A 270,013-nucleotide genomic window follows, 5' to 3' on the forward strand; every position below is an offset into this window, starting at 1 on the left:
TGGTGTCAAAAGTTTAGGGATGTCACTCAGAAAATAAGATACATAATTTTCCCTCCTGTCTTGGGATTTAATGGAATGGGTGTTGTCATGTGGAAGAAGGGACAAAACAGGAAGGAGACAGGGAATATATTATAATAGCAGAGTTCATAATATCTTTGTGAAACTTTTCCTTTTTTACTCAGACCTGGGTCATTCAGCTCATACGAGTCAGTGTGAACCAAATGTCATCTTCCCTGAGGCCGTGGGCCTTGGAGTAACTTAGACACACCTGGGCATTTGTCAAAAATACAGATTCCCATGTCCCTCCCCAGGTATCCTGACTCAGGAAGTGGGTCTGAGAAAGGACCTGGAATCTGTTTAACTGTTGAGTGAGTTGAGAAACTCTGTTGCAATAAGAAACTTACAGAAAGATAGGAAACAAATTGCCTCTGCCTTAGCATCAAGATTCATCTATGATGTCTTTAGCTCCATTCTTACTCTCTCTCTCTCTCTCTCTCTGACTTCCCATACCCATAGTACCTGTGATTCTGCAAGCACTTTCCTCTCCTTCTAGAATTTTAATTTGTCTCTACTAGACTTAAATCATCTGCTGCATCACTATTGTTTATTTGAATTCAGAGTTCTGTCCCATTCAACATAGATCTGCCTGTGCTACCCACACATAAGAAAGACAAAGTCCTATTAATGGATTAGCCAAATGCTTGTTTCCCAGAGTCAGACCTAGGTCTTTTGACCACAAATCAAAACTAACAACAACTTCACAATCATTCTGAACTGCTGATCTATTCAGACATTCCTGGGCATTATCCAAATAAATTATCTAACTAGATTTTTGCTTTCCTTAAGTTTTGACTCAATCCTTAATGATTCTGTGTTTTTCCCAAATCCCTCTCTACTTAATGAGCATTAGGTTCCTCTCCTTCCTCATCTTCCAGTTTTAAATATTATTTTGTTATTTTTGTTTTTATTATTTCAATACTGCCAATACCTTTAAGCCCTCCTGTGGCTGCTTTGAGCCTCACATCCTTTCCTTTCAGGAGCCCTATTTCCTCTGTTCCACATAATTCCAGTGGGGGCTGCCAACCATCAGACCTACACACTTTCCCTGTAGGAACAGGCCAAGATTCAGGCTTGCCAGTCAGAGCCTCCCATTTTCCAGGTCTCAATGAATGGTTGATTGGTCCAGTGCAAGCACATACCTCATGCAAGACTGATCAGATTTGTTTTTGGTTTGGTTTTTGAGAGATTCATATGAATACAGAAACTGTAGAAAATATTTTAGAGTTATAAGGAAAATCTAGGCCTGAATATACTTAAGATCATCTTTCCTATCATTTGAAAAGATAACAGAGACATGAAGCCAAAAAAAAACCCATTTTTTTTTAAAGAAAAGAGAGCTAAGAGATAGAAAAAGAAAAACAGATGCTTGACAGCATTTTTTAAGCATCTGGAGAAAGCCATGCATGAAGCAGTAAATCCCAGACTTTTCACTTTCGTGAATCAATAAATTCTCTTCTTTTGCCTTAACTGGTTCAAGTTAGGTCTCTGTCACTTGCAAGGAAAAGAGTCCTGACCAGTTCCTTCCTTTCCTTTCCTTTCCTTTCCTTTCCTTTCCTTTCCTTTCCTTTCCTTTCCTTTCCTTTCCTTTCCTTTCCTTTCCTTTCCTTTCCCTCAACTACCTAAATAAAAATAACTGTGACAAGATTCTCAATTAGTCAACATTTAATGGGCCTATTTTTTGAGTTATTTCAAACACTATGCTGCTTTCAAGTAATTTGTGAATAAGTGTGGCCACACAAGAGTACAAAATGACTGGCCTGGTCCCAATACAGCGTCAAGGCCACCTTGTGTTTGTCAACATTACCCATCTTGTTCTTTCATGGTCAGCCGCCATATACACACAAAGCCAGTGTATTATTGTCAGTGGCCTAAAACTTATAGGAAGACAAATAATGTTGCTTCTTTCTTCAATGGCCCTTTTGGGTCTCATGCTCTCTTTCTATTTTCACAGTCAGCTCTCAGTTGCTCTTCACTGTGTGGTTCCTGATAATGTGTTAAACTGTGTTCACAAAGAGATAGCTCACTGTATTTAATCTAGGCTCCTCCACCTTCTCACTCATGCTATGGTCTGAATCTTGGTGTTCCTGAAAGCTAACATGTTGGAACTTAATATCTAACCTGATAGTGTGAAGTGGTGGAATCTTTACGGGGCGATTAGAACATTAGGGCTTTGCCCTCATGAATGGGATTAGTGCCCTTATAGAAAAGGCTTGCAGGAGCTTGTTTGCCCCTTCCACCATGTGAGGACATATGGAAGGGGCCATCTGTGAGGAAAGGGACACCAAATCTGCTGGCACCTTGACCTTGGAATTTCCAGCTGCCAGAACCATGATCGAAAAATTTCTGTTGTTTAAATTTACCCAGTCTAGCCAGGAGTGGTGGCTCATGCCTGTAATCCTAGCGAATCAGGAGGCTTTGCTTGAGGCAAAGAGTTTGAGACCCATCTGGGCAACAAGTAGAGACCCTATCTCTAAAAATAAATAAATAAATAAAAGGAAAAATGAAATTACCTAGTCTTAGGTATTTTGTTACAGCAGCAGGAATGGACTAAGACACCTTACCACGCAATACTCCCTCCTCCTTCTCCTCCTCACCTACCACCTGCAATCCCTCTCCTCAGTTCTCTCAGTCGAGCTTATTTTAAGCTGTTTTTTCCAAGTCCATCTAATTCACTATCTTCTGTGGGGCCCACTTGTTAAATTTTATTTTTAATATTTAAAAAGAAAATTATCATGTGAAAAAACAGATTTTTATGGTACATTTCCTGGGAAAAGTTTTATAATTAAAATGAAAAAGAAAAACCAGTGTGGTTTCATATTTTAACTTGGTAAAAATGCTTTCTAGGTTTTATTTATTTTTCAATTTTTCCAATTTCTTAGTTAAATAATGCAATAAATTCTTCCATATGACAGTGACTTCATTTTTGAGAACAAATAAACTTATCTCAATATAAGCCAAAAGAGATTGCTCAACTAAATCTGTAAATGTTGGATGAAAAAATATAATTAAACTCTAGCCAAGAAAAGTAGAGGCTGACAATAAACAAAACCTCTGTGTACAGTTCTAGTCAAACAGAAACGCAGTTAATTTCTAAATCCTCTTTCACACACTTAAAAAATAGAAAAGCAGCAGTTTGCTTCTGATAGAGCCAAACAACCAAAAGGCTTTTACACATTTAGAAGCTTATTGTATTTTAAGTGCACTCTGTCTGAACAGGTAGTTTATGTTGAACAGGCAGCCTTAAAAACTCTCAACAGAATTCTCACCGAAAAATAGCTAAGATATATAAACTACCCAATGTGCATGAGTCAGCCAAATGCTATGAAGTAAGGCATTTAGCAGGATACTGAGATCCTTATTTATAGTCTTCTTGTCACGTTTGTCTTAACACAGCATATCCCCACAGAAACTAATTGAACCACAAAGGCTAAATATCAGACTGTGGCCAATTTACAAGGTCAACAATATGACATGTAGATTGATCATCAGACAAATAATTTGACGTCATAGTCTATGCAATTCAAATTATCAAAGTTTACTTTATAAATTAAAGACTGATTTGAATTGATATGAGAGTATTTCTAGTCTTCATCATCTTTATTTATCCACTTAGTGTGTAATCTTAACTGGAAGTGCTACCCCAGACATTATAATAAATAGGAAAAATTCTTAATTCCAAAACAATCTTGCCCCAACAGTTCTGGATAAGAGATGGGATTGTACTATTATTTCACAAAATTGGAAATGAGAATTCCTGTTTCTCCAAAGTATGCAGATCTTACAAACTGTAATTCACATTAGTGCCTTGGAAAGAAAGTTTTATAATTGGTCAGATTAGCCATTTCTCACTTCCTTTATCACCAGCCATTATTTATTATTGATTAGCTACTCTGAATAGAGCACTGTGCTTGGTGGGCATCAGGCAGCAAAGAGGAATAAGGCAGGTGCCTGTCTCTGAGATGTTTGCAAACTAGTTGAGTAGTCATGCGGCATGCCTGTTTTTGAAAATATATCAACTCTTTAAATAAATGCTGTAGAGTTTCCAAGGAAAGAAGAATCTCCTGGAGCTCCATGAAGGAGATGAAACTTGTTCTGGACCTGGAAACATACATGAGATTTATACAAACAGAGAAGAGGAATGTGGTTTCCAAAATAAGAGAAATGGCATAAACACAAGCTTTGGGAATGTTCATGGCCAAGTTTCTAGAACAATGAGATGACTAATTTAGCTAGAATGGAAGAGGTAGGGAATTTATTTAATACTGATTGTCTACTTTTGCAAGCACTGAACTGGAAATTTGAAATGCAATGGGCAAGTAAAAAAGTGCTCTTTCCCTCAGAGAACTATAATCTGGTAACTGGAGACAGGTACATAAACAAATGATCCTAAAATGTTATATATGTTATGATAGTATGGCATGGAGGGAATAGTGACAACAAAGGAGGAAATGGTCAAATCTTCACGATGAGTAAGGAAAGGCTTCTTAGAGAAAGTAATGATTGAGGTGTGTCATAGAAAGTAAATTAGCATGACCAAGTGTGCAAAACCTGAGGTTGTTCTGAAATGCAATGGATGGATCTCATATGACATATTCAATGGATCTATATTGTAAGTTTAAAGCTCTTACAACAAGAAAAGTCCTACAACTCCTCTTGATGATCCATTCCAGGAGCATTCAACAGACTTCACTCTTACAAAGTTCTTTTTACTCACCATGTTAACTCCTCTCTTCTCACAAAACTCATCATAGAGTATTTTATAACTTCCAGTTCAGGTTTCCCACGTTAATATTAACCCCAGTATGGACAACTTTAACTCTTGTGACTCTGATGCAAAAGAAGACCCGATTTAGGCTCAGAGTTGGCAGTCCATCTTTGTTTGGCTTCATCGGTCTCTATGCTAATATGGAGAACATCACTGCTTTGAGAAACAGGATTAACTAAATTCCGAGTGCTTAAAATATTCCCCAATCCAAATGCAAACACATCAGAGTGTTTATCCATCAGTTATTCCGAGGACTCTTCACAGGCTATTTTATTTCCCACTTCAGTTTACTCTTTGTAATCCCTTCTCTTTAACATAATCAGAAACCCATTAAATGATAACAAATATTTTCTTTCCTTGTATATGGAATCTCTTTCTACTGGCAGAATACAAATATGCTCAACTCTCCTTCAATTTTAAGGTAATCTTGTTACCTAACAGTTAATCTCTTCTAACCTTCCTCTTAGCAGACTTGGTGTATTTGTTTTTAATGCATGACCCATGAATGACCCATGAGTCTTCATCTTTCATAAGGCACTCACATTCCTGATTTTCATGTGCTCAGAGAAAGGATCTTCTCATACTTCCCAAAGCAAATGTCTTCTTCTTTGTTCACCATACCGTTTATGCATAGATCAATTCTACCAAATATGGAATTATATCATAGTTGAGCCATCAAGACACAAGCCCCACTTTTCATCCTTAAGGCTATAATACAATTGCTGGCACAAAGTAGTGCTGTCTAAATAGTTGCTGGTTCATTAAATTATAGAAATAAAATTAATAGACTTACCTTATGATATTTAATACTATTAAACTAATTATGCAAATATTTTAAAACTTGGTTATTTTGTAAATTTCATATAGTCACTAACAATATAAACTATCTCTAAAAATAAAAATATTTTTTTTTTTACAAAATTACTTGAAAGAGAAAATATCCATTGAATTTTGCTTTCAGAGAACTAGGAACTCAGCAGAATGGATGGCGGAAGAACCTTAACAAATTTGTACACATGGAGGTGTCATTGATACAGTATCTCCTAATCTTAAATCTTCCAGGAGCTGTCTTTATTTTAAAACAACAAATTTGTTCAACAAATTTCTTACTATCGGACCTTCTGCCTATAATCAAAATTTGTCAAGGAAGACACTCTTGGGCAGAGCTGTTTTCTTAAGTTCCAACACCCAGTAACCTATATCTCCCCAGTTCCAGAGACTGTAATTTATAAAGGGTCTGCAGGGCAGCCTGATGCCCTGCCTGATCCTTCATATCTCTAGAAAACAATTCCAGAAATGTTATTTTCTTCCCAGCCTTTACGACTCCTGTACCATACTGTCTCCATGTCTCTTGCCTCAGGCTCATTTCATTATTTTCCTAGGAGTTAGTTATACTGGGTGACTTTGGTCCTGGGCTTCTGTCTCCTGGATTACTACCTACCATTAGTTACACCTGCTTCCCAGGTTCTGACCCAGGAACACCACCTCCGATCTTGCCCTGGTTGAAACTCACCTATGGGAGTAGAATGTGAATTTATAAATTAGAGAAGAGGAGCTCTGAACATAAGTGATTCCTTCCAGAGCCAACCACCACCAACGACAACATATTTCCTGCAAATTTGCCATTTGCAAAGCACTGTGCCATACATTATCTTTTTTGCTATTTCTAATCACCCTGTGAGAAAACTGATAATGATGATGATGACAGTTATTTCCTTTTCACAAGCAACAGAATACAGACTCAAAATGATGATGAGCAAGGTTGCTCAGCTGGCGTGTGCTGACCATGAAGTTCAAATCCGGGTCTTATGACTGGAAGTTCTGTGTTTTTCCCTACATTTCCGTTGTCAATTCCCTGCATTTCCCTACATTCCCTACATTTCGTGTATTGTTGCTCTAGGGACCTAGGCATCTACTAATGTAGTATGGTATTTAATCTTTAGTCAATTTAAAAGAAATATTATTTACTATAGAGCAAAAGTGAATATACTTTATCTCAAAACATCAGTTTATTGCCTTTTCAATTCTTACTATCAGGGGTCAGTGTGGCTAGTCTCTTTTAGTTTCTACTCCAAATTTCTTTTTTAACTTACTGTATCCTAACTCAATTCATAATTTTAAAAGCCGAGAAAATTTTCTTCTAAAGCACTCTTCTCGTGAACCATGTATTTGTATACCTTAAGAAGGCTCCAAATCTCTCTGATCAGAGTTCCTAACATTCTCCTTTGTGAGCACGTGACCAGAGCGAGTCACTGAGCTGGACTGATAATATATAAAGTTGAATAAAAGACATTAGTGACTTTAAACAACTCACCACCTACTAAGGATATTCAAAATTTAATTTAAAAAATTAATTTGAAATTAAGAGAATTTCTATCATTACTTTCTTGGAAGAAATTAGATGGAGCTGGAGAAGAGGGACCTAGTTTACCTGCCAGAGTCACTCAAATGGCCCATTTCATTAAGACAATGTAACTCAGTATGGCTTCCAAAGTCCTTGGATAAAAGTACAACCAAATATTTGTTTGTTAGGTTTTGTTACTATTTGTCTAAGTATTTAGCAAAACTGTCTTATCCCTCAGGCATGTCTCATAAGCTTTTTAGAGTATAACCATCCCTCGGTATCCCAGGGAATTCATTCCAGGACCCCCAAGGATACCAAAAATCCATGGATGCTTAAGTCTCTGATATAAAATAGCCTGGTATTTTCATATAACCTATGTACATCCTCCCGTATAATTTAAATCATCTCTACAGTACTTATAATGCCTAATATAATGCGTTATGCAAATAGTTGTTATATTATACATATTATTATTTTAATTGTAATGTTGTTATTGGATTTTTAAGAATATTTTCAATCCACAATTGGTTGAATCTGCAGACATGGAACCCATAGATACAGAGGGCCAACTATACTGTCATTTCAAGCCTCCTGGCTCTCATTTATTTATTTATTTATTTATTTATTTATTTATTTATTTATTTATTTAGTAGAGACAAAGTCTCACCATGTTGCCAGGCTGGTCTCAAACTCCTGGCCTCAAACTATCCTCTCGCCTTGGCCTCCCAAAGTGCTAGGATTACAGATGTGAGCCACTGAGCCTGGTCCCTTTCTCACATATTTAATTCCTTCTCCTTAAAATGGCCTTAAACCATTTTTCCTTGGTTTACACCATGTGGCCTTGAGCACCTTGAGTCAAGCATCACCTCTCTGAGTTCCACCTCATCTTCCCACCATTGTCTGATTTAGATTCCCTCCACTTCACTGACATCGCTTCCATGCTTACTATAATCACACTGAACTAGGACCATGGATTTATTTTCTACTTCCTCACTAGACTAGAAGGTTCTTGAAAACATGGGCCATGTTTTATTAATATTTTGATTCATTCAACATTGATGGATAGATGAGAGATAGATAGATAGATAGATAGATAGATAGATAGATAGATAGATAGATAGATAGATAGATAGATAGATCTTGGTTAAGTGTGCTGGCTCATGCCTGTAATCCCAGTTATTTGGGCGTCTACCATGGGAGGATCTTTTGTGGCCAGAGTTCAAGACAAGACTGGGCAACATAATAAGACCCTGTCTCTACAAAAAATAAGAAAAATTAACCAGGCATGGTGGCACTCACAGGCTGAGGCAGGAGGATTGATTGAATCTAGGAGTTTGAAGCTGCATTAAGCTATGATCATGCCACTGCCCTCATGCTTGGGCAACAAAGTGAGACCATCTCCTAAATAAATAAATAAATTTAATAATAAAAAAGAATGCAAATAAAAATACAGCATAACAATGATTTACATTGTGTTAGGTATTATAAGCAATCTAGAGATGATTTATAGCATGCAGGAGGATATGTGTAGTTCATATGTAAATACTATGCCATTTTATATAAAGGACTTCAGTATTCTCTAATATTTGTATCTGTGGAGATCCTGGAACAAATCCCTTACATATGCCGAGGGACAACTGTGCTTCATTACGTTTTCTATTATCTTTGCTTTTGAGGTCATTTATTTCTATTATATCTATACGGTGTAAGTATTGTATACTGATGTGTTACTGTACATCTCCTCCCAGCTCTGTATTCAGTGATGTCACATTGTTGGTTGAAATCAATCATGGCGAGAGTATTTATACCTTCAAAATTACAAACACTACAAATTAGGAAGTGATTTGTTCTAAAGTTGAAAATATTTCAGTTTAATAAATAATTTGTACAGGGTGAGAAATCATTTAATAGTAGATCACATATTGGATTTAATGGCTATAAGTTTAGTAGGAAAGGGTTAATGGATTGGGAGGTAACTCAGTTTGTTAAGTTGTGATTGAATTGCAACTATAGGTTGGCTATGGATACAACAGTTTGACAAAAATCTATGAAAGCATTTGTGATAATCAATTGGCAAGTAAAGTTTGTGATACAGAGTATTATGTATTTTATTATTTGTAAATTTCACGCTATATCTCCTTTTAAGCAGTAAAATTTATAACTTACGTACACATAGATTCACATAGATTCACTTTTCCAGAAAGTCAGTTGTTAAATTTATCTGCACACCAAAGGTTGTGGAAGAAGTGTGATAGTTCACCTAAATCTGAAGATCTTATTAATAGTTTCCAAGACAACAACTAGCAACAATACCTATATAACTCTTAAAAGAAAAAATAGGTATGCATCTTCATGACCTTAAATTAGGAAACAGTTTCTTAAATATAACACCAGAAGTATAAGCAACAAAATAAAAATTGGATGAATTCAACATCAAAATTAAACACTTTTGTGTTTCAAATGACTCTATTTAAGAGAGTGAAAAGGCAACCCTCAAAATAAGTAGAAATATTTACAAATCACATATCTGATAAGGGACTGGTAACCAGAATAAAGAACTCTTACAACTCAGTAACAGAAAGACAAGTAACCCACTTTTTAAATGGGCAATAAATGTGAATAAACATTTCTCCAAAGAAGATGTGTAAATGGCCAATAAACACACGACAAGATGCTTAACATCATTAGCCATTAGAGAAATGCAAATCAAAACTACAATGAGATATCACTTCACATCCAGTTGTTAAACATAGCCATTGTTAAAAATTAAATTATACGATCAAAAAAACATGTAATAACAAGTGTTAGCAAGGATTTGAAGAAATTAGAATCTGCATACACTGCTAGCGGGAATATAAGAGTGGCTCAGCCACTTTGGAAAATGGTCTGGCGCTTCCTCAAAAGGTTAAATATAGAATTACCATACAATCTAGCAATCCCACTTCTAGGTATACATCCAAGAGAAATGAAAATATGGACACACAAAAACTCATACATGAATGAACTGTTATGAAATAACAGCATTAATTAAAATAGCTAAAAAGTGGAAACAACCAAATGTCCACCAACTGATGAGTAGGTAAATAAAATGTGATATATCTGTACAATGGAATATTATTCAGCAATTTAAAAAGTGAGGTTGGCCGGGCGCGGTGGCTCACTCACGCCTGTAATCCTAGCACTCTGGGAGGCCGAGGCGGGCGGATTGCTCGAGGTCAGGAGTTTGAAACCAGCCTGAGCAAGAGTGAGACCCCGTCTCTACTATAAATAGAAAGAATTAATTGGCCAACTAATATATATAAAAAAAATTAGCCAGGCATGGTGGTGCATGCCTGTAGTCCCAGCTACTTGGGAGGCTGAGGCAGAAGGATTACTTGGGCCCAGGAGTTTAAGGTTGCTGTGAGCTAGGCTGATGCCACAGCACTCACTCTAGCCTGGGCAACAAAGCGAGACTCTGTCTCAAAACAAACAAACAAACAAAAAAGTGAGGTTGGAACTATACATAGGATCCAGCTAAGGGAGACTAAATAGAAGCAACCAATGAAATAAGAAAACCCAATCCTTGCAAGTCCCAGAAGCTCTAGGTTTTATTGATCCCACTTTGCATACAAGTAAACAGCAGCTCAGAGTGGTCATGCTACAAAATGCCACAATAAGGTAATATCAGGATCCTGGATTATCTGGGTTTAATCCATGTTTTTTCACTATTGTAGGATTATAACTGAAGAAAAGATGAGCTGCTAAAAATATATATATTAGTGCTATTATCATAATTACTTATTGTTTTGGCATAAGATTTTTGGCCAGTAATTTCCCACAGTAGTTACATTACTGAGTTAAATTTCTCCCACTCTGAAAAGTGGCAAACAACACACATTTACCTCTATCAGCATCCCTACTCAAATTCTTAATATGGTTAAATTGAAGAATATCTTCTTCAGACTCACAGGGCTGCCAGGCCAAGAGCAAGGTGTGTTTTACAGAGTCACGGAGACAGCTGTGGAAGATAGGACTGAGGATAGTCCCAGGAGGAAAGCACTGCTTGGTCTTGCCACAGCCACACTCATGTGAATTTCCCTGACTTCCTCCTCCTTTACTGTCCAGTCAGTCCTTTTTTCCACGTTTGGTTTCACCAGTATTTTTCCCACTGTCCTACCTTTCCCATTTTACCATTTTCAGCAGAGTAGTGTAGACAGATACAGCATACGAACAGACTTAAATGTCTGGGATACAGAAGTATTTACATTTAGGAAACATAATTTTATCACAGCGATAATGGTTAACAATGGAAAAATATTACTGGAAAAACTATATTTGACCTTTAAAACAACCAGTATGTATATATTTAAGAACCAAAAAAAAATTTATCCAGAAATCCCTACTAATAACATCTCATTCATAAAGATTTTTCCACTCCTTCACAAGTCGAAAATTGAGTGAAGTCCAGTATACAGTATTTATTTTTAAATAAAGTGCTGACCTCTAGTGGCTAAATTGAATCAATTCACTGCCTGAATCTACTGAACAATCTTCATGGCACAAAGAGAGGTAGCCCACCATTATAAACCTCCCTAATGTCATGCAAAGGGCAAAATACAGTTCCACCTACAGAACATTTGTGTAGGAAAAGCCAATCCTGTATGTCATCTTATCTTCAGGTCTAACAAGCAGTTCAGGGGAAATAAAAAAGGTAAATAAGTGCACTAGTTTAGAATGTGGGAAATTCTACTGCACCAAAGATCCAATTGGTTTTGTTTCCTTTTTTTAAACAAATAAAGGACATGAAAAAGTGGTGGGAAAGAGAACTGGTATAGATGAAAAGTGTCATATTAAGCTAATGCAATGTGTGTACCTTGTTTGGATACTGATCTGAACAAACAAAAAAGTTTTAGGCCAGGTGTGGTGGCTCACACCTGTAATCCTAGCACTCTGGGAGGCCAAGGTGGGAGGAACGCTCAAGGTCAGGAGTTCGAGACCAGCCTGAGCAAAAGTAAGACCCCCGTCTCTACTAAATATAGAAAGACATTAGCTGCACAACTAAAAATACATAGAAAAAATTAGCCGGGCATGGTGGCGCATGCCTGTAGTCCCAGCTACTTGGGAGACTGAGGCAGAAGGACTGCTTAAGCCCAGAAGTCTGAGGTTGCTGTGAGCTAGGCTGACACCACTGCACTCTAGCCCAGGCAAGAGAGCAAGACTCAGTCTCAAAAAAAAAAATTTTTTTTTTTTTAATTTGTGAAAACTAGGGAAATGTAAACTCTGACTGGATATTATATAATATTACAGAATTATAATTAAGTTTAAGGTATGATATTGATAGCATTACTTTTTATATGTTATCTTTTAGAGATATATAGTAAAGTATTTATAATTGAAAATTTTAAAATATTAGAGAAGATAATCACAAGTAGAGATAACTGCAGATGCCAAGGCCCTAAAGCAGAACTATGCTTGGTATTTTCAAGAACAAGAAGGAGGTAAGTGTGGAGTGAATAATTTCTGCAGAGTAGAAATGAACTCAGAAGGGCAGTCAGGGTATGGGATAATCAGGAGTTTATAGGACTTTTAATGAGATAGGACCACATCAGAGTATTTTGAGCAGAGGAATGTTTAAAAGATTATTCCAGCTTCTGCAGAGAAAACTGGCTGTTGACAGACAATGTTGAAAACAGGACAACCAGTCAAAAATCTGTTACAGTAATCTAGGATAGGGAAGATGGTACCTTGAACCAGCAAGGTAAAAAGTGGTCGCATTCTGGTTATATTTCAAAAGTAGAGCTGACAGCATTCTCAGACAGCTAAATGTGAGGCGTGGAAAAAAAAGAAGAGTCAAAGATGGCCATGGTTTTCCACCTGAGCTATTAAAACGATGGAGTTGCCATTTGTTGAGACAGGAAAGTGGCAGGAGGAAGTTTAATGAAGGCAATTTCTACCAAGTTAAATCTGAAACACTTATTAGCTGTTCAAGAGATGTTGGATAAGTCTGGAATCTGGGGAAGGAGTCTAGGCTGGACACGTAAATATAGACTCTGCCACTAACTTTTCTTTGTGTGCCTTGACCTCTCAAATTTCCTCACATTTTAGGTTGGATTACATGTAATCGCCATTTTTGTAAGTCTAAAATGGTCAAATGTCAGCAGCTCCATATGGTTCAACCGAATATAAAACTGGAACAATTCCTACCCCATTTCACAAGACAGTCGAAATGCTCACATGAGAGTGACATATGTGAGAGTTTACATAGTAAATGTTTAGAGCACTGTTACAGAAGAACTCATGTAGTGAGAGATCGGAAGAGGCATTTTTGTAACTCAGAATTCATTCTCATGCAAACCATATAACTGAAGATGATTTCACGTTATCTATATGGAATCTGTTTTAGGGAGGTCCCGTGACCAGGTATACACATTCAGCAAATGTTTTGAGTGGTCACTATGTGCCAGCACAGAGCTCATCGCCTGTTTGGGCAACTGCTTTTAGGCAACGCAGGGAGGATAAAGTCTTTTAAAATGTGCTTGTAAAAATAACCCAAACTATACTACTCCAATCCCGGATCAGTACTGCTGCTTCTTTACCAAGTTAGAGCTTTATCCTCTACCTAGTCTGCCCTCTGTAGGTAACAGTTATTGAGATTATTGAAATACACAGTCAGAATCATCCCTACTTCCCAACAACTTTTGATCCAGAGCAAAGCTCCACTTCATTAGACCCTCCCCCAAGTTACCCAACCAAAGCCCAAATCCTGCAACAGGTGCTTTCTAACATCCTCTTACTGAGCTGTCCCATGGGTCCCCATGGTGAAAATTGTCCCTCGCTGCAACAAGTAATATACCCCATTTGTTCAAGGACAGAAGATGTTCTTGGTGGTCTTTGCCTGAAGGACACAGACACATCTAATATACTATGTGCATTTGTTTATTTACCTCTCCCAGTAGGACGTATCTCTATGAGAGCATGAACATTTACCTGTTTGGTACTAATGTTCCAGCAGTTAGAAGTGTATATTATAGGCTCTCAGTAAATAGTTATTGAATGAATGAACTTTGAGCACCCAGATTGCAGTAAGCATTAGAGATGTGTTGATATATTAACACATCCTGTGTTAAAAAGGATGGCTAAATGGGTGGCCATTAGACTGAGGTGGCTCTAACACTCTGTGTTTCTATGTAAGCAAACTGAAACCTAACACAAAATTTAAAAGAAAATGAAAAACACTCAGCCAATCACAGGTGGTCTTGAACTTCCCACCAGAATAGTCAACATAAGGCAATTGTTCAAACTTTAGCCAGTCAAGTGATTTCTTGACTCTGCTCCCACATTCACCCTGTAAAAGTTTTCCTCCCTTTAGTCACATCCAGGGAGCCCCTAACCATTTTTAGGGTGGAGCTGTCAATCCAGAATCACTGTCAAATAAACTCTGAAATTTTAATGTGCCAAAATGTGTCTTTTAATAAATGAATCATGAATCAGAGCAAGTCCTGGGGGTGCTAAGAGAGCAGTGGCCCAGCTTTATCAATGATGGTTCAATAAGCTTGGCTGAGAAAAGGAAGGAAAGGGCAAGGACTGAATCGAATTCTGCATCGGGGATCGATGTGTTACTCTGCATTCAGTTCCTGCTTCATCATTCTTTTCTTTTGCTTTTTTCTTTGTCAGGGTCATCCTTGGAAAAAGTCAGACACACTCTCCTGAAGCCAGTGCTGGCTGAAGGAAATGGGTTTAGCCTGTGCCAATGAGAACCGCACATGATACCAAGCTTCCCTTTGACAGCCTCACTGAGACAGTAATTCAAGAATTAGCTATTCCTTAATTGAAATTTAGACCCACTTCTTATTTAAAAGAAAAAGCTGAAAAAAATTATCACATATTACAGAACATTGGTTTTTAATCTCCAGGGCACTTAAGACTCCCTTGAGGTGTTAGAAAAAGAGACTTCTTTTAATTGAAACAAAATTTACTAAATTTATAATAAAATCAGTACATAGAGCTGAAAGACTTAAGAGATCTAAATTTATAAATTCATAATCTTAATAAATTGAATATGCACTAAGATATCAGCAGTTCCAAATATTTTTTTCAAGTCCCAAATTTTCCCTCATCAAAACAATTAGCAATGCAGTTGACACTTTTCAGGATTCTTTGCAAGTTCTCTTGCCTTTACAAAGGTTCTCTTGCCTTTACCAAGAACCCACCTTCTCCTTTTCCTTGGTTGTAACTATTATCTTTCTGCCAATTATTAATAAATTAATAATTTTGGTTTAGGGAATTTCATTTAAGTTTGCTGAGTTTCTAGATCTGATAGGGGCTGTGGTGATTCATTCACAAATTGTTCCTGGTAGGCTGGACCCAAGTGGGCAAAAGCATCATTAAGCAATATTGTTAACTCATTACTCTCTGACTACAGCAATGCTTGTTTTAGGCTAATTTAAAGATGATATACAGGTTCTGAATTTCTAAAAGAACATTACCTGTTTAAAGAAAAATTTTAATACAGTACTGACTATATTCCATTTGGTGCCACAAGATGTGACTTATACATAAGCAAACTCTCAATACATAATGGAAAAAGATTTCATTTGTTTCAGCATTTTTTGAGCCCTTAATTAGTGAGGACACCTGGTTATACATTCTGGAAGATAAAAATAAGAACATAACATGGTTCCTGACCTCAAAAGTCTTAAAATCTCACAGAGAAGCAGATGGGTGTACAAGCAGCTAAATACAATGCACAGTGCATTCAATGCAATGCCAGAAATACACACTGTCAAAGCAAAAATTGCTCTGGAAAAAGTTAAACAAGCAAGAAAGACTTCATTTAAGGCTATTGCAACGGGTAAGAGAAACAAGAATATAGTGCAAACTCAACTCCACTGAAACAAATTGGGGGTGGAGTTGGGTTTTTTAGGTTCTTTAATATTTTTTTGATATTAGAGTAAAATATACATAAAATAAAATTTACCATTATAACCTTTTTATTTTTTCAAGATAGAGTTTTGTTTGGTGGCCCCGGGTAAGTGCAGTGGTAACGTTATAGCATACTGCAACCTCAAACTCCTGGGCTCCAGTGATCCTCCTGCCTTAGCCTCCTAAGTAGATGACACTACAGATGTGTGCACTCATGCCCAGCTAATTTTTCTATTTTTTGGAGAGAAATGGACTCACTCTTGTAAGGTCTTGAACTCCTGACCTCAAGAAATCCTCCCACCTCAGCCTCTCTACGTTGAATTTCCTGAAGAACCACCATATTGTTTTCCACAGCAGCTACACCAGCTTATATTTCCACTAGCAATGTACAAATACCTAGATTTCTCCACATCCTGGATAATGCTTGTTATTTTCTGTTTTTCTGAGAATAGTCATCCCAATGAGTGTGAAATGGTATTTCATGGTAGCTTTGATTTGTACTTCCCTATCGATTAGTGATGTTGAACACATTTTCATGTTTATTGGCCATTTGTACATCTTGTTTGGAGAAATGTTTATTCAAGCTCCTTGCTCATTTTTAAATTGGGTTGTTTGGATTTTTTGTTGTTGAGTTAAATTTCTTTATACATCTTTATATACATATATATCAGATATATGATTTGCAAACATTTTCTCCCATTACGTTGGTTGCCTTTTCACTCCAGACATACAGATGATAAGTCACCAGGACATAAAAGAGTTATCGTAGAAGAAGACTCGGGTCTGGAAACATGGATAGAATCAGACCCTGGAAGGCCTTAATGTTATGTTAGGGATGCAAACTTTATTTTGTGAACAATGGTGGCTCAATAAAAAAAAAAAAATTTAACAGAGGGGATACAACTTGACATGGTTACTGGGGTTGTAGAAAGCAGCCAGCAAGGGGGGTGGTATCAGACAGGAGAGAAGGCTTTGCCTTCCCATTGCCACTGCTGTGGCTGGCACACCTGGCAAAACAGCAGTCTTGTAAACCAGCAGGTAGGGTCTCTTCAAATAGTGGTGCAACCACCCTCTCCGTGCACTCATGCCTGCCTCATCATGGAAGGAGCAGCTTGAGCCAGAAAAAAAGCTATAACAGCGGTAGCTATAGCACCAAAGAGGCAAACATTAGAGAACAGGGAGAAAGTGACAGTCACAAGAAAATAATTTTCACTTGGAGCAGAACTGGACAACAAAACCTTCACCTCTAAAATTGAAGACACACTGATGTGGGAGGAGCCAAAGGCAACAACCCAGACAGCAACTACGGAACTATAGGGAGTAATTTACATCACAAGTGTCCGAGACAGCTAGATTTGGGTGTATCTCCAGACCATCGCTATTGGTCAAAAAGGATGAAAAGATGCTCAACGTCACTAGCCATTAGGGAAGGTAAATCAAATCATAGGGAAATCTCCCTTTATACCCTTTGGGAGGCTATTATCAAAAGAATAGAAAATAAGCGTTGGTGAGGATGTGGAGAAATTAGAATTATTCTACAATGCTGTTGGTATGTAAAATGGTTAAGCTACTGTAGAAAAGAGTTTACGGGTTCCTCAAATATTTAAATATAGAATTACCATAAGGCCCAGAAATTCCACTCCTAAGTATATACCCAGAATAACTGAAAACAGGGAGTCAAACAAATACTTGTACACAAATGTTTATAGGAGCACTATTTACAACAGCCTGAAAGTGAAAACAACGCAAATGTCCAAAAATGGATGGATGGGTAAAATTTTGGCATCTATATACAGGGTAGTAATAGCCATAAACAGGAATGAAGCACTGATACATGTTACAAGGTATACAAGGTGAACCTGCAAACCATCATGCTAAGTGAAAGCAGACACAAAAGGTCACATATTCCATTTATATGAAATATCCAGAAGAATCCGAAAGCTGATTGATATTTGCCAAAGGCTGAGAGAGGGAGGAATGGGAATAAATGCTTAATGGGTTCAGGTTTTATTTTGTAGTGATGAAAATGTCTTGTTTTGGAACTAGCTAGAGGTGATGGCTGCACAACATAGTGAATTTATTAAATGCCATCGAACTGTACACGTTAAAACGGTTCATTTGATGTTCTGTGAATTTCACCTCAATTAAAAAAAATTATTCCTCAACAATCAAATTTGTTCGAAGGTGCCAAATTACAAAGAGACCTTACAAAGTGTGCTGGTATTGTGGTTTCTGAATTTTTAGAACCTTTCTCTGGGGTCATTTTTTAAAAAAACATTCAACTCATTGGCACTTGATATTCCAAGAAGGTTGTACAGACTGGAACGGTAAATGTAGATTTGGATGAGCTTGGGCAGCATTTGCATGAGCTGGGCAAAAAAGGAAAGCCAGTTCCAAGTTTTCACTCTAGAAATTCAATAGGGTCGTCTTCCATGCAAATAACACTTACACCCACCCGTCCACTTCGCAGACGCGGGCGCCGAGCTTCAGCATAAGCTCGTGGGATGCGCCTCGCGCCCAGACCTGAGTGGGTATCGCGAGAATCGTCCGGGGCCGGTACTACCCCCAGCTCTCTAGCATCCCGGCTGCAGCCCCGCCCTCCAAGCCCCGCCCCTTCCGCCCGCCGGCCCCGCCTCGCGGCCCAGCCTTAGTCGGAAGTGCGGCCGCCGGAACAGGCGGTTGGCCAGGCTCAGGCACCCAGCCGCCGAAGGGGTGGGTTGGCATAGTGGCCGAGCTGGCGGTGCAGTCTTGAGGCCTAGCGCGGCTGCGGCCGGCACAGGCGGGCGGTGGCTGGTGGGTGGGACGAGCCCACGGCGGGCAGGCGGACCGGTTAGGCGCGCGAGATCTGGCCGGGGTCAGAGGTGAGCAGGCCGCTTCCCAGAGCCCGCAGGAGGAACGATGTCCCCAGAGACGTTGGGCCCGGCGGGGATTGAGCCAGCCACGGTCCTCGCGGTTGCTGCCGTTGCCTGTCGCAGTGCTGCTAAGCCGCGCTTTTAATTTTAGTTTGATTTTTGGGTTCCAGATACAGGTGTTGTCGGAAACTCGCAAGAATTTTGCGTAGCGCTTCTGCGGAGGCGGCGTTTTGGTGTCCATATTGAATAAAGGCTGGTCGCTCCCCTGTGGAGTTGGCGGCGTTGTACAGGTAAAGCCCAAGTTGTTCCAAATCTCGTGTAGTTGAAAGACTCAGGTCGATCAAAAAAATCAATGGATTGATAGTGACATTTAGAATTGTATTAATTGCTGATCCTCAGTGTGGTTACCGGGCGTTCAGAAGTGAGGTTGGAGAATCGCTGCCCCTGGAAGCCATGTCCCGTCACCACCGCGTAGTGGGGGGCTGCGTCTTCCGGACTACAGCCCATCGGAATCCCACCAGGACTCGAAATGTAAAGCGATTAGCAAGGTTTTCAGAGTTAGATTGAGTACAGTGTACTACATAGTTAGATCAAAATTAAGAAAAATTTATATTAGTGTCTGAGCAGAATCAAGTCCTTATTTTAAATGTTTTTTTAAAAAATCAAAGACGGGTTCTGGCTTGGTCTGAAGGGTGTATTATTATTAGAATGTAAAATTAGATATTGAGGGAGCTCTGAATTCAGGTGTAGGTCCGTGATCTTGGGAAAGTCACTCATTCTGAGCTCCTTATTCTGTAAAATGGAATCGATCATAGTGATTATAGTGATTTCCTCACAGGTTCTAGTAAATTCTGTGTAGAGAGTGTTTGTTTTGTAAGAAGTATACAAAGTTAAGTTTTTGTGTGCGGGACTTAAATAATTTAAAGTTAGTAAACCCCTTTCCCGATTTAGTGACAAAAAATCTTAAAGTCATCACATTTTGTCTGTAAGTATATAGTGGATCCTTAGATTCAGTGGTCAAATTTTTCATCTTAAATTCACCTTAAACCTCCTATGAACTCTCAAGGGCAGGATTAATGTCTTACTCATTTTTAAAAATGATTATTACTATTAATAGAACTTGTACCTATGATGTATTAGGAGCTTAGCCCATTTGTTTTAGTTTTCTTTCTTCTTTTTTTCTTTTTTTAACCTGAACTGGCAAAAACCTAAGCTTTGGGTTTCACTAAAAACAAAACAAAATAGTTTTACATGGAAAATCTTATTTTCTGTCATCAGAAGTTATGCTTTAGCTCAGATGTATAGACATAGCGATGGTTACACGGAGTTAGGTAAAAGAAATAGATAAAAAACTTTATTTACCATCACTCTCAGAGTGAATGTTAATGTACTCTCACTGTGCTAGGCAGAGAGAATACAGCAGTGGACTTCAACACTGGCAGTACATTTGACCCATCTGGGGAACCCCCAAAATTATGATCACTGTGCCCCACTGCAAACTAGTTAATCAGAATCTCTCTGGGGACTGCATGGGCAGTCCACTAGTTAAAGCTTCTCAGGTTACTCTGTCACACAGCCAGGATGAGAACCCCTGTGTTAGGGGAATGAGAGTCTTCATGAATGTCTAGTTTTCTTGAGGAGGGAAAGGGCTAGAAGATTGTAGCTGCATCTGAAAAATGGAGCTTGGGGAATTTGGGGGACTATCAGTAGAGTTTTTTTTATCAGGCATGAATGAAACCTAAGCAAAATGAACTGTATAGTGATCAAGGCCAGTGGGCAGGCTAATTTGAATGATACAGAGGAAAACAAGAAGAACAGCAATAGTGGTGATAGAGAAAAGATTAAAAAGCATTTATTGTTTTTCTTCAGGGACTTTAAATATTTTTGAAGACAGTGAGTAATGATTTTAACTTGCAAATTGTATTTTGCCCTACCTAGTTAAAACCTTTTTTCAGCAATGAGTGGATAGGTAGTGTTACATGAATTTTATTGTTGCACATTATTAAAAACTGTTAAAAATATATGTGCCTGAAGTAATTTTCCTTGGTAATTCCTAAATCATTTCATTTCTTTCTCTTAATAGCCTTATATTAATATTGGGTTTTTGTTGTTTTTGCTTTTACAGTATTATAAGATCGATACTAAGGACATGGTTTTCACCTCGCTTCATCAGCACACATAATTTTTTTCTTCTTTTTGGACTCCCTATTTTATGCCATAATGGTAAGCTACACTTCAGTAGTTCAAATTTGTGTTTTAGAATGTTTCTCTTCCTTCATCATCATAAAAATATTTGTATTATATATACAGAAATTTTCTTGGAAGCTGTGCAAATTATCCTGATTGGAAATTCACTTAGCAATCATGTACAAAATCTTCTCCATAAAATATGTGGCTCCTGTCTCAATTCAATCTTATAATTATTACATCCAAGTTACACAGATAATCCATGTGCTTATATTTATGAAGCATTAAAAATATTTGTCTACCATATTCCAAGTCAATGGCAAAGAGAATGAGTATAAATACAAATAGTTTTTTTGGAGGGCGTAGTAATAGGTTTTTCATATTTTAAAGCTCCTTTTTAGATTTAAAAAAAATTTTTTTGAAAATGTAACCTTCTTACTATGTGTAACGTGTTTTAAGCAGCATCAGTGCTAGCCTTCTAATGACACATTTCTGTTCACTGACTTATGGTCACTAAACATACATAGGAGTAGGCATTTGACTTTTGTAGTTAAAAAATTAAAGGCCATGGGGGGGTGCAGAAACACTTTCAGATGTTTTAAAGAAGGTGCATTTATTTGACAGAGGGTAAATGAACACTGACCACCATGTTATTCATTCAGATAAACCCCAGTTCTGTGACACAAAACTCAGAAAACATTTAAATATCTTCCTTCTCCTCTTGGGATCTTGCCTATCTACCTGTGCCCTGTTAGAGAAAAGTAGAACTGGCACAGCGGGGTTCTGATCTCACCTTATATTTTATATCTATATTACTTAATCATTTCTATCTTAAGTATTTGAAAGAGGCAGTGAATGAATGATGCTTGTGTTTACATATGCAGGTATATCTCAGTAGACCTTTTAAAGTTTCGATTTCAGAAGATTTAATTAATTTACTTGAGATGACTATTTAAAATTGTGCAAGAGTATATATTTTACTGTGTTTATTATAATGTTTTCATATAAACATACTTTAAAGTTTCATGGCCAAAATTTAAAAGAACCTTATGTGTTTGTCAAGAGTGTATATCCAGAGTTATATTTTCATGCTGAATAGGGTTATATTCAGGAATCTTATCTTGCATTCTGGAACCAGTTTCATTAGGAATCTGTTCCTTTAAGATTTTTTAATAAAGTAAACTGATATAGATTTATTTTAACTGAACCTTTTGAAATGATGGCAAATTTCAGACTTCACTTACTACATTTAGATGTTTGATAATGTGGGTTGCTTTTGATTGCAGTCTAACAAGGTCAGCTTTCCTTGAATGCAGACAAAATGGAAGAAAATTAAATTAAAAAATAAATAAAGGCCAATTATTTTTGTAATCATACAAATTTTTAATCCTTAGGGCTGGAGAGGCAGGATCATATAAAACTTCCCATGAGTTACGAAAGATGACAATATTTGTTCTCCCCCCTACCCTCCTGGGTTTTTGTGGGTGCTAGGAGTGTTTACCACATGCAACTTGGTAGGATGAATTATTAGAATATGAAAAATAAAACAGAAAAATTTAGGTCCTTGTAAAAAAAATTAAATTTCTGTGCCCCTGAATGAAATTTTAAAATGACTATCATTGTGAATAAAAAATACTGTAACTCTGCATGGTACACAAAACAAAAAACTAGAAAGAGAAATCACCTGTATATTTGTTTAACTTTGTTTAGAACCTAATGTTTTTTATGTGTGTGTCTTTAGAAAAGAAAGCTTTATAAATGAGGAAGACATAGCTTACCTTCTTCATATTTCTCTCTTTTGCCTTAAAATAAGGATCTCTAAGAAATAGCTGAAGGATAGGGATCTTCTAGTAGATCTCAAACCTTACATGTAGTAATACTATATTTAAACAATTCTAAGATGGATTTTCTTTTAATTTAATATTACCAAATTGGTGATGCATGTATAATCAATATCTTACAATTAAATTGACATCATATTTTTTTCTTTAAATTACCTAAAATAATGATGCATGCTTATAATTGATGGCATCTTAAATTCATTGAAACATGGTAATGGTGTAGTTAGTCATCATTTACTGCATCCCTACGGAGAGACTTTATATTAAAGGTTCTTTGCATTAATGTATTATGAATTTCCCTGTTGATGTTAGAGACCAGCACAACCACTCCCGATTTTCAGGATTTCTAGCAGATTAGGAGAGTTAGTCTTTGCTTCACTTTGATTGCATATTTATGGCAGTATATTTTCTTAAATGGTGCTCTTAGAATATTGAAGAAATTAAAGTTTATAAAGTGGTGATAGCTACCATGTCTAGCTCTCTCCTATATCATTCTCACAAGCATTGACCAGAGATACCATGTAAGCATTTCTTATCTAGTTTGTTGTTCAGGTGCCCAAGACTGCAGTATTTTTTTCTGTGTTACATATGTTGATCATATAATGGGGGTGGAGGAGAGAAAAGAAAATACATTAGACCTGTTTTAGAAAATGAAACACATTTAAACACTTAATTACAAATGTTAAATGTATATTAAATTATTTTTATGAAAATAACTAATATTACCAAATACACTATTTACTTTTTACAGCAACAAGCTTTAGAACTAGCTTTGGATCGTGCAGAGGTGAGGCGTGACTAAGTTACATATTGAAATAGTATTGTCTTTAATTGGCAAAAACTCAGTTTTAAGAGATTTTTGTATGTGTTTTTCAAAGGAGTTTATTAATATTCTTTTAGGACAAGTTTGCAAATAATTTTGCTGTAAATATGTAAAAATACCAGGTGATGTTTGGATCGTGTGTTACTTGGAATCCATGGATAATGATGCTACGGAAGCAAAATTACTTGAACAAGGACATAGAATTTCTAAAATTATGTTTTCCTGTTTTGACAAGTTTTCTAATTACTCAATTAAAGGGGAAAATACCTAAAAAAAATTAGAGTCCTTGCAGTTAGATATACAATTTTTCATACATTAAGCATATTCTGGACAATCATAAAGCATATTGAGAATAGTTCTGTCCTGTGAAGTCACAGTTGTAAAACTTAACGATTTTGCTTATAGCAGTGAAATACTGTGCTACGTTTTAGTGCAGTTTAAATTTCACTTGTTTGTAACATATACTTAGAAGTTGTTAAATTATACCTATAAGGTATAATTTAACATGAGTCAGGGACTTTAGTGAATAGCCTTTTTAGCCTTACATATGTTTTAGATATACTCAATACAGTTGCTTATGCAGAAAAGCAAAAGGCAAGCTGTTTTCATAAACTTTTCTTTTTTAGTATGTCATTGAAAGTGCTCGACAGAGACCTCCTAAAAGGAAATACCTGTCAAGTGGAAGGTAGGAATATTTAATTAATTGATGACATCTTAGATTCATTGAAATATGATAATCACTATTTATTGCATTCCTACTAGGCACTGAGCTAGAAATGTTATAGATTCTTTGCATATATTAGGAATTTCTAAGTTGATGTTAGCTATCATACACAACTTTTGGGAAATTAGGGAAAATATGTAAAAACTTAGAAAAAAACTAAAATAACACTTATATGATTACTATATTAACATTATTTTGTATAATCTTTGTTTTATTAATTTTTTTTAGGAAATCTGTATTTCAAAAACTTTATGACTTATATATTGAAGAATGTGAAAAAGAGCCTGAGGTTAAGGTAAATATAAATTTTTTATGGTATTGTGGCTTTTGAGATGGAGAAGAGGGAAATTTGAGGAGTTATATATTAAGCATTTAATGATTTATATTTTTGTGAGTCAGCCAACATCTTTTGTAACCAGACTCTAGTCAGTTCCACAGTTAACCCAGAGCCCTGGCTAAACTGGCACCAAACTGATCATCTGCTGAGGTAGGAGTGAAGGAACAGTGTTTACTGAATGACAGTATCTCTCTGGGAAGTCATAAGCAAAGTCACAGATACATCTTATCTTTTGCTTCTACTTCTCCTTGAGAAGTGATTTGTAAACTTAAGACAGGAGAAAAGTAAGCTATTTCCTGATGGTGATTTGCACTGGAAAGTCAAAGCGATTACAGGACATGTAGGAAATTCAAATGTGGTAATAAAATGAATTCATAGCTAGTTTAACTTAATTCATTTTTATTTAGTATAAAGGTATGGGCAGTAGAAATGTAGTAGAAATTGATTTCTTGGTATCTTTTGAACCCTCATATTAGAAGGACCTTAGAGGTCTCCATAAGCTTCTGTTGTCTGTCTTTAACGTAGAAATGAGCACCATCTTAGCATTTAAGCAAAAACTGGTGGAATTCAGTAGTGTCTAACCTTTAAAATCTTTAAATTAGGAAAAAAAATTGTTAGATTTATAAATAAATCTTACAATATGTTTTCTGTAAGTTTTATTGAAGTATATTTGACATACAAAAATTACGCATTTAATATATTTTTTAAGTTTTGACATGAAAAATAGTATATACTCTGTAAAACTGTCTCCACAATCAATATAATGTACTATCTATCACCTCAGAAACAGAATTAAGACAGGATAGATACATGCATACATTAAGAGTCTCTATTGGGGTTGGTAAGCCACTGTCCAACAGCCAAATCTGGTCCACTGCATGTTTTCATAAATAAATTTTTATTGCAATGCACAACACATGTTGGTTTACATATTATCTATGGCTGCTTATGAAGTACAAAGGCAGAGTTGAATAGTTGTAGCACAAACTATTTGGCCCATAAACCTAAAATACTATCTGGCCCTTTAAAAAAGTAATTTTCCTACCTCTAGTCTAAACGGATCAACTCAGTGGTGGCCAACTTGTTTGCCTGAAGAGGTACATATGCTGTCAGAATTTATCTAATTCTGTCTTAAGTCAAATTATGAGAGTTTTCTCTTTTAGTCTCTCTTTACTATTTTTTTAAAAATTTAACATCAATATGGTTAAGAGTTGTTTGCCCTTTTTTTTCATTCTCAAACTGCTTATTATAATTCTATGGTGATGATAGATCAAGAATTTATAATTCCCCTCTGCATATGGCTGTATATATGATATGTTTAATATATATTAATATGTATTTAGAAGTATTCAAAACAGATTTTGTTTGAGATCTTGCAAGAATAAATACTCTGTTGATTCAGATGTCTTTCCAAAATCAGATGTGATGAAAGAATTTGTTATATTTATAAGTGGATTTTATTTTAAATCAGACATTTTTAAAATCATCGATTTTGATGTATGTCCATTTGCTGATTGATTTTTTTTTAAGCACAGTGGTTTCTAATGAGCTGTTAAAATTGAATTTGCAGAAAATTGTCTTAATTGCTTACTTCCTTCTACCAATTAGATACATTAAGTTCAACATTTCAGCTTAGAGCTGTTGAACTTATTTGTGTCTTATTTATGCTATAAAATATTTAAGAAATAAATGTGTAATTATTGCCATACAAGCAAAGGAAGCTCTAAATTTTTCATTTATATTAGGATTATACTTAATATATTTAATTATATACATCTATGTTTTATATATTTACATTAAGTGGTTTTATATTTTGCTTATTTATATATTTTAATTTTTTACTTAATTTAGTCAAAAGTACATACTTTAAGTATTATTTTATAGATCACCAATTTTTATATGAATTAATTTGTATAAAATATAGTAGATTAAAATTAAGTTCATATAGCTGTCTCCATAGTGGCTATAGTTTTGTGAACCTTCCCATATGTTACGGAATATAATGTAGAAGGAGCACCAAAACATTAATTCAGGTCTGATTTTGTTAAATCATAACTTTATTTGTTAAGATTATACGGGATTATTTTCATGAGCTCTGCCTCTTTTTAAAGCAGAAATTAAGAAGAAATGTGAATTTGTTAGAGAAGCTTGTTATGCAAGAGAATTTGTCATGTTTAGTGGTCAATCTGTACCCAGGAAATGAGGGATATTCTCTGATGCTCAGGGGAAAAAATGGATCAGGTAAGACCCTCCAAAGTACAACTGTCACAAAATACCTCTGCCAGGCAGGATGTTCTGTTTTTTAACAGTAGTTTTTAAACCTGTTAAACTGTCCTTTGGATCAGAGATGACTTGGCAGTAAAAGCAGATTTTGATCCCATTTTCCTCTGTATGATATATTTTGTTAGAATATTAGAAATTATCTCTAATATGTTGGAAATTATCTCTAATATGGTTATCCTTCCTGAACATGCATTTGAAAATTATTCTAATTGATACGTCTTTGAAGTTAAATTATGAAAGGTATAACTTTTAAATGATTGTTAAAATTTCCTTTCATTCTATTGCTGTTTATATTTTAAGATAGTATAAGATGTTTTAAGGTATGTGTTTCCTTCTGCATTTTATTTTATTTTTTTGAGACAGAGTCTCACTTTTGTTGCCTGGGCTAGAGTGCCATGGCGTCAGCTTAGCTCACAGCAACCTTAAACTCCTGGGCTCAAGTGATCCTCCTGCCTCAGCCTCCCAAGTAGCTGGGACTACAGGCATACACCACCATGCCTGGCCAATTTTTTATATATATATATATATATACATATATACATATATATATATGTTTAATTAGCCAATTAATTTCTTTCTATTTAGAGTAGAGACGGGGTCTTGCTCTTGCTCAGGCTGGTTTTGAACTCCTGACCTTGAGCAATCCACCCTCCTCAGCCTCCCAGAGTGCTAGGATTACAGGCATGAGCCACTGCACCCAGCCTCCTTCTGCATTTTAAATATACTCTGAGTCTGAAACATTCAAAATTAAGCATACTCACTGCCTTTTGAGTAACTTCTGTATATTAAAAGTATTTCTATTAATGTGAATATGAAAATAGAGTCTTAAAATATACTCAGATTTCACTAAAGAGGCATCTAAAATTTTGATATAATAGGAATTCTGTAAGGAACTCACCTAGTTAAGAACTTTTTCTTGTGTTGATAATTAATTGTGAAGTGTTAATACCAAGAGAATTTTGTTCTAAAAGTGACTATTTTCAGATGAGGTACTAAATTATCACTCTGATTTCCAGATTAGATTAATGAGTCTTTAACAAACTTTCAGTTACTTTGATATTAGAATTTTATTATATCATATTCTGATTATTTTGCTTCTGGCTGTGACTTGGATTGTGATGTTATGCCACATGTTTTTCTATAATATGTTAGGCTTTTTTTCACTCTCTTATTTATAATTTTATACATTTAAGTCATTTAGCAATATATAATGTGATTCATCTCTAAGACCTAGATAAAGAGAAGGACATTAGGAGAGCCTTTTGGTTTTAATATATTTTTTATGAAGAGTCACATAAATTATACAACTAAGCTTTTCAGTTAGTCTTATCTTTTTTTAAACTTTATGTTTTAAAATTAAGATTCTGAGACCATTCGACTGCCTTATGAAGAAGGGGAATTGCTTGAATACTTGGATGCAGAAGAATTACCTCCTATTTTGGTTGATCTCCTAGAAAAATCTCAGGTACAAAGTTTTTCTCTTTAAAATGTCCTTACATTTGTTATATGTATATGACATATATGTCATGTTTATATGTGTGTACATATTTATCTTCTATAAATGGCTATATGGTGTTTTGTGCTAGATGATATTTAGTCTTTATCAGTGTTTCCAACAGTGTTTAGAATCATGAAATGAGACATTATACATAGCTTTATGGAAATTGGTTTATTGTGGGATATTTAACATTTAGGCTATACTGGGACATATAGACATAGTTCTTCTAAAATTGCAGTAGCAAGTGGCTTAATTGGAAATCTCCCTATTGTTACAATCAAGAAATTATGAAAAAAACTACTTTGAATATTTGTGAAGTTTCTCACTTGGGGACCAGAAACTGAAGAGATCTGTACATCTCTTCATACATAGCCAGGCTAGGTAATCACTCTCTTGTCCTGGCCTCTTTGCTTCCTACTGCCTTGGCTTAACCCCAGTCTTGTTGTATACTTCACTGAGGAAAAAGAAGCCATCACATGAGAACTCTGTTTCTTTCTAACACCAGTCAACAATTATCCCTACATCTTTCCACACTTTCTGCCTGTCTTCCTTTTAAAATGGGTGAAGTATGGTGTTCCAAAGGTATCTATTCCTGCCATTTGTTTTCTGGATTCTCCCCTTCCTTTTGAAGGACTTGCAACTATAACTTCCCTCTCTTTCATTTTTTCTTTGCTAGTAGATACATAATGCAAGCATACTGTACTACATGTTGAGCATCCCAAATCTGAAAATTCGAAACCCACATGCTCTAAAATCAAAACTTTTTGAGCAGCCACATGACACTTAAATGCTTTTGGGAATGTTTTAGATTTCGGATTTTTGGATTAGAGATGCTTAACCTAAGTAATATAATGCAAATATTCCAAAATCTGAAACACTTTTGGTTCCAAGCATTTCAGATAAGATATACTTAAGCTGTATCTCTCAACTTTTAAAAAAAAATCCTCCCTTGACCCCATATCCTTCTTCAGCTACTGCTGTATAATTCTATCCCTCTTGACAGCAAAACTACTCAGAGTTGTCTATGATTATCATCTCCTTTTTTTCACATCCCATTCTTTCCTCTACCCACTTTATTTGGCATTATGACATCATTTTACAGAGGCTGCTTTTGTCAAAGTTACCAGTGATCTCCATGGCACCAAATCCATTGGTCACTTTTGTGTTCTCATTTTATTTTGTCTCTTAGCAAAGTTCAGTGCAAAAAACTAACCCCTTGAAATGCCCTTCTTCGACCAGGCGCAGTGGCTCACGCCTGTAATCCTAGCACTCTGGGAGGCCGAGGCGGGCGGATTGCTCAAGGTCAGGAGTTCGAAACCAGCCTGAGCAAGAGTGAGACCCTGTGTCTACTCTAAATAGAAAGAAATTAATTGGTCCACTAATATATATAGAAAAATGAGCCCAGGAGTTTGAGGTTGCTGTGAGCCAGGCTGACGCCACGGCACTCACTCTAGCCTGGGCAACAAAGCGAGACTCTGTCTCAAAAATAAAAACAAAACAAAAAAAGAAATGCCCTCTTCTGGTTTGTAAGACATCACATTCCAGGTTTTCTTCTTCCTTCTCTAATCCTTTCGTTTTCTTTGCTATCAGTTTTGTTCCATCCATAAATATGTACGAGTCTTGGGACTCAGTCTTAGGTTCTGTCTTCATCTTTTAGTAATATTCTCTTCCTGAATGATCTCTACCGGTTTCATGGGTTTTTACAATGTTACTTAATCCCTTACTTATATGTCTCTCCATGACCATTCTACCACATTCCTAACTTAAGTATTTACTTGGATATATAATAGGCTCTTCAAATTTAACATGATAGAAACAGAACTTTTTTTTTTACCTCCAAACCAGTTCCATCACCAGTCTCTTCAGTCTAACAGATGACCATACTTTACCTTATACATTCAGTCCATCTACAAATGTCAGCTCTATGGTCATGACCTGCCATGGTTACCTTGCTGAACTCCCTGCTTTTATTCCAGAACCCCAGAAGTCAGCTCTGCACAGACAGCCAGATTAAGTTTACAGAACAAAAACAGAAAACAAAAAAGCAAATATCCCTGCTTAAAGTTCTCCAGTGTTCTCTTACTAGACAAAACCCCTGCTTTCCTGTTTGTCTTTATCTCCTAATTCTTAACCTTACTCACTACACTCCAGCCACCCCTGCCTTCTTTCCATACTAACACACGCCAAGCTTATTCCTACAGTAAGGCCTTTTCATCTGCTCTTCTATCTGGAACCATCTGTTCCAGATGTCTGGCCTTTTCTTATGATTCATATCTCAGCTGAAACATCACTTCCTCAAAGAGGTTTTTAGCTGAGCATACGTTCTAAATTAGTCCCTCCCTATGTATTTCCTATGTGGCATTCATCACTATCTAAATTATCTTGTTTTGTTTACATGTTTATTGCCTGTCTTCCTACTCTGAGTGTTACCCCACCACTGAATCTGTGAAGCTTCTTGGATAGTGACTAACACATAGTATGCATTGTAGTTGCTTAGAAAATATTTATTTAAAAGAATGAGGCTAGAAATGACTGATAACATGGAGGTCACAGTACCCACTAAAAGTTCTGAATAGGTAAAATATGTGATATTGTGAGTGTCCATTTGGCAAGTTATAATTAGCAAGACCTCAATGATAAAGAGCGTCTTACTTTTGAGTGTAGAGAAGACTGGAAAACAATATTTTTCATTTGAATTTTATAGTTAGCTTTTCTCTTGTTAAAATAGGCTAGGATTTTATTTCTGGAAATTTAGCAGAGCAAATATAAAAGTTACATCTAGAAGCTGAAACTCTGGCACGGTCTATTGGCAGTTTATGACAACAAAAACTTTATAATAATGACGAAGTTAGCAAAGTATAACAGTGAGCCAGTGAGCTTCAGAAGAACAGCAGTTCCAAGGATCTGTAGCATTAATAGTATATAAATGCCAAATGTCAATCTGTTGACTTTGTAGATGCCAAAGCCAGTCTATAATTAGAAACCATTTTAACAGTTTTAAACTGCTTCTTGAGTCACAGTGATGAACATTAACTTAAAAAGTTATATGCTGTTAAATTCACTGTATAAAGGGAAATCTATTGAAGAGTGTATGAGTGGCCAGAAATAGTACATGAGTGTGAATAATGTGAAAAATTTCATATAAGCCCACTTATTTGGGCTTTTGAAAAATAATAGTTACATAAATATTTTTACCCAAAATAGGTGAATATTTTTCATTGTGGATGTGTCATAGCAGAAATACGTGATTACAGGCAGTCCAGTAATATGAAATCTCCTGGTTACCAAAGCAGGCACATTCTCTTACGTCCAACGATGCAGGTAAGGAGTGTTTGGATATTATTTTTGTTTTTAGTTGAAGTTTTATTTATTAAATGTCTTTATATGTTTGCATATAGATTAATGGGTTTTAAAATTTTTATTTCTTCTAGACTTTAATCTGTGATGTGCATTCAATAACAAGTGATAACCATAAATGGACCCAGGTTAGTTATTTTTTTTTATCCCAAATAGGCAAAATATAGGATGAAAATAAAACTTATTAAGTTAAGCAAAAGTAATTTTTGCTCATCTTTTTATTCTTGAATAAAATTTGACACCTTTTGTGAAAAACTGGGATTCCTTTATGACCTTTAGAAGTTAAGGGTCCCTTTTTACATTCAGTAATCTCTCAAGTTGCTGAGGACCATGTCAGGGTCAGGCCGACTTAATGTGTTCAGTGTGAAACTTAGTTCTTTATATCTGCAAACAGAAGAAAAATATTTTGCTTTTAACATAGCCACAGATAGATACTGACTTTTTATTATCTAAGATTCTAAAACGGACCTAGCATGTCTATCTTTGCCATTTATACTGATTGCCTTAGAACTAGGGGAATTATCTTACCCCTGAGAATAGCTGGTTGACCCTTTAGTTCTTGCTCAACAGCAAATAAGAGACTTCAGAAAGTTCATGGGAAAATGGAATTAAAATATAAAGATTAAAAAATATAAACTTTATTTTTCAACATAAACTACATCTAGTTCAAGATACTTCTTCTATAAGCAATGATACCAGCCATTTATTTAGTCCATTCATAAAGAACTAGGGTCCTGGGAATTTAACCATATCAATGAAGTCTCTTTTACGTTATTAACTATAGAAAAATGGGTGCCTTTTACAAATATTTTTAAGAAACAGAAAGAAATCAGAAGGAACAAAATCAGGACCATAAGGTGGATACCTAATGATTTCCCATTGAAACTCACAAAATTGCCCTTGTTAGGTGAGAGGCATAAGCAGAAGCATTGACATGGTGGAGAAGGACTCTCTGGTAAAGCTTTCCCAGGAGTTTTTCTGCTAAAGCTTTGGCTAACTTTCTAAATGACCCTCGTAATAAACAGATGTTATCGTTATCATTCTTTGGCCCTCCAAAATGTCAACAAGAAAAATGCCTTGAGCATCACCCAAAATTGTTGCCGTGACCTTTACTCTTGACCAGTCTGCTTTGCTTTGACTGGACCATTTCCACCTCTTGAGAACCATTGCTTTGATGTGTTTATCTTTAGGGTCATAGTAGTAAAGCTGTTTCATACCTGTGAAAGTTCTTCAAAGAAATGCTTCAGTAACTTCATCTCACTTGTTTAAAATTGCTCTGCTCTTGTATACAGCTGATCTGGACGCAAGTCGAAAATCCACATAGAGCTTATAACTCCCCCCAAATTTAACTACTAATGGCCTGTTGTTGACTGGAAACCTTACCAATAACAAATTGTTGATTAATACATATTTTATATCTGTATTCTATACTATTTTCTTATAATAAAGTAAGCTAGAAAAATGTTACTAAGAAAATCATAAGGAAGAGAAAATATATTTGGTATTCATTAAGTGGATCATCATAAAGGTCTTTGTCCTTGTGTTCATGTTGAGAAGGCTGAGGAAGGATTGTTGTTGCTGTCTTGGGTGGCAGAGATGGAAGAGGTGAAGGTGGAAGGGAAGCAGGAGTGGCAGGCGCACTCAGTGTTAACTTTTATTGAAAACAATTCATGTGTAAGTTCAAAACTGTGTTGTTTAAGAGTCAACTACACTATAGTCTATTAACAATGCAATAGGATTGTCTAAAAAAATGATGTACATAGCTTAACTTAGAAATATTTTTATTTTATTGCCAGAAAATACTATCGGTCATCTGAGCCTTCAGTGAGTCATAATCTTTTTGTTGGTAGAGTGTCTTCTATTGATGTGGATGGCTGCTGACTGATCAGGGTTGTGGTTGCTGAAGGTTGGGGTAGTTGTGGCAATTTCCTAAAATAAGACAACTGAAGTTGGCTGCATCTGATGACTCTTTCTTTTATGAAAGATTTCTCAGTAGCATGTGATGATGCTGTTTGATAGGCGTTTACCCACAGTAGAATAGCTTTCAGAATTGAAGTTGATCCTGTTAAACCCTGCTGCTGCCTTATCAACTAAGTTTATGGAATATTCTAAATCTTTTTTTGTCATTTCAACAATGTTCACAGCATCTTCACCAGGTGTAGATTCCATCTCAAGAAACCGCTTTCTTGACTCATCCAAAAGAAGTAACTCCTCATCTGTTAAAGTTTATCATGAGATTGTAGCAAGTCAGTCACATCTCCTGGCTCTACTTTTAATTCTAGTTCTTCTTGCTGTTTCCACCACATCTGCAGTGACTTACTCTACTGAAGTCTTGATGAACACCTCAAAGTCTCTATGAGAGTTGGAATGAGCTTCTTCCAAACTCCTATTAATATTGATATTTTGACCACCTCCCATGAATCACAAATGTTCTTAATGGCATCTAGAATGGTAAATCCTTTCCAGAAGGTGTTTAGTTTATTTTGCCCAGCTCCATCAGAAGAACCACTGTAGCAGCTATATAAAATGTATTTTTTAAATAATAAGACTTGAGAGTCAAAATTACTCCTTGATCCATGAACTGCAGAATAGATGTTAGCAGGCATGAAAACAACATTAATCTTTGTACATTTCTGTCAGAGCTCTTGGGTGACTAGGTTATTATTAATGAGCAACAATATTTTGAAAGAAATCTTTTTCTGAGCAGTAGTTCTCAACAGTGGGCCTAAAATATTCCATAAACTATGCTGTAAACAAATGTGCTGTCATCCAGGCTTTGTTCCATTTCTAGAGCATGGGCAGAGTAGATTTAGCATAATTCTTAAGGGCCCTAGGATTTTTGGAATGGTAAATGAGCATTGGGTTCAACTTAAAATCACCAGCTGCATTAGCCCCTAACAAGAGTCAGCTTTCCTGTGAAGCTTTTGTTTATTTATTTGAGACAGAGTCTCACTTTGTTGCCCAAGCTAGAGTGAGTGCCGTGGCGTCAGCCTAACTCACAACAACCTCAAACTCCTGGGCTCAAGCAATCCTGCCTCAGCTTCCCAAGTAGCTGGGACTACAGGCATGTGCTACCATGCCCAGCTAATTTTTTCTATATATATTAGTGGACCAATTAATTTCTTTCTATTTATAGTAGAGATGGAGTCTCACTCTTGCTCAGGCTAGTTTCGAACTCCTGACCTCAAGCAATCTGCCCACCTCGGCCTCCCACAGTGCTATCTCTGGGATTACAGGCATGAGCCACTGCGCCCGGCCTCCTGTGAAGCTTTTAAACCAGACATTGACGAGCTCTGAAGGTCTCATATTCTTCAAATACAAGGCTATTTTATCTACATTGAAAATCTATTGTTTAATGTAGCCATCTTCATCAATTATATTAGCTAGATCTTCCATGAACTTGTTGCAGTTTCTACATCAGTACTTGCTGCTTCACTTTGCACTTTTATATTATGGAGGCAGGTTCTCTTAAACTTCATGAACTAATCTCTGCTAGCTTCAAGCTTTTCTTCTGCAGCTTTCTTAGCTCTCTCAGCCTTCATAGAATTGAAGAGAGCTGGGATTTTGCTCTGGATTAGGCTTTGGCTTAAGGGAATGTTGTGGCTAGTTTGATCTTGTATCCAGATCACTAAAACTTTCTCTATCAGCAGTGAGACTGTTTCACTTTCTTATCATTCTTGTGTTCACTGGAGTAGCTCTTTTAACTTCTTTCAAGAATTTTTCCTTTGCATTCACAACTTGTCTGGCTGTTTGGCCCGAGATTCCTAGCTTTTGGCGTATCTTGGCTTTTGACATGCCTTCCTCACTTAGCTTAAACATTTTAAAGTGAAAGAACTGTGACTTTTTCACTTGAACACTTAAAGGCCATTGGGTGTAAGGTTATTAATTGGTCTATTTTCAATATTGTTGTGTCTCAGAGACTAGGGAGGCCCAAGGAGAGGGAGAAAGACAAGGGAATGGCCAGTGAGTGGAGCTATCAGAACACACACATTTGCTGATTAAGTTTACCTCCTTTATATGGGCATAATTTATGGTGCTCCAAAATAATTATAGTAGTAACGTCAAGGTCACTGATCACTGTAACAGATAAAATAATAATGAAAATGTTTGAGATATTGTAAGAATTACCAAAATGTGACATGGTGACATGTAGTGCGCACATGCTGTTGGAAAAATGGCTCCAGTAGACTTTGCTCAACACAGGGTTGCCACAAACCTTTAATTTGTAAAAAAGCGAAATATCTGCGAAGTATAATAAGACGAGGTATGTCTATATTGAATTTCCATTAGAAGTTTCTTTATGTTGTCAAGTTTCTGAAATTTATGTGCTAGCATTGGAACTTGAAATATTATATTTTACTGTAGTTCTTAGAATTCCAGGGAATATTTCTAGATTAAGTGATACGTTTGATTACATATTTTAAATCTTAAATCTTGTGTTGACATACGCTCTTACACCTTTCAGGAAGACAAACTTTTGCTTGAGAGCCAGCTGATCCTAGCTACAGCTGAACCACTGTGTCTTGATCCTTCTATAGCAGTAACTTGCACTGCAAACAGACTACTCTATAACAAGCAGAAGATGAACACTCGTCCAATGAAACGGTAATTGCCTTTGTGGAAGGGTGAACCAAAAGACATTCCTGTGACAAGTAGTTGTAAATTTTGCTATTTGTGATATCTTTCTTCCTCCAGAATTTAAGTGCTCTGATTTTCTTTTAATTTGAAAATAGGATTTTTAATGACCTTGTATTATATTTTTTATGTATTACGATTTTTTAATGTTCTCTGCTTTGTACTGAAGTGATGTATTTTCTGCAGTCTTTTAGAGAACTGACTTCCTCTAAGTTTTATAGTCTGTTCACCAATAAGGTAGAGAAGCTGAGAAGAGATCAAATATGAACAGAAAGAATAATTTTTTCAATACTTTCAGTAATGAGTTTAATTTAAAATTTTTTTTTAATTTTAGTAGTGAATATTAACTTCTAAGGAAACAATGTGTATTAATAATTTATTTTGGGGATTTAGGAAAATATCAGTTTTAGAAGTCAGTTTATAACTAAATGTCTTTTATAACATGATAATTTGTCTTTAAATGTTTTAGCTATCTCTTCTCTAATAAAATAAAAAAAAATAGTTTGGATTGCAGCTTAGTTGGCTCATCATTAAGTATTCTTTAAATAATTATTTGGGTTGCCCACTTAGGAACTTCTTTAAATTTGAAGAGGCTTGAAAAATTTACCCCTTTTCTAAATTTCGTAATGTACTATATAAATAGAATATTCACAGGAAAAGGTATACCTTTGGAAATAATGACAGAGTTCTAGGATCCGTCAGGGTCCCGTAAAGTCTTCATTTATCTCCCTGTCCACATTCTTCTATTCTTGCTATCAATACCTTATACCAAGCCACCATCATCTTCATCTTGACTTCTGTAATAAATTCATAATTGGTCTTCCTGCTTCCACCTTTGCTCCCTTTCTATCCACTATGTGAGTAAACAAGAGTAATATTTTAAAAACTCCAAATCACTTCCTGCCACCCCTTGTTTAAATTCCTCTAAAAGCATAGCATTTTTCATTAAATCTAAACACGTTAGCATTTGGTCTGCAAGGCCATCACCTTGCTCTCTGACCTCATCTAGTATGTGAACCCTGGTGCTCTAGTCATACCTACTACCTTTTTTCTGTTTTTGAAACAAACCAAAGTTGTTCCTGCCTCAGTACCATTTGAAAATCTCTCTGTTTCAAATACTCATTCCCTGATCTTTCAAAGTAGTTCCTCTCCCCATGCCACCCTCCTACCCCATGGGGATTTTTTTCATTGTGAGAACCTCTTCAAGTTCCTGGGGGTAAAACTCACAAAAATATGTGGGCTCCCAGTGTCTGGGTCCCTCTGGAGTTTTTAATCTCTCAGACTTGTCCATGCTGAGCCTTTAGCAATTCATGCTATATCTAAGGTTCCCCTACTTGTTCCTGCGCATATTTGTACTTACAAGTTTCAGCTCCAGCAAGCCACAATGCTCTACCTGGTGATCTCTACAGATTTAGGGGCAGTGGTTTGCTCTATGACTCCATATCTTTGATGGATCTAAGAATTGTTAATTTTTCACATTATTCAGCATTTTGCTTCTTAGAATGGAGTGGCAGTTTTAGAGTCTACATGCCTATATTGGATGGATACCAGACGTTGTCTCCCCTAAGCCCCAACCCCAGTCTTTCCATAGCTAGTTTCTTTTTATCATTCCTGTCTGGGCTCACATGTGATTTCATCAGAGTTCTTTCCTTCCCTCTCTTCCCTTCCCTAATGTCGCCCTCCCTATCCCTTATCGAGATACTGTGTTCTCTTACCACTTATTGCTATCTGAAATCTTAAATTATCATATCTGTTTACCTATGAATGTTTCTTCCCCCTCTGGACTGTTAGCTCCATGGTGGTGGGAATTTTGTTTCACTGGTTCATTTTTATTTCACCAGTGTGTTTAGGACATTGTTTGGCATGTGGTGTTCTATAAACATTTGTGATTTAATTACATATTTATTGTGTACTAGTTTAAATCCACATATCTGAGTGTCTTTTATTAACTTTGTTTAGTTTAAATTTCTTAATATTTCAGGTGTTTTAAGAGATATTCCAGGTCCTCTCTGAATCGGCAGCAGGATCTGTCTCACTGTCCACCTCCTCCTCAGCTGAGATTACTTGATTTCTTACAAAAAAGGAAGGAAAGAAAAGCAGGTCAGCATTATGACCTCAAAATTTCTAAAGCAGGAAACGTAAGTATATATTTTTTAAATGAAGCTTATTATTATACCAAAAAGCTTGCCTTATTTTTAATTTTTGGTGTATTTATACTGTTTTTAATTTTTCAGTGTGTAGATATGTGGAAACGGAGTCCCTGTAATTTGGCCATACCTTCCGAAGTGGATGTGAGTCAGTTCATGAATTTTCAGATAAAGTTCCTAAGTTTTACTATGAGGTAGTTTATACCTTGAGAAAACAAAGAAACTTAAGTCTTTTTAAAACAAAATGACTTTTTTCAAAAAATCAGTCGGTCATTTTTGGAAGCTTATATTCTTCTTTCACATTAAGTTATGTAAGAACATAATTCTTTAATATCTTACTGTGTTTAGAGCAGGAATAGTAAACAAATAATATGGTATATATTACATAATACGTATGAAATGCCCCTTTTTTCTTTGTGTAATATTTCCTCATAATTTCCTAATAATGCTTCTTTCCTCAAACTGGTTAATTTCAAAGATTAATAATACTAGAACAGTGACCAAGATTAGGAACCTTGGGTGATATTCTATACTGATCCATAATATACATGAAGTGTAAATGTTTGAAGACAGGAGAGGGATATTCTGATGAGAGGTTGTATAATTTATTTTCCTGTTTCTTTCTCCTGTGTTCTTATTTATTATTCATGCAACTTTTTATAATTATTTAGTTATTTTCACAGAGTGGTTGTTTCTTGTACCTTTTCCAGGCTAGCACATGCACTATTCTTACTAGCTATAACTTTAAAAAAGTTATACAAAGCTCAAAGTCAAAAACATCAGTAGACTGTATATACCACTCATGATCTTTTGGTAGCTTATGTGCTGCTCCTCAGGGAATATAGCCTGAGAATAGAAGTTTAGTATAAATACTAAAAGGTAGAATTTAGCTTTGGAGGGCAGGCTGGATATCTAAAGTAGTACTTCCGTAACTTTAACATACATACAAATCACCTGGAGAGCTTGTTCAGTTGTAGATTCCCATTCTGCAAGCCTGGTCTGCAAGCCTGAAATGGTACAGTTCTCACATCTCCCAGGTTACTTGGTGCTGAATGGAGTCCACAGACCACACTTTGAGTGACAAGGCCCTAATACAAGTTTCTCAGTCTGCCTCAATAAAGAACCACCTAGCATATTAGTTAAACATAGATTTCAAGCCTAACTTAAGACCTGCTTACTTACTTAGTCATGGTCTCTAGGGCGTGGGACATAAAATCTGTATTTTTTACAGGTGCCCAAATGAGTCTAAAATACTCTTAAGGTCATGGTTACCAGTAAAGATGAGAACCTTTGATTCATATAGATGCTTAGGACATATGGAATATATGGCTGAAGTCTGACTAGAAAGTGGAAAACATTCAAAAAATGTTATCAACTTTAATGTTATATCTTCCCTAGTCTCCTTCAGTTTTGTTCCCACTGTTACATGACAATTTCTGGTCCATTAAAAACTTTGCCAAAAGGAAAAGATCTTGATTCTTGTATCTCTGACATTCTACTTTTCCTAACAGAAAAGCTCTAAAGGACAAATGTGATGTCAGCTTATGGGGAGGAAAAAGAAGCACCATCCAGAAAAGCCAGCCGTGTTTATTACATTTATTTAGTTAGTTTTGTTTATTATTAAAGTTGTTTTATTTTTTTGAACTTCTAGGACTTAATATTTTAGGGAAATAATTAAAGATGCACACAACTATATTTGTATAAGGATGGTTTTAATATAGTGTTACTTATAGCTAAACATACAAATAACCTAAATTTCAAATAATATGTGGGGTGTTTTTTTTGGATTATTATTTTTTTTATTTGTGCAAATTTATGGGGTACATGTGAAGTTTTCTTACATGTACATAGTGTGTAGTAGTGATTATTAAATCAGGGTGTTCAGGGTGTCCGGCACTCAAATGCATTTCATTTCTTAAAGTGTAGTCATCCTTCTCTGTTATCAAACCTTGAATTTATTCCTTTTATCTTACTCTGTACCATTTTAACATGCTTCTCTTCATCCTTGCCCCTCCTCCTTAGCCGTCCCAGTCTCTGCTATCTATTTTAAAGTTGTTTTAACTGAACGTATCAGAAGAGTTTTAAACTTAAGCATACGTAGTTGGTGATATAAGTGATTCAAGAATTCTTGTGCTAATAAGTATATTGTTGAGTTACTTATGTTGTTCTCTTTGGTTAGCATACTGATTCCATTTTATCTGGTGTCTCTTGATTTGATTGTTTAGGTGGAGAAATATGCTAAAGTAGAAAAGTCTATCAAATCTGATGACTCACAGCCAACAGTCTGGCCAGCCCATGTAAGATGTTTCTAATGATGCTGTTTCTAATCTGGGATTTGAATTTATTGTTAAACATAAAGTGCAATTGCCTTAGTTTAGGACCTTTTTTAAAAAGGATTTTCTGAGGGCTCTGTGAATTATAAGAAGAAATAACTTTTTTTTTTTAAATAAAAGTATGGTTTCTGTTTTAAAAGAGCAATTTTAATGCAGAACAGCATATTGGTTTGCATATTGGTTCCCATTTGTTTCTGATTTGTTTTCTGTTTCAAATTAGTAAATTCTTCTAAGGATGTCTCTTAACAGAGATGTTTGGTATAAGTTTCCCTAATTATAATAGTAACTTCTTTTAAAGGGAGAAATAGTCATAATATGTTAAATTAGGTGACCCCTAGGACTGAAATGATGAGAGATGTTTTTTATGTATGATAGCAGAAGCAGACAAATACAAACAGATCTGATTTTGAAAATTTTATCCTCTTATTTAATATTTTCAATTCATATTTCCAGTATGAAATTCTATATTTCTCTCAAGCTTGATTAGCTAAAATAAAAAAGGGGGGGGAGCACTACTGAAACTCTTCAAAAGTACCATGTGAAAAAGAATCCTCTATAGCTCTGCTGAGCATGAAGGGATGGTGTAGCATGAAGGGATGGGGTAGCATGAAGGTCAGGGGCACCAGCTGGGGGATGGACTGCTGGCTCCTTATTTGACCCCAGTAAAGTCACTTAACCTCTCTGCTCAGTTCCCTCACCTCTAATGTGGAAATAATAACAGTACAGATCATCACAATGTGGTGAAGATTATGAGGCAGTACTTGTAGAGTGCTGAGAACAATGTTCGATAAATGTTTACTATTAGGATTTCCAATACATATATTAATATGTATAATAATGTATTTAATGAGATATTAATATTGTTCCATATGTTTATACTTCATAGTATATGTTAATGCTTTATTAGATGCATGTTTAGTGTGTATACATTTAAAAAAACTATCCCGTATTTTATTCTCTCAGGCAGTTGTAAACATCTTTATAGCCTGAGGGCCGTGTCTTTGTACTGTCAGATACTTTTACTAATGCTGATTGCTTGCTTACTTGAGAAGGTATTTATTTAGGATGCTCTGTCTTTTTCAGGATGTAAAAGATGATTATGTATTTGAATGTGAAGCTGGCAGCCAATATCAGAAAACAAAGCTGACCATCTTGCAGTCACTTGGTGATCCACTTTACTATGGTAAAATACAGCCATGTAAAGCAGATGAAGAAAGTGACAGCCAGATGTCTCCATCACAGTGAGTTCTGTTAAATACTTCTAACTGACAAAATCAGACAGCCAGAATTTATCTTAGCAACTATTGAGGAACCATTAACGAATACAAATTTTCCTTTGGGCATTCATTTGGTAAACATACCAATTAGATTTGGCAGTGTACCTATATAAGCTTAAATAATATACCATGTTGTCCAAGAGTTATTTAAAATATAATTTCTTTTTTAAAAAAACCCTATGATATAATTATTCTTATTCTTGGCTTTGAAGGATATTCCTGTGATATCCTTGTTGGTATATTTATGGCATTTATGACTTTAACCTCTCTAGAAGCATGAAGTATTTGGGCAATTATATTTAAATGGGAAGCAAGTTTGCTATAAATGTTAAGAGATCATTGGTGTTTCACCACTGTGTATAAGGAGACAGACTTAGTGTGTAATGTAGTTATTGGCTCTAGAAATATATATAGTTGATCTTCCAAAAATATGAGTTATATGTATTTAGTACAGAATATCAGTATTTTGTTTTTATTATTAGCTTTATTATTAGTTTTGTTTTCTAATCAATTTGATGCTGTTTTGAAAAGAAGGGGAAAAAAAGGAGCTCAGCCGAAAAGGGCAGGAATAGGGTTTACATTAAATTATTTGTAAAGCCTTTACTTATACAGAATACTAATTGAAACTGTAGTAGAAATTCAGATTTAAAGAGTAACCTCACTCATACCTAGAATAAAGTCGATGAGAGGAAATAGTAGCAGTCAGGGAATCCTTAGCTAATTTTTGCACATTACCAGTTTTTATTTTTGTATACAAAGATTAGGTATTTTGATTACTTATATTTTAAAAAATCTTTCACTTAAAGACATACATTGGTCATTTTAAATTTATTAACTTTTCTAGAATACAGGGTAATATAGGTTCTCTCATGAAAAAAAAAATCAGTCCAAAAAGCAAACTGATTAACTTGCTTGACAGAAAGCAAATTGAAATGTTTGCCTTTATATCAGAGTTGCTGCAAAAATGCTGCATTTGTTATCTTCCAGTCATTCTTCCCTATTTATAAAATACTTTATTTAAAAACTCTGAAGTTAAAGTTTGAGCTACATTAACCAAATTTTTTTTTTTTACATTTTATATTTCAGCTCCTCCACAGATGATCATTCAAATTGGTAATTAAAAAATAAACAAACTCACTATTTTAATCTGTTAGGAGTCATATAAATGTCAAACTCTTTAAAAAGATTTGGTAGGGATATTTTATTTGAATTGGTGGTAAACTATCAACCTTGTCTGAAATACATTCTAAGTTCCTGTTATGTAGACATATATAATAACTTCTAAAATCAAAGATTAAAGTGAGAAGAAGGCCAAGGCCTTGTACCAGGGTATTTCAGTGATTTACTGGAGGGCTAACACTTGTAAGGGAATATAGCACTTTGTAAGTTTCAGCTCAGATTTATATTTCGATAAATAAATTTTGGCCAAACTATAATCTCCCTTAAGTTAAATCTGCTAAATTATTCACATGCTTATTTCATAATGCATGCAAAACTTGATCATTGCTTCATAAGTTTAAATGTATTTTTAAATTTTTTTATATAATATCTTGGTAGATTTTTATATCAATATATAAAATTACTGTGACTGAAATATGGAGGACTTTAAAAGTAATTCTAGGGCTTCTTAAGACAACTCTTACCTAATATTTCTCTCCTCCTTTTTTTAAAAAACATTTTAGGTTTATTATTGGATCAAAGACTGATGCTGAGAGGTAAAAATATTTGCATCTTTATTTTTGGTCAGAAAGGATTTAAAAATTTTTTCACTCCTACAACATAGAGGGTACCCATGAGGAGTCAAAAAACTTTGATTTTAGTTTTGCCATTAACTGGTCAAACATACACCATTTAATATTTATGGGCCTTAGCTGTAAAATTAGAATCTTTAGGGTTCCTTCCAACTTGAAAAACCTATTGATTCTGAGGAAATATTTGAAAGGGTGTATAACCAAACTATTAAGATGGTGGTTTTTAGAGAATGAGATTTGGGGGACTAAATGCATTTTTCCTATGTTCTTAATAACCTACGATATTTTTTCATAGAATTAAAAAAACAAAATAATAATAATAATAATACTTAAAATATAGTTTTAAATGTAAAAACTTAGACATATCTACTGTAGTGAAGGAAGATGATTTCTAGGTAATACATTAATCAGAATGTAAGAGAAAAGCAGTATTTTCTTTGACTGCTTATTGGTTAAATAATATGAAATTTCTGTATTAGAAATAAGATATTGAAAGTATATCTTCAGGCTGTTATCTAGCAAAATGTTTTAAACATTAGCTTGTCATTGAAAAAGTTAGAAATGTGTGTTAAACATAAATTGCCTAATTTAAATTTTTGTGTTAATATTGATGGGACATTTTTTCTCGTTGAGTCATTATTTCTTACATAATAAATTTGTGTTTAAAACAGGGTTAGCTAATCTTACCTGTTTTCCCTTAATATTTCAGGGTAGTTAATCAGTACCAGGAATTGGTCCAGAACGAAGCCAAATGTCCAGTCAAGATGTCACATAGCTCCAGTGGCTCAGCCAGTCTGAGTCAGCTTTCTCCAGGGAAAGAAACAGAAGTGTGTTATTACTGTTACTTTTTTGTGTCTAATTGTTTCTGAAGGAATATGAGAAATGTTAAGGATCATTTTTTGAGAGATGGGGGTATTGTTTATTCTTATTTTTACTTTTAACTTTTTTTATTATTAACTTATTATAATGGAAATTTTTTAACGTCCACCAAGGTAGAAGAGTATAATGAACACCCATGTTCTAGTCCTAGAAAAGATAGGCATAGAATGGTGGAAACTTTGTATTCATCTTACTCTCTGCCCTTCTCTCTCAAATTCTTTCTCCCTACCCTATTACTCAGAAATCTTCTCATCCTTTGTATTTACTGTAACATATTTTGAGGGTCTCGTGAAATTATGTTCCTCTGTAATAATATTCAGTCTATTACCACTAAGAGTGTTTTGCAGTTATAAATTATGTGTTTTCATCTGGGAATTATAGTGGTATTTAACAAGTATGCTTAATATCACTGTCTTTTAGCAGCCTGAGACTGTGTCAGTTCAGTCTTCAGTGTTGGGGAAGGGAGTAAAACATCGACCCCCACCCATCAAACTTCCCTCAAGCTCAGGAACTAGTTCCTCAGGTATTACATTTCTTAGATTTTTAATAACCTAGAGTAAGAGATATTTTACAATAGTAATCTCTTTTTAAAACTTTGCCCCCATTTTCATTTCTGCAATTCATAGAATTTTGAATAATAACCTAGAAAATAACTTACATTTTTCTTCTAGGTAACTATTTTACGCCACAACAGGCAAGCAGCTTTCTTAAATCTCCAACTCCTCCTCCTTCTTCCAAGCCACCAAGTCTTTCTCGGAAGTCATCTGTGGATCTCAGTCAAGTTAGCATGCTTTCTCCAGCTGCCCTGTCACCTGCCAGCTCATCACAAAGTGAGTCATAACTTAAATTCTTCATTCAGTCCTCATAAGCTTTTGCATTAGTGTTTCTTAAGACAGCTTTTTCGACCTGTGAATTAGTGAAATCTGAATGTACTGTGTACCCAAAATGTATAAGTTGCGAGAAGCTTCAGGCAGAGCTCTTGTTGATTGTATGTATTATGTCTTTATTGTAATTGTACTTGTTTTTCTGTATCTATGTATGCACTCTGTGTATACCTTTCTTATAGACTTGCAACCTACACATCTCCTTAAAACAATAATCTGGTAGTTACATGTAGCAATAAGATTTCAAAATATTTTTTATCCCAGTGTACCCTAGGATCATTTTACATTTTATGTAAACTATGTGGCTGATACGAAAAAAATGTCATAAGAGTTGTTGCTGCAGGTCCTGTCTTTGTATATGTAAGAAGCCAACTAGTTCCAAGGTGGTGATACAATAAACTGAAAACCAGTATTTCAAAAACACTCCTACACTCTTTTATAAATTGTTGTCAGTTACTAAATGTGATGATGATCATAAAGCATTATTCTGAAGATACTAAAATGTAATTTTTACTACTGAATACTTTTTTAAAAAAAACATCAAGCAGAGTTATACAAGAATGCTAGCATTAGTTGGGGAGAAGTTCTTCAAATTAGTGAATATCTGAATATTTTAGGTACCAATGCGGGGGAAAAACCATTCCAGTTTTTTAGATTTTTTGTAGTTAACTAATGTGTGCTGAAAGTTTTAGTACACTGCACAGTGATAGGGTGGTCTTCGCATTAGATATAAACATCTTCATCTTGATAGCTCAAAAGGTGTAATTTTTCTGCCTTCTTGTTTTGCACAAAGAAAAATATATAAATTTTCTGAAAGTCTTATTCACACTTCTTATGTTGTGGGTATGGATTATGGTAATCTACTGCACACAGTTGTTACTTTAAGTAAGGGTTGAGTGACAGCTTCTGGACATTCACATTTCTTTCCTTTCTTTCTGCAGGACATGAAAGCTAAAAAAGAAAACACCTCAAGAGCTTTTGGTTTTACTTTTTTGGTTTTTGTTTTTTGTTTTTGTTTTTTTAAAAAAATTGATAAACTGTGCATACTTCATTCACAACAGATTTTCTATACATTCTACATTTAAACAGAAGTACACAGTTACTGTTAAAGATGCAGTATTATCTATCAAATATTTGCTTTATTACTGTTTTTTGTAAATTGTTTGTCAGGATAAACTTTGATGTGTTAGGAATTAAAGATGTATATTTAGGTGCCAAATATGATTGTTAAGCACTTGTAATTTATTAAATATGTTCATAGTTTATCTCAGACTGTTACACTAAATAAGCAGTATTTTTAAATGGAGTCTTGAATTAGTAAAATCGTAAATAACAAATTACTTTGAATTACTTATGAACTTATTAGGCTAAAGGTAGCATGTAGGAAACCAACTTTTAAATGGGTATTGTGGTAGAATACAAATGTATAATTTTCCTGTTACGGTAATAGCATCTCTGATGGGATTTTTAGGTGATATACTGCATCCTTAATTGTAATTGAGTGTAGCAACACTCATGTATCATGTGTAGAAATTAACACTTGCAGTTAACTGCTTATAAAAAAACTGGAACAAATTGTCAGTGCTAAGTAAGATTCCATTAACCTTATTTGAAAAAGGACTGGCCATTTATAACAAACTAGCAATTTTTATTTTTCTCAATGAGCAGGATCTGGAACTCCTAAGCCATCTACTCCTACACCAACCCCTTCATCGACCCCACACCCTCCTGATGCTCAGAGCTCAACTCCTAGTACCCCTTCAGCCACCCCTACTCCCCAAGATTCAGGCTTCACCCCTCAGCCCACTTTGTTAACTCAGTTTGCTCAGCAGCAAAGGTCTCTGAGCCAGGCAATGCCTGTAACGACCATTCCTCTTTCCACCATGGTAACATCTATAACTACAGGAACTACGGCCACCCAGGTCATGGCAAACTCTACTGGACTTAACTTCATCAATGTAGTGGGCTCTGTTTGGTAAGTTTGCATTGATGTCCTATTTTTTTTGTTTGTTTTTAAGATATTCCCACCAATATAAATAAATTCTTATTTAAAATTAAGAACAAATTGCATGTTACGCAAACTGAAAGAGAATAGTTTAGATATGGACAGAAGCTGCTTGACATATATGTTGTGATTTTATATAACACATCTATTAAGTGCACTGAGATGATACTTCACATTGACGGCAGCTTGGATTTTTCTGTTTACTCTCTGTTACCATCTTCTTTGGTTAACACTTTACTTTCCCAAATTACATTTTAAACTTTGATAAATAAATACTCAGTACTTCATTTTAGCCAACCTTGCTGTCACTTTTTGGCATTAAAATGAAACTGAGAGGCCGGGCGCGGTGGCTCACGCCTGTAATCCTAGCTCTCTGGGAGGCCGAGGCGGGCGGATTGCTCAAGGTCAGGAGTTCAAAACCAGCCTGAGCAAGAGCGAGACCCTGTCTCTACTATAAATAGAAAGAAATTAATTGGCCAACTGATATGTATATAAAAAAATTAGCCGGGCATGGTGGCGCATGCCTGTAGTCCCAGCTACTCGGGAGGCTGAGACAGAAGGATCGCTTGAGCCCAGGAGTTTGAGGTTGCTGTGAGTTAGGCTGATGCCACAGCACTCACTCTAGCCTGGACAACAAAGCGAGACTCTGTCTCAAAAAAAAAAAAAAAAAATGAAACTGAGCCTTGAAATTGATAGTTAAGGCAGAAATAACTAATTGTGTTTGCTCAGTAGTTTGTTTTTAATCCAAGGAATTGTGTTACTGATTTTTCCTTTTACGGTGGAAGTTTAATGCTTTGTTTTATTCTCCTACAGTGGGGCCCAGGCTTTGATGAGTGGTTCAAACCCCATGCTGGGCTGTAACACTGGTGCCATAACTCCTGCAGGAATAAACCTGAGTGGACTTCTGCCCTCAGGAGGTCTGCTACCAAATGCATTGCCCAGTGCGATGCAGGCAGCTTCTCAAGCAGGTCAGAATGTTGGAAATAATAGCCTCTAAAAAAGTAAAGTACATTCTAAAGTAAAAATGTTATTTTAAGGATATTACTAACAGCATTTAATGTCATTATTTCATGAAGTATTATATCCCAGGTATTTAATTTCAAAAGCCTTTAAAATTCTGATATTTGAATCAAAAACCATCTAGCAGTCAGCTTCTGTGAAGAAACTTGGTAAGCCTGTGAGTCTATGCAAATTATCTTTTCCTTTCCAAACACTGTAATAAAATTAATTTTGGTAGCCTTATTGTTGTCAGTGTAGTCATGTTCCAGGGAAAATAAATGTATTTTAAAAATGTACATCATGCCGGAGAGGCAACGCAGCGTGGCAGTTAAAAGCCTAGATTCTAGACCCAGATTACGTTAGTTTGAATACCAGTTGTGCAACTCACTATTTGTGTAATCTTGGTAAAGTTCCCTTTGTGCTTCATTTTCTTGAAATAAAATGGAGATAGTGATAATAACTCAGAGTAATGAGAATTTAATGAATAAATGCAGATGATTTGCTTACTGTGCCTGAGACATGATAAGCATTATTATAAAATAGTAACCACTTTGCTATTTTTTTTTTATGCTCTTTAAAAGAATACATTGTAATATCTTGGAACAATTCAATTTCTTACTACTGAGGAAAAATTAAACAGGAAAAACAACATAATAAGAAAAAATTATCAAAAACTTTCTATGGGCTCTGGACAATGGTTCATGCCTATAATCTCAAGACTTTGGAAGGCTGAAGTGGGAGGATTGCTAGACACCAGGCATTTGAGACCAGCCTAGGCAACATAATGAGGCCCTGTCTACAAAATATAAGACCATAAAAATTAGCCAGGCATAGTGGTATGCACTTGTAGTCCTGGGTCCCAAGATTTCGAGGCTGCAGTGAACTGTGATCTCATTGCACTTCAGCCTAGGTGACTGTGAGGCCTCCCTTCAAAGAAACAAATAAAAACAAACAAAAAAGTATCTATAAATTATAAGAAAGAACCCAAAGAATATCATGAAACATGTTAACATATTATGATTTCCTACTTCTAGCTAATGTTATTTTAACAAGCATAAATGTTAAATGTACTCTGTTGGCAAAAGCCCTGGAAATAGAATAAAATCTTGAATTTAGGTTATTTTCATTTATATATAACTCTACCACTTGTACCAGTTATACATGGCTTTAGTTATAAACTGTGGGGCCTTGGAGAAGTTAGTTAATTTTTCTCCCTTCAGTTTCATTTGCTCTCAAATGAGAGTAAAAATATCTTCAGTTGGTGCTTAAGAGAAATAAATGAAGTATAGAAGTGCCTTTGGTAAGCCAGAAAGCATCATTCAGTTGTCATCTATTAATACTTTAAAAGGGAGTTGAGCCATTTTTTTAGAAGAATTTTTCCTAAGAGGAATAACAATTTCATCATATTTCAATCTGATCATATTTTTCAGTTTTTTAAACAAGGCTTCAGTAGTTTCACATGTGAATTTCTTGCCTCACATCTTTTTCTTTCAATAAAATTATCTGATGGCGAGGACTGGATATGCATTTTGTTAATGAGGAAAATGTACTTTAAGACCAGGGTCACCCAGCAGGATGGGGAACCTGCAGCCTCAAGGCCACGTGTGACCCTCGAGATCCCTAAGTGTGGCCCCTCAACCAAATCCAAGCTTCACAAAACAAATCCCTTTATTAAAAGGATGTGTTCTATAAAATTTGATTCAATCAAAAGGCTGCACTCAAGGATCCACAAGGCTACATGTAGCCCCAAGGCCTCAGGTTCCCATCCCCTGTGGCACACACAGCCTACATTCTGGGGCTTTACTGAAAAAGTTTTTCACCCCCAGCTTTACGATATGCTCTGTTACATCACAGATTTTTAGGAATAAGGTCAAAATTAACAGAGCACCGTTTCCTGACTTTGGATTTTGATCTTTACACATAAAATTCAATATTCTATAGCATTCTGAATATTGGCATTTGTAGTTAAGCAAAAAAGCATAGAACACACCACTTTTTAGAGGTATTATTATAGTATACTATGTAGTGCTGAGAAATGTAAATAGATGCCAGTACTTGAAATGTATTTACACAACAATGAGTTTTATTATATTCATGGTGTCCTAATAATTCTAGCTTATTCTTTATTCAGCCAGCAGTCAAAATAGTAAAAAGAAGTCTCAGTTTCTGAGATACAGAATACAATGTACATCTGGTGCTCCACATCTTTGAGTAAAATCTCAATATTGATAAATATTGAAGAAAATGGTTTATTGTTTTTAAGATATTTTAAAAGTATGGAAAATAAGCATCTCTGTGCAGAGAGTACATAAAATGTACATAAATATACTAAGTGTAAGCTATTTTCATATGTATAAAGTTTCAATTCTGTTATAACCATGAGTTTTATTTAACAGGTGTTCCATTTGGTTTAAAAAATACTTCAAGTCTCAGACCCTTAAATCTACTCCAGGTAAACCTGAAACACTGCTTTTGATTAAAGTTGTTATACTTTGATTTTTTTTTCTAAAAAATGTATATCTGTATATATCAGCATTTGAAATTTTAAGTTATGTTCAGAGTCTTCTAAGAGTATGGTTACTGTTTCTACCCTTATGTGGTCAGGTGGATATGGAGGAATAATCAGCATTCTATATACCACACTTTCATTGGCTCTAGCATTCCTACCTAATCAATTAGCTGTTCCACTGGGGAGAATTGACACCCTCTAAGGAGGATACTTGCCTGCCATAGTAATAGTGGATATACTTATAAAATAATTGCTCTCCCAACAGATAATTTTATGTAAACACTGTTAACTTGCAGATTTTATGCTTGAATGGAGATTTTAAAAATAAATATGTATTCTTTTCCTGAGGAAAGTATGATTTCTTAACATAGTGGCAGGCACCTAATAATCATTCAGTAAATGCTTGTTGGATTATAGTGTGTATCTAACAATGAGGCTTTGCTTTTCTTATATATATTATCAATGTCAACATATTCATAGAGGTAGAAGATGGAGATTTTATAACATAAATTTTCCATATTCTGGGTTGTGTGCTAAGTCCTTTAATTAAAAGAAAGAATAACATATTAAGGTAGTTGTTTGGAAAATGGATGGAATTATATAGAGTATTTAAAGATAGGCATGAATGTAAAGATCGGAAGACATGAAATGATAGAACTATGTATTGTTGAGAACCAAATAGATCAACTAACCTGGTATTTAGGAATAGCAATTGAGATTCACTTAACTCACTTAAATCAGCTAACACTTAAAACTTATTTCTTATGCAAGATGCAAACAGTGTCAGTATCCATGGACTGTAATTGCAGAACAATATACTTGTAATATGGGTAAGACTGCAAATCACATTGGTTTATTTAGCCTATTTTCTTACATATTACTGTTGGAATTTCTCTCAAGGATCAGTCTTAGCACTGATAATAAGGGATACGGACAAGGCCACCTTGTGAATTTATTATATTTTTCTACATTTACTATCCACTGATTGAAGAAGGGACAATTGATCTGTGCTCTGTCTAAATTTACTTAACAGTGATTTGTGCAAAATGTAGATATTTTGACCCAAAGATGCCTATATGGATCTAAGCTGTGTAGCTGGTATTTTCTTGGACATTCTCCTAAGAAGGTTGAAGTATAACTTAACTCTCTATAACTTAAAATGAAAAAGCTGTTAGTTTTCTGGTTCATTTGGAAAGCATTGTTTTAATTATTAACCTGAAATTCTTGGATGCTTCTTAAACATTTTTTTCTTTAATTTGATTCAATTTAGATTCAGAATGACAGAACAGATTATAGTCTCTAAACTAAATATAGACATCTAATGCACTTTCTTTTCAGCTTCAGAATTCCTCACTATGTTATATAGAAATTCATGCATTTCTAGATTTTTAGCAAAGTTATAACAAATTTTGGAGGATAGGTTTTCTTAATACACATTTCTCATTCCCAAGCTTTTTGTTTTTACTTTCTAATGCATTTAATGCTCTTTTGTATTAATATGTAAGAAGAGTGAAATAAAAAATAGTATGTAAATCTGGATAGCTATTAAACTATTGAAGCAGAAAGATCGATGTTTGAGAGTACTAACATTTGGGAGGCCAAAGTAATCGTACTTAAAAATTGTTTCTAAATAGATATTTTTTAAAGGGCAGGCAGTATGTTTTAGATTTTGTTTATCTATTTCCTTAGTGACTAGAATAATACCCAACACATGGTAAATGCTCTAAAAGTATTTGTGGAATAAAGAAATTTAAATATTTCATATAAAAATAATGGTTAATTGGTTAATTCTTGTTGAAATTCTTAATAGCTTCCAGGTGGTTCACTCATTTTTAACACCCTGCAGCAACAGCAACAGCAGCTGTCTCAGTTCACACCACAGCAACCTCAGCAGCCCACAACTTCTAGTCCTCAACAGCCTGGGGAGCAGGTATGAGTTTTCTAGCCTTCCACATGCTTTTGCCATAGGATTTACATTTTTTTGTATAGTCCAAGCATATTTTGACTGGTTTTGTTTAATTTATTGGAACAAACATTTCCTGTAATGTTTTTCTTTGTTAGCAGTAGTAACTCTCACTTATTGGGTGCCTATTTATAGTAAAACAGTCATAGTGAAAAGAGGATGTTGCCTGCATCTTGCATAGTAGGAATTGATTCAGATAAATGAGTCTTGCTAATAGCCACACAGTGAACAGCCAAGCCAGGGATTCAAACCCAGGTCTTTCTGCCCCAATGGCCCATGTATTTTCTATACAGTCATTATCTTTCTGTTTATAGGATTTTGTTGGTATTGGAATAGCGATGTCTCTGTTATGACATCATAGGGCAGTGGGAACACAGATGAAAACAAATACTTGTACACTGCCAAACAGAATGAAATTGAATAAGCTGTAGTAAATTAAAGTAGAAGAAGGAACTACAAGTGTTTCTAAACCTTGGCTACACTTTGGAAGCATCTGGGAAACTAAAAAGTACTGATTTCTGGGTCCCACCCCCAGAGTTTCTCTAGCTCACACTTAAATTATATGAAATGTTCATCATTAATCCCTTTGCCCAAGATTTCCTGGTCAAGTCTTAGTTGGAAAAAGCTCATCCTTTGGTAGATTGTTCCGGAAAGGCACATTCAGAACTATTTTTTTTTATTCGTAACACATTAAGGATTGTTTGGCTTGATATAAAATTCTTGATTTGCTTTCTTTCAAATTGAAAAAAAATTTTAACTGCAAAAATATACATAAACATATAATTTTAGCCTTTTTTTTTTTTGAGACAGAGTCTCATTCTCTTGCCCGGGCTAGAGTGCCGTAGTGTAGGCCTAGCTCACAGAAACCTCAAACTCCCAGGCTCAAGTGATCCTATACTGCCTTAGTCTCCTGAGTAGCTGGGACTACAGGCATGTGCCACCATACCCAGCTAATTTTTTTCTATATATATTTTTAGTTATCCAGCTAATTTCTTTCTATTTTTAGTAGGGGGGGCGGAGGTTCTCACTCTTGCTCAGGCTGGTCTCAAACTCCTGACCTTGAGTGATGCTCCCGCCTCGGCCTCCCGTAGTGCTAGGATTACAGGCATGAGCCATCGTGTCCGGCCCATTTAAACCATTTTTAAGTGTGTAGTTCAGTAGCGTTAAGTATATTCACATTGTTGCACAACAGATTTCTAGAACTATTTCATCTTGCAAACCTGACACTCTATATCCAATACCTAACAATTTCCCATTTCCCCTTCTTCTCACCTACTGGCAACCACCATTCTACTTTATGTTTCTATGAGTTTGACTATTCAAGATACCTCATATAAGTGAAATCATATATTTTTTTTATCCTTTTGTGTCTGGCTTATTTGTCCTTTTTGTTGCTTAGCGTAAAACAAAACAAGGTTCATCCATGTTATAGTATGTGTCAGAATCTTATTCCTTTTTAATGCTAATATTCATATATACCATATTTTATTTATCCATTCATGTATTGATGAATACTTATGTGGCTTCCATCTTTTGGCTATTATGAATAATGTTATCTCTTTGAGACCCTATTTTTAGTTCTTTTGGATATATACCCAGAAATTGGATGGCTGAGTCACGTGGTAATTCTATTTTTAATTTTTTAAGAAGCACCATACTGTTTTCCCTAGTGGCTATGCCATTTTACATCATTCCCACCCCAACAGCGCACAAAGGGATTTGTCCATATCCTTGCCAGCATTTTATTTTGTAGTGGTGGTGGTTGTTCAGGGCATTTTTATTTATTTATTTTTTTATAGCAGTTATCCTAATGGTTGTAAGGTAATAATATGCATTTCCTTAATGATTAGTGATGCAATCTTTTCATATGCTTCTTTGCCATTTGTATATCTTCTTTAGAGAAAAGTCTGTTCAGGTCCTTTGCCCATTTTAATCAGGTTATTTTATCATTGTTGAATTGTAGTTCTTCATATATTATATATATATATATATATATCAGATACATGATTTGTATATATTTTCTCTCATTCATGGGTTGCCTTTTCACTCTTTTGATCGTGTCCTTTGCACAAAAGGTTGTTATGGGTTTTTTTCTTTGAGACAGAGTCTCGCTTTGTTGCCCAGGCTAGAGTGAGTGCTGTGGCGTCAGCCTACCTTACAGCAACCTCAAACTCCTGGGCTCAAGCAATCCTGCTGCCTCAGCCTCCCGAGTAGCTGGGACTATAAGGCATGCACCACCATGCCCGGCTAATTTTTTCTATATATATTAGTTGGCCAATTAATTTCTTTCTATTTATAGTAGAGACAGAATCTCGCTCTTGCTCAGGCTGGTTTTGAACTCCTGACCTTGAGCAATCCACCTGCCTCGCCCTCCCAGAGTGCTAGGATTACAGGCGTGAGCCACTGCGCCCAGCCTGCACAAAAGTTTTTAATTTTGATATAGTCCATTTTATCTGTTGTTACTTTTATTGCCTGTGCTTTTGGTATAATATTGAAGATCATTGCCAAATCCAGTGTCATGAAGCTTTTTCATTGTTGTCTTCTATAGTTTTTGGTCTCTTTAAATTTATTGAAAATGCTTCCTAGTATTGACTTGCTTTGTATGTTTTTGATAAATCTGATGCCAGTCTAATTATCTTGCTCTTGTAAGTTTATTTAATCATTTTGCTTAGAGGCCCTGAAAGTTTATCTTTGAAGTCTAATATTTTCACTGAGATATGTGTCAGAATTGATCTTTCCTGTGAGTCCTTTTAATGTGTAGATTTTGGTTGTCTTGATTTCTGGAGCATTTTCTTGGATTACAGTAAAGTGGAAGCTTAGATTATTGGATTGAGGTTGTTTTTTCCTAAAATAAACATTTATTGTTACACATTTTCCTTCTCAGTATTGCTTATATTAGATCAAGTTATTAACTGGAAGTGTTTAGGTCTTCTGTAGTCTACACTGACTTTCTTTTTACATGTTCCAAAGTGTTCAGTTCTTTAACCCAAACTGGAAATTTCTACCTATCCTTTTGGTTCTATCAGTTTTGCTGAAGGTTACTTTTTGAGGCTGTATTTTTAGGTGCACACACGTTTAGGATTGTCATGTCCTTGTTTAATTGACTCTTTAATCATTAATAAATGACCGTTATTTATATCTAATATTATAAGTAGTTCTTGCTTCTTTTGATTAATGTTAGCTTCATACACCTTTTTCCATCCTTTTGGTTTTAGTCTTTTTATTTCTTAGTGTTTGTATTTCTTATTCAGGGTGTTTAGTCATTATTACAGCTTGTTTGTGATTAGTTAATTCCATTGGTGGTGATGTCTTACAATCTTCTTTAGGTTTATAGGATGTTTTTAGGGAGGAAAATAGTATTAGCCGGGATTTTTTTTTTGCATTTTGGGATTGTTATATGATAGCTTTTATTATGGAGGTGATGTGTTCTGCTGTTTTCTATTCATTTCATAAACTGGGTTTCAAGTTTAAGATGTCTTCTTTTTTTTTTTTTTTTTTTTTTGAGACAGAGTCTCGCTTTGTTGTCCAGGCTAGAGTGAGTGCCGTGGCGTCAGCCTAGCTCCTCACAGCAACCTCAAACTCCTGGGCTCGAGCGATCCTTCTGCCTCAGCCTCCCGAGTAGCTGGGACTACAGGCATGCGCCACCATGCCCAGCTAATTTTTTATATACATATCAGTTGGCCAATTAATTTCTTTCTATTTATAGTAGAGACGGGGTCTCGCTTTTGCTCAGGCTGGTTTTGAACTCCTGACCTTGAGCAATCCGCGCGCCTCGGCCTCCCAGAGAGCTAGGATTACAGGCGTGAGCCACCGCGCCCGGCCTTAAGATGTCTTCTTACTGTCAGCTCTGTGCTCTTTGGTGCAATTTCCTTCTACACCCAGTGGGGTCCCCTTAAGATAAATATAAATTTTGAAATGTTTGGCTTGCATTATATACTTAAATGTTATTTCAGACATTATTTTAGAATGTCTTTTGCAGAGCAAAGTTTTTAATTTTAATAATATCCAAGTTAATAGTTTGTTTCTAAATGGAATGTGCTTTAAGTGTCACATCCAGGAACTCTTTACCTAGCCCTAGGTCACAAAGATTTTCTCATGTTTTCTTCTCAAAGTTTGATAGTTTCCTATTTTAAATCTTGATCCATTGTCAGTTAATTTTTGTATAAGAGAATTACAGGTCCAAGTTTGGTTTTTGTTGTTGTTGTTGTTTGTTTGTTTGTTGCCTATGAATATCCAATTGCTCCAACACCAATTGTTGAAAAAGTTATTCTTCCTCAATTGAATTACTTTTGCACCTTTCAAAAGTCAGTTGGCTCTATTTTTGTGGGGCTGTTTTTGAGTTCTCTGTTCTGTCACTGTTGTGATCACTGTAGTTTATGTAGTAAACTATGTCTGTGTCTTCTCCACTTCATTCTTTTTCAAAATTGTTGTAGCTAGTCTAGATCCTTTACTTTTCCATATAAATTTTAGAATCATCTACAAAACACCTTGCTAGAATGTTTAAAGGAGTTAAACTTATTGGTCAGTTTGCGGGAGAATTGCCATCTTTATTACATGAGTCTTCCGGTCCATGAAAACAGTATGTCTCTAAGCCAAAATAAATGTTTTATAGTTTTTGGCATACAAGTCCTATATATGTTTTGTTAGATTTATACTTGAGGCAGGGCATGGTGGCTCACACCTGTAATCCTAGGACTTTGGGAGGCTGAGGTGGGCAGATCATTTGAGCTCAGGAGTTCGAGACCAGCCTGAGCAAGAGAAAGACCCCATCTCTACCAGAAATAGAAAAAAAAAATTAGCCGGGCATGGTGGCACATGCCTGTAGTCCCAGCTATTCGGGAGGCTGAGACAGAAAGATTGCTTGAGCCCAGGAGTTTGAGGTTTCTGTGAGCTAGGCTGATGTCACAGCACTCTAACTGGGGCAACAGAATGAGAGTCTGTCTCAAAAAATGAATAAATAAAGATTTATACCTGAGGTGGGGATTTTTTTAGCCATTGTGAATGGTATTATTTTTGTTTCCACATGTTTGTTATTAGTATATAGTATTGATTTTTGTGTTCATCCTGTATTTTGCAATCCTACAAAACTTACTAGTTTTAGGACCTTTTTTGTAGATTCCTCAGGATTTCCTGCGTAGACAGTTGTGCCATTTGCAGATAAGGACAATTTTGTTTTTTCTTTTACAATCTCTATGCCTTTTCTTTACTTTGCTGGCTAGAAGTTCCAGTACAGTGTTTCTGTTACAAAGGATATTTTAAGCTTTAAACAACTGTTTTAATGAGGTTTTTTAAAAACTTCAGAGATTAATACAGCAAATAGTAAATTTATTTTTGCTTATTTTAAATACCTTTGAAGTTTTCCCCTTATTCTTTTTATAAGACCTAGTCTAATATTGATTTTTCTTATACGGAAAAAAATTCTAATTTCTTTTCACCAGCTCAAAATTGTTTTTCCTTTTTGTATAAGTCATTATTAATCTTTTTATTCAGGGTTCTGAACAAGGTTCAACCAGTCAAGAACAGACCTTATCTGCTCAGCAAGCTGCTGTTATTAACCTTACTGGAGTAGGGAGTTTTATGCAGTCACAGGCAGCTGGTAGGTATTTTCATAACTTCATCTGCTGATTTTACTGAAAATATGTAATCAATTTGGGATTTCAGCACTTAAAAGTTTTCTTTTCCTTCCCTTGCAGGCAGTAATCAGGAAAAAGTTATATTTAATGTGTGAACTGTTAACATGACTATCTTGAGATTTTTTTCATTGACAGTTGATTAATTAAAAGAGCTCTGATTACATATATTTACAGCATGTTTTTTCCTCATGTTAAAGTTTACTGGCAAAATTTTACATAATTATCCAACTTCCTAGGAAGGTACCAAGGCTGTTTTCGATATTTGCTAATAGTTGTCTTAGTTATCTTAATAACTTTACAGTTTTCCTGGGTTATTGAGGCTACATTTTTCTAGATTGCAGAATCTTTTGTCTCAGTCTGGTAGCTTGTAGTCATATAAATGACAAATCTTAATGGTCAGTAGTATAACGGTAAGCCACTTTTGTCATTTGAAAAAAATGAGATTAAACTAATTACTATTCACCACTTCAGCAGATTTGTGAGTCAGAGTTACCTTTAGTGATTATCCTGTTAATTGAAGACAATAATTCTAACTTCATAATTAAAACCAGTAAGACATATGTATAAGAAAGCTATGATAGAGTTTGAAGATCGAATGAGTGATTGTGTTCTAATATTTTGACATTATCATCACTGCAGGCTTACTATAATGGCTTTAGAATTCCTATACAACTTCCAGTATCTGAATTTAGGAGTCCTTTAGAACAGAATAATCAAGGTCTTTATTTTGGAAATAAGTAATTCTTACAAAAAGTAATAATTTAGGCCTGTGAATTTCCAAATGTAAATTTACAATTATATACCTTTACCACACAAGTTATAAATTTCCTAAAATACCTGTAGTGTTAGTGGAAAAAACTTTAGGCTGAAAAGTGATGAGAATGTTAGGAACAAATTTGCCACTGATTACTTTGAGTCAGTGTCACTTAAACCATGTAGGCCTTAAATGTGTTTATCTGTAAATTGAGTGTTGGACTGATTACTATCTTCTTACTCAGCTCTAAAAATAATAATGCAGTTTCAGTTCACCACCTTTCTTGTTAATAGCATAGTCTCATATTCATTGGAACATCTTTAAGACAGTTGTCTACCAGTTTTCTCGTTATGATAGATTTCTCATCCCCCTTTTCCTACTTTGTTGGTTATAATTTAATAATGTACTCTTATGTTTAAAAGAAACTAAACAAAATAGCACCAGTATCAAATATCATTGAAATGTAAGAGAAGGCAGGAAGGGATAGTGCTTTGGCACACCTGCACTCCCTTCCCTTTCCTTGTCCAGAAAGTTCCATCAACTAACAGGAGACTACTAAATTTATTCTGAAATGTCTATGATTTGATACTTAAGATTAATCATACTGCTAACTTTTCTATTATTTCATTTTCTGTGTTGTCCTTTTCTAACCCTGGTAGCCTTCAAACTTTTTGACTGGCCTGCTTTCCCCTTCTCCTCTCTGTAGTGTTGTCTCAGCTTGGCTCTGCCGAGAACAGACCTGAGCAAAGCCTTCCTCAGCAGAGATTCCAGCTCTCCTCTGCCTTTCAACAGCAGCAGCAACAGATACAAGTAATCCAGCAACTTCACTCTGATTACATTTTTAAAGATACTCAGCTCCAAAAGTACCTCAGAATACCTTGCTTTAGTTTTATATTACTGTCTTTTAAAACTATACAGTAATTGGTAAATAATTTAGCAAATTTTATTTAACAGTCTTGACATTTTAGCCAGTCAACTTGGAGCACTGAATATATTTTGTACATTTAAGCCATACTCTTTTCCTAATTTAAAATCTTTCATGAAGTGCTGGTGGCACATTAACATACTTTTCTAGCTTGCAGTATATTTTGAAATAGACAGTTGTAAGTGCCAATTGTTATCTAATATTGTACTGAAGAAAAGAGTTCCTATTAGTAACTGTCATACCTGTTTATTTAGGAAAATGTTATACCAGTATTTTAGGAAGGAAAGTCAGCATAACATAGTTGACTATCTTGATATTCAGGTTGGTTTTATATTGCTAGAAACTATCATTATACAACAAAATGGTAACTGAAGTTGCTGAGTTACTGCAGTATAGACTGGCAGGGCAAAGTAACAGACATTTTGAAGTTTGCCAAGAATCATTTTTAGAGCCCTCAGCAGGCTTCTGTGCCACTGGTGCTGTTTGACTGTGCATTGTCTCAATGTGGTATAGTCCCTTTTTGTTATCTTGGTGCTTTCTCCCTTTCAGTTTTGTTGTTTTCATCACTCTCAGGAAAAGCACCTTTCCACGCCTACCTGCATTTAACATAACTTGATATTTTTTTCCTTCCTTTTTGCAGCAGTTGCGATTCTTGCAGCATCAAATGGCTATGGCAGCAGCAGCAGCACAAACAGCTCAACTACATCGTCATCGGCATACAGGCAGCCAGTCAAAAAGTAAAATGAAGAGAGGCACGCCAACCACTCCAAAATTCTGAGTCTTGCATTATTTTTTTTTAAACACAAGAGCTTTGAATCAAAAGGATTGAGTTTCTACTTCATTTTTGTTTTTTAATGTGTCAGTATTTTACATTGCTAGATGTACAAACTTTATACAGAAGCACAACCCTATGATTTTTAAATAAAAACAGGGAAATGGTTTAACAAACTAGGGTTGATTTGCCTAAGTCATTGCTTTTTAAAAATGGTTTCATGGTACTTAAATATATATGTAAGTGACCTAAGAAATACTAGAAAATCCTTCAGAAGAATGTAGTTTGGTATTTATTTAGTATAAAAGGTTTGTGCACAGTGCAACAAATACAATTTTTACAAATCTGTTTTGAAAATGTGATGGTTATTTATTTGGGTTTCATACTCTTAATTACTTCATCCATCAGTTTTTTTACTTCTTTGTGTCTTGTAACAGCTCGACTCATACAGTCCTGAAGTTTAGCTCCAGTCAGTCCACTTCCACCTGAAAAATTGTGCCAGTACTTTAATCAGTTATCTTTGTAAAACATCAACATTACGTCAAATTATAAAACAAAAAAAATGGAAAATGTAGGCCGGCCCCGGTGGCTCACACCTGTAATCCTAGCACTCTGGGAGGCTGAGGTGGGTGGATCGCTCAAGGTCAGGAGTTCAAACTCAGCCTGCGCAAGAGCAAGACCCCATCTCTACTAAAAATAGAAAGAAATGAACTGGCCAACTAAAATATATAGAAAAAAAGTTAGCCAGGCATGGTGGCACATGCCTGTAGTCCCAGCTGCTTGGGAGGCTGAAGGCAGTAGGATTGCTTGAGCCCAGGAGAGTTTGAGATTGCTGTGAGCTAGGCTGATGCCATGGCACTCAACTCCAGCCTGGGCAACAAAGTGAGACTCTGTCTCAAAAAAAAAAAAAAATGAAAAATGTAAATCAGGGGTATGCCTCAAGAACTGCAAGTTAATGTCTTAACAAGACCTCCAGGTGATTCTGATGTATGCCATAAGTTTAAGAACCACTGATAAACAAGATAAAAATGTAAGGAATTTCAGGTGGCAAAGAAACTATAGTAAACTTACATTAGGTAAATAATAAAACATCCCACATTCCATTTGGCCCTCCATCATATAAAGCTCACACTGAATTTTCACCTATATATGTTTAGAACTGAAGTGGCAGGAACGTGCCTGGTTTGTGAAGACAACAGAGCTTGCCTTCTTCATCCATTACTATTGTTAAGGTTCCAGTTGCCAGATGTTCCTCCTCTCCAGTAGGGTCAACTATGAGCAAAGTGCTATAAGAAGAAAAAGTAGTAATCAGTCAGTGCAACAAATTTTATTTTTAAAGAATACTAACTATACTACATGCATTTTAGCCTAGGTATTGCTGTCAGATACAAGAGCTAGAATAAAACTGGTAGGAAAACAGAAAAGGTAATAGTAACCTATAATCTAATACTAGTAAGAAATTTTGCTCTTCAATTTGTAAATATATTACAGTACCTTGCAAATTTTTTAGATAGATTCAGGTAAGTCTTTAGTGAAAGAATTGAAAATTAACATTACACAGGGATAAGTAAACCAAGGTAAAGTGAGCATACAGAATTGATCATTCAAATCAGAATGTTTGTGAAAGTGGACAGGTTGGCCAGAAATAATTGTGCAGGGACAAGTATAAATACAGTGTCAGGGCAAATGAAGATATAGGATCATCTTAGGCATTTCCTGAAGAGTTAAAAGGCATAATAACAATCCATTACCTTAACCTTAAATATAGAAATTGTTTTTTACATTTGATTAACTTACTCATCAAACACAGCAAAGGAAGTTGCAACTGGATGAGTTCTAATATTCAAATAATTTTTCTTCTTTAAATTAACTTCTGCTAAAGCAGTTTCTTCATTTATAGTAACTTCAGGCAACTGTACTAGGGAAAGGGCAAATATGAAAAGTCAGTATCTAGTATTAACTAGTTTCTATGCTTTGTTAGTTCACTTTTCTCTCCATTTTACTTGTCCAGAACATTCTTTTAAAAAAAGTATCTTAGAACAACTAACTAAGGTAAACATAGTGGATATAAACATTGTTTTCTGAACATAACGCCATTCCTGCCTAGCACTTACTTCATTTTTTTAAAACAATGTTTTAAAAAAACAAATTTTATTTTTTAATTTTTAGAGACAGGTGTCTTGCTATCTTTCCCAGGCTGGATTCAAACTCTTGGGCTCAAGCACGCTTCCTGCCTTACCCTCCAAGTAGCTTGGACTACAGGTGTGTGCTACCGCACCTAGCTTAATCAAAATGATTATTGGTAACATGTCCCTCGCTTTCTATATGCCAGGTACTATTTTTATGCATTTTCACACTTTAATTGTATTCAATTAATCATCAACAGTCTTACTTAGTACTATTTATCTCCATTAGTTACAGATAAGGTAACCAGCACAGAATGGTAGAGCCAGAATGCAAACTTCAGTCTTTGCTTTAACAATTATACTGTAATAATGCTATGCTTACTACATTTTCTGCCTCCAGTTATTTGTATTATCAATTCAGTAATGCAGTGATAGAGAACATGCACAAGTAAGTCACCAAAATCCATAACAAATCAGTTTACCTAGACTTCTTACTGAGGGAATTTACTATTACTATTATGGCCTTACAGTAAAACAATACAATCCATTCTACTCCTTTTGGCAACATAACATAAAAAACTTAGAGAATACTTGCAGATCTTCACCAATCACCTAGCCTGTATTTACAACTCTTATTACCCCATATTAATGCTAATTTGGGGAAGGATTGCAGTCCTAACCCAAAGATTAATAGACACAGTCAAAGCAACACTCATTCGGTTAGCTAATATAAAACTTCTAAGTATATTTGGAAAGCTATGTCAGTATTATGTTCATTAATTTAGAAACACATGAATGATAGAAAAATCTTAAAAATCATTTAAAAAGTTTATTGAGCAAATGCACATTAAAAGTTTCACTAAGCAGAACATTCTGACCCATTAGTAGGAACAGTGCCTTAAAAGTTGCTTACCATTTTTTAAAGCAGCTAACAAAGCAAATGTGCAGGCATCCAAAATGTTTCCATCATAGTCAAGGCAAATGAGATCACAGTATAGAACCCAAGCAAGCTAAAATAGAGTACACACAACAGGAAAGTAAAGCCTTTTGATGGGAAGAACATGCTATTTGCTTGGATTTAAGAACCACAGAACCCTCAAACAAGCAAGATAACCATCAGGGCTCAGAAACTTTAAAAATCACTTTACCCTATATGAAACAATCAAAAGAGAGTGGAGAGGTTTTGTGAAAGCTGGCTTTTGACTACCAAGCTGACAAGTAACATTTACCTGAAGAGGAAATTTATAATAGATGTAGAAGAAATTTTAATTGTTGCTGGGTTAGCAGATGAGGGGAATATTTTTTGAAAGCCTAGCTGAAACTTATTTTCCCACAGAAATGTTAATACATGAAGTGTTTAGGTTTTACAGTGCTCATAAATCGGTATATGATCTAATAGGAAAAGCTCTCCAGGTTCTAATCAACCTAGTTAGTTCTATGTTTCCAAACAAACTTTTGGGGAATCTACTGGGTGGATTCACCTTAAACACATGTTAGCATGATCAGAAATTAATCTGCTATGAAGAATAAAAAATGAGTGCATTTTTCTGTAAAATTTAAGGGGAAAAACTTATCTCAGCTTAAAAGGTAGCTTCCAGACAGGCAGTAAATCAGTCAAATTTGTTTTTTATAAACTATATAACTTAAGACTTTTTTTTACTGAATTTCATCTAAAATCTACAATATATCCACATTTAAGGCTACTGTAGTTTGTGTTGAGATTTCCCTGTTCCCCCCCGCCCCCCCCCCAAAAAAAAACCACTTCAGAATTAATAAAAGCTTGTAGCTTCTCTCTTCAGCTCTTACCTTTCCTGGAGAAATGCATAAGTCCTCCTTCTGAATTATCTGTGAACTTGATTTAAGGACAAAGAGCACAGTAAATGAAAGGTCAAAAATGATCTGAAAATGAATCATAGTAAAATTTTACCATGTGGCCTTACTTTTCAATGACGTCTGCAATGAATTGGCTAGCTACTTGGGCCTCTTCTCCAGGAGGTCCAGACCGAAATTTTGATGAACACAGGGGTGGTAGATCCACATTAGGAACTGAAAGAAACACTCTACAGCTGTGAACTAAACTTAACCCTCTGGTTTACTGAAGTGTTAAAGGTATTAGCAATACAGAGTAAAGGCAATTATGGCCATGAATATAGGCTTTTCCAAGTAGAATGCATTGTAACTATATTCTTTCTGGTCTCTGTAAGATTCCCAGGCTTAGATAAAATGAAATTTACCTTTTTCTGACTTCTTTTCCATGCAAATTTTAAAAAATCTATATTAGGCCTCATTCCTCCTAAATCCTTCACAAAAGTTGTCCTGATTTCTTTCAAAATAACTCAATCTGTAACAGAAGATAGCCCCTCTGCTCACACCCAACTTTTTTACATTTTAAAAATGTTGGTTCTTACCATAAAGAATAAATGGTCCAAAACAAGAAAAAAAATCACATAGTGTTCTGAAATGAAGAATCTCTATGGAAACAAAAGTTTCCAGGGACAGCCCTTTGGCTAAAAAAAATTCTATTTTCTTGGTCGATAACATCTGAATGTATAAACAAAATTTGCCCAAGTTTGATAAGGGTTAAATTTATGAAGTCCTATTATCTTCCTATTATGCTATATTCTGCTAAAAATATATAGAAAACTTTGGGGAATGTGATTCAAGTCTATGTATTTCTGAATGTTAGGAATAATTTTCTGTACCTCAATTCAACTAGTAGGACTTAAAAGTACAATTACTATTAAACATATTAAAGGATTTGTATTAGAATCATGAAATCATTTAACTTACCAACATATCCTTTATCAGGGGCATCTGTTGGTGGTGCTGCAAACTCCTACAAGAGTAAAAGAAATGTTTCCTATTGAACAAAGCTGCTAAAAAATTGTGAAGATAATTTAGCAATCAGTTATGCATGGCTCTACCAGAAACCACCTTAGCTAGTTAACTACCACATCATGAGCTATGCTTGGGGAATTGTGTTAGGGGCTATAAGGACATTAGCACTGAACCTCACAGTATCTCTGCAAGGTAAGGCAGCAGTGTAGTATAGTGGACTACTATAGTGCTGCTCATCAGGATTACCTGGGGACTTTTTAAAATATACTAATTGGGTTTCTGCCCCACCCTCCCTTCTAGTCATTCAGTGAACAAGAATCTGAATTTAATCCCCAGGTGATCTGACGGCCAGGTTTAGGAACTGGGTGGTACAGTGGTCAAGAGCAAAAGCTATGCAATCACTACTATCCCAGTTCACATGTCACACTCTTATTGGCTGAGAGATTTGGGGCAAGTTATTTAACCTTTAACTTTCTCATCTGTAGTGTCTACTCCTAAGGGTCAAATGAGATATGCCATTAAGTCCCTAGCATAATACCTGGCAAGGAGTAAGTACTCATATCTTACTGTTAGATATTACCCCAGCTTTATTGAGGAAGAATCCCAACTGAGGTTAAGCAACACAGGGTGTAGTGTAGTCAAAAAAGCACAGGCTTTGGAGTCAGACTTATGTTGTAATTTCTACTTATGAGCCTTGTGTACATGGACAAGTTACTGAACCTCGTCTATAAAACAGGAGATGGAGAGAAAGAACAAATGATTGTTCTGAAGATTAAACGATAATTCTCTAAAGCACCTAATAAGGTGCCTGGAACACACCAGGTACTCAGTAGATGGTAGCTTGTATTCTTCAAACTTTTCTTTTGAACAATCTTAATTTTCCACACATTTACACAGATTAAATGCCATCCCTGGTTTAAGAGATGTCACAAAAAATCTCAATTTCTCAAACAATACAACCAAATTCTTTAAAAATTAAAGATAAAGATTTTAAAAGTTTCATTGCAGTACACTTGACAAATGTTCATAAATTATCTAAAGAGTCATCAGACAGGTTGTATTATCTAATATTGATAGGTGAAAGCTCTTGGGAAACTAAAATACTAAAACACTGATACCCTGACTGCTTTATCAGCAGAACTGTAGATGTACAATACAATTTAATAAATATATGAAGCTAATTTGGTAACTCAAATCTCAACAGTATATTAAACATACCGCTTTAACTCCACAGATTACTGTAGTATTTCCCAGCTTCACTAAAGCAGAACCATCTGCAGTACTAATTGAACCTGAAAAGATAAGTATTTAAGCAAAATGAAAAGTAAATAGAAGGAAAACAGCTACAGAATTATCTATAATTAAAATTAAATTTTAGCTTGCTAAAGCATATGATTATCTTGCTACACATCTCAGTTGCTTATGAAAATTTATTCTATGTTCAGGTCATTCATTTTATAATTATTTACACCATTTAAAATTAATGTTTTAAGAATTATTCACTTGTTCTTGAATTTGACTTAATCATTTTTCATTCACAGAGCTGTTGTACAGATAAAAATCTCTTGACACAAAATCATCAAATCTCTTAGATACGTTAGAATTTAGCAGAAAACCAGTGTAACTGGTACACAGACTAAGACTTGGAAATGTCATAAAGTTGAAATTGGAAATATATCCTCACCTATGTTGACAGTTGTGGTTCTAAATTCACCAAGTTCCCTTCCATCAGGACGGCAGTTCTCTTTCTAAATAAATATAATATTTATATAAATATAGATTACATCTGTTACATATTTTACTCAATATCACGTATTTTACAAAAACCAGGGGAAACACATCGAACCTCATTAATTCAAATGAATTACTTGAAATTTATCTTTGAAAGCAGCATATGATGTTATCAAAAGGTATAACATGCACATAAGCATCTTTACTCACCAGAAATCTCCTGTAATACTCCAGAGGTTCCACGGTTCTGAAACACGTGTTAAAATATATGAGGTAAGTTAATGAATCTTAACATAAATTCAAAACTGAGAAAGATCTTAAGTGTGGTGATGCAGCATAAATCACAATTTGTAACTAAAAGTAATTACAGAAAGTAGAAATTCTTGTAGTAGCAATCACATTCACTGCTGTAACTGTAAATAAACAGACTGGAGTTCGCAGCTCTTTGAAATTTTTAAAAGAGGATTTGTCCAGGTGTTAAAATAATCCTTCCATTCTTGCTGTAAAGCATGGATTCTAAAATTAGTGATCATGAAAGTTACATCTTACTAGGTAATTCAAGGAAGGGGGGGAGTTACATATTTATTTCCACTGTAACTGAAATTTAGCATATTCTTCAACTATGAAGGCCCTCCAACAGTCTCCTGCTTCGGCGGAGAAAGAAAAGGAACCTTGGCGGCGTCAGCCTCTAGGTGAAAAAAATCTCAGTTTAGGACTAAAGGAAACACCATCCACCAGCCACTGACACTCACTTGAACCCAGCCGCCATCTTCCCGCCCGCGCGCCTGCGCTTGCGCCGCTCCGCCTCCGCGCGCCTGCGCCGTCAGTACGGCCCGAGCGCCCGCTCCGCCGCGGTACTTTCGACACCAACGCCCGAGACCTCCTCCCTCAGCAGAAGACGCCTAAGGCAGGGATACAACGAGAGTGGTCCTGGGCCCGCCTTCACCTCGACTTTCCCTAGCCAGACTCCCCTCTAGTTTCCTTGCCCTGGATGTATTTTGACGAATCTGCTCTTAGGGAAGTGACTAGTTGTCCCTCTTTGGAAAAACCTTTGGAAAACCTTCGGGAATTGCATGTGGCGTATTATTCCAATATTTCTGCATCTTTTTCCCGCCTTTGTCTTAGGCTGGGCACTGGGCTTGCCTCTTCCCAGGTAAAGGGCTCCCTGCTCCAGACCTGAGAAACGTGAACTCTGTGTGCGCTCATTATCCCCACCAGGTTGCACTTTGCTTGTCCCGAGCTGGCTCCAGAGGATCAGCTTGTGTTGTAGGCTATGTCGTGGCTGGACGCTTCCATCTCGCTCCTAGGTAGAGTTGCCAGATAAAATACAGGACACCCAATTCAACTTAAATGTAGATAAACAGTAATTTTTTAAAGTATGATTATGCCCCAAATAGTGAATTTTAATTAATCGTTACCATAAGTGGGGGGAGCGAAAAAAGTTTTAGAGCTAGATAGTGGTGATAGGTGCACACCAAAATGGTTAAAGTGGCAAATTTTGGTTTAGTTTACCACAATTTTTAAAAAATTAATGTAATAGACCAAAAGGCTTTAAACGGATGAATTGTGTGGTATGCGAACATCTCAATAAGGCTGTTAAAAATTATTAGTTGCTTATATGAAATTCAAATTAAGGGGACGCCTTGTTACTTTACTTGCTAAATAGGGCAACCCCACTAGGGAACCTTGTGCCCGCTTGTCCACGGACTGGGCGCTTAGCACACGAGACTGCGTGTTCTCCGCCTCGCCGCGCGGGGGCAGTGTGGGCGGCGGGCGCCCGGCCGGCGCGGCCTCTGTGGCAGCGGGGGGCGGGACCGTGAGAGCGCGCTTCCGCGTGTGTGTAGGCCCGGGATAGGGCGGCGGGCGGCGGGCGGTGGCGGCGTCGGCATGGAGGATGGCTCCGCTCCTGTTGCAGCTGGCGGTGCTCGGCGTGGCGCTGGTGGCGGCAGCCCTCATACTGGTGAGGACAGGGGTTGGGGAACGGCGCGGGCCGGCGCTCGCCGCTGTCCTGGAAACTGGGCTCCCCAGGCGTCCCCTCCGCCGCGCTGCCCGCCCTTTGGCACGTCCCTTTTCACCCAGCGTCCCTCTAATTCTTGCCCCCAGAACTTCGTCTCCTGGAATTTTGCTCCCCTTTTCTCCAGTTCTTTATTTTTCTCTTAGAACCTTATCTCCCTGTGTGCTCAGAGCCTTGTGTGTTTTTTTTCACGTCGGGACGCGCCCTCCCAGCCTTCCATCCCCCCTTCACTCGCCCGGGTCCCCGGATCCCCTGCCCGTCCGCCGGGTCACCCTTGACCTCTCGCATACTTCCTCCTGGGCCCGCCTCCCCTGCAGTTCTGGCGCCACCCGCCCAGGGCCTGAGCCCCCAGAAGGGGTGTGCTCTCTAGACTCTCCCTTTCCCTGGCGTGGTTAAGCAGATATCATAGGAAGTGGTGAATGGAGCATTGTCACAGATTGGGGATAAATCAGTCGCAGGGTGAGCAAGAGAGACAGGCCCCAGGCCTCCATATGTCTGGGGGTCGTTGTGTCCTACAATTAAACACCCTAAATAGACTGCGTCTAAACGAGGCAGGACGATAGGATGCAAACTCAGTTTTCTTTGCCATTGCTCTGGAAACAGAAGAACATTAGTGAAGACTTGCCACTTCCTGATCCATAAGTGATAGAAAATTTGCCAAGTGAACTCTCTCCAACATGATTTGGAATGATCCTGCCAGCTAGTTAGTAAGTGGATGGGATTTCAGGTTCTTTCGCGTTCAGATTAGCTGCTGAGACAGCACTACCACGAAGGCCGCTGTGCCAGCGGTCTCCAAGGGACCAGTTTCATGGAAGACAGTTTTTCTATGGATTGGAGCAGGGGAGGAACGGGATGGTTTTGGTATGATTCAAGTGCATTACATTTATTGTGCACTTTATTTCTATTATTACATTGTCATATATAATGAATTATTTTTTAAAAAATCCAGGACACAACATTTACCTGTAAATCTTCGGCATTTATTTCTAACAGATAAGGATCCCCTTTTAAGAATACCACACTAAGGTGATCACAGATGTTTTTGAAAGTGTAACTGTTCTGTGATTTCAAATGCCCCTTCAGTTTGCATGCTTTCAATTATCTCATATAGTCTCAGTATATTTTTATATTATTATTTTTTAGACACAGGGTCTTGCTCTGTTGCCCGGGCTGGGTTGCAGTGGGGTGATCATAGCTCACTGCAGCCTTGAACTCCTGGGCCCAGGCAATCCTCTTTTCTCAGCCTCCCGAATACATCGCACCACCATGCCCAGCTAATTTTTATATTTTTTGTGGAGACAGGGTTCTGGCTATGTTGCCCAGGTTGGTCTTGAGCTCCTGGCCTCAAGCAATCCTCCCAGAGTGCTGGGATTACAGGCATGAGTTTGGCCTATGTCTTCATATATATGTTTCAGTTTGGTACAGTCAAGATCTAGAGATTTGATCAAATGCATGTTTGAGTTTTTTAATCAAGAAAAATATGTGAGTGATGCTTACTTACTACTTGCTCACATATCACATCAGGAGGCCTGTAATGGCTGGTTGTCTCTGGTGTTAAGATGGTTCAGTGGGTTCAGGTGTTGTCGGCCAGACCTACCTGTTACAAAGTTTGTCATCAGCCTAATGGTTTTAGCAGAACTTGAGGATCATTACCTAGATGCTTTATTTCACTGTGGCTGCAAAGTAGAATATTCTAATTGTATCATTCTTTCTTCATTTATTAACTAGAATTTTATAATGAAAAGAATCTCACCCTCAACTAATCAGTCACCCTGAAATACTACTCACACATAACATGAAAGATAAAGGCAAGTTTTTAAAATAATGAGATGGTTCCCTGGCATTTTATAAAGGTGACCAATTTTTATTTTTTGTATCATTGTCAATTCATGATTTAAAATATTTTTCATGTGTTTCGATCCATCACAATAATTATTCTTTTTGCTGCACAAATCCTCCCATCATAGGCTAGTCCCTTCAAGTTGACTACTTTGTCCTTTTGACACAGCCCTTATAGTCATTAATAGCGTTTTCACTTTCTGGTATGACATGCTATTTCACCATTTTACATTCTCTTCCCCAGATCTGATTCAATCATCCTCTTCGAACACTGGTTGCTTTTAGTGAGAAATTGAATTTGTAAATCACAGTCAGAACACCAGGGTACAGAGCATGAACTACTGTTCTGGGTACTGCCTCTATGTTCATACTAATCAGAAGCATATTTAGTTGCTGTTTGTACCAATAGAATATTATTAAATATAAATAGTCATCTAATTCCAAATGAGTAACATACAAAAAATAGGTAGGTTGTTTTGAAAGCAGAAAATGTACCAACAGAAATAGTGCTACAAAGAATGGTTATTTCCAAAGCTACCTCCCAAGTGCATATGAAAGAGAGCCCTACAAGTTTTGATACTTTACTCCAGAAAGTACTATTTTACAAATTCTTATTTGGGATAAATATCAAAAACATTAAGCATTACTGGTTCCTACTTGGTGGGGGCAGGGGGTCAGATGAATCTTCCCTTCATATTCTGTGTCTGTCTGGTCCTGGATGGGAAGTCTGTCCAGTCCTGGATGGGAAGTCCGTCCTCACCGCACACATTCCAACTACAATATGAACTTGTCCTCTGACATATGTAGGTTCCAAGTAGGGGCGGCACCCCACTGTGTGTGTACATGAGTGCATGTGTGCTAGGGATTGGGGTTTCGGGGCATCTAAGAGTATACTGGACTTCCTATAGTGACTGTTCCCTATTACATCTGGGATGACGCCTGTGTAATGACAGACGGGCAAAAACTAAGAGCCTCCTAAGGCATTAGCTGCATACTAATGGAAAAAAAGGACAGTCATCAGATCATGATTAGGGGAATAATTAGGGGACTGTCTAATTTTGTAGTCACCTCCAGACCATTTTTAGTGAATGAAAAACAGTATTCCACAAAAAAAAGATCATGCAGATGATATAGTTTAACAAATGTAAAAAAAAGTGAGTATAACATAATTTCTTTTTTATGTCTGCCTGCTTTTAGATTTTCATTGTTGCATTTGTAACTGCTACAAAAATGCCATCACTTCATCGACATGAAGAAGAGAAGTTCTTCTTAAATGCCAAAGGCCAGAAGGAAACTTTACCCAGCATATGGGACTCACCTACCAAACAACTTTCTGTTGTTGTGCCTTCATACAATGAAGAAAAACGGTGTAAGCCCTATTTAATTTTTTCGGTAAGGGATAATTTGAGAAGAAAAAAAAATTTAAAGTATTTGCCTTCACTGTCTTTTCCAGAACATTAACAGATGTGGGCTGCGGTGAGTGTATGGTTGGTAGTTGTTGTGGTTCAGAAGAGGGAATGTGAATATTTTCTGCCCTGAACACAACAGCATCCTGAGTCAGTGGGCCCTAAGTGTTCCAGAGAAATGATGAGCAAAACGTGAGCAGGCAGACATTCCAGATGGGAATGGTCATGGGGGAAAGTCCCAGAGGGGTTTATTAGATTATTGGGGCCTTTTCCACATTTAAACTGAGTGTACTGGGCTTTGAAAATAATTTTCAAAAGCGATTCTTAATGTGTTTTTTTTTTTTTTTTTCTTTAAGTGCCTGTTATGATGGATGAAGCTCTGGGCTACCTAGAGAAGAGACAGGTATCATGTTTTTTTCTTTTAAAATGATGCTCCAATTAAAACTAGATCAGGTCACCAACTTGTGGACCCCAAGCTAGATGTACCATGAAAGGCAGTCCTGACACTGCCCTGATGGCTGGGCCGCCCACTGCTCAGCTCGTTGCTAGCAGGCAAGCCTAGCACACAGCACACTGCTGCTGGGCAGCTGGGTGACCCCAGGACAAACCAGAAGGCTGACATTTCTGTTTCTGTTCCCTCGTACCTACTTTTTATCCTCTCTTTCCTGATGCTGTATTTAAAATTGAGTGACAGTGTACATCTGCAGACTTTATATTAATATAATGGCACAATGCTGTTTTTATTTTTGTGATTTTTAAGAAAGCTATATTTTTTAAAGACTTAAGTTGAAATTATTTTTTTGTCTGTCTTTATTATTCTCAAGATCCCCCCCTCACATATTTTCCTCTTCCATATGTAAAGAGAAGAAAAATAATATATAAACCTCTTTTATAACATCAGCTGCCATTGGAATCTCCTTGGAGAGGTTAAAAATTAAGTGAGTTTTTATAGCTAGTTCTTTATTTAAAAAAAAATTCTTTGTTTTGATGTACTTTGCTTGTAGGTTTTTTATATAAAGGGAAGATAGAAGATTCACTGAAAGAGTAGGGGCCATATTACCTATTCTAAAAATTAAATTTATAGAAAAGAGGAAGAGAACTGAGCCTTTATTATGTGTGAGGCTGCTGCTTCAATTATAGGTAATCTTCCACCAGCCACATGGACCAGGTTGTTTTGTTCTTTTTTTAAAATAAGAAAACGGGCCAAAAAAGTTAAGGTGCCCAAGGTCATCAGGCTAAGAAGTGCTGCAGCCGAGTTGAAAGTCCCTCTGATTTCAAGCCTCATGTGCTTTTTCCTCATACGCTTATAGCCTCTCACAGATGTGCGGTGGCACCACAAGTACCCGGCTTCTTCCACCCACATAGTGCAGGGTGGATAGGGGAAGAGCAGCAGGGGATCTGGTCAGTATTCACCCTTGCTCCTGCTCAGTATCTTTCCTGTCTTAGTTCTTAGCCTTTTTATTGTATGTGGTTTGTGCAGTAATATTTATATTCAAATTTATACATATCAACACTAAATTGTTTTTTCCATTACATACAGTTTTATTAGAATTCTTGATGGCAGTTATGCCAAATTGTGTCATGTTATTTTTGCTTCTTGCAGAAACAAGATCCTACGTTCACTTACGAAGTGATAGTAGTTGATGATGGCAGTAAAGACCAGACTTCAAAGGTAAATGCACTTGCTTTTAGAATTGCCAGTAGATAGAAAATATAGAGTAATTTAGCACATGTGAAATCTCATCTCCATTCACCAGAGGACCCTAAAACTGTGCCTCATATTCTCCATTGTTATAGTGTGGGCAGTAGAAAAAAACAGAGATTTCATTTATGGAAAGATGGAGAATATATCAGCTGTTCCTCTGCTCCATAAGCCAGGGAAGCTTTGAAGATCACCAGATCTTCAAAGGGAGGGAACATACCCAGCAACATTTCTCCCTGGCCTCTAGGGAATCCTCTTTGCCTACCAATTTACACTTCCTTTTTCTTAAGCATAGTAGTTCCTTTCCTTATGCACCACCTTGCATTACAATTTTTAAAGCAGTCATACCAATAAGAAGCTGCCTTCATATCCGCCACTGGGAATCAGGTGTGTCCTTTGGCATACCCTGTCTAGGTTTACCCCAGGAGGTGCCAGTGTCTGAATCATAATGCCTTCATCCCTTTTCATTCCTACATTCCTAGACCTGTATCTACCTGGCATGGCTGCACTCATCTTTGTAGTAGTACATTTATTAAATAAATCTCACCAGTGTCCCTCATAAGTTACTCTCCAGATATCTAAATGTTTTTGTTATTAAGAATGCCTCACGTTTTCTTTTTTGACATTTGTGTTTCCTATAATAAAAGATTCATTTATGATACTCTTAATAGTCTTGTTAAATAGCACTATAATAGACCTTAAAGTAAATGTACAGAGAAATAAATCATTCACTTGATTATTCATCAGTTACTGATTTTTGTTAAATACTAGCTGTGCATGACATGCCAGACACTGGATGGGCCATCAAACACAGGAGCCCGTCCCTTTGTGGAAGGATTCTCAGGGCAATCATGTGACACACCCACAAATTAATGTAATGCAGGTAAAATGTGGAGCCAAAGGTAGAATTCTATAAAGAATTTGAGAGAAAGGAATTGACCTTCGAACTAAACCTTCAAGGTTGGTTATGACTAGGAGTGTGGAGGATGGTATAGTCAGATTGAAAAATTGTATAAACAAAGGCATAGAGGCCAGAAAGCACTGGTGGGATGTGGTTGAGTAAGAATAATTGCTGCACTTTGAATAGTGAGTGTGACATGAAAGTTATGAACACAAACTGTCTCAGCAGTTTATTAATAATACATGAAGAGAATAACATCGAAAATAAAGACTAGATGCTTACAGCTGAGATTACAGAAGCAGCCTCAACCCAGCTAAGGAAAAGTAACTTCTCCTAAGGAGCACTTTTGTGGTGGCCTTTGGCCTGTGAGTGGCAGGCTTCTCTTATGGAAAGATCAGAGATACCCTCTCCTCAGTAGGACAGGTGTGGAAGAGGTTAGCAGTTGGCCTTACTGCTCCCAAGGTTGGAAGAAATTGGAAGTGTGAAGTGATATTTAGTAGAAGTTTTTATTTTTTTAAAAAGAGAAACCAGTTTTCCCTAAGTTGAATATTTATTAATTGCCTATTAAATGTCTCAAAGTCTGAGTGGTACTAGGAAAATTTTAGATACAGTTCTTGTTCTTGAGGGGTTTCAGGCTAAGGAGTACAATATAAGAGAATATTGTAGTTGTACAGTGACATTTATTACATCCTTAAATAACATATAAGAAAGATGAATAAGCACTCAGTATGAACTCAGTTCACAAACATTGGGCAAGTGACAGCTGCTGGAGTGTTCCAGATGTCATACTATAAAGTTTCAACATGCATCTATTCCAAACAGGCGTGGCTTCAACAATGTTTGCTTTCTTCAAATCTTGATACCATAATTTTTTTTTTTTTTAGAGACACGGTCTCACTCTATTGCCCAGGCTGGAGTGCAGTGGTATGATCATAGCTCATTACAGTCTTGAACTAACTCTTGGGCTCAGGCAGTCCTCCTGCCTCAGCCTCCCAAGATACCATGCTCTTTAGGAGGAGCCTTTCATCCTGACCTAGTAAAGTTCTTTTGAGTTCACTCAGCTTGCACAATGACTTTGTCTTCCTGGTTTTGGGTCTTGTGATGACTATCAAGCTTTGTGCCTTTCAGGATAAACATTAATAGCACAAATAAATTGTTCTTTGAATAGACATTTCTTGAGCTGTTAGGCAGGAGTCAAGGGTTCTGACTGGGACTGGAATACAAAGATGCAAGAGTTTGCATCTCATAGGAGAGAGATGATCCAAGTAATTAGAGCACAACGTGTTTGGCATTTTTATCAGTTGGGAGAGTAGCTTAGATAATAAAGGTATTTAACACATTGACTGCTGCACTAGGAAAAAAAATGTTTTCCTTGGGGCCACGGTGTTTTATTATGAAATTTCTAATTAAAGGATGAAAACAATAACAAATGAAAAATTTGTTATTGACTTCTATTCATTCAATCTACATTTTTAGAATTGTCAACATTAATTGTAACAACATGAACATCAACAAGTAAGATTTTCATGAACCAACAGGAGGATTTTGTCCAGGTTTTGCTTCACGAGGCCCCTGGCTCAAAACTGGCATGAGTTAAATACAACTCACATGGCAGTTAATGTGTTAATTATCTTATACGCCAGGAAGTCTGGACAAGTAGATTCTAGTGTTGGCTCAGCATTTAAACTGTGAAGTCGCCGGGTTCATATCTTCTTGGTTTTTATGCATTCCCTCATCACAAAATGACCACAGCTCTGAATATTATATGACCTGAAGCACTAAGAGACAGCCAGGTCTTTAAGAATCTGTGTGCCTCTCTCCTTTTTAACTAGGAATAAAAAGCTTTTCTAGAAGGCTCTACTCCTCTCTCCTTCCCTCCAGTCAACACTCTCTACCATACCCAGTGTTCAGAGCCAGAACTTGGTGACATGACCACTCAGCATGCCAGGGAGGCAGCAGAAGTATTTGGCAAAGAGTACTTAGAGCAATCTTGGTTCATCCCCTAGGGTTGCACAGTTGTCATCGTGCAGGATCAGGGCCATAACAGCAAAGAAGAAGGAGGCATTGTTTGTTGGATAGGCAGCTGGCTATCGGCATCTGCCACAGTGCTACAGTAGGAGTGTGTGCAAAGGACCATGGCTGCACATGCTCATTCAAACTGATCAATTCCACACTGTGTCAAGCACTAGAAGTATTAATCTTTGCTTTTAAGTAGCTAACACCCTAGTTGGGAAAGTCTGCAGTTGCATTATGTGATGAGTAAAGTAACAGTTGGATGAGAAAATGCTTTAGGAGTATATATTATTATTAGATTTATACTTTCGTTTTTCCTGGGTGAAGGTGAGGATGGGCACGGAAGCTAGGAAAAAGAAATGGTGTTTCAAGTGAGTCTTAAGCTGGCCTGATAATTGAAGAAGCTAGAAGGCAACGTTCCAAGAAAAGGCATAGAAGTGTGAGAGCATGGTATGTTCTGGAAATCTCAAATACTGTTGATGTATTAGATACTAATGGGGAAGCCTCCGAAACTGGCTAAAAAGGTTAGGTGAGGGCCAAAGGGTCTCCTGTGCCATGATAAGGAACTCATACTAAGCAATAGGTCATCATTGAGGCTGTTGGAACAGGGCAAACATGAACCAATTTCATATTAGAAAGGTTACTCATAAACTTTGAGGAATGAATTGGGGAGTCAGGTTAGAGATGTAGAGACTTCAGGGGATAAGGCTCTAAATGAGGTCAGTAAGATGTGGGGATGGCATGGAGCTGAGAGGCATTTTAGAAATCAATTTGATGAGTTGTAGTAGCCAGGGAATTGTGACAGGTGATAAAATGGAAAGTGATTCTCAGGCTTTTAGCTTGAGCAATTTGGGAGGTGGTGATGCCATTTGCTGCAGTGAGGAATATGGACTGAGCAGGAATAGGAGGAGGAGGTGAATGAAATTCTGTGGTTTTTGTAGGTGACACAGGAGAGAAGCCTGGACTATAAACAGATATTTGAGATTCATAATATAAAGTGGTAATTAAACCTATGCAGTGGCTCCCACTGAGCTTATCTATCGAGAAGAAAAGATCGCCCAGGGTTTGCCCATAAGGTGTGTGGTTATACAGGGTGGGGTTGGTCCTTGTAGGGATTATCAGCATATAAGGGGAAGCTGAGCAAAAGGAGTTTATGGTGAAAACTGAAGGGGAACAGTTGGAGGAGGAGGGAAAATACCAGATAAAGATGACTTTATAGCTGTATGGAAATGACTGTCAGAAGGGAGGGTGCCTTTGATGGAGTAAAGTTAAATAGAAAGGGCATGTGGAAAAAAAGCAAAGGTGTGAGCCATACTACAATGGATATATCCATGTAACAAAAATGCCCTCTTAATATTTTGAAATTAAAGAGAAAAAGACCTAAAAATTTTAAAAAATTTAAATGTAAAAAAAAAAAGAATAAATTAGTGATGGAGAAATGTAGATGGCAAATGTATATCACTGTTTCATGATTTTGATTATAAATCAGAGCGTGGTGGTAGTTGTGAAAGATAATTGTGAAGTCAAAGGGAAGATTATAGGATGGTTGTGGCATTAGCAAGTTTGAGGCTGTGGAGAGAGGAAGAGATTGAAGATTCAGAAGAGAACAAGTGACAGTATAGATATCTGCTGAGAGAGAGGTCCTTAAGTGAAAAAAAAATTGAGGGGAAATGGTCCAGGATAAATAGTTGCTCACCTGAACAAGTAAACATGTTGCTAACCAGTATTGAGGGCCCATCACAAGTTTGTACCAGTCAGTTAGCACACAACTTTTATTTTTTCTAGCAGCTCAGTGGCTTAGGTAAAGGAATCAAGAGAAGAGAAGATCACTGCCTATTCTGGTCATTCCCTGTAGGAAATTGAATTGTGACTTCAGTCTAGCAGGTCAGTGTCATATCCTGGCACCAGGGATTCTACAACTCTTTAGGGACACCAAAATGTATAGTGGGTATAATCTTGTCACAAAAAGGGGTGAACTGCAATAGCAGTGTTTGAGCCAAAATGAGAAACCCAGTTTATATAACTCTTTTAGAGTCCACTTAATCTTATTCTAACTTTTATATAATTTGACAGGTAGCTTTTAAATATTGCCAGAGATATGGAAGTGACAAAATACGAGTGATAACGCTGGTGAAGAATCGTGGGAAAGGCGGAGCCATTAGGATGGTAATATGTATTTTCAACATCTTTATCTAAAAGAGGTATTTTGAATTACCTCTTTTGCAAACTTATACATGTATGTTCTACAGCTGGCTGGTTGAATTCCAGCAATTCAAGTTAGTGACAATATATTCTTAATAAATAATTTCATATGTTTTTAATCAAATCTAAAAATACCATGTCATAATTATAAAATACTGGGTGATTAATAAAAATACATTTTATCTTAATCAAAGTTTAAAATGTTATGTCTGATAAAATACATTTTATCTTAATCAAAGTTTAAAATGTTATGTCTGTGTATCTTTAATATAATTACCAGGTAAGATTGTGTGATTTGTATTATTTATTTATGTAATTTACAAAATGCTTTTGTGTTTTACCTATATGAAGGCACTATGTTATGCTTGATAATGTGAACAAAGATGAATCTAACTTGGTTCTACCATGATGAGATATATAGTTTAAGCCTTTGCATAAGTAAAAACGAAGGTGATTGTACTTATGGGAGACACACAGATGGAGTACTAAGAAAGAAGACATTACTTTCAGCTGACGTGTATCAGCAATCAATATACACTGAAAGAAAGTTCAGAAATCAAGATATGTGAAAGAAAAGCCATATAACAGTTCCTTAAATTACTTAGAGGTTTGTTTATTTTTCACCCATAAAAAGAAGTGTAGAGGTGGACAGTCCAGGAGTTGTTCAGCAATTCCACAGTGTCATCAGAAACCTGGGCTTCTACCGTTTCACTTCTTCTTCCTCAGGGACAGAAGGTGACTCCTGGAGCACTAGCTATTGCATCCACATTCCAAACAGCAAGGATAAGAGCAGAGTTTAAAGGGTGCATGCCGGCTGGATTGACCATTTTTAAGGCCAATAACTTAACTTTTAGTGATAAATTTTACTTATATCTTATAGGCCAGAATAGTGTCACAGGGCCACCCCTACTTCCAAGGAAGGCCGAGAATTTTTTTTTTTTTAATATTTTTATTCCCAACCAAATCAGGAAGGAGGAAGGAAAGAGTAGATCTTGGGTAGGTAACTAACAGTCACAGCCATATCAGGGAAATGGCAGATTTCACAAAAGAGATGTCATTGAAGCCAGGGTTCCAGGGGTGGTGTACTGATTGTTTATTTTGAACTAGAGAGTAAATTAACCACTTCACCATAATTATGACACGTAATCCTCCTCACAGTGTCACATGATCTTGGTGCTGTTATTTTGATTATATGTATAGATGAGGAAAGTAAGGCATAGATAGGTAAAGTAAGTTAACCAAAGTCACATAGATGCTCAGGTAGGGTCAAGATTTGGCTTAGGTTAATGTAACTCTGAAATCCATGCTGTTCACCACTCTGATAACTCTATAAAGAAAGATTTGAGAAAATGGCATGCCATTCAGCAAAGCCAGAAGTAACAGAAGTAAGAATTCTTGGGATATGTACTAGAAACAGTGATTCACCGTGACTGGTTCGCAGGATATGTGAAAGAGAGAAGGTAGGATTGATGCAATATCATCAATTTAAATAGGCTTTAAATCTATCCATTTGTTTATTCAGCCAATATTGCACTTTATTAGAGATAACCGAGATGAAAGATGACACCCATTCTATCTTTGAGGATATCACAGCTTAGTAGGGAAACAGACCATTGCCATATAGTGTTTTTAAATGCTATTATACAATAGAAATATATGCAAGATATTGGCACCACCCTTCATCTGGGAGAAGCAGAAAAGACTTCCCAGGGGAGGTAAATTCTGAATGGAGTTTTCAGGGAGGGTTAGGACTTATCCACACAAAAAAGTTGGAGGGACAGGGAGCTTAACAGAGGAGGAACATGACCCAAGGCACAGAGGTGTGAAAGAACAAGCCACAGTAAAGGACCCGCTCATGCTTCATGTGGCTGGGCTGGAGTGATCAAGCTGGAGGGGTGGGTGAGTTTAGATCATGAACTTTAGACTAGGGGCTTTTAAACTTTTTACCATTGACTAAATGACACTTAAAAATTAATCAGCCAGCAGTGAGTGTGGCATTGTAGGGCAAAGTATAATGAATATTCATTTGGATTAAGAGAATGACACGAGAGAAGAAAAGGTGGAGACAAATGTGGTTGCTATTAAAAGAGGTAGAATTAGATCTGGTGATGGGGAGGATGAGTACCAGTGGCCTTGGGTATGGGGGAGGATGATGATGATGCCATTAATAGAAAGAATGACACACTGGAGGGGGAGCTGGTGGGAGAGGCAATATGTTGAGTTGGAGCCATATGACAGTTGAGGTTACAAGTAGTGGTATCCAGAAGAGCGAGAGGATGTGAGTGTGCCATCCACATATGTCAGGTGATTGTCGAAAGCCAGTACCTTGGCAAGGAGGAAGTCAGAGGGAAAAAGAACCAGGAAGTTCCTTGAGAAAATGAGGCATATGAGAAATAGTCAGAGGGCATAAAGGATGATTGAGGAAACATGGATGGGAGCCAGCCGCTATGGTCAAGTACTTTTTCAAGGAGTTCGGCAGTGATGTGAAGGCCACACATGCTTTAGATCCTATAATAAAGAATACTAAACATCTATTATGTATTTCACAGCAAGTCTATGTGTTAGATCGTTCAACCTGTTTATAAACATGTTCTTTATATGTGCTTCTAAACAGCCCTGGATCCCTTTTAAGCATTATGACACATATACATATATATTAAGTATTTTACTTTTTTATCCTTAGCTGTGTAGAATATCTTTAGTTTGTCCAAACCTATTTTATTATGTTGATATTTTTCAAGGTATTAGTATGACCTCACAAAATTTTTAAAATAATAAAGAGAAGCAATAAATTGATGTAGGGGGAATCTTATCAATTTACAGTATTTATTTTCAGTGAACTTTGGTCTCCTTCTGCCATCTCATACCTAATATTTCACTGTTAGGTATTTTAAATAAAACAGAACAAACTGAAATGTCATTGAATTTAACTTTAATTTTAAGCAATTTTCCTTTACTTGACATTTTTTAATACAGGGTGTTTTCAGTTCTCGAGGAAAAAAGATCCTAATGGCAGATGCCGATGGAGCCACAAAGTTTCCAGATGTTGAGAAATTAGAAAAGGGACTAAATGATCTACAGCCCTGGCCTGTGAGTATAAGAATATAGTTTAAATGATATTCAATCAGGAATACAGGAGGTCTAAAGTAAAATTAAAAGGGAATTTACCTGTAAGTTTAAGAATTGGGGGTTTTTAGTGTGCAATTCTTGTATAAATATTACAGTCCTAAAGAAGAGCTGCTCATTTTGTTACCAACATTGACTGATTTTATGAGATTGACTTGACAATTACTTATTTAATATTGTGGCCATTTTTCTGTCTTGATTTCTAATTGCTTCTACCAAAGTTTTAATATTTATTGTGCAGGCCGGGTGTGGTGGCTCACGCCTATAATCCTAGCACTCTGGGAGGCTGAGGCGGGAGGATCGCTCAAGGTCAGGAGTTCAAAACTAGCCTGAGCAAGAACGAGACCCTGTCTCTACTATTAATACAAAGAAATTAATTGGCCAACTAAAAATATATAGAAAAAATGAGCTGGGCATGGTGGTGCATGCCTGTAGTCCCAGCTACTCGGGAGGCTAAGGCAGAAGGATCGCTTGAGCCCAGGAGTTTGAGGTTGCTGTGAGCTAGGCTGACGCCATGGCACTCTACCCTGGGCAAAGAATGAGACTCTGTCTCAAAAACAAAAGAAATATTTATTGTGCATATTCACTTATGGCTTTTATTTAAAAGCATAGCCCAGCTTTTATTTAAAAAGAGACTTCCAGGTAAAGATGTGAAATGAGAATAGATCACAGACTGCCTTTTTGATGAAACAACAACAAAAATCACAGGTAGCAACCACTCAGAGAAGACTATGTAAAACTTCATGCTATAACTTCAAAAAGTAGACATCGAGGAAAGAAAGAAAATCCTAGTGTTATTCTCCCACCTTTCAAAAGCCATTTAGAGAAAGAAGGTGAATTTACCAAATTATGAGCTTTTTACCAAATACTTTTGAGCTTTTTTCCAGTCTGGAAAGAATCAAACAGAATGAAATAGCACCCTTGGACAACATCAAACAATACACCTACCTACCATCACATTGTGTGTCAGGATTTCACAGAAGCAAGAAAACTTGCTAGGGCTTGCTACTTTTAGGACTTAAAGCTAAGTTGGAGGCACAGACCCATGTGATCAAATCCATTACTCAGTGGAATGTGCCCTTGTATGGAGCACTTGACAAAATCTCACCAGAGCAAGGGAACCCAAATAACCAAAGCCACATAGAGCTCCAAGGGAGGGTCCTTCCTCCTTCAACTCCCATGCCAGGTATAATACTCAGGCCTTGAAACTCTAGAGGGGGGAAAAGGTAGAAGTATGTCAAGGAGAATACACTTGTTCTGTAGGAGAGCTGCCCATGTTAGTCATGATAAAATCAAGAATAAATGGCAGCTACACCAACACATTACAACAAGAAAAGAATTAAAGAAAGTTTCATACAAAAGAAAGATAAACCCCACCTGAAAGGCAATATAATCCAAGGAAAAGGACAAAATCACGTGAGCATTTTGGCTAAAGAAATAATACTTAATGAAAATGAGAATTCAACAATACAGGTGTTCAAAGGTGAGATGACAAGGCAAGAATGATATTAAAAAAGAAATTACAGAACTTAAGGAAACAGATTGAGGGCCAAAATAAGATCAATAAATAAAACTATCTATGAATAAAATAGACCTAGTTTAGAACTGAATGTTATTTATATATTTATTAAAATCTCTATTCAGTATAGCAAAAACTAAACAACAGAAACAAGTAAACAATACTCAAAAGCCCCAAAATTTATTAGTTACAAAAAACTCACTGTATATCTTCCTAGAAATATTTACTTATTTAATTTTACTGTTTGTGAAGTTTTGCTTCTCCCCACACCATCACCCACTCCCACTTCCCTTTATTGCTAACATATTATTTTTAACATACTAAGTGAATTAATGCCTAAAAGAATTAGCTGTAAAAAATATCCCTTACACTTGTGCTGTTCAAAAACAGTGGCCACTAGCCACATGTGGCTACTTAAATTTAAATTAAATTAAAGTTTAGTTCCTGAGGCTCATGGGCCACATTTCAAACACTTGTGGCTAGCAGCTACCTTATTGGATAGCATCTCTATCATCACAGAAAGTTCTCTTGGACAGTTCTGCCTTATACTGCTTGTATGATGTGAATTTATTATTGGATATGTTATAGTTCACTCTAAAAAAGTATTTCTTTTCCCACCTTTTAGTAAATTATGATAGACTAAAAGGTAAATCCAGTTGGTTAAGTTACTCAGTTTGATCTCCACTTCTGTGCGACAGCCCTTCAGAGAGTCAAAGCTGTTTTCCAGGTGTCTTCTCTGTCAGTAGTTCTACCAGTGTTTAAACATAGCGAGTTTCTGTTTCTTATATTTTCCATTGAAGATGCTTCAGTGTATGTGAATTTGGTTACCACCTTCATTGTTACCTCATATGAGTACTGCCAACTCTGTCATATATGTTGCTTTGGGGCCTTGTTCTCCCATCCCTATACTGGTACTTCTTTTTTCCTGTGTTCTTTTACATTATTTTGTTCAGGAATGGAAGTGTGGCTGTTTATCTCTATTAAACTTCAACTTGTTAGATTTCAGTCTGTAAAGGTTCTTATTCTATCTTTAATGCAATAGCTGTTCCTTTCTCAATTTACTTAAGCCATAAATTTGATAAGTATGTCTTGCATGTAATTCCCTAAGCCCTAATAAAAACAGTGAGTGGAGTAGTTCTGAAAATAATGAAATAGGAACATGGGTTTCAAAGTGGTCAAGTCCTGTAATTATAGGACTGATTCACTAGATGGCAGTAGTTAATTTAAATGCCTTCTATAATATTGTTTTGACCATTTAAGTAAGTTATCTAATAAATTTCTCAGTGGTTTCTAATGTTTTCTTTTCAACTGATTTTTTTTGTTCAATTACAACAAAAAGAAATTTACTATGACTTCTTACTTACCTTTTCTCTTAGAGTAACTAGGTCACATGTTCTGGTTTGATGATTGTTACAAGGCCATTTTAGTAAAGTTGCCTACAATTTCTTTCCTGAAGATAATTGTTCTTTTAAGGCTTAAGCCAAATGTACATAATTTAAGTAGAGCTTTGTATGAAAGACACAAATAGGGCATTTACATTTTAGTTCTAAACGTTTACTTTTTATTTTCTTTTCCCACATCTTTTTGTTTAATGTGCACAGCTTTCCTCGCAAATTTTCAGTTTCCTAATCAGTGGTTATTCTACCTCGTTTTTGGTTTTTTTTGAGACAGAGTCTCACTCTGTTGCCCGGGCTAGAGTGCCATGGTGTCAGCCTAGCTCACAGCAATTTCAAACTCCTGGGCTCACTCACATGATCCTCCTGCCTCAGCTTCCCAAATAGCTGGGACTACAGGCATGTGGCGCCACCATGCCTGGCTAATTTTTTCTATATATTTTTAGTTGGCCAATTAACTTCTTTCTATTTTTAGTAGAGACAGGGTCTCGCTGTTGCTCAGGCTGGTCTTGAACTCCTGACTTTGACCAATCTGCCTGCCTTGGCCTCCCAGAGTGCTAGGATTACAGGCATGAGCCACCGCGCCCAGCCTCTACCTCTTTTAATAAAAATATACTTTACCTTTTCTAAATGGAATCCATAATTCCTGAACAGGCAAAATATATGACAAAAAGTCTCTATTTCAGGATCATAGAGTAATTTCTGGTACTTCTTTTTTCTGTGTTCTTTTGCATTATTTTGTTCAGGATTGGAAGTGTGGCTGTTTATTAAACTTCAACTTGTTAGATTTCAGTCTGTAAAGTTTCTTATTCTATCTTTAATGCAATAGCTTAAATCCTCATACTTCTAACAAGTTTAGTTTTTAGGTTTTTAAGCCCACAGATTTCTAGAGGTAATGGATATAAAAGAGTTATGAGGTAAAATTACATTAAAAACTGTAGGAAGCAGATATTAACCACACACACAACTCAGTCTGGAGTGGTTGCTTACTGATGGCCTTCAGTGTTGTCTTCAGTATAATCCTTGGCCAGTGCTGTTTTGGTATACCAACGTGTGTGTGTGTATGCATACTTTGGTTGTTCCTTAAAAGAACATGATAATTAGTGCTGCCCCCCTTTTTTGTGGACCACGTGGGCAAGTCTAACAGGCTAATGTATTTGTTTTCACCCTTTCAATATGTGGGCAGAAGAGCAGGCTTCCAAAAGAGAACCTTTAACTTCCAAAATCATTTGTTTTAGAGACTAGGCAATTCCACAAGCATTTTGCTGAGGTCTTTATGAAATCAAACAAAGAAGAATGCAAAATTATAAAAGCAGTCTTGAAAATGTAAAAAGAGGTGGAGTGTACAGAAAACTTTGAGCAGAGTCCTCAAACTGTGTTTCCCAAATCACTGGAGAAGGTGGCTCAGCCCTAGAGCTGCCTGTCAGAGCAGGGATTTAATGCCAAAAACCTAGTTCAGAAGTGGGCATCTTCTGGAACAGGGAATAGCAAACTTTTTCCGTAAAGGGCCAGAGAATAAATATTTTAGGCTTTGTGAATCACATACAGTTTTTGAAGTGGTGTTCTCTTCCTCTTTTTTTAAAACAACCTTTACAAGTATAAAAACCTTTTCTTAGCTCAGAGGCCATTCAAAAACAGGCTGAATTTGACCCTACAGGCCATAGTTTACTGACCCCTGTTTTAGAAGATTAAAACCTTGATCTTAACATCCATAATTTGTGCTAACCACAGAAATTTTCAGAAATTTAATATCCCCATGATTGTCAGGAGAAAATGCTCTTTTAAAGTCAGGAAAGTATATAAGATTTTAGAATGATTTATAGCTGAAAAGATTCAAAATTTTGGTTCTTAAAGAAATATGGGCCTGTTGGATAGAAATTGATTTCATGTGGAAACATGTTATCCCTGTGATAAGATAGAATTTAGGTAAGTATTTTGTAAATTAATCAGTGTTCTCTGTCCCATTGGAAAGTAAGCTTTCTTAGAAGAGGGGCCTTTTTACTGCATCTCTGGTGCCTAGAATGGTGCAAATAGTAAGTGCTATTTAATTTACCTTTTAAGTAAAAAGGCTAATTAAATCACATGTGGTTAAATCTTTGCCTTATTAAATTAGCAAATTTAAAATTAGAATAATTAGAACTGACAAGGATTTGATGAAATAGTATCACATCCAGTTAGTGGGAATGTAAAGAGCCTTTTAAAGAGTAGTTTGGCCCATATGCATTTTTAAAAATTCAGACTTTTAACATAATATTCTATTTCTGTGGCTGTCTCCAAAGAAAGAAATCTGAAATACAGATAGTTTTCTATTCAAAAGTGTTCTTTCAGGCACCTGTTTATAATAACATGAAATTAGAAATGGTCAGTGAATAGGTAGATGGTCAAAGTTTGATAAATCTATATAGTGAAATATTGTATTATCCTTACAGTTGATAACACAAAAAAGAAAAACTACCATGCAACACTACTAATGACTAATTCTTGAAAAATAATCAAACTTGAGTCTTAGTAAGCCTCTAAATCTAACTGCCAGTTTACAAGGAGTACAGAGGACAGAAGAATATGTTGAATATCACCATGGGGGTGCAATCAACAAAATCCAAACCCTGGAAAACTGTAGGACAAATGAGTTTCCTCAAGAAATAAATTACTAGAAAATAATTTAAAAGAAGTAGGGGGAACCCATGGATAGAAGAAATAAAAGCCCGTTTGTATGGGTTTTATTAGGTTCTTGATTGAAACAAATTGAAAACTTTTATGAGATAATTGGGCAAATTTGAAAACTGTATATCTGATGGTATGAAGGAATTATTGTTCATGTTTTATATATAATAGTGATATTATGATTGAAATATATATCAGTTTGTAACATATGATGTCTAGCATTAGTTTCAAAATAATCCCAGGTTGGGTGGGATGGTCCTGAGGGACTTTACACAGAGCAAGATTTGGCCATGTGTTGATAATTAATGAAGCCAGATGGTACATACATGGGGCTTCATTTTCCTGTTCTCCCCACTTTTGTGTATATTTGAAGATACTCCTAATAAAAAGTTCAAAAGCAATGAACTTGAACATGAGAAATTTTTAGGTGGAAAGGAACATATTATACATGAATACATTTCAGCTATATTTTTTTTCATGCAGAGGAAAAAGTCTAAAAGGCTCTAAAAGAGCACATGGAAATAAACAAAAATGTTACAACACAGTGGCTGCTTTTAGGTAGTGAGATAATAACTTTTCTCTTTAAAGTTTTATCAGATACGTAAATTTATATCCTTGCCGTTTTCTTATAATGAACACTTTAATTTTGTGAATAGTTCAAAATTCAAATGTTATTGTGTAAGAAGATAGTATAACTGCCTCCATCTTTCACTTCTCATAATGTTATCCATATCTTTTATGGGGAAGCTGTGTACTGTGTATGTATCCTTTTTAAAATTGCAAATTGTAGCACCACCTTGATTTCCACTTAACGTATCTTGGAGATTGAGCCGTGTTTATACATAAAAGTACTTCCTCATTCTTTCACAGCTTCACAGCCAGTTCCTTTGGGTGGATATGCAGGTTTGCTGCTTCCAACAATATTGAAATGGTTAACCTACATGAAAGTCATTTTACACATATGCAAATGATTTATAGGAAGAATTATTGGAATCCTGGATCAAGTTATATGTATATTTGTAATTTTGATAACTTATCAAATTGCTGTGGATAGAGGGTGGCAGGCATGGTATCATAAAAACTGATAGGTTTTATTTGCATTGCTTTGGGTATAAATGTGACTGAGGATATTTTCAGTTAAAGAGCTAATTTTACTTCCTCTTTGTGGACTCTGTAGCCTTTGCCTTTTATCTAATTGGATTATTGGGTATTTTTCTTACCAATTCATAGAAGCACTTTATGCACTTTGGAAATTAACTTTTTGTCTGTAATATAAATTGCCAGTATTTTCTTCCAGTTTGTCTTTTAACTTTGAAGATTGTTGGATTTTTGTTGTTTTGTCACACAGTTCTTAAAAATCTTATTGTCAAATTGCCTTATCATTTCTTCTGGGTTTTGTGTGCTTGTGCCTTCTGCCTTCCTTAAGTTCATTTACAAAATGATTTCTGATATTTTACACTTAAAACAGCTGTATCTGGGCTGTATCCTAGTATTCCGTTAAGAGGCTTCGGTCCAACTTAATTTTGTTTCCAAGTGGCTACCAAGATGTCCCACACCATTATCAGTTTATCTTTTCCCACCGATTTAAAATGTCACCTTTATCATATTCCTAAGTACTTATATGGCTTTTTAATATGTGTTTCTGGCCTTTCCATTCTCATCCATGGATTTGTCTATTCACATCCTAGGACCTTAGTTTTAATTATTATAGCTTTGTAACATATTTTTAAATTTTGGGGGACTAGTCCTTCCTTATTTTAGAATTTTCCTGATTCTTGTTTTGTTTTTTGTTTGTTTTAATAGTAACTCTGAAATCAGCTTGTCTAGTTCAGTAATAAATCATTTTGCTATTTTTATTAGTATGACCTTAAATTCATAGATTAATTTAGGGAACACTGACTTTTAATGCTATTATCACATCCTCTGTATATTAGATTCTTTTGTTTCCTTTGTTAGCATTTCATATTTTCTTTAGATCTTGCCAGCTTTCCTATAAAGTTTATTTCTCAATTTTTATTTTATATTGATCTTATGAATACTGTCTTTTCTTCTGTTGTATCTTCTGATTATTGTTTGTACATATGAAGGCTAACATACTTATACATATATTCATTTTATGCCCATTAATCTTTTAAAATTCTTTGTAATAGTTTTTTTAATTGCTGTTCTTGGATTTTCAAGGTATGTAAATCATACCATCTGTAGATAACTCTTTTCTTTCTAATACCACTAATTTTTTTCTCTCAAATAATATTGATATAGTATTTTTATTCAGAAAAACAGCATTTAAAGATATGAATTTTAAAGTAACACATGCCCTTTTTATGTAGCTCTATTCAGGCAAAATTCAGTGTCCTCTTCATAAGTATGATTAGGCTTCTCAAGCTGTATGTATTCTGAACTCCTCAATAAACCTTTAAAAGATTTTCAGTGTTAATTTTTAAAAGTAAATTTCTAAAAATGAGACATTCACATTGGAAATAAATATTTTTATTACTGGTATTTAAATGCTAAAAAACTATTTCATTGCTTTTTTCCTCAGGATCAAATGGCTATTGCGTGTGGATCTCGAGCTCATTTGGAAAAAGAATCAATTGCTCAGGTGAGACTTCGTTAACTGGCATGGGGCAGCAGCTTGTATTTCCTTTTTTATATATACATTGAACGAGAAGTAGGCTTTTATATTTCATCTCTTAAAAATGAGTTTCCTTCCAAAAGTAAGAAAATGACTTTTTTAATTTTGAAAAGTTTATAAAGGATTGGCACATTTCAGAATTGATTTTTTTTTTTTTAGAGTACATATAAGGAGGATGTGGACGTCTCTTTGCTTTAGGATGCAAGCAGTTCTTTTTAATATTTTTTTAGGACACAGAGTCCCCATTCAGTTATAATATAAGGCAAACTTCTAAATGATGCATTTTTTAACCAGTCAACTTGCCTTTTTTTTTTTTTCCATACTGGTAAATTTAAGTGTTGTATTTTGAGTTTTATTCAAAGTTTAAATTTGTTTTAACTTTCTTTCTCTTAGAAAAGCACTATGCCTTAAAATCTGACAAGCTTGTAACTGTCCATTTAGGGCATTAAGAAAACATCACTGAAGATGTTCTTCATTTTGTAGAATATGCTCAAAAACTGGAGTTAATATATTTTCCTTTTGGAGGAAAATATATTAAGGAATTATTCTATGTAATTTGTTTTTGTTTTTATCATTTTTTCACTTTAAAATGTAGGTATAACATATCAAGTCCAGTGATTATCCATTATATTCTCAATAGCTCATCTATTAAAGTGGTCAGACAAAAGGAAGAATAAAGCAGTATTTTTCAATGCATGATCAAAATTATCTGGAGAGGATTTTGGGGAGTTTCTTTTCTTGTTTTTTGTTTTTGTTTTTGAATGCATATTCCTAGACCAATTCCAGACACACTGAATCAAGACTCTAGAAGAGTCCATGGGTAGGACCCAGAATCTACACTTCTAACAATTTCCCAGGTTACCCTTATGCACACCAGCCTTTGAGAACCAGTGGAATAAAAGGTTGATCCTTCCTGAAATGATTCTAAAATAAGATATGAAGAAATTCTAATTTTTTTCAACATACACTGATAACAGAGTTGCAAAACCTCTTAAAGATTAAGTGTAGAAGCCTAGATTCTCCTTTTCATAGAAATAAATTATTTTAATATCCTCAGCATCTTGTCCAGTATTTTGTGTATGCTAAGGACTCTCATTGTTGTTTGAAAAAGGTTATTCTATTAACCATAGAGAATATCACATTCCTGGGGATTTAAAATGCGAAGAGAACTAGAGATTAAGCTGGTCCAGCTTTATCAGTTTACTGATACATAGAGGATATGAAAAGGAAAAAATTATATTTCGAAGATGTTCAGCACATTATTTGTAATTAGAAACTCTAAAATGCTTTCCAACAACAGGAAACATAGCTATATCCTCTGGATGAAATATATAGCCAATAGAGCTGATGATAATGGAGACTATATAATAACATGGACTAATACCTAAAATATTAGGTAGTATGAAAAAAACTATGATATTGCAAGTATGGTGTAATTATTTGTATAGAAAACACAAATAAAAATTTGTTTTTGCAAACAAAAACAATGAAAATAGACCAATACTAATTTAATAGTTTTGTGAGTAAACTTTTTCCTTTTTTAAAAAAATACATTAATAGGAGGAAAAAGGATAATCTGCTTGGTGAAGGAAGAAAAACAAAATGGAGAAACAAGAAGCAAGAGATGAATTACAGAACTGTTGAAATAATCTAGGCAGAGATAGTTGACACCTGTATTTATTGTTGGTGGCAGTAGAAAGTAGCCATATGCATTGTTTTTGTTTTTAGTGGTATAAATTCTTTTCACGTAGAACTTGTGTTGGTTGAAAACTCTATAAATTTTTCCTAGAAATACAATGGTGCTTAAAATGAGACAATGCTGTGGTCTGAATCTTCTTCTACCTAATACTGCTCTTAGCCAGACATCAAGGGATCTATCCCAAGAACTATGTATTTATATTTTGTCTTCATTCGTCCGTTCTTCCATCTCTAAAACATAGTATTTGATTTAATGCCTTTTGTCCCCAGAGAATTGGCCGCCATTCTATAGAAAGAAAGGATAACCTGATCCACTGACTAGAGATCAGCAGTTGTCCACTGCAGATGCTATATATAACTGCTACTCAGTAGGATTGTTGTACAAATCCAGATTATTTTCATAGAGCTATACCTGTCTCATAGAAGGTCTCCAAGAGACAAGACATGCATCTGTTACAGGTCCAGGAAAACTGCAGCATGGCCTTCCATTTTCCTACATGTGCTGTATGTATATAAGCTCCCGTGACCAGTCTGTGAACAATGAGAAAATTATGAAAGAATTAATCAAGATAGCAAATGGCACCTTCAATAGCTTATTGCATAGTGTTCAGACATCTCTTCCTAAATATTTTTATACATTCTCAATTGATCCTACCATCTGTTTTATTGCTCTCTTGGAAGATAAACATGATACAGTCCCAGTGGAGCCCTTTAACATACTTAAATGTGTTCATATTCCCATGTGTTCTGTATAATAGTAATATTTATATACCGTATGGGTATTCTTGAATTTATCATTTTTAAAAGATTCAAAAATAGAATCCATTAGTGGTTATTTAAAGTGTTCGTTTTTCTTCGAAGAGTCTTTGCTTAAGTCGTGTGACTTCTTTGAACTTATTTTAAGATAATGAAATTAGCAGTCAGCTTTAAATTTCACCTGAATTCCTTAATTTACATTTCATAAATATTTTGGAGATATTGTTAATATTAAGACAATATCTTTTTTCTTGGTGTTTTTAAATATCCATTTCAGAAGTTCATATAAGGGTACTCTGAGACTTGGTTAGCTTTATTTAACTAAATAAGTCTATCCTATAATATACTTTAGGTGTCTCCTAAATTTTAAGATATTTTGCCAAGTTTTAAAAATTAAAACAAGATCCTGTTATTTGTGGCTTACCTTGTTATGCTTTTAAATATGTTAGAAATTATATAAGTTAAGATCTTCATGTAAACTCGACATATTTCTGGTTTTCCAAAAACAACCATTATCCTAAAACAAAACATCTTCTCTTAACATCCAAGCAAAAGCAGTTATAAGTATTTTTATTTGCTAATGAATAAGCTCACCCAAATCACATTAAAAATCATTCAAGGGGCCAGGCATGGTGGCTCACATCTATAATCCTAGCACTTCAGGAGGCCAAGGCAGGAGGATCACTGGAGGCCAGGAGTTTGAGACCAGCCTGTGCAACATAGCATGGCCCGTCTCTACAAAAAATTTAAAAATTAGCCAAATATGGTGACACACACCTGTAGTCCCAGCTACTCAGGAGGCAGAGGCAGGAGGATCAATTTGGCCCAGGAGTTGGAGGCTGCAATGATGATGCAACTGCACTCTAGCCTGGGCAACAGATTGAGACCCTGTCTTAAAAAAAAATCATTCAAGGAGAGTAGTTTATAGGTATTGTTTCTCTACCTTTAATTTTTATTTTTCTATCTTTCGATTTCTATTTGTTCCTTTCCTAAGAATAAATGCTCTTTTGGAGGTTTAATCAGTCAACCAGTATTTATTGGAAGTATTTTATGTGGAATGCACTGAGCAAGCTGTTGTGAGATTCCCAAAGTATTTTAAGATGAGGTTTCTGCCCTACCTACTTAGAGAGGTAAGACATATTTACATCAAAACATAACTAATGATTCTAGGTGATAAATGAGAAGTGCTAGATCATTTTTAAAAGTTTGTTTTACTTGCCTCATAGATAAGTATTTTATTCTTCCTTTCCTTCCTGCCCTATTTAATACACAAGTAAAATTGTGGTCAAGAGAGTAAGCTTTCAAGCTTTTTTCCTTTGTAAAAGAAAGACATTATTGAGTTCCAGTTACCTTCTGTGCCAAATACGTGGCTATAGGCTTTAATATAATCTCATTTAATCCTAACAGTAACTTTGTGAGATAGGCATTAGATGAGGAAAGTGGGATTTAGAGGGTTGAAGTGACTTGATCAAGGTCACCTTGCTAATCAGTAATGGAGCCAGGATTCAAGTACAAGTCTGCTTGTTCTCCTATGTCAAGTTATCACTCTGTTAAGTTGGGATTCTATTCGATGATGGTAGAAAAAGCCACGTGAATGAAGAATGAAGCTGAAGATTATAATTTTAAAAAGGAAAAGCAAAAAGGAGGAAGAGACCTTTATTTTATAGTATGAGACATTAAATGTTCTACATAGACTCTCAATAGGTTGCATATGTAAGGCAGCATTCCATGGGTCTACTACCCTAACTTTAGAACATTTTAAGAGATCCTATCTTTTATTAAATCTTAAATATGAAAGTCTTAAATACAATGATAATTATCTTCTTATGTTTTAAAGTTTGCAATGTTTAATGAATAATGGACTGGTATTTTCTGTTACTACTAGTGATAAAATTAATCACTAATAACAATAGTGAATCCTCAGATGGGATTAAAAAGTACTTAAGTTTAATATCCAAAGTATTAAAGAACTCAGTCTCTGAAATATATTTAATGAGATATCTGCTACACCTATTTAGAGAAACTGGGTTTCTGTTTCAAACTCCTTTCTAGTGTGTAACCTTTGTGATACTCTGCTGTGTGTCTTCCGTCAATATTCTCATTAGGTATTGAACTTCAGGTTCAAAGCTTAGTGTTTTGTTTTGCTAATATGTTCTGGAAGCTAATCTTTTTTGAAACTGAAATATATGTGAGGCAAAGAGGCATAAAATATGTAGGTAAATGAGATATTCTTATTCATAGCAATCCCAAACTTGTTTCTCCTGGTGGGCTGAAGCTGTGGCCTTTCCTAGGTCTTTTGATTTTTCTTGTCTGACTCAGCCTCCAGGGAATCAGTAACTGCTTCTTCAATGCTTCTGCTCTGCTCTAAGCAGTAGATATTACTTTGTTGGTGATGTTCTTGGAACAATGGTGTTCATATGTAAGTTCTATCTAGTGAATTAAATATTAAAATGCAGTTATCTATAGCCAGGTGTTTTCAATGTCTTCTTTACAAATAAATGGAAAAGTCATTTGTATTTTGTCTTTGTTTTCAGCGTTCTTACTTCCGTACTCTTCTCATGTATGGGTTCCACTTTCTGGTGTGGTTCCTTTGTGTCAAAGGAATCAGGGACACACAGTGTGGGTTCAAATTATTAACTCGAGAAGCAGCTTCCCGGACGTTTTCATCTCTGCACATTGAACGATGGTAGGTTTCTAACTGGAATGTATCTGGTCTGTCTTATTACCCAACAGTTATGGTAATGAGAAGCAGCCTTGTATTCTCCTAATGAACATGCAGATTTAAACAACATTGACACCTACGTATATAAACTTAATCTGTGCCTTTATACTTTTCCAGATTGGATCTTATTTTGAAAATACACAAATCCAACATATGGTAAAAAGTTATGTATTCACCTTTATTATAGGCAGTATAAATTGAGAGGCCTGAAGACATTGTTTCCTCAGGCTTCTTTTTTCCTTTGAAGAAAAAGAAAAAGCTCGGAAATACCAAAGCAGAATAGGATACCCATTTCTTTCCTTCCTTTTATAGGAGATAAAATCTTTTCTCCTAAGACCTGTCTTTTGACCTCCACATCCCCTACCACCTTCTCAAAACCTAATCCTATTCATTTATTTTCTCTCTTGTGTATTCTCCACTGATCCCCACCCCACTTCTTCCAGCTCTAGCCCTGTCTTTCTCCTTTCACCAACCTTTTCTTGAAAGAGTAAGAGTTATCTGTATTGACTAGCTTCATTTTCCCACTTAACCACTTTCTCTTCACCCCACCTTAATATGAGTGTTCTCCCATTCCTTCAATCTAAATATCTAGTTACCACCATGTCATTGAAGCCAGTGGTCATGTTAACTACTTGTCATACTTAACCCATTAGCAGCATTCAATACTTCTGAGTTCTCTTTTGGAATATACTGGGAATATTTCACTGTCATACAGAAGCACTATCATATAGAAGCTATTTAAATAGAAACCTGGCAGCAGCCCTGACATTCCCCACCTGCCCTGTGTATATCCAATCCATAACCAAGGCCTATAGATTTAAACTTTTATGTCCCTCTGTTTCTCTCCATCCCCACCTCCCCACCATCCAGGACACCATCCTTCCACAGACTGCCATGCTGCAGCCCACAGGGGTCTTTGCAAAACTTAGAAGTGATCTATCATGTGTGCATCTCTTCTGCTTAGAATCAATCCTTCAGTGGCTTCCAGTGGCCTATAAACATGCTGCATAGTCTGGCCCCGCGCATGTCTTCATGTATGGACTTTTCCCTTCTCCAACCCTCTACCCCTTGTCAACTTCTCCCTCTCAGATCCTCCCTAAGGCAGCTTGTCCTCGCTCTCCAAACTCGCTCACATGCCCCTAATTACATGCTTTTGCAGTACCACGTGCTTTATTCATAGCACCTGTCATGTCTGTAGTTTTTTTCTTATTTGTGTAATTATTATGTTTCTCTGCTAAAGCATAAGCTCCATAACAGCAAGAGTCCCTTTTGATTTTGCTTACTAGTATATCCACTATCTAATGGAGTACCTGGCACATAGTAAGTACCCAGTAAATACTGTTAAAAGAGCTAATACTTAGTGTTAGTCATGGGTTCGTGTGAATCCTGTTCATGATGGGCATAATTATTCTAGTATATGACCATCTTTGAAGTCTCTGCTACTTTTTTTTTATTTGATTGCAAAGATCTGTTATCTCCCTAGAAATATATGTCATGTAACACCAAAAATTACTTTAAAGGAACTATACTTTCAGAATTAAAATTATCATTGGAGTGTTTTTTAATCTTTTTTTTGCTAGATTAAAAAACTTTATATAGTGTAAATTTGGCCTTCAGATTCAGGTACATGCTTTTATTATGTTGAAGATTAATGTCAACTGATAGCGAATGGACTCCAAAATCTAATTTAAGGAGCAACTTTAGAAGTAAAGCCCTATCTGCATTAAATATTTTTCAGTCGGCTGTTAGGTCCAGAACTAGGTTATTTGTAATTTGAAAAGAAGGATTCAGAAATGGAAGACACTATTATTCATTGTCAAGGGCCTTTTTAGTTTCTTGAAATATAACAGCTTAGAGTTGATGAGCTAAAAACCATAAAGTTTCTCCATCAGGGCTGTTCTACAGCAGCATTGTTCAATAGAAATGTAATGTAAGACAGATGCAAGATATATATGTAATTGCAGGTTTTCCATTAGCCACATTAAAAAAGTAAAAAGATGCAGATGAAATTTATTTTAATAATATCCTTTAACACAGTGTATACCCAAGATGTCCTATCAGAATGCAATCAGTATGAAAAAACATTGAGATATTTTACCTTCTTTTCATTGCACTATGTCTTCAAACTTACAACACAGTTCAGACTAGCCACATTTCAAGTGTTCAGTAACCACATGTGCCTAGTGGCTACTATATTAGGGCAGTTTTTGTGGGGTTATTTTAAGTTAAATAACATTATTGGATTTTTTTTCTTTTTTAAATTTTATGTACAGGACTTTTACTTGTTTGTTTTGGACTTGATTGATATAGTATTGATCTAACTTAAAATTTTAACCTCTTACATTTTTATTTAGGGTCCAGTTATGTTTATTTGGTGCCTATAAAGGAGAGCCACCAAATGTACATGTATCAATTTGCTTAGCAGCATACTCATCACTACAGTAATACTTCATTGATAGTTTTTATTTAAACATCTCTGTTCCTACACTTTAAATCAAGAAGAACTAAAGAACAATGTGTTTTTTCTTATACAACATAAGTTATAGACATCAACTTGTACATCTACTTCTTATTTCCATATAAAATCACTTTTGACTGTTTTTTTTTAAGAATTCATTGAAATTTCCAGATCAAGTTTCTAGGTATTAGAAATCTATCAAAGAATATACCTCAAGTTCAGACTATTGGTATCTCTTTGGATTCAGAGCTACAGAGTTGTGAATGGGTATGTTAAATATGTATATTTAAATATTTAAAATTTTTAAGTAACATAACTTTGGTGTTCAAATTCAGGTATATACCCGATTGTTCCTCGGTATTCACAGGGTATTGATTCCAGGAGATACGATATACTACCTGCAGATACCAGAATCTGCTCAGATACTCAAATTCTTTATATATGATAAAATAGCATAGTCTTTGCATATAACCTATGCATCTCCTCCCATATATTTTAAATAATCTCTAGAATACTTATAATACCTAACACAAAGTAAATGTTGCATAAATAGTTGTTATACTAAGTTTTATTTATACTATTTTATTGTTTAATTTTTAATATTTTTATTCAAGTTTGGTTGAATTTGCAGATATCGAACCTATGGATTCAGGGGGCTGATGTGTATATATCTTCATCCTCAGAGCTGTACCTCACCTAAATTCTTTCCATTTGTAGATGTTAAAATAGTCTTTGAAATGTTCTTTCTTCCACTGAATACTTTTTATTTCTAATCAGTGTTACACATGATTATAATGTATAGATAGTTCCATAGCCTTATAGCAAAAGAACAGTAGTCCCTTCTTCCATCTCCCCCTATCCCCAGTTCCTGCCCCCTAGCTGTAGCCACTTTCAACTTTTCTTTGCTATTTCTTTGTGGTATTTCCTTTTATATTCAAAATAATGAGTCTGAATAGCTATTTCTTAATTTTTCAGTTTTAGTATATTACTTTCCAAACTAGGAAATCATGGATAAGCATTTAGTTCTCCTAAAATCTAGTACATCCTCTGCACTTAAACTCCAAGTATGGTTTTAAAATAACTTTTGGTTAGGTCGGTATTGATTGTTACAGCTATGTGAAGATAATCCACACTTAAGTGCAGTGTGATTACATTACCTTTCTTGCTTTTTGTTTTCCTAAAGATAATAGTCCGAAATTTTTTGTTTGCATTACTATACTATGGATCTGTCACTTAACTTGTGTTCAAACTCTGTGAAGAGTACAGTTCTCTCTCTCTGTGTGTGTTCAAATACAGATTCTGCATCAGTTTCATCTCTTGGGAACCTCTGTCTGCTCTTATCTCTGTTTTGTCTCTGGCCTGCTACGCAGCATTGTCCTCTATCTCCTTTTCCTGGTTTGCACCCCTATTTTAGTAAAGCACATCCTCTATTAACTTCCTAAAACATGAGAAAGAAACTTTTGAGTCCTTACATGTGAAAAAAAATCTTTATTCTATCTTCACACTTGTTTTAATAGTTAGGTGGAGAAAGAATTATAAGTTGGAAACCGTTTTTCCTCAGGATTCTGAAAACATTTCTCTATTGTCTTTGGCACGCAGTGTTTCTGGGGAAGAGTCCAATTCTGTAGAGAATCTGGATCTTGATTCTGTGCATGTTGTTTCCACCCCCTTTGGAAGCTTTTCCTCCACAATGTTTTGAAAGATCATGATCCTGGGCCTTAATGTAGTTCCTTTTCATGTATTTTGTTGAGTACTCAGTAGGTTCTTAAATCTGAAACTCCTGTTCTTTAATTTTTTTTTTTTACAAAATTTTTTTTTACAAAATTCATTAATTCATTTAATAAACATTTGAAGCATATGTTATACAACTTTTTAAAATTTTTCTTATAAATTGACAAATTGTAGCTGCATATATTTATGGAGTCCAAAGCAATGTTGTGATTTATGAATATAATGTAGAATGATCAAGCTAATTTAACATAACCATCACCTCAAATATTCTGTGGTGAGAACATTTGAAGTTTACTGTTAGCAATTTTGAAATATAAAATATACATTAACCATATTTACCATATTGTATACTAGATCTCAAAAAAAAACTCCTGTTTTACTTGAGCTTTTGTACCCTTTGACCATCATCTTCCCATCTCCCCCACTCCCTCTCACCAGCCTCTGGTAACCACCATTCTACTCTCTGCTTGTATGAGGTCAATTGTTTTAGATTCCACATATAAGTGAGATTATGCAGTACTTGTCTTTCTGGATCTGGCTTATTTCACTTAGCATAATATTCTCCAATTCCATATGTGTTGTTGCACAAATAACAGATTTTCGTTCTTTTTAAGGCTGAATGGTCTCTCTACCAGAAATTCTTTACTCATCTGTTGAGGGACACTTAGTTGATTCCATAACTTGGCTGTTGTGAATAGTGCTGCAGTGGATATGGGAGTGTAGATACCTTTTCAACATACTGATTTCAAATCTTTTGAGTAAATACCCAGAAGTGAGATTGCTGGATCATATGGTAATTCTGTTCAGTTTTTTGAGGACCATCCATATAGTTTTCCATAATAGCTGTACTAATTATATTCCCACCAACAGTGTACAAGGGTTCCTTTTGCTCTACATCCTTGCCAACACTTATCTTTTGTCTTTTTATTACCATTCTGTTGGTAACCTATCAGTTACCATTCTGACAGGTGTGAGGTGGTATCTCATTGTGATTTTAATTCGCATTTCCCTAATGATTAGTGGTGTTGAGCATTTTTTCATATATCTATTGGCCATTTGTATGTCTCCTTTTGAGAAATGTCTGTTTGGGTCCCTTGCCCATTGTTTAATAGGATTATTTGTTTTCTTTCTGTAGGGTTGTTTGAACTCCTTGTATGTTTTGGATATTAGCCCCTTATCAGAAGTATGCCTTGCAAATATTTTCTCCCAATCCATAGGTTGTCTCTTTACTTCATTAGTTGTTTCCTTTGTTGTGCAGAAGCTTTTTAGTTTGACTTAATCCTCCTTGTCTGTTTTTACTTTTGTTTCCTGTGCTTTTGGGGTCCACTGGGGCCCAGACCAATGTCATATAGTTTTTCCCCTCTGTTTTCTTCTAGTACCTATACAATGTCAGGTCTTCTGTTTAAGTCTTTAATTTATTTTGAGCTAGTTTTTTTTTTTTTTTTTTGAGACAGAGTCTCACTTTGTTGCACAGGCTAGAGTGAGTGCCGTGGCGTCAGCCTAGCTCACAGCAACCTCAAACTCGTGGGCTCAAGCAATCCTCCTGCCTCAGCCTCCCAAGTAGCTGGGACTACAGGCATGTGCCACCATGCCCGGCTAATTTTTTCTATATATGTATTAGTTGGCCAATTAATTTCTTTCTATTTATAGTAGAGACGGGGTCTCGCTCTTGCTCAGGCTGGTTTTGAACTCTTGACCTCGAGCAATCCGCTCTCCTCGGCCTCCCAGAGTGCTAGGATTACAGGCGTGAGCCACTGCGCCCGGCCTTTGAGTCAGTTTTTGTACATGGTGTGAGATAAGAGTACAGTTTCATTCTTCCCTGTGTGTGGATATTCAGTTTTCCCAACACCATTTATTGAAGAGTCATCTCCTTTAGTTCTGAGAAATAGTCTTTAATCAATTTTTTATTTATTTATTTTAATTGACAAATAATAATTGAACATATTTATTTGGTACATAGTGATGTTTCAATACATGTAATTGTAGTGATCAGATCAGAGTAATAGCATATCAATCATCTCAACATTTATCATTTCTTTGTGTTGGGAATATTCAATATCTTCCTCCTAGCTATTTGAAACTATAGTATATAATACATTATTATTAACTATAGTCATCCTACAGTGGTATGGAACACCAGGAAGGAGGGAAAATCTTATATAGATATTCAGTGAGTCTTCCACCTGTAAATAATAGCACCTGTAAATAATAGCAGAAATCTTCCCAAGTCTTTAATCATTTCTTTGACAATCACCTCACTACTGGTCCTATAATTTTTTCGTTTTTGTGTTTGTTCTTTTAAGATTTTCTCAATTTTTATCATCCAGCCCTCCTTTTGAATTTTTATTTCTGCTATCAAAATTATAATTTCCTAGAACTCTTGTTTTTTAGTAATAATGTTTTAAAAATCTAGTCTTGTATCTTCCACTGTCTCTGTCTCATTTAAAGCTTTGTCATTTTCTTCATTCCCTACATTGATTCTCTTGCTTCTAGTATTTTGCATGTTCTCTTTTATCACCACCTTCTTTCCTCAGATGTCTTTAGTATGGCACTAAAACACTCATCAGACACTGTGTGCATGGGCAGAGCCTCTGACTGACTGGAAGATTTCATTATAGGTTAACCTAATGGAGCCGTGTGAGAAAGAGTCCCAACTACCACTTTCTTTTGGGCTGGTCGTTTTTACTAAAGTGGGATCCTTCAATCTCCTGCCTAGGAGCCCTGATCCTGGTTGTCAGCATTCAGAGAACTAAAAGGGGGAAGGTACAAGGGGAAGGAAAATCTGATACAGATATTCAGTAAGTCCTCCTGTTTGCAGCCCCACCTGTGTTCCACCTGCAGACTCTATTTGAAGCCTCTGATTCTTGAGCCGCTAGGGGGCTCTGGCACCCTTCTCACACTGCTGTTGCCCACCTTCCCTAGTTAGCATATGTCCAACTACTTTACAATGTCCAATTTTCTTTTTACTATCAACTCTTCCTCCCCTCTCTGTTCTTGTCTGTTTATTCCATTATCGTTGCTTTAATTTTAGTAGGATTTCAGGAGGGAGCAGTGAGGTCCATGTCTATCTGCTGTGTCTAATAGTCTCAACATACTTTTTGTTCTTTAGGAATAAATCTGTTAGCCAGATAACACCTGTACCAGGAACTGAGTCAGAAAAGAAAACATGGTGGCTCTGCCTAACTCACATTTGCGAAAACAAGTGAAGGCATCTTAGCCAGAGACTAGTTCTTCTACTTTTTCCCTCTAATAGCATAAGCCTCTGTCCAAAAGCACTTGGCATTTCACTTAAAATGTTTGCTTGGGTAACAGATTGGGCACTTACTTACAGTATGGTGATGTGAGGTTTGTTTTTTTTTTTTGTAATAAGTATCTTCATGTCTTTTGAAATGTTTAAGAGGCGAAAGATATAATTTTAAAAAACCCTTTTGATCTAGAGATTTTTTGCTAAATATAAAGTGATTTCAGTTAATAATTGCTTAATTAATCCACTCCATTATTATTTTGTATTTTTGTCTTTGATAAGTCACTAGCTATGTACTGATATCCTTAGAAAACTATTTAATAATCTTCTTCAAGTTATTGAGTATCATTAGAACTAACTTAGCCCACTAGATAATATTTTGTTTTTGTGTTAAAAGAAAGAGAGTTAAGGTTTGATTACCAGGCTTAATATTGAAATTAACTCTTTCTTTCCCGAGTATCACAAGTCTAGATAACAGAAGTAAACAGAAGTTTTATGTAGTGCTGTTAAAAACACAAAAGAACCCACTTTTGTAGATGTTTTTTATCATCTTAACTCTAAACGTTTTATTAGGATAAGAAAAAGCATTGTTTTAGAAATAGTTGTCATATTGAATTATCCAAATACTTGAAATTTAAACTAAGTTACATAATGGATGGTGATAGTACTTTGGCAAAAAAAAAAAAACTCCCCAATTCAAGTTGTCTGAGATTAAGCATAATTGGGTTTGAGGCATTTTCTTGTCTGTGCTCTTAATAATTAATGTTTTACACCCTAGCCCTGGAAATTTGAACTGTGCTTCATGCACAGTTCATGCACAGAAAGTGGGGGCTTCATGACTCAAGGACAAAAGCAAAACAGCACAGGATTTAAACAGTTAAAGGAGCATGAAGAAGATTTAATAGGTAGTGATGCTTTTCTTCCTGAACATAAGGCCAGTGAAAGCAGCAATTGGTTCAGAGAAGTTATGTAAGCAGAATCCAGAGAAGCTTCTGAGTCAGTATTCAAAGCCTTTAGGGAAAACAGGTTTGACCCAAACAAGGGGCTGACTGCAGAGGAGCTTTAGGAAAGACCCTTTCATGAGTAGAAGGAAGGAGGAACTGAGGATTTAGACTAGAAATGGTTTTAGCAGTGTGTGTTAGGACAAGTAATAAGCGATATATCTAATTTGTGTGTGTGTGTGTGTGTGTGTGTGTGTGTGTGTGTGTGTGTGTGTGTGTGTGTGTGTGTGGTTACACCCAAAGAGCATTTCAGACTAGTCTAAAGTACCTTTTCACTTTCAATAGTTGACAATACTGTGTTTCCCGGGACAGCACAGGGAAGAAAAAAGGGGAAGACAAGGCCCTAGGGACACTGTATTAGAAAGGAAACCTTGATCTTTTGGTGGTAGAAGAAAATAACCAAGGATATCTAAAGTGATTGAGAACATTCTCTCCTAGAGCTTCTCAGAGTTTTTTTTCATCAGCTCTCACAATCAGCTGAAATGCTGTCAGTTCTATACCTTGAGCTAGTTAAGGCTGGGATGGAAAACATCAATCTTGAAAATTTCCAGGATTAAATTTTCTCTTGGAGCCTATGAAGCCATTTTTTACCTCTGAGAGTTTCAGAGTTGTGGTAGAGATACAATATTTCTCATTTAAATGTTATACAGTGACATACTAAATTACCTTAGTTGCCTTAGAGCTTCTGAACCACTGAGCTTTTAATTATTTGACCTCTGTGAATCTGATCTTCAGTTTTACAGTACAAGCTTTACATCTGCTGTGTAAGCTTCTTTAAAATATGCCAAGGTAGAGATCTAATTATGCTCTATTTGTCTTTTTAAAAATAAGTATCAATGTATTTTCTGTTTCAGGGCATTTGATGTAGAACTGCTTTATATAGCACAGTTCTTGAAAATTCCAATAGCAGAGATTGCTGTCAACTGGACTGAAATTGAAGGTGCGTATGTTTTATTTTTTGGCTGATCTTTAGTCAGACAAAGGGGGAGACATCAGTCAATTCAGTTGTCCACTAAAGTCAGCTGGCTTTAGTGTTCTCCCACTCCCTTCATCAAGGCCTTCTCTGCTGTCTTGACTCAAAGAGCCTGTTCCATGGAGAGAATTGCCTACTAAGCCCCTCCAGCAGGGTTGCTGCCTTCTGTGTTGTTTCTGTCGTCTTGGGGCCTTCAGAAGGCCCCAAGGAACTTCAGTAAAACCTCCTGCAATAGACAAGGTCATGGTGATCTGAGGTTAGAAGCAAGGCTGATAGTCTTTTGAGATAAACTTTATTGTTTGCATCACTCTGTCAGTATACTTCTTGATCACTAAGTAGATACTGAGTACCTACAAACCACTATGCAAAGCTAAATAAGAAACAACAGTTGTTTTTCTCCCAAATGTTAAGTCAATTTGGAGCCATTTTTTGAAACTGTTACCTGTATCTGTACATACAGCAAAAAGCAAAGATCTCCAAACTATAATAATTTGAAATCTATCATATAAACCTTAATAATTCCTATTTGGAAAAGCTTGGGCAGCTCTGGTTGTATAGAATTTAAAATATGTTTTAAAATAGTTTTAAATATAGTTTAAAACTATATTTAGTTTTCTAGTCTAGTTTTAAAATGTATTCTAGTTTGTTTACATTAGAATGCACCTAAATTAATTCATGGTGTAGGAACAGTTAACATAACCAACTAGAGACTTTTTCAAAGTCCACCTCCCCCCAGGTGAGCACAGCCCTCTCTTTGAAAGCCATTGTTGCAGTAAGCCTTTATTACTCCATAACTTCAGATTATATAAACTATATAATCTAGAATGCATTCAAACTTCTTGGTGTCTTGCTGAATCACACTGAGTTTACAGAAACTTAACTGTTCTCCACAGTAGCAGCCTAGAATCAGAGGATCAGGAAGCAGTTTAAAGGATTGTTCAGAGGTGTCATGATCACCTTTGTTGATCTGGCTGTGTTGATCTATGCCCAACATAGACTCTATAGGATGATGAAATGGTGAAAAGCAAAAATTAGTTTCATGTTTATGTCACAGTTTCATGTTTATGTCATGTGCACAGTTGTGTTATAATATGAATTGTAGGTATCTCAGTTTCTTCATTTGTAGAATAAAGAAAATAATGTCCCCTGAAAAAAATAAAAAGAAAAAAAAAAGCATGTGCTTTATCAAATGTGGGTTGTTAAAAAAGTAATGAAAATTGTCCCCTGATTAATTATACAGAATAAGGGTAATATTTACATTAGTGCTTTGGTGGTAATATTTTCAGAATAAAGCTGAAATTTAGATGAATGTAGAGCAGTGGAAAAGATCTTCTTTGAGGATAAAGTATAATTAAAATGGCAGTGAAATTTTTTTATTGATATATATTACATATTTGTGGAGTACATGTAAGTATTTGTTACATGCATAGAAGATATAATGATCAAGTCAGGGCATTTGGGGTATCCATCACCTTGAACATGTATCATTTCTGTGTTTGGAACATTTCAAGTCCTCTCCTAGCTACTTTGAAATAGACAACACATTGTTGCTAACTGTAGTCATGCTACTCTGCTATTGAACATTGGAACTTACAACTTCTGTCTAACTGTATGTACCCATTAGCCAACCTCTCTTCATTTTCCCCCTGACCACCCCACCCCCCGACACATACCTTTCTCGGCTTCTGGTATCCATCATTCCACTTTCTACCTCTATGCGATCATCTTTTATTTTGTTAAATAATAAAATAATTATTTTTAAATCACAGGTTCTAAATTAGTTCCATTTTGGAGCTGGCTACAAATGGGCAAGGACCTACTTTTTATACGACTTCGATATTTGACTGGTGCCTGGAGGCTTGAACAAACTCGGAAAATGAATTAGGTTGTTTGCAGTCTTTGATTGTATTCTTTATGCATCAGTGTCACATTAAATAAAGCTAGAATAAACCTATTGTCATTGCCTACCTTTCGATAATTATAAAGAATTAACTGCTGTAAGTAAAAATTTATATACCTCTTTTGGACAAAATGGGTTTTTTTAAAGGTGTTTGTAACAAAAGTCAGATTTTCTTTTGCTTTAGCAATTTTGCTTATTCAGCTTAATTATTATGATTCTGAGAAATACAACATTTAGACAGAAGACAGAGCAATTATTCTTACTGTAGAGTGCCTGCATAATCCTCGTGAACTTAAATATAAACCAAAATCACATAATACTTTTCAGAGATTTAAAAATAGAATATATAAGTTTAAATATATACGAATTCATCCATGTTGAAGAACTCCATATTTCAACCTATGAAACTCTAGAAGTTATATCTTAATAGCAACACTACAGGGTCAGTAACAAAGGTGTTCGTTTCCTTACACAGTCTTATTTATCTCCTTCCTAATCTTATGTATACTGTACTTTTATACCTTCTGACAACCCTTCCCTCTTGAGTTCATGTTATTTGAAAGTTCTTTATTAAAAAGAGAATTAAAAGTGGCCAGATGCAGTAGCTCACACCTGTAATCCTAGCACTCTGGGAGGCAACAGCAGGACTACTGCTTGAGCCCAGGAGTTTGACACCAGCCTGAGTAAGAGCAAGACCCTGTCTATACTAAAAATAGAAAAATTAGCCAGGCATGGTAGTTTCCACCAGTAGTTCCAGCTACTGGAGAGGCTGAGGTAGGAGGATTGCTCGAGTCCAGTAGTTTGAGGTTACAATGAGCTATGATGATGTCACTAATCTGGGGGGAGGGGTGATGCCACAAAGAAGATTTATTAGTAAGGAAGAGAAGTGAGTACCAGGATTCAGAGCAGGAAGGGATAAGCCAACTACTGTTTTGTGTAAATTGCAGTTGGGTTTATGATCAGAACTGAACTGCCCTTATCTGTAAGACTGCTAAATTCTGAGCTTTGAAAGGAAAAGATAAACAGCAACTGCCAGTCTTTTGGTTATACAACAAGACGGCCTGGACAGTGAGAACCATTTTTCTGGACTGGTTGCATGGATGCTTTGTCCCTTAAGTCAGGAAGTACCTTGCCAATAAGGGACTTTTAAAGTTTTTTTCATACTGGACAATGCACCTGGCCACTCAGAACTTCATGGGTTCAACATCAAAGGCATAAAAGTGGTCTATCTGCCCTCGAACAAAACATCTCTAGATCACTGGGTCTTAAGGACCTTTAAGGTTCATTACACAAGGTACTCTATGAAAAGGACTGTCAACACTATTGGAAGAGAACCCCAAAAGTCTGAGAGGATTACACCATTGAAGATACCATCATTGTTAGAGAAAAAACTGTACAAGCCATTAAGCTGGAAACTAAATTCCTTCTGGAGAAAACTATACAGATATTGCACATGACTTCATAGGATTTACAACAGAGCCAATCAAGAAAATCCTGAGATTATGGACATGGCAAAAAAGGTGGCAGTTGAAGGTGGTTTCAAGATATGCACCTTGGAGAAATTCAACAGTTAATAGACACCACACCAGAGGACTAACAGAAGATGACTTGACAGAAATGAGTGCTTCCAAACCAGTGCCAACTGATGAGGAAGAAGACAGAAGAAGCAGTCCAGAAAACAAATTGACATTAAACAATCTGGATTATTGACTGTACAGAGGTCAGCACCCCTAACTCCTACATTGTTTGAGAGTCAACTATGCTTCAAGTATGTATAGTTGATACTCCAGTTCTATTTTCTAGGTTATTCAGTTTCCTTAAGAGCAGAAAACTTGCCTGCTACTTTGTCTCCATAGGATCCTAAATTGTGATTGATCAAAAAGGTTTCTCAATTGGTTACATAATGTTACCATTTCAGTTCATTTATAAAAAAAAAAAAAGTCATATGAATGTGGTTATCCATTTTATTGACAACTAAATTCCCTAAAGAAGCAGTCTAGTGGATTGCTTTGTTTTTGTGCAATCTCAAAAGCACCCGATCTACAAATTAATGACTTTATTTTGTTAAACCAATAAGGGACTGTAAGAAGTGATACATTTGTAATTCACTGATTTTGAAGTAAAACTCCAGTTAGTATTTTAATGGTCACAAAAAACAATACTTCCCTAGATTTGATCCTGTGTAGGTTCTGATAGTACTGAGAAAGGACGAAGTGGGACAGCAATAGTCCTTGCCTGAATAGTTTTGCACCTCAGAAATACTCCTGGGAAAATGAGGTATAGATACTGTATATCCTACTGTGTTCCTACTGAATATCTACAGTAACAAGATATACCTGTGTGTAGGATAGATAAGTGTCAGTCACTGCACCTGATTCTACTATCATAGCAGGGACAGTAAAACCTACGTCCCAAGAGGCATAGTTAGCAACTATAAAACATGCCCCAACTATCCAGTGGTGTGAATTTAAATCAGATCCTCCAAAATAAAATTGTAGGGAAAGTAAAAGTCCTTAATGCAGCAATATATACACTGTCAAGTGTAAATCATTCCATCATTCACTTGATGATTACATGCTGAGTACACAGCAGTACTATGTTAAAAAAAAAAAAAGGTCTACAAGTAATCTACTTAGAAAAGAAAATGTTAGACATTTAAATAACAATGCAAATAATATAAGATCAAGGAGCCAGATATGTTCTGAGGAAGGATGAATCTTTGTGGTCCAAAATTAGGAAAATTTCCCCTAAATTGTATTACTATAAGACTCTCCATGCACAATGCACAACTTCAGTGAAAGTGGAATCACCTCCATCTGGGAAGATAGTGTATATCCTGTCGGTTTCTTTTGGTCTTTGTCATTCTTCTGAAATAGAACAGAAATCCTACTCGCAGCAGAGCAGGGGAGGGGGGGAAAAGAGCGAAAGCCACTCCTAACAGCCAGATTGTGAATCTCAGATGGCCCATCCCCCACAAGCAGTCTTTCTGGCTGAGTGGAACCACTTCAGACCCTCTCTGGCAGCTTTCCCCAGTAGCCTGGAGCAGACCTTTTACTCCTGCTGAGACAGATACCTTCCCAGCTTTTGTGGAGCCTGAGAGCAAGCTCACCCAACCCAGCCCTTCCTAGCCTCACTTTCTCACCTGCCTCTGCTGTGGAGGAGAATAAGGACTCACCTGGAAGTTCCAGGGCTGGGGCATTCAAGTGCTTCTCCTGAGGGGCTAGAGCCAGTCATAGGCCCCATAAAGAACACTGAAGTTTGTTCCTTCCAGCAAGTGCCACCTACTACTGACTGGGAGATCAATTTGCACAGCCCTTTACCACATCTACTGACTCAATCATACGGTGTGGTTGATTCTTGCCAGCACCCCCTGCCATCTCAGAGATTAAACTGGACATGCAAATACAATTCACACTGTTAAGAAGACCACAGGGCTGGAGAAAGAAGTATGAAAAATCAGAGGGAAAAGGACAGTCCCAAAGGAGAACATCAACTCTGTAGCAATGGACACAAACCAAAGTGAAAATATTGAAATGACAGACAAATAATTCTAAATATGGATTGTAAGGAAATGCAATGAAATCCAAAAGAAAATGGAAAACCAACTCAAAGAAACCAGAAAAACAATTCAGGAAATGAATGAAAAATTCACTACTGAGATTGACATTAAAAACCAAATAGAACATCCGGAAATGAGAAATTCATTTAAGGAAATATAAAACAGTGGAAAGTTTTAAGAATAAACTAGACCAGGCAGAAGAAAGAATCTCAGAGCTTGAAGACAACTCTTTAAAATTAACTCAGTCAAAAATAAACAACAGGCCGGGCTCGGTGGCTCACGCCTGTAATCCTAGCTCTCTGGGAGGCCGAGGCGGGTGGATTGCTCGAGGTCGGGAGTTCGAAACCAGCCTGAGCAAGAGCGAGACCCCGTCTCTACTATAAATAGAAACTAATTGGCCAACTAATATATATAGAAAAAATTAGCCGGGCATGGTGGCTCATGCCTGTAGTCCCAGCTACTTGGGAGGCTGAGACAGAAGGATCGCTTGAGCCCAGGAGTTTGAGGTTGCTGTGAGCTAGGCTGACGCCACGGCACTCACTCTAGCCTGGGCAACAAAGTGAGACTCTGTCTCAAAAAAAAAAAAATAAATAAAAAAAAATAAACAACAGGGAATTAAGAGGAATGAACAAAACCTACAAGAATTATGACATGTAAAACAGCCAAATATCAGAATCATACGCATCCCTGAGGGTGAAGAAAAATGCACAAGGGCTAGAAAACCAATTTGAGGTAATAATTGAGGAAAACCTTCCCTGGTCTTGCTAGAGAGTTAGAGATTCATTGCAATCACCAAGACACAAAGTCATCAAACTGGCCAAAGTCAACACAAAGGAAAAATTCCTGCAAGCCATGAAGTGAAAATATCATGTAACTTACAAAGGAAAACCCATGCAGCTAACTGCAGACTTCTCAACTGAGAATTTATAAGCCAGAAGAGACTGGATCACCATCTTCAGTCTTCTTAAACAGAACAACTGTCAGCTTAGAATTTTGTAATCTGCAATACTAAGTTTCATATATGAAGGAGAAATAAAGACTCTTCCAGGCAAGCAATCACTGAGGGAATCTGTCAAGACCAGATTTGCCCTGCAGGAAATACTCAGAACTGCATTATATGTGGATCAGCACAACGGATACTGACCAGTATAAAACCACCCAAAAGCTAACGCTCACAGCTCATATAAAACAATAGCACAAGAGGTAAAATAAAGCAATAAGGTATTACCCAACAGGATGAACAGAACAGCACCACACATATCAATTCTATCAACATGAATAGTCTGAAGACCCACTCAAGAGACACAGCCTGGCTGAATGGATGAAAAAATACAACCCAAGTACCTGCTGACTCCAGGAAACATCTAAACTGCAAGGACTTACACAGGCTCAAGGGGGAGGGATGGAAAAAAATATTCCATGCAAACAGAAACCAAAAGAAAGCAGATATAGCCATTCTCAGATAATATTGACAGTCAAGCTGAGAGTCAAATCAAAGACTCAATACCATTGACAACTGCTAGAAAGAAAAATGCCTAGGAATATACTTAACCAAGGCAGTGAAAGATCTCTACAAATGGACCTACAAAACACTGAGGAAAGAAAACACAGATAACACAAACAAATGGGAAAATATATCATGTTCATGGATTGGTAAAATCAACATTATTAATAAGTCCATAGTACCCAAAGTGATTTACAGATTCAATGCAATCCCCATCAAAATACCAATGTCATGTTTCACAGATCTAGAAAAAACAATTCTATGCTTTGTTTGGAACCAGAAAAAAGGCTATTTATTAGCCAGAGAAATCTTAAGCAAAAAGGAAAATATATGCAGCCATCACATTATCAGACACCAAACTATACTACAAGGCTATAGTAACAAAAACAGTATTATATTGACACAAAAATAGAGACATAGACCAGTAGAATAGAACAGAGAATCCAACCATAAAACCATCCACATACAGCCAACTGATCTTTGACAAGGCAAGCAAGAATAGATACTGGGGGGGAAAAGCCCTATTCAATAAATGGTGGTGGGAAAATTGGATAGCCACATGCGGAACAATGAAATAGGATCCATATCTCTCATCACTCACAAAAATTAATTCAAGCTGGATTAAAGACTTAAATGTAAGGCATGAAACCATAAAAATTCTAGAAGAAAATATAGGAAAAATTTTCCTAGATATCAGCCAAGGCAATGATTTTATGACTAAGACCCCAAAGGCAATTACATCAAGAACAAAAATAAATGGGGCTTGATTAAATTAGAAGCTGCACAGCAAAGGAAATAACAGAGCAAGTAGACAACCCAAAGAATGGGAAAAAATATTTGCAACATATACATCAGATAAAGAGCTAATAACCAGAATCTTCAAAGAAATCAAACAAATCAGCAAGAAAAAATACCATTAAAAAGTGGGCAAAAGACAAGAACAGAAGCTTTTCAAAAAAGGATAGACAAATGGCCAATGAACATGAAAAAATGCTCAATCACTAAGCATCAGGGAAGTGAAGATTAAAACCACAATGAGATATACCCTTACCCTAGTTAGAATGGCTTTTATTAAAAAGTCTAAAAACAATAGATGCTAGCGTGGATGCAGAGAGAAAGAAATGCTTATACACTTTTGGTGGGACTGCAAATTCATACAACCTCTATGGAAAAGAATATGGAAGTTCATCAAAAAAGTAAAAGTATACCTACCATTTGATCCAGCAAATACCCCTTTGGGTATTTACCTAAAGGAAACAGAGTCATTTTTTCCAAAAGACACTTGTACTCAATTGTTTATTACAGCACAATTCACAATCACAAAGATGTGGAATCAACCCAAGTGCCCATCAATTCATGAATGGATTAAACAAATGTGGTATATGTATATCATGGAAAAGCACTCAACCATAAAAAAGGATGAATTAAGGCCTTTTACAACAATTTAGATGGAACTGATAACAATTATCCTAAGTGAAGTATCTAAAGAATGGAAAAACAAACATCATGTGTACTCACTATTAAATTGGAACTCACCGATGAGCACACATGTGCACAGAGGGAATAAAAACTCAGTGGAAATCAAGCAAGGGGGAGGGAAGGAGGAAAGGATGGGTAAGAACCTACCTAATAGGTACAATGAACACTATCTGGATCATGGGCATACTTATAGACCTGACTCAGGCATTACAAAAGCAATCCATGTAACCAAAAACAGTTGTACCCCGTATTTTGAAATAAAAAAATAATATTATGAGGTAGACAATAAAGAAATAACCCAACCCATATGCTTTTTACAAGAAACTCACTACAAATGTATCTCTATAGGCAAGTTGAAAGTAAAAGATAGAAAAAGCATACAAATTTTAATCAAAGGAAAGCAGGAATGGCTATTATAATATGAGATAAAACAGAATTTATGTCAAAGAAAATTGCCAGACACATACAGGAATATTAAATAATAAAAAAGATTCAATCCACCAGAAAGGCATAGAAATCTTAAAAATGTATGCCCCTCAAAGCAGATTTACAAAACATATGAGGCAAAAACTGATACTGGCAGGGTGCAATGGCTCACACCTGTAATTCTAGCTCTCTGGGAGGATGAGGAGGGAGGATTACTTGAGCTCAAGAGTTTAAGACCAGCCTGAGCAAGGGTGAGACCCTCTCTCTATTAAAATAGAAAAAATTATCCAGGCTTGGTGTTACATGCCCATAGTCCCAGGTGTCAGGAGGCTGATGCAGAAGGATTGTTTGAGCCCAGGAGTTTGAGGTTTCTGTTTGCTAGGCTGATTCCATGGCACTCTAGCCCAGGCAACAGAGTGAGACTGTCTCAAAAAAAATTAAATTAAAAAATAAATAAATTTTGGGAACAATTGTAGGAAGAAGAGGGTGATTTTGTCTTATCTTTTTTCCCCAAAGTAGTTTCCTGCCTCATACTACCTATTTTTTCCAAAGATAGCACGTTTCTCCCATCCTTAATCCATGATTCATCTAGTTTTTTGGCAAGTTCTATTGATTTTCCCTTCAAAGTGTCTATAAATGCATGTCCTCACTTTTCTAGAATCCCACAGATACTCATCACCTCATACCTGGATGATTGCAATGGCTTCCTAATTGGTCTCCTTTCCTCTTATCTTCTATAAACTTTTCTCCCTCATCTACTTCTACTTTATAGCCTGGGTATCCTATACTTCCTAGAATATCACTGCCATGTCAAATTCTGCTCAAATACTTTTCAATTTCACTTTGAGTTCCAGGAAAACAGTGAGGTGGAGTGTCTGGGCTTTGGAGTCAGGCAGACTTGAGTTGGAATTCTGAATCAGCCACTTGGGGGATTTTGTTTGTGTCTCAGGTTTTTCAACTGTAAAATGGGGACAATAATTCTTATCCCAGGAGCTGTCATGAGGGAAGGTCAAGAGGATATGTCTAGAGCAGTAGTCCAATTCCTGGGAGGGGAAATCTCACAATAGGAGATACCGTGTTGGTGCTTCACTGCTAAATCAAGATGACCTATGGCTCTCTTGTCTCAATCCTTGAGCATTTATTTGGTGATGAATTACCATGTAACATCATCTTTTTGATTTACCAAAACACTTTGACAGTTCTCTTAGGAAAACTGAGGCTTTCCTACTTAAAACCTCAGGGAATTCTGCACATTGTAGTCATTCTGGGCTGCCTTTGTGATTGCACGAGTTGTGCGTGCACCTGAGTGCCTGGCCAAGGTGGCAAGGGGATCTGAAATCTGTCCTTCACAATGCCCACGGCCAGCTTCTGCAGTCGCATCCACTAAGGTGGGATGGAGACGGGGTGCAGGATGGTAGGCATTCATACTCTCTTCTCCAGGTGTAGCTGAAATTTCACCTCTGTGAAGACCTCCCTGACACCTCCCCTGTGCCCACTCCCCTAAAGTGACATACAAAGTTGTGTGATAACTGTAGGCATGTGTGTCTCTCTCCTAGTCATACTGAGTTTACTAAGGGCCACTGCTCTGTCTCCATGTAGTTAGTCCAGGTACCTGGTGCTCAGAAAAGTGTTTGATAATGGTTATGGAATGAATGATGACTTTCAAGGAAAGTTCCAGGGGGAGGCAGAAAAGTGTAGCATTAGTACAGAGTTACACATAAAATGTGGGAAGGAGACTAGAAGTGTTGGGGGAGGGGCATAGAGGCTACAATTCCTAGTTATAACTTTTCAGTGGAACCACTATAATGCTAGATCAAACATAAGGTACAATACATGTACAAAGCAGAATCTTTGCATCCAGGGATGACTGTTGACTTTGTAGCATTCTAGTTTTATGCTGGGTATATAGCAAGTGCAAAGAACTGGCCCTCCCTTGGGTAAGGAAGCTGCCCTTCCTACCACTGTCTCATAGGCTGAGGGAGCTCACATTCAACCAAAACTCTATAATCTTCAGAAAAGGACGATCTTAGTTTCGCCATGGTTTGAGGTCCTGAGCCAAGATTTTACTGGAGGTTCCACCAAATCATAACCCCTGACTCACTCCTCTCATATCCCAATAATATAACTTTTAGTGGAAGTTCTATTAAGCAGCAAAACTGCAGCCAATCAAGAAATCACGGAGAAAGATGAAGCAGAATCTAGATTTCCAATAACCAGGACACTGGGCTTTTGTAAAATGGAAGTGTCATTGAGCCTTCTTTCCCAGGCTGAGCATTTTCTCCTTGGAACCCACCAAATCTTACTGTTCTTGAGTGTAATGGATTGACTTTCTTACTAGCTTTGAGGAATACAGGATAAGAATTATATCAGTGACAAACTAACTTTAGGCAGGAAAAAGTCATCATAGTGCAGAAATGCCCTGCTACATAAATGAGAATGTACAGAAAGAGCAGACTAGACACACTCAAGAAGTCTGTAAATCAAAGTCCTGCCAAGAGCCGAGAATGCCAAGAACTGAAAAAGACTCCATGTCAGAAGCATGAGCCAGCACTGCAGAGGTTACTTCTTTCTCTGCATTGTGTCCTCAGCGTTGTGCTCATATAAGAGAAGGAAACTGAGATGGTGATTGGGCCATTTCTTAATGTCATTTTTTTAAAACCTGAGCCACAAAGTATCAATGCTCAAGACCTAATTAGTTTATTTGCAATAAAGTGCACATCAAGGATAATCCTTAAAATACAATCTGTAACCTTTAGCTGTCCCAGTAGTTCCTGGCGTTTCTCACCCAGGGCAATCTCAAACTTAACACCTAGCCTGGAGCATAACCTTCTACTACAAATGTTGTTTCAAACAAAGTCATGGTTCAACTCCAACAGTATGATAATGCAAGAACAGTGGAAAGAAAGTGCAGTGCTTTGAGAACTAGAAAAAGCAGTTAAATTCAAGGCCTTGTGTTTACATTTCAGAGGTATCTGAGCCTTTTGGAGGACTGACTTTTCTACACACCAGAGCAAGTTGAATACTGCCCTACATGCCTTTATGCTATTCCCCCCCCCCCCTGCAGCAAATGCCTTTTCTCCGAGGAACTTCAGGCTGATGGGGATTCAAAGGCCATCAGCACACCGGTGGCCTTTCCTAAGTGGCATTTCTGAGTGGGTTCTTGGAGTCCACGGTGACCTCAAGAGGCAGGTTACCCAGGGGGCAGCCAGGCCGTGAGGCGAGAAGGTTGTACATTAACATTGCTGTGTGCCCATAAGGCTGTAACTTTATTAGATTAGATAATATTGTATATCATATGCTAGGTTGTTAAGTAAATAAATACGCGTAAGGAAATTACAATCCACATAATTATATGACTAGTTTTAACTGCCACTCGCCATCAGAGTGATTAGATTTTCTTCTGCCTATGTCCCTGCAAACCAGTTGCCACAGCACGGTGGATGGGAGGTGGATGGGCGTGAGGATCCACTTTACTCTGAAAAGCAAGTCGTTAGGCACAAATGGGGCAAGTGACAGTAACCATCAGGGTCCAGACACATGTCAGAAACGGCGGCGGCGGCGGCTCGGGGAGGTTCCCAGCCTGATTTGATTTGTTGGTGGTCCTGTATTCTTGTTCTGGTGACAACCCTCCTAGGGCCCAAAGCTCCGGGTGGATGGGGGAAGTCTCAGGGGTGGCGGGGAAGAGAGAGAGGTGCGAGGCGACCCACGCCGGCCGAGCCTCCCCACCGCGGCCCCACGAGCCGGCGTGACGGCGGGCGGGAGGAGAGCCTGGTCGCGCAGGAGGACAGCGAGGTAGCGGGGCTGGGGCGGGGGGCACAGCGCTGCCGGCCGCTGCCACGCGCACCCGCCCCCTCCCCGGGCCGCAAGTTTCCGCGCACGTGGCCGCGGGCGGCTCGCGCTCCCGCCCCTCCTGGCGGGCGCACCGCGCGGCCGGCGCGGGCGGGGGCGGGCGCGCGAGCAGGGCTCCCTGGCGGCTTTCCAGGTCGGCGCACTAATACGGGCGATGAGGCTTCGCGGCTCCAGTCTGACTGACGCCGGCTGGGGCCGCCGCCGCCGCCGCTGCAGCCGCTGTCTCGGTCCCCGCCGCCGCCGCCCGGCCCTGCAGCCGCGGGGCGCGCGCAGCCAGGCAGTGAGTCGCCGCTCGGAGCGCCGCAGCGGGCGACCGGGGACCCGCTGCGGGGCGGGGGACTGCGGACGGGGTGGGGGAGGGATGAGTGGCTTCGCGGGGACAGGTAAGAGGTGCCCTCCCCGGCCGCGCGCCGGGCGTGTGCGTGTGGCGTGCGGCGCTAAGTTTTGCTTCCACAGCGGACGGCTCCTCGGTTCTTTGGCGCGCGGCTTGGCCCTTTGTACTCTGCATCCCCGCGTGTCTCGGTGGAGCCGGAGTGGCGTGCGGGGCGCGGGGCGGGCGCGGGGCCGGAGGGGCGGCTCCGGGCAGTTGGCCGCGCCGACCGCGGGCGCCGCGCACCTTCCTCGCGCCTGCAGCCTCTGGGGCCGCGGGCGCCCGGGACCTGTCCGGGGACGCGTGTGTCGCGGCGGGGCGGCGGCCGGCGGGGCTGTGGCCGGGGCGTGGGCGGGGACGCGGGGCCGAGCGCCGGTCGGGCGCCGCCGGGGAGACCCAGCCTCGGAGCTGAGTCAACCGCGCAGCAGACACCTCGGGCTGGGGGGCGGGTAGTGACTGCGACTCTTGGGGGCGATTCTGAAAGGCGCCAGGGCAGAGTGGCCTCGCTGGCCTTGCTGGTCGTGGGTTTTTACTTTGCTTACCTCTGGGGCACGCGAAGTGAAGAAACAGAAAGTTAGGCATGTCGTTGGGCGTCTGCGCGAGCGTTGGGAGCCGGGGTGTTTGTCTTTCCCTCCGCCCGCGCTCGGTGCCAGCTCGCCGCGCGGGGAGGGGGCGGGAGGGGCGCGGTGGGGACAGATGCGGGAGACTCTCTGACGCCGGCTTTGTGAGCGGAAGGAGGAGCGCGGGGGGAAACGTTTTTATGGATGGCTAATTGCTGACGGGTCTTCCCGTTACCGTTCCTGCCCTCCCAGCCCTTGACCGTGGAAATTCGAAATGATCGTTTGGAAATACTCCGTCGACTTATTTCTGGGCTGGAATTGGTACTCCTGGGAAATAGCTTACAAATGATGCAAATCTAGTTTGGGAATAAAAAATTGTGTGTAAATTCTTTACGCAGTAATTCACAGTCGGATGGATACGCACCCCCCAGGACACTGTGGATTGCTTTTTAGTGGATGCGAGTCACAAGTAGCATTGCAGCGGCCTGTCAGATTTCTAGGATGATCTTTTGGAAACGTAGGTGAGCAGGAATAATGGAGGCTAACTGTAAAGTCGTAGTACCGCTTTCTCCTCTGCAGTAGCTTAGGGGAGCCTTTGTAGCATCCGACTGGGTGAGTGAAATGTGAATACTACAGGCGTGTCTCTTGCCTTAGGGTTCCTGTCAGGGTGAGGGAATGCCATTGGATGTTTACATTTTAAAAATAGTGATCTATATTTAAGAAGGCAGTAACGCTAAAACCCAAACATTCTCAACTCCAAATAGACAAGGATTTCAATAAATGGGTTTCCATATGCTTGTAGGAAACCACGAACGCAATTTTGGACCGCTTTCAAGTTTGTGGTTATCCAAGAAGGACGCTGCAGAGAAGAAAATGATGTGACAGTTTATAAATAAGGAGCATTTTAAGCATAATATGACAAATGTCAAATGACATATAAGAAAAATAACTTTTAGTGGTAATAGTCACCTTCATTGATGGCAAAACAACTGTCTTTACCAGACAGCCTTCAGCCTCTTAATGTATTCTGATACAACCAACTCCCATTTTTATGCTTGACTGCCTGTCTTTGTCAGAGTTGTTTTATGCTTGAGTTCTGTGGTTTCAAGCTAGCTTAAGAGAATGCCAACATGTTCTTGATCTGAGCAAACTCATTTCTATCAGTACAGTGTTTACTAAAACTCAGAGATATAAACAGATTTTAGCTTAAACCTCTCAGAACTTTACAATGACCACATCTTTGTCATCAGTCTTTTAAAATTAGATGAACTGTTTGACTTCTCTTCTTGAAAAATGTTGTTTTTACTTATATATCCCTAGTTAATGAGAAATCAGAAAATATTCACAGATGTCAATTACTGCATCTCTGATTGCCCAAGACATGGGATGAGAGAGTTTTGTTTTTTAATCAAACATTACTAAGGATATGTATAAGTAATAAACAACTGGTAAATTTGTTTATCTTTTCTAGTCATGTGGTCAGTTGGAGGAGAAAAAATCTGTTAAGAAATTATCTCATAAAAATGAAAATATTCAATTTCATTTTTGCAAATATCAGTTTAATTCTGATTAATGAGAGTGCAGTATGCTTTGCCAAATTGAAAGGATGGATGGTGTTTAGTTAATGGTCACTATAGCATTTAAGGTAACTAGTTTATATCTGGCATTCCCTTTGTAATAAATAAAACAACATTGAAACTGTTTTGCCTTAATATGTTAGAAATAATACTTATCTATAGAATCTACTCTTGATGTAATGGAAGGTAAAGATTATGACAAATAAGTGGTTTTTTTAAATTTGCAAAACATACTACACTAAATTTTAAAGCTTTAATGAAGCTTAGTGCAGACTTTTTGTTTATTGTTTTGAACATTTAGAGAGGGATTCAGAAATGGGGAAGTGTCCAGAATAAAACAGTAAATATAGCAGTACATCGAAAGCATGAGTCTCCTCAAATAGTTGTAATTCTAGGCTGTTGGATTTATATTTCCTTGGTTACTGTTGCTAGTGAGTTGAAAAGTTATTCTAAAGCAAAAAAGAAAAAAAAGCTAACAGTAAATTCATAAGAACATACAATAGTATGAGCGTTTCCATGATGTTTTTGTGTTATCCTGGTAAATGCCCATGTCATGAGTTAGGGCCATAACACAAAATAAACATCTCTTGGCAATAAACTAACCTTTTAAAATAAACACTCCTGTAAATGTCTCTTAAGAAACTCGTGACAACTAAAGCTGTTAAGATTTCGAGATACCTGTTAGAAGTCATGGGAAATCACTCTGTTCATGGAAACTGGATGTTGCTCTTGCCTGCTGGTCGGTGTCCTGTCATTTCCCACCCCCAGACCGTGCTGAACACCACCGTCTCGCTTCTTTGCCTCATGCTCTGCTCTCCTTTGGTATCAGCCTCAGGCTGACCCCAAACCACTTCTCCAGGTTTATCTTCCCTGTCCTTCCATAGTTTATGCTGCAATCGAAATAGTGCATGGCAGTTTCCACACATACACTGGCTTTCCTCCGCTGTGCACTTTTTAATCACACTAAGGCCTAGCATGGCTTCCCTGCGTCCCCAGCTCCCTCTAGCTCCTCAGACTTATCAGTGACTTCCTCATCTGTATGCCCTGCTCAGGTGCTGCCTTCATGGTACTTTCTGTGATGACCCTGGTCCCAGGGGTGTCCTCCTTTGAGCTCCTGTGGCTCTTTGCCTTTTCCACTCTTGTCACGTCTTGTCTTGTGTTCAGTTACTCACATACTAATTTCTTTCTTTTCTTTTCTTTTTTTTTTTTTTTGAGACAGAGTCTCACTTTGTTGCCCAGGCTAGAGTGAGTGCCGTGGCGTCAGCCTAGCTCACAGCAACCTCAAACTCCTGGGCTCGAGTGATCCTTCTGCCTCAGCCTCCCAGGTAGCTGGGACTACAGGCATGCGCCACCATGCCCGGCTAATTTTTTTATATATATATATCAGTTGGCCAATTAATTTCTTTCTATTTATAGTAGAGACGGGGTCTCGCTCAGGCTGGTTTTGAACTCCTGACCTCGAGCAATCCGCCCGCCTCGGCCTCCCAAGAGCTAGGATTACAGGCGTGAGCCACAGCGCCCGGCCCTCTTTCTTTTCTTTACGATCCTTACAAGAGCCGTGCGGGAAGGGACTGTGTGTCATCTCTCTTTTTCCTTCCCTAAATGCTGACTGCAGTCACCTTCGTGGTCCTCAGTCAATAAATATTATTTAAAGAACAAACCTTTTCAATGAACCCATGGTTTCTTCTGAAATAAAACCCATGAAAGCGTTTCACCCATAGAATGAGTCTTAAAGGCCCATCTTTCAAGAAGCCAGTGTTGAACTTGAGCTGAGGACTCGTTAAGAGGCCTGAAATCCCCTCAGCCCAGTGGAGCCTCCTCCTGAATGTCATGGCTGAGCATTACAGTCAGGAAAGGTTCTATGATACTCTTATTGCATTAGCAATTTTCCATATCAGATTCACTAAATACACAATGGAAGCCATTTAGTAAAAAAACAGATTTTAATGTGATATGGCTACCACAATGAAACCCTAATGTGATTCCAGAGAAAATTGCTAATGCGATATGCTGGTTCCACCCCCTTACCAATAGCAACATAAAAATTGATACTGTTTTTAGTGTATATGTTTCAAACTATGCTCACAAAAGAAAAGCAGCCGGCTACTGAGATGAGCTTCCGCTTTGTTCGGGGTGGATATATAAAGGGTCTTGTTATCAGCCTTGTCAGACAGCTGAGTCTTCTTTCTGTGCCTTGCTGGTTATATTACCTAACGGTACCGATACTAAATCCCATCTTAAAATACATCATGTTCTTTTTAATGATGCAGTATTAATGGAGTTAATGATGTGAAAAATAGAATTTGTATGTAAATATATATATATTCAGTCATGCAGTTTTGATTGAGAAGCTCTAATCAACTCAAAACCAATTTTCCAAGAATCAAAGTGACTTTGATATAAAATTTAAATTCCAACTTTGAGTGCATAAATATTAAGAGATTATAAATACGTGTGCACAGGGCTGTAGAACTTCAGAAGTCATAAGCACTGAAAAGATTATGGTTTCTCCTCATTCCCCAGACCATATTTAATTTTAAAAAATGTAACCCATAAAATAAATGTAAAGGAGACCTACATAGTTCTGTTTTGTTTTTTTTCCTATAATGACAATTTCCATTTCCTCTTTTTAACGTATGAAATGTCAAAATCTTTTCTCTCTCTTTTGGTATTCTTATTGGCTGATGTCACTGGTGGGGATTATTTTTATATGGACTTCCCCTTGGGGAAATGTAATCTTTAAGGCTTGATCACTTCCTTTTCTTCTTTTTCAAATTTAATTCTGAGGGACTATAAATAGGAAACACATATTGCTCAATCAGGAAGAAGGTTTAGTGCTACAGTAGCGAAAAGTAATCTTCAGTTTACAAACACAGAGAGTGCCAGGGATAACTATGCATTTCCGGACTCCGGTCCCCACTTTTCTACCCTAAGACAAAGGAATCTTGATAGTACACACCTGTGGTCTTGGGGCCACCCAGATGTATCGGTGATATTGGGGGATTCTAAGTTGAGGTGACAACTTAGAGTTTGAAAGTAGTGGAAGCGTGAACACTGAGGTAAGAACAATTTAAATTCACCAACCCTGGAAGCACCTCCCAAGATAGAGTGGGCCATTGCCTTCACGCTTTGCTTTAATTTGTGGAATATCCTCTTCCACCCGGCCTAAAGTGTTTTACTTTCAATCTGTTAAACTGCTTAGAAGCCTATCAAATACAGATTTACTTTGGTTACTCTATGTGTATGTGTGTGTGTGTGTATGTGTGTGTGTGTGCATTTTGATTTATTTTTACAAAATGCAGTAATTGTGAAATGGTCAATGTAGTCCTTAAAGGATTTTTGTCCTGGGTACTTGTGGGCTATTGGAGGTTTTAAGCAGTTTTGCAGATCTTTTTTAAGGAGAGTTGATGGAGGGTGGCATTCAATCGAAGTGCCAGGAGTTGCTTTCTGAATTCTTGTATCTAAATTTAACTGACTGGGTAGTACCACATTTCACAAAATAATGATAACCCAGAAAAGGATTCAGAGATGCCATCAGTTCCCCACCTGATGGTAGAATATTTGACTTTTCCTACCTCTCACACGTCATTATAAATCCATAAATTCTTCTTGCTCTTTTCTTTGCTGAGGATCACATATGAGAGAATTGGAGTTTGGCTGGGAGGAGAGGAAGGGAAGATGGAAGAGTAATTTTAAAGCGTGGGCATTTGTGGAGTCGTGAAGGTTCAAGGCACCTGAGCGTGGAGCAGGGAAAGCAGATTGGCAGATGCCAAAGGTAGACGTCATGTATTTGGCCGAGTATTAGGAGTATGAAAGCACTTGCATTGCGAGCTAAGAGGGTCTCAGTGGGCTGGCCAGGGAAGCATGTCAGCACCCATAACTTTTGTTTCTATGGAAAAATGAATTCCAGTTTCCATGTTACTACACAGGGTTAAGCACAACTTGTTCATTAAGTAGGACCACCAGTAATTAATGATATGAGAGATTATTACTAATGATATGAGTGGTTATTAGGAGCCAAGCATGGTGTTAATGAATATGGAAGATAAGAAAATATGTTCAGATAAAAAGATTTTAGGTCTCATGTGTTTTTCTTTCTCTTGTTGATACATTTATGTCATTCTTCATTTTCTAGTGAAAATAGAATTTTATTTTTAGGAAGAGGAATTCAATCAGATATTTGTCAAAGACAAAACTTTGTGGACATAAATGCTTCCCTACAGCTTATTGACTAATTATGTGTTATTGACTAATTATATAGTCATTAGGTGTTGCTGTATTTGCAAACAGTGAAAGGTTGGTGCCTAGGTATTATTTCAAAGGAGTGGGCACCTTCTTTACTTTCCATTATCATTGTATCTAAATTTATTTGCAAGATATCCTATATATTTTTTTTCATTTTTTCAAAGTATCATATGATTTATATTTTGGGATTTTAAAAGGTTGGGATTTGTGGATGTAGCAATCACTCTAGAAAGTGGGACTTGTATATTTATGGGGCTTATATAGGTTATTCATTCAACCATTATTTACTCTACACTGCCTGTGAGGCCCCCAACCAGACCCTGGAGACCACACAACAAAATGAAGTAACAAAACAAAAATAAAGTCCTGGTCTCCGGGATTTTGTAGCCTAGTTAAAAAGAAAGTAAAAGAAGTCAGAGCAAATATCAAAATGTTCACCCAAAAGCAAAATATCTTACGTCCCCAGAATATAACCTGTTGGGGTCTATTTCTTTATATAGCTGGCCTTCTGCATCTCTGGGCTCTGACTCCACAGATTGAAATAACCACAAATTGAAAATATTCAAAAAAAAAAAACCAATAAAAATAATACAAATAAAAAACAATACATATAACATTTACATTGTATTAGGTATAATAAGTCATATGGAGATGATTTAAAATAGAAGGAGGGCATGGCGGTTTATATGCAAATGAACCATTTTGTAGCCATTTTATATAAGAGACTTGAGCATCAAGGGGGAGTTGCATCCTCAGGGGCCCTGGTCCCAGTCCCACACAGATGCCCAAGGATGACTGTATTTTTCCTGATTAGACTTCCATTTTCACTGTGTGTGAATTTTGAGTTACTCTTGTCAAGGATAATAAGAATGATCCCATGTGGGGCTTCAGAGTACAAGTGGAGGTAAAACAGAAGGCAGAACAGGAATAGAAGAGATTCTTGCAGTAAGCCCTTGTGAGAACTTAAGGATGCTGAGGACATTCCCTAGGCCATGGAATTGCACTACTTACTGCATCTGTCAGGAGGAAGAGCCAGCCTTTGTACAGGTCACTCCCGTTTTCCCCTCTTATCCTTTACTGGTTCCAGGATGAGTTTGCATGGCCTGTTTTACAGGAAACCTCCCCCAACCCTTTCAGCTGGCTGCAGGGCTCCCAGACCACTTGGAGCAGACTCTTCTAGTAACAGGTATTATAGTGCACCTATCACCTGCCTGGTAATAATGTGTTTAGAGTTCTGTGGACCATAATATTGTAGAGCGAAAGGATGACCATATCTTATCTTGAAATACTCATTGGCTAGGGTAGTGTCTGCTTTATTGTTGATATTTGATACATTTAGTTTCTTCCTTCAACCAAAGTTCTCTTCCCTAAGTATGTTGGGGGTTTGGGGAGGGGTAAGGTGGAAGGAAGAATAAGGACTTAGATTTTGATCTGTAGGCAAAGGAGAACTATTCAGTTTTAACCTGTGTTCAAAAGAGAACTATTAAAAGGTTTAAACAGGAGAATCGTATAATCATTTGGGTATTTGGAGGAGAGTGAAGACAAATCAAAGTGGCGTGCATGCTTCCCAATGGCCACATTAACTCCTAGCTAAGGAGGTGAGAAGGCAGTTGACACCCTTTCTCCACAGATCATGGATGAGTTTGGCAATTAAAATTCTGAGCTTCCCCAAACAGCAATCCGTAACATAGCTCCTTAGTCATTCTTCTCCATCATTTTATGAACACCACCCCTCGGGCAGCCTTTGGCCAGGCACCCCCATCTCTAAGATGTTTAAAATTGCCCACACACCATTTAAAAAGAAAACACTTAGAATGTTATTTATAGCCATTTAACACTTTGCAGGTATTCACATACAAGTTGTGCTCTATATAACCTCACCTTAAGTAGACAGATTATTAAATTCACAGGAAGCAGGAAATACATGACTTTAATATAGTTCTGCCTTTCAGAGGAATTTATTGTATCACATTAGCAAAGCAGTGGGCTTTACGGTCAGAAGTTAGACTGAAAACATCGAGATTAATAATACACTGGTTGGTATTATTGATAAAACTGGATTTGACCTTCATCCTTTCAGCATGTATGGATGGCCTCCTGCGTGCTAGACCTGGCGCTAGGCAGGGCACACTGTGATGTGGCATGACCTGGGGCCTTTGAAGAAGCTCAGTGTCCCTGGAGAGAACACATAACAAACATAAGGAGTCCAGTGTGGTTATAAGTGCTGCTGTGCAGGTGTAAGCTAGATGTACCGGAAGCGCAGAGGAGCAGAGGAGAGCCTGGGGCCACCAGGGGAGAGTTCCAGGAAGTTGACTTCCTGCAGGAGAGCAGGACACAGCCCCACAGAGCCCTCCTGGGCAGAGGGGGAGGCGGGACGGGTGAAGGGAGCAAACAGCAATGAGGCTGGGAGTGTAGTTTGGGCAGGCCAGGCTGTGAGGAGCCTTGTTTGAAACTGATGTTACAAGCATCAACACACATCTTACCACCCCCTATGATATTTACTGGGTTTCTTTTTTTTAATGTAAAATATAGCAATGCAAACTCATAGTAGAAATTTGGAGAAAACATTTTAAAGCACAAATGCACCACTTGTAGTCTCAGCTCACAGAAATAATGACTGCCCCATTTGGCTGGAGTGTCACAGCAAGGTTTCACGCAGGAGTGTGATGGGATAAGCTCTTGGAGGGGCACAGTGGGAGGCACATGCCTGAGGCTGAGCAGATTCCTTTGGGATGTCTGGGATGAGACCTACCCAAGGAATATGTGTGGGGCCCATCACCAGGACTTGGTGACCTGTTGAATGTGGGATTGAGAAACAGGAAAGAAGACAATTTCTTCGAAGTTGTTCTGAGGCAAGGGGGGGCTCCGGGGTTTCCAGCATGGGCAAGTGATTAGAAATCGGTACTATCAGCAAACAGGATGCAGAGGGAAAATATGGTGTTTTAAGAAAACTAGTAAGTTTCATTTTTTAAAAAAATTACTAAACTGTTTTATGAGGGCAGTTTTAGGTTCACAGGGAAATTGAGCACAAGATACAGAGAGTTCCCATAGAACCCCTGTCCCCACAGCCACACAGCCTCCCTCATCAACACCCCCAACCAGAGTGGCACGTGTGTTGTGACCAAGGAACCCACACAGGCATGTCATCACCCACCGCCCTGAGTTGACACTAGGGCTCACTCTTGGTGTTGTATAGCTAACGTATAGTGACACACTCACCGCTGTAGTCACTCACTGCGTCACAAAGAGCAGTTTCACTGCCCTACAAACCCCCTGTGCTCCGCCTTTGCATCCCTCCCTCTCCCAGACCCTGGCATATTTTCCATGTCTGCATTCGAACCCATTGCATTTGAGGATCCTGGAGCATGGAAAACAATGGTGGTGAAATTTTAATTCAAAGAAAAAAAAAATGGTTTTGTTAACCAGCATAGCCCCTTCCTCGTTAAGTAAAGCTGAGTGGAGCAGGGCTATTCTGGTCGAAGGTGGCATCTGCAGAGGGGCAGTCTCTCCGCTTTGCCTTTCCTAGGGTCCAGCCCCTGTGCACCACGCCTCAGTGGCTGTCTCTCGGGCTCTGGGCATCTCCAGAATTCTGAGGAACACCATTTGAGAACTGCACGATGCGCAGTTTGCCCTGCAGGTCTGGAGCTCAGAGGAAGAGCTGTTAGTTCCTATTTGCAGTCACTTCAGACTCTGGCACCTTTTGAGACCTGGTGTTTCTTTTATGATAGGTGCTTTTGGGGGGGTCCTCTTTCCTGGGGTCATGCTGTCAGCTTTGACTTCCCTTTGCTATCATTGCATCTGCCAGGAGCATCTCTTGAATCTCCCAGTCTGTGGCTCTAAGTTGCAGTTAGCTTGGAAATCATATAGACACGCTTGGTTAAACTGAGTCAGAAACAATTGCAATAGGTACAGGGTGATCTTCTCCGTACAGACCTGGCAGCATCTGTTCTGGCAGGTAGAGCTCTTGTTTGCTTGTTGTTCATTCTCAGTTATGTCTTATACGGGTGAAACTGCTGGATAGCCATTGTTACTCCATTTCTGTCTGGGGCCATTTATCTTCTTGCCTTCTCCACCGCTCCTGACCCTGGAACTATATAGAAAGCATATATAATGGGATTGGGAAATTTCTTTCCTCATAGTAGCAGTTAATACTGATTAGGAAGAAAAAGATGTCCTAATTTTAATTCCTCATGTGATGCTAATATTAATATGTTGAGATAATTGACATACTGTTTTTTTTTCTTCTTCTTCACCTCTGATCTGTTTCTGAGATTAAAAAAAAAAAATGGCACCATTTTACTCCTACAATGAGGCATACCGGAGGAATAAACAGAAGTATAACTCCTTGTTAATAATAAAAAATAATATTACCTAAGTTTACCATTTTTAAGCTGCTTTTACACACATCCTCTCAGCGCCTCTGTACAAAAGGTGGTGATTACTGTTTCCATTTTACAGAGGAGGAAGCAGCATCAAAGTGTTTAATTACTTGAAGATGACAGTTAGGATAGAGCTAGCATGCAGACTCAAGCCTTCTTCCGTCAAACCCTGTGTTTTACCCATTACATCATGTTGCCTCTTGCTCGCGGAAGCACTAGTTAAATTGTGGGCTGCTTGGAACTTGAATTATGAACTGCCACATTTGTATGGTGATGTACAGTGTTTCCAGGTATATGCTAACAAAATATGTATATATATATATATATAAATTATAAACAGTGTTTTATATATTTGCAAAGAATGTAGGTAAGAATGCTAGAAACTTGTGCCATGATCTCCATAAGGTAGTGTTGGCATTCTCTTATAACTCTGTCATGAATTGCTTACCCTTGGCATGTTCAATTATAATCTAAATATTCAGAATACTACATGAAAAAATATATAGCCTTCTAAATCTGCCTTAAAAGTGACCCAAACTATGAGGCATGCCCTTTAGATTCCCTCTTTGCTCCTTTGATGCCTGTCCTACTTTCCTTTCACTACATATTGGCAGGAATAAAATAGCAAACAGGCAATGGAATAATAATTCTGTCTCCAAAAGGAGTAGTAATGAGCAACAATAAAAACTGTCGAGTCTCTTTAATTTTTAAAAATAATTTTAAATTTCCACTGAAACTTAAGAAATGATGTCTAATCAGCAGTAACATTCTAGCTGAAAAATAAAACTATATAAGTGGCCAAGAAAACTGTATTTCAGGATATAAGTGAACATAGATCAAGACTTCCAATGGGGACAGTGGCTCACCCCTGTGATCCTAGAACTTTGGGAGGCTGAGGTAGGTGGATCACTTGAGGCCAAGAATTTGAGACCCAGCCTGGGCAACACAGCAAGACCTCATCTTTACAAAAAATTTAAAAATTAGCAGAGCATGATGGCGCACTTCTGTGGTCCCAGCTACTCGGGAGGCTGAGGCAAGAGGATCACTTGAGCCCAGGAATTAGAGGTTGCTGTGAGCTATGACGACGCCACTGCACTCCATCCTGGGTGACAGAGCGAGACTTTAGCTCAAAACGAAAGCAAAAACAAACAAACAAAGACTTCCCAAGTGGCTTATTAAGTATAAATTCTGATGACACGAGGTTACCTTAATATTTCATATCCTGAGCACAAAGGAATATATCACTTTATCAGGGCTTTTGGTTTTGTGTGAAATTCAGTGAAATCAAGGTATTGTTGAAGAGTTTCTGATTTTAAAGTGAGATTGTGTGTGTGCTTTCTTCTCCCCCTCATGAAATAAATCAATGTATTTATGTATTTATGTTCACTTCTTTTTTTTTCTTCTAATTTATTTTACGGGCTTTTATCAAATGAAATGCAAATGATCAATTATGACATTTCCTCTGGGCCAGGGTGTAATCTCAATCCAGGAGTGATGATAAAAAATATGTTTTTAAATGAACTTGAAATACTCTCGCACTTAGGTGTGTATTATAAGGTACATTTGCCTAACCCAATCATATTTACATGCAGTAGATTCTGTTATATTCCTGTTACAGAAGGGATCATAAAGTCAATTTTATTAAAGAATGAGTTTCAAATTGTGTGGACTTTCCAAATTGATTTGAAGTCATGGAGATTCTGGGGCATTAATAAGTTTAAGTACAACTTTAAACATCAAATGTGTTAGGGCATGAAAAGAAATTTATATTTCTGCCCTCTTTCGGAATGCTTACAGTTGTTGAATCTAGGAATGTTTGTTGAATGTGTTTTGACTGAAGAAATTTTATAGTTTGCATTATAAGAATAGCTGGTTCTAAGAAAATAAAGCTATTAATAGCATATCAAATTGCTGTTGGTTATGAGACAGAAAATAGATCTCATTTTAAAAAATGATCTCTCTAGAGATTGTTCCACATTTTCCCCTATTTTTTAGTGTAGAAGTAAATGTTATTTTAAAACGGTACTTCTCTACTCCCTCCAAACCACCACCATCAGAGAAAATTGATATATTTACATGAATCGGCCTTAAATGGAAGAAAGGATCTGAAAGGCAGTCAGAATGCCAGGGGTCTCACAAAACTGTGGCCGTCGTGCAGAGAGTGTGGGCTGTTGAAAGGACATTAATCTGTGTCCTTGGGCCTGGGAGAGGGTGAAGATTTACGGTAGGAGGGATTCTGATCTCTTTCAAAGCTTCCATGCACAGGTGGCACATTATTTTCCATCTGAAAACTAGAGTTTATTATAATACGTCTAATTCTGGCAGAGGGAGACTCCATTTATAAAATCCCTTGAGGGTAGGTAGATGGGAGTGAAACAAATTGTTATAATATTTGGAATAGAATTTTTTCTTTATTGTGGTAAAATATACATAAAATTTACCACTTTAAACATTTTTAAGCACACATTTCAGTGGCATTAAGTAGATTTATGTTGTCGTACAGCCACCACCACCATCCTTTCCCAGAACTTTTTCATCTTCCCAAACTGAAGCTCTGTGCCCATTAAACATATTCCCCATTCCCCTTCCCTTCAGCTCCTGGTAACCTTCATTCTACTTATTTGTCTCTATGAATCTCCCTATTCTAGATATTTTATGTAAGTGGGATCATACATTCTTTGTCCTTTTGTGACTGGCTTATTTCACTCAGCAGAATGTTTTCAAGGTTCATCCATGTTGTAGCATGTGTCAAAATTTCATCTCTTTTTATGGCTGAATAATACTCCATTGTATGTATACCACAATTTGTTCACCCATTTATTTGTTGATGGACATTTAGATTGTGAATAATGCTGCTATGAACATTGTTTGAGTACCTGTTTTTAGTTGTTTGGGGTGTATACCTAGGAGTGCAGTTGCTGGGTCATATAAAAATTCTATATTTAATTTTTTGAGGAGCTGCCAAACTGTTTCCATAGTGTCTAAACTATTTTACATTCTTATCAACAGTGTACAAAGGTTCTCATTTTTCCACATTAGTGCCAACATTTTTTATTTTCAGTTTTGTTGATAATAGCCATCTTAATGGGTATTAAGTGGTACCTCGAGGTTTTGATTTGCATTTTCCTAGTGACTAATGATGTTGATTATCTTTTCATGTGCTTATTTACCATTTGCATATATTTTTTGGAGAAATGTCTATTCAAGTGCTTTGCCTACTTTTGAGTTGGATTGTTTTGTGGGGTTTTTTGTTATTGTTGAGTTATAGGAGTTCTCTGTATATTCTGGATATAAATTCATTATCAGATGTATGATTTGCACAGAATGTTGTTTTTAATGGAACTTTTCTAAAGAAACTTACATCTTTTCCCACCTATTTATATGTGTATGTCTTTTTACATTTAAGAGAATTGATTCTGTGGAATTAGTAACTATGGTCATTTAATAAAAAGAATCATTTACAAAATGTCCTATTTCTAATACCAATCTTTGGTCACATAATTTTAAATAAATCATTGTTAGATTTAAAGCTAACAGCGTAAGACATAACAGTTCAGTGTATGATATAACATTCAATGACACAGCATTTGTTCTTCAAATGAAATTTGAAAGGCCATTTGGCCTTTATAACTGTAGAAATTTGATCACTGAAGAAAAATTAGCTGCCATTCCCTAGTCTTTGTTTTTTTTTCCCCCCTTGGTGTTCTTCTCATTTAAAACTTTCATTTCGTTAAAAGAGTTGTAAAGCAGGTATATTAGAAATAAGAATTTTAAAAACTTGATTCCAGTTCTGCTTTTGACACATGAGTATACTGATTGGTGTTCCCAAAAAATTTGGCAGTAATTCTAACTAAAAAATGAAGATATTCAAAAGAAGTGTAAGATGTTTTGTACCGGCTAAGGATGACAAAGATTTTCAGAAAGAATAGATTAGAACAGGGGAAGAAAAGGAATAGAGTAGAACAAACAGGAGTCGATTTCAAGGAATGCAAGTCTAGATTAGGGTTTCTCAGCCTCTCCTCCGTTGGCATTTGGGGTCAGCTAATTCTCACTGAGGGGGCTGTCTTTTGCCCTGTAGATGGTTAGCAGCATCCCTGGCCTCTACTCACTGGATGCCATTGGCACCGCTCTTCCTCAGTTGTGACAACTGAAAATATCTCCAGACCTTGCCAGATGTCCCCTGGGGGTAAAACACCCTTTACTTCCCTCTGTGCCCAAGTGTGTTAAGAGCTGAGTTCTCACAGAAGAATGGTGATAAAAGGATGAGAACAAGTTAAATCTTAAGTAAAGGAAAGGAGGGAAATTGCCAGTAATTAATATTTATTAACCATCTCTTAAATCTTGGGCACCACTAGGTGCCCTAGTCATTTCACATACATGATAATAAGTATTTATTGAGTGCCTATTTTATATGAGTATTTATTGAGTGCCTATTTTATGTGAGTATTTATGGAGTGCCTATGTAATGTGCCTATTTTATGTTGGAGCCATAGAGATGAATAAGAAAGTCACTGTCCTTAAAGGCTGTGTTGTTCAATACAGAGACATATGGAAAAATACAGTCCACAGTGAACATAGAAATGTGTACAAGACACTGACTGAGAAGATAATTCCATGTGGGGAAGTCACAGAGACCTGTGATATTTGAGCTGGGTTTGAAGGATGAGTAGCAGTGTTCCCCCTTTGAGTAGGTTTCGCAGATGAGGCAATAAATTGCCCATGGTCTTGTAGTCCCTAAACTGTAGACCAAGCTCGAGGCCAAGCTCTCTCTAGGCTGTGACCTCTGTCCAGGGAATAAAAGGCCGGGACCATAATTAAAGGTGAAATGATTGCATAGAGCAATTACACATTTTCCCTGAGGCTTCAGTAGAGCTGATTAGCACCCGGCAAATCCCAAAGCTGTGCAATTTCAGTGACAGTTTATATACCTCACATATTGTTTTAAATCATTACCAGTACAGGAGGATGGTGAAAATGCATATCTAACTCCCACCGTAAATCAGACCCCCTGCCAAATTATATTAACAACACTTTGTGGATTTTGAAAATGTTGAGTAAGTACGAGGCACATTTGCTTTGTCTGCTTAACAATTTCTTTAGTAGCCAGCAGTAGGTGTACTGTAATGCTGTGGTCCCCAACCACAATACTGGCCCGTGGCCTGTTAGGAACCGGGCCGCAGAGCTCCGCCTCCCTCCTCCCCTACCCCCTGAACCCCGTGGAAAAATTATCTTCCATGAAAATGGTCCCTGGTGCCGAAAAGGTTGGGGACCACTGCTGTAATGGAACCTAGAAACAGATGGGACCATATGGCTTCATTTGTGGAGTGGCAGTATATTGTTTAATCTCATAGCAGCAGTATTTGCTGTTATGTAAGGCAAATACAATTATTCAGTGGCAGTTTACATAATATATAATAACAGTAGTGGTGCTCTTCATGCTTCCATAATTATTTATATTTGAAATATTTTACATTGAAAAAGAAAGTAGCATGCATCAAAGAAAACTTTTGATGAATTTCGTAAACTGAATTATATATGCCCTGTAGTTCTGCTTCTTCTGCACTGGCTTCTGTCCCATTAGCAACAATAGTGTTCAGACTCGCTGATGTCACTGCTCAGTTATTTAATTTGACTAAAAGTGATAAATGTGTTTATTTAAGATTTTGTTCAGAATTTTTTGAAAAGGCCAGTGTAGTACTTTTGCATTATTGAGTATGTTTTCTGATATGATTATAAAATTCTATTAACTTATCAAGAAGAATTATTTATGCACACTAAAAGCTATGGGGAGTCTTGAGATAAGATGCAAAAGCTATTTTCTCTCTCAGTTCAGAGGAAACAATTCATTGCTATTCATTCTATTTCATCTTATCTGATGTTTTGGTTTTTTAAAAAAATAAAATGTTTGGCTGGGTGTGGTGGCTCATGCATGTAATCCTAGTCCTCTTGGAGGCAGGGGATGGAGGGAGAGGATCACTTGAGGTCAGGAGTTTGAGACCAGCCTGAGCAAGAGTGAGACTTCATCTCTACAAAAAATAGAAAACTTAGCCAGGCATGGTGGCACATGCCTGTAGTCCCAGCTACTCGGGAGGCTGAGGCAGGAGGATTGCTTGAGCCCAGGAGTTTGAGGTTGCTATGAGCTAGGCTGACGCCACGGCATTCTACCTGGGGTTACAGAGTGAGACTTTGCCTCAAAAATAAGTAAATAAATAAATATAAAATAAAATGTTTAATGTGATAGCCACTAAGTGATTTTTAGTTTTAGGACATTTGAAATACTACAGACTGAGTTGCACACGAGAAGAGCCGCTACTGCTCACTTCTGCTGGCAGCACAGGTTAGAAAGGGTGTCTTGGCACTAGAGCCCAAGAACTAGACCAACCCCCTTCCTGCCCTATGAACTCTTCTTAAACAGAAATTGCTCAATATTGTTATTCTCTTTCATGCCTTTTATGCTCCCATCCTCACCCTTATCTCAGCAGTGGATAACATTATCTTCTCAGGAGCCCACTCATTCATGCAACAAATATTAAACACCTAATATGTGTGAGGCCCTTTTGTGATGCTAGGGCACGGTGGTAAACAACATGGACAAGAATCCACATCCTAACTGAACCTAGGTTTTAATAGGAAATGATGGGCAATAAACAATATAAAAGGTAAAATATTACACAGTCCTGAAAAAGAAGAACAAAGTTGGAAGACCAAAACTTAGTAAAAATCTACAATAATCAAAATAGTGTAGTGCTGGCATATGGATAGACATAGAGATCAGTGGAATAGAATTTAAAGTCCAGAAATACACCCAAACATTTATGGCAAATTGATTTTTGACAAGGGTATCAAGAACATTCAGTGGGGAGAGAATAGTCTCTTCATCATATGGTATTGGGACAATTAGACAGCCACGTGCAAGAGAATGAAATTGGATCACAACCTCATACCATACATAAAAATTAATGGAAAATAATCAATGATCTAAATATAAGAGCTAAAAGCATAAAACTTTTATAAGAAAATATAGGAATAACTCTTCATGACCTTGGATTTGGCAGTGAATCCTTAGATATGACACCAAAAGTATGAGTAACAAAAGAAGAAATAAATGGGACATCATCAAAATTTAAAACTTTTGTGCATTGGAGGACATTATTATGAAAGTAAGAAAATATTTACAAATCGTGTATCTCATGACCTATATATGCTTAATATTTAAGGAACTCTTACAGTGCAACAACTAAAATACAAACAACTCAATTTTAAAATGAGCAAAAGACTTGAATAAAAATGCCTCCAAAGAAGATATAAAAATGGCCAGAAAACACATGGAAAGATGTTCAACATCATTGATCATTAGGGAAATGCAAATCAAAATCACAGTGAGATACCACTTAACATCTACTAGTATGGCTATAATAATAATATTTTTAAAAACCCAGAAACAGTGGAAAATAACAAGTGTTAGTTAGGATGTGAAGAAATCAGAACCCTCATACATTTTTATGGGAATGTAAAAATGGTTCAGCCAGCTGCTGAAAAATAGATTAGCAGTTTCTCCAAAAGTTAAACAGAATTATCTATCATATGACCCAGCACCAAGATATATGCCCCACAGAACTGAAAACAGCTACTCAAGCATAAACCTGTACACAAATGTTCATAGCAGCATTATTCACAATAGCCTGAAGGTGGAACCAATCCAAATGTCTGTCAGTAGTTGAATGGATGAGTAAATTTATGTGTGTGTGTTTGTAGATTAGCCATAAAAAGAAATGCTGATCATGATACAATGTGTATGAAACTTGAAAACATTATGCCAAGTGAAAGAAGTCAGATACAGAAGTCACATATTGTATGATTTCATTTATATGAAATATCTAAAATAGGCCGGCGCGGTGGCTCACGCCTGTAATCCTAGCACTCTGGGATGCTGAGGCAGGAGGATTGCTCGAGGTCGGAGTTCGAAACCAGCCTGAGCAAGAGCGAGACCCCCGTCTCTACTATAAATAGAAAGAAATTAATTGGCCAACTATTATATATATAGAAAAAATTAGCTGGGCATGGTGGCGCATGCCTGTAGTCCCAGCCACTCTGGAGGGTGTGGCAGTAGGATCACTTGAGCCCAGGAGTTTGGGGTTGCTGTGAGCTAGGTTGATGCCACGGCACTCACTCTAGCCTGGGCAACAAAGTGAGACTGTCTCAAAAAAAAAAAAAAAGAAGAAATATCTAGAACAGGTAAACCCACTGAGACAGAATGCATATTCATGGTTACCAGGAATTGGTGGGAAGGGAGGAATAGGAAAAAAAAACAACTGCTGAATGAGTTTGGGATTTTATGTTGGAGTTTTAGAAATGTTTTAGAACTAAATAAAGGTGGTTGTTGCCCAACATTGTGAATATACTAAATTCCACTGAGTTGTTCACTTTAAAATGGGTATTTTTATGTCATGGGAATTTCACTTTCATAAATTTTTAAAAGTAAGTAAAATATATAGTATATTAGTGATTAGTCACCTGTGGAAAAACAAATCTGGAAAGTGATGGTAAGGTAGGGATAGTAGAGGTTTGCAATTTAAAATAAGATGGTTAGGGAAGGCTTCACTGAGATATTTGATTAAAGTTCTGAAGGAGATGAGGGCAGCAGCCACGTGTACACTGACGAGCAGAGCACTGGAGAAACAATAAACACTGCGAGGCAGTTGCATGCCTGGCATGTTTGAGGGAAAGTAAGGAGGCATTTGTAATGGGAATAGAGAGAACAGGGGGGGAGAGTAGAAGGAAAAGAAGCCAGGTGGATAACAGGTATATGCCCAAGTAGGATTGTTCCAGTGTGCCACCAGGGTTGAGAAGTGGTGGTGTAGGACCTTGCAGGCCATTAACAGGATTCTGGCTTTTGCTTAGAGTGAATCACACCATTGAAGGGTTTTGAGCACAGAAGGATCACGACCTGACTTATGCTTTAATAGGGTGAACATGCCTGCCTATTCTTAAATAGGCAGAGAAGAGCAAATGTGAAGCAGGGAAACCAATTAGAGGGCAACGTTAATAATATTAAAACATTAAATTATTAAATGTGCCGCTTCTGCTTTTTACATACTGTACAATCTCATCCAAACTATAGTTTCCTTTTCACCTTACATGCTGATAATTTGGGACACCATCCTTCAGTTCAGTTCTGTTTTTTGAGCTCCAGATCCTGAACCCAACTGCCTACTGAATTCCATTTTTATATTGCACTTCCCCTAACCCTTATCTACCTCACTACCTCAAACTCAGTAAATCCAAAATAGACTTCATTGTGTGTATGTCACCTCCAGCTTCATTCAGTTCCTCTTGAATTTGCCATTTTGATGAATGAGCTACCATCACCCAGGTGCCCAAGAAATCTGGACTCTTTCTAGTCTCTTGATCCTTAGTCAAGATTTTGTGATATTCTAAATTCTTGTACTTTTTCCTTTGCTTTTTCATATAAATTTTAAAGTCGCTCTATCAATTTATGCAAAAAGTACTTCTAGGAATTTGGTCAAAATGGCATGGAATCTACAGATTCCATTACAGATTGATTTGAGGAGAACTGAAATCTTAACAATATTGAGTCTCTATATCCATGAACATGGTATATCTTTCCATTTAATTTCTTTCTGCAGTGTTTTGTAGTTGTTATTGTTGAGTCCTTTCCCATTTTTTGTTAAATTTATTCCTATTTTGTGTATTTTGATGCTACTATAAATGTTTTCATTTATGTATTTTTCCACTTGTTTGCTGCTGGTAAATAGGAATTTAGTTGTTTTTGTACATTTCCCTTGTATTCTGCAACTTGCTAAATTCATTAATTAGTTTCAATAGGGGTTTTTTGTAGATTCTTTAGAATTTCCTTCTTCTTTTGTTTTTTTCTGTTTCCTGTGAATACAGACAGTTTTACATTTTCATTTTTAATCATTATGCCTATTTCTTTTCTTGCTTTGTTGCACTGGCTAGGACATTCATCCAGTTGTGAATAGCAGCAGTGAGAGTGGATTTCCTTGCATTGTTTCCAATCTTATGGGAAAACATTCACCACTAATTCTTATGTTAGTTGGATTGTAGTTGCCTTGTACAGATTGTGGAAATTTCATTCTATTTCTAGTTTTCTTAGAGTTAATAATCTTTTAAAACTCATGAATAGGTGTTGAATTTTGTCAAATGTTTTTTCTGTATCCATTAAGATGACAATATGATATTTTTCTTTTATTCTGTAAATATGGAGAAACATGCTGATTGACTTTCAAAGGTAATACCAGTTTTGCATTTCTGTGATAAATCTCACTTGGTCATAACATGTTAACCTTTTTTATACTGGTAAGTGTGATTTGCTAATATTATGTTAAGGATATTTGCATCTATGTTTCTGAATGGTATTTGTCTGTGTTTTCTTTTTTGTTATGATATCCTTATCAGATTTTTGTATCAGGGTTATGCTAGCCTCATAAAATGAGCTGGGAACTGTTCCCTCCTTTATATTCTGAATAGTTTGTGTATTATTTCTTCTTTAAATGTTTGATAGAATTTGCCAGTGTAACTGTCTGGGCCTGGTGATTTCTTCCAAGGAAAGTTTTTAATTGTGAATTCAGTTTCTTTAATATATATAAGGCAGTTAAAATTTTCAACTTCTTTCTGTGTAGACCAAGACTCAACTTCTATGTTGCATACCCCTAATAAGGGTAATCCATGCCCTTATTAAGACATGGGACATTTCCAACACCCTGGAATGTTCCCACTAACGAACTTTGGATAAATAACTCCTTGTAAGTCAGGAACTGCATGAATTGAGCAATTATAACTGAAAAGGCAAATGCAGTATACCTTTTTTACCCAATCATGTAGCAGTTGTATTTCATTAGTGTTTTTCAAAAATAGAAATGTTTCCTTTGTTCTATTTTTTCAAAAAGTGGGTTATCAAATTCTATGTTAATCTTTTTTACTTAGGAAAAGGTTTACTTTAGAATTTCCTTTCAAGATATCTCACATTCATCCAGTTGGTGCCAGTTTTCAAACAGACAGATGTGAATATATTTTAGGTTGTCTACACTGGGGCAGAATCCCTTGATTAGAAAGTTGGGCTTAAGCAGAAAAGGTTTTGTCACAGTATGGAATACTATGAAGCAGTTATGAGGAACAGAGTCGACTTACATAAAACCAACAGAAGATATCCTTATGCAAGTTCAGAATGATTAAATATTTTTAAAAATTCAAACTAATACTATGTTTTTTGTAAGGACCCCTCTATATGTAAGGACACGCAGAGTTAAATATTTAGAAGTAAGCCCAAACTAATAATAGTCGTCACATGGAGAGAGTGCATGAGGATTTAGGAATTGTGATTGATGGTTAGATGAGATTTAGCCTGATCTATAATGCTTTAATTTTTGTAAGAAAAATAGCTTTACCATAGAACTTACATAATTAGAACTATAAAGGGCTTTGGCAGATTTATTGATGACTAGAGGGAAAATGCCTGTAGGTTTAGTTTTTGTTTTAGCAATTACTCTGAAATTGTTAAAAACCAACTTGTAAAATCTATACATAGAGTGCTCTAAATCTGTTTTTTTTTTCAAATTATGACCCAAGAAAGTATTACAGATGAAGTTCAAATGCAACTTAGAATTAAAAATAAAAGTAAAAGTTGGGTACTACTCTGGCTGCCACAAAACTTTTAAAACATAAAGTATTTAATAGCATGAAAATGCTGGCAGTATGTCATTCACTGAAAAGGGCAGAATATGACATACTTATAAATGAATTTTTATTTTAAAATGGATATTTATTTAGGAAAAAAGGTAAGAAAGAAATACACAAAAATGTTAATAGTGATTATTTTCTCTAGGTGAATGAATAATGATTATTTGATTTGAGCTTTCTTTTTAGGAACTTTTTAATGTTTTTCTAGGTTTGTTTTTTTTTTTTTTTTTGTCTTTCATGAACACTAATTGCAGGAAAGGGAAGAGAGAAAAGGAAACTCTTAGCATTTACAAACATGGTACGGGGAGTTCTGGTATGTGTTAAAATGAGAATGGTAGGATCAGATATGTGTTTTAGAAGTTGGGCAATCTGTAGAAGAGATTTAGGAGGAGTGGGGAGAAATCAAGGGGTGGAAGGAAGAAGTGGTTTGTGAAGATGTTTAGAAAGTAGAAACTCAACAGAATTGGCAGCTAGGTGAGTAGAATGAGAGAGTAAAGGGGAGAGGTTAATGTTTTCCCTTTTGTATTTGTCAATTTAAAACTAAGTCTTTTCAAATCTATCACATTACTCTTTGATTTAGGTAACATAAATAGAAAACTGAGATTCTTCTCTTTCTGTGACAATAACTCAAGTCCGAACCCTTTGGCCTTTGCTAAGGTGATTCAAAATAACCCTAAATCACAGTGCCTTAAGCTGCCCAGAAAAATGCTGTTTCTTTCAAGTGGATTAATATCCGAATGTAAAAAGCATGATCTATCATAGTATCTTAAGTCTAAATTATTGTACTGGGTACCAGTGCCTAGGCCAACTTTAAAAAAAAAAAAAGGCACTGAATTTACTGTGCCTGTGATTCAAAACTTAATCCATCATACAGTCATTGCCAGACCAACTTCTCTGCAAATATTTAAATCCACAACGAACGCGTCTTTCTCTGGAATTCTACTTCATTTTTACTTAACAATTATCCACATCTAAAAGGTCTTGTGATTATCAAGCAGAATCAGGATTTATGTTAAACCAGTGATTCTCAACAGAGGGCGACAGGAGACATTTGACAATTTGTAGAGGCATTTTTGGTTGTCACAATATGGTGGTGGTGGGGGGGGGGGGTGTGCTACTGGCATCTAGTGGATAGAGGCCAGGGATGCTACTAAACATCCTGTGATGCATGGGCCATTCTGCTCACACAAGGATCCAGCTCCCGATGTCGGGAGTTGCTGAGATTGAGAAATCTGTGTTAGACTCTTTGATGGATACAGAGATGTGTGGGAGCTCCTGTTTTAGTAAGGGTTTAGATCACAGTATTGTTTATAATGAGATTCATTGGTGCATATGGTGGTAGAAAGTTGGGACTCCTTAGAAGAGGGATGCCCTGGGAACATTGAGGAAGATGTAGACTAGGGGATTGAGCATTGATGGAGTGGTGGAAGAGTCAGGCTGGTTGACCTGACCTGAAGCTGACAAGTGCTGGGAGGAGCTGACTGTAGGAGGTCAAGGTGAGTGGTAGGTAGGAGGCAGTTTGAAGCCCCCCACTACAAGGCCATTCAGGGAAACTGAGACCGTCTCTGCCATGGAAGAAAGAGAATGTGACATAAAAGAATCTATCATAAATCACAGCCAAGTAGTGTTCTTGGGGTGATGAGATGTATCAACAAGGGCTTTGTCCACTGTCATCTTTCTGGTGGGTTGGCCCAGGATTCTTTGAGACTTCACTTGGGGATTAAAGGGGCCACAGCCTCAGAGGAGGTGGATTCCCCACTGGGGCCCCCAACCAGCACAAAGCCACTTGGGCTAAGTGACATGTGAGATGTGCTGAGCTTCAAGCAGGGCCCAGAAGGACCCTGTGTAGGTGACCAGACTTTGAAGAGGGGAGATGCAGAGGTCAGGAAGCAGAAAGGCACGGATGAAGACACAGTGCTAGGAAAGACATTATAATCCACAGCAAAGAACTTAACTCTGGGGCTGCTGACTAAGTGTTCCATGTGTTACCGTGTTGCCCCGAAAATAAGACAGGGTCTCTTATTTATTTTTCCTCAAGAAGACACCCTAGGGCTTATTTTCAGGGGATGTGTTATTTTCCCCTCAAAGTCTCAGCTTGCAGCACAGTGGACCTGACAGGGGGAGCCGACCTTGTTGGTGGGGCTGCTCGCACCTTTCCGGTCACCTATGGGATAGTAGCTGTCACAATGGGGCAGATGAGAAGGGCTGCTCGTCTTCTTTACTGCCCCGAGACGAAATGCATGGCTGTGCAGATACGCTGTGTAGCCATGCCCATCACTAGGTCTTATTTTCAGGGTAGGGCTTATATTGTGCAAATGCTTAGAAATCCTGCTAGGGCTTATTTTATTTTATGGGTAGGTCTTATTTTCGGGGAAACACAGTAGTTTTGTGACTTTATAACTTGTGGATAGCAGATGCTCAATAAATACTTGTTCTTAACCTTCTTATTCACTGTACAAAAGCTATTCTAATTATAGATTAGGATTCTTATCTTTTCTTAATCTTTGATTGGACTTTGGTTGTCAAACTTCTGTCTGCTGACAAATATTGCCAATTACCCTGATCTGATCACTGTACATTGTATATATTCTATGTACCCCATAAATATATACAATTACTATGTGTCAAATAAAAAAAAGTAGGAACCATGTTATACATGTCCTCTAAGATTTTATTTTAAATTAGTTAAAATATTTTATTATGTAATATTTAATACGTTCAAAAGACTATGTGGAGCATTTCTAAAAATTATGGTGGAACATTATAATAAGACCACATATCATATAATAATACAAAATGCAACACTACTAATGTCATATCTTCCTCTTGTGCTATTCCTCTGCCTCCTGCCCAGAAGTATTACTAGCTTGGATTTTGTGTTTTATTACCTTGATTTTTAAAATATAATTTAATCGACATCTCTGTCTCCGTGATATTTAGTTTTTGTTTGATTTTAAACTTTATTAAAATTATTTCGTATTCTAGTATTCTAGACTCCACTTTTTTTCACTTAACATTATGTTTCTTAGATTAACCCTTGTTTGTGGATATAGTTAATATATTTTTATTACTATATAATATTGCATTATAAGATTATTTCATCATTTATTTATTCATCCTTTAGTGGATAGATGTTTGGATTATTTCCAGATGCTTGCTATTTTGAGTAATTCTGCTGTGAATATTATAGTATGTGAAATAGTTTCTTTAGGGAAGTGCCTTTCAAAACATTTTGAACCCAACAAGTCATATACACGAATACCTCTATCTCTTAAAAAACTTTAAGAAATATATTTTTCTCTACTATGAACAATGACTAATAAATTCCAATCTATTTTTTAAAAATGCTGGTTGAGACCCAATAAGTTGATTTCATTAATCATTTCTACCTGAGGTTTGAAAACTAGTTTAAGTTATATACTAGGTCGTAGAATTGCTAATTCTCATGTTATGCAAATTTAACTTTACAAGAGGATGGCAAGTCATTTCCAAAGTGTTCAATCCAATTATTTCTACAAATTTTTATTAACCACATTTTTATCAATACTTGCCTTTGGGGGCAAAATTTAGGTTTTCAACAGCCAGTCTATTAATTTAGTAAACCATCTGAGGACATATTAATGATTTCTAATTATGTTCTAATTTTACACTAATAATTTCTAGCCCGATAAAGTGCCAGCATTTCAAAGGCTGGAGAACACTGAGTTGTCCTGTATTCTGTTTGAGATCTCGCGTAGGAATGCCTCACCTTTTCTTTGCTTAAAAGTATTTCTTGCTTATTATTCTCTTTGCTTTGCTGCTCAAGGGTACAACTATTCATCTACCTCAGATATGGCTTCATGCCGGATTATTTTAAAGTTAAGCATCACTGAGAAATTATCTACTAAGTAAAACTTAAACCTACTAAGAAAACAGCTCTGTTGTTCCTGATGTAGTCTGACACATTTCATTCTCAAAAGACTGGAATTTTTATGGACAGTTGGTGATGTCAATTTTAAAGCTCAAAGGATTGGTTAAATTTATACAAGCAGGCTGTTTGATGGAAAGTTTGGGTTGGTTGTGTCAAAATGTGGCCTTTTTTTATCTAAGGCTTCATGGGAAGAACCTAGTTTGTGGACTTTCTCATCATTTTTAACATTGAGAATGTCTTTTGGGTATTTTCTTGACACTGGCCAGGCTAGTGCTCCTGTATGCCAGTGTATTCTGTCTTGGTTCTTGCTGTGTTTCTGACTCCTTAGCACATAGAAATCTACTTGTCCATTTAGACTCAGTAACTAAATCTGCATAGAAGCATTTCTGCTCTGTACGATGAACAACTTCATTATTCATGGATCTCCTCCTGGTTAATGGATGATCAACCATGACTTTGTAAGGCACGTTCTTTACAACTGTCTGACCTCCGTGGCTCCAGTTTAATCTCTTGAGTCAGTTGGTACATCAGGCCTGGTCACCCAGTCATGCCATTTTACATATACTTCAACAATACCATCATCATCATTCATTGTTGACAAAAACACTTCCAACATGGTCTCACCCTCTTGTCATTTTCTGTGTGTCTTTCTGGCTTGAGAAGGTACAGAGCTCATTACAATGGATGAGCTCAATCTTACTCCAGTACAGATTCAGTTTTTTATTTTTTGTTTTTAATTTCTGGAATTCTTTCCCAACAGCAAGAATTCAAACTGTGGGTCTAAAGAAGCGTTTGTTTGTGCAGTGGGAATGTAGCAATTAACAGATGGCAAATGGAAAAAGACTAGATGAATGTGCAGGGCAGGAATACTAGGACTTGAATGGATGTCCACCCTTCAGCCACACCGAACCTGCATTTTCAGAGAGCTCCACCTAGAGAAAATGTAGCAAGTTGGAGGAGTTCAGCTTATGCCCTGGAGTCCACCCAGCTATGTCCTAGGGAACCAGGGAAGCTGTTCTGTAGTGCCAGTTATAGACCAGGCCTGGTAAATGAAGAAATTACATTGCTTTCTGGGCTACCCCAGAGGTTTAGACTCTCTACAACAAAATCATTCTGTTGCCACCTATGTTTAAAATAAAAACATGGTATTGGAAGTGTCCATGAAAAAAATTTAAAAATGAATAAAAATAAAACCAAGCAACATATCAGTCCCTCCCCCAGTAAACCATTTAGTAAGGCCAGAAATAGCCAATATCTTTCATTACATTTTTAAAAGTCTAAATGTTTGAAGGCGTTTAATGGCATTGTGTCCTGATGTAGAATTCTTTTTATTCCTTAAGTAATGACGAGTTCGAGTCTGGGAAACTGTTGCTGGTGGCACAGCACCCAACGCAGGGTAGAACCTCAATAAATACTTGCTGGCTGAATCACAGAATGAATGGGAGTGTTGAGAAGTACTTCAGGACGGCTTCCCAGAAGAGATTTTAAAGGGGTTTTTAGAAATAACTTCTATTCCTAAGCACAAGCAAAGATAGTAAAATGTTTTTGATAGTGCCAGGCAAAATGGCCATTCATCCTTCTCAAGCTTTGTATTTCTCAGAGGACCAAAGTGTGTGTGTGTGTGTGTGTGTGTGTGTGTGTGTGTGTGTGTGTTTTGAAGGGAAGCTTATATCTCTTGTTCCTAAACACCACTCATCATGGTTAAAAATTGGGATCCAAGCTGTCCCAAGGTGGCTTTACAGCAGTGAGAAGAAAGTCAAGTATGCCTAGTTACCTATAAAACCAATTTTAAGCACCTGGTTTTTTGTTTTGTTTTTTTTTTTTTTAAATAAATAGCCCTTTTCAAATTTGAGCTAAGCTATGCTATTCTACCTGGATATCATCAGATATTTAGAATAATAAAGCTTATCTGTTTTCTGAAGGACATGCTGGGAACATTTTTAAAAAGTGGTTCATTGACTACAGCTGTAAAATAATACTGTATTGTTTACAAAAAAAGCTGGACCGGTTGTAAAATTCTTAAAGTTTTAAGGATGTTTGGTGTTTTGATGGGCAAAGAGTTTATTAGATAAAGTGTTCCCAAAACTAATTCGATTTGTTCTGCAGTTTGCTAACACTGGTATTCTTCAGCGCCCAAGAAAAACATTAAGATGATAAGATGGACACAATACATTTTTTAAGTTAGAATTATATTTTGGAAATAGATTAGTAAATGAGATCTCTTAATTCTACTAAATGGTTTCGATGGTTTTAAACCGAAGAATTATATATACACCTTTAGAAGTAAAATTTGTAAAGTTTAGCAGTTAATTCTGAGAATTGCAGCACAGCAAGAGCTTGGTAAATGTTTACTGAATGAAAGGATATTTATTCCTGAAAAAGCTGTATGTGAATCCGATTTTTGTAAATTGAATCATACTTTTACATGTATTATGACTCATTTTATAAGAAAATAATCTTTGCTAAGTTTATATTTGTGGTAAACCCAGATTTTCATAGGTCAGAATTGCTGGAGTGGGGATACCTTGTGTTGCATAAAATCTAGTTTATTCTTTTTGCAGTTGCTAAGGTACAAAAAGTTTGATTTTTTTATTTTAAGGCCAACAGTTATTCACCAGTTTATAAACTAATCAGTAAAAATAGATATCTAGGGATCTTCAGTTTGTAATTGATAAATCACTCATGCTGAAATAGTTGGCTTTGATTCTTATTCTCCTTGAGAATGTGGGATGTTTTATAAACACATTAAGAGTTACAAACATACGAGGAAAGAAAGGAAGAACTGCATTGTCAGTAATGTGATAATATAAATTTATGTATACATGAAATTGCCGTCAAAGCACTGTAATACAAATAAAACAGCATGTTAGGATGAGGTCTATATTAAGAATGTTCTCTAAGTAACACAGGGTACTCTACTGTAACCCTATTTGGGTTAAACGACTATTTTGATTCTGTTATCTTGTTTCTCCACTGAGTTCTGGCTGTTTAATTAAAGTTTTAGGACAAGTAAGAGCTTTTGGTGAATGGGTTGTCCCTGTTCCTAAGATAATCACTAGCTACTGTCTACCTGTAAATGCAAGAATTATCTGTATGTGAAAGAAACGTGGAGACATATTTTAAGGTAAACAGGACACTCCTTTCTGCATGGATACAGGAAATCTAGTCTTCGTGTAGTCTTAACAAGAGATGGACCAGGATATGTGGGCACCCCAGAAAGATAAGTCATATGGTATTGCTTAAAAATGTGTTGAGGAAGGGTGAGGGGGACATCAATCTTTGGTTAATAAAAAGTTTATTCAAGAAGAAATTCAATTATGATTTTCCTTCTGAACCAGAATCACTGCTTGGAAAAAAGAGTGGGCAAACTATTTCCCACTTTTCTGCAGTCCAGTCCTCTTCCCAGTTTTCCATTGTGATTTTTCTGACTCAGGAGGCATTTTTCAGTTGATACAAATTACAAAGTGAAATGTGTTCCACCTTTCTCATTCTCCGGCCATCATTCCCTTTCCAAAGGCAGCTAATGTGGTCAGTTTCATATGCATCCTTCCAAGGATGTGAAAGTATTTATCTCCAATCCCTTCCTCTAAGCCAGGGGTCCCCAACCTTTTTGGCACCAGGGACCAGTTTCATGGAAGACAATTTTTCCACGAACCCGGAGGGGGGGGGGAGGGGAGAGGCACTGGTTTTAGGATGATTCGAGTGCATTCCATTTATTGTGCAGATAATATCATTATCTGCTAATGATAATCTGTATTTGCAGCCACTCCCCAGCACTGGCATCACCGCCTCAGCTCCACCTCAGATCATCAGACATTAGATTCTCATAAGGAGCCAGCATCCTAGATCTCTCCCATACAGTTTACAGCAGGGTTCCTGCTCCTATCAGAATCTAATGCCGCAGCTGATCTGACCGGAGGCAGAGCTCAGGCGGTACCAGGGCTGTAAATACAGATGAAGCTTTGCTTGATCACTAGCTGCCGCTCACCTTCTGCTGTGCAACCCTGTTCCTAACAGCTCTAAGCTATGATATTAAAAGGGTTCAAAAGACAATCGAGTTAATCTCTTCTTTCTGTAAAGAGCATGAATACACTGTGTTACCATTTCAGAATTTCTTCTGGCCTCCTCACATCTAAGTGCTGAGGGGCATGCTCATCACAAAAAGTATTTAGGAGTGTTATTTTTTTCCCACTCAAGGGTACTGCCTGCTTTAGTGGGAATTTGATCAATTTATAATTTGAGAGTTGATTGCAGTGATATTTTTTGCAACTCTTATAGGTAAATGCCCAAGTATCTGCCCAGCCATTCTGCTTTTTCTTTTTTTTTTTTTTTTTTTTTTTGAGACAGAGTCTCACTCTGTCACCCGAGGTAGAGTGCTATGGCATCATCATAGCTCACTGCAACCTCAAACTCCTGGGCTCCAGTGATCCTCCTACCTCAACCTCCCTAGTAGCTGGGACTACAAATGCGTGCCTCTATGCCTGGCTAACTTTTCTATTTTTAGTAGAGATGGGGTCTCACTTTTGCTCGGGCTGGTCTGGAACTCCTGGCCTCAAGCCATCCTCCTGCCTTGGCCTCCCAGAGTGCTAGCATTACAGGGCCATTCTGCTGCTTTATCCAGCTCTGGTCACCTCCTATATCATAAAAGGGGAAAAGGGCCCAGCGGTACCAACTCTGGTTTCAGACTGAGCAATGTAAGATGGCAGTGCTCCTTGATTCTGAGAGCAGAGCCACCTTTTCTGAAGCTCCTCAGAGTGGGCGGGGCCCTGGCACTGGCTTTTTTATGGGCCCTGCTGGCTGCCTGGCCCCTGTTGGAGTTTGCCTTTTTTTTCCTACACAGTCCTCCTTCCCCACGGTCCCCTACCTCCCAGCTTTTCCTTGCTCCTCAAACCTCTCCGCCCTGCTGCCCCCAAACCCACTAACTTCAGTGCCACCTCAGAGGGTGCGTGGAAGCATCCTCCCCTTCCTGTGACCAGAGGGACAGGCCTGCCCCTGTCTGCTCCTGTTCCTTCCTCTCCCCTCTGTTGACCTACTTCCTCTCCGTCTTTGCAACTCAAACCTCTCCTTTTTAATGGTTATTTCCTCTCAAAATATAAGATGCTGTCTGGAAGCCCCATTTTAAAACAAAACAAGGCACACCACACCGAGCCCAGCTCCCCAACAGCTGCCGCCCTGCTCGGCCACCGGGTCTCTCACCTGTCCCTCTGCACTGGCATCTACTTGCTGTCTCGTCCCATCTATTCTCCACGTGAGCAGCTAGTGTGATCGTTTAACAGTACGAGTCTGATCATTTAACTATTTTTTACTTTTGAAGCCCATTCAAAGCTTCCCCTTTGCTCACCTCCAGCCACTCCCTCCCTTGCCCACTCTTCCTTGGCCACAGGCTTTCCTTCAGGTACCCAGACGCAGATTCTCCCTGCCCCGAGACCCCCTCTTAGCACTTTTGTCTGGGCTTCTTGGTCTCATGGTTCTGTCCTCAGTGAATCTGCACCAGTAGGTCCTGGCAGGTCCCTGCCCCTCTTGATAGGGGAAAACCCCTACCCCAGGGCCTCATGGCTGAACTCACTGCTGATTGGATACTTTTTGAATTCCACTGCTGATTGGATATGGAAAACTTGTTGCTGATTGAATATGTAAAGCTTGTTGCTGATTGGATACTTTTTGGATCCTACTGCTGATTGGATAACTCCTCGTGCTCATAGTTATTGGTTGTGTGTAATCCCAAGTGTATAAAACCGGAGGAGAACAAGGAAGCGGTGCTCAGAATTTGATGGCATGCCCCTCTGAGCCCACCGGCGGAATAAAGGCTGATTCTCTGACTCTCTGTGTTCCGCTCGGTTCTTTCCCTGGTCAGTTGCTGTTAACACTTGCTAGAACACTTGCTGGAACATTCTGTCATGCTGGTTTCCTGCACAGGATTTCATGGCTTGTTCGTATTTACTTGTTTCATATCCAGACAAGTTTCTAAGCTCCGTTAGGGCAACTCCCACCGGGCAGGGCTGGCACATGGTGGCATTCACAGTAGGCACAGTGGTGCGTGTGAATGAGCCAGTGGTGGCTGATGGACATGGCTCGGCTCTGGTCTGTCCTTTCCTTTGGGACATGCAGCCAATACTTGTGTTGTGCTTCGTGCCCTTTAGAACTACAACATTCTGGGGATTGAGGAGACCTTGAAGGACTTTTCTACCACCTTCTTGCCATCCAGGCTCCTTCCCCCATCCTCTTCCCTTACAGTCTAGCTCAGGTCCAGCCTTGGGTGCAGAGGGTCTTTAGCTCTCCGTCTAGGCTTGTCGGGGTGTCGCCCATGCCTGCTTCACTCCCGTCTCCTTTGTGAGTGGGATTATGGTGAAGTGGCTAAGTGGAGGGTCTGGAGCCAGACTGCCAGGGTCTGAATCCTGAGGCCCCACTTACTGGCTGTGTGACCTTGGGCAAGCTACTTAATCTCTGCGTGCCTCAGTTTCCCCACATGTAAAGCGGGGTGACCACACACAGCTGTGGCAGTGATTCTGTGCGCAAATGCACATAAAGCACTTACCATGACATACTCAGGACGTGTTAGCCATGGCCTCTCACCTCTGCCTTTTCATCGTCTGCATTCACTTGAGTCTTTTGTAGGCTTCAGTTAGAATAGGCGGCTGTTCTCACCAATCCCTTTAGCTCGTTCCCCTTCTTGCTCTTACTTTCTCCTTTTCCTCTTTCTTCTAATTCAGTGGGGTTTTTTTTTAACCTTTTGGGGATCACAGGTTCTTTTGAGAATTTGAAGAAAAATGGACTGTTGGCCTAGAAAAATCTGTAATGTCACAGTCACCCAAAATGAGTAGACAATTCAGAAGTGCACAGACGCCCCGAAACCCCTCCATGGCCCTCTTGAATAGAGCTCGCATTATAAACAGCTGCATCTTTGTGGTCTTCTTTGGCACTGTGGGAAGAAGGCATTGCACCCTGCCATAAGATGCTCATTAGGAGACCGGGGAACTAGGACTGTCCCCTCACAGATTTGCAGGAAACCTTGTAATGCAGCTAGAAAAGCCTCTTCCCCAGAATGTGAAATCTTGGTACCATTTCCATGTTTATCCAACTGCATGACTCTGAACTGGTGCAGGCAAGAAGTGGTTATTTATATCTTACAATACTAGTTTATGATTGCTACTTTTAGAACATCTGGGGATGTCAGGCTAGTTTAAGTGAGGACCAATTTGAATTAATCAAGTATACGTGTGTGTGTGTGTGTGTGTGTGTGTGTGTGTGTGTGTGTGTGTGTGTGTGTGTTTTAAGCCCAGTTTCTTCCCAAGTGTGTACAGTAATGAGACATGATACATACATGCTAATGGTGATGGTAACAGCCAACTGTTTTCTAGATAGATGTTGTTTCGGACCTGTTTTTACTTTAAAAACATTTATTATTATTTCTGCATTAATTACTGGTGTATAAAAAGTGCTGTAAAAATAGTCAAGAAAAGAGTCTGTTCTTTGAAGAGGGTTATAATGTTCCTTCAGCAAATGTGTTCAGATTCTAAATTTGGTTAGTGAACTGTTTTATATAGGGGATACCAAGGTATACTTAATGCTGCTGGTCATGGATTAGAAGGTCAAAATTGATAAGGTTGGAAAATTGAAAAAACACAAACAAATAAGGAAACCATGATGTTCTGTTGCGGTGATTGTTTCTGGATTGGGCCCCTGCACATGTAGACAAGCGCTCTCTAACCCCCTGACTACTTGTGTAGACCAGCAGGTGGCAGAGACCTTTCTTGGCCACATTAACCTCAAAGCAGTGCATGGGAAGGATTGTTCAAAGGTTCCATGTGCCCAGTGTTTCAGCATATTCCGTATTAAACAGTGTTTTTTTATTATTTTTAATTTATTTTCATCAGGCATAGTGGCTCATATAATCCCACTGACTTGGGAGGCTGAGGCAGGAGGATCACTGGAGCCCAGGAGTTCAGGGCTGCAGCGAGCTATGATTGTGCCACTACACTCCAGCCTGGGAGACAGAGTGAGACCCTGTCCCTAAAAAAAAAAAAATTATTTTCTTCAAGATTAGAATTACCCATTGAATCTTCCAAGGAGGCCAAATGACTGGAAATAATCTTCAGTAACTGCTAATCGGAGTTGGATTTAAACCGACAACTTAAAAATAAAAAAGCTCATGTTTCCCAAACTTTTATCTGGCTGGGTAAATTGTTTTTTAGTGTGGAATTACGTACACTTAAATCACGGTGTGTGCATGTGGTCAGCGCTACTTTTCTTTTAAGTGGGCTTGTTTATTTAAAAGACTCAAAATGAGAAGTTGTTTTGCTCACTCGGTTGGGGTTTATTGTAAGACTCGATGCCAGAAAAAGAAAGAAGTACTGTTTTTGTGCTGTGACTGTGTGAAGTGGGCTACACGTGAGCCAGAGAGAGGGTAGTCATGGCGCTTTTTTCTCTCTGCCCAAAGAAGGAAAGCTCTAGCAACCAGCATAAGGCGTTTGTAGGGATCTGGGCTTATGAACGCCTGGTGATGCACCAACAAAGGGTTTCAAACACAGTAATGCCCACTGTACATTTTTACTCTTATTCCTTTGCAATAGTTAGAAGAACACTAGAATTAAACAGTAATGTTCAATATTATCCATTTTTTACTTCTGTGCCTTTGCAATAATTAGAATAACACTAGAATGAAACAGCTGGAAAGCAAAGTGGAAATTGTTTTGTGTTGGTAGATAACATTTGTTATTGAAAGGGTCAGTTTGATAGCCATGGAAAAGAAGGTGTTATTTTGCCCTGCTCTGTGCAGCGAGCATCGTGAGTGAGGGTCTCACCCTCTAACTACCCATGGGGCAGCCACGTTAGCAGCAAAGCAGCTGAGCGAGTCGTGCGATCCCATGTCAGGAATCACAGAGTCATAGACCCGTGGCCCACACAGACCCTAGGGGGAGGCTGAGCCCCATCTTGATCTACAAATGAGGAAAGAAGGGGGGTCCAGAAAGACCACGTGGCTCACCTGAGATCACACACTTGATCTGTGACAGGGATACACACTTCTCTTACAAGAGTGAGAATATAACTGCGCACGCACAAAAAAACTTAGAAAATTATCCTAATCTGTCAGGTTACTTTATTTTTTAACTGTGACTTAAATCCTCCTAAGTGCAGCTGAGTTGTCCTCTAACCCAGAAATCCTTCTAGAATTCCACCCCCATCCCCACCCTCAGGTTGAGCTAAGATCACTCTTCTTCATATACCACCTCTTGGATCTCTCTTCCTTAGCTCTTGTTATGTTTTGTAGAAGTTATTTGGTTATGCTTCTGTTGATAAATCCTTCACATACATTCCTCTTTAAAAGGTGCCTCATTTATTTTTTTGTTCTTCTTTGTACTTTTAAGAAATGGAGCAACTACAAAAAATATGAATTGCCCCGCCTCCTCCTGTTGCAACAGTTGTTTTTTCAGTGACCCTCTTAGATGCTTCATTTTAATTGTTCCCATGAACCTGGGCGGTAGAACTTTCAGGAGGTGATGGTAGGTTAGAGCGTAGGGTCTGTGGGCACCTAAACTCTCTGACAGGGGAAAGCTGTTCTGAGCCAGGTTGACACAAGTGAACGGCCCTACACTGTTGGTGTCAGTGTGATGACCAGCTGCAGATAAACAAGGGGACCCTTTGTTCTACTAGTGGCTAAAACATCATAGGAATGAGAATGGAATAACCTTTATGAACCCTGAACTGCACTGCCTGGACAAATAGAAACTGTTAACAAAGACAGAACCTTAGTGAGATTCCAGGTTTCATTCATTTTTTTTACACTTTTTTCTATTAAAAAAATATATCAAACATACAAACAAGTATAGGAAATAATACTCTGAACACTCTTGAACCCACCAGTCAGGCTTATTAAATCTTAACTTTTAATATTTTTCTTCTCTTCCTTCCCTACCCAGAGGCCATTGTTATGAATTTGATGTTTATCACTCTGAGATTCTAAATTTAACTCTTCGGGGCCTCCCTTAATGCAATGGGACAGGAGCTGTGTCTTGCAGCAATAAAATCATAATTTTGGAGCCACCACAAGATGACAACTCTAATGGTTTGAAATGCGTCAGTGAGATTAGACTGCAGAGACCCCAGATTTTCCAGACCCTAGATTCATGGCTAGTTGGGATCGCCCTGAGGGATGAGGAAGGAGGGTGGCCCCTGTAAACCTCAGGCAGGCACAGTTTGAAGAACTGTATGATTTAGGAATAGTGTTTTTCAAATGTTTAAAATTTTAATCCATAATAACAAATTTTGCATCGTGAACCTAAATATACCACACCACACCACACACACACATACACACACAAATACACAGAGAACATGTACCTCTGAACAAAAAGCTTAATGAAATTATTGTTGTTATATTTATTCTTTCTTTGTTAGCTGCCCTGAATATAGTCTATCTTGTTTGGCTGTTTTTCCAGAAGCTATTTTGTTCCAATAAATTGATTTCACATGCCATTAGTAGCTAGAAGCCCACAGTTTTAACAAAATACCCGAAACAAAACCTGGCTTCGGGAACTGTTATTTGTTTCATGGAGCAAAAGTTTTTAAACAGATATATTTAGTTTAACTTCTGCTGAACATTTTCATAAAAGCTTTTCTCTACCACTGACCTATGGTTAAAGATTTATGGCATGATGTATAAATAACAAATCCCACGTGAAACTAAGCAGAATTCAGTGCTCTTTTGGGGTTCAGGTTATTCTGTGTCATGCTACTTTTCTGTAAAGCTCGTAACCTTCTTCAAGCCTTGCTTTAAGGCAGCCTGTCTAGATTAAGTAAACAGAACTTGAACACAGTGACTTAACTATAACTGTATAAATTCATGATTGTTAAGCCACAAAAAATCAACCTTTCCAAATAAAACTGAGCATAAGTCAAACTGCCAAGTGAAAAAGAACAGCTATGGAGCCCCCGGCTCTCCCTTTCATCGTCATTTACCTCTGCACAATGCTGAATAAAGGCCAGGCGGAAGTGATGTAAGTCTTGCTTTATCCCCTCTAAATGTCATCGTTTTTGTGTGACCAGGCTTCTGTCCTCTTCACACGAGGTGCAGGATAATGATCACCATAGCAGGGGTTTATTTAGCACCTTTGTTCAAAAGAAGTTTATAGAATTGGACTCAGAAAGGTGCAGCTTGCCCTCCAGCGAAGCCAAGGAGAAAATTACACTTAATGCATATTAAACAAGCAATTGTTGGAGATTATGAGCTCGATTGATTCCAAGATCCTAAAATGAGTCAGCTTGCTCCAAAATGTTACCAGCAGCCACTTTAAACATTAATGAGGTAGCTGGTTTCTTACATCTGGAATGAGGAGGAGGTTTTGTTTCAGCCAAGTATTTAACAGAAGAGGAAATACAGTTCTACCTCAGGAAATTTAAATGGGACTGTTGAATAACTGGGAAAGAATGTCTCTTTTGGATGAGAGGGCATAGAAGAAGTTAGCTGATTTTCAGGCAAAATAACAAATGTGATGGCTGTTCTATTTTGTGTATGCATTTGTGTATGTAACTACGTGTAAACTTCTAGAAAAGCAGTTCTTAAGTTTTGTGATCTTATGACCCCTTTCCACTTCTAAAAATTGTTGAGAACTCCAAAGACGCTTTGCTGAACTGGGTTATATCTATCAATTTTTATCATTTTAAGAATTAAAACTGAGAAATATAAAAATATTTGATTCCTTCAAAATAAACCCATTACTTATTAACATAAACATCTTTAATAAACTATGTTTTAAAAAATTATTGAGAAGAGTGTCATTGCTTTATGTCTTTGCAAATCTAATGTCTGGTTTCATAAATGACATCTTGATTTTCATATCTGCTTCTGCATACAGTCTGCTGTTATATGTTGTTTTGGTTGAAGTACACGAAGAGATTTTTGCTCATTCAGACATGTAATTAGGAGAGAGGGGGCCTCTAAGTGTCTTGAAAGGGTCTCAGGGAGCCTTGGGACACACTTTGAGAACCACTGCCCTATAATTTGGAAGAATACACGTTAAAAGTGGCTATCCCTGAGTGGTGAGATTATTAGTGATCCTAATTTTTTTTTCTTTTCATTTGTATAAATTTTCTACAGTGAAGATGGATTACTTGTGCAAATTAAAGTTGAGAAAGAAAGAACATACTCATGTTTAGAGAAGGTTATGAGGCCTTGGAAACCCAGGCAGAGAAGTTTACACTTGGGAAACCAAGGAGCCACCATAATGTTTTAAATGGGAAAATGACCCCATTTGAGCAGTGTTTGGCAGTAAACGGATTAGAATTGGAAGAGAGGAGAAGGAGACACGATACTTCCGAGGTTTTTTTTTGCAGTCATCTGGGTGCGTGGCGCGGGGAGCCAGATCTCGTGTGGGCGGAAACAGAAAGGGACAAACTCTGAAAGCCACTTTGAAACCAGAACAACCAAGACCTGGCTATAGGGCATAAAGGAGAGGGCAGAGTCAAAGATGACTGAGAGTTCTCAAGTTAAAAACACCTGAAGCATGTTTTCTCCCCTCTATGCAACTTTGAACCTTTCCTGAACGTGACCCTGCTGACGCTAACTGGAGTCTTGTCTTCCAGAGTTGGCCATCGCGTTCGAGGGCTGAGGAGGAAGCCGGTGCACTGCCCGACCTGAGTGGATCCCGACCGCCTCCAGAGGGAAGGGCGGGCTGGCCCCTATGACACCCCAGGAGAGTGGCTCGCCGCCCTCCGGGCCGTGAAGGGCGCGCGCCGGGGGTGCGCGCCCGCCGCCCCGCTTATGCACTCCACCACCCCCATCAGCTCGCTCTTCTCCTTCACCAGCCCCGCGGTGAAGCGGCTGCTCGGCTGGAAACAGGGAGATGAGGAGGAGAAGTGGGCGGAGAAGGCGGTGGACTCCCTGGTGAAGAAGCTGAAGAAGAAGAAGGGCGCCATGGACGAGCTGGAGAGGGCGCTGAGCTGCCCGGGCCAGCCCAGCAAGTGCGTCACGATCCCCCGCTCCCTGGACGGGCGGCTGCAGGTGTCGCACCGCAAGGGGCTGCCGCACGTCATCTACTGCCGCGTGTGGCGGTGGCCGGATCTGCAGTCCCACCACGAGTTGAAGCCGCTGGAGTGCTGCGAGTTCCCCTTCGGCTCCAAGCAGAAGGAGGTGTGCATCAACCCTTACCACTACCGCCGCGTGGAGACGCCAGGTGGGCTTGCTTCGCCCGGGCCAGGGTTTATTTGCCAGGGTAAAGCCATGCGCCCCCATTGTTGTTGATGGAGAGTGACGGACCCCCAGCCAACAAGGACCCCTACCCTTGGGTAGAGGACAGGGAGAGAGAAGAGAGGGAGGTCCGGTTTGCAGGAACCGATCCAAAATTTTGTAGTCCGAGAAAATCTGGAAAGAAGATATTTTCTTTCAATATACCTGTAAGCTTTGTGTGATTTTGGAAAATGCAGTTTTATTTGGATGTGTTGAGGATGAGTCAACATAATGTTTTCCCAGTTCTTGGGGCCCTGAAAGGTTTTAAAATGGCCTTGATAATGATTAGCTTGGAGATAGGAACATCCTCCACCCCCCCCCCCCAAGTAAAACAAACTGAGCTGTACTAAACTAAGCTAAAGAAGGTTTTTTTGGCTGCCACTTTGGCCCAGATCAGGTAAGTGGAAGGTGTCTCATATCTAGGTCTGAAAGCATCCAATGAAATTGTTGCTTGAAGTTATTCCAGACAGGTTTTAAATATAGTCATGCTTCGCTTAATGACAGGGAAACTTTCTGAGAAACAAATCCTTGGGTGATTTCGTCCTTGTGTGAACATTGTGGAGTGTGCTTACACAAACCGCCTGCTACACACCTAGGCTGCGTGCTGTGCCCTGTAGCTCCTGGTCTGCACACCTGTACAGCTGTAGGCACTTGTAACACGATGGGGAGTATTTGCATATCTAAACAGAACAGGTGCAGTAAATACGTTATTGTGTTCTCGAAGGACCACCGTCCTATCTGTGGTCCTTTCTTGATCAAAATGCCAATAGGGGGCGCATGACTGTATAGGAAAGTACTGTCCTCAAACTCTTCCCACAACAGCATGTGTGTGGACACATATATATTCCACCCCCTCCGCTTTCCAGAGATGTGTGGTGTTTATCTTCGTTCGTTCACACTGGCTGTGTGACAGGGTTTTACTGTGATTTTCTTTGGATTGAGTGTTTCTGTGGCATTCCAGGCAGGAATACGCACTTCATGGAAGCTTTTTCTTGTGCATTGACCATCTGCTTCATTCCAGGAAACCAAAGGGTTGACACATTAGCTCAGGGAAATTCCCCACGTCTCATCCAGAGATGGTCCTGTGTAAGAAGGAAGGCTCAAGAGTTCAGCTAAAACCTTGAATCAATATTGAATAAGTGGTTCGTGCCTGGCTTAAATTAGTTTTAGCTAGGCGAACTTTCAGCCTCCCCAAACTTGCCCTCATGTTGTAAAATGGTCATCACGGAAGTCATCTGCCTGTGTGTGGATGCTTCTCACGGCCACTTCACACAGGGATTGGGGCCCTGTGTAAGAAGGTGATTAAAAGGTCCCACACTCTTGGCAAATCTGAACTCGTTTTTCCCTGAATCATGGAGGTCTTGCTTTCTTCCCTTCTGTCCTGCTCTCTTTGGATTCGGTTTACATACTTAAAAAAAAAGTCAATAATGTTTGTTTATGACAAAAATGACTTGATTTCTTTTTATGTTTCCTGAGATTTGAATTATATCAAGCATCCAAAATACACTCAAATGGAAAAATGTTCATTAAGAAATCACTTCTCTTTTCCTGAATAATATAGTTTTAAAATGTAACAACTTGTAAGAAGTATCTTGTAAAATGTATCTGGTTTTTCTTTTGAATATTCAAAAACCTAATTTTAAAGAATTATTCAATACTTTAGTTTCTCACATTATGTAAGGTCCTTTTAGGAATGATAATGTGACTGTTTTACATATGGTAGATGGATTTCATGTTACTGTACTTTAGGTTTGAATTTCCAGAATGAAAGAAGGTTAGAGATTATATTAATTTAAGGTAATGTTTAAGCTACATAGGTTTTTTTTTTTACTCCTAACTTTAATTTTTTTAATAGAAAAAGTGAATTTTATGTCTAGCTATCTAGCCATGTTCAAAGTAAATATCTTGAGACTAACAAAAATGTTAAGGTTAAAAGTTGGCTCGGTTCCTAATGTTAAAGCTTAAATTTTGACTGAAATCTCTTATTTTTTTGACCATCCATTTTAGGTACTTTGAGGGCTGCATTTAGATTTTCTTTTCATTCATAGGTTCACTTAAATAATCAATTTCAGCACTTCTCAAGCTATCTGTGGTGAGGGACTAGTTTTTGTGTTTTAAATTTCCAGTCCTTCAAATCCATACTTTTACAATACAAATGAATCACTAGGTACATGAAATTTTAAAAAGGCTTATAAAATACAAGGCCAATTTTAAAAATTATTTATTTCAACAGATATAAAACAGGAGCTGTCAAATTGCTATTAAAACTGCCTCAGCACTCATGTCTCCATGGATTGGTACCGAGCAGTTGGTGTGGAAGTGTGTCCGGTCATCGGACCACTCTTTGCCTAGCATGGACCTACTGGAAAACAAAAATGTTTTTCATGGTGCATGATGATTTTACTCCATTTGGCTGTGGTTGTTTTAGGAGTGTAATTTCTCCCTACATAAAATATTCATACTATATCAAAATCACATGACTTTTGAAAAAGAGATAAACATTTTTTTTCAGCTCTGCTTTGCACCTCTGTGTTCCCTCTATCTCCCTGTGTAGCACTGAGATGTAAAGATAGCATGGTATTTAAAAGGTGACATTAAATAGAAACGGATGTCTGTAAGCTCACTCTGTCCTATTTGCAGGCAACGATTGAGATGTGGAAATGGAATTACGTAATTAGGAATAGCTGTGTTTTGAGTGGACGTATTTAAAAATATGATCAGTGCAAATCTAAGTAACCAAGCTGGTCAGGCTAAATAACGGATCAAGGTGATACCATCAGTTTTCTTTGCAAACATTCACTGTTTTTGGTTTCACCCAGATGGTAAAAACATATTTTCAAGATATTTGTTATGATAAAGGAAAATATATCCTTTCTTTTCTCTTGGTGCCTCAGATCTGCAGGCCATGAAGAAATAGAAGCCTCTGGATTCAGAAGGGGGTGAGGCATTATGTTTATCAATGTTAGGAATGCACTGTGAATATCTTACATTCAAGCTACGGTTACAGAGATTCAAATTCTTCTTCATCAAAGAAAATGAGTGTTTATTTGAACATTCTTAACTTTGTGATGAAGAAGTGTCATTGGAAAAAGAAGCCATATGTCATTTCCTCTGTCAACCCCTCCCTTCAGACTGTTTATGAGGCAAGTCATCTTTGTATTCCTGTATAGTCACGAAATACATTAAAGGAAATTCAGTGGCTTATCACCTGTGTCACTTTTGCATGGTGATGTCAAATGTTTGCTCTCTAATGTCATAAGGAAGTGTATGTATGCAAAGACTAGCTTGTAAAGGGGGAAGCAATTGTTTGTTTCTCTGCTCCTCTCACCTGTAGTGGTTTTAGTTTAAAACCTTTCATTTACCCTTTTGAGTTTATTTTCTGTCTATAAAACAAAAAATTATTGCTTGTTAAGAAAGAGATAAATATATGATAGGAGAAGGCCAATGGCAGACTTTGTGGTGAATCTTATTGATACTGTTATTACTATTGTTACTATCTATTCCAAAACATTGACTTTTTTTAAAGACAACTTTTTTAGAGAAGTTTTAGAACATTTACTTTTCATAAAAAGTTCTGTATTAATATGATATTTGCATATGGTGACAAATCAGAAGTGTGATTGAAATAAGAGCCATCCCATCCATTCCCAGAAGCAACCTCTTTTAACCATTTCTTGCTTAGTTCTTTGGTATTTCTCTCCATCATTACTAAAAACTATGGAGTTAAATCTAGATAATATGTTTATACATCTGTTTGCAAATTTATCACATTTAGATGATTTCATTGACTCTCTAACATAAAAGATGAGGATTTAGCTCATTTATATTACCTTCTTCCTGCCTTCCGCTTCTCAATCCTTGATATCTATATTTTAGTTCATAGTTTATATTAATTTGTGGTTATTCTACTGGTTTCTCTTGTGGATTTTGGGGTAGGAATTATTTGCCCTCAGAAGGGCATTGGTCCATTGTCCTCTAGCGGCCAGTATTGTGGCAGAAAGTTGAAGTAGGTTGATTCTCATTTCTTTGTAGTTGACTTTGAGTTGATCCTCTTGGAGCTTTTAGAGTATTCCATTTACCCCTTGATGTTTAAATTTAAGACAGAGTGAGTAGGTCTGCATCTTTTTTCATTAATTGGGCTCTGCATACTCTACGGCTCTTTTTTGTGTGAAGACATAGATACTTTTTAGCTCTCTACAGTTTTCTTCTGTTACTTTGATTACTTCCTCCTTTGTTTTCTCTGCTTCTCTCTCTGGAACTTAGGTTGGTCACAGGTAGCACTCCAACAACATTTATGGAGTACCTCCTTTATGCCAGGCATTGCAACCTTTTAGGAATGCCAGGCATTGCAATTCCTTTTAGGATTCCATAGGAGCTACAAGTGCCTGGGCAAAGCTTGCCTTTGAGAATCTCAGTCCATTCCTAAACTTTGTATGGAATCAAAATCGGGAACACTCACATTCTTTTTAAAGAGAGGAACTCAGAAGGAACATGCTAAAATGAACAAACTTAATTTATAAGTTTTCTTATTGTTGCTTTTACTTACTCACTTTAATTATTCACCATCTATATTTAACATGATAACTTTTCGTCACTCACCTTTAAGTCTTTCCAGTAAGGACAAATAGAATGTTTCTTATTTCGGCAGCACTACTGAGCCTGAAGTTGAGGCAGGTCATCTAAATAATTCAACGTGGTCTTAAAAGGAAAAATATTCTGGGCATCAGGTTTCATTGCAAGCAGTAGAAACCAATTTTGCAATAACAACAACACCAACAACAACAACCCAAAATAGACCTTTATTGGGAGAATTAAAGGAAGAAATAAACAATCAGGTTTCTAGAAGGCTAGGTATTCAGACAGCTCTGGTCATTTCCCAGGTAGGAATGAATAGGCAGTCTCTTTAGAGTGCTGATGTTAGAAGGATCCTCCTCTACCCATTTTCACGAATTGTGACGTTCTGCTTACGATTCAGGCGCAAGGACAAAGACTGTTGGTTTACCTTGACCCTCACGCTCACTTCATGGGTGGAGATGGGACCTTAAGGGACAGTTTCACGATGAGCACAAAAAGTAGCGGAGGGATAGTTCTCGGTGGAAAAACACTTTTTGTCATCAAAAAATAGGCAGCCAAAAAAAGCAAATGTCTGCTATATTCTGTGCTGGTGAGCAGTGTCCAGCTCTAACTCTCCCGTGCCCTTCTGATCCTAGTGCTGCCTCCGGTGCTCGTGCCAAGACACAGCGAATACAACCCCCAGCTCAGCCTCCTGGCCAAGTTCCGCAGCGCCTCCCTGCACAGTGAGCCGCTCATGCCACACAATGCCACCTATCCCGACTCCTTCCAGCAGCCCCCATGCTCCGCGCTCCCTCCCTCGCCCAGCCATGCCTTCTCGCAGTCCCCGTGCACCGCCAGCTACGTCCACTCCCCGGGAAGTCCTCTGGAGCCAGGGAGTCCATATCAACACTCAGGTCAGTAAGAGCTACGGCCCGTGGGAAAATATGGGAAACTAGAACCCAGCGTGATGCGTTATGGTGGGCAATCATAATTACGGTCATAATAACTGACATCTGTATAGTGCTTTACAGTTTACAAAGCATTCTCCTTTAGGTCACTGGACCCTGACACCCTTGGAGATGATCAGGACCATACCCGCCTTGGAGCGGTTACCCTGGAGTGACAGCGTGTTTTTGCTCTGGTTTCTGGTTCTAATCCTCTGGAAGCCCTGAGAAGCTAAATGGATTTGAACAGCATCCCTGGGAATTTCTGAGAATTTTTTTTTTTAAAGGCAATAGAAATAAGATTAAAATACTTCCCTAACTCAAGCAGCTCCAGAATCGATGCTAAGACTTTTCTCTGGCTGCCTCTTTCCACAATCAGAGGGAGCCCCTGCCTGCAGAAGGTGTGTCTGCCACTGAGTGGGCCAGAGAGCAAAACCCCAGCGCCAGCCAGGGCAGTCTCCCTGTTTGCTCTGTGAAGCTAGGACGGTGTGTTGAGTGCGGAGCTCTTTAATTGCTGAATTGAAAAAGCATATGGAAGGGAAAGGGAGAATCTAGCATATTGTCATAATTGCACTTGCTACCGTACCTGTCAAGTGAATCTCAATTGAGATAATGAGGAAATGACTCACATGCACCTCATGAGTTTGAGATAAATACTGTTCACAGCTCACAAGTGCCTATAGGCATGCATAAATGCATTTGCTGCCAGATGTTATAATCAGCCTCCTTCATTTATCCGTATGTTCATTTATTTAGCAGATATTTATTAAACTCTTACAATATGCAAGCATTGCTTTAGGGTTGCTGCAAGGGGAATTAAAAGATTGCAAAAAATTATTCCTGTCCTCAAAGAACTTATCGAATGTGGGAAGATAAAGGGAGCTGCCTCTTCTCTTTTTCAGTTATTTAGTTGTTTTTTTGCCCCCTGAACAAGTTACATTTATCACACTACATCATATATTAATAATTCCATGTGTGTCTATTTCCCCAATTAAATTGTGAGTCTTCTCTTTTCTGTGTCCAGCACAAAACCTGAAACACAGTGGTTGCTCCTCAGTTGCTTATCAGATAGATAAACTACCACACAGGCGCTCGGAACTAGTGCTCAGGACCATAGGTGTAGGTTTCATTGACTCGGTGAGTGATTTGGAGCGTTTGCTAAGTGTCCAGCACTGTGCTAGTGCTAGACGTGCAATGATGATTAAGACCCCTCTCAGTTTCAGTTACCCGAGGTCAACTGCAGTCTGAAAATATTAAGTGGAAAATTCCAGAAATAAACAATTCGTAAGTTTTAAATTGCTTGCTATCCTGAGTATTGTGATAAAATCTTGCACCATCCTGCACTGTCCCACGTAGGACCTGAATTATCCCTTTGTTCAGCCTATCCACACTGTATACACTACCAACCCCCAAGTCACTTAGTAGACGTGTCTGTGATCAGAGCAACTGCCGTGGTATTGCAGTGCTTGTGTTCAGGTAACCCTTATTTGATTTAGTAATGGTTCCAAAGCACAGGATAGTGACACTGGCATGTTGTTGTAATCATTCTATTTTGTTATTAGTTATTGTTACTCATCTCTTACAAACTGCACCTAATTTATACATTTTACTCTATCACAGGTATGCATATATAGGAAAAAAATGTATATGCAGGGTTCAATACTATCGGTCTCAGGCATCCACTGGGGGGCTTGGAACATGTTCCCCAAGGTTATGGGGGGACTCTGTTGGTCTCTGACTTGGTAGAGGCAGTGACTATGGAGAACAATCATGGAAATCAGTAACCTTTTTACCAGGGAACAAGGAAAGTGATTTTTTTAAGGATTACTAAAGCAGGGATGTAGGCTTGGAAAGAAGGCAGTAAATTAGAGGAGGGGGACTCAGGGGACTTGATGTGGGGCGAAAGCAGAGACTGAAGCTCAGGAGTCCTTCATCCAGTGTGGAAGCAGATGACTGGAGTCTTGCAAGTGGCTGAGTTCACTGAGAAAGAGGCACAACAGAAAGGGAAGTCATTTGAGGACAGAGCCATGGTTAAGGGATGGGAGCGTAATTATGTTGCAAGATATATATTTACATACCACACATCTATGCTGTAAAGACTTCCTGTACTGACTCTGAATTCCTGCCCTGGTCACACTGACAGGTTGATATTCTTTCTCCTCTTCCCACCCAAGAAAGGCAAGCCCCAGCAGCCACACCGAAGCTACCTCATTTCTCACGGAAGGCATAGCCCCTTTCATTTCAAAGAAAATAATTATTTTCTGAATGACTAACAGCAAAATGCCAACCTGAGTAACAGACCCATAGATATGAATAAGAGTAAAAGGAATTTTTGAGATTAGCTACTTCAGCCCTTAAAGTTTCTAAACAGCTTTATATATCATTCACATGCCATACAGTTCATCCATTTCAGGTGTATAATTCGACGGTTTCTTCGCATATTGCAGTAATTTTTTTAAGTTGTGGTAAAGTGTATCTAACACAAAATTTGTTGTTTTAACTATTTTTTTCTTTTATTTTAGACAGAGTCTCGCTTTTGTTGCCCAGGCTAGAGTGAATGCTGTGGCATCAGCCTAGCTCACAGCAACCTCAAACTCCTGGGCTCAAGCAATCCTGCTGCCTCAGCCTCCCGAGTAGCTGGGACTACAGGCATGCGCCACCATGCCCGGCTAATTTTTTCTATATATATATATTAGTTGGCCAATTAATTTCTTTCTATTTATAGTAGAGATGGGGTTTCACTCTAGCTCAGGCTGGTTTCGAACTCCTGACCTCGAGCAATCTGCCCACCTCGGCCTCCCAGAATGCTAGGATCACAGGCGTGAACCACCACGCCCGGCCCATTTTAACTATTTTTAAGAGTAGAATTCAGTGACATTAAGCACATTCATAATGTTGAGCAGCCGTCACCACTGTCTATTTTCAAGTCATCACTCCAAACGGAAACTCTATACTCATTAAAGCCATAGCTCCCCATTTCCCACTTCCCAGCCCCTGGTGACCTCTAATCTGCCTTTCTGCATCCATAAATTTGCCTATTCTAGGCACCTCCTAGAATAGGTACAAACATTCTTACTGTATTTGTCCTTTTGTGTCTGGCTTATTTCACTGAGCAGAGTGTTTTCGCAGTTTATCTGCGCGTTGTAGCATGTATCAGTACCTTATTTTTGTGATCGAACAACATTCTGTTGTATGGAGATAGCACATTTCACAAAACCCATTCATCGGTTGTTGAATATTTGGATTGTTTCCGCCTTTTGGCTGTTGTGAATAATGCTGATGTGTTTCTGTTTGTGTCCTTGCTTTCAGTTCCTTTGGTTACGTACCCACGAGTGGAACTGCTGCATCATATAGTAATCTAGTGTTCAGCCGCTTAATTTTCCAGATAGATTTACTGACAGACCCACAAAAAGGCCATCTTGCTTTATAACTTTTTCACTAGGGTCACAATACATTCTCTCACAAGAAAATACCTTATCTGTGGTTTTCTAGTGTGGTCCATGAACCCCTGCATGAGTATTGCCATGAAGGCCTGTTAAAATGTACATGGTGGCAGTGTATGGTGGCTCAAGCCTGTAATCCCAGTACTTTGGGAGGCCGAGGCAGGAGGATCACTTGAGGCCAAGAGTTCGAGACCAGCCAGCCTCGGCAACATAGCAAGACCCTGTCTCTACAAAAAAGTGAAAAAAAGAATTAGCTGAGTGTGGTGGTGCGCACCTGTGGTCGCAGCCACTCAGGAGGCTGAGGCAGAAGGATCATTTGAACCCAGGAGTTGAAGGTTGCAGTGAGCTATGATGACACTACTACACTTAATCCTGGAGACAGAGTGAGACGCTATCACACACACACAAAAAAGTACATGGCTACATCCAGCCACCGATCTATTGAATCATACTTTCTGGGTGTGGGGCCAGGAATCAGCATTTTTAGCAAGCTACCCTGGAAATTTTTGGGCACTTAAGTGTGAGAACTACTTGTATGGACATTTAAATTCAACAAAGGCAGGTTGACCCAAACTTTTATGCCACTGAATTCCACCACTAATGTAACAAGACCACTCTGGAATGTATACTGAAGGAATCAGTTGTTCTAAGGTCTTCCCATAAGAGTTTTCCCTCAGCCTCATGAGTTTTTATTGTGTTATGAATTACTTCCCAGTAAGATGTTATCTACTGAATGTAGCCCATTTGCCTAACCATAATCACTATTCAGTCACAGAACTGATTTTCGGGGAGAAGGGCCCTTCTCAGCATGCTTTGGCACAAGGTTATAATTAGGTTTCAGCTATTCTGTGCTTTGGGAACATATCTTGAAGTATCTCAGGGACAGAGCATCCCTATGACTATTTTACTATCCATGGCAACAGAGGAGCTGAAAATTAAGCTCACTACAAGGAAGGTTTAGCTTTCTCTGTGTTTTGCAAGAATAACAAACTATTCTGCTGTTAAGAAAAGTAAGAAGAACAGCTCCTAGATTTGAAAATTTTATCATGAAGTCATTTGAAATAATGATAACTCATAAGTCAGAGAAAACTAATTGACCCTTTTTAGTGAGAATCTAAATAGCCAGTTTCTTTTGTAGGACAGGGTCACTACAGAAGAGCCTTGTCACATTTATATGGCCTCTCTGTAGCAGTAACACTGTCCATCAAGCCCAGAAGTTTAATGGCAAAAAATGTTGGATCCACTGTCTTTGTGTAGTTTATCAGCTTGACCATTCCTTTGTTCTACTGCTTTCTTTTAGCTGACACACCACCCCTGCCTTATCATGCCCCAGAAGCCCCAGGGACCCAGAATGGCCGGCCTGTAGATGCCAGAACTGATAGACATTTAGTGCTATCAGTACCAAATGGAGGTAAATCGCAGATGGACAACTAAATGTAGCTGCTTTCCAAGAGTGTTTCCCATTACCCCCAAACAAAACAAAATAACAAAATGCATTGGCCTGCTCTTCTGCATGTGTTTTAAGAAGCAGATAGCATGGCTTTGCATTTTAACTTTGGCATTCCTCAGTGCTGTAGAATGGATGTTTTATCATCCTCGTTACTAGAATAAGTTAATTTTTAATTTTAACCTGGCATGTAGAAGTTTGTAGTTCCTGATGTTTAGTGTGGAACTGGGAACTTAAGAAGTTAGAGGTTTTGTTCTATTTGTGTTTTTACTACAGATTTATAGTGGTGTCTTTCATTTGGCTAGGGAGTGCTCTTATAAATATACATAAATAAGGTGTATATACAATTTGATTTGCATCTTATCATAGGCTAGATAAGTGTTGCTCAACTTTGATATTCATATAAACCATGTGGTGCTTTTGTAAAAATGCAGATTTTGATTCTTTAGATCTGGGGTGGGGTCCAAGAATTTGTGTTCCTAAGAAGCTCCCAGGCTACTGTTCCATGAACCACATTTTGAGTGGACGGGCTCTAAAGCAGTTTACTATTTAAATATCCCAGAGTGAATTCTTTTATAAGTGAAGATCCTTTTGTAAGTCAAATAATAACCTCTTTAATTTATTTATTTTATATATTTATATTTTAGTGCATATAGGAACACACTCTAGAATTGCTAGGATACTCAAAAAAAAGAAAGGTGTAACATACAAATCAATAGAAAGGCAGAGAAATCATGTGGGTGGCAAAGAAAAAAAGAACTCTGAACTATGGTTGGTTATAGGAAACTTCTTAACTTTAAAATTTGGAGTGAAAACATGATATTGATAGGGTTCCTAATGAAATATGCAGCTTTAAAATATTTGTATGCCATACATAACTAGATGTCCTGTATATACACGAAGGAGAACATGAGCCCCTTTATGTGGACGTTTTTCTTTTTCTTAAATAATTTAAAGTTCTATTCAGTGGTTTGGGTTTGGTTTTTATCACATCGAAACTATTATTTCTTATCTTTAGTTTGTTATAAAATGACACTGTTTGCCACAGGGAATCAGTTTGGAACAGTAATATGCTACCTTTAGTATGTAAAGAGGAGGGGACCTGCCAACTTCCTTTTAGCTGTGTTTGCTTTAGGGTTGATCATTTTTTACATCGATCTGTTCACACTGTCTTTCCCCCTGGCCCCCTCCTTGCCCATACACATGTTTACAAATGCTCCAGCCATGGACGACTAGCAACCATCCTGACCTCCGCCCCTCAGGTCTGCAAAGCAAATGAGCTAACCCCACACAGCTTCCATGAAAGTGACAGGCTTTAAAAGATTGCAGAGCCACCTAGTTGGTCTTGAGGTTCCCTTCCTGGCTAAAAGCATTAATGTGGGTCTCCAGGTCTGGAGTCATGAGCCCTCGAAGCCCGGGTATGACAGTAGTGACGTGCCATCTGGTTTGTTTTCTTGCAGACTTCCGGCCGGTTTGCTACGAGGAGCCCCAACACTGGTGCTCGGTCGCCTACTATGAACTGAACAACCGCGTTGGGGAGACGTTCCAGGCCTCCTCGCGAAGCGTGCTCATCGATGGGTTCACTGACCCTTCCAATAACAGGAACAGATTCTGTCTCGGCCTTCTTTCCAACGTAAACAGGAACTCAACGATAGAAAACACCAGGAGACACATAGGAAAGGGTAAGAGCAAACATGTCATTGCTTTGTAAGGTCTTCTGAGCTGAGATGTGGAAATAGGAACCAGTCATCACCTATTGGTCGTGTAGCCCTGGGGAAAGACACCAGGGCAGGCGAACTGTGGGGACAGTCCTGGTGTGACCATCAGAGAGAGCACACAAGCTTTCGGGATCTTAGTCTCTCTGCCTCTGAAGTCACCCGTTGGGGGGTGGCATGAAGTGAGTATTGTGAAAACAAGGTGACAAATATGGAAGCAACATGAAATTATTGAATGGAAGTATTATGCATTCTTCTTGAATTGCCTAAAGTTGCTAAGATCACTTCCAAAGAAGAGGAATTCTGACTGGATGCTTATTTATATGAGGTAAAGTTCCCTTTGGAGACTTAGAAGCTAGGTAGTTAGAAATAATGACTGATCTGTACTTGCGATTGGAAATCTCTTGCATCCAGGCGATTGTTATGACAGTCGATTGGGCAAAGGCCACACTGGCCTCTGATCAGTGATGCTTTTAAATCCCACCTCTGCACTGTGAGCAATGATGGCAAATCCCAGCTGAATATGAGGCCTCGTTGAGTATCTTTAAATTATTTTCTTATATATTAGAACAGGTAACATCTTTGAGTGATGCTACTCTGGAGTCACCAGTATAAAGGACCTTCAGAGTCGTTTGATCTTTTCTCTCTCCTTCCCACACTTAAACCACCTTGAGAAGGTAGTCTTGAGCCTATTTTTTTTTCAAATTTCCAGGGAAGATTTGTTATTCCACTTGGTGATACAAATTTTCTTCCTAACACACCTCCTAAATGTCTCCTGTTGTAGGAAACCTACATGCCATTGTTAGAAACAGGCTGAATTTTTTCATTGATGTTGACTCTTAATGGAGACTGTTACTTTATGCTTATTTATATTCTGTTTCTTTCCATAGTGGCTTTTAGCAGCTTATAAGAAACCTTGGCAGTGAGATGATAAGTGAAAACTAGAAAATCAGGCCAGACATGGTGGCTCATGCCTGTAACCCCAGAACTTTAGGAGGCGGAGGCAGTATTGCTTGAAGTCAGGAGTTCAAGTCCAACCTGAGAAACCTAGCAAGACCCCATCTCTCCACACCCTGCTAAAAAAAAATTAGCTGGGAGCTGGGAGTGATGGTGTGGACCTGCATTCCCAGCTACTCAGGAGGCCGAGGCAGGAGAATCGCTTGAGTCTGGGAGTTTGAGGTTACAGTGAGCTATGATTGTGCCACTGCACTCCAGCCTGGGTGACTGGAGTGAGACCTTTTCTTTCTCACTCTGTTGAGAAAGAAATAAAAAGAAAAAATAGAAAATCAGAAATTGGGTTGGGGGTAGAAGAGAAGAATCCAAGTAGGTCATTGTGACTGTGGTTGTCATTTTGCTCTGGGTTTCCCGACAGGGAGGTCAGAAAGGGGAAACTCACTCTGTCGTGTAATTTTTATCTCAAAGGGGGACATAGCTGTTCTTCAAAGGAAATAGTCCTCTTACTTTGATTGAATTCTTAAACAAGTTTCTCAGGCCTGGCTTTACTTTCAAATGATTTTTATAAGAATCTTCAGTGACTGTGATAGCACAACCCAAGTGACTATCCTCACCAATAAGTTAAGGATACTTTAAGATAAGAGTGGAACAGGAGTGTTCCTAACACAAAGAAATCTAAAATGCCTGAGGTAAGGGAGACCCCAATTACCCTGATTTGATTACTTCACATTGCATGCTTGTATCAAAACATCACATGTGCCCTATAAAATATATACAACTCTTGTGTACCCATAATAACTAAAAATAAAAGTTACTTTGAAATTAAAAAATAAACTTAGATACAACAGACGTTTCTGGTATAAAAAAAAAAATAAATAAACTTAGAAAAAAAGAATCTTCAGTGAAATCTAAAGGCATAACATTCACAGGTAGCTTTGTGGAGCTATTTGCTAAGGGCTTTGCAGGTTGGTTTCTGCCTTAAACTTCTGCTGGTGCCAGCGGATCCAAAGACAGGATTAAAATATTAAAGGAACACTGAAAAGTTTCTGGGAACCTTTCTGCAGTTAGCTTCTTCGAGCTGTTCCTGATGAGGACGTGCAGAGTAGACGTTCTGTGTTGGGGACTGACTGAGAGCTAATCCGCAGGGTTAAGTAACCGTACGAGCGGGACTGATGACTTATTCTCAAAACCGGAATGCCCATCCGTGCTCAGCTGGAGGGAAGGGCACTCAGTCTCAGGTAATCCCTAAGGCAGAGTAGTCACAGTTTTCTCAGAAAGCTGCTTAGGAATTACTCTAATGTAGAATTCTTTTTCTTTTTCTTTTTCTTTTTTTTTTTTTTTTAGAGGAGCTACAAGCCATGCCGTAAAGCATAGTAGAAAAACGGGTTGGCTTAGGAGATTTTAAAGCAAGGGCTTGTCACTCTTCTGTGCGATCACGGGACGCTGTCTCGGGTGCTGCCTTGGTTATCTGGTTCTGAGCTGCCTGGCTTTCTGGAGCACCAGCCCCAGTAAGTTAGCTGCACAGCACTCCTAGGTTAGCGAGTAAGTTAAGTTGCTCTGCAGAGTTAAGTAATAGAGACACTTAGATTTTAGAGATAGGCGTTCATCTTATCAGTGTTTACCGAGCATATACTCTCAGCCGGACTGGACACTAGCGGTGCAGTAGGGAGACAAGGACGAACCCCCTTGCTTTCATGGTTAGGTGCTGCTGGGGAGAAGACACACAGGGAACACCGTATAGAGTAGGTCCAGCACAGAAAAACAAAGCAGGGGAAGAGAATGGGGCCTTTAGGCCGGCGTAACCAGGGAAGGCCATACTGAGAAGGTGACATTTGAGCAGAAGGCTAGCCAGGGAATCAACAGTGGGGACATCTGCGGGGAAGCTTTCCCAGCAAAGAGAACAGCAAGTGCAAAGGCCCTGCACCCGCCTGGCTTGTCGTGAGGAAGAGCTGGGAGGCCCTGCGTGGAGCAGAGGGAGGGGACAGGTCGCAGGAGCCTGGAGTCTGTTTGGAGGGCTTTGGCTTTCACTCTCTGGGAAATGAGAAGACAGATCTAGGTTGAGGAGTTTATACCGTCTGAGTTTATGCTTCAAAAGGCTCCCTGGCTGCTCTATTGAGATTAGACTGTAGGTGGGCAAGGGTAGAAGACATGTACAAAACTACATACATATATATATATATATATATATATACACACACACACATATTTTAATACTTAGTAATAAGCCATTTTCCCTTTCAGTAGTCATCAATTAGCTTTGAGGCAACTTCTAGCTTTTGTTCCTTGTGATTTAAAATGAGCTAAGATGGCTGGTCCTCCTTAAGGAGGTGACATCACTACCCTGTTGGCAGCGCGTGTGCCGAGAGTTGTGTTTGCTCTAGCAGTGACGGTGTATCCGGTTCACCTGCACGCTTTCCCCGCACTGTCAGGTGGTGGGGCTGACAGGAGGCATTTATGAACATTTGTGGCCTTGCAACAGTTAACTGGTGCAAAGGGATTGAACCTACTGCCTTGACCGCACTAGCCAAGTGCTCTGACTAGCTACTAACCGGTTAGCGCTGGCATACCGAAGGCCACCGCTTGAACTGTCTTCAGTGATATGCTGAATAATAGGAAGGATGATAACGATGGCGACGATGATGATGATAGCTACCCACGTTGGTCACGTAATATGCGTGAGGCACCCTGGCATGCACTTAGACACAGGTTATTTCTAATCCTTATAATAACCCTACAAGTTAGGTTTTATCAGTCCCATTTTACGGCTGAGACAGTTGAAGCTCAGAGGGCTTGGTAACTTGCCCGTGGTCACGTGAGGGATGCCAGGGACTCACACCCACGTCTTGGTCTCAGGCTGCTGCTGGAGGGGACAGACCCTCCTGCCCTTCTATCTTGTCACCTCTCCCAGGGCATTGCTTGTAGAATCGAATCCGTGTGCTGCACAGTGATGTGTCAGCGTCAACTCCGTCATGTTGAAAGAAAGCCCAGATAATAATAATAATAAAGTGGGGACATTTTTACTAGGATTTACTTTTAAAATGTAAATCAGAGAAAGTGTTATGTCTTCCTTACAGAAATATTGTGCTAGAAGGGGAGAACTGCCCTGAGATTTACCCCGGCCCCCCGAGTACCTCTGTCGGGGATTATAAGGGTCTTTCCAAGAAGAAAAAGACAAAGAACTGCTGCCACATGGTGCCATATGTGACTGCGCAAATAAAGCAGAGGGCGCCTGATGGTTCGGGAATGATGTCACAGCCTAGGTGACTGGAGGGTCATCTTTTTAAAGAGTGGCTTTTAAGATGGCCCCGATTCCCAAATAATTAGGCAAACCACACGCCTGCATGAACATAGACCTTGAGGTAGGATTACATTTCTTAGGGACCCGTGACTTAATGTAATCACAATCAACAGTACGTTTCTTAGCACTTGTGATTTCTGACGTGACTTAAGTTAGCTCTGTTAACCCTCAGCGTGAGCCTGCGCCAGGTGCTTGGTATGCAGCGACACCGAGCAAGACAGGCTCGTGGCTCTTGTGCAGGCGTAGACGTGTTGTATTCGTCCTGCCTGATGTCTCTCCTTCCCTTCCTGGGAGAGAAAGTGGATAATCATGGTAATTCCTGAGGCATTAACCTCAGTTATGGCAATTTCTGAGGTAAATCAAGAGCATCTTGAAAATAATTATCACATATTCCAAATCATCCAATTGTTTTTGAAATTGGGATTTTTTAAAAAACTTTTCTGGGAATCTTTATTTTCTTGGAAGTCTCTGTGGAATTCCAGTATTTCTTCCTGTTTTATGAAAGGGATTATCCTGATATGATGAGTGCGTTGGCCAGTTTCTTGGAAAGACGGTCTGCACTTCCAGGTGTTGTTTGGATTGCTTTCTTTCTCAATGCATTTAGTTTCCATCTCAGAATATCCTTCTAGTCTATCTTTGAACATGTGTAAGGCTACTCATATTTATTTAAAAACAATTTTTTTCCCTCTCCCCCCAAGGCTACTCATCTTTAAAAAAGCAAATCCTAAAAAATATTTTAGCAAAGGATGTCATACTCTTGCAATCGTTAAACTTTATGTTGCAGAGTACTTAATAGCTTGAGAAAATATTCACAATACATTATTAAATGAAAAAAAAAAGTTTTAAAACATCCTGTAGAGTAAGTATGATCGTAATTTTATTTTTAAAAATTGCACATAAAAGACTGGCCCAAAGGCGACTTCGTGTGAGTTAGGAAAGGGTGCCCCTTTCTCAAGAGAAATGACTGCCATCTGCTGGAAAAGTACTGTAATAATTATACAAAGCTCAGAAGACTATGAGGCAGACCCTGGAGTTGCGCAGTGTGCAACAATGGGCACAGTCCTGTAGAGTACCCACCTCGACCCTCCGACCGAAGCCCTGGTGTGGATCTGGAACTCTTTACTTTCATATATTTTTTTGATCATACATTAAAACATTTTCTTATTGTAGGAAATTTCAAGTGCACACGAAAGTAGAGGAGTATAATGAGTCTTCATATTACCGTCTCCAATATGCTTCAATAATGATTCCCACGCTCTGCCCTTCTTTTTCATCTATCCTGTCATAATATTTTTGCTAGAATATTTCAGAGCAAATCTCAGACTTTATATGTTCTCCCATCTATTTGAGTATATAACTAAGGAATTTTTTTAAATACCATAATGACACCCAGGAATATGTATTTTCTTAAAGCTTCAGCTGATGCTGAGAATCAGCCCGGTTTTAGAATAGCTGCGTGGAAGGGAAGGCAGCAAAGGCAAGGGGAACACCAGTTACAAACTCAAGAGAAGGTGCTGGGTTTGTGCTGGTTAATTTAGGCTTGTCCTAAGGAGGGTCTCGCATCAGAGTCCGGTGGGCAGGGCGGTGGCAGGATGCACTCCGCCCACCATGGTGATCCGTTCACCTGCCTCCCACCTGCTCACTCCTTCCACTTTGGGACACCAACTTCCTCCTCGATTAGTAGATTGCAGAGCACTGGACTGCTCTCACAACCCACCTAATCTGTGCTTTTCCCAGTCCTTTTCCAGCCATTTCAAGACGACAGAAGAGGATTAAAGGGGACACACTTGCAGTCCCACCCAGCAGACCCGATCGAACTCAGGGTGCTCCTGGTCCTAATTCACCACAACACCAGGACTCCAAACTCCCCAATCCCATAAAAAGTGGGGGGCAGTCACACCTATTTCTTGGCAAGTTCAGATAAAGACCAAATGGAAATGCGGTCCAAGGTGTGAACAGAACCTGAAGAGCTCAGTGCCTGGGTTTCCTTCACCATCTCGGGTAGTACTTGCTTTGGGGCCGTTATCCTTATTGTGGGGGTAGAACGGGCTGTGGGATTGTGGCAGTGGCTTTGTTTTCCACTTCTAAAGCTTCCCTGTTACAATAATTAACAGGTTATTGGCATACTTTATTGCACCAATAATAGGTATGGTGTCACTCTTAAGCATTTCATACAGAACTGTCATCCTGGAGTCTGCAGTAAACTCTGCACGTGTTCATTTTTTTCCTGTATCGATTGAAAGGAATGTCACATAAAACAGTTCACAAATAGCAACTTTCAGTGAGGTGAAATTCTGAAATAGGTATAAAAACTCCTGCTAGTATTCACAAACAGAATGGGATAATGAATTCTGTGGACCTCTTGTCTGAAAATAGTTGCCAAGTATCACGTGCTTTAAAATCCAGCCCTTCCAATTCCAGCACTGGCTTGTACCCTGGCCCAAGCTTCTCATCGGTGCTTCTCAAAGTGTGGCAAAGCGAGACAGCATCAGCCTCACCTGGGAACTTGTAGGAAATGCAAAGTGTTGGGCTTTGCCCCAGACTGAAGCAGTGATCTGTTTTTGTAATAAGCCCTTCACGTGATTCTGGTGCAAGCTACAGTTTGAGAACCACTGTTCTATTCCAGGGTGATCTTGAATATGATACATGTGAATTAATGCCACTACTTTGGCCTGCCAGGTGGGTGCAAGTCAAATCCTTTGCTGGCCGGGCAGGTGGCTCACACCTGTAATCCTAGCACTCTGGGAGGCCAAGGTGGGAGGATTGCTTGAACTCGGGAGTTTGAGACCATCCTGAGCAAGAGGAAAGACCCCGTCTCTACAAAAAATAGAAAAATTAGCTGGGTGTCATGGTGTGCACCTGTGTACACAGCTACTCGGGAGGCTGAGGCAGGAGGATTGCTTGAGCCCAGGAGTTGGAGGTTGCAGTGAGCTGTGATGATGCTACTGCACTCTGCCGGGTGTGACAGAGTGAGACTCTGCCTCAACAACATCAACAAAAAATTGTTTGCTTGCTGGACTCTTTCAATGCTGCTGTCTCTGTCCCAAACCCAGCCTCCTTCACACAAAGGTCAGTTCTGCCCTCTCCTGGCTTTCAGAGCAGCCTCCTTCCTTCTTCTCCCTCAGGACACTGAACTGCTGCCTACCTGCCCAGCCTCTCCTCTGCCGAAGTGTGCTGTGGTTGGGGATTGAAAACCACCCCCTAAATAAAGACCGGAGTCATATAACAAAAATCTTATCTGTTCTACATGATAGGGTTGGGGAGGATTATGTATTGGAAGGTCATTCAATTCAAATTCCTACTCTACTCTGGTGATGCAGCCAAGTAACTATGTTCCCCTGGTAGGACCAGCCTTCTACCTGCTGGGCACAACCACCTGGCCTCGGGTTTCAGGCCCAAGGCCATGCAGGAAAGTAAATGACGGAGCTGAGGAAGAGAGGGTTGAGAGGAAGGCTGAGGGAGAGGAGGAGGGGAAGTTAATGTTCGAAGTGACAGGGGACCTTGGCCTGAATATTCAGAGCTGGGCTGCTTCTGTGTGACCCTAGGCCAGTTTCTTCAGAGTGATGTGACTGGAATATAAAATACTCAGAATCATTCTTTTCTAAAATTTTATTAAGGGAAAATAGACGGGAAAAGGAAATAATAAATATGGCAGGAGGTGGTCACATAAATGTAAAATTGTCATAAGTGCCACTTAGAACCTGACAAAGACACTCTGAGCAGCTACATCAGGAATGTTTCTTAAATCCAAAGTTCTGCACAAAGTTCTTCCATTCTGAAACGCCCTGGAGGTCTGTAAGTTCTATTCTTGATAAGAGCTGAAGACTTTTTTTTCTACTTAAAAGTTGGAGATTTTCCTTGAAGTGGGAGGTATGAAAAAGAAAGGTTGGGGAAAAATTGTTCTGGTATTTAATATTTACTAGACTAGAAGTTATTTTATCTAACTCCAGTCCCTTGCTATAAATTTCTGTTGAGTCTCAAACCCAGACAATTGGAGGGAAAGAATCAACTAAAATTTAATTTGGAATGGAAATTAGCATGAACAGCAACTTTCTCAGTGTACTCTTTAGAACTTTAATTCTAAGAATGTGAGATAAAGTGATATAAGCTACATTTTGCTTGTGAATTTTGATATTATTATATCTGAAAATGTGGTGGAAATTTCACTGCTCACAAGTAAAAAATAGACAATTTATGATTTATATGAGTGGGTAATGGACTTTTAAATGAAATGAGTCTCTTTGAGGTATTCGTTAAGAGAAATAGATTCATATCTGTTGGTAAATTAAAATTCAAATGTCATTTATTGTCTCCTCTGCAGTGGGTTTAGTGTATGCACTTAAGTAACATTTTCATACTAACTGTGTCCAGTTTAAAATTTTCAAATTAGTATATGTATATGAAGGTTTATTTAATTTTTTTTCTGGCATGATATATTTATTTCGTTTCTGATATTATGAAGCCTTCATTTTGAAACAAACAGGAGATTGAGAGAGCGATGGGAGAAATAGTACTGGGAATGATTAACATGGGTTGCAATCCACTTTTGAAGGGATTCATGGAGAAAGTACAGATTGTGATTAAAAGCAGTGGCATTTGGGTCACACATTTTACTCACCTTTGCTCGGTGATTCTGACAGTGAACCTGACGGCAGAGACTTAACATCTCTAGGTTAGAAGAGTCAGTGGGAAGGGCACAGTGTGAAAGAGCACGTGAAGGCAGGCTGTGTTTTTGTGTCTGCAGGTGTGCACTTGTACTACGTCGGGGGAGAGGTGTACGCCGAGTGCGTGAGTGACAGCAGCATCTTTGTGCAGAGCCGGAATTGCAACTATCAGCACGGCTTCCACCCGGCCACTGTCTGCAAGATCCCCAGCGGGTGCAGCCTCAAGGTCTTCAACAACCAGCTCTTTGCTCAGCTGCTGGCGCAGTCAGTGCACCACGGCTTCGAAGTCGTTTACGAGTTGACTAAGATGTGCACCATCCGAATGAGTTTTGTTAAGGTAAGGGAGTGCTGACTGTCAGATCACAAAATGGAAAATGATCAAACAAAACAAAGAAGCATTCTTTGGTTGATGTGGCAGTTCTACAGCCAATTCTGACAGCAGCTTTTGTAAATTCTATTAATACTAGGAAGAGTTCCTCTGTGAGTATGAACTGTTTTCTTCAGCATGTGTATGGAAATTCTTACACATGTTACTTTTGGAGGAAAAACAACTCAGGTGTCTATCTCATTGTTTTTAATGCAGAAGATAAAGTGACAATAATAATTTTATAGGACTAAATGCTACAGAGATTTTTTCCACCCTTCAAATTGCTAAGCACACTTATCACTCAGGGAATGTTGGTGAATTTAAACTCAATAAGATCACTCTGCTTACTCTTAGAAAGCATACAGTCGAACCGAGGAGATAATACCCATAGGTAAACTACAAAATAGGCAGAACTGGCTCTAATATAAGACAGTATAAAATAAGTGCTATTATAAAGGTATAAACAAATTGGGATGGAAACATTTGGTGAGTGTGATTAATTCTGATATGGTAGTACATGTTATGCTTATGAATATGTGTTGGATTTCTCAGAGAACCAAGAAAGTTTCTTAGCAGGAAGGAAAAACAACTGGATTTGCACATTGAAGCTGAAGGCTTCAGTTTCATCATCTGCTATTTTATCTGTTGCAAAATGCTCAGAAATCTTTCTAATATTTCAAAATCTGAGCTTGTTTATCAAACTGTCTGGGTACATGTGACGCAGTTTCCACAATGTCATATAGCAAGCCCAGGAGTCAGTATGGCTTGCTTTTTCAAAGTAAATTTTTTTTAGCTCTTTAAAATTACCTTGACAGGCCAGGCGCAGTGGCTCACGCCTGTAATCCTAGCACTCTGGAAGGCCGAGGGGGGTGGATCGCTCAAGGTCAGGAGTTCAAAACCAGCCTGAGCAAGAGTGAGACCCCATCTCTACTAAAAATAGAAAGGAATTAATTGGCCAACTAAAAATATATAGAAAAAATAAGCTGGGCATGGTGGCACATGCCTGTAGTCCCAACTACTTGGCAGGCTGAGGCAGGAGGATGGCTTAAGCCCAGGAGTTTGAGGTTGCTGTGAGCAAGGCTGACGCCACAACACTCTAGCCCAGGCAACAGAGTGAGACTCTGTCTAAAAAAAAAATATTACCTTGACAAATAATTGTCCTATTTTTAAAATACTTAAATTGTGTTTTTATTGTATTTATAATTTTAATAATTACTTTCAAAGTAAGAATCAAGAATATAGTTTGAAATTTCAAAAATGACTTCTTGAAATCATTTCTCTTTTATGATGACAAAGAAGTTTTATTAGAATTTACAGTTTGTAAAGCTTACGTTATAAAGCAATTAATAAATACCTGGAAATCTTTTCAAATGTTCTGTTGCTTTAGAGCCAGCAGAGGGCATTAAATTGCCATTAATGAACCATCATTTGACTTGTTTTTTTTCCAGGTCTGTGTTTTTAAAATTAGGATGAAATGCCAATATCTCCTAGGTAATTACTTCACTGTAGTTAAATATAAGCTTACATAGAAAGCTGATTTTCTTAGTATCAACTAGATGTATTTCTCAAGTATGCAACATTTAAATTTATCAAGCTACACAATTTGCAGAAAACAAACTTATATTGCATGGACTTTAAAAAATATTTAATACATATAACTATAGATGATCAGTCTTAAAAATTATACATGAGTGAACACTCATGGCTACTACTGGGGGTGATGGATCAGATCACCTTTAAGATCTCTTTCAGCTCTGATTTCTGCTGATTCTAAACTGATTCATTCAGCCAGTCAACAAATACCTACTGAGCCCCTGCTTGCTGTGTGCCAGGCCAGGTGCTGTGGTACGTGTTGGGACACATCAGTGATTACTCACAAAGTAATGCTGAGTCTAGTTCAGCTGAAAGATGATGGGGGAAAAAGAAAAGAAGTGAAAAAAAGGAAGGAAGGAAGGAAAATAAGGAGATTATCCATTGGATTTCAGTTCTGTTGAAATAGTTGAGTCACTAAATCAATTTAAGTTTCATTAATGAGCTGTAAACTTTCAAAGTGTTGGTTTTAGCGATTCTATAACATTGCTGATTCCAAGTGAACACATTTGTAACCATGAGAACTACTGTCTTGGAGGCAAAGGGAGGTGAAGAACAGCTGTGGCCACACTGTTGTCTAGTTGTGCTTAATGCAGAGCCATAGTGAATAGGGAATGGTAAGAGTTCTGTGGCAGCCTACATCAGTGTTATGCTTTGCTTAAAAAGTTACTAAAATATTGAGGAAACACTCCCTTTTTGTATCAGAGTTTTGGAAAATAATTATGATCTACTGAAGTTAGTAAAAAGATATAAACTCTAAACAATTACGTAGAAATGTTTTAAACTTTTGTTCATGCTTTGAGATTACTTTTTCAGTGTATAATGCTTGAATCTAAAAAAAAAAAGAAAAATAGATTACTCACAGATCTCTGCCCTCATGAAACCAATATTCTAGCATCACAAAGAAGGTGGATGGAAAGAGAAAACCTAGAGCAGGGTGAAGGGCGTGGGAGTGGGGGTCACTACAGGGCAGGCCTCATGGAAAGGAGAGCTTGCGAGAAGACTCTTCAGGGCTGTCTGGGGAAGAGCCGCAGAGGCAGAGGGAAGAGCAAGGAAGAAAGCCCATCGGCAAGAGGAAGCCTGGAAATTGGGAAGAACAAGCTGGGGCGGTGAGATCAGAGCAGCGACAGGGAACCCAGAACAAGGCTTGGGCTTCCTAAGCCACAGCGGTGAGATCAAAGCAGCGACAGGGAACCCAGAACAAGGCTTGGGCTTCCTAAGCCACAGCAAGGAGTTTGGCTTTTACTCGAAAGAACTAGGGAGCCTTTGCAGCGAAGGGACCAGAAGATTTTCATGATCAGACTTCTGTTTTTAAAGGATCACTCTGTCTGCTGTGTGGAGAGCAGATATTATGCAGGTGAACGCTGTAAGGAGGGAAACCAGGTGGGAGGCTGTTGCAATATTCAGGTGGGAGATGACGCCGCTCCCACCAGGAGAGTCCAGTAGCACTTGTCAGAAGGGGACAGATTCTGAATTGTGGAGGCAGATTAGGTGTGGGGTGTGAGAAAAAGAAAGGAGTTGGAAGGATGAAGTTAGTTGCCTTCAACCAAGATGGAGAAGATGTAGGTGTCTCAGGCTTGCAGGTAAGGTTAAGAGTTCCGTTTCAGTGATAACTTTGCCATGTCTGTCTCACATTCAGGTGGCGATGCTGAGTAGGCAGGTCAATGAGAGTCTGATTTTGGGAGAGAGCTCCGGGCTTGAGATTTAATTTGGGAATTACTAGCATCGGGATGGTTCTTAACTCCGTGAGTTCGAATGAGAACATCGAAGGTTTGCGTTGAAACAGAGAAGACAAGGGGGTTCTGGAACTGAGGCCTGGGACACATCAACATTAAAAGATGGGGGAGGGCCGGGCGCTGTGGCTCACGCCTGTAATCCTAGCTCTTGGGAGGCCGAGGCGGGCGGATTGCTCAAGGTCAGGAGTTCGAAACCAGCCTGAGCAAGAGCGAGACCCCGTCTCTACTATAAATAGAAATTAATTGGCCAACTGATATATATATAAAAAAAAATTAGCCGGGCATGGTGGCACATGCCTGTAGTCCCAGCTACTCGGGAGGCTGAGGCAGAAGGATCACTGGAGCCCAGGAGTTTGAGGTTGCTGTGAGCTAGGCTGACGCCACGGCACTCACTCTAGCCTGGACAACAAAGCGAGACTCTGCCTCAAAAAAAAAAAAAAAAAAGATGGGGGAGAAGAGAAAGAACCAGCAAAGAAACTAAGACCATCCAGTGAGGTAGTAGTAGGACCAAGAAAGTCTGGTGCTTTGGAAGCCAAGAAAAGACAGCTGCATTGAGGAGGAGAGGGAGTGATGAACTAAATCAAATACTGCCCACACGGCATGAAGGCAGAGAGCTGATCCTTACTTTTAGCAATGTAAAGGTCTTTTTTGATCTTGACCAGAAAAGTTTTCTTGGAGGCTGGGGTAAAATGCTGATTGGAATGGATTTAAGAGAGAATGGAAGGGGAGGAATTGAGAAAGCCAGCATGGACAAGCCTTTTGAGGGTTTTTGCTAGAAAGGGGATCAGAGACACAGGATAATAACTGGTGGGGGCAGGAGAACCAAGAGAAGTATTCTGGAGACAGGATATATTTCAGTGTATTCATATGCTGATGGGAATGAGCTAGTAGGAGCCAAAGATGGTAGGAGAGAATGGGGAGATTTGGTGGAATGATGTCCCTGGGAAGAACAGTGAGTCTAAATAACACATAAATGGTTGGACCAGCTTATTTGGAAACACAGATTATTAATCTATAGTAAGAGGTAGAAAGGCCAGGTATGTGGGTGCAGGTGCTGTGGAAATTCTCATTTCTTATTGCTTCATCTTTCTCATTAAAATAAGAAATAAGATCATCAGTTGCAGATGTAGATGGGGAGTAGCAGTTATAGGCTTTGGGGGGTGGAGCAGTTGGCTAGGAGGAAGGATGTGACAACAAAGGGACTTGGGGGTGCAGGGTGCCTGCCAGGTGGAGTCAGAGGTCCACCTGAAGTTCATGGGCATGAATATAAAGTTTGACCAGGCTGCATGGTTGTGGTGAAATACAGTTTTGAACCACCTCTACAGAGAATCACTGCTACCAGTAACAAAACTGATTTGCTTGGCTGTGATCTCCCTTCATTTTTAAAATAATTTTTCATTGATGTATGACATACAGAGAAAAATATACAAACATATTATTTCTTTTTTATTTTTGTCTCTTCTATGAGTGGTGATAAATGGGAAATTGCCACGTGAGTCAGAGAGAGGAGAGCAAGCTTTGATAATCAACCCTGAAAAATCGAAAGCGCCTTCCAGTTCTCTCTTTATGACCTTCAGATCCAATCACTGGTCTGTAGTAACCATTTTGTGCAAAACGCTGTCTTCCTCTCATCAAAGGGGTGAACATAAGGTCAGGTCTCTTCCCTGTGCAAGGGAAAATGATTTGCCACTGTTTCCCATGGAACTAGAGCCCCAGAGCATCTCTAGGTCCAAGTATTGCATTGTGAACCCGGATGGAATGCACTGATTTGGGCCCACTGAGCGTGTCCAGTTGGTACAAGGGTTGTCCTGTCCTTACCGGAAAGTGGAGGTCACGTTCTTTCTCTCTCCAGTCTCAGGAGCTGCCCTGTCTCTGCACCCACCCCCTCCCTGCCAGCTCTGCTCAGGGGCCTGGAGGGTGACTGTTGAGTCTGGCACAATCACTCCCAGCTCTCTTCTTGCCTTCCAGGGTTGGGGAGCTGAGTATCATCGCCAGGATGTCACAAGCACCCCCTGCTGGATTGAAATTCATCTTCACGGACCGCTGCAGTGGTTGGACAAAGTTCTCACTCAGATGGGCTCTCCTCATAACCCGATTTCTTCAGTATCTTAACAGTCATGTCTTAAGCCACATTTCTATAGAGTAGATGCTATCGCAAGCAGTGGCTTATATAATTTCAAATCTGCAACTAACTGAAATTCTAAATACATGTGTAAATACATATAATGTATACTATTCATATTTTTTTATCACCATTTGTTTTGTGCTTTCTAGTTAACCTGTTGCCACTACAGTGCGATTAGAAAGGCAGGCTTTTCCGTGCCTGTTCTATAACAAGAAGCAGATCATTCTAAAGCATGCTGTGTGGCCTCACAGAAATAGTGAAACTGTTTATATAGCAAAAATCAGGTATTAGCAGCACTAGAGCAAATAACACTCTCAGATAAAACAAAGCAGTCAAACTCATATACTTTAAATGATGTCATGTTTAGTGCTATTGGCAAGAAAGAAAAAAAAAAGCTTGTACAATGAATTATGTGAGATAAGCCACATAAACTTTATTTCTGAAACTGACATACCTATAGCTGTGCTGATATTAATGGTACATTTTAAATAAATTTAAACTGTGATTGGAAAAGAAAGAAGCTGTGAAGCTAAGCGTCCATGTTGCCTCAATCTACCACTGTAAAAAGTGAGTCTACTATGGGCAAATAAATACGAAAATACCATGAGTTATTAATATATTCCCAAAGTATAAGACTGAAACTTAGTCCAAGAACCACCCAGGGAGATTCCTGCTTTCCACATAGGAAATCAGGTTCCTGTCGTCCTGGTTGTTCCTGGCAGGCAGTCCTGCAGACTGTAAGTCTGTGCAGTGTACTGTGATAGCATGTGTTTCAGTCCAGTGTCGAGAAGCAGCAGGTGAAACAGAAGGGTAGGACAAACGAAAGTGTCACACATTGGCATACACCGTCTCACCTTCCCATGTCAAGTCTTTAGGTGAGGGTGCTCCTTTTGTCACATTTTCCTGCCTCTTGGCAAATATTATTTGCAGGTTACTAAAGCAACGGTTAAGACTTTGAGAAAATCTACACACATTTTTGGATCAAATTTATGAGTTATTGAACTTAATTAATGTCTCTGGTAATTAAATGATCTACTGGTCAAATCTGGTAGCCTCTGATAAAACCTAAAGTCTTATACCTACAATAAACTCCCAAATACAGTTGATAATAATTTCATAATCCCCCATGACTTCTGGGGAATAGTGATACTGAAAATAGGATTTTTCAAAATATACACAATATTAAGAGCCTTTATTTATTTTCCTTTGGGTGATAGAGGAAAATCCCCCAAATTTTTAGGTACTTTCATATATTTATAAAATTGCCACCCACTAAACACAGCATTGCTTGGAAAAATATTTCACATCCTCTTAAAAATATATTCATTTAAGGTGGCAGTTAGGCTTATAACAGATGGCACTTCAGTAATCTCAACTCTTTCTAGCATTAGTGCACATGGTAGTTGTTTCTCATTAAATTGTATTCAAGGTAGTAATGATCATGTGAAAAAGATATATGAGTGAGCTACTACTGTCACCTCTTGTAATGACTAGTGTTACCTAATAGAAACTTTCATATATACAATAGGAAATAATTACTACGTTTTGCATTAAAACTAGGCGGCCCATTTAGTGTTTAGAAAAGCCTGTAGTTTATTGGTTCATCAACTATGTATTGTGCACCTGTAGGTGCCAGGTACAATGTCTGGTACTGTGGATCAAATGTAAACAAGAGACAGTCCCAGCTCTCATGGAGCTGAGAGTCTAACAGTATCTGTTTGTAGAGACATTTTCATGTTTCAGAAGTTTTAAAATAAAACAAAGCATGTGATCTTTTGCTTGAAAAAATGTAATTGATTTCTTAATTATAATATCTCTATTTTGAAATTTTTATTTCCCTTTTCTTCTGAGCAGTCAAGTTATGGATTCCTTGGATAAATGCTACCATTCTTCCAGGTCTCAAAGTTGTTTTTTTTTGTTTTCTCCCCTTGCTTCCCCATTTTCTGATAATTTCCTATCTCCTCTTTTCTTGGAAAAGGCATCAATATGGTGAGTCTTATATGGGTACCATTCCATGGGAGAGCTTTGAGCACACACAGCTTTGGCTCCAGAGATCAAACATAGCTTTCTTGATCTCTCCACAAGCTGTCAAACTCATCCTCTGGTAGTCTTCTACCTTTACAGAATTAATCAGAACAGGTGATTTATAAATGATATCAAAAACAAGAAACAAAAAACTTGTATTTCCATGCAGCTCTGGGAAACCAGGACACAATACTGCAGCGAATCTGATTTTCTGTGAAAAATAAACTATTCAGTTGGTACATATGATAATCACCAGTCATGTCTCACCAAAAGCTTTTATTAGGATACCTGTGAAATACAGAGAATTTAGAATTGATAAGAAGTTAACCCTTTAGTCATTATAACATAGTAATATTTTAATCAGCTTTTTCTTTTGCCACCAAGACTTCTTAAAAATTGTAATGCAGTATTTGATTTCAAGCTTCTAAATGTGTCACATGCACTCATTTGTTGAGGTAGACAACCCAAAATACTGAATAGCATAATTTTCAGGATAACTAACAAAGCAGACATGCAAAGCCGTTAAATACATCAGCACTACAGAATACTTTTCAGCTTGCCCTGGACATGGACTGTGCAATAGAGAATCCTGTAGTAACATTTCGGCCTGCTCAAGAGACCCCGAACATTTATCAAGATGTTCAAGCCAGTTTTTTTTTCTTGTTAAAAAATTGAGATGTGAAAAGCTTGTTTTAACTAGATGATATTTTAACAGTGGCCAGTACTTTGGAACTATAAAGATGTCACTATTTAACACATACTTTATGTTTTGTTAATTTTTTTTTTTACACTCAGTATAAATCTGGATAAGTTGGCTCACCACCTAGCATTTAGAATCCTCTGTGTCATTGTCTTCTAAGGATATGGATACCCCATAAGAGCAGCAAAACAACAATAAAAGCACTTTATAATATCACTTGATAGACTTTAAGCTCCTGCTTAACTTTGAATGTGTCCCAAATATTTGGTATACATATTTAACAAATAAAGCAAAATATAACATGCATTTCAAATTTTATCTTTCCCTGTTATATTCAACAGCTGAACTATATGACAAGATTAAGTGATCCTGGCATATGTTAAACATAAGTTCAAATTAATGTAAAACAAATCAATAGCAAAAAAGAAACTTTCTATTTGAGTGAAGTAATGCTTTTGATTATAGTAACTTGGCTTCAGTTATCCATCAAATCTGTACTTAGGCTGTTATCTGATTGTTTATAATAAAGAATACTGTACCTGTATGTCTTTTGGCTCATTTTTCCTATAAACCTTGTAGAAGGATTTACGGGCACATGGGTCTGCAGCTCCTTAAGACAATTAATCTTAAACCATCCTATTTTGAAAATGGGATATTTTTGAACTCTCACATGGTATAGGGAAATTAGGTAGTGGTTTTGAATTAAATATCTTGGAATAACCGTCATTAAGTATGGACTTTGGAAGATACTTTGCAGTAATTTTAGTGAGGATATATGTAGATTTTTTTTCTGGATAGTTAACAAATAGCAAGTGATACTGCAGTTATAGGACAGAATGAACACTTGTTAACATCTGTACATTGCTATCCATTGCCTGTTAGAAAGGTACTAAAAGAAGGCTAGTGAGGAAAAACGAAGATGAAATCCAGGAGAAATAGGAACATATCTAAAATTATAAATTCTCAATTCCCTACATTTAAATTTCCTTCTAGTCTTAAAATGGAAGAGGGAATATCTGTAAATACTTTTAGAAAACTTAGTCTTAATTAACTTGATCAGGATTTTTAATTTTTTTTAAACAATGGAGCCCTTTATTCAAAAGAATTATTTTGTAGAATTCTATAAGATAAACAAATGAAAGATAAGCTATTCTGGTTCAGATACAGGTGGGGATCATGAAACCTCCAGTTTAAACTGCAAGTTTTGGAGAGCACTGATCCTCTCTTGTCTTTGCATCTCCCCTGACCCTGTTCTTGCATCTGATATAGGGTATTGGCATTTAAAATTCTAGTACACATTTTTTAGTAGATCATGGTATAGACATAAAATATTATCTTTAACTATTAGCCCATCTCTTAGAGAAGAATTATTTTCATCACCTAGAAACCTCCACATATTCATCAGATGGTTTTTGGGCATCAGCAAGCACAGTGGACACAATGACAAATAACAAAGTTGCTGCCCTTAAGGAGCTTACCAGTTTGGGGAGGAAGATGAACAAGTAAATCAATAAAATTAAGTGTGCTATCAGCTGTGACAAGCCCACAGAGTGACATCTTCATCGGGCCTTGGGTGGGTACCAGGGAAGGCTTCTGGGCTGATACAATTTACCTTCTTTCCTGACACTTCCCTCAACAAGTCATCCTGGACATTCCTAAGTGCCTGTGCTATACTCCCATAATACTTTATGACCATCAATGGCCACATCAGTTACCAATTCCTGCACCACACTGTTTACTTATCCATCTCTCCACCAAGCTGGAAGGGCTTTAAGGAAGGAGTTCTATCTATACATTTTCAGCATTTTCCAGATACTGTTTGTTTAGAAAGGCATTTTGGGTCTACAATATAAAGGCATAAATGTTGTTTCCAATTCTTTTTTAAAAATCAGCATTTCCTCTTCAAAATGAAAATATGGAATTACAAGCCTCCAATTGCATGTCAAATGACCATGTGCAGCTGGTAAGGACCAGAAAAGCATGCTTATGATTCAGTTTGGAAATTGTTATTCATCTGCATAGCAGTACCAAGGGAAGGTAGCTTTGAGAGTTAAACAGTTAAAATTGTTTTTATTCTAAACTATTTATTGTCAACCTCTGTGAAAAAGAATATGGAGATACCTCAAACAGCTAGATATAGAAATACCATTCGACCCAGCAATAGCATTGTTGGGCATCTACCCAAAAGAGCATAAGACATTCTACTATAAAGACATCTGGACCCAAATGTTTATGGCAGCACAATTCACTATTGCAAGATCATGGAAACAACCCAAGTGTCCGTCAATTCATGAGTGGATAACTAAATTGAATACTATTCAATTCTAAGAAATGACAGTGAATTAGTACCATTTATGCTATCCTGCATTAAGCTTAAACCCGTTATCCAAAGTGAGGTGACACAAGATCAAGAAAACAGGCTCCACATCTACTCGCCATCAAATTGGTACTGACTGATTAAAACTATGATGCTCAAATGGGGATAATCCCACTAGAGTTTGGGGGAGGGGGAAATAGACATCTTAGGGTTGTGGTGAGCATGGGGGGGGGGGGGGAATACATCTAAACCTTCCAAGGGAAAGGCTAAGATATACAATGTAACCCAAAGGTCAAAAAAAGGGATAAAACAAACAAACTTTTATCGGGTGGTGGGCAAATGGGAGGGGGGAGGTGGGGAAGAATTTACACTTACAAAATAGGTGTGATGCGTACCACCTGAGAGTAGGGCATGCTTGATGTGTTGGTAAACGGGGGTGGGGGGGGTGGGGGGGTGGGGAGGAATGGCAGGGGCAATATATGTAACCCTAACAATATTTGTACCCCCATAATATGAAAAAATTAAAAAAAAGTGGAGTTCAGTAAGACAAGCATAAAGAATTTCAATGTTGTATTTACCAAATTCACAAAAAGACGCCAAATCTGAAAGTTTATCTTTGCATGATCATAGATGGTTCCATTATATGCTTGCATCTGACAAAAATGTTAGGTATAGCCTCAGAATGACTTTAATAATCTACTGACTACTGATGTTAAATTGAGCAAATGTAATGAAAATTATATTCAGTTTGGCTTTTAAGCCAAAAACTATTCACATCTGCAGTATATTATTCAGAAATAATGTTTGCAAGTGGCAAGCTAATTTCTCTCTAATCTCATCATTTAGAAAGGAAAAAAACCTAAAAACTACACAAATAACCAACCCACTGATGTTTAAGCACAATTTCAAGCATCATGTTGTAAAAGTGATTTGTCTCTTTTAATACGATGAAAGTTTAATCTGTACTGTCTTATACATTCAGTCTTCAAGCTAAACATATCCTATTTTACAACTCAGTTGTTAACAAATTTGGTTTTCCTGACACAATTATTTTAAAACAAATTAAATATAAGCCAGGTGTGCTGGCAATTGCTTGTAGTCCCAGCTACTCCAGAGGCTGAGGTGGGAGGATCGATCAAACTCAAGAGTTCAAGACCAGCCTGGGCAACCCATCTCTCTAAAAAAATCACTCCCTAAATTAAAGTGAAAGTGAAATTTGTCCTAATATAAATATTTATGATAATACAATGTTTAAAACATCGATGTATAATAAAATAACTTAAAATCATTTATTTTTCACACACCATGAAAAAATGTTAAATAGATGATATTTTTTCTAAGGGAGTTTGTGAAATTACAGATAACTATGAAAGAGGTTTGAAAACAAAAGTTGGCAAAGCTGCTATTTGTTTCTCATGGTCTGGTATTATAAAGAAAGTAAAAAGCTTAGTGCTTTAAGAGTAGAAAAGAACTAAGAGGAGTGGAAAGAACTTTGGTGAAACAGAATGATCCATTAATATTATATCATATGAATTATTCACAATGGCTTGAAGTAAAGGAAAGTAGCAGGGTAGAAATAGGCCTGAGCTTGGAGGTAAAAGGTTTTGCATGCTGAACTAAGACATTTGGACAACAGGTTCTTCAATCTACAACAACAAAGCATTGCTACCAGTTAGTAGTTAAAAAGCAATAATGTTACCAACCATGACAGAACCCCTTGGGGCCTCCTGAGTCATTCCCTGTCCTAGCTCCAGGCATGCTTTGGAAAATCCTGTTGGAAAACATCTTTCTGAATTTGGGTGTTTTAAGGCTCCAAATTATTCCACTGCGAAGAGTTTGGTTGGGGTTTAGAAACTTTGGGTAAGAAGCAGAGAGCACTCAATGTACAATAAATATTACCTCTTCCAACTTGGGGGGAATGATTTTTTGATTCAGAGTATGTAATCCTTTCTCTTACATTTAAATACAATTAATATACTACATATAATGTAGTTGGCCACTATGGTTTTTAAATAAGAAAAGCAAGATAACAGTGCTTGCTTAGAAACCTGATGAGATCCATCCCCCCACCTCTTGAGGATTGATACTAATTTCCTGTTGCTGCTGTAAAAAAGAGCCACGAATATAGTGGCTTAAAAAAAAAAACCAAACATTTATTCTCTCAACAGTTCAGGAGGCCAGAAATCTGAAATCTGTCTCACTGGGCTAATGTCAAGGTGTTGGCAAAGTTGGTTCCTTCTGGAAACTCTAAGAGAGAATTAGTTGTCTTGCTTTTGCTAGCTTCTGGAGGCTGCCTGCATTTCCTTCTGGTTACCCTTCTCTTGAGTGCCTCTTGAGTGCTTCATCACATCCCCTGCATCCTCTTTGTTGTCAAGTCTTCCTCTACCTCACTTACAGGACGCCTGTGATTACATTTAGAGCCCATCCAGATAATTCAGGATAACCTTCCCATCTCAAGATCCTCAGCTTAATTACATCTGCAAAGTCCCTTTTGCCATCTAAGACAACATCCACAATTTCTTGGAATTGGCACATGGATATCTTTGGAGGCCCCTTTACATCCTACTGTGAAAAAAGGGGAAGAATGCTATCAGGCACTATTAGCAGGCTATTAGGACTAGTCATCTCTCTCACTATCTTTAATGTTATCTTCCTAATTTTTTCTTTTCTAAAGGCCCTTACTATCTCCTGCACACTATATTAAGATGACTTCTCTTAACTTTGCTGGGAAACAGACACTGAATTCCTTTATGTTCTTATTACTACACATGTACCACATCTACATTTACTGTATCTGCTTTCCTCTAGCTTCCAATGAACTGGCACAGCTCATCACATATGACATCTGCCATATTTTGTAGAGAAATCATAAGGCCTGCCCAGATTCAAAGGGGTGGAAAAATAAAATCTAGATCTTACTGGATCACACTGAGTAGGTGGGTTGGGAGACTGCTTAGACATCTCTGAAAAGCATGGTCTGCCTCATTTACTTTGAAAGCATTGCACAGCTAATATTTAAAATCAGAATATTCATATACATGCCTGTAAAAAATAATAAAATCTAAATTGTTTTAAGCCACCAAATTTTCAGGTGATGTTATGCGGCAATAAATAAACTATTAACAGCTAGGTGTATCAGTTATTTACAAGAAAACTGCAAAACAAACCACCCCAAAACTCTGAGATTTACAGTCATTAACATTTATTATTGCCCACAAGTCTATAGGTCAGTTGGGTGGTTCTGCCAATCTGGGCCAGGCTTGACTGATCTCAGTTGGTATCAAATGTATCAGTAGTCAGTTTGCAGGCTGGAAGGGGGGACAGCTCATCTAGCATAGCTTCACTCACATATCTGGATGTTTGCTATTAGCTGTACAACAGAGGTGACTAGACCATGTGTCTCTCATTATCCAACAGGCTAGGCTGGGATCGTCACCATGGCAGCTGTGTAGGATTCTAAAAAAACAAGTGGAAATAGTCTACTCAGAGCTGCCATCTTGTTATTTACTCTGCATTCTATTGGCCAAAACAAGTGACAAGGCCAGTCCTCCAGATTTAAGGGGTTAGTAAATAAACTTGAGCTCAAGGGGTAAAAGGAGCTGCAAAGTCACATGGCAATGTCATGAGAACACGTAGGGGTGAAAAATTGGGGACACACTGCAATAAATCCACCCAACATAAACCTCATAACTTCATTGATAGTTTTATATAAAGTAAAAAATAGGCCGGGTGCAGTGGCTCACACCTGTAATCCTAGCACTCTGGGAGGCCAAGGCAGGCGGACTGCTTGAGGTCAGGAGTTCGAAACCAGCCTGAGCAAGAGCGAGACCCCGTCTCTACTATAAATAGAAAGAAATTAATTGGCCAACTAATATATATAGAAAAAATTAGCCAGGCATGGTGGCGCATGCCTGTAGTCCCAGCTGCTCGGGAGGTTGCTGTGAGCTAGGCTGACGCCATGGCACACACTATAGCCTGGACAACAAAGGGAGACTCTGTCTCAAAAATAAATAAATAAATAAATTTCCATTGTGGCAGATAATAATTACATTGCGTTGAATACTGTCCTATTCCTATCCAAACTCATGAATGGGTAGCTACTTTATTCTAAAAAATATACTGAGTGAAAGATTCTGAATCTCTCAATTATGTACTCTAGGGTTTGACAACTAATATTCATCACAAAGTTCTTATAAATATATAAATTCAGACCCTTTTCATTCAGTTCTCACTGGCCTGTTTCTTTTCTTTCCTATTTCTTTTATTCCGTCTCAAGAAACATAAGCTGATTTTTTTCCACCATAAAAGTTAACTTAAGCTCTAGGGATTCAATAAAGCTCTTAACACCATAAATATGAGAATAAACAGTTAATATCAAATAGATGCATTCCTCTGCATTCAGTAAAAAGAAACTAAAGAATAGAATAAGGAAATTAGACAACTCAAAGGTCAACTGGACTTTAATGAGTAATTTTGGTAAAAGCATTTTTGAACAGATACTTGGGTATAAAATACATAAAATGAACAAAAACATTCTTTCTCTTCATAAGTACTTCTCAGAACAGCCATTACTAAATTTAACTTGATATATATTTCAGAGCTTAAAAACCAACTAACAAATTTTTGCAGTTAAAACTTGAGACACATAAATTTATTATCCTAACATTGGATAGACTCTCTTGACATTTTACTTGTTATTGGTAGGTTTGCCTTTTAAAAGTTTTTCTAGGAGAAAATATAAGAAAAAGTATTTATCCAGATTATGTATCATTTTTTAACATTACTTAAGGAATAACAGTCTTAAAATAGCTCAATTTTAAAAACAATGACAAAATGCTGAAATGTCATTCTTACGCTCAAGATCTTCTTTTTGAATAGGATTTCTTTTTCATTTCTTTAACGAAAATGAATATAAGAAAAGTAATTTTGTCCTGGCATTGGTGGGCTGAGATCTACACTGCTCACAAATTCAACACACGACAGCATCTGCTTTAAAAGAGATCAACACTAATAGGTAATATGAATAGAGAGGCCAACTGTAAGAGATGCATTCACTCTAGTGCACTGAGTTAATTCCTCTCTTAGGTTTTACCAGCATATCTCTGAAAAGAGATGCACATCCTAATTTCACAAATACTGAACAGTATTTGTGAACAGTGATCACTTTCCTAACAGATATAAAATATGCTTACCTCTTTGACAGCTCCAGACTCAACTGCAAAGAAAGGTTATTACAAGAACCCAATTCTAGGTGCCTCAACTACATGTTATTACTAGAAATAGCTATCAGTATTTCTTAAGAGGAGTGTTATTGGCATTGTGAGTGAGATAATTCTTGGTGTGTGGAACTACCCCAGACACTGTAGAACATTAGCATTCCTGGCCTACTCATCAAAAACCAGTAGTTTTCAAGGTCACCGTGACAACTAAAAAACAGATTTATACATTCCCAAACTGTGCTTTGATGAGAACCACTGAGCTAGATGATTCAAGATTAATATCTATTAACTTCATGACTTCCACAGAAAGTAACTGCTTCATTACCTTCAGTAACAATGACTGAAGAGGAACATATTTTAAACAACATTGTAATTAAATGTTATTTTGGAAAGATAAATTGATTTCTACAAACTCATGATGATCTGAAAGGATTAGATGCACAAAGTGCAATACTTATTTATCCCCAAATGCAACACACATTTACAGGAAAATGTTTATGTTCCATTAACATATATTATCCCATTTATCTTTACTATAAAAATATGTTCATCTATTACACTAAAGTAAGAAACATGTAGATGTTCTTGATAAGGTCCCTCATACCGATGCTCCTGGAAACTGCTGCTGTCTTTGCTCCAAAACTTGCTGATTTAATAGTTGTTGCTGCTTCTGTAAAAACTGCACTACTTCTGGACTTCTCAGTAATGACTTAAAAAGAAAAAAGAAAAATATTAATAGCATTATTCTTATGTGATTAGATTCATGCTATGGAGTTATTCGTCCCTAAACAAGATAGAATATGCTTACAAACCAAAACATGCCTGAATTGAATTCACTTTTGTATTTGATGCACTACAATGAAGCTGCAAACTAATAATAAAATTTGATGTCACATATCAAAGTACCTAAAATCTAAAAATAATGGGTAAAGCATGATATTACTATGAACTAAAGAAATGCTTTAGGCATGATATGCTGGCAAATATATTCTCTTAAAACATATGAGAGCAAAGAGCTAATAATAGCACTGACCCAGTATTACAGCAAGAAGAAAACAGAAATGAAAGGGGGCCACATGTGAAAGTGGCAGTTGAATGCCAGTCTGTACATACATATAAACTAGTACTGGAATCAAGTTTCTCCAACTAGCTAAGTCTTCAGGAAGAAATTAAAAATTATATGTATGTGTACAGGTATACATGTGTACATATAGGGGTGTATGTGTGTGTGTGTGTATGTATATATATATATATATATACATACACACACACACACAGAAACACACACATAAAGTAATATTAGCACACTACCAAAATTTCAGGAAAGAATACAAAAGTTCTAAAACAATCAAAACATTTTTGTACACTTACCATTTTAAATATGACATAACAAATATAATAGACTATGATTAATGTTTTATTATAATAAAATACTTATATAAACTGATAAAAAGCAAAAAACTTTTGACCCCAGTAAGTTGAAAAAAGATAAACCAAATACAGTGGAAATATTATCATTAAATACTGATTTTAAGATTATATATTATAGTACATTTTCTATTTGTTAAATAGTTTTAAAAATCACTTGGAAAGACTGTTCAACATTCTATTAAGTAAATGTATAATAATCTACTTAGCTGCCACGAGACTCTTGGACATTTAGGTGTTTCAACTATTAATATTTTACTATTTATGATAAATACATTTCTGGTCATATCCTTAGGCTTAACTCTATTCATATTTAGGATTTACCTTCTATGAATGTCCTCATATTAAATGTGTGAGTCAAAAGGGATGGCCATTTTAAAAACGCCTGATACATACTGCTCAACAGCTTTGTCAAAGTGCTATACCAACACATAATGCCATTTACAAAACGACAGTGCCCATTTTATGGAACCCTTGACATTATGGTGCATAATCACTTAAATTTTCACTTATTATTATTATTTGTTATGTCATTTTTACTGATATTGAATACCTATCCATATCATTTAATGCTATGGTCCCCAAATCCCAAGCTGTGGACAGCCGTAGACCATTACAGGTCCGTAGCTTGCTAGAAACCAAGCCACACAGCAGGCGGTGAGTGGTGAGAAAGTGAGCAAAGCATCATCTGTATTTACAGCCGCTCCCCATCACAGATCTGACTGCCTTATATCAAATTTATAACAGAGATTCTTATTAGACATTGGTCTAATTATACCTCACCATCATTAAAACATTATTCCACGTCGGGTACGGTGGCTCACGCCTGTAATCCTAGCACTCTGGGAAGCCAAGGCGGGCAGATTGCTCGAGGTCAGGAGTTCAAAACCAGCCTGAGCAAAAGCGAGACCCCCTCTCTACTATAAATAGAAAGAAATTAATTGGCCAACTAATATATATATTAGTTGATCCTGTTATTAGATCCTGTTCTTTGTTTAACAATGGAGAGTATATTATCTGCACTTTCCTGGGATAAATGATAAAAACAAAAACGTGATTAACAGTTAATATAATGTAATAATCCATGATGACAGACATTTCAATGATGTAATGAACTGGTCGTTGAAGAAAATTCCTCCTAGTTGCCCAGTCCCTGTGAAACTTTGGGCAAGCCCCTTGTTATCACAGGCAAGAATCTGGCAGTTAACTTATGCAACACTCCTTTCTCACTCCCTTTCCCTCCACAATATATATATACATACATATATACATACATACTAAATACATATATATATACACATTATATATATATACATATATATATATATATATATGTATATATGTATGTATATATGTATTTAGCCGGGCATGGTGGCGCATGCCTGTAGTCCCAGTTACTGGGGAGGCTGAGGCAGGAGGATCGCCTGAGCCCAGGAGTTTGAGGTTGCTGTGAGCTAGGCTGACACCATGGCACTCACTCTAGCCTGGGCAACAAAGTGAGACTCTGTCTCAAAAAAAATAAATAAATAAAACATTATTCCATAAACCGCTGAGTTCAGTATAAAACTTAGTTTTAAAATCTCATCTTTGATAATTCCATGATGTATATATACATTTATCAAAATACCACATTATACCCCATAAATACAATTATTGTTTGTCAACTGAAAAGTATTTAAAAAATGAGAAAGTAAATGAATAAAAAAGAAACATAAACAAACTCCCATCTTGCTCAGATAGTCAATGAGGTTTAGTCAATGAAAAGAATAGGATTAAAAGAGTCCTGGGAGAGCATTTTTAAGTTTCCAGTGTTACTGGCAATGAGCCACAACTCTATTCTGATGACCAGTTTAACAAGTCTTAAAATCTCAAAAATATAAATAGTTCCATTTATAACAAATGACTTTTGTTAATAGATTTGTAAGTACTTTAAAACAGATATTTACCAGTCTTTTTTGATTTAACACTTGTTCTAAAAGAGTAGGTCTTGCAGGACGATCCCCAAAAGATCCTGTTCTTTGTTTAACAATGGAGAGTATATTATCTGCACTTTCCTGAGATAAATGATAAAAAAAAAAACGTGATTAACAGTTAATATAATGTAATAATCCATGATGACAGGCATTTCAATGATGTAATGAACTGGTCGTTGAAGAAAATTCCTCCTAGTTGCCCAGTCCCTGTGAAACTTTGGGCAAGCCCCTTGTTATCACAGGCAAGAATCTGGCAGTTAACTTATGCAACACTCCTTTCTCACTCCCTTTCCCTCCACAATTTCCAACCTAGGTTCTTCACTCTCTTGAAGGGTCTCAAAATAAATAATGGGAGAGATGTGGGAGGAGGGAGGCAAAGAGTTACTTGTGAGCTCTTTTCAATATTACAAAAACTGCCAAGTAGAATTGAACATTCTCTTCATATAAAGCTATACAGGCCAAAACATCAAGTCTGCCTGCCTTTGAATGGAATATATGAACTCAGAGGCAATTTATAAGTTGTTGAATGAGACACTCTAATTGACAGCTTTTTGCCCAATTAAAAACCAAAACAAATGGGGAGGAAGCAGTAAAATACTGCTTAAAGAAGTAATTGATAACCAAAGCTTACAAAATTTGTAAGTCACTAGGAGAAAAACGATAAACTGGCTTGAAAAAGCTAGAAAGCACTGGTATAGTTTCCAGCTACTGGTATGGACAAAACAGGTAAGTCCTAAAATGAGTTTAATAACCTATTCAAGGCCACAAAGCCTGCAAATAATGGAGCAGAGTTGTGCAGCCATAAGTCCAACTGCAGAGCTTTAACCTTCAATGCAGTTCAACTCAAACAATCAAAAAATTTTCTGAGACTTATGACCCATTATCATTCATTTTTTTTTCCTCAGGGGTACTCAGAAAAGGGATAGTGAAAAAGCCCAGACTTCACCACTATACAATATATACATATATTGGAATTCAACTTGTAACCCCTGAATCTTAAAATTTTTAAAAAGGGAAAAATAAATTTTAAAAAATGTATTTAGTTTAAAAAAACTCACAGAACTACATTGCCTATGATATTGTAGCTTAAAATTACCTTTCAACAAATGAATTGATAGAGTCTTTGTGTATACCAGAAATAAAATTGATTTTTAATAAAGAAAAAAAGGGGGGTCATGAGAACAAGGTACTAAGAACAAGGATACTGAGAACACAGTATTACATATAGGGGTACTGAGAACTGGGGACTAAGTACTGGGAGTATTAGGAACAGGGTAATAAGTACAGGAGTATTGAAAACAGGGAGAGATTACCTTGTCCAAAGTACCAATTTCATCTAGGTTCCTAAATCTCTGCCAGCTCCTTTAGCAATGAACCAGATTAATTATTTACTATCCGCACTTCCAGCCCATAACCATAATCTCTGAAATGATGGCTCTGCTGATGTCACATCATTTTTACTTAAATGTATTCACCTAACCGTGAGTGCAACAAAATTGTTAAGGCTTTTGCACATGTTCCCATCAACACTTTTTTAGGGCAAGCACTCATTAACTCTCAGCCACTTAGCCCAGAGGGCGGGCAGGGTTTGGAATCAGAGTTTGCAGCAAGATGGGGTTTCTTCTTCCATTTCCTACCTCCCACGACCCTAGGTAAAGTCTCATACCTCCAGTTTGACGTTTCCCGCGCTGGCAGCAGAGGAGGTCGCACCACAGTTCAGGGCCTGGTCGCTCTTCTTCTTTTTGTACTTGTCCTTGTACATCTTGTTACGGTGCTTTTTGCACATCCAGGGCTTGCGCTGCTTGGCCACCTGGCTCGTGGTCTCGCTGCAGCCCTCGTAGGTGCAGGTCTTGCTCACGCCGCTCCCGCCGCTGCCCCGCCTCCGGGCTCCCCCGCCGCTGCCCTCGCCCCCCGAGTGGGCCTCCTCGTCCTCCAGATCCTCCAAACTAGCCGCGCTCTCGCCTCCCCCCGGGGGGTCCGAAGTGTCCAGCAGGTCGGCTTCGTCCTCCCCCGCCTCCTCCTCGCCATCGCCCGGCACTTCACACAGGTACCTGACGGGCTTGCCCGCCCCGGCGCTGCCCCCGGGGGCCGGCGCGTGCCTCAGGACGCCCTCGGCCGCAGCCTCGTCCTGCCCCCCACAGGGGTGCATCACCAGCAGGGTGAACTGCGACGCCGGCGCCGCGACAGGGGCCGGAGTCAGGGCCGGAGCCAGAGCCCCGGGGCCGGGCACAGCGCCGGCGGCGCCCGGCCCCGCACTCTCGGCGACACCCTGCACCTCCGTGCTGCCGAGACTTGGCCGGGGCCCAAGGGCCCAGACTTTCACCACCTGCCGGAACCAACGGCACTTCACAAATCAAACACCCCACACACGCGACAGAAAAAAGGCGCCCGATCCGCGAAGGCGCTCCGATTGCGCCTGCGCAGCCGCAGCCCGCGCGTAAACGTGCGTGCGCCCGCCGGCTGGTTCTCGCCCGCGTATCTGAGGGGCGGGGCTGAAGGCAGACCTGGAGGGACTGACTGCGCATGTGCGGCCGTCTCGGCGCTCAAAGAGAAACGCCGCCACTGTTATTAGGACGCTGGAGTATCAGTGGAGCTTTGTGGTGCTTGCAAAACACTTTTCTACTGGAATTTCATTGTGTAAATTAATATTGTTCCTGAGCAGTCTCATGACTTGTGGCGTTAGGACGCTGATTTCAATGATATTTCTCCCCAAACTGCCTGAAATGGGAGCTTTAAAGCTGGGACTGCTAGAAGTGTCACGTCCTGGCTCCCCTAGTTTGCAGTCGTTGAGGGCAGGGGTGGCTTCTTTGAAAACAGCCCAGTGGAGAAAAGGTGAGCCAGAACTTTGGCCAAGTTGTATTTATGTTGAGGGATAAATGATTTACTCTTTATAAATTTGATTTTCTCAGAAACTTATTTTCTGTCTCTGTAGATTTTCCTTTTCTGGACATTTTATATCAATACTTTCATATAATATATGGTCTCCTGCACCTAGTGTCTAGCAAAATGTTTTTGAGATTCATTTATTTGGTTGCTTGTGCCCGTCGTTTTTCCTTTTTATGTCTGAATGTTATTCATATTGTTTACCCATTCACCAGACAATGGACATTTGGATTGTTTTATGATTTTGGCTATTACAAATAATGACAGTAGATTTTATTATCAAGTGATTAGCATATACAATTAGCCCTCAAAATTATTTCCTGAATGAATCTATTAAAAAATGAATAGGTCAGGTTAAGGGAAGGAGGCTGACTGAATGCAGGATTTTTGGGTTCTCTGCTTGGCTCTGTTGCCAGGTGTTAGTGCAGCTGACCAGGTGGGTAGGAGGATTCTCTGGGTTTTAGTGTTTTGACTGTAAAATTATGTAGAGGAGGGAAGACTTTCCTTCTACCCTCTGAGAGTTTGATAACTAGTCTATGAAATAAGCTGACATGAGGCAGATGAACAGGAGAAAAGCTATGTGCACAGGGGCATTACAGAAAAGAAAACCGAATGCCTCAAAACTCAGTGAGATCTAAAAATTCATATACTCTTTTCATAGGGTTGAGGGAAAGGGGCATGTAGACAACTTAGGGGAGAGTAAATAATTGGGGAAAGATGAATGGGCCCTTAGAAGAATAGATGATAGTTTGTGATAAATTTCATCTGGGTGTGGTGCTGACTTCTAGTCTTCCTTTCCTGTGATAAAAGGTAATCTTCCCTGGTTGATGAAACCCTTGGGCATGGAATTGTTGACAATTGAATTCCTTTAGGAGGATCTGTCTTTAGGCAGATAAGGAGAGCTCAGAGAAAGCCTCTGCCTCTACCCAATATCCCTCAAGTGCCCTCAGTTCAAAGTAATAAGCACAAAGTGGCACATTTTGGAGTGCTGTTTCCTGAACCTTTTCAATGATGAAGTTGGTCTAAATGATCTATAAGTTCTTTCCTAAGTTTAGAATGTAATGTACCATAATGGTCTTTCACTATGCTTAGACCTGTCACTTGGGATTTTGATTTAATTGATCTGGCATGAGACCAGGCACACATATTTTTAAAAAGCTCTCCAGGTAATTCTAATATAAAAACAGAGTTGAGAATCATTGGAGTATCTGTGATACGCTAATATGTAATCCTATAGACTTATATGGACAAACAGATATCATGGCTCCATGATTAATAAACATAGAGTATTTGTTACCAATCAGTAAGATTTTGCATATATGATATTTTTAAGTGATAGAAACTCAGATTATAGTTAAAGCAAAACTTTAGCATTATTACTATTGCCATTATTTCATTTAGATTCGATCCGTTTAAATGCTCTTTGAAGACTTACTACTAAAGAAAAGGCATTGCACAAATTCTGCGTAGGCTTCCTCATCTCCTTCAATTATCTCCTTACTACCCCTCTCTTTCCATATAATTATGCAATCCTTCTTTTGTATTTTTCAAAACGATGCTTATTTAATGCCAAAGGAGTTCCTACAAGTGGGAAACTTTGAGATGAAAAAGGTGTTCATTTTCTTTGGATAGTCTTGGACTTACTTGTTTTATGTTTTCATTGCAGGGAAGCAAAGCCTATTAAAGGGGCCTCAAGCTCTTAGGGGGTGGGGTGGGATAGGTGGACGAAATGGAATGAGAAAGGCGTCAGAGTCAAGGCAGTGCTAGGGACTGGCTACTCTCCTCACCTTTTCTTTCTCTCAAGTCACTTCTCTCTGGACAGTTTTCCTCTTTCTACTAGCTTTCTTCAGATCCTTCCTAATTTTGGCTTATATGTGGCTTTCTGGCTGGTCTCTGTTTGATCTCTTTCCTCTGCTGTTTTCTGGGCTGTGTTGGCTGAATCACATCAAAATTCCCATGGTCACTGACTTCCACTGGGTTTGACTAATGAATGGACCACCAGAGGGCAAGAAGAGAGTGAGAGGTTAGGATATTTCTTCCCCTTACCTTCCCTGTTCCACTTTGTCATGGTCTCGCTTTGTTGTCCAGGCTAGAGTGAGTGCCGTGGCGTCAGCCTAGCTCACAGCAACCTCAAACTCCTGGGCTCAAGCGATCCTACTTACTGCCTCAGCCTCCAGAGTAGCTGGGACTACAGGCATGTGCCACCATGCCCGGCTAATTTTTTTTATATATATATCAGTTGGCCAATTAATTTCTTTGTATTTATAGTAGAGACGGGGTCTCACTCTTGCTCAGGCTGGTTTTGAACTCCTGACCTCGAGCAATCCGCCCGCCTCGGCCTCCCAGAGAGCTAGGATTACAGGCGTGAGCCACCGCGCCTGGCCACTTTGTCATCTTTGATAGTATCTATATCCTTCCTAAACTACAGCTCCTGCCAAAGGGTCCTCTTCTCCATTTCCAGATCTCATTGAGCTCCAGTAACACTATTTCTGCCCATTGTTCCTTCACATCAGGGGTAGTACTGGCTTCCTGCTATTGCTACTTCTTCCTGGTGCGTTTACCATCCTTTATTCTCTTAACCCTGCCTACACATCTGCAAATAGTGCTTTACTAAGTGTCTCCATTTGAACCATTTGTGTCTTCTGTTTCCTGCTGGGTCTTTGAAGGACCTGGTGGCCATCAACAGGACTCCTGTTCTGCAGTTCCTCAGGACCTGGTGATCTCAATTCCCACTGCTCACTGGTGCCATTTCTCTAGGGCTTCCATTTCAGATCCCTGATATTGAGACGTTGTTTCACCTGGATTCTTGTTCTTCTTGCTGGGCTGGTCAGTGCTCACTGGGAAAGCCAAGGACCTTCTACACTTGGGTAAGGTGCCCATTCCTGATCCAGTCAATGGTTGGAGGGGGGATCCCTTATGACAGAACGTGGCTGTGATGGGGGCTGTGGCCAATGCAGTTTCCCTTAAAGGGGGATGTAGGCTGGCAGGGACCAATCAGCACCTGTAATATGGCTTTAATTCTGCTTTCTCAACATTAATACAATTTAACTCTGACTTAGGCTTCTGCCTTTGCTAAAGAAAATGATGTATGGTTAATTTTTATTTAACTTTAATAAAACTTAAGAATTATTTCCTAGAACCAGAGGTCCAAACCTTTTCTCCTCTATTTCCAACTCTATAGCCCATTTCCCTTTCTCTATCTTCTTCTTCTTTTGTTATCTTCAGAAAACAGTATTATGTTTCCCTGAGAAGTAGTATATGCTATCAGTTAAGGGTGAGGAAAGGAGCCATTCTAATTTCCTTTTTTCAATCGCCCCTTTTCAATCCTTTTATAATCACCTATGAAACTTGGTATGCACAGAGTACTGATTCTCACCAAAACAGACCTTCATTGTTGTGATTACAGCCTAGTAATCACAGTAAAGAGTTCTGATGTGAGAAATTTATTTATGACAATCTATATTACATGTTATATCTTATAATAGTATTTTATCAAAAAGTTTTTTAAAAATAATTCATCTTTTGCTTCCAGAAAAGTGAAAGGCATATTAAGAAGATATAAATGAACATAGAATTCATTTTTTTGAGCCTCTTTGTATTTCTTGCATTCATCAATCCACAGATAATGCATGACCACAGCAAAAAACAGACTATGCTAAGATTTTCAGATACAGTGTTTTTATTTTATTTAGAACAGCCAGGAGGTGACCTCCTTTGAAAGAAGATTCCAAAGAACTGTTGAATATATACCATTTTTATATTGATGTCATCAGTTTGAGAGTAAGTACTTCACAGGGCTGAAATATTCCTAGATAGTCAAGCCTAATGTTTCGACTTCAGTCAGAGTTTGAGTACCTATGTTTTTGATCTTTCGTACCCTAAACCATCCTTGAATCTGGCATAACACAATGTCACAAAAGGTATTACCCATTAATAGAATACAAAATAGTAGAGAAATGGCCACAAGAGTGACCCCTGTTGGTTTCTTTATGAAAAAGACAGTTCTATCAGTACAGGTCTTAGTCTGTTAGTAACAGAATACCTGAGGCTGAGTAATTTATAAAGAAAAGAGGTCTATTTAGCTCACAGATCTGCAGACTGAGAGGTAAGAGAAGCCTAGGTCTAAACATGGCAAAGAAGGTCAAAAAGGAAGCAGACATGTGAGGAGAGGACAAAACAGAAGGAACCTTGCATTATAACAACCCACTTTCCTGAGAACAAATCCATTCCTACTAGAACTAATCCAGTCTCAGCAAAGCAAGAACTGACTCACTACCTTGAGAATGGCACTGCGATATTTTGAAACATATATTTGGTCTTCTGCCCTGACCTAATTTCCTGGCATACAACTCCTAAAATCCTTAAAAACTCCAGTGATACTAATGAGTTGACTGGTAGCTGGCAGCCCCTAGGGGCTGGTCACTGGAAGGACCCAGGCAGGATTAGAGAGTTGAGACTTTCAGCTCTAACCCCCAACCTCCAAGGAATGGAGAGAGGCTGAATGTTAAGTTGCTCACCAATGGCCAGTGGCTTGATCAATCATGCCCGTGTAATGAAGCCTCCATTAAAACCCACAGGGGCAGGATTAGGGGAGCTTCCAGAGAGCTGAACATGTAGAGTTTCCTGGAGGGTGGTGTACCTGTGGAGGGCATGGAAGCTCCAGTCCCCTTCCTTCATACCTTGCCCTATGTATCTCCTTGCCTGTATCCTTTGTAATATCCTTTATAATAAGCCAGTATATATGAGTCTTATAGGACCCCAGGTTCATTTGCCTGCTGTGCAGTAATCAGACCAATATACTGAAGCAGCAGAGGTTGTAACAGAAAGTGTTTAATAATCATTGGGAAGCTGAATAAGGGGAGGAGCCCCTCAAATCTGTCTTCCTGAAGAATTCTGGGCCAAAATATAAATACACAGTTTCAAAATGTAATTCTTTTTTTTGAGACAGAGTCTCGCTTTGTTGCCCAGGCTAGAGGGAGTGCCATGGCATCAGCCTAGCTCACAGCAACCTCAAACTCCTGGGCTCAAGCAATCCTCCTGCTTCAGCCTCCCGAGTAGCTGGGACTACAGGCATGTGCCACCATGCTCGGCTAATTTTTTCTATATATATTAGTTGGCCAATTAATTTCTTTCTATTTATAGTAGAGACAGGGTCTCGCTCTTGCTCAGGTTGGTTTCGAACTCCTGACCTTGAGCAATCCGCCCGCCTCGGCCTCCCAGAGTGCTAAGATTATAGGCATGAGCCAACGCGCCTGGCCCAAAATGTAATTCTTATAACAATTCTTATGTATCTTACCATAGTACTTTAAATTTAAACGAATTATGCTAATAATATGAAACATTTGCCAATAATAGCTTTCACTGAAATTCAGTGAGATGCTATTTCCTGTGTCTATGCGCTAATATTTTGTACTAAGTCTATTAGTTTAAAATCTCCTGTCACATGTTTGCAACTGGTTTTCGTGACTTTTGCAGTAGCCCTGTGATGCAAACCTCAACTCTGTATGTAGTAGGACAGAATTTGCCACAATTTAGCTTCTTTTCAAACAAGTAGATGAGAAAATCTTAGCTGCAGCCCAAATCTTTTAAATTAGATTGATTAAATCATGCTTTGTCCTTAAAATCCAATTAACTTTTCTTTTTCTTTCTTTTTTTAATGGGAGACACCACACTGAAATCAATTAACTTTTCTTGAAAATGCCGGCAAACATATTTGACATCTGTTTAAAATCACTCAATCTGGTATTGTAAAATGTTAACAGATCTTTAAATCTAATCATTGTGGCATCCAAATGAGAGCTATATATTTCTGAGTCCGTATCTTTTAATCTATCTTTATGTAAAATAGATTATGCTGCAAAGCTAAAAATTACAAGAATCTTCACTGAGTAAGTGCAATGGATTGAATGTTTGTGTGTCCCCCAAAATTTATAAGTTAAAACCCTAACACTCCTGGTAGTGACATTAGAAGGTGGGTCCTTTGGGAGTGATTAGGTCATTAGGGCAAAGCCTTCATGAATGTGATTAGTGCCCTTATAAAAGAGACTGCAGAGAGATTCTTTGCCTCCTTTAGCCACATGAGGACACGGTCAAAAGGTGACTGTGAATCAGGAACTGGGCCCTCACCAGATGTAAAATCTGCTAGCACCTTGATCTTGGACTTCCCAGCCTCTAGAACTGTGAGAAATAAATATTTGTTGTTTATAAGCGACCCGGTATGCGGTATTCTGTTATAGTGACTCAAACAGACTAACATGGTAAGGTTATTTTGTAAATATTATATCTATTGATTAAGCCACAAAAATTCCCTTTACTGTAATGAGATTGATCCCCTTTCCTAAAAATGTAAGAAAGACCTCGTTTATGCTGTAGATATGCCTTCACAGTGGAGACAGAGTCCTCCCCTCCTCTGTCACTCAGGGATGATAAGGCAGCTCCATCTCGGCTGCTGATCAGCAATGTTGACTTCTGATTTCCCCTAGTTCTGGAAATGCCTGTAAGATTTCTACTTCCATGCACCTACCATAAATCCTGCCCTTACACAAATTCTTGCCTTTCCCTGAGGGCTCAACTTCGATTGTCCTCCACATTCCTTCCATAGGATATATAAGCCCTGCATCTGGGGATAAGGTGGGAGGACTCCCCATTTCATCGGGCAGCGCCTGGCACATGGCTCCTATTCATAAGTCCCTCTTACATGTTTCTTCCTGAGAAACTGGATTTGTCAGCTTCTCTCTGTAGCCTCCCAGCTTCCTCCACTTTGGGATTAGGTTTGCACAAACCTGCCCACCTTGGAGTACCACACCATGGCATTAGCAACAGGAGGGAGCCCGATGTCTCCTACCTCCCGCTGTGAGGTGATGTGAAGTAAGAGCATCACGTATGACATATTCTCCCCAAAACATTTTAATGTGAATCTACCTAAGTCTATAGAACTCATTTCATGCTTATAGGGAATAGAGGAAGAAATATGTTAAACAGCACCACGAAGAGGCAATCAGAAAAATTCAGAATATGGAAATTCTAAAAGACATCTGGCCCAGTAGAAAAAAGTTATTGTTATGAAAATGACAAAAAATAAGGTCAAGATATTTTATAAATTAAGAAGGAGTAGAAAGTCATAACACAAAAATGTAATGCATATGGCCGGGCGCGGTGGCTCACACCTGTAATCCTAGCACTCTGGGAGGCCGAGGCGGGTAGATTGCTCAAGGTCAGGAGTTCAAAACCAGCCTGAGCGAGACCCCGTCTCTACCATAAAAATAGAAAGAAATTAATTGGCCAACTAATATATATATATAAAAATCAGCCGGGCATGGTGGCTTGTGCCTGTAGTCCGAGCTACTCGGGAGGCTGAGGCAGGAGGATCGCTTGAGCCCAGGAGTTTGAGGTTGCTGTGAGCTAGGCTGACGCCACGGCACTCACTCTAGCCTAGGCAAGAAAGCGAGACTCTGTCTCAAAAAAAAAAAAAAAAAATGTAATGCATAAAACTTAATTGGATCCTAGTGAAAAACAATACCAAAATCCACAATTATAGAAATTTTAGTATTTTGGGAATGGAGACAAACCGAGTATTAGATAACATTAGATAATAATGATTCTGAATTTTTAAGTATAATAACAACATTGTGGTTATTTAAGAAAATATCCTTATATTTAGGAGACGCATGATTACGAACTTAGGGGTAAAGCAACATGATAACTACATTTTATTTTGAAATGTTTTATCCAAAATATATATGTGAATAGGAAGCAGTTATGGCAAAATACTTACAATAGCTGAATCTAGGTGTTTTGACTTTTCTGTTTATTTGAAAATAAACATACTAATATATGAAATATAAATTTAAATAATTATAACTTGAGGCCCAGCATGGTGGCTCTCATACGTGTAATGCTAGCACTTTGGGAGGCCAAGGTGGGAAGATCGCTTGAGGCTGGGAGTTCAAGACCAGCCTGGGCAACATAGTAAGACACCATCTCTACAAAAGTAGAAAAATTACTGATAGCTGGGCATGGTGGTGTGTGCCTGTGGTCCCAGCTACTTGGGAGGCTGAGGCAGGAGGGTCGCTTGAGCCCAGGAGTTTAAGGTTGTAGCTATGATGACACCACTGCACTCTAGCCTGGTAGACAGACTGGAAGTTGCTGAAAAATGACTTGTTAAAACATCTGGTACCTCTTTTTAAAGTTGATTCTGAACTTGCTGGTGCTCCCTCTGTTAAATAAGCAGTGATGTTGGAAAAGGGTTGTTTTTCTGTTTAATTAATTTTAAGAGTTTCACATATTGACAATTCTTTTGTATTCTTTATTAGTAATTTTGAAAATAGTGTTTTCTACACAACTTTTTCTGTCCTTGCAAACTTTATATATGCAAACATTAAAGCTTTATGATTATACAGGATACTTTTGCCCACTTGTAATCAAGATCTTTTGTCACCAGTATGCAGGAGAGTTGTAAAAGATGAAAAGATCATTTGTTGATTTCAATATCTTTTACCATTTTAAAGCAACATTGCAGTGGAATAGAGGAAATTATTTAATCTGGATTTCTTTTCATCATCTTTGTAGTAATCTCTTATACAAGTGATGAAACTAATTTTTTAGTATTATTTTGTTTGCCATAGTGCATGATTATTTATTTATGCTGTTCTGTAAAAACCCACCTAGTTCCTTCTTGAACATTCCAGTGACAAGATTACAGTTTTCAGTTTTCCTTAAATATCAGAAATATATATATATATATGTACATATATCTTTTGCCAATTTGATCAACATGTTTCTTTGTAAAATGTTCGTTTAATCTTGATGGGTTTCTTGGTTTAATTATAAAAAATGCGTTGGCAGAGTAGACACATTGCTGACTGTTCATTTGTGCAAAAAAGCTGTAAAACCCAATTTAAAATATTTAACTGAATATTTGCCCATATTTTAAATTTATATTTGACATTTAAAAATAAGAGCTAAATGAGGTAATTTGTACATTGACAAATCACCATGAGTACTTCAGTGACAAATGCAGACTAATACAGGTGTGTTATATTGGTGATTCAAATACCAAGTACAGTGTTGCCCTGGGTGATGTGATTTCCGAAATGGGAAACAACTCTTGGTAAAGTTATGAACAAAAATCAAGTACATTTGTTTCCTCTCAATTTATATGGTAGTTGTATTCCTGTAAAATTCAATATATATTATCACCATGCAAAGAAATACTTTTGATTTTATATAACACAGAGTTTGAATCTTAATTCTGGTAATTATAAACAAGTTTTTCACCTACAGAAATTCTCTTGAAACATTCAAAAGTTGGACATGATGCACATAGTTCTTTTTTGTACAGAACTGTCTGCATATTGCAAGGTATCTAGCATCCCTGGCCCTGTCCGCTGAGTATCTGTTGTGCTCTCCTAAGCCCCAATCTTGTGACAAGTAAAAATGACTCTTACATTTTCAAAATGACTCCTGGGAGCAATATCACCCTTTTTGAGAACCACTGGCTTAGAGTTTAATAACAGCCAACAAATATATAAGAAAAATAAAATGTTGGGGTGCTATGAATGCACTGGCAATTCTACCTGGATGATTTCTGAAAGGTACTATTTAAGAAGATGGTATATTTTTCAGTGAGGGTACCCATTTGTTCTTATTGTTTTATTAATAAAATTTACCACCCTTTTGTGGTTGAATGCATAATTTCAGTGTGAAATCTACAGCATTGCTTTGAATTCATGGGATTAATGAATTCAGAGCCAACTTGAGTTTTCATCATTGGGAGTAACTCAAGACTGTTGACCAGCCACATAAACTGAAGATTAATCCTCTAGAGCAGGGGTCCTCAAACTACGGCCCGAGTGCCACATGCGGCCCACCACGGACATTTATCCGGCCCGCCAGGTGTTTTTGTTTTTGCCACCACTGCCTGTCCTGCTTAGCAGCCAACTTGTCCCGGTCCCAGGGTGCACATGTGTGGAATGTGTGCTGCACTCTCCAACGACCCACCAATGGTCTGAGGGACAGTGAACAACTGGTCTCCTGTTTAAAAAGTTTGAGGATCCCTGCTCTAGAGTTTCCTTTTTGGCTCCTAATGCTAAACAAAGTTTGGGTCAGTGAGATCTGATACTACTAGCCTGACATTAACAATTTAAAAGTAGAATCTCATATGTTACTGCTCTGTGATCCATGTGGAATTTCACTTCTTTGCAGATCTGGGCGAAAACCCCAGTAAAAGCCAAACAATACACTGAAACTTTACCTCTTTCAAGACAAGACTTCAGTGACACTGTAAAGACTCTCTCCTAATGACTTATTCCCTCTATCACCCCTGGCTGCAATCACAGGCCTACCTGTGCATGCATTGTTCAAGGTCATCTGCAGCTGCTTACAACTAATTTATTTTTTATCTCAACTCAAGTGCACTTGCTAAGGCATGTGTCGCTAAAATTTGGCTCAAGCCACTGAGGTTACCTGAAGTGGCCAATGTCTTTAGGTAATTGACTTTGACCAAGCCACCAGGTCAAATCTTTAGGAAGCCTGAGATGTAAGCCCACTCATTCAGGCTGAAGCAGCTAAAAGCCAACTTCCTAAAGATCAGGCATTAGGTGCAATATGGGCTACAGAAAACTGTCAAGGTTTAAAATCCCTGCATGGCCTGAGCTTAGTATAGTTCCCCCAAAGATTAAATTATACCAGTCAATTTCTCTAGCCTACAGAAGCCTTGATCTTCATAGGCTGTAGTTTTGACCTCCATATGTATGTTGCAATAATGGAATTCCTCATACTGAATCCCAGAACTAGGCAGTCTTATTCATCCTAAATAATCCCAGCACTTTCCTTGCCCCTCCCCTCCCAGGGGTAGAGCTTCTGCACTAAGCTTATGCCCAAGCCTAGGAGAGGCCCACAGTATCTGGTCTAAGCAGGAAGGCAGACCCCACAAAGAAGAGGACAGGAGGATGATGAGCTAGAGCTCCTAAATCTGCCACTTGGATTATTCACTTCTCCTTCGTAGGTGAGAGTCCAGGTGCTATGGTTTGAAAGCATCCCCCAATGTTCCTGTGTTTGGAAACTTAACCCCCAATGCAACAGTGTTGAGAGGGTGAGACCTTTAAGAATTGATTAGGTCTTGGGGGCTCTGCCCTCATGAATGGATTAATGCCATTATTACAGGAGTGAGTTAGTTACAAAAGCATTCTCACTCTCTCGCTCACTCTCTCTCTCTCTCATGGTCTCTTGCCCTTCCAACTATCCATCGTGCTATGATGCAGCAAGAAGGCCCTCACCAGATATGGTTCCTGGATCCTGGGCTTTTCAACCTGCAGAATCATGAGCCAAATGAATTTCTATTGTTAATAAATTACTCAGTCTATGGTATTCTGTTACAGCAGCATGAAATTGACTAAAACACCAGGGGTGTATCTGGGACTTGGAAAAAAATACAAAGCAAAAAAAAAAGTAGATTTGTCACCCCACTGCATGGACTCAATTTAGGGGATTCTAAAAGTGTTCCTAACTTTTTCATATTATAATATACTGAGAGGGAACCTTTAATGCCAGAATGAAGGGTGTGTACCTAATTTCTTGGCACTGGTGAATCATTTAAGTTTTAAAGTATAAAACTAAAATAGTCAGAATTTAAGATGGCAGTGGTATACAGTCCGAAGGTGAGGGGAAACTGTTACGAGGCTGATGAGATGTTTAAGCAAGAAAAGAGACTTGAAAAAAAGTGAGAATGAAAAGTAGGGCACTGATTCAAAACCTTCTTCACATACAGAAGATCTGCATATGTGCAACGAAGGCCGGGCAGTGGGGAAAGGCACTGCTAACTCGTGTGGCTTCAAAGCTGAGATTACAGGGAAAGGATGGAGCCATCAGTAAGTTGGGAAGACAGGAAGATGGTTCTGAATGAAGATATGGGGATAATGAATTTTTCTTTGTTTATTTTGTAATTTTAATTTTTAGGCCACTTTACTAAAGAAGGATACACAGATAATATTAATGGTAAAACAAATAGAGATGGTAATAGTCAGAATCAAGGGAAAGAAGAGTCCACAAATGACAAGAGTCCACTTCATTGATGTGAATGAGATGAAAACTCGGCTCTAAGCCAAACAACTAGGTCTGTAGTCCTCATGAATGAATAGCATACAGCATATCAATTACTTGGAGGGATGGGGAACAAATTTTTTCCAGTATTGTTTTTTATTATTATGATGCCTCTGCTCTTTTGCTCCATCCCCCAAAGTCAGTTACTAAAATCTGTTGGTTCTATGTCACTTTACTCACCTGAGACTTCATTCGTTTCTCCACAACCCATAGCCAACTCTTGGGTTTTTGACCACATTTTGTTCTACCTAGATTACTGCAACAGTCTCTGGTTAGTCCCCTCCATTTTCCTCTCCACATTGCAACTAGAGCCACCTTTCTAACATTGAAATCAAATCTGTTACTCTCTTGCATCCAAACCTTTCATTTATTCCCCATTTTCATCTGGAAAAACACTCATATGTTTTTTCGTTTTATAATTCAAGGTTTTATTTTAACAGCCATTCCTCCTCAAATTCCAGCATGTATACTGGGTTACAATAACACCATTCTGTTTGCACATAAGTTCGTAGCTATAAGTTGACCTTTTAGCCAAAATTTTTCTCCAGGGACTTTTAGATGAAACTTTCCTATGTTGCAACAAAACTTTACAAACAAACAGACAATGCAGGGAACCCCCAACACAAAATGCCACAGCTAACCAAATGGGAACCACAAATGAGAACTGAATTCTCAACTGAGAATCAGCATCTCTTAATCCAAAGGCGACAACCAAGAACCAAATTCTCTCCAACAAGAGAACCAACATCAACCAATCCCCCGTAGTTCTCTGGAAACTGCAAATGAGCTCAGTCCAGACCAGGGCCCCTAGTTCCACTCATTCTCTTAACTTCCAACCCCAAATCAGTGCCTCAGAACAAATCCAACAGGAAGGTCTGAGCCCCTTCCTACATACGGGTGGAAACTGGGTCTTGGTGTCCTAGGGAACTTTACTTACAAATGGCCATGGCTGTTGCGACACTTCCCAAATCTATTTCCTTCTCTTCAGCTCAGTTCAGGTTGGTCAGAGCTGTGTTCATTTTGGGAGAAAGAGAAGGGACTCCCCAGAGGTAAATAGTCCCTGGCAGCTGCTGGGAGAATCCCTTTCTATCTTACCTGAAAAGACAAGGTTCCTGCACATGGCTTGATCTGGAGCTGCTCCCTGCCTCTTCCAGCATTTACCAATAGATGCAAAATCTTTTACCAAAAGCTGAGCACTAGTCCCTTAGGCCACATCAGAAGAACGAGAACGAGTGGTTTGAGGAGAAGGAAAGAGAAGTTTATGAATTTGCCAGTGAAGGAGGAGGATGGAGACTACTGTCTGAAAAATGCCATCATCCTTCCACATTTCTTGACATGACTTACAAGGCTCTTTGTGATAGGTTTCTGCTGCCCTCACCAGCCTCAGTTTCCTCTGGAGTGGATATTTACAGTTTTGGAATCACCTGGCATCCACCCTCCTATTGGTAGCAGCATCTCAGTTTCTGTACCTCCTCCAGGCTGTGTGCTGTTTCTGGAGAGCTAATGAGGACAATCTTTCCTTCCTCTGGCCAGCAATAGGCCTGAGTTGGTTCATTCTGGATCTCTTTTCATGGACTTCAAATTGTGGAAGGAATGAGGCAAAGTCAGATACATGGTTAGGGCTCATTATCTCAATGGTGGTGCTCTGACAATGTCACAAGGCTGAGCTTGGTGACATCTCCAGTGTTGCTGTGTCTGTCTCATTCTGAACCCAACACTCCTGCCCTTTAACTGCATCTGTGAACTCCTGACATCCTTCCCATAAACAGATTTCTGTTGACCTCAGCCAGCGTTGCTTCTTTTATTGACACCAGAATATCCACTATTCTCTTGGCCAATGCCTACAGTCCTTTCAGGCCTCAGCTTAGAAGTCATCATTTTTATGATGCCTTGTGCAGGAGACATTGCATCTGCCTTGACTTCCATTCCTTTCTTCTCTGACTTCCCAGGTTTTGTGTGGTTAATCAGAGGAGTGGACCCATTCTACTTACCTGTAATTATTACTTCTCTTTACCCTGTGTTCCCTTATTTTCAACAGTTTTGTTTTTATATTGAATTTTGTGATTGTATTTATAGCAATTATTTCTATATAAGTTCCTATACTGAATTGATGTTGGCTTTCCTCTTCTTTAGTTCTTAATTTCATTTATTTATTTTTCAGACAAGGTCTTACTCTATCACCTGGGCTAGAGTGCAGTGGCATCATCATAGCTCACTGCAACCTCTAAGAAGTATAGCACAAGAAAACATGAGAAACGTTGGACATTTGGTTTTGTCTGACAATGAGCATCAGTAAAAAGATGGAACTCATTGAGGACAACATGGGATCTCTCATCACGTAAGGTACTGATTCCCTTATGGGTTGTAGGGCTTTGGGCTATGCCACTCTCATTTCTAGCAGATTTTTTTCATTTAGAATATGATCAGGCAGGGCACAGTGGCTCACGCCTATAATTCTAGCACTCTGGGAGGCTGAGGTGAGCGGATTGCTTGAGGTCAGGAGTTTGAAACCAGCCTGAGCAAGAGCGAGACCCCATCTCTACTATAAATAGAAAGAAATTAATTGGCTAACTAATATATATAGAAAAAATTAGCTGGTCATGGTGGCGCAGTCCCAGCTGTAGTCCCAGCTACTCGGGAGGCTAAGGCAGGAGGATTGCTTGAGCCCAGGAGTTTGAGGTTGCTGTGAGCTAGGCTGATGGCATGTACTCACTCTAGCCTGGGCAACAAAGTGAGACTCTGTCTCAAAAAAAAAAAAAAAAAAAAAATAGAACATGATCAACATGTAGCAGAGTAGAACAGACCGAAACTAAATTAAAATGTGTTGAAGAACACTGTCTGATTGCAAATGTATGATTTATAACTAAGGTAGCATGAATATTCATACTTTTATTGTATTTTCTGGTTTCCTTCTCCAGGGGCAGAAGCTTCCATCTTAATGGTTAGATCATCAGGCTTTTGAATTTTCTAATAGTAGAATAAGGACATATTTCTCTCAACCACTGTAGTTTTGAAATAGATTTGAAATAGAGGTTTTATCTTTATACTTCAAAATGTTAAAAACCCACCACTTTAATGTATATGTGTGTATTCTAGAATACAGCAAGATTGTTCCCCTTTCTTCTGTAGACCACACAGATATGTTTGCGGGTTATATCAGAATTAGGAGATTTATGTTCCATACTCTCAGTGTGCTGTAGGGCATCAACTTACCTGGAAAAGTTTTTGTGTTTTGAAGCTGGGTATTTTGCTGACTATTTAAAAAATGAAACATATTAGAAGTGATAAAACTAGAAAATTACCATGCTGTAACCCCCACTGTAATAATTGACTCAGGCAAGAATCATCATTGGATGCTAAAACTACTAGGAGAAAAGTTGTTAGAAAACAGGATATTCACAGTCTCAAAATATCACCCTACAAATTGCTTTTAAAATATAATAGGAAAAAGATACTTTTACAAGTACAGGCACAGTGGTTTATCACATCTTGTGTAGAATCCAGTTTTAAGGCACTTATTGCACAGGTTTGGCTATCCTGTGGGCAAAGTCGTGTCCCCATGTGGGTGACAGAAATGGACTAGCACCAGGATGGTTACTCTCCTCCTGCTGAAAAATCGCAAATCACGGAGTCTGTCACTAGAGTGTATCCTTTCTTTCTAGAAGCTTTCTCAGACTTAAAGAATCTCCTATGAAAATTCAAACACACCCAAAGCTTTTGTTAGCCAAAACAAGACCGATATTATTCATACATCGTTTTCAGTTGATTTTCCGACTCTGTCTGGTAGAGAACCACAGCTTGGCAGGAACGAGGCGCAGGATGGACAACGAAAAGGAGGAGGCTGTCTGGACAGAAGCTCTGTAACTGATGGGGAAGTGAGAGAATGGATATGATGAAGCTGAAGACAAGGTGTGCTTAGGTAGAGCCATGCTGTGTGGTCGTCAACATGGACAGTCCACTGGGTAGTGGAGCAGACTCATCTTGGACAAGAAGATTCCTCACACCAAAGCAGCTCAGCCAGGAGCTACTTGCCTAAAATCCAGCTGTGGGTAATTTATTCCTTTCAGGTGGTGCACTTTTGTCACTGGTCCTTTTTGCTTTTTTTTTTTTTAACAGCTTTATTGAGGTATAATTGACATATAACAAACATATATTTAAAGTATATAATTTGATAACTTTTGACATATGTGTAAGTCTGTAAAACTATAGCCACAATTAAGATAATGAACATATTCAGAATTTTCCTCCTGCCCTTTCTCTTCCCTCCCTGCTCTGCCTTCTCCTCTACGTCCAAGAAACCACTGATCTACTGTGAATCACTATAATTTAGTTATCATTTTCTAGAATTTTATATAAATGTAATTATACAGTCTGGGCTCTTTTTCTTCTGGCTTCTTTCACTCAGCATAATTATTTTGAGATTAATTCATATTTTTCAGTATATCAATAGTTTATTCAGATAAAACAAATTTGTTTATTCATTCAACTATTGATACATTGTTTTCAGGTTTTTTTTTTTTTTTTTTGGCTATTCCAAATAAAGCTGTCATGGACATTTGTATACAAGTCTCTTTATAGATACATGCTTTTAGTGCTCTTGGATAAATACCTAGGAATGAAATAGCTTGATCATATGGAAGCTGTATATCTGTCTTTTTAAGAAACTGCCAAAAACTTCTAAAGTGGACAGCGCATTTTATGTTTCTACAAGTAGCACGTGAGAGTTCCAGTTGCTCCACATCCTCGCCAGCACTTGGAAGGGTCAATCTTTTTGTTTCAACCATTCTAGTAGGTGTGTTGCAATACTTCACTGTGGTTCTCATTGGAATTTACCTAATTCCAATGACTAATGATACTGAGAACTTTTCACATGCTTATTTGCTACCTGTGTCTCTTCTTTGGTGAAGTATCTATTTAAAACTTTCCCATTTTTATTGGGCTGTTTATTATATTTTTATAAGTTTTCATCTATTCTGGATGTAAGTGTCCTGGGCTCTGCCTTGGTTCCCTCTTCCTACCCTATAGTTTAGAAACTTTGTCAAGAAAGGAAGCTAGGGCAATCAGAGAACTCATCTTGTTTGTTTCTCATTTCTCAATAATCACTGCCTTCTGTTACCTGATGTCCAGGGTCTGAAAAAAAAAAAATCTCTATGTCTTATTTTTGTTAACTTGTCTGTTTTTTATTTGTTTCCGTTGGGAGAGTAAATCCAATCTCTGTTATTACATCTTGGCCATTAGGCAGAAGTCTACTGATTTTCTTTTGAAACTCAAATGCTTCTCGGAGAAGTGTTTCTTTCAGTGAGGAATGTTGTAAAAAGTGCCCACTGGCCATCCAGCTGGGGCCCTCCAGTGTTAAATGAAACTGTAAAGTAAGGTTCTCAAACTTTAGGGTGCATCAAAACCCTTAGAGGACTTGTTAAAGATTGTCCGGCCCCATTTTCAGAGTTTCTGATTCAGGAGGTCTGGAGTCGGACCCAAGAATTTGGATTTCTGACAAGTTCCCAGGTTTGGGGACCACACTTTGAGAACTACTGAAAATTATGGTCTGAATTAGAAGCATAAAGCACCTTGGGAAGATGTTTTTTCATTCCTCTAATTGTCTGATTGGTTTTATAAGGAAAACCTGCTACCAACTTTGTGCTTTCCTCCCTCCCTCCTTCCCTTCCCTTCTTTTGTCAATTTGCTTCTCTAAAGCAGGCCCGTCTTTATTTTAACAATGTGTTCTTGGCCTTAGTTAACCATTTACTTCTTTTAGCCACACCAGAATTAGCACAGGGTTCTGCATCACACATTACTTAGTTACTTGTGTTCTGCCTGGAAGACCACTTTAGGTTTTTGAAAATATAACCAAATTACTTATTATAAAAACAATTACATTCTTTTCTTCTCTCTTTATCTCTTTTTGATTTTGTACAATGAAAGTTCTTCTTGATATCTGTGTTGAATTTCTTTATAGACTTTAACTCCCCGTGGAGTAAAGGTTATCAGTCATTTTCTTTTCTTTCTTGGAGATTTTAAATAATTAAATGCAGGAATTCTCCTTGGCCAGATATAAGCTTAGGTGAAACAGAGAAGGGATCATTTAACAAATGACTTAGATTGAGACACACTGTCTTTAGAGACCCTATTCAGTGATGCTATCCATTCCTTTATTGGAGTTCCTTGGGTGCTGCAGCTTTCATAAACCCTGTGCTTCCAGTTAAGAGGGGGTCTCAAGGTAGCTTGGTTACTGGTTAAGAACATGGGCTCTCAAACCAGAATTCCCAGCTGTAAATCCTGGCTTCACTTTCTAATTAGCAAACTTGGGCAAGATAATCTTTCCATGTCTCTGTAAAATAGAGATCATTGCTGTGAGAATTAAATGAATTAATAAGAGTATAATGGCTATACCTAGACCTGCTACAAAGCAAAGAGTCAATACATATTAGCAATTATTTCTCTCATTCGAATAAATGCACATCCTAGGTAAATTGCTTCAAGAGTAATGTCTGCTTATGCTGTTATCTATGCAATTCATTTTTACTTCATGCCTCACTGTTTTATGTTAATGATTTCTCACATAGAAGGTGTTTTTAAAGATACTCACATTTGTGACAATTTTTGTGTCTGTGTTTCTGTACCCATGACTCACAAGTATGGGTAAGGAGTGCTATAAGAATTCAGATAAAACGGCTTTCTTGGACTGGAATCAGCAGTCTTTGCAATTTTGTTCAGATTATAAAATAGTAATGGAGTTGACTGTTACTTACAAGTGTGAAAAACTTACTGTAATTTGAAAATTATTCATGTATTCATATTTTTTGGAGTTGGAAGGAACTTTATATAATGATATAAGGGGTTTTTGGAACCCTACCCATACATGAAAAAAGTACACCTCTCACATTTATGTGGGCACCACCTTCTTTGTTCTTTGAGAATAAAGATATGCAAGATTTTCCTATCTCTATATGAAGTTTTCTACCTATCCCATAGTTAAATAAATAAAATTATTTATTTGAATCCTGCTTGATTTAAGCCCTTTACTAAGAATAAAGAATAAGCATTTGTGACTTGCAATTTTAGCTTGCAAAATACTACTGTGCTCTGCTGACTGTTGACCTACTTTACCTGAGCAGAGATTCTGGGGCAGTTTGCATGGAGTTGTGATTTTATGTCTTACTATATCTGTATAAATAGTAAAGTTATAGGGAAACTGTCAGCTGTAACATGTGGCAGAGAGTATGTTCTGTTCTATGAATACTGAAACCACTCTATTTAGACCTTTCTTTTTTCTATCTTTAAAAATTTTTAAATTTTGTTTAGAAACAGGGCCTCACTCTGTCACCTAGGCTGGAGTTCAGTGGTGTCATCACAGCTCACTGCAGCCTGCAACTCCTGGCTCAAACAATCCTCCTGCCTCAGCTCCTAAGTAGGAAGGCACACTACCACACCTGGCTAATTAAAAATCATTATTATTATTAGTTTTATAAAGACAAGGGCTTGCTGTATTGTCCAGGCTGGTCTTGAACTCCTGGCCTCAAGTGATCCTCCCACCTTGTCCTCCCAAAGTGCTGGGATTACAGGCAAGAGCCACTGCACCCAGCCTATTTAAATAATTTCTTACTCTACGTACCATACTCCATAACATTTTCAATATAATATGGGGTTTTATAATTTCAAAAGCACTTTGACACATCTTGTTTAATTCTGACAAAATCCTTCTGATTAGATATTATTCTCTCCTCTGGACAGATGAAGAAACTGAGGTAAAGAGGTTAGGTAACTTGCCCCAAACCATGGAAGTGGTGAATGGAATAGCTAGAGCTCACACACAGCCTTCTTGCTCCATCTCCGGGGTGATGTTTTCCACGGCCTTTCAGCTGTCACTGCCTGTCTACACCCAGGACATTTCAAGGCACTCCCTGCAGCATCAAGCTAATACCTAGTGGATATAAAGATGTTTGTTAAGGAAGAGAAAAAGTGTGGGGACTACAGAGGGTTCTGGGAGAAAGGGGTTTGATAAGAAAGAGCATGTGGAATCCCAAGAGGGGTAAGAACTCTTTCTCGATCTGGGTTGTGCTGAAATAAGAAAATTTAGTGATGAAGGAACAAAGCATGTGCAACCTCTATTGATGACATCTCCCCATCTAGGCTGTCTTGTCAGCCATCCCCTTTCCCTCCATGCCCTTGCCAATTACTGTCCCTTGGCTTCTGGGCATCCACGTGGAACACCTGCTATACCAAAGAAGCCAACTTAGCAGGTGAAAACCAGTTTTATAAAAGGTGCCATGAGAATAATACAAGGGGGATAAAAGTAACCCTAAGGGCATAGGAAGAATGTGCAAATGCATAGGAAGAATATGCAAATGTTGAGTCCGACTCTTAGTCTCTATTTGTACCATCTTGGGTTGACCATTCTAAGAACAAAACCTCCATCACCAAATCTCACTTCTACTTCCTCAGCACATCCCTCCACTTGAGGCCAGGAGTTCAAGACCAGCCTGGACAATACAGCAAGCCCTTGTCTTTACAAAAAAAAAAAAAAATTATGTTTTTTGATTAGCCAGGTGTGGTGGTGTGTATGTGTAGTCCCAGCTACTTAGAAAGTTGCAGCAGGAGGATTGTTTGAGCCAGGAGTTGCAGGCTGCAGTGAGCTGTGATGACACCACTGAACTCCAGCCTAGGTGAGACCGTGTTTCTAAATAGAAATAGAATGGTACAAATAGAATGGTTTCAGTATTCATAGAAAAGAACATACTCTCTGTCACATGTTACAGCTGACAGTTTCCCTATAACTTTACTATTTATACAGATATAGTAAGACATAAAATCACAATTCTATGCAAACTGTCCCAGAATCTGGGTCCAGAATATTTGAAAACTTACTTCAAGTGTTTTAAATGAAGCTTATCAGGTTATATGAGGAGGTCTTCATGTAAAATGCCTATTATGAAAAAACTATGTATAGATTTGAAATTTTTTGCATCAAAATAAAATCATATTAACTTGTTATAACATTTCTGAACAGGATCTAGTTTGAGGCACTAAGAAGTATAAGACATCAGCTTGGAAAGAGCCCCTGTCAGAGCAACATGAATTCTGCTAAAATTGAAGCAAGAACAAGCATCAAATTTATGGTGACACTTGGGTGGAAGAATGGTGAAATCATTGAAGCTTTATGAAAAGCTTATGGGGACAATGCCCCAAAGAAACCAGCAGTTTACAAATGGATAGCTCATTTTAAGAAAGGACCAGCTGAGCCAGAGGTGGTGGCAGGTTCCTGTAGTCCCAGCTATGCACAGGCAGGAGGATTGCTTGAGCCCAGGAGGTCATGTCTGGCCTGGACAATATAGTGAGACCCCATTTATTAAAAAAAGAAAAGAAAAAAAAAAGCATGAGATAATGTTGAAGATGAAATCTATAGCAGCAGACCACCACTATTGATTTATGAGGAAAAAATTAATCTTGTTCATACTCTTATTGAAGAGAACTGATTATTAATAATGCAAACAATAGCCAACACCATATATACCTCAACTAGTTCAGCTTACACAATTCTGACTGAAAAATTAAAGTTGAGCAAACTCTCCACTCCATGGGTGCCAAAATCATTACACCCAGATCAGCTGCAGACAAGAGCAGAGCTTTCAATGGCAATTATAAACAAGTGGGATGAAAATCCTGAAGCATTCCTTTGAAGAATTGTAACAGGAGATAAAAAATGGCTTTACTAGTATGATCCTGAAGACAAAACACAACCAAAGCAATGGCTACGAAGGGGTGGAAGTGGTCCAGTTACAGAAAAAGTGGACTAGTCAAGAGCAAAGGTCATGGCAACAGATTTCAGGCATGCTCAAGGCATTTTGCTTGTTGACTTTCTGGAGGGCCAAAGAATGACAAAACCTGCTTATTATGAGAGTGTTTTGAGAAAGTTAGCTAGAGATTTAGCTGGAAAACACCTGGGAATGCTTCACTAGAGAGTCCCTCTCCACCCCAGCAATGCTCCTGCTCATTCCTCTCGTCAAACAAGGGCAATGTTGCAAGAGTTTCTATGGGAAATCATTAGACATCCACCTCATAGTCCCAATTTGGCTCTTGACTTCTTTTTGTTTCCAAATCTTAAAATAATCTGTTAAGGGCACCTGTTTTTCTTCAGTTAATAGTGTAATAAACACTGTATTGACATGGTTAAATTCCCAGGCCCCTCAGTTCTTTAGGCATGGATTAAATGGCTGGTATCATTGCTTATAAAAGTGTCTTGAACTTGATGGAGTTTATGTTGAGAAATAAAGTTTATATTTTTTGTTTTTATCTTTTAATTCCATTTTCCATCAACTTTTTGAAGTTCTGTCATATAGAGGTAACAGCAGTGACCCTGTGGGAGAAAAAAATTCCAGAACATACTGTCTTGCTCCCCTACCCTTAGACTGAAATTGGCCTCATTTCAGATCCCAAAATGGGATGGAGTTGCACACTGACTTAATAAGTACATTTGACACAATTATGAGTCCTTTGATCACTTAGGGAGACATTAAAATATCATATTTTTATTTGATTTGATAACTTTTTGTCAAATCAGCCAATGACTCCTTGTTGAACAGTGTGCAATTTCTTATATAGAGGATAAAAGTAAAATAATCACTGTTTCGACTTTGGTAATTCTGAAAAATAAGGCTCCGGAGTAGTAATTGAAATTACCCAAAAAGGCCATTCTGAGACACCCAAATGTAAGGACAGGCTTGCAGGAAGCTGGGCTGGTCCCTGCCTCCATTCACCTGGAGAGGCTGTTCTTTCACAGACCCAGGTAGAACTGCAGCAGTGAAGGCTCCTTGGGACGTGTGTTACCAGATTGGAAGGAAAGGTTTTGCACTGAGGCTGTTCAGCTTCTCCTTCTCTCTCACAGCAAGTCATAGTGTGGTTTGCAAAGTGCTCTCATGCCCACTTCCTTTTCTTCTTCTCAGCAGCCTAACATCATATGTAGATTGGGTGGGATTTATTCATCTTTCACAGAGGAATATATTCAGCTTCCGATGAAGTGACTGCTGAATGTCACCCAGCAGTAAGTGGTAGGAGAAGGACTTGTAGCCAGGTCTTCTGAACCCTAAGTTTCAAAGTTGATTGGCTGCCCAACTGCCCCTCATACAACACAATCCTGTGTGAGAAATGAAAAAAGGAAGTGACTATGTCCCCCCTCAGGGATAGCTCCAAGATGTTAGAGAAGTAGAGGCTTTTAGGAGGAGAGAGGAGGTAAGTGGCCACAGACGAATTTACCACAGTGGGCAGTAAGTTATCGATGGTGGGTGGTTTGGTCTGGATAGGGGTGGATTGGAGTAGTATTGACACACTTCTGAAATTAGCAATCCACATTCCTCTTTTGTTGCTTTGGTAGCACCTTTAATGTCATCAGAACTTATCATTCCTTTTGGGAAAAGGAACTCAGCCTAGATATCAGTATATGCAAAGGTTGTGACAAGATGCCAAAGACTTGGAACTGAGCAAATTAACCATGTGAGCATTTTGATGAAGATTAAAGCAATAGAAATGTCCTCCTCCTCATACTGCATCGTTTAGAGTATAGGAGGATGCTTGTCAATGTTTCTAAGCTTTGTGGTGGGAGGTGTAAAATCAATGTACAGACAGCTAGAAATTCTGAATAGGATAGAATAAAAAGAATTCATTATAATGAACATGTTGACAGGGAGATGTATCAGACAACATAGTACATCTTTTTAATATCAAATTTCTACAGTATTCATTATGTGTGCTTATATTTTCTGTTCCTTTAGCTCAAGAGTTGGCTGAATCTATTTTGTCTTAAAATATATAATGTGTAATCACAACTTTCCATCTAGTATGCTAGTGCTAAATATCCCAAGGGACTGACTTACAATATATTCAAATTAATACCAAATTTGGCCACTGAGTAAAACTCCTAAATGTGTGGATTATTCTTTTCTCACATTTTTCATATTAGGAAATAACATCTATCGGGTGGTCAAAGGTCTTGTCATTTTCAGGCTAAGTCTGACAGTGAGGAATTAAAATAAAATTATGCCAGAAATTAATCACATTTTTTCTCTTGAAATATAAATCCCAATGTTTTCCCCCAGCAGCAGACCTTGATTGAGGAAAAATACTCCAGAATGACTTTTTACTAGGAATTATTTGCTTTTGGAGACTATTACATCTTTGGGAGCCCCATCCCTGCCTCTTATGGGATCTTTGTATTTCACACCATGACCAGCCCTGTGCCTTGAACCCAGTAGATAAAAAAATGTAAGTGTTGGATATGACCTTCTTCATCATTTCATCGAAATGCTTCACTCTGGGGAGAACAAATGCCCCAAATGGTGCCTTCACTAAGAAGATGTAAAGCTAATTTGATAAAGAGTTAAATTTAAACTCCAAGTCTCCTGTCTCGGGAGCTCCTGTCTAGTGCTCCATTACAGGATGATAAATACCTGAATAAAGCACTCAAGCTGCCCTTGCGAAGGTCACAAATGACCTTCCAATTGCAAACTCAATGGCCTTTTCTCATTTCTTATACACCTCAGTTTATATTCCTGGAAAACAAATAAAAGAGATATCCCAGGCAGATCCATTTCAACTTCCTGGTTTCTGATTGGTAAAACTATTTGTCACATCCTTCGCTGATTTCTCTTTCTCCAGTGGATGTTGGTCCAAGGCCAATCTTTTGCCGGGTACAAACTCACCCCTTCCAGCTTCTTTAAAAACTTTATTTAGTCTACACTTTCATCCGCCCTTATCAATACCTGCATCTGGGCTGGCTATTTGCCTTTAAGGTAGAAACACACTCAGACACCTCACAAAAGGCCTCCTTTGACCTTCCACTATTTTTCCTCATGATTGTCAACAGTAACCTTCTCAAAGAGTAGTCATTCTATCTGCATACACCTCCTATACCTCCTCTCCTCCCAATCACGCCTCTACTCCCTGCTCTGTGGCCTTTCTCTGTCAGTCCGCTGGGACTGATCTTGCTGGCATTTCTAGTGTTTACTAATTACCACACCTGGGGGATATTTTTCAGACTTTACTTCATTTTTCCAGTGGCATTTGACATTTTTGACCTGTTGTGGACAACTGTCATCTGTTTTAGAGCCGAAACTCTAAACCTACTCTCCTTGGGGAATTTGTCATCTTGTGAGGAGAAGTCTGTCTCCCAAGTGCCAGCTACCTGCTCTCTCTGTGTCTTCTTCACTGCCCCATTTCCTGCGCTGTAGATGTTCTACAGGGATCTGTTTTTAGCCCACTCATCTCTCCATATCAGTGTTGCTCAATTTTTTTTTATGTCATGGCACACGTAGAAAACACGATAATATGGCACCAAAGGTAAACTGCAACATATGGGAGGTTTGGTGGAAAACAACTTGTTATATTTTCTTAATATTATATCAGACATTCTTCTACAAAATAGGTTGAATTAATTGGGGTTAAATGTGTCAACAGTTTTGATTCATTGTGTCTTAGAAACATGGCCCCAGAGCTATGAGGGATTCCAAATCCTGGGATAATGCATACAAATTGCACTGAAAGAAGCAAACTGGGTTTGATTCTGTTCTGAACATACAGACAGTGGCTGGGACTGGTTTGTCAGACGTTGTATCTCTGTACTAGGTACAAACAGAATATTGAATGAGGTGTAACCTTTGCCTTGCATACATCGATGAAACTCTAGTTCTCTCTGTGTTGGCAATCCTGAGGCAAACCAAAATAGTCTTCCTTGAAAACATCACTCCTGGTTCTTAATGACACACTCAAAGATTCTGTGGTGGGCTAAAAAATGGTCCCCCAAAGATATCCATGTCCTCATTCCCAGAACCTGTAAATGTTACCTTATTTTGAAAAGGGTCATTGTAGATGTGATTAAGTTAAGGGTCTTGAGATGAGGAGGTAATCCTGGGTTATCCAGGTGGGCCCTAAATGAAATCACATGTATCTGCATAAAAGCTAGGGGACTGCAGACAGACACAGGCAGAGATTGGGGTGATGCAGCCCTGAGCCAAGGAGTGCTGGCTGCCAGGACAAGCAGGAAGAGGCGAGGGAGGATTCCTCCCCAGAACCTCCAGAGAGAGCGCGGCACTGCTGACAGTTTGATTTCAGACTTGCGGCCTCCAGAACTGTGAGAGAATAGATTTCTGTTGTCTTAAGCCCCTAAGTTTGTGGTAATTTGTTCTAGCAGCTACAGGAAATGACTATAGATGCTCTTAGACTTTTTTAGTATTGGTTGGCTGTAACTTCATTAAGTGAAGGCAATTTCAAGGCTAAGCTTTGCAGCTGTATTATTCAAAACAATTCTATCATTAAACAAAACCATGAGGCAGATGGTACAGTCTTGAGGGGCATTGCCTTCTTTTTACAAAATAATTTGACCCTTTATGCACCTGGTGCCTTCATACTTGTGTGACTTGTATAGGTATAGGGGAGTGGCATGAAATGTAATTTTAATATAAAGCATTGTGTTGCATAAGGCCAAACTCAGTAGAATTCTCCAAGAAAAGTCTTGTCTTAGACTCTAGCTCTCAACTTTCTGGGCTAGAGGAGAGTGGAGTTCTTTGTGAGAAGCATGTAGGTGACCACACGGAATAGATGGTTACTTTCTTCATGCAGAAGTCCAGCCTTAATTCTGTTGACTATCATCCATAGAAATAGTAAGTTAGGATGTGTCTTAAGTTCAACTTTGGGATAATATTAAACTGAGGGGGAACACAAAAGCAACTGGATGAGCAAGTGAAAAGTAGACCTCTTAGTTCATGATTTCAGAAAATTATTGCAGATCTTTTTTCTTGCCTCTTTCTAATTGGAAGTTTCAGCACCCAGTCTTTCAGATGTACTTGAGCAGAGGAGCAGGAAAAACCCATTAGCAGTTTGGTATTGGTGTTGGCAGCTCTGCTGGACCACATCGGAAGCGTTTACTGTCAGCAGTATGTGCTGGATGGAGTGACATGACAGAGCCTGGGGGGAATTGGAGGCTTCCTGCAGGCGTGGAGTCACAGATTGGTGGCAATATCAGTTCATTTGCATAAATCAATTTCCAGAGTCCTAAATCCTGAACCTTGAATACCTATGCAGACTTGTATGTCTTGCTTCATAGGCATACAGCTACCGCTCTGCCATGGGCTGATATTTCTTTGGAATCATTTTTTTTCCTTCCCCTTAAGAAACATTTCTATAATACTGAAAAAAAAGAAAAAAACCCAACAAACCCAGCTTCTCATTAACTAGAGTGCTCACATGTCAAGAAAGGGAATCTCGTAGTAATAGAAAAGTAGATTCATAGAAGAATGAGTCACTAGTGGGAGGAAGAATATATATGTATAGATTTTATGCTCTGGGATATTTACATGTCTAATATAGTTAAAAATAAAAGTGAAATTCTCTCTTTACCATAAATGGATAGGGTTTTGGCCTGCTCCTTAGTGATTTAATCAGGCTGCATAATCTGTCACATGAAACACTGAGAGTTGAGTAGCAGAGTGTTTGTTCTTTAACATTCCGTTGACATTAAACTCCTCCCTTCCTCACCCCCAGCCTTCTGTTAGGTGAAAGACTTCATTCATCCATCCATTCCTTCCACAAACACTTCGCTAGTGCCTGCCGTGGGCGTGCGAGGGACAGAGGTGAACAGCCAGGAGAACCGTGCCTGGTGGAGGCACAGGTGGCGTGTGTAGGAACCAAGCCGGGTCCAGGTGGGACAGCAGCCAGGCCAGGGTGCCGGCAGGGACCCTCCAAAGGAGCTGAGACAGCCGGAGAGCTCTAGGGGTTTAAAGGGAAGGAATTATGGGACAGGCTGCAGATTCAGGCAAGAGCCAGATTATAAACCAAAATCAGGATTTTTGTGTTATAACCTTGAAATACTCTGAAGTATTTTAAACTGCTCACAGATTTAATTAGACAAGTTATATGAGAATTGATTTCCTCTAAGGAGTTAGAGCTGTCCTAAAAAGGGCTTTCGGTCCTTTTTCTAACACAGGTGAAGAGGGAAGTATGTTTTCTCCCTGAAGTTACTTTGAGAACAAAAAGGTTTCAAAGAAGTTTAGAGAACATTTGGTGTTAGATCCCCTTCTTGGAGAGTTTCTACACACTTTAGCTTATTAAAGGAGCCTGAGAAGTGGGCAGCAAACCAATCATGCTAATTTGCTTTAAGCTTTACTTTAAGTCTTTCAAAAATTTTTTTATGTCAGGTTTTCTTTTTCTAGTTGTATCTATTAACATTCTTTGCAGTTCTCAAGGCTTAAAATATGGAAATGATTGGCTAGCATAACAGTTTTGCTGTAAAAAGAGAATAAGAACTGTCTAGCCCAGGTAGAGAGAGCATTGACAAGCGTTGTTGAGATGTTGGGAGAGGGCACTTCCTTTTGTACTGAGCACGTCACAAGACATTCCCCTGAAAGTAACTCTCATTTTCCCCTATGGCCCTTCCCCTTACCCCGTAAAGATTACTATGAAGGCTAAATAACTGCAACATAAAAGAAGAGGAAAATGCCATTGCATTCTTTCCTGATGCCTGAACCCTATGCTTATTTTCATGACTGAACTAGGAAATCCTATAAATAGTGGGTTTGGGTAAACTGACGACAAAGCCCACCATTAGCTCTACTAAAATTAAAGAGGCTATTGCTTTTCTACCATATATACTAACTAGTGCTTTCTAATTAGATCATCACTTTTTACGATTTATTTAGAAACAAGTAAAATGTTCCTAATTTCTTTAGGATCTAAATATTCTCTGTGTTTTATGATTGGTTTTCCTTCCCCTCTTACACACTTTTGAATACAAATGGAAACTTCCATTTAATTTTTTTCTAGTAAAAGTGGTTTAGTCTTTTTAGTAAGCCTTGGACTGTAACTACATGTGTTACCCAAGAAGTATGCAGTTGGAAAAAATAATCCTAATTATATGGCATATTACTTTCAGCTTGGAATTTAGCAATACATGTCCTTTAAACTCAATACTATGATATATGTTTGATATAGAAAAAAGTTTAGGCTTTCGTGGACGTTTAGGATTCTATTCACTTCTTTGGTATTGAAAGTTAGTACTGAAAAGCCCCCATAGAACATGAACTCAAAGGAAATGAAGCAAATTGTGAAACTTGCAAATCTTCAGGTCACATAAGAGTGATTCTTCTTGGACCCCTCTCTTCTTCCTTCCTCTTTCAAAATCTGCTCCCACTTCTATTACAGCTTTGTTCTCTTCCTTTCTTCCTAGTGGGCTAAAGAAAGCTGGGGTCTCCAGCCTTCACTTTTCTATTTCCTCTCTCAGCTCCCGGGGAAGTAGCTAGAGAAGAACTTGGCATGGCAATATAATGGACACCCTCCACTCTGCTCTTAAAACCTAGAGTAAGTTTAGTACAAATTTCAGGAGACAGACATAAAGAGATTATAATCTCAGTTTAATCTCTGCTTCTAAGTAGTCCTGTGCCACGTAAGTCATTCTAGGGAGATGGAGTTTGAGTTCTGACACTGAACAATTATGTGGCCTGTTTTTGGTAATTTCTCTTCGAAATAGGTTTAATGACTATCCAACTTTTTTCTTTTACTTGCCCATTGAACAAACATTTATGAAACACCTAGTGTGTCCCAGGCACTGTTGGAAAGTTCTGGGAATATTAAAATAAGCAAAACCAATACAGTCCCTGCCCTCATGAAGTTACTTTCTAAAGAGGAATCTTTAAAATACTGGCAAAACAAGGCTTTCCCCCACTTGTTCCTGTTACATTTTATTTCCTCACTGTGGCCTTAAATTTTGTATCCTAGCAAGTAGAGCTGTGCTGACATCAATTTTTTAAGAAAATGGAATTAATATCAAATATATACTGTTAGAACAAGAATTCCTATAACTTCTATATCCAGTGATTAACATTCTTGCTTTAAATATGAAATGGCATTTTACTGTGATTAAACGCTGGGGTATCATAGATATCCCAGGAATGGGATACCCCTGGAATGTCACAGATTCTAACAGCAATCTTTTGATGTTTCCTTTGGTTTGTAGACTTTTCATGACATGTATTAAATATTATCTATCTTCCAGGTGATCTTTAATAAAATGAGACTGTTTCTCTGATGTTTGCCCCAGGCATAGAATAATATTTTAAGCTAAAAGCATGACAAGGTTTTACATTTTGTTATCTTTTAAAAGAATTTTACCCCATATTGTATGTATCACTGTTCACAACATTTAATTGCAAAGATTTCAATTTAAATAAGGTCCCTTGGGGAGACCTTGGGGAAGAAAATATAGCAGGCAAAAAAAAAAATGCCTGCTTAATGTCATTCATCATAATTAAGCTTTGGATTGTGGCTCAGCAAACTCGAAGATACTTATTATATTTCCTTGAGCCTGACTGTCACTCTGAACAGTGCTACACATGTGGGCAGACCTTCCTTCTCTTCTACCCACAAATATCAAGAGAGACCGATATGAAAGTAGCTCCTTTTCTCTGCTTAGGAAAGGCGCCACAGTTTCTCCCACTGCCTTCTCTGAAGTGGGCTCGTCCGTTACCCAGAGCCCCACCTAGCAGCGTTTGCAAGTTCAGCAGCAGCAGCTGTGAAGTTGAGAACACTGTGGGCCACACGACTGTTTAATGGCACAACTCAAACCCCATCTGACTAGAATGACTTTATTGGCACATGGCTAATTAGTAGCAGAGTTTAAACTTAGATTAATCTCTTTATTTCTGTCCTCCAGAATTTGTACTGAAATGACTTAAGCTTATGAGCAGAGTGGAGACTGTCCATTATATTGCTATGCCAAGCTCTTCTCTGCAAAGAAGACAGAATGAGGACAGAATTAGGAACACTAAAGAAGGGCAGGATAGATGTTAAGAAAAATCTACATGTTCTAGGAGAATATTTGCCTGGTGTCAGTAGGAACCAAGGGCCTTGGTCCCCCCTAAGGCAGATTGATTAATAGGAAAAAAGGCATTCAAATTTATTTAATGTGTATACACAGGGCCCTTTAAAATGAAGACCCAAAGATATAGGGGAAATTGTTCATTTTTATGCTTAGGTTCAACAAAGAATGGACAGCCATGTAGAAATATGATTGGGCAAAAAGTGTACGGTCTAATGCTAGTAGACTGGGTGGGCAAACCCAGCAAGGTCTGTCTGTCCAGATTCTTCTGGGCTTCTCTGAGCAGCATCCTTCTTTCTGGGTATGGGGCAGGACCCTCTCTAGAATAGGGGTCTTATGACCTATAGTCAAACAAGGTAGGTCAGGGAATTTCCTTATGGCCAGTTTTTACGCATAATAATTTTAGGTCTTATGGCTGGCTTTCAAGAAAAGGGGTTCTGGCTTTTATGACCTGCCTTGGGGAAAAGGGATTCTGGTTTCGATGGCCTCAGGGGAGAATAGACTCAAAGGCAAGAGGGTAGGAGAAGGTCAGAGAACTTCTGCTTTCGAGGCCTTCATTTTGAAGTACCCTATTCTGAGTCTCACCACTTCATCTTTCCTGATACCACTCGGTTATTTGTATAAAGTTGTAAAAAAAAGTCCTGTATTTTATATATTTTTACAGATGTGTCCAGACTCACTGAAATTCCATATGTGGAAGATTTTTAAAAAGTTTTGGAATATTTATTTTCAACTTTTAAAAAGTGAGCACATAAGAGGGTAGTCACAGGTGCATACACGATTCTCAGTTGTATGACCATGTAATGATGGAAATAATTCCATGCACACATTTTTCAAAATATTCTCCCCCAGAGTTTGTTCTCCCCCAAAGTATTCTCCCCCTTGTTTCTTTCAAGAAGTAGTTATTTTCTCACTCATTATTAAAATGACGGCTTTACCCCAAAGGAAGGGTTTTAAAGTCTTTGAAAATGTCTTTGAAAATATCTTCCAAACAGCGTATCCTGACAGCCACTTGTCATCACAGACAAACACAGCAAATTTGGAGAATATGGTGTTTTCTATAATAAAGATGTATAATGCCTTTAGATTCGACAAGTATTCTATACATTTTGCCACAATCAGCCAAAAAGACCCCTGTGTCATTCAAATTATTACCATGATTATTCTCCATGCCATTACAAAGTATTGGAAATGAGTCTACCATATTTCAAAGGTCTTGTATTCATGGACAATAACTACATTTTTGACATTTCTGACACTTGGCATACTTCTGGCTTCAACTTCTGTGCTGTAACGTCCTGACTAGAAATGGGGCCGTGGAAAATTTCATATGTAGGACTGTCTCTGTGACTTTACCCCAGAATATTTGTTATTCCCTTTGAAGTAGCCATTCCATTAAGCAGAGCTTTCTTCATAAATCATTGTTTTTATTAAAGAAGTTGCTGTTAAGAATATATCTTGTCTGGTACATGTTTCCTTTTAGTTGCTCACCAAAAAGTGAGCTCTTTTTCTATTTCATTTTTAACCAGACTAGTATTACCATAAGCTGACTAGTATTACCATAAGCTGATTACCATAAGCTGACTACCAGACTAGTATTACCGTTAGCTGACATCTTTATTCTCTTCTGTCTATACAGAAAACCTGTACTGTATAATTTGTTTTAATGTTTACTTTGTTACATCTTTAGCAATGTTTGCTGAAAATCTTTCAGTTGCATTTGCTGATAAATGAATGCATTTCAGCTTGTCTCCATACTGGTTTCCTTGCGTTTCAAGTATTTTTTTTACCATAATAGGAAGAATAAGTGCTTACCCACTCATACATGACTTTTCGTCCTTCTAATTTTTCAGCATTAAGCAAGAAAACTCAGAAGGCTCTGAAACATTTTCCTTAATGTTAAAGTACTGAATTGACTATCATGCAACTTCACTTATGGCGTGGTTGGGAGTTGACCAAAGGGAATGGAAAGGAGAGGACTCTCTAGGCAGAAGAAAGGACAGATACAGACATATCATGCTGTTAAAAAAAAAAAAAAGTGGCCAACTTCGAAAACTGTGTGTAATTCTGGTTTACCATAAGATGAGGGCAGGAGACCATCATGCGATGAGATTTGAAATGCTGGCAGGAGCCACATCTAAGGTTTTCTTTAGGTAGAGTGAGTGACGAAATGAGTCTTCACATGGAGTCTCTACCACACAACACCCACGGTGGGATTAAATGCTGGTGCTTTCCTGGGAAGCATAATCTCAGGGCAGTGAGAGAGACGGAAAGTGAAATGAGCCAGAGAAGGATGGGAGGTGACACAGTCTTACATTACAGAGCCTGCCATTGCTTCATAAAGAAATGTAGCCGGCTTCTCAGCCACCTGGAGTATCACTCCGGCACAAGTGCAAGGCAAGAACTGGAAGGGAGGCCAGGCGCGGTGGCTCAGGCCTGTAATCCTAGCACTCTGGGAGGCCAAGGCGGGCGGATTGCTCAAGGTCAGGAGTTCGAAACCAGCCTGAGCAAGAGTGAGACGCCGTCTCTACTATAAATAGAAAGAAATTAATTGGCCAACTAATATATATATAGAAAAATTAGCCGGGCATGGTGGTGCATGCCTGTAGTCCCAGCTACTGGGGAGGCTGAGGCAGGACGATTGCTTGAGTCCAGAAGTTTGAGGTTGCGGTGAGCTAGGCTGACGCCACGGCACTGATTCTAGCCTGGGCAACAAAGTGAGACTCTGTCTCAAAAAAAAGAACTGGAAGGGAGCAGATATAATGACAGGGAGAATGGTTAGGAGATTTCAGACAGAAGACAACGAGCATGGGAACTACATCAGTGACACTGAGAATGGAGAGAAGGGTACAGTTACACCAGGGGAAATCCACAGGCTTTAGTGACAGCATGATTGGTCCCTGGGCAGAGGGAGGGAAGAGGGAATCTGATTGGTTGGTTACTGTTTGGAAAAATTGAGAGGATAAAAAATACAGAAGGGAAAACTTTTTGTTTTTAAAAGAAAGCATCCTCGTTCTCACTGAGTTTGAGGTGTCATTGGACCATCCGTGTGAGCCGTGGGAAGCACAGATCTGAAGCTGAGGAGAAAGTCTGAAGAGCAGATACAGATTTTGGACTTCTCAGCCATGAGAGGAGGCCGTGAGCAAGGCTGAAATTCCTGCAGAGCACGAAGACAGGCTGCCTCCTGGCGGAAGTCTGGGGCTCACCCATGTTTTAGGGAGGACAGGCCAAGAGGCAGAGTGGGACTGAGGTGCGGCAGGAGAACTGGGGTCCTAGAGGCCAAGGGAACAAAGAACTTCCAGAAGAGAGGGACTTGCCAATGGTGTTGGGTGCAACTCAGAGGCCAATCAAGGTGAGGACTGAAATGGAGCTCTCTGTGTTGCTATTAGTGATCTTAGCAAGAGCAATTTCATAGCTGGATCGGGGCAGAAGCCAGATGATAACAGGTTGGTGAACGAAAGTGAAGTATAAAAAAGAAGACAGACGGGAAGGCATATCTTTCAGTGAGTTGAGTGCAAAGGGAGAGAGTGAGGAATTGAGAAACTTGTTGCCAAATGGATAAGCAGAATTCAGAGGACTTTCTCTGTTTTCTGTTAGGTACTTTCTTTAAGATGGCAGAGACACGGGCTACTGGGGAAGGTTGACGTTACAGGAGAGAGAAGAGAGTGAGGCAAAGGTAAGGCTCAGATCACCATAGTTCTCTCTGTTTTATGAGGGTTTCTAAATGAAAAGAGAGAAAAAGAAAAAGGAATTTCTTCTAGATTGTCTTCTTGGTGTAAATATACCAATACCTGAAGGCCAGGGACTAGTCTTCAGCCCACAGACAATTCTGTGCCTCTACACAAATAATGGCTCCCTTACCTTCCTTCCTTCCTTCCTTCCTTCTGTGGGGCGTCCATCAGTTCTGCTGAGCTTGAATGAACTTTTTGGGTTGAGTCTGCATAAGTCATCCATAAAACATTTCTGCAACACTCTGATCTCATTTCCATCCAAGTCTCAGTGCAAGCGTCTCCAACAATTGAACATTTTATTAATCAGAGAAAAAGTTTATCCACAAACGCACTGTAAGAAAAGCTTTCGTCTAATCTCCCCTGTGTCATGTTTCATTATGACAGATGTGTCTCATTTCAGGCTCTTATTTACATAGCACACAGACATATTGTCATTACAGATAATTAGTCTTAAAAGCATTAGCTTTTATAACACTCGAGTTTTAAATTTCCCATTCATTCATCAGCATGTTAAAAAATATGCTCCCTCGTCCCATTAGGTTCTGGGGCTGATTTTATTTCTGCTTGAGTCCTTTGTCCTTCTCATATTTTCCGGGAAAAGAGGGACTCAGAGGAGGCTATTGTTTCAATATTCTAATGTCTAAAACTGATGTTCTTTTCTATGAAGATAATTGAATCACTAAATTTGATGAAAGCTCCCAGAAATATCAGGCAACAGATTTTCTATGTGGTCTATAGATACAGCTATTAACAAAAATGAATTTTAAAGTCAAAGGGAAATTTTCTGGATTTTTTTTCAACATGGCTGTTTCTCCACTGACAGGCATTTAAAAAATTATTCCACAAATAACCTCTATTAATAAGCTTTCTTGATTTTTCTAAACATTTCATAAGGTTTGAAGCCTTGCCTATGAGGATCAATGTTTTTAATATTTTAGGATTTGGGGGGAATGGAGATTACATTAAGAATGAAGCTCCTTCAACTGATAATAGGCAATTAGTGGTTTTGGTTTTGTTTGTTTGATTTTGCTAAGCTATTCTCCAGTCATCTTGAGCAGAACTTAAAATTTTATGAAGGTGACAAGTGAGATAACTCATCACTTTGGTTTGGTGTAAATGCTGTGAATTGTAATTAGAAATGTGAAAATTATTAGTCTAGGAAAGAGAAGCGAAATTTATTTTCCTCTTGTGGACCTCTCTAGGAGGTTTCCATGAGATTTTGTTGAAGAGGATGGTTCAGGTGTTCTAGGGTTTTCTCCTGGACCTGTGGTGGTCTTTGCATCTCTCCTGTCTTTGGGGCTGAGCTAAAAGCCATCATGATGTTGAATGTATTTGACTGCCATGTCATGAAAATGGATAAAGGGTGTCTTTGTTTGAGAATATTTATATCTGAGGCTCTCAGGTAGAAAAGCAACCCCTTTGTGACCAGCAGTTCCTTGCTGGCTTGGAGGAGTTGACTGACAAAGGAGCTCTGAAAGCACAGCCACCATCAACCTGCCCTGTGGAGTGACCTCGTCTGGTGGAGATTCTCCCGGGAAGAGGCCATTGTGAGGAGGGGGCAGAGGGGCTTGGCCACTTGCCTCAGATCAACACATCCTTGCTCTTTTTTCCCCTCTTTCTCAACCTCTCTGCAACACTAACTTTTCAATTGCTTTTCTTTCCTATTTATCTTATGGAAGCCAAATCTCATAGCTTACACTTCCTTTACTCAAAATCTGGGACTATTTGGAAAGAAAATAAATAGTTAGAGTAACCTCCTGGGTAATTTAAATAAAACTTGGTGCCTGAGAGATTCTTTTAAATGGAAATGGAAAATTATTATTCATTTCTGACCAGTTTCCATTTTCATTTTTTTTTTTAAATTACTGAGCTTCTTTTCTCTGAAATCAAGTCTCTAAACCGAACCTTAATTACTCATTTTTAAGTGTAGGAAGATTTATTATTCAAAGAGCAGCCAGGAATCCAGAGTGGCCGTTGTTCTGTTCATATTTTAAAGGGTTAGTCAGAAACATTTCTCCCAATGGGAATATTTTGTACATAAAGTCTCTAGTCCAAAAGGTAAAAAGCTGAAAAAATAAAGAATTAAAGTAAATCTGTAACAGAGGGAGATGACTAAATCTTTTGAAATCTTTAGTAGCATGATCCCCACAGAGTAAATGAATTAAATTAACAGAATAGAAACGATCTTTGCATTCACACAGCATCTATTTTTCCAAGACCTCTTTTTGCCTTGTATCACTTAAGTAAGTGATACCTTTAAGGTAAATACTCTTAAGCCTATCTTGCCTTTTAAGAATCCATCTAACACTCTTTATGTGCTTTCTAAGAAATGTTTTTCTTTGTAAAATGAGCCTTTTCTGATCTATTGTCTTAAATTGCAGAACTATGTCTACCATAAGGTTTAAAAACGTTGTCATTTTCCCTTTAGTTCTCTGTAGCCTGGTTTATAGAGTTTATTTGCCAAAGGGCCTTAGGAAATGATCATTTCTGAAAGCCTTTAAAGTAGGAGAGATCTTTATGTCTTGCTCATGATTTTAAGGTGTTTCTGCTTAAAGGGAAAACCAAGCAATAGACACAAAGGTGTCTTTGGAAAAGAAATGAGGCAAATTAGTTGTAGACATGTTGTCCCAAGGGTTGGTGTACCTATGGGTGGAGGCATAGGCAGGAAGACATAAGAACCAGGGCTTGGTAGAGAGGCCAAGATTTAACTATGGGACTCAGCCACACAGGGATGGCGGGTAAAGTTGTAAAAGAGAAACAGTTAATAAAAGAGAAGAGGACCAAAGGCATACTTAGGGCCATGGAGGAGTTGGAGTCCATATGGGGGTCTGGAAGGGTGTGCTTGAACACATAGGAGGAAAACCAGAGAAATTGTGACATACTAGGAGAGAACATTTCAGAAGCTTTGATAGGTCAGCTATGCTGGATGGAAATTGAAAATAAGGCCACTGCATTTGGTATCCCAATTATGATGATGATTATTATTTATGGTTAGATAACAGAACAGTGAAGAAGGAAGCCAGAAGGAGATGTGGAGAATAACAACACAAAGGCAAGATGAGTATAGTGTTCCCCAGAATTCCTGGGTGGGAAAGGTTAGAAATAGGTTAGAAATAGGGTGCTAGCGAAAAGGGCATGAAGGTCACAGGATTTAGGATAGGGGCATCTGTGAAAATTTGTAGGTAGACTGGAAAATGCCAGTGGAAAGAGAAAGAGTAACTGTAATGTTACAAGAAGGACTCAGGAAACAAAGTCCCATAAGAGACTGGAAGGAATGGGATCAAAGGCATACCCAGGAGCAAACCTTAGACATGAACATGCGAGTCTAGTCTTCCCTTCCTCCTTGGGTGGTCCTGGGGCAATGCACTTTGGTCCCTGGGTTCCTAATTGTTGCTCAAATTTCTTTCAGGTCTGTGTATCTATTATTCCCACCATCTACTTAGGCTAGGAAAGAGGAGTGGAACCTGTCCATGATTCCCCGGGGACAGGAAAAGGAGGTGAAACCTCAACATGGAAAAACTCTACAGTGACAGTGAAAGGAAGGCCTGGGAACCAAAGAAAGATGGACAATGAACAGCAGCCACAGGATGAGGGAGAGTTGGAAGTAGCTAGGAAGACAAGGAAAAGTCAGAATACAAGGGAAAGACAGAAGATGAGGGAAATGCTAAAAGATAAGGTAAAGCCAGAGAGCAAAACAAGGGCTGCAGGAGAGCACCCAGCTGAGGATGGGGTGCCCAGGAAAGCCAAAAGGAAAACCAGTAAGGGGCTGGGTCAGTGCTGTAAGGCAGTCATACACGATATGCAGTTAGGCAATGAGAAGATGATAAGAAAATTTGATGAGATGGCTAGGGTGGAGGATGGGGTGAGAAAAAAACAGAAATTGGGGGGCTTCTGTGGATGCCAAGAAGTTTACAGAACCCCTCTACTCGAGAGGCCTAAGAAAACTGCAGGGCCCCACAAAGGTGCATTGAAGATATTCCTTATGTGTAGTGCCCCTGGCAGGCATCTGGCGAGCCATGTGCTTCAACCTTAAGCTAGCATTTTGCTTTAGGTGCCTCTCCTCTTGCCAGCAGCCTTTGGACCCAGCTGCAATGCTCTATGTTTCAGTATTGGATTTTCAACCATTGCTCGGAAAAAATGCTTATGGTGCATTGTACAACGAAACAACATGGTTTGCAGGACCATAAAAAAAGAAATGAGAATGGAAAATGAAGGAACTCATAAATGATGGCCTTGGTGTTCTTATTAAAGCAGAGGAAGAAAGAATTAATTCTGGTGGGGGGGTGGTGGTTGATTGGGAGAAAGGGAGTAGAGCCAGAGAAAGCAGTGGAGAAAAAGTAACATTTGGATCGTGCCTCTTAGGTAGCATCACATGTCTGCTATTTCACAACCAAGAATCACCAGTGATTTACTTATCAGTGGGTAATTATGCACTGCTAACTTTTCATTATCAAGACCTTGCTTCATAGCTTCTTCTGATTCCCTTCTTTGACACTCCATTACACCAATTACCTCAAGATTATCTATCATTTATCTGGTAAAGAAGTATCAGAGAAAGAACATTCAAGCAAGGGACACAGTATTCACTGGAGTAGAGTTGATAAAATGCAGCACATAGGCAAATATGGCTTAGGCACAGGGGGTTGGGTTGGGTGAATGGTAAGAGGTGAGCACAGAAAGATAATCTTTCCCAGAAAGGGAAAGGTATATTCAAGAGCTCAGATGTGATTCTTAAGGGGGGGCTCATGCAGATTTTCCTCCTCTAGGTACAGAGCACGATGCTGCTGGTACATCACAAGCAAAGGTTTTCGGGGGCTTGGAATGGGAGCCGTGTTGGGGATGGGGGTTTCTCAGTGTATTGGAGGTTAAGGGCAAAGCAAGGACTTCCCAGCAACTGAGGGTCTCTCTCTGCTTCAACGCTACTGGGCTTGTTTTCCAGGGGAATCTTACTCCTTGGAGGACCTGGTCACTGTATCAAATTCATACCAACAACTACACTTAACAAGTGGTCATTGAAGGCCCTGCCTCAAAGGTGGTGACACTATTAATGTCATGTGAGACAATTTAGTCTTAAAAGCCACTCAGGACGTTCTTTGGGGGGCCTTCTAACACCTGCTCCACCACATCCTTGTCATTGTGTTTAGCAGCATTCTGTGGGTGGCAGGTCAGATGCATGGCAGACTCTTGGCAATGCCAATAATTGCAAGGATAACAGTCCAGGCAGTACCATGCTTGCCAGAAGGGCCATCTACAGTCTCTGGGTGGCACTGCTGGCATGGTTTATAATCATGGACTCCTCCATGATGGCGAGTTTTATGGATGTTCTTGGGCAAGAGGGCCACACAGTTAGGGGTTCAGAGGGTGTTATCGACAATCTTGAGGGAATTCTAGTGGTTCATTCCCATTGCACACATGGGGGAATCAGCAAAAAAGCCAGCAACAAGGATTCTTGTGGCTTTACCTTTAAGTGAACCCCAGTAGTCTCAAAGATAATGAAGACACCAGGGGACCCCACACCAATACCACCCCACTTGACGTTGGTGGGATCTCTCTCCTGGAAGACAGAAATGGCCTTCCTATCGACAATGAACTTCCTATCCCCAGTTTTAAAGATGCCATTGAACTTTCCATGGTGGAATCATCCTGGAACATGTGGAACATGTAGTTGAAAACAATGAGGAGGTCACTGATGGCAACAATGTTCATTTTTCCAGTGTTGAAAGCAGCTCTGGTGACCAGAACCTTGATGCCGCCAAATCCGTTGACTGCAGCCTTTCCTGTGGTGTTTCATGAATGTGGCTGGCATATCTAACCAGCCATACCAGGTTACAAAAAGTTGCAACTGTCTGTTGAGTGAGGAGGAACAGAAAGTGCGGAGGGGAGTTACAGTCCCAATTTATAGAAAGGGGTCAAGGTCTAATAGAGATTTTTAATTTAGTATGCATAGAGCACAACTAATGTGTTCCAGGAAGTTTGTGATGATAATGATGTCTTTGGCACAGGATGCATGAGGAGTGTTTGTCTAGAGGGGCAGGTAGGGGGTTAGGCATGTGGCTGGGGCATGTGGCTGTGTCATGGGAGTGCTAGGTTATCACCTGGAAGCTTGGTCTGGTCATGCATCTTCTAGGTATTCTTGCATAATTCAAGGGGCTAACAAGAAGCTCAAGTGTACTTTAGGACAGGTCTATAGAAACCCTGAGAGCAGCAGCCATACTAGGTTACTATCCAACTCCACTGACTGGCAACTCTTTCTTCTGCCGGATCCCATTACTCCCCAAATCTGACCACCCCCAACCAAAATGCCATGACTTGGCACCAAGGGGGTATGCTGTCTCCCTTGTGCTCTATGCCCTTGGCATTGTAGCTGTCTGCCTTGACCCTTCCTGCTCATTGCTTGGCTGAGAACAAACATGTCCCAATAGCAACCTAATTACTATCTAGGTAAGTCAAGCGATATTTTTGAGAATGTAAAGGGGTACAAATGATGGCATTGGTGGTCCCTTCCATGGTCTGCTAACAAAATGGAGATAATAGATATTCTACCCAATAGTTTATATTTACTTATACATCTGATGAAGAAATAGACTTGCTAATGTCTAGCATTTAACATTATCACTTCAAATTCACACACTCTCCTTTTGCTCTAAGTTTAAAACACTTAGTATGACATTTTCTCAATTTTGAAATCAGACTCTAACTCTCAAAGAGCTTTGTTATGTTGCAATAGGATTTGTATCTTACATCCTACACTGGGTGAGAAGTGATGCAGAAAGAGAACATTCTCACATCTAGTCATTAAAAATATTAATCTCAGGCATAATCCTTGTAAACAGGCCTCCCAGTACAATACTTAAATGCTACCCAAAGCTTAGATAAAGCAAAATATGATTTTGATCAGGCATAATGAATTAGTAAAATGTCAGTCTGTGTTATTTTCAAATGAGATAGGAAATGCATGACGGCTGGTAAATTGCCTCTCATTAAAAAACCACGGAATAAAACTCGAATTCCTTTTCCAAGTATTTATTTCTAAATTTATATCGTTTTGATGTACTTATCAACCATGGTTATGTTTTCTGAGTCATTAAATAGAAAAGCTAATCAGCTCCTTAGAACGAAACAAACTATAAACCAATTACACTTTGCTAATAGGCAAAATTCCCTGCATTTTTCTGATCTCTTTGGGTTTGAGGGCTGTGTGGCTCTCCCCATCCCATCATCCTTCGTTATTGAAGACTTTGCCACCTAACTCACAGGAGCTCTGACTTCCAGCACCCCTGCCACGGTTGTAGGCAGCGTTAACATCCCCAGAAACAGTCCATCTGAGCTTCCACTTGACCTCCTCACCTTGTAAAACTTCTTCTTCTGTTCTACACGAGCAATCCATCCTCAACTTCTTTCTCCCAGAGAACTGCTTTATTTCTGAAGTTGCAAACTTGGATTTGAAAATAATCTGTGACCATAGCTTCTTAGTTCTCCAGCTTTCTCCCACCACACCCCACCGAGTCCTCTAGTCCACTTGTCCTCTAGTGCCCAAGCTCCTGGTCCCCTCATTGCTTCTCTTCCTTCTATCCTGATGCTGGCTAGAGACGGAGGAGCATTTCTGCCATGGCCTTAACTTGCTCCAGTGGCCTCAGCCTGCCAAGCCCTGCTGCCATCTCCTTGCTCTCAGCAGATGACGTTGCCTCATGCTTCACAGTGAAAAGCAGAAGATGTCAGGCCCAGATATCTCCACTCCTATCCCTCAGGGTTCATGTTCCTCCCACTGTGCCACTCAGCAGCTGCACACACTGAGATCTCAACCAGACATAGGGGTGTAGATTGAACTGAGGCAGAGTCAGGCTCGTTATGTCAGGATATTGGTAAACATCTTTTTGCAGTTACCTTTGTTCCGTTTTATAGCAACTAGATTTCATTCTCACAGACAATGAAAATCAGGACTGGGTAAGAGAGTGGATCATGCAATCCATGAGCATTTATTGAGCACCTGTTGTGTGAAATAGCCCTGTGCCAGGCACCGTGGACCCAATGATGCCATTAACAGTGTCTCATTCATGGTTCACAGATCCTTGCTGGATGAGCGAATTAGGTAAGTGAATGAAAAAATGTGGTAAACAATCCCTGAAATGAATTAATAAATGAAAAAGTAAACACAGACTGAGTATCCCTTATGTAAAATGCTTGGGACCATGTTTCAGATTTCAGATTTTTTTTTCTCAGATTTTGGAATATTTGCTTATGTATTATGAGATATCTTGGGGATGGGCCCCAAGTCTGAACATGAAATTTATTTATGTTTCATGTATACCTTACACACAGAGCCTGCATGTAATTTTATGTAATATTTTAAATATTTTTTTGCATGAAACAAAGTTTGTGATAAGTACTTATGTACGGAATTTTCCACTTGTGCTGTCATGTTGGTGCCCAACCAGTTTTAGATTTTGGAGCATTTCAGATTTAGGATTTTTTGATTAGGGATTCTCAGCTTGCATAAGAAGTGTAAGAAAGGAGTATATTAAGGTATTTAGAAATACCTTAATATGACATTATATTATAAAGTTTTGAGCTATGTGAAATGGAAAATTAGAGATAAGGTAATATATAGGGAGGTGCTAATTATATAGCCCAGGCAGAGTAATTCAGGCATAAAAGTTCTTTTCTTTTTCTTTTTTAATACAAGAGAGAGCACAGACAGTATCCAGCATTGCATGTCTTAGGTTCACAATACATCTCAGGAAAGAGAAAGAATGAATACTTCATTTTGCTAGAGGTTAGGAGTGCTGGACCATGAAATTTAAAGCAATGTAGAAAGAACAAGGGAATTTCTTCTAAGCAATAGGGCCAAAGGAAAACCATAAACAAAGGCAATGTGGGGTGAGCAGTGAAAATTTCATCTGGGAAATGACAGGATCAGTTTAACTGATCATTAGATGTTAAGTAGGATGTGTGTTAGGAATTTATTAACACTATTGGGAACCACTTCAAAGCAAATCCTATTATGGCGCACTCATATTGGAAGAAAAACACTTCTGCTTATAATCCTATCCTACAAGCTTACAAGAATAAGTCATTTACTCTTGTCCAATTGTTAATAAAGAGTTGGCATCTCAGATAATTACTCAACAAACTTCCAGAGTGTCTTTCAGATGCACGCTTAATGCCCTAGAAGCATTGGGAAATATAAAGATGCATAAGAAAATCTTCTGGTGGGCAAGGAAATGCATACAGAAGCAGTTTGCAATACATAAGCACCAGATTTATGAATATTTCATGTTTGATGTGTTCACCACCAGGGGGCGAATTCCCTTCCACTTGCAAAATTAGCTGCCTGAAGGAAGGAAAACTGCTTCCACCAGAGCCCGACAAGAGAAAAATCTCTAATCTACTTTCTTAAGTCACAGAAGGTAGTAAAGATCTTCTCTTTTTGCCAGAGGTAGTTTTAAATGGGTTTCTAACATTAATTGCAGTTCCCCCATAAAATAGTGCCATAAATAATGGTTAGGTTTGCAAGATGATTCCGAAGCAAAAAATTAAAATGTATTTTAATGAATCCTTGATGTAATTTTAAAAAAGCCATATAAATGCATATATAATTATAAAATTATTTATAATTTTATGGCAAATTGTATTTTGCCAAGTATTAACATAAACTTTCAGAACTCAACCCATTTATATCAGTGATTGCCTATTCCTTCAAAGCAATAAAGAAATGTCAGTTGAACAGAGGTATGTAGTCACCCTTAAATGATTTCCTATCTTCTTAAATTTGGAATAATTTATGAAAGAAATGGTAAAAATTTACCAGATATAGGCAAGATAACCTTTTTTCCTTTTTATGAAGGAATAAAAATTCAGCTTTATTTTTGCAGGTTGATGAAAAGAGACCAGCCTCCTCCTCTTTCATCCTTATCCCTGGGCACTTGATCTGCATTGTCTGAGAATAAATTATAAAAGTTCCAGGTTAGGTTAAAAGTGAGCTGTGCCACGCTTATCAAACAGCTTCAGGCTCTGCAAATACCTTCTGTGCTACAAACACAAAGGGATGTTCTTTGTACATCAATTTTTTCAGCCTAATTTGTTCCCAAAGCTATCACAGGTAGAAATTACTGCCATTAATATCATCTTCAAATGGGAATGGCAGACACTATTAGCAAGGTCCTCCACGCTTTTTGCAGCAGTGCTTTGACATTGCCATTAAATGTGACCAATGTCTGTGGCCCTCCTTTCTCCTGGAGACCCTGTCCTTTGCAGATTTCAAAATCAGTTCAGTGCCTGCTACCCCTCCACCAAAAGCAGCACTAGAAATTGGGTTGTAAGCCACTAAGGAGTACTTTGTTCTGTGTTAAATAAGCAAAAATTTAATAGAAGAAACATAGTTTTTATCCATCTGCTATGGACTAGATTGTCCCCACCCCCACCCCCAAATTCATATGTCAGTGTATTTTAGAGATGGGGCCTTTGGAAAATAATGAGATTTAGATGAGGTCTTGAGGGCAGGGCCTTCATGATGGCATTATGACACTGTAAGGAAAGAAAGTGGCACCAGAGCTCCTTCTCTCTGCCATGTGAGGACACAGTGATAGGTCAGCCATCTGCAGCCAGGCAGGGAGCCCTCACCAGACCTGATGGTGCTGACATCCTGACCTCAGACTTCCGCCCTCCAGAGTGGTGACAAATAAATTTCTGGTGTTCAGCCACTCAGTTTATGGCATGTTGTTATGGCAGCCCGAACCGAGACGTCATCTCACATCCAAGACCACATTTTTCCTTCAGTTATCTCTAGTGGGAAGCGATATACATACACCACCCCATTCCTACAAGGGGTACTAGCTTATTCTCAAGAACGACTCATCATCCAGATGGAAGCTCTATATAGATTATAAAATTGGGTGCAGACAGGGCTCTCAAGCGGTAAGTGGCTGCCTGAAATTGTATCAAATTGGGTGCAAGTGCATTTCTGTGGAAGAGGAACCAGAGAGTTTCATCAGATTTTCTTGTTGGTGACTCCAAAAATATCCCCTGTTTTTTTTCTTCTGACTTTTAATTTTTCTCATTAATTTGACATCTGATTAAGAGTATCAACCCCCGGATTAGAAACATAGGGGTTGAAAGCCTTATTATTATTATCATTGCCATTTAATAGCTGTATAATTAGGGCAAGTTTCTTAATTTCTTTAATACACAGTTTCCTCACCTGTTATATGGAGTGTTAACTGATTCCAACCCACAGGGCAGGTGGGATGTAAGTGAGCTGTAAGAGTGGTTCTGAAATTTAAGGTTGCATCAGAATTACCTAGAGGGCTTGTTAAAACACAGGTTTCTGGGTCCCTCAGCCAGAGTTTCTGACTTAGTAGGCTGAGGATGGGGGCTGAGGATTTGCAGTCCTGAAACACTCATAGAAACCCGGCCCCAGTGATTTATTTGCCTGTTTCTTTGCCCACCAGCCACCTTGCTTACCAAGGTAAATCCTTTGCTTGCTCTGTTTGTGCAACCCTCCATTTCGGTAACCAGAATCTAAGGTCCCAGCTCAGGCCTTCACAGCTAGCGTGCCTGCAGGGTTCATCCAACCCCACTGCTAAGGAAGAGGATGGGTTTTCACAATTTTTAGGAACAAAGTGTAGTAGAAATATACCACATGTCACATATATAAATTTCTAGTAGCCTCATTAAAAAAAAAAAGAAACAGGTAAAACTTAACTTTAGTAACATATTTCAGCTTTAGTAATATATTTCACTTAACTGAATATACCATCCTATGATAGGATATTTTATTAACATGGAAGTGGTTGTAAAAATGATTACTATTTTACTTTTTTTTTTTTAAACTAAGTCTTAGAAATCTGATGTGTATTTTACATTTCCAGCACATCTCAATTCAGACTAGCCCCATTTCTGGTTATTAAGATCTGTATGTGGCTGGTGGCCACCATGCTGGGTGGCACAGTTTTGGAGCATTTGTGAGTGGGAGAAAAATGCAGTGTATTCTCAGAGTAAAAAATTCCCCAGAGAGTACCGAGTTCTGTCACAAGAGTGGCATAGCCTTTCAAAAGGCCAGGTGTCCTTTTGTGAGAAAACCAAAGGCCTGGGCCTGGGATATTTTCGTAGAAAGTTACGCATTTCACCAGGCAAAGAAAAAGCATCCTTAGCTCTCTGTTATGATGCTCCTAAAATATTCACATTCCAAAATTAGGCTTTTCTTCCTTGAAATTGGACTCACAACATACCCATTGATTCTGATATTTCAGTCAGGCCTAGGCGTGGTGAATTAGCTGCTTTAATTCTTTCCTGGGAGAAACTCTGGGAGGATCATTTTTAAATAGAAATCTCCGGGCCAATTGCCACATTTGAAGTAAATCGGAGTCACCATCTTCCAATTCCGCTTCCCCCCTGACGGCAACTTTCAGTACTCAAGCCCAGGAAGTCTGGGATGAGAAGGCCCGCCTCAGAGAATTTCATAGCAGATGTGGCTGAGTACCTCATCCAGGAAAATGCTCCGTCTAAATTCACGTTTCCTATTCAGACAACGTTGAAACTCCTTTCAGCCAATTATTCTTATTTTTCCTCAAGTAGTCCTTGACTCACCTCTGTAAACATCTCAAGTGGAAAATCATTTAAATTTTGTCTCTACAGCAAAGTATTTTAGATTCATGACAGAATAGTTGTATTTTATAAGTTTTTCCGTATTACTGAAACCTATTTCTTTTTGGAGACAGAGTCTCACTCACTCTGTCGCCCCGGGTAGAGTGCAGTGGTGTCATCACAGCTCACTGTAACCTCAAACTCCTGGGCTCAAGCCATCCTCCTGCCTCAGCCTCCCGAGTAGCTGGGACTACAGGTATGTGCCACCATGCCCAGCTAATTTTTCTATTAATATTTTTAGTAGAGACAAGTTCTCGCTCTTGCTCAGACTGGTCTCAAACTCCTGAGCGCAAGCAATCCTCCTGCCTCAGCCTCCCAGAGTGCTAGGAATATAGGTGTAAGCCACCACGCCTAGCCTCTGAAATCCATTTTGAAAATATGACTGACTGTATTTTATAGATGGAATGTCAGATATTTTAGATCTGGTACGGCATCACTGAAGTTGTGCCATTAGTTGAGAATAAGTTATGTGTGAGATGTCTCTGACTTTTTCTGCCTGAACCTCTGACTATAATACTTAGGCATTTTTCGGGCACATGGTTTATCAGTGAAGGATAATATAAGATTGTAGGTCAAAAATGGTTGAATATCGACAATTTCATGTCTATAATCAGAACTAGAGAGGATAGTATTTTTCTCTTTTGTTCATTTTCCATGCCATTTAAAATTGAGTGGTAAGGAAAAAAAAGTAAAACCTATGAATTTCAAATTTATGCTACTTCTAGTGGAGAATAGAGCAGAATGCTTTAGAGTGCAATCTTGACTGCCTATTAAAATCACCTGTGTGGCAAGGACACCCTAAGGTCACCCCAATGAATCATGCCCAGTGGAATATGGAAAAGGTGATGAGCTGACTGTCACTGTCTTGATTAGGTTACATTTTATGGCAAAGGTGAGAAGAATCACTTTTATGATTACATTACATCATACAAGACTCCATCTTAACAGACTGGAGCAGAGATTCTCCCTACTGGCCTTGAAGGAGCAAGCTGCCCTATTGTGAGGCAGCCACGTGACAAGGGACTGAAGGCAGTTCCCAGGAGTTGAGAGTGGTCAGTGCCTGGCCAGCAAGACAATGGAGATTTTAGTCCCTGAGGGAGCTTAGACAAAGATCTTTTCCCCACTGAGTCTCTGATGAGACCACAGCCCAGGCCTGAATCACAGCCTTGTGCAGAGGGCTCTGTTATATCGTGCTCAGATTCCTGACCCACAAAAAACTATTAAATAATAAATGTGTGTTATTTTAATCCACTAAATTTGTGGCACTTTGTCATGCAGCAACAGATCACTGATACACCTGGGGAACTTTTAAAAATCTGGATACCCCAGGTGAATGATATCAGAATCTCTGGGGTGGGGACCCAGGCATCATTTTTTTTTAAAGCTCTCTGGTGTGGAGACAGAGTGGAGAACCCCTCCTGAGGAGTCAAACCTGGTTTGAATTCTCATTTAATTCACCATTTACTAGCTAGGTGACCATGAGCAAGTGACTGGTGTTAGTAACCTTTCTTTGCCTCTGTTCCTCACCTGTAAATGAAGGTGGTGATGTTATTTCCTGAGGCTCTGTGACGATGAAATGAGATCACATCTCTTAAATGTTCAGCAGTACCTGGGACCCAGGGAACACTCAGTAAGAAGTAACTTTTCACTGTAAAGCCAAGTTGATAAGAACCGCCCCTTTTTAAATAACGCAATTGAATTCTCTATTAGTCTGCTTGGGTTCCATAACAATATATCACAGTTGGGGTGGCTTAAACAACAGAAGTTTGTTTGTCTCATGTTCTGGAGGCTGGAAGTCCAAGATCAAGGTGCAAGCAGGGTGGGTTCCTGGGGAGGCTGCTCCCCTGGCTTGCACACGGTGCTTTCTCACTGTGTCTTCTTGTGGCTGTTTCTTTGTGCATGTTTGCGCCTGGTGTCTTTTCCTATTCTTGTAAGGACGCCAGACCTATTGGATTAGGACTCTGGCCCTTATGACCTCATTTAACCTTAATTGTCTCTTGGAGGCCCTATCTCCAAATACAGTCACATTGGGGGTTAAGGGTTAGAGATATAAATTTTGGAGGGACACAGTTCAGTCCATACCAGACCTATACCCAAGGCATAACATGAAAGTTTCAGAAGGACATTTTACAGCTAATGGGACTGACATTCCCATGAAGTACAGATCTTCTGCAGCAGAAAACCTATGATACTGGAACAGTGAATTCACAGAAAACAGGGGCCAACCTTTTATGGAACATAATGGTGAGAAGATGTTACTGGAATTTTATTCTGAAAAGTAAAGCTAAACAGTATAAAAATACGTTTGTTCTATATTATTTAACACAGTTTAATTAAAACAAGAACTATGTGCTAATTTTTAGAACAATAAAGAATAAATCAAGTATTGATTTTTTTTTAGATGTAAATATTCTAAAAAACGAATGTGACAGTAAATATCATTTCTTTCTCTTCAAGTTTGACTTTCAAAGCAGAATCATAAAGACGGTCATTTTTACAAAACCTCTTCAGCTTTCTCCCAGTCCTCTCTAAGGCTTTGAATGTAAATGTTTATCTAAGGATGTGCCTCGTGTGTAGTCATCTCTTGTCAATCTTCAGTGGTTAACTGTCCTAACTATACCTGACCCTCATTTGTCAGTCATTTTTTCCCTGTGATTCAAAGTGCTCAACATGTTTTCATGGACTTCATGAAATTCTTCATCTTTAAAGATTTTTAAAATTTCATTCTGCAATGAATTTGCATTGTATTCCCAGATATTTACAATATCTGAACATTGGCAAGAGGCTGATCTGCAAACTAAGACATATGTTCTTGTGTAATTGAAGAAAGACCATTCAAGTAGGGACTAATATTAAAGAAGGTAGGTTCATTAGGGAATTCATTAATGATTGTTTCCATACCAGGAAAGATCAGCTTCAGCTGGTCTTATTTTGATCTCGCCTGAAGAACCTACACCTGTGGAAATTACCACGAGTGAGTACAGGTGGATCTGAGCTCTGGGCAAGAGAAGGGGTTTCTCCAAAGGCAGGTTGGTGTCACATCCTGTGGAGGTTTGAAAGGAAAACTGCTCTTTAGGGTACATTGGTCTGAGAATCAAGATCATGTTTACGAACTGCTGTGCCACATAGGGGACCCTGTCAAGGGTTTAATCTTGGGATGTTTTCCCTCAGGCAATGGGAATGTCGGGTCTGGTAGGTATTAATAATTTCTTTCCAGCCGGGCGCGGTGGCTCACGCCTGTAATCCTAGCACTCTGGGAGGCCGAGGAAGGCGAATCATTTGAGCTCAGGAGTTCAAGACCAGCCTGAGCAAGAGCGAGACCCCGTCTCTACTATAAATAGAAAGAAATTCATTGGCCAACTAAAAATATATAGAAAAAATTAGCCGGGCATGGTGGCACATGCCTGTAGTCCCAGCTACTCGGGAGGCTGAGGCAGGAGGATTGCTTGAGCCCAGGAGTTTGAGGTTGCTGTGAGCTAGGCTGACGCCACGGCACTCTAGCCGGGCCAAAAAGAATGAGATTCTGTCTCAAAAAAAAATAATTTCTTTCCTTCACACATTTTCATTTACTTTATATTCCTCAGCCCTTAAATAAAATTGGCCACATGTTCTACATTTGGGGAAATGTAGTGTTTTTGAAGAATGGATAGCAAGACAGCAAGAAATGCTCAAGAGAGAAATCGCCAGGTGAAAGCCATCCCTCATCATCTCAGTGAAATTGAGAAGAGGCCAAGTGTTTGATTATTAATTTTATTTGAAGGGCAAGGTACTGTAGCTAACATCTGATCTGCTGACTGGCTGTGTTTTTGAAAATCAAGATATTCTGCCCAGGCGAGGTGGCTTGTGCCTTAATACAGCTACTCAGGGGCTGAGGTGGGAGGATCACTTTGTGGCCTAGAGTTTGAGACCAGTTTGGGCAAACAAGTGAGACCTTGTTTCTTAAGGGTTCCCCCTTAAGAAAAAGATATTCTGAAATATTCTTCTACAGTGGTGTTTTAGAATCAAAAACACCCCTTACCAAACACAGTAGTAGATGGAGTCCTTAAAACTTTATGTAAATTTAAAATTTTATAAAGCAAATCACAAATGCCAATTGTCATACAGGATAATAACTGTATTATTTTATCTTAATTTTTAAATGATTTTTAATTAGCAGTAGCTACTGAGTTACAGTTTCTTTGCTTTTTATTTATCTTGGCCAGGTGCAATGGCTCACACCTGTAATCCCAGTACTTTGGGAGGCCAAGGCAGGAGGATTGCTTGAGGCTAGGTGTCTGAGACTCCATCTCTACAAAAAAATTAAAAAATTAGCCCGGTATGGTGGCATCTGCCTGTAGTCCCAGCTACTCGGGAGGCCGAGGCAGGAGGACTGCTCGAGCCCAGGTGTTTGAGGTTGCAGTGAGCTGTGACCATCCACTGCACTCTAGCCTGAGCTAGAGTGTTTGTAAGGCAAGTCCTCTGTCTAGTCAGAGTTGTAGTGGTCTGGGTTGTAAATTTGAGTTAGGAGGAGTCTGATAATTTGCCTGACAGTTCCCTATTGTTAGGGAATTTAGCAAAAATGTGAATAGAATGCTATTAATAGATTGGAGTTTGCCAGACCAGAGAGCTGGGAAAGCTGTGGAAGGTAAACAATGGCAAGGTCAAAGCCCTGAGGTGGGAAGGACTGGGCTGATGGAAGTGTAGGAAGAAATCTGTAAACTTCTTGAGAACACAGACCATGACTTAGATCTCTTTGAATCCCACTACCTGATAGTGGGAACACACTTACCATTAACACAGCGATGTTGATAAATTACAGTAGCATTTATTGATTGGAAATCAAGGTATAACTTGCTATTTCAGTCATTTTTCAATCCTGGGAATATGAAGACATGTGACAACTTTTCTAATCTTATCCTCTGATCTCTTGATCAGCCTCTGTTCATCTAAAGCATAGTGATAAAATGTCATGGGAAGCCAAGCCCAAAGTAATTACCTTTTCTATGAAACCCTAACTATACTATGTAAATACATCTTATTTAATTAACAGTTTTGAGAGAAAGACAATATTGAAAATGGTTGCCAAAGAAGTTGTATTGTTTTAATTCACCAAACTTTAACAATAGCTTTGTTCTAAAAGGAAATGGGGAAAAAAATACTTCTGGGATAACTTTCAGAGGAGTACCAGATGTCCTGGTGACAGTGATTATGCTAGCGTTTAGAAAAGGGAATTCATGTTTATTTGTGAATATTTTCTAAAGCCATTTATAGGAATGGGTAGCATTCAACCCAATAAAAACATGAAGTATCGAAGTACTGCTTACTGTATGCTTTGTGCCATTAGAATGAATGTGTTGAAGAGATCACTTAAAGGCTTTTGCATTGAGTTAGTGCAGAAAGAGGAATTACGCGCAGGTTTACAGTGAATTCTCATGCAGTCACCCATATCGCATGAGACTTCTTGACATCTTTCTTAAACTCTTTGATAACTGCCCTGGGCCATTAAATAAGAATCTTCCACTGTCTGAAAGCAAGAAATCATTTTCTCATGCCAGTGTCAAGGCCGTTCGCTGGCAAGAAGTGCTTTTGATGTCTCTGTGCCCCTCAGAAAGAATTCCTAATTCAAGTTGAAAACTTTAAAGGGGTCTCATAGGTTTTTGTTCGTGACAAAGGAAGCCTTTTAATGTATCCAAGCAAGAGCTGTCTCTCAAGGCCTGTGAGTTCCAAGAAACTCAAGAAGGCGTGAGGATGTAACAGAGGGAATGGACTAAAAAAGGGTAAAAATATTTTCTGTCTCTTTAAAATATTCTCCACTCCTTTTTGAGAACTAAAACCTGCATCTCTGCCTCAGGCCAGTGGTTGGGAAGGGACAGGGTAATGTCTTTTGTTCTTTGTGAAGAAGATCATCTTCAGATGGGACAATTAGAATCATCAGTTGTAGCTGAATGGCAATTGCTTGAAGCTGGGAACCCATCCTTTAAAAGCTCTATATTTCTGCTTATTATGAAGATGGCATTTTTCAGACAGTAGTCCCTATCTTCCACCTTTGCCATTAAAGCAATAAACTTCTCTTTCCTTCTCCTCCTACCACTTGTTGTTCTGCTGTGGCTGTGGCCTCAAGAGGTGCCAAGCTTTCAGTAGCAAAGAGTCACAGCCAAGGGAGGCTGATGATGAAGGGGCTGTGAAGCCTCCTTTCCCTTGTGGTCATGTTTGATTCTTTCCTGCCCTTAGCCCATACATCCAATGCATGAGTAGGTCTGTTGATTCTGTCGCTAAGCCGTGTCTCACCTCTACCTGCTGCTTCTGCCTAAGACCAGGCCACCATCATTTCCTTCTTGCGCTATTGCAATAGTCTCTCAGTTTGTAATAGTGGAAGGGAAGCTGTGTTGGAGACTAAGACCCTTCACATTCCAACGACTTGCCCTATGCACGGGCCTCTTCGTACGGGAAAATAGCACCCAGCCCCCCAGCTGTAGTTCCAAGAAGAATGCATTCCATGCCATGCTTGCTCCAGGGCATGCCACCTGCAATTGTTCCCAACCCCCTGCCAGGTTGGGGTTGAGTGATCCATCACAAAGAGCTTCCGGTGCCATTGGGATGCTGATTGGGGCTAATTAGCCCACAGGAAAGCCTCATTATTCCCCCATTCTATTTTTTCTGTTTCTACTTCCTTGTTTTCTGTATATAAAACCTACTAAAAATCCAAGTAAAGTAGACCTTGACAATCATTCGCTTGGTCTCGTTTCTTTCTCTCGCCCATCTCTTTCAGGCACGGTCCCCCTCGCTCCCGCGAGTAACAGAAGGTCCCGCGGGCCGGGACAAAGCTGAACATAACCAGCTCCATTTTGTTTCTGACCCCCTGTAGTAGTAACCTTTAGGTTAAAAATCTTCTGCTTATCTCTGCAAGTAGGCTAGAAGAAAGGTGACAACTGTCCCTTCCCAAAACTCACTTCCAGGGAGATAAGGAAAGCATACATACAAGGAACAATGCTATGTTAAAGATTTGTAATAACGTCCTCATCTGACCTTCATTCTCCAAAGTTAACTGATCAAGAACAAAGAAGTTTTACAATCTCCTTAGACCCTCTCTGATATCCAGATGTCTGCAGTCCTTGGTTACCTCTCATAACCCAACCCTCTCTTTTCCTTTGTGTCTCTTAAAATAAAAAGGAGCTTAAAGTTCATACCAACTTAAGATGGTTCTTTAGGACGCTAGCCCACCATTCTAGGTTTGCTGGCTTCCCAGGTAAAAGTTGCTTTCCTTGCCCCAACACCTTGTCTCTCAACTTACTGGCCGTCCTGCAATGAGTCATACACACTTGACCACGGTTACAAGTTTGGCTTTCCATGGACATTCTTGGTGCCTTTAATGGATCTCGGTCTTGCTCACCAGAGACCAGATGACACTTGAAGTTTGGGAGTACCTGCAAGGTAACCCCACCCCTCCCTGGTGCATGAGGTCTGATATGAAGCCTGGTGATTTTCCAATCCCTAATTTATGCCATTAGTCTCTGCTGAAAAGCAGAGATTTAGGTCTTGTGCTTATCCCAGGGCTGCCATTTCCTGTTTCTCTCCTCTGTGAAAAACTTATCCAACTGGCGTTTTATTCTACCTTGCTAGGCCTAGGACAGCTAAAACCCTCCAACAACCATGAGTTTCCCTGGGATTGAGCAGTGGCCAAGGAAGTGGCACTGTTGTAACCCAGCTGGAGCCTGGATGTCCAGTTCTGGACTGAACCTTGGCCTTCTACCCCAGGAAGCACCTTCTACCGCAGGAAGCATGTGCCCTCCGTCAAGCATACCCACGATAGTTCTACAAACTTCCACCAAGGAAAGCTAGAAAGACTTTGTCCTTGCTGTGAACAGCATGCTGCTCTGGGTACACAGATGGGGACAAATGTGGTGCGGTGCCTTTAAGAAACATGTCCCGATGGAAACCTGGAACAAAGAGTATTCACACCTTAATTTCCTGGACAGCCAAGTCTCACTTGCTCCACTCTGTGTTTTATTTTCTTGACGCTTCCAGCTATCATCCTGGCTGCCCAGGAGTGCCTTCGTCTTCCCCTTTCTGCCCCATCCTGTTGTAACAGAGCGGTCCCCCCTCCTCCCATAGCCACAGGAGGGAAATATTGAGAGCCGGGAATATGAAACAGAGGGAATGGCCTGAGTGGGCAAAAAAATGGCAAAAAGATTTTCTGTCTCTTGAAAACTTCCCTCACTCTTTTTGGAAACTGTCGCCTGGCCTGCATCCCTGAGGCAGGTTAAGTCTTCTGTTAAAACACCCAGGTGGAGCCAGCACCCTAGGTGGGTGGCTGGCAGAGTTCACAGGCTTTGCTTTTGGCAGACATGGGCTGGTTAGAATAGTTAACCACAGTAATTGCCTGAAGCTGAGAACCCTCCCTTTAAAAGCTCTGTATTTCTGCCTACCTTCAGGGAATTTGGGGTTTTGAGACAAGAAGGTCTACCTTTTTTTTTTTTTTTTTTTTTTTTCCTTTGCAAAGTAAACTCTCTTTCCTTTCTCCCCAAACTGCTTCTTCTGATTCAGCCTTGTGGACAAGTGGCTGAGTTTTCCACAAACACTGTCTTTTCTGCATTCCAAACTCTGTTTCCTTTCTGAATATAATTTTTGTTCTTTTTCTTGACTCTGCTTTGACAGATAACTCTTGGGATAGCACTCAATCTAATTCCACCTTGTTTGCTTAATATTATCAGTTCCCTTGGGTAAATTATCTTTAAGCTAATTGTATTTTTTATCATTTTGTTTTCCATTTTACTTTTTAAGCAGGAAGAAGAGGTAGTAACAGTTGTAGGAACAGCTATTTAATAAAAGTATAATTTATGTCATAAACCTAGAATGAGTGGAAAGAGTTACCTTTCATTCTAATATCAGCTTATGAAGAAAGACTGAGATGCCTTTAAAAATACCTAAGATTACTCCCCCATAGTTTAGAATACACCCATGCTCAAATTCTCATCTTTCTCTTCAGGGTAACAGTGAGTGCAGTCCCAGCGATAGCTCAGGAGAATTTCTGGGGCATTGATATTACTGTGCACTAAATGATGAACATTAATGTGTGGTTTTTGAACCTGTGAAACAACCTGGCTTTTTTACAATTTGCATGAACTGTGTATAGTACAGGAAAAAGAAAATATGGGTAGACACATCTGGCTAAAAAAGAGCTTCTCAATATAAAAAATAAGGTTTAACCTAAGAAAATCCTTAAAAAGCATTGGCCCTTGCCACAAGACCCACAGAGGAAAGTTCAGCTAAGAAACCATAATTGTCATTAGAATGTTAAATACATTAAATACACATAAAGACTAAAGAATTAAGTAATTTCTGATCTGAAAAGCAGGACTTTGATATGTTTAGCTTGGTGTGCAAGTCTTCATAGTAAAAAAATATCTATTGTGCCCCTACTGAATGGCAAACATGGAGCCAAGCTCTGGGTATGCAAAGGGACATAAGACATAGTCTTTGCCCTCAAGGAACTCACAGTCCTTGGAAGAAGATGGACACATAAGCATATGATGGCAATATGCAGGGTGATAAGTGATTTGGGAGGTGTAGGAAGAAGCAGTGGATTTTAGTTGGGATCAAAGAAGACTCCAAGGAAGAAGGGATAGTTAAGCTAAATTTTGGAGGATAAATAAAAGTCCATCATGTATACAAAGTAGATGAGAGCTATTCCAAGCAAAGAGAACAGAGGCACAGAAGTACAAAAGAGGAGTGCTGAAGAACTGTAATAGTTTGGAATGGCAAGAGTGCAGAGCACATGTGGGGTAAAGTAGAAGTGGAGTAGAAGGTGAGGATGAAAAGGGGTCAGGTCATAAAGGGCTTTGTTGTTCTTGCAAAGGAATCTAAACCTTATCCTTCAGATTATGGGATTCATCAATCAGAGGACTGACACTCCTGGATACATTTTAAAAACATCACTAAGAGAAGTATGGATTGGAGAAGAGCAAGAATCAAGGCAGGGAAACCAGAAGCATATGGTAATTGTCCAGGATAGAGATGATAGGGGCCTGAATTAGGTAGTGGAAGTGGTAGAAATGAAAAAAATATTAGGAAGGTTTTAAAGAAGTGAATGAACAACTTGGTGATCAATTAGATACAGAATGTGAGAAAGAAGGAAGAATTTAGAATGACATTTTCATCTACTTTATTCCTTGATATAATTCTGCATATCCATTTCTTTGAAACCTTCATTAATATATTCAATTAACATATACTGAGGGTCTGTTATATGCCAGTTATATTAAACATGGAGGATACAAATTCATTTATTCAGCAAATATTTAATGGACACTTGCTTTATGTTAGGGACTGTTCTAGACTCTTGGGAACTAGCAATAGATAAAACAGACAAAATCTGTAAAAAAAAAAAAAGGAATGTTTTAGTCCATTTTCTGGTGCTATAACAGAATATCACAGATTGGGTAATTTATAAACAATTAAAGTTTATTTGGCTCATGTTACTAGAGACTGGGAAGTCCAAAAACATGACACCAGCATCTGGTGAGGTTCATTCCATAGCAGAAGGCATCACACAGCAAGGAAGGGCATTTGAGCTACAGAGGAAAAATGGGAGATGCACTAATTCTTTTGTCAGGAGCCTACTTCCATGATGATGGCACTAATCCATTCATGAGAGTGGAGCCCTCATAGCCCAATCACCTCTTAAAGGCCTCACCTCTTAATACTGTTACAATGGCATTTGAATTTCCAACACATGAACTTTTAGGGAACATACTCAAATCATAGCAAGGAGGAACAAAAAGGTTTCTTTAGCTAACTTGGTGGGCAGCAGGCCTTCTGTGGTGGGCAAGCATATGCAAACCTGCTTCCAAAGAAATGCTGAGGGAGCTGAGAGGCTGAAGAAAGAGGCTGACACATCTAGTTCCTAAGAAAGAAACATTTAATAGGGACTTTCAAACAGAAGCCATGTTTTGGATGGTTATGAGACAGTGGGAGATTTCTGTGCTGCTACCCACTAGGCCCAGGGCTTATACAGCATAGGGGAGGAATGTGTAGGACAATTGATGTCAATCCCTCAGAAAAAGGCAAGAATTTGCCTAAGGGTAGGATTAATGTAAATACTTTTTATGATAACATCAAGGTTGTTTTGACTTAAGGGCAGGATTTATGGTAAGTACCGGTACCTGCTCTGCTCTGTTGCAGCACTAGAGTGCCCTGGAATCAGCCTTGCTCACAGCAACCTCAAACTCCTGGGCTCAAGTGATCCTCCTTGCCTCAGCCACCGGAGTTACTGAGACTACAGGTATGCACCAATAGACCCAGCTCATTTTTCTGTTTTTAGTAGAGATGGGGGCTAACTTTTGCTTAGGCTGGTCTGGAACTCCTGAGCCCAAGCAATCCTCCTTCCTCAGCCTCCCCAAATGCTAGGATTATAAGCATAAGCCACCACACCCAGCCAGTGCCTGCTCTTAACTTTAGATAAAGTAGAAATCTTAGAGACATTTCCATAACTATGGAGTTAATCAGATTAGTATCCAAGATGGAGTTGCTTTATCCTCCACAGCAGGAAGACAGCTTCTAAAGCAGCTGCTGCTTTGAAGTGACTAAAGCTTCAAGAGTATTTTACAGGGCTAGGAGAAGAAGTCGATCTGAGAACAAGTAGTAGAAATTCTGACAACAAAAACCAGAGCAAAGTTTTGAATATTCTCATTTTCAAATTTTGGCAAAATAGGACATTGGTGATATTGGTGGGCATGAACAATAACAAAATGGTTTCTGAGGTTTCTCTGAGAAAGGTGCAGTAGCTATTTCTCAGTAACTCAATCTTAACTTACGGCCAAGTAGAAAAGAAAAATCATTATGAGATCAGGGAAATTTGAGATAGTTCAGAAAAATACAGGCTTTCAAATTCTTTCCCTCATGCAGTTTACATAAAGTGAGGGAGAAGATAATAAACAAAATAATAAATTATACAGCATATTATTAGAAGGTGATAGTACATGGAGAGAAATATAAAGTAGGGATAGGAATAGGGAACATGAGGTGTGTGTGTGTGTGTGTGTGTGTGTGCTTGTTTTCACACACATGTGTCTTATTTTAAGTAGTGGGATGATTGGGGAAGGACTCACTGAGGCAGTGACAAATGCAAATAAAAACTGCCTATTCTCAAGAAACTCCGTCTCCTGGAAGAGTCAGACAAGTGCAGCACAATGTGAGAAGTTCCAAGTTAGGGTAATGCACGGGATGATATGGGAGTTCATGAATTGGCTATCTAATTCTGCTGGGGAGTAGGGAATGGTTAAGGAAAGCATCTCAGATGAGGTGGCACTTTAGCAATGACCCAAAGTTGAGTCAAAGTTAAGCAAGTTGAGTAAGACAAAGGATATGAAGGGTTTTATTTTAACAGGAAGAAGCGTCATATGCCAAGAAACAAAGGTCTGACGGTTTGGAACATTTAGAGAACTTCCTGGAGAGCAGAGGGTTGTGTGTTGGCACAAAAAGAAGGGCTGGATCATGGATGGACCTCGAACATCAGCACAAGGACTCTGGATTTCAGAATGAAGGCAGTGTGTGTGTGTGTGTGTGTGTGTGTGTGTGTGTGTGTGAGAGAGAGAGAGAGAGAGAGAGAGAGAGAGAGAGAGAGAGAGAGAGAGAGAGAGAGAGATCATTGAAAAATTTTAAGCACTCAAAGGATTTTAAGCAAGCAAATTTTGGAGTTGTTTTTAGAAATATCAGGCTGGAGGCCATGTTAAAGATGGATTTGAGGAGACTAGGGAGGAAATGAATCCTATAATAGAGTTAGAGAGACCAATTTATATGTTATTAGTAAATTCAGGAAAGAAATGAGGGATACTTGAAAAAGTCAGAGGCAGCAGTAATAGAAAGATAATTGAAGGCAAATTCAAGCTTGGGAGTTATATGTTTCTAAAAATTTATAAAGTTCCACTAGATTTTTATATTGTGTGTATAGAGGTGTTCATAGTAGTCTTAGATAATATTATGTATTTCTGTGTTATCAGTTGTAATATTTCCTTTTTCAATTTTGATTGATCTTATTTGAATCTTCTCTCTTCTTGGTTAATCTAGCTAGTGGTCTAAGGATTTTGTTTATCTTTTCTTATAATCAACTTTTTATTTTATCAATATCTCATATTTTTTGTCTCAATTTTGTTTAGTTCTGCTCTGATCTTTGTTATTTCTTGTCTTCTGCTAGCTTTGGATTTGGTTTGTTCTTATTTTCTAGTTCCTTGAGGTGTGATGATAGTTTGTTAATTTTTGATCTTTCTGCCTTTTTGATGTAGGTGTTTAGTGCTACCAACTTCCCTCTTAGCAGTGCCTTTGCTGTATTCCAGAGATTTTAGTAACTTCTGTCACTAGTCTCATTCATTTCAAAAATTTTTTATTTCCATCTTGGTTTCATCATTGACCCAATGATCACTCAGCAGGTTGTTTAATTTGCATGTATTTTTATTGTTTCTGAAGTTCCTCTTGGAATTGATTTCTAGTTTTATTCCACTGTGTTCTGAGAAGACACTTGATATGATTTTGATTTTTTAAAAAATTTTAAGACTTTTTTTGTGGCTTAACATATGGTCTATCTTGAAAAATGTTCCATGTGCTGATGAGAAGAATATATATTCTGCAGTCACTGGGTAGAATTTTCTATGAATGTCTGTTAGGTCCATTTGTTCTAGAGTTCTATTTAAACAATGTTTCTTTGTTGATTTTCTGCCTCAATGATTTGCCTAGTTCTGTCAGAAAGAAAGAAAATAGTACTTGATAAAATCCAGCATCCCTTTATGATAAAAATCCTCAAAAAACTAGGTATAGAAAGAATATACATCAAAATAATAAATGCCATATGTGACAAACCCATAGACAATGTCATACTGAATGGGGGAATAAATGAAAGCATTGCCCCTTCGAACTAGAGCAAGACAAAGATGCCTACTGTCAGCAATTCCATTTAACGTAGTACTGTAAGTCATAGAGCAGTCAGACAAGAGAAAGAAATAAAGGGCATCCAAATCAGAAAAGAGTAAGTCACACAATTTCTGCTTACTGATGATGTAATCTCATACATAGAAAACCCTAAAGACTCCTCCAAAGACTCCTACAATTGGTAAATGAATTCAGTAAAATCTCAGGTTACAAAATCTATGTATATAAATCAATAGCGTTTCTATACATTAATAACAATCATGCTAAGAATAGAATAAAGAACTCAATCCCATTTACAATAGCTGCAAAAAACAAACAAACAAACAAAAACCTAGGAATAGTTACTGAACCAAGGAGGTGAATGATATCTATAAGAACTACCAAACAGTGATGAAAGAAATCATAGATGCCACAAACAAATGGAAAAGTACCCCATGCTCATGGATTGAAAGAATCAATATTGTTAAAAAGTCCATCCTGTGGGGCGCGGTGGCAACGCCATTCCTAGATGGCGCCCGCTTCCTGGTCACACCCTACTGTGCGTCTGACAAACAGATGTTCAGCGCATGTGCAAAGCCTTGCCTCCTCTCCTGTTCTGTGTTGACCAATCAGGTTATGCCCCGTGTACTTACTGTCTATATAAGCAGCCGCCGAGAACGCCTTGGCGTCTTCCGCATGTAACTAGTTAAAGCAATCCCCATTAAAGCGCTGTAAGAAGAACTCCAGTTGCCGTGTCTTCCTTGCTGGCGAGGCGGGCGCGACACCATCCTGCCCAAAGTACTGTACATATTCAATGCCATTTCCATCAAAATACCAATGTCATCTTTCATAGCATTAGAAGAAACAATCCAAAATTTCACTTGAAATCAAAAAAGAGCCCAAATAACCAAAGCAATTCTAAGCAAAAAGAAGAAATCTGGAGGCATCATGTTATTTGATTTCAAATTATACTATAAGTCTATAATAACAACCAAAGCAACATGGTACTGGTAAAAAAGTAGAAACACAGATCAACAGAACAGAATAGAGAACACAGAAAAAAAAAACCCATTTTCCTACAACCAACTGGTACTCAACAAAGCAGACAAAAGAACACCATATTCAATATATGGGAAAAGAAAACCCTATTCAATAAATGGTGCTTGGAAAATTGGATAGCCGTATGCAAAAGAATGAAATTGAATCCCTACCTCTCACCATATACAAAATTAACTCAAGATGGATTAAAGACTTAAATGTAAGACCTGAAATCATAAAAATTCTAGAAGAAAACAGAAAACCTAGGAAAAACCATTCTGAACATTGGCCTGGGCAAAGAAAATACAACAAAAACAAAAATAATTAATGGGACTTAAACTACAAAGCTTCTGCACAGCAAAAGAAATAATCAATAGTATAAATAAGCAACCTACAGAGTGGGAGAAAATATTCACAAACTATACATTCAACAAAGGGTTACTATCTAGAATCTGAAAGGAACTTAAACAAATCAGCAAAGAAAAAACATATAACCCCTTTAAAAAGTGGGCAAAAGATATGAGGAGACATTTTTCAAAAGAATAGAAACAAACATATGAAAAAATGCTCAACATTGTTGATCATCAGGGAAATGCTAATTAAAACCACAAGATACCACCTTCTTACCCCCGTCAGAAGGACCACTATTAAAAAGTCAAAAAACAATATATGTTTGTGTGGATGTGTCGAAAATGGAATGCTTATACATTATTGGTGGGAATGTAAATTAGTACAACCTCTAGGGAAAACAGTATGGAGATTCCCCAAAGAACTAAAAGTAGATTTGTCATTTTGATCTAGCAATCCCATTACTGGGGATCTACCCAAAGGAAAAGAAGTTATTATATCAAAAAGACACCTGCACTCATATGTTTATTGCAGGACAATTCACGGTCCCAAATATATGGAATCAACCTACGTTCCCATCAACTGATGAGTGGATAAAGAAAATGTATCACATACACACCCCACGGAGTACTAGTCAGCCATAAAGAGGAATGAAATAATGTTTTTTTGCAGCACTTTGGATGGAACTGGAGGCTATCATCCTAAGTTAAGTAACTCAGAAATGGAAAATCAAATGCCACATGTTCTCACTTACAAGTGGGAGCTAAGCTATGGGTGTGCACGGTTGTACAGAGTGACGTAACGGACATTAGAGACTCAGAAGGGGGAGGGTGTGAGGGGAGTGAGGAATGCACAGTTTCCTATTGGGTACAATGTACACCATTTGTGTGACTACAAAGCTACACTAAAAGCCCAGACCTCACCACTCTACAATTAATCCATGTAACAAAATACCTATTGTACCTCCTAAATCTATTGAGATAAATAAAGACAGAAGGTAAATTCAAGAGATATTTAGATGGTTTCTGTTGATAGCTCAAACTCTTGGGCCACCAACCCATTTCTCCATCCATTTCATTTCCTCAGTTGCCTGTGGCTAGACGCTCAAACAAACCCTCCCACTTCCAAATCTCAGCCCAATCTGCCATGTTTGGTGATATTACTCAAGCAGTTGCTCAGGAACCACAAGCCTCCTGTGATTTAGGATGTAAAGTATTCCACTGAGCCTCTCCTGTGTGTCAGGCATCATGCAGAGGGATGGGAAAATGAGTAAGGCACCATACTCACTCTGCACAAGTTGAGCAAGAAAGGAGGACAGGTCAGCTGGGATAAAATCCACAAAGTAGAATGTGGCCAGGGCATAAGACATGGCATCATGGAAAGCAGGCGTTGAATTAGATATTTCAATCCTTGTGACTTCAAGGAATCCAACAAGTTCTGTTGGAATATGAAGAAGGGATGCTGAACTCTGCCGGGGGAAGCTGAGGAAGGATTCACAGAGAGAAAGACATTTGAACTGGATCTGGAAGGATGAATTTGTCGTTTGCCAGGAAGTGCAGAGACAGCATTCAATTAAAACGAACTAGTAATGGCAATAGAGACATGCATAGTCAGCTGTGAAATTATTTTTTCTTTTTTGAAATCTAGCTTAGGTCCACAGCTATATTCTGTTACCTAAATTCAGCCCTGATTAGGCAGGAAGGAAATGATTTCATTCTGAAGGCAGAGACATAAATAATCGCAGAAAACCAAAAATATAAATGCCATTTATTTCTGGTTCTTCTGTTAATGTATAATTAACATTCAGAATAAAAATCCAGGGGGCAGCTAATTCTAATATTTGAGATGATTAAAGAAACAGATTTTGGAGGGTCTAGGAAAGGCCTGGATCTTCTGTAAGCATGTGAAGAGCAGGACCTTATAAGTTAAATCAAGAATCCCAATTCCATTTTTTGTCCATATCAGCCATGTCTCCCCTCCATGAGTCAAAATTATTAAAACAGGCACCGAATGTAAGTAGCCCTGAAACAGTGCCATTTGAAATCCTGGAAAGTCTTTCAAACAATGTGAGTACATGAGTTTAGTCCAGCCCAGCAGAAGACATAAAGGAGGAGGGAATGACTGAAGCTTAATGTTTCCATAGCCATCAATTATTCTTTTTAGCTTCTTATCACACTTCAAATAGGGCACAGACTCCAAACCAACTGCACAAAGCTGAGAAAGCAGCAAAAATCTGCCAGAGGCTAATATTAAATTTTGGTTAGCACTGAATGAATTTATAGAAGCTTCTCTCTGACTCAACCAGTGCAGATTTGCATTTGCTAAAGAGGTAATGTGAGAATTGGGATTGTAGTAAGAATGTTAATACCTGGCTCTTCAGCTGCTGCCATTCAAGCAGAGATAAACCACTGTGGCCTCAGAGCAAAAAGGCAGGTACCTGCTCTGCTACCAAGGGCCCACCACGCATGTGTGTCTGCAACCCACTTCCCACTCGTCCCTTCCCTAGGTTATCTAGGGAATATGGAAATAAACTTAAGATTTATTTCCAAGGGATCCCCAACAAAGAACAATTGAGTATACCCTTCCGATTCCTCCTGCCAATATTATCTAGTTTTGACTTTCTGCAGCAGGCAGAGAGGAGCCAGCAGGGACTGTGGAATTAGAGAACGCCCTGGAAGGAGGAGCTTAACCTGGACAGTTGAGGGAATAGAGACGGGCCAGGGGGGGCAGTGGGGCAGAGATGAGAATGGCTGGTGCAGAAAGGAGATGGTTCCATCTACGAGGAGTGTGTCTTGGAGGGCAGGAGTATAAACAAGTAGAAATAGAGCCAAATTCTGAAGGTCTTCAAAGCTGCAAGAAGAAATCAAGACTTGATGTTGAAGGCAGTAGAAGCCATTGCAGGTTCTCGAACAGAGCCTCCCACTGGTAAACAGTGTGTGTGTGTGCGTGTGTGTGTGTGCAGAAGATCTATCTAGCAGTGTGGTTCAGAGTGGATCAGACACAGGAGGGAGCAGTTTGGAGACTGGCAGTTTCCCAAGTTGTTTCTGTTATTCCATCCCAGTTGACCATGTGGCAACAACGAGAATAGGAAGAAATGAAATTATTTTTATCTTCTCTTGAGGAAAACACTGGGGAAGCAGGGAGTTTGGAGGACACTGGTGCCTGATTAGGAATCTGGGAACGTAACGGAACGAGTGTATCTATTGTCCAATGTTCCATAACTGTCGGACCAGCCACGTGACTTGAAAATGGCTGGCCAGGGAGCAACGTGATCTTTTGGTGGGAGCCTGGAGGCCAGTGTGTGTGGAAATGCAGACTTTCCAAGTCAGGGAAGAAAACTCAAATCCAGACGAAAATGAGGCGGCTGGCGTTTCTATGATGAGGTCACAAACCCTAGGGCAGACCCTGCTCTCAACTGGGGGCCGAGGTCACTGTGCTGCCTGGGATGGTACTTGGAGAACCCGAACAGGAAAGATAAACTGTCCCGAGCCATTTCTAAATTCTGTACATATTTATATTTCTTTTGAGGTAGCCGTGGGATTACAGGCCTGATTATCTTTTCAAAAGAGTTTCCTAACGTTTTCTCTCTTTTCTTCCTATGACCTCTCTCCTTACCCATTGGGTTAGCACTAAATTAGAAGAGCAAATTTCTACATTTCATTCTTATTTTTATGCATCTCATCTTTTATTTATCTATGAATGTAGCCTATGTTATAGCAGCAAGAGAATCTCCATCATATTTGAAAATAACCTCATTTCTGCAGTGCTCAATAATCAATTTCCTTTTTCAAGCATAATATTAAACTATCAACAGTGAAAGTCTTATGCCATTCACAGTTAAAAATCAGGAGAGGGCCATTTTAGCTCATGCACTAAAAAGTCATAGTTTGGATGACCAAAGTCCAACTGAGTTTACTGGACTTAATTGTTTAAAATAAAACCTTCTAACTGTGGAGTTAAGGAACACTGACGAGTTGTATTTTGATGATGCCTGGGCTATAATTCACTCATTTCATCCACAAACATTCGAGTGTCTCCTCTATTCTGAGCTGCATGTTACATGTAGGCGATTCTAGTTCCAAAGGAAAAGGCGGTCCTCCTCTTGTTAGGGCTGAGCACACCATCTTCATTCCGGATCTCATTTTTCTCCCCTTTTCTCTGGGACCTCACACCTTCAGGCATTTAATTCATTTAGTCATCCACTCAGTCATTCAACAACCATTTCTGAGGCAATGTACTGCCCAAGGCTAGATCTGGAGGTAAGGGGTGAAAAGGCCAGCCTGGGCCGGCTGCCTGAGATGGATCTTGTCGTGCAGAGGGAGAAGGCTGCCCCCTCCAGTCCATCGCTGCTCCTCCTCTGCCATAACACAAGCTAGGCCCTCCCACCTGAACAGTAAAATTCAACGCGTGCTTCTCCTTTGCAGCTTTTACTCCATGACACTATGTTCTCCTGCTCCTCTGTAGTCCTTTTGGTGGATTCCTCTTCTTTTACGTGCCTTTTAAGTACTATTTCTTTTCCCTAACCCCAAAGTTTAATCCTCAACCTTTTCTCTTCTCATTTTGTGCATAATCCCAAAGGACCTTATTCTTACCTACAGCCCTGGCTCTCTTCCGACTGCCAGATCTGTATTTCCAGCTGTGTAAAGGACCTCTTCCCAGGAATGACTTACAGAGACATCAACTTTGGGATCTCTGAACGCATGACAGCCAGCCAAGCAAAGCTCCTTCTCACCTTTCTGTTTGTCCTCGCTCCGTTACACAGGCCTGCCTCCTCCTCTGGCTATTACAGCTCTTATCACATTGCTCCACAGCAAGTGACCAGCCGTGCAATCTTGGGGAATGAGTCTCCGTGAACCTCTCCTTCTCTGACAGACAGAGATAATGATCCCAATCACATGGGGTTATCGTGAAGATTAAATGAAATTATATATCGTACATAGTACAGTGATCAAATTGGGGTGATTACCGTGCCCATCACTTTAATCATTTGTCATTGCTTTTGGCTATCTTGAAATACACATTATATAGTTGTTCGCTAGAGTGGTTAACAGAGCCTGGAGAAGATGGTTGGGGAGGAGAAGAGGTTGGTCAATGGTTACAAAGTTACAGTTAGACAGGAAGAATGTTTTGCTGTTCCCATGTTCTTAATTTTAACAGTCTTATATCTTCATCAAATTTGCATTACATTGCATGCCAAGGTATAAGTTATT

The 270,013-nt window shown here is 38.5% G+C and overlaps 5 protein-coding genes and 1 long non-coding RNA gene across 25 annotated transcripts; 3 read left to right on the top strand and 3 right to left on the bottom strand.

Moving 5' to 3' along the window:
• The first annotated feature begins 18,697 nt into the window (after positions 1-18,697).
• Positions 18,698-61,467, top strand: SUPT20H (SPT20 homolog, SAGA complex component). Of its 15 annotated transcripts, none has more exons than XM_012748086.3 (27): positions 18,698-18,931; positions 19,093-19,212; positions 21,048-21,145; positions 23,702-23,737; positions 24,400-24,458; positions 24,726-24,792; positions 26,946-27,075; positions 28,479-28,582; positions 31,820-31,936; positions 32,047-32,100; positions 36,438-36,577; positions 38,589-38,745; positions 38,842-38,898; positions 40,980-41,051; positions 42,171-42,328; positions 43,451-43,477; positions 44,047-44,079; positions 44,825-44,942; positions 45,415-45,517; positions 45,666-45,824; positions 47,547-47,853; positions 48,697-48,851; positions 51,279-51,334; positions 53,238-53,321; positions 58,845-58,950; positions 60,448-60,551; positions 61,307-61,467. In XM_012748086.3, the coding sequence occupies exons 3-27, from the start codon at positions 21,143-21,145 to the stop codon at positions 61,442-61,444; spliced, it is 2,544 nt and encodes an 847-aa protein (XP_012603540.1). In that variant the 5' UTR covers positions 18,698-18,931; positions 19,093-19,212; positions 21,048-21,142; the 3' UTR covers positions 61,445-61,467. The 15 variants fall into 15 exon arrangements, with proteins under 15 accessions (XP_012603540.1, XP_012603535.1, XP_012603534.1 ...); XM_012748081.3 differs by having other exon boundaries at positions 18,698-18,782; positions 53,202-53,321; XM_012748080.3 differs by having other exon boundaries at positions 18,699-18,931; positions 53,202-53,321.
• A 250-nt stretch (positions 61,468-61,717) lies between these two features.
• Positions 61,718-68,933, bottom strand: EXOSC8 (exosome component 8). Of its 2 annotated transcripts, XM_012748106.2 has the most exons (11): positions 68,886-68,933; positions 68,344-68,380; positions 68,087-68,150; positions 67,621-67,694; positions 66,355-66,400; positions 65,505-65,610; positions 65,371-65,416; positions 64,478-64,574; positions 63,236-63,356; positions 62,618-62,724; positions 61,718-61,923 (listed from the first exon to the last, which is right to left on the bottom strand). In XM_012748106.2, the coding sequence occupies exons 1-11, from the start codon at positions 68,900-68,902 to the stop codon at positions 61,808-61,810; spliced, it is 831 nt and encodes a 276-aa protein (XP_012603560.1). In that variant the 5' UTR covers positions 68,903-68,933; the 3' UTR covers positions 61,718-61,807. The 2 variants fall into 2 exon arrangements, with proteins under 2 accessions (XP_012603560.1, XP_075865595.1); XM_076009480.1 differs by lacking the exon at positions 64,478-64,574 and having other exon boundaries at positions 63,236-63,351.
• A 176-nt stretch (positions 68,934-69,109) lies between these two features.
• On the top strand, positions 69,110-108,085 carry ALG5 (ALG5 dolichyl-phosphate beta-glucosyltransferase). Of its 2 annotated transcripts, none has more exons than XM_012748103.2 (10): positions 69,110-69,286; positions 73,184-73,355; positions 73,749-73,795; positions 74,996-75,064; positions 80,082-80,174; positions 83,187-83,300; positions 91,456-91,515; positions 96,537-96,688; positions 106,013-106,098; positions 107,901-108,085. In XM_012748103.2, exons 1-10 carry the CDS (start codon positions 69,125-69,127, stop codon positions 108,014-108,016), a joined length of 1,071 nt encoding a protein of 356 aa, XP_012603557.1. In that variant the 5' UTR covers positions 69,110-69,124; the 3' UTR covers positions 108,017-108,085. The 2 variants fall into 2 exon arrangements, with proteins under 2 accessions (XP_012603557.1, XP_012603558.1); XM_012748104.3 differs by lacking the exon at positions 69,110-69,286 and adding an exon at positions 69,958-70,093.
• LOC142874892 (uncharacterized) lies at positions 80,880-107,298 on the bottom strand. The gene is made up of 3 exons (XR_012922475.1): positions 107,013-107,298; positions 93,659-93,777; positions 80,880-80,964 (listed from the first exon to the last, which is right to left on the bottom strand). It is a non-coding gene; the product is annotated as an uncharacterized LOC142874892 (long non-coding RNA).
• A 10,889-nt stretch (positions 108,086-118,974) lies between the features above and the next one.
• Positions 118,975-188,935, top strand: SMAD9 (SMAD family member 9). 4 transcript variants are annotated; one of them, XM_020290419.2, is made up of 7 exons: positions 118,975-119,231; positions 158,187-158,776; positions 164,040-164,297; positions 169,071-169,181; positions 170,678-170,899; positions 179,929-180,185; positions 185,510-188,935. In XM_020290419.2, exons 2-7 carry the CDS (start codon positions 158,365-158,367, stop codon positions 185,651-185,653), a joined length of 1,404 nt encoding a protein of 467 aa, XP_020146008.1. In that variant the 5' UTR covers positions 118,975-119,231; positions 158,187-158,364; the 3' UTR covers positions 185,654-188,935. The 4 variants fall into 4 exon arrangements, with proteins under 4 accessions (XP_020146008.1, XP_012603552.1, XP_075865596.1 ...); XM_012748098.3 differs by having other exon boundaries at positions 118,975-119,128; XM_076009481.1 differs by lacking the exon at positions 169,071-169,181.
• Positions 188,936-193,893: 4,958 nt separating this feature from the next.
• RFXAP (regulatory factor X associated protein) lies at positions 193,894-201,745 on the bottom strand. Its single transcript, XM_076009482.1, has 4 exons — positions 200,995-201,745; positions 199,302-199,409; positions 196,532-196,636; positions 193,894-194,164 (listed from the first exon to the last, which is right to left on the bottom strand). Exons 1-4 carry the CDS (start codon positions 201,475-201,477, stop codon positions 194,141-194,143), a joined length of 720 nt encoding a protein of 239 aa, XP_075865597.1. The 5' UTR covers positions 201,478-201,745; the 3' UTR covers positions 193,894-194,140.
• Between the last annotated feature and the right edge of the window lie 68,268 nt (positions 201,746-270,013).

The sequence above is a fragment of the Microcebus murinus genome, chromosome 13, assembly GCF_040939455.1.
Source record: "Microcebus murinus isolate Inina chromosome 13, M.murinus_Inina_mat1.0, whole genome shotgun sequence".
Taxonomy (NCBI): domain Eukaryota; kingdom Metazoa; phylum Chordata; class Mammalia; order Primates; family Cheirogaleidae; genus Microcebus; species Microcebus murinus.

Excerpts from the sequence above, each read along its gene's own strand:
- SMAD9 (XM_020290419.2), top strand. The coding sequence starts at position 158,365 with ATGCACTCCACCACCCCCATCAGCTCGCTCTTCTCCTTCACCAGCCCC. Across the intron at positions 169,182-170,677 it reads GCTATCAGTACCAAATGGAG|ACTTCCGGCCGGTTTGCTAC; the intron begins GTAAATCGCAGA and ends GTTTTCTTGCAG. Across the intron at positions 170,900-179,928 it reads CAGGAGACACATAGGAAAGG|GTGTGCACTTGTACTACGTC; the intron begins GTAAGAGCAAAC and ends TTGTGTCTGCAG.
- EXOSC8 (XM_012748106.2), bottom strand. Across the intron at positions 65,611-66,354 it reads CCCTGATAAAGGATATGTTG|TTCCTAATGTGGATCTACCA; the intron begins GTAAGTTAAATG and ends TGTTTCTTTCAG. Across the intron at positions 64,575-65,370 it reads TATGCATTTCTCCAGGAAAG|CTTGCTTGGGTTCTATACTG; the intron begins GTAAGAGCTGAA and ends ACTCTATTTTAG.
- RFXAP (XM_076009482.1), bottom strand. The coding sequence starts at position 201,477 with ATGCACCCCTGTGGGGGGCAGGACGAGGCTGCGGCCGAGGGCGTCCTG. Across the intron at positions 199,410-200,994 it reads CGGGAAACGTCAAACTGGAG|GAAAGTGCAGATAATATACT; the intron begins GTATGAGACTTT and ends CATTTATCTCAG. Across the intron at positions 194,165-196,531 it reads AGCAGTTTCCAGGAGCATCG|AATCCTACACAGCTGCCATG; the intron begins GTATGAGGGACC and ends TTGTTTTTTTAG.
- ALG5 (XM_012748103.2), top strand. The coding sequence starts at position 69,125 with ATGTATTTTGACGAATCTGCTCTTAGGGAAGTGACTAGTTGTCCCTCT. Across the intron at positions 73,796-74,995 it reads GCTACCTAGAGAAGAGACAG|AAACAAGATCCTACGTTCAC; the intron begins GTATCATGTTTT and ends TGCTTCTTGCAG. Across the intron at positions 80,175-83,186 it reads AAGGCGGAGCCATTAGGATG|GGTGTTTTCAGTTCTCGAGG; the intron begins GTAATATGTATT and ends TTTTTAATACAG.
- SUPT20H (XM_012748081.3), top strand. Across the intron at positions 23,738-24,399 it reads TAGCTTTGGATCGTGCAGAG|TATGTCATTGAAAGTGCTCG; the intron begins GTGAGGCGTGAC and ends TTTCTTTTTTAG. Across the intron at positions 24,459-24,725 it reads AAATACCTGTCAAGTGGAAG|GAAATCTGTATTTCAAAAAC; the intron begins GTAGGAATATTT and ends AATTTTTTTTAG.